Source organism: Rhamphochromis sp. 'chilingali', assembly GCF_963969265.1.
Source record: "Rhamphochromis sp. 'chilingali' genome assembly, chromosome: 20".
Taxonomy (NCBI): Eukaryota; Metazoa; Chordata; class Actinopteri; order Cichliformes; family Cichlidae; genus Rhamphochromis; species Rhamphochromis sp. 'chilingali'.
The window spans coordinates 26,042,945-26,316,610 of record NC_137947.1 but is presented as its reverse complement, the minus strand read 5'-3'; the positions used below and the strand labels follow the sequence as shown (position 1 = coordinate 26,316,610).

The window sequence follows — 273,666 nt, the reverse complement described above, 5'->3', positions numbered from 1 at the left end:
GCTTTGAGAAAGTGGATCCGTTTGATGCATCCAGTGTTGCCAGCTGTGGCTGAGACAGCTTTCTGTTTCAGCAAGTCAGTTTTCTGGTGCGCAAAGTCCATTTTTCTTTTAGTCTGGTGTGGAATCTGACCCGAGCATAATTGCCTAAATGTCTTTGAAGCAGCAACCCAAAAGGCATCTCCGATTATCATATTGTGTTCAGTTGTTAAGATGTGTTTATGTTTTAGCTCATACACATACACTCAGTGCTTTCATGGTTTTCAGTGTAGACACAGGGTCTCATGATATATCATGTTCGCCACAAATTTCCCACATGATTTGATGAAAGCGCCATCTGCGTTTGTTCTGCAGGCCAGATTCCAATCTTAATACTAATGCACAGACAGTAAGCGAAGCTGCACGGATGTCACGTGATGTAAATGCTGTTGTGAAAGTCTGTCCACCGAGATGAATACACGGATACAGGATCTGCATAACCTTTACAAGCCTAGTATCTCTGGTCTCGTCTCAGTGGAGTTTTTAGAGGTTGTAGAGTCACTAAAATTCAGTTTAGTACAATTGAGAGTGACCATTCACATGAAGTCACCCTGTCTGAGAGCAACTTAAAGAAACCCAGCCTCGTTGGTGTTTAAAGGGATTACAGAGTACATCCATTCTGTTTGCATGTTATCTGTTTTTTTCTCTGCAGGCACGGCTGTTTCCCACATTTTTCAGAATGCTGTTGAACAGACCTCAGAGAACAAATATGATCTCTCTTGAAACAGTGGTTGGTGGTTCATTTGAGAAATAGATAACAGTTAGTTTTAGGGGGTTTTAAAGCAAAAAGCAAAGTTTTGATTGGCAGCACTTACAGAAAATGCTGCAAATTTAGTCTTCTTTACTCATCTTTACGATTTATTAATGTTGCACAGTTACTGCTAGGTTACCCTTAAAGATGTTGTGTAAAAAGTTGAAAAGAAGAAACAAAAATGACTTAAGACCACAGAGCAGATACCATTAAAACCACAAAGCATACAAGACAGCAGATGCAGAAAGGCAAAATGACAACTGATATGGTAAAAGACTAAATGCAAGTGAAGAGAATCAGGAAGCCTTCTCACCCCTCTCATTTTTGTTTTTTCCTCTCTTCTGTATCGGTCACATTTAAATCGATTGCATTACATCATGCTTAAAGATTTCTCAATTCTTAAAATGCATCTGCAGGATGGAGAAGAAGGTTGTCTGATGGAGCTATAAACAATCATCCAAAACGGGAGAAAACAACTCATCTTTTGATTTCCCACAATGTTTCACTTATTATATATGATCACCTGTAATGATAGTGTGAGATCCTATCCTATCCTATCCTATTCTATCCTATCCTATCCTATCCTATCCTATCCTATTCTATCCTATCCTATCCTATCCTATCCTATCAAACTAAGGGTCTAACAAATAAAGTCATCCCCGAAGTGGCCAAAACTTTACAGCAAATATGCAAAAACTGTTTTGACCTCTAATGAATAGTTTCCTCCCTTATAACAACCCTTAGTAGGTTGAAAGTTTGTAATTTATACATCTGGATCCGTAGTTAAGGGCGTGGCTGCGTTGGTGTCGCTACACAATCAGCTCGATCCAAACAGCATCGGCTCGAGTCACTCTGTGTGTGCTGTTGGAGCTTTTGGAGCATTTTAATTGATTGTCTGATAATGTTATGGCTTGCTGTTTCCAATAAAAACCGTGGTGGCAATCGAAACCCATGGGTGACTACAGTCTATGCTACTGGCTCCAAGGCGAGGATGTCTCAATTTATTAAAAGCTTCTTTCCTCCACTCCTCTTCGTCGCCTCCCCTGCTCGCATCCCTAGTGGGAGGAGGACGTGCAGACTGAGCGGGGTGGGGAGTGGGATTATGGACAACTAACTAATTTAATAACTGAAACCAAAACAAATCCACTGTAACATTACAGAAACAGACAAGGGAATCACACCAAAGAGCATAAATGCCAAACATAAAAGACTAGAAAATAGGCTGAGGCATATTCCTCCCACTGCTATAAAACAGGCGGCCACAGAGTTGCGTGTGTGACTCAGAGTAGTAGCTTCTGACTGTAACTGAAACTGAAAAGTTTGGATGCACACAGTGACATTTTATGTTAGGACATACAAAAAATTGCTGGAGTGGCAGGGTGTACGTGTCCCACATGTTCACGAGCTAAAATAATTTCAGGACAGTGCTTTGTGTTAACCTACACTATATCACAATGTACTTCCTCTCTCTATAGAAAGTCACACAGGTTTTTTATTTAGTTTTTTCTAATTTGTATGTTCAATTATTCAGACATTTCTATTTATATGCCACAGCTAGAAGGCCCAGAATGAGAAGAAAGAAAATAAAATCAAAACTTGTGACCAACACTCCTGAGAAGATGGAGCTGGAGAAGGTACAACAAGAAAAAGAAGATAGGCTGAAAAGAAATTGACAAGGAATGAAAAGCAGAAGAAAGAATCAAATCAAACTAAACTCGTGAAGTAAATGGTCATGTACAGTAGCTCAGAAGAAACCAGCATGGGCATACTACTTGATGACACCACTGACAATGATGAAGCAGAAGATGACCTGAAAAGGGATGAAAAGGAGAAAAGGAATGAAAACAAGAAGAGAGGGGCTCTGATAGAATGCAAACCAATAAAGACAACCAAGCTGCTGGTTGTCACCAGTCTACAACCATTTGGTATTCATGGATCATGAGGAAACATGTGTTTCTGGTTGCGAGTTGTTGCTAAAGGTTAAAGGCAGTCACTGGGAAAATACATGCCCTTAAAACCACCTGTTGCTGGGGAAAAAATATGTATTCCCCCATCATTTGACAAAACCTTAAGATGCTTTGTTCTCTGGCAGATTGCTATGGATGCAAACTGAATCAAAGCAACAGACATATCTGCAAACAGTGTCTCCTCTCAGAGCTGTAATGAAACTGTAAAAAGTGTGACACAAACTGAAAATAGAAACCTTTTGCCTTCAAGGCAACAGTAGCACTTTTGGTGGGGGGGGTTAAAGGGTTGCTGTCAGTGCCCATGTGTAACCCAGTGTTAAAAACGGGATTAAAAGTATAAATATTCATACTCTCACGATGGGAATAAATATTGATAAAAACAAAATTAATTATAATAAATACTGATAAAAAGCATGTAAACATAAGTTTAATATGTACATATGTATATGTGGTATATAGATGGTGTGGGGGCAGGACTTAGTCCTTTAGAGTGTGTTTGTCAGATCCACTGAGCGACCAATCATTGGCCGGTCTGACCCTCCCCCCAGTCTGTGCGCTGCTGAGACACCTGTGCGTGCCTTCGTGTGCCAGTAAGATACGCCAGAGACACAGACGGTGAAAGATCAGTTTACCCGTGCGGCGAAGAAGCTAGCTGGATAGTGAAAGTCCTTTTTTCGGCGAGAATAATAAGAGTGATACTGTATTCCAGAGGCCGTGAGCCAACGTGAGCACTGTGAAGCCCCGTGTAGCATTTGTTGCTTTGCATGGTAAGTCCCAGGCAGCACACGTGCGCTAGCATAGCATGCTACTTGCCGCTAGCTCCGATGCTAACTTCTGTTAGCCATTTTGCAATGAAAGTGCCTTTTCTGAGGCTAAAGCAATTAGCACTGAGTCTGCTGCACTGCATACGAGATGTTCTTTAAAGGTTTATGTCACATTACTGTGGTATTGATGTATAATGTATGGTTTTGTGCGATGTTATGTTAGCACATGTTCACTTTTCTCATGGTGCTAATTATAGTTCTGCACAATTAAGTATTAGCAACGTGAAATTAAGTGCCTTCACCTGCACTGTACTTAGCTGAAACTTGATAAGTCTCAAGCCAATGTGTATTTTTAATGCACTGCTGAGCTATTTTGTATTGTTTTAAATGTGTGTTTCCTATGCACTTTTTCCCTTTGAAATGAGAATAATTTGTTGTACAACATAGAATATTTTGAAGAAAATTTAGAAGCACTACAAGCAACCAGTAGTAATAATAAGTTACAGGCATGATAGCTTAAATGTTGAACTACTGTGTTCTGGCCTGGTCCCCAGGTCAGGTTTTTTCCTTTGCTTATTTGGATTGGATTGGTTTTGAGGACCTGAGAAGAATCGAGGATCCCTTTTCCAGTACTGGATGGCGAGCCCAGCCCAAAGAGCCGGATGAACTGGTAGATTGTAACCCGACTGGTTACACACACACTGAGTGACTACTGAACATTGAAAGACTGAAATTGACTTTTAAAAAAAAGACACAAAAGACAATATATCCTTAGGTCGACCATTTGTGGGGTTTATTTTGTTTTGTTTTCAAGAAGCGCGCTCTACTTTTGTTAAATGTGCACAACTTTAATAATTGCTAATAAATGCAATTGTGTTTTCTACACCTACTGTGTACAAGTCCTCTGTTGTCATACACCCTTGGCTCCTACGAATCTAGAACCTGTCTGATCTGGTCCATATTTCCCTTCTGTCCGCGTACTGTGGTTAAAGGTAACTATACTGCCCGCACTACATGCAAAGAAGGCAAGAAGTAGCACTAACAGGTCTAGTATTGCACCACCAGTGTTACACATGCACAACTATTACTTTAAAGAAGACAAGCCTTCAAGTTTTACTACTGCTTGGCTAGTAGTTACCAAATATTTGCAGACAACCATAAAAAATTACAGGCAAGCCTGGCAGTCTGCTAGAAACCAAAAAATTACCAGGAGGGTTTTGACGCAGCACCTCTTTTGCAACCAATTTCATCTACTGACAACAAACAGCCTTCAGTTTGTTGGGAAATATGCATTCTTCCTTAGCAACCAGTAGTTATGTCAGATGCAACATGCTTGACTCTTGACCCTTTTACATCACATGAGAAACCTCAATAGGGTACTCACGGAAATACTTGGAAAATGCAAACTGAAGTTAGTGATGTTCCCATTTATGGGATTAGAAACCATGCTGTTACTGTCTGTGACATATGCTGATCTTCACCTATTGGCTGGGTGAAATCCATGTGGTTAAAGGAAAGGAAGATCCACAAACGTTTCCAAATATGGTTTTGTCGCCCACAAAGAGCAAAACAAAAGCAACAACCAGGTGTCGGTGCATGAAAGTGTGCACAGTAGTATGAGGTGAGCTTGTGCAGATCTCATGCTACTGTACAAACAGGCCCTGCAAAGCCGACCATGACTAAATGATGTACGAAAATGAGGTCAGCAGCACTTCAGTGCTACAACAACCGCTGGTATATGATATGTATATGCATTTTATTAGTGTCAATTCTTTTTGATTTGCTGATTTTAGCATGTGCTTGATTAGACAAATGTCTAAAGGTGGCTTTTGGATAGCTTGAGTCTTGTCTGTGGTCACAGCATATGTGCAAACAGCATGAGAAAGTTTGTAAAGCTTATTTCAGGTTTATTTATGAATCGACCAAAAACAGCAGATCAAGAATAGCATCACGTGACAACAGCCACAGTACACAAGACACTTAAACTCATCATGTGTACTGCAACTGTTGTCACTTGATGATATTCTTGACCTGGGTCCTTCAGCTAACTGCCAAGACAGCAGAGAAGATAAGGTTTATTGAGCTAGAAAGCGTACATGGACAATATGATGAAAGGTTTCATCAGAGTGATGAAACCTGAAGTAAGATCAATTTTTCATGCTCTGCTACCACACGTCAGTGCACATCTGCTTATTATTAACTATTAGTGGATGATGTGATGTCCTTGCTATGTCAGTGGTCATACAAGATTGTGGTTTGTGTACGCTTGTTGTCAGACTAATGACTAGTAATGACTAATAATGATCTCTTCCTGTGAAGTCTGACATGCAAAGGGTACCACATCACCTATTGCTGCTGCTGGGACAGCAAGAATGCTTAGTAAGGGCCATGATAAGAGCCAGAGATCATCAGCCTGGTCACTCTACCCATATGGAAAAGATATATATAAATCTTATAAAGTTTGTATCTGTCTTGTGTGAAACTTGTATGAAAAGCATACAAGAGTGAAAACAGATATAAGATCCCTTGAAAAATTATATAATGAAACTTGTATGTTTTGGATACTTACTAAAACAATGTATGAAAGTAATGCGAAAGTGGCCACTTTCATGAGTAAATCATGTAAGCCTTATATGATTTACTCATGAAAGTGGCCACTTTCATGAGTAATCACATATAAGTTTTTACTATTTCTTTTCCGTATGGGTAATGTCAACTGTTTTGTCCTTTATTTATTAGTTTAACCAGCAACAAAAAAGACTTTTCAGATTTCCTTTTTCTTCTGAAAGAGCACCTTAATAGGCAACTGCAGCTCAATCACACATTTCACACACAGGACAATAAAAGGATCAAAATAGAAACACCAAAACTTAAGGAACATAAAACTTTAAAAATGTGCGATGGATTCAGATGATTCAACAAACGTTTTTTCAACCAACAAAGATAATAACGGGCATAAGATCTGATGACAAAAACAGGAAACTGCAAAGTAAGTCATTTTTTGTGTGTGTGAACTGAACTCAGCAGCAGTGTGATGCATGCATTTCAGTGTGAATCTTCTGTTTGTGGGTTAGCAGATTCTTTAACCTACATTTAGAGGTTTACACCTTTAACAGAACAACTGCAGCTCATGCAGATGCAGAGTAGAAATGAATGAATATTGACCTGTATGTTGCTGTCCTAGATCTAAATAAAACATGTAGCAGCTTACTCAGATTTCTCAAACCTTGAGCTTCTGTGAGGGGACCTTCCACACTGTACTTGACTGTACTTTTTTTTTTTTGTCCCGGACAAGAAGAGACATGCAATGCAAAGGCATTTGCATGCTACTGCAAATGAAACTGAATGAAGAATAATAATGCAAAAAGGGGAAAAGTATCCCAAGCAAACACTTTCAGTGTGTTGAAAGAGCTCTTAGTGTGAGTGTTTTTTTGTTTTTTTTTATTGCTGGGGTTTGATATGGAAGTAATGACACATTAACACTTTTAGCTAGTGTTAAACCTGAGGTCATAGCTTTGCTTCTTGCAAGAGTTACCGCAGATGTGCCGGAGGCAGTGAAGCAGGACAAGGACTCACAAAACACATAGAAAGGTTTACTCAGCTCTCTTGAAGTTACATGGCACACATTTTATTAAGGTGAGACAATTCAGCCAAAAGTGTGCTTACTTTGTCCTTTAATTAAAGGACAACTATGAGTCAAGTTCGACAGAGCCAGGCTTTCTTTGCATCTTTCTTTATTTTCTTTGCTGGCTTTGACAAACCCCCAAACCCCAGTCATAGATGACTGATATTACAAAGGAGGCTCTCAACGTTCTCTGTTAACTCAGACTACCTGCTTCAGGCTCACATTAGAGCACGTGTCAAACTCCAGGCCTCGAGGGCCGGAGTCCTGCATGTTTTAGATGTGTCCTTGATCCAACACAGCTGATTTAAATGGCTAAATTACCTCCTCAACATGTCTTGAAGTTGTCCAGAAGCTTGGTAATGAGCTAATCATTTGATTCAGGTGTGTTGACCCAGAGTGAGATCTAAAACCTGCAGGACACCAGCCCTCGAGGCCTGGAGTTCGACACCCCTGCATTAGAGGGAGCATTTGACTCATCTTCTGTACTAGAGATGGACCGATCCGATATTACGTATCGGTATCGGTCTGATACTGACCTAAATTACTGGATCGGATATCGGAGAGAAATAAAAAATGTAATCCGATCCGAAGTATCACAAAATCAATAAATAAATAGAGCGGCTGTTGTCTGCGAGACCTGTCGGCAGTCTGTTGGAGCGTTTGGAGCCTCGCTACATGCTTCCTAACCGCGGCATTTCATCTCGGCGAAAACTATCTCAGAGAAGTAAAGCAAGTGTGTAAGTTCATCCCTGAATGTTTGCATAGTATTGCCACGTTAAGCAACCACTGATATATTGAGCCACAGCTGGACTGGCCATCGGAGTTCCATATTGAGGTGAAAAGGAAGCACTTCAGCTAGAATTAAAAAGTAGACACAAAGCTGGAGTCTTTGCTGCGCAGTTGCATCTACTTCTTTCATTCACTCCCTCTCCTGTTATTACCTCAAACATGAAACTGATCAATGATCAGCTGATCACCCAGCAGCACGTTTAAGCTTGATCAGCTGTTGTTAGAATTTATTTAATATTACTTTCTAGTATCAGATGATGTTTGCTGGAGCCACAGCTGTTAAAGCTGCTGGTCATGATATCCGTTTGGATATGTGGTGAGAGGGAAACGTGAAGATGAAACCAGGAGATGTCCTTACTGAATCATCAGAGCTGAACAGGTGATGGAGAAACAGGTTTACCTTTTAGGTGACATGAATGAGTTGAAGGGAAGTTATGAAGGGAAGTTATGAACTGTTTCTGAGAGACAAATAACACCAGTATCCTTTGTAGTTGACGGCTGGTAACTGTGCAGGGTTCTGTCGCAAAGTTCTTTCGCAAAGTTCTGTCGGGGGCCAGGTTTCTTTGTTATGTCATTTAAAAACTTTGAATAAGTAATTATCTGAATCTTACAACAAAAGTGGTCATCTGATTAAATGTATAGAAATCCATTATTGTATATAGTAACGAAAAAGTCTAATATACCCTAGTAAGCTATAGTACTTTTTCCTTTGGGAAGGTACCATCTGTGCAGTCTGCAATTCTGTTAAAGAAAGATGTTGAATCTATTTAAATATTGTAGAAAAATAATTGATTTCTGTGCATTTGTTTTACAATTGCATTAAATTAAAGTTGATTAAGGGCAGGGGGTGGTTCCCTAATAAAGTACTCTTTAAAATACCAGAATAGGGAGGATGGTGTAGGTTTAAATTTATTAGATTGATCAGTGTTGCTGAACTATGACATGTTTTGGGTAGAGTGTATTTTTTGCATACAGGTATAACAGAATAGCTTCAGCCTCTTGTTTTTTAAAACTTGAGTATGAACTTATACAAAATACAGCAAGATATTTATAAAAAAAAACTGTTTTATTGATTACAAAATACGCTATATCGGATTCATATCGGTATCGGCAGATATCCAAATTTATGATATCGGAATTGGTATAGGACATTAAAAAGTGGTATCATGCCATCTCTATTCTGTACAAAATCTTCTCAAATCAGAGAAACATATGATCGAAATCTCCAAAAGATTATAAAAAATAGAGATTAAAAAACCTTTGGTTCTGCAAGTTTCCTTTTACAGCTCAGACAGAACACTCCCCAGTTTCACATACCGCAACCTGTCGGTCAGGTACTCCGTAAGACATGACATTTCCAGGAACCTCTTCCTCAGTAGAGCAGTAAGCTCTCTGCAGCATTTAGATGACTGCATCATCCATGCCCAGATTTGGTCTGTATGCAAACTGCAGATGGTCAACACACATTTCCATCTGTGGTCTAGTCTTTACAGAACTTTTATTACATTTAATGGTAAGGCATTGTTGTGTGAATACAGACCTGCTATGCGTCACATTGGTTTCATTTCATCAACATCTTCGCCACACAACTTCCTTTTCTGGCCCACATCTAACTCAGCCAACACAGCAGAGGCTGGCACAATGAGAGCCAACTGCTGAGGTAGATTAAATGGTAAAAATGGTAAATGGCCTGCATTTGTATAGCGCTTTTCTAGTCCCTAAGGACCCCAAAGCGCTTCACACTACATTCAGTCATTCACACACAGGCGATGGCAAGCTACATTGTAGCCACAGCTGCCCTGGGGCGCACTGACAGAGGCGAGGCTGCCGGACACTGGCGCCACCGGGCCCTCTGACCACCACCAGTAGGCAAACATGGGGTTAGTATCTTGCCCAAGGATATTTGGCATGCAGCCAGGAGGCAGCCTGGGATCGAACCACTGACCTTCTGATTAGTGGCTGACCTGCTCTGCCACCTGAGCTACAGCCACCCAAGATTAAGGAAACTACCGCATTTGTTTTAAAGCTGAAACAATTAAAAATGTAAATAATAATGTATAAACAGATAGAGCAGGTAGTTACATATGTCATAGTTAGGGCTGGATCAGATGACCCAGAATCCTCTCTTAGTTACGCTGGAATAGGTCTAGGCTGCTGAGGGCTTCCCATGATATACTTATAGTAGTGTTTCTTCTTCACTCACTATGTGTTTATATACTTCTTTGCATTTAATCATTAGTTATTCTTAATCTCCGGCTCTCTTCCACAGCGTGTCTTGCTCCCTCCCCTCTCCCCAATGGATCAAGGCAGGAGGTCGCCCCTCCCTGAGACTGGTTCTGTCATTTGCATCGTTGCACAAAATACTTTTATAACCAGAAAGTTTGTAAACCTTTAAAACCTGATCGTCCTAAAGTAAATTTTCATTATTCAACAAAATAGCTTTTAAACCTCTGTTCAGCAGTGAGAGAGAGAGAGACAAAGGCCTCCCTGTAGCTGAAGGAGAGCAAGAGAGTAACAGGCAGAGTGGAATAAAGAGCCTCTTCCATCATGCTGGTTACAGAGCAGGAAACGAGGGATTTGTTTTCCCTTTTTTGGCTATTGCAGTAGCTTCTCCGAACAAGTGGGGTCAGATACAAACATTTAATCTTCTCAGTTTGCTCATGCTTTCTCCTCTCTGTGTTTCATATAAACTTTTGCTCTGAGCTGCTTTTGTTTACATTTTTTGAATTTATTTTCATCCACGAACAGCTCTCACAAGCCTCTAAAGTTTAGAGGTTGACAGCGCTCAGTCTTTTTTCTTCTTTCTTATTAACAAAGTTCTCTCTCTGTTGATGAAGCTCAAATGTTGTTTCATCAAATGTTTAAAGATTATATGATATACTGTTCCCCGGGGAGAAAAAAAAGATAAAGTCCAGCCATTAATTGATCCAATTTTTTATGGTTTTGACTTATGCAGAGCATATATACATATATTCATATACTGATTCTTGTTGAGGAGCCAAAAAAGACAGTTGCTCTAGCATATTTGACTTTTGGCTTCCCATTGTCTGCATGACCATGAAGTTCATAAGAATTAGCCCTGCCTCCGGCATCCTGCATTTGAGTCTGCTTCCTGAGGAAACTACGACACTGCTATTTCAGTGCTGGGAGGAGTCGCTGGGAGAGATTCAAGACACGGCTTTCAGGTGGAGTATGAACACCTTAGTGTTCCCCCAGAAGTGCTGGAGGAAAAAGTGAAGTCAATGCTTAGGCTACGTCCACACTAGCCCGGATAGATTTGAAAACGGCGTTTTTGTCCAAAAACGCTCGCGTCCACACTAGCGTTTTCGGTCGTTTTTACACAGTTGCGCATCCACATTGAAATGGCCGAAAACGCTTACGTTTCAGTACTGCTCATGCGTGAAACGCAAGAAGATTCGATCTGCCTCATTTCTGTCTGCCGCCTATTTACTTTCCTATTTACTAACCTGACCATTTTTATGATATTGTTGCCTTTTGGTGCAGTTTAATGTGATTATCTGATAAGCTCTGCCATCACGTAATGTCGCATACTGCTGTTTCTGATGTCATTTAAAAAAAAAAAAAAAAAAAAAAAAGATTATCTGATAAACAAAGGGGTTATTGTGCAGTTAAAAAATCCACCCAGGAAGTTTTGTGTGTCATATGAGAAATTTGTTTGGACTCAAAGTACAGACTCAGCACACCACCAGCAGTTCTAACATGGTTATTGAACAGGGAAATTGATTGGCCTGTGAACAGATGACTTGAAACCATGTTTGTGACACAGAGCAGGCAACTAGGAACCAGACAGAAAAACTGAATAAATACTTATTTATTCAGTTTTTCGAGATACAAGAACACAAGCTTAAGATGTTTACCACATTGGTTGGTGTAGCGCTCTGAGAGGAATCCACAGCATTATCCAGCCACTAAATAGGCAAGCTTAATGAGAAAACTAGACAAAGGCATGCAAGGATATGCGTGTGAAATGGTTCCACCCATAGGCGCTTAAACAAAACCAGCCCACAGTTCCACCTTAAGTCAGCATTTAAGGTTATTAACTCAAAATCTAAACTTAATAATTCAAAGTTTCCAATTGTTTCCGATTTATCAACATCATTCATTTTGAGATAATAACCTAAAACCTTTACTTACACAAGGCAAAGATGGAAACATGCTTCCATAGCTTGGTTTCTTGAACTCTATCTAAAAAAAAAAAACTATAACTTTTATCATAATGCAGATTGATTGTGTCCACTGTTGTACAGTCTCTAAGAATCTCATTATATTCAATGTGTTTGAGGTTTTAATAGCGCCACCTTCTCAGAAACATGAATTTTCTGGGATCATCATTTGCAGCTGCTTGTTGCCTTCTCTGGACTTTCTGTGAAAACTGATACTGTGAACTTGAAGTTTGAGGATGACACTTTTAGACACACCCAGAAAAAACTCTGATAAGAGAGAGAGAGGAAGTCGTCCATTAGAGGCCAGCTTCTGATTCATCATCCTTTGTGCACAAATGTGCTACTGAGTACAGATGTATGTATCTGCACAGAGAATCTGAATGTGTGCGTGCTTAGTTTTTGCCTGCAGCTCTGTTGTATTTGCAGCTCGTGACAACGGAAACCTTGATGTTGCTCAAGCAGTGTTTCCTGCTGTGGTCCAGCCATACTGCTCTTCTCATCTCTTTCTCTAATCTCTAAAACACAATCTGACTCTTCTGTTCCTGCTCCGAGTAGACCGCCTGGCTTCTTGTTGTGCATCGCTGGCGGAGCCACAAAGTCTGGTCTGATGCAAACTGGACGTTTATTAGCCAGCTACATACAGTACGTCTATGGTGCCTGGTTTATGTCATCGTCTATTCAGTGACCATTAGAAAGGCTATTATTAGATTAATAGATGAGCTGTTATTCCCTGTATTTTTAAACTGAGTTGACCTTCATCTTTTAAGTCACATTTAGTGACAAAAAATTATATTTCCTGTTCTAACTAGCACAGGCTAAGTTTGAATGTTCTATGCTTAAGTTAAAGATCCAGGTTTCAATGCTGCCTCATTCTCTGAAGGTTAATGTGATCTTACTTTGAGCTGAAGATCTGCATGTACATAACACAAATGAGTGCATTAGCAACAGAGTACTCAAAAGAAAACCACAAAAGATAACTTTGAAAGGAACACTCAAAACACTCTTTCATTTTCAGCCCAATGTGTAGGATGCTGGCATGTACCCTAGTTAAGATCATCCCATACACACTTAAAGATGTAAAAATTATCCTTCCGGGGCTTCCGGTGTGACGGTAAGTACAGAGCTCCCGCAAGCCAACTGGATAAAATCCGGTAAAACACGAATTAAAGTGTGAGACAAAACGACTTTGGAAGATGAGCGGAGGGACAACAAAAGCAAAGAATAAAAAAACTACGGACACCCAAAGTAAAGACATAAAACACCCAAATAACAAGGACAAGCTAACTTTTCAGCACCCGAAGCTAATATGGCCACGTTCCAAAACGGACTGGATTGTATTAGCAAGAAAATTCAATCCCTCCAAAAAGAATTGAAATCAGACTTCAAGACATTCAAAGAAGAAATTACCGGCCAAATGAAACACGAACTTTCCAAATTCAAAGAAGACATCGACCAGAAGTTTAAGAACATAACTGCAGAACTTAAAGAACAAGAAGGGAAATTAGAAGCTGCGCTGACCCGCACGGAAGAAATAGAGAAGTGGAGCTATGAGGCCAATCAAACCCTGACAGAACTAATGAGAGAACAAAAATCGATGATGACCAAATTGGATGACTTGGAACTACGATCGAGACGTAACAATCTGCAGATCTACGGAATACAAGAGGGAGCTGAATCTAAAGCAGAATCGCTGGCCCAGTTTCTGGAAGTTTGGCTCAGAGAGGAGCTCAATGTTAATATCAACCTCCAGATTCAATGCGCGCACCGAGCGTTAACCTCGAAACCGGCAGCGGGTCTCCCACCGAGGTCAGTCGTTGTCAATTTCCAACAATTCACAACCAAAGAGATGATACTTAAAAAGGCATGGGAAAAGAAAATAGTCACTCTGGACCGAAACAGGGTTTATTTTGACCATGACTACTCGGCGAGAATGGTGCAAGAACGCAAAGCATACGTGAACATCAAAAAGATATTAAAGAAAGAAGGCATCCGTTTTCAGACTCCTCTCAGCAAGATGCAAATCCACTGGCCAAACGGAGTGAAAACCTACGGCAACACAGAGCAGGCTGCTAGTGACCTGCAAGAGAGAGGATACAATGTGGAAAAAGGGATAAACAGCCGGGAGAGAGAGCACCGAAGGACGTCCGTCAACTGGGGCAGCAACATGGACACCAGTGCTGGGGTGGCTAGCAGGGGAGTTCGAGAGAGACTTCAAGAATTTCAGCATAGCAATAACAATGCATGAGAGGGGTATATGGAGACGTATGACGACAAGATGGATTTAAGGTGTGTCTGGTAGGATTATGTGGAAACACAAAGTTGGCTATGGATGGACTGTACATAATAACAAGGACTAGTATGAGTGTGACAATCTTTCATGAGTCATATCTCATTACTGGCGGGGGGCCCTTTCAATACGGGAGATATACCCCCCAAAAACAAAAAGAGGAACAACAGATGGGGAAGGTGGTTGGTACCTCTTTACTGAAGTCCTCTTATTTGTACATAAAACTTCATTTAGTTTGAGTCCAAGTACTTGCTGTACTGAGCCATGTACTGACTAGAAAAGTGGCTTCACTGGCTTTTCACTGGAACTTGGACCTTTGACTATAAAAACTCAATCGCAAAATCTTGTGACATTACCAATAAGTTCGATGTGTCACATGGCCCTCTTCCTATGGAAAAAACAAAAGTTGTATCCAAGATGGCCGACTTCTAAATGGCCACCATGGTCACCACCTATCTTGAGGAGTTTGCCCCCTCACATATACTAATGCGCCACAAACAGGACTTTAATATCACCAACCATTCCCATGTTATTACGGTGTATCCATATAAATGGCCCACCCTGTAGAATAAATGAAAATCAGCATTGTCAAAAAAGAGCCTGATTAAACAAAGAGGATTTAACTGCAGAGTTAGCTGAAAAAAATCTGGAAAAAAAAGACTGAAAATCAAATAAATTAAGCAAAATGAATAAATATATTAATTTCATTCATGAAAATCAGACCACAGCTTCTGTTGTGGGTAATTCAAGCTTCCCTTGTGCTTACAGGAAGACCAAAGCCAACAAAAGGAAGTGAGCACAGGAGTGCAGCACTGTCGAAACACATTTGCACATTTACTGTAATTTCAATTTCGTTTCTTAGCAAAGGTGAAATTTAAAGAAAACTGAAACAAACCTCTAGACTAAAGGTTTCTCACATCACTGCTTCTCGGGGTGAGTCCCTTTTTCGTTTAAAAGTTTGGCTGTTCACCTGAAAACTATTTTCTCTGGCATGCTGGTGTTTTCCCTTTTCCTGAGAAAAATGCCAGAAATGTTTCACTAAAGCCTTTGAAGGTTATTGTTCTTTCAGCGTGTACACCAGAGAGCACAGGTCAAATCTTTTTAACACAAAGCTTCATTTAGTTTGAGTCCAAGTACTTGCTGTACTGAGCCATGTACTGACTAGAAAAGTGGCTTCACTGGCTTTTTACTGGAACTTGGACCTTGGACTATACTGGACTTGTAGAAGGTCATTCTGGAGGGTAGAAATGGTACCTTATGGCCAAATCTAATTCAGAATTAATCAAGCAGCTCATTGGGACCCACAGTTAAAATGATGATGTATATATACTGTATACCCATACATACCCCCATGATCCAGAGATTCGGGCATGGTGTCTGGCCAGAGCTCATCTATGTAACATGTGGATGTCCTCCAAACTAAATAGGAAAGAGACCACCCACCTTGTTATCAGCATTCAGCTCAAAAACCTGCATCTTTGATAGTACGGAAGTGCATTGGTGCTTATGGAATTGATAGCTTGCACATCTAGACAAATGCAGAAATGTATAAATAGCTTTTAGAGCAACATCCTCCCCCATCCAGACAATGTTTTTTCTTAGGGAAATCATTGGATTATTCAGGAAAACTATGCTAAACCACAGCGCAGCTATTAAAAAAAGTATGGCTTCTAAGTAGAAGAGAAGCAGGAACGGGATAATATTGCTGGGTTCCCGGACGTTTACAACAATGATCACGTGCGTACCGAACTGTGGAGTGGAATCAGTTCAGATTTTGGATCAACCATGATCCGTTGCACCACTAGTTTTTACTAACTTGTGTTTAACACCAACCTACCAGAGGGTCTGCAGATGAAAATTAGCCCAAGGCTAATCTGGCATATTTACATTTGTTAAAATGTTCATTAATATGTATTGCCCCTCTTTCTAAATAAAATAAAATAAATAAATAAAAGTAAAAGAATCTACACTTTTTTTTCTAAAAGTCTGGCAAAGACCTGTTGAAATGCTTTTAAGGGCAGTCTCCAGTTACAATGACAGAAGTAAAAATTGATGACTGGAGCAGCTGATCACGTGGGTTTGTGCACGGCATCCTAAAACTAACTTCTTTAAACTTCTTCCTCCTTCTATTTGTATGACATGTAAAGTGAAATATGTTAAGCCATGTATCGGTTCTGGCATATACAGTAGCTCATGAGAATTGGCTCTTCAGTAAATTAGAAATAATGCATGCTTGTGCTAAACTATTGTTTGGTCTTTAGTACTCTTGGCAAAATGATACTTGGAGATGGTAGATGTTGACATGCTGACAATAGGTCACTCTAGCCGATTGCTAGGTGGTTGCTAGGCCAGGCAATGTGATATCTGATAAGAGCCACAAGGGCCTAAGATGTACCTCCTGTATCAGGCATAGGCAGCCTTCAACATTAAAAGCCATTTTAGCCCCTCCTACCAAAAGAGAGACAGTACCACACACGTGGTGGTGACAGATGGCTTGTTTTGTTTGTGTGTGTGTGTGTGGGGGGGGGGTGTCTTTTTCAAAGCTTGTGAGAGCCTCAGTTTGACAACCTGGGGAAGACTCACTGTTGTCCAGGTGACTATCATACCTAATTGTTTGCCAAGAACTGTAGTATATTGAAGCGATGTAGAGACACTTTCAGGTAGAGCTGGGCGATAGAACGATAACGATATGTATCGCGATATAACTTTTACTCGAAAGAGAAATTAAGCTATCGCGATAGACCTCGCCGCTCTTGTCCTCTTAAAAAAAAAAAAAAAAAAAAAAAAAAAAAAAAAGGTCAGCCAATCCAAATTAAGTAGCGCAGAGCCGAACAAATCACAGCCGCAGCGTCACATCGCGTGACTTGTTACGTACAGCACAAGTGCCAAACCGCACGTGTGTTTGTTTGGGAAGCAGCCAGCGGGTAATGGAGCCAACGCGTAATGGAGGAAATGAGTGTGCCGACTAGAAAAATCAACCGAGCGTGACCGAAGAGAAAACAGATGATGGTTTCAATGCCGGAGAGATTGTCGAACGGAAGAGCCATAGAAGCTCCGTAGTGTGAAGGTATTTCGGCTATTTCAAGTCTGACAAAAAACAGAGTAGCGTGCACTGTAAATTGTGCCGAAAGCAAGTCTGGAAATACAATAAACTGGTGCATGCGTCACACTGTGCGCCACGTTATTGTTTCGGTGAAATGAATTTCTACAATACTGTTACTGTTAATTCTACTCTCTGCAGTGTTTAAATGCTTACATATACACACAGTTACTGTCCGTCCACACATACGACTCGGTTCTGCTTCTATGCCCCAGCTTTGTTTACTTTTTCCCACCGAGGCTTCTAGACTTCTGATTGGCCAACATTTCTGCACGGTTAGGAATCTAGCGCCACCTGCTGCTTTGGCATGTTCATAGCAGCGTTTTCCTTCATTTCTGCCTTTATGTGTGGACGGGATTATTTTTTAAAACGAAAACGGAAAATCTCCGTTTTCAAAAATACCCGTGTACGTGTGGACGTAGCCTCAGTCTCTGACTGGAAGCGCTAATTCGTCATTCGGCTTTTGTCAGACTAAAGTAACTGTTAAAACTGTTTGAAAAGCTAAGCTATACAACAAGGAGAGATTGAGAATTTCCTTTTAGTTCTCAGTTTATTTGATATTGACAAGTTAGTCAGTTTTGTCTGTTCTTCTGTAAAACAAACTAAGATTTATTTTTAGAATTAATATTTTGTTTCTAAGTGGAATTGACAATTTAGTCTGTTTCGTTTGTTCTATTTTGAAACTTAAACGCTTTAGCGGCTGCCTTTTGTGTAGTTTGCAATATTTGCCTTTATTTATCTGAAAAAGTCTCATGTTCCTTAAGTACATCTACCCTGTTGAACTTATTATGGGAAATAAATATTTAAATAAAAACAAGCTGCTGATTATTTCACATTTTACTTGTGAGCAACGGCACATTTAAATCTTACAAATATAGTTATTTGGCTTATATCGTGATAGATATCGTTATCGCCTGAAATGAAAAAAACATATCGTGATATGAAAAAATCTTATATCGCCCAGCTCTACTTTCAGGTACTGTTGTCTCCTTAATATGAAGGCACTCCTGAACCTGAGACGATGTACTTCATGTTGCTGTCTTCTTACAAACTTTATGCCAGCCTCCTTTTCCATCAGGACTTTGCACCTGCACAGTGCCAAGCCTACTACCAAATAATCTGCTGAACATTTTGTTACTGTGCGTTACTTGTCATGATCCTGGGTCAGTGACCCAGCGATTAGATTCTATTGTTATTATTTTCTAGTTTATTCTGATTTTGTATTTGTTCTTTGGTTCTCGTGTTTTATTTTTTCCTACCTGTGTCTAACGCCCTGTGCTCTGTTTGTGTCCCCGAGTTTTGTGTTGTAAAACAGTCTGTGAGTTTCCTGTTTTACTTTGAAGGTTTGTGTCTCTTCGTGTCTAATTAGGTTCAGCTGTTTTCCCCTCTGGTGTGTCATTCCCTGATTACTTTGTGTGTATTTATAGTGTGCGTCTGCCATTGTTCCTCGTCACGTCGTCTGTGTAACCTGGTGTGGATCCTTTTTCTCACCACACCACATGACTGCTGCCCCAGCCGTGACATTACTGGCAGTTGAACACCACAGATTCAGCAGTGTTATTGAAGGTGACAAGAAACGGATTGAGACGAGTTAAGGAGCTCATCTTCTATAACTGACCACTGAAAATAATCGATGTAATCCACCATCTAACAGCCACCTGAAGTGTTGAGGTTCCCTTCCCAGACATTTCAACCCCCACTTACGGCTTCTTTCATGTGATCTCATCAGCTCACATGATATTCGAGTGGGACAATTTCATACAGAAGCTTTGACCCCAAGGGTAAAGACATGCCTACTTTTTTATATTTTTGTCACACCTTGGCTCATGTGATGACTCACTTTCCCTTAATGGGTCAATGAACCCATGCATCACCTCTGAGAACCCACTGGGGTTAAATACCTGAGGGAATTTCCATCAGTAGTTTCAGAACTGAAGAAGCCTGTTAAATGAAAGGTGAAATGAACCAAAAGTCCAGCTGCCTTTTTCAAGTATTCAAGACAATCTCTGTAAGACTCTACTAAAAGAGATTCTAGTAATTTGATACAGGATTTCTGACTTTCATCAGCTATAAACCATATTCATCATAAATGAACTAAAAGGATTGAAATAGTCTCCTTTACAGGCGATAAGTATCTTAAACATTGAGACCTGAGTCTCATACTAAAAGCCTTTAAAGTTGCTTAAATTTAGCATTTTAACCATATTGAAGCTCCCTTGAAGTTGCTAGTTTGAACCAGTTGTGGAGAAACTGCACTTTTTCTGCAGTCAAAACATCTGCTTACTAGTTTCCCCATGTAGGCCATGTTTAGGCATACCTACTCGGGCTCTGTGTGGTATAAATATGGATTTGCCGTTCACCCACACCTACCCAGCTGGGGTCCTTCAAGTTTTTTGCTGGCATATTTATAGAAGGGAAATGCAGCTATACTGTGGAGAAGGTGAAACCACTGAACATGTTGTTGCACTGTCATGTGAAGTTGAGAGAAGGTGACTGGTTCAAATCGTAATTAAAAGTGAAATGCAATTTTATTGATGTACTGCAAAATAAATTCCAGAAGTAAGAGCTGTGGTGCCATTTTCCAATTTCCATTCTCTTCAACTTATCCTTTTCAGGGTTGCGGCTGGGGCTGGAGCCTATCCCAACTATCTTAGGGCGTGAGGCAGGTTGCACCCTGGACAGGTCACAGAGGCTAACACAGAGAGACAATTAACCTAACCCGACTAACTGCATGTCTTTGGACTGCTAATTTGTCTAATCATAATTTATGTACATGGTCACTATGGGCCCCCCCACCCCACTGTAGTCTGCCCCACTGGGGCCCAGTTGGAACCTTTCGGCTCTAAACTCCAGTGGACCATCTGTCTGTGGTCTCCAGTGCTCCCACAGACCCCAAGGAGGCCTATTTGCTGTGTAACCGTTCAAGCCTTGTCCACTGCATGTTTGACTAACTTCTTTAGCCCTTTAGAAATGAAACCAGAGTTTTATTGTAAGACACAATTGTGTTCTGAGTGGCAACTGAAGAGTAAGGTTTCATTTTCCCCTCCCACAGATTCTCTTGTTCATATTTTTAGGGAAAGTGAAACTCTAGTGACACAGACTTGATCTAGTGTGCCGTGTCAGCCACGTCTAACTGTTCAGATGTCTCACGAGAAAAGGGTGTAAACGGTTTGCTTTATTGGGTTACTCCCTTGTGAGCCCGTATCACAGGCAACAGCAGCAGACTGCAGTACAGTACACACATGAAGACACTCAGCTCAGTCTGTTTAATTTGGTAAATAAAGGGTTTTGTTTGCATAAAATGTGGCTTTGTCAAAATCCTGACTTAAATGGGATACAGAAAATAAGCTTATGGATTTGCTAACTGGCCACTTTATCATGGCTACTTTACCAGTACCTGGTTGCACATCCTTTTGCCTTCAGAGCTGCCTTAATTTCTTGTGGCATAGATTTAACAAGGTGCCAGAAATGTTTCTCAGATTTTGGTCCATCCTGATGTGAAAGCATCACATGGCTGCTGCAGATTTGCCAACTGGCATCAGTGATGTGAATCTCTTGTTCCACCACATCCTAAAGGTGCTCTATTGGAATGATATCCGGTGACTATGGAGGCCATGAGTATGTTAATAATAATAATGGATTGCATTTATATAGTGCTTTTCGAGACCCTCAAAGCGCTTTACAATTCCACTATTCATTCTGTCACAGACCTGGGTCTAAAGGACCCACGGTCTTTGAATAAGTATGGACATGTGTATTTTTGGTGCTGCTGTCCTCTGTTTCCTTATGTTTGTGTATAGGTGGGTGTGTGGGTGTGGCAGAGCACCTGTTCTTCACCCCTGGTGGGCGTGGCAGACAGGAGCCTGGCCACACCTGAGGAGAAGAAGCGCACGTACCTGAAGCTGATCAAGCCTCGTCGGGGAGCTATTTAACAGTTTGGCTGAGCGCTCCTCAGTGCTGGATTGTTGCGTAGGACTCCACGTCAGTGTCTTGACTTAGGTTTAAATCAGTGTGTGCATACCTGCAAGAGCATGTTTCTTGACAGCTGTTGTTCTTGACAGAGCAGTTTGTTCTACAGTGGAAATCATTGCCTACTGACTGATCAATTTTCTCAGGAAAATACCTTGGAGAGTAAGAAGATATGTTGTTCAATAGCATCTATTTTCTCTGGATTTCCCTGACAGTCAGTAAGACCGCACCCCGCCCCTTTGTCTATAGCAGCTGTGTAGCTTTCAGTCATTATGTGTTTAGCCTTCATCTTTCTTTGTTGCACTGGCAGCTAAACGTACAATCAATCTCACTTAATCAGTCAGCTACTGTCAATACCATGCCCACACAGGGGAAAACTCTGGGTTAACTTAATGAGTTGATTAGCTTTGTGACCACTTAGCCAAACATTGGCAATCAGTAAAAGTTCACTTTAATTCAATCCGATTTCATTTGTATAGCACCAATTTGCCTGAATGCGGTTTATATTGTAGGTTAGAGTTGAGAAAGAAACTTTTAAAAGAAAAACCTCTGGCAGAACCAGGCTCCAGGAGGGGCAGCCGTCTGCTGTGACCAGTTGGGGGTGAGGGGAAAACACATTGTGAGAGAGGCAAAATTTTATAATTACAAAGGATTAAAAGCAACAGTCATGTATGGCAATGAGGAAGGAGAAAAGACATGACTGGAAAATTCTCCCTGGAAGCCCCCAACAAATTGAGACTAGCAATGTGACTTAGTTGAGGGTTAGGGTCACTTAACTAGAAAGCCTAACTATATGACGTTTTGAGACTAATCCTAAAAGTAGAGGGGGTGTCTGTTTCCCAAATCCAAATTAGGAGCTGGGTACACAGGAGTGGTGCCCTAAAGCTGAAAGCTCTGCTCACATTCTACTTTTGGAAATGTGAAAATCACAAGTAATCCTGCAGTCTGAAACCAAAATGTTCTATTGGGATAATATGGTGCTATGAGGTCTTTAAGATGCAATAGGTCCTCACTTTTCAAGACCTTGATTTTTAAATTAAATTCTAAACTTGACAGCTAGCCAGTAAAGAGATGCTGAAATGAAGAAATGAGTGAATCCAGGTTATGGAAAGCTACCGTGGGTATGTTGAACCCACTTTGTAGCACAGCACCTCAGCTGATGACTTGGAGATTGCAAAACAAGCTCCAATTATCAGCCCTCCACCATCAAGCCTAGCCAGTGTTTCTGCTGACATGCTGTGCTTGGTTTTCACCATGCATGCAGGTTTGTTTATTACAGCCAAACAGCTCCACTTTGGTCTTATCTGTCCTGACATGCAAATTTGCAAAGGTAAGCTGTGCTGCCATGTTCTTTTTAAAGACAGGAGACTTCTTTCTTCTTATTATTTTACCTTGAATATTATATCTCCTTTGTGCCCTGTGTTAATTATACTTCAACCGATTCCTCGATTGTTTTTACCTGTGGTCATTATATTTAGCTGTCCCTCAATCCCCATCTGTGTCCTGTTATGTAATCAGGCTACCGTGTTTATATAAATCGTCTTTTCTTCAAGGTTAAATTGTTTTTCTGTGTGCTGCCTTCTTTTGTGCTCTGACCGCTGTGCTTGTCGGTCCATTTTTTCTTTTTCTTTTTTTTAAATGTTAATTCTGGTGTTTGGATTTGTTATTCAAAGTCCAGCCTGCAGTGCGTTTGGGTCTTATCCTTCTCGTCCCTTTGAGTGTATTGTTTTTTGTTTTTCTATTGTCTCTGCAGGTTAAAACCAGCTATAAAAATATGATTCACTGGTGCTCAGTGAGGTTTTTTCTTTCCAAATCTCACCATCTTTTCCCAGCACCGTAATATGAGAGCAGGTGTCAATTGTGGCATCAAATTCACTAACAGGTCTAATTTCAGTGCTGGGATTAAGTTGGGTCTCAGCGGGGAGTCCCTATTACGAAGGTTAAAATTGGCATTTTTATATAGTTTAAGCTTCATGGAAGTGAGAATGACAACCGCAACATTACATGAATTTCCCACCATCAATTATTTATTAGCACTGACCAAAGTCTACCATCAAAAGGTGCATTACACAGACTGTAAGACAATCCCACACACAAACAGTGGGAGCATTGACATCTCTGTTAAACTGATCCAGACTTCTTTTTTTTCTTTTTTTTTTAAATCTCATCACTACTGATCAAGTACAACTAGGAAGTATGCTCCTGTGGGGGGTATTTTGTGTTTGTTTTATTTTTATTTTATTTTTTGTTTTTTCCAGCTGTCACAATTTTGTGCGTCATGAAATAAATGGGAAATTATCCCAGAAGGTGAGATTTTTTAAAACCAGGGACACTGGAAGTGTTCCTGAGATGAACAATGAGAGAAATGTGGTGTTGTTAATGGCACTGCTGACAAAGTAAAAGAGGAAGGCCGCAGAGAAGATCCATGAATCTACTAAAGGAGGACGAGCAAAGCGTTGGTGCGAAAGAAGAGTAACAAATAGTGTGAAATCAAGGGGTCAGCCTGGAGTTCTGCTTTAACAGGAGCAATTGGAGGAAGAAACAAAAACATTGCTTTCAGTTCTGCCAGTACTTAACCAGCCTCAAGCTCAGGCTGCAGAGTTCTGGCAAATTAATTTCTCTCTGATGTCACAAGCCACATCTTTGTAATTTCCTTCAAGCCACATCACTTGTATTAGCTTTTAATTGTGTGATTTGTGTTATTTGTGCAGATTCTGCTGAAAGAATGGAATGAAATTGCTCACAATCTGCATGTTATGTGGTGTTCACATGATTCCCATAAAAATAAAAGCTTTCCTGTAATTTCTCTGTGCTGTATGCTGCCGGCTCCATGCTTTTTAGCAGGAGAAACAAATAATTCCCACAATAATGTGGGGAAGTAAAGCCACAGCAACATTTCAAAACTAAAGTCATGTGAAGTTCTCACATCAGATCATCTGATCGCATCTTGTGACCCTTCGGGTCAGACGTTAAAAATAAAATGAGCAGATTTCTTTTATTCCACAGTAAATTTGAAAGTGAAATCACAAAATTAAATAGAAACAAAGCTCAGTTCTTTGCTAATTTATGGTTTAAAACATTCTGCTAAAAATATTTTAAATATGTTATGTCACCAGTGAGAGAGGAAACCTCAACGTTAAGTTTAACAATTAAAAATGGCTGCATTCTTCCTCCTTTTCTTTTTTTCTAACCAGCATGTAAAACAGTGTCTTAAGACCCACAGTGCTGTACAGTGACTCCTGGGACAGCTAATGATTAAACATTTAGTCACCTCCAGGAAACAGTTTCTGCATGTAGGCATTGGGTAATGATTTCAGCATGTACAGTCCTGCTGAGCAGTGTTTATTACAACATGCCCACTGATACTAAACTTTCTTTTGATTAAATCACTCTAAAGATGTCATCCAAATGCTTAATTTCTTTATTATGTCGCAGTTATCCTAACATGATTAATATCACTGAGGTAAGAGATGACATTAGAGATTTGGTCATGTTTTTATTTGGTCAAGTAGAATATATTCTTTTTTTGTGTGTGTCAGCAACACCAGACTTGATCACATCAACTTATCTCCTAATACAGAGGTGGGAAACTCCAAGCCTCAAAGGCCGGTGTCCTGCAGGTTTTAGATATCCCACTGGGTTAACACACCTGAATCAAATAAATATCTTATTAACAGGCCTCTGGAAAACTTCAAGACATGTTGAGGAGGTCATTTAGCCATGTAAATCAGCTGTGATGGATCAAGGACACATCTAAAACCCGCAGTACACCGGCCCTTGAGGCCTGGTGTTCCTCACCCCTGTTTAAGATATATTTCTAAATTAAATCAGTTGCTTGGTTGGTTCATCTAAAAAGATTTTCTAACAATATAAGTGAACAATCACCCCCAGGTTTCGTTTTTCAAAAGGTTTTCCAAAGTCAGTTGGTATTACAATAAATCCTTACAACACAATACATTACATCAGCTCTTGTTTTAACCAATCACTTCTTGGATTCTACTCAGATTTAGACAAAGAGCTTTTAAGGATTTGCTAGAATATAAGGTTGTTGTTCATTTCCAACTTATCTGCTCTTACTGGAACACTGAAAGCTTTCCACACCCAGTACACAGCACTTTGCCTGATTAAATCTAACAGCGTAGATATTTAACTGAGTCAATGACTTATTCCTTGCCTCTGGCACAATCTATACATTAAATAAAACATTTTTTTTAAACCAATGTGCTAGTGATTTCACTAGATTTTATATATGTATATATATATATATAGATAGATAGATAGATAGACTATAAAATAAAATATATTGCCTGACAGCCATATATCTGTAAAGTGATGGTTTTAATTGTGAATAAGTCAGCAAATCCAGTTCAAGTTTATATTTACTGTCTAATCGATGTGTTTTATCGCCTTTCTGTGGTCACACATTCTTCTGATCTTCTCGCATCAGTCTGAGAAAGCGAGCACTTGGATTAGGCAAGCAGAATGAACAGAAGGGCAAAGTCACAGGACCCAAGGACATCGCTGCCAGGGTCTGACCAAAGAGCTACAAGGGTGCTATTGTTGCTGTAAGAGGAAGCTTGAACAGGCCAATGACAAAGAATTTCAACCCCTTCTTCCCCTTACAGCACATACTGTTTTTTAAAATGAGGGGGGTTGGTTTAAAGTTTTCACTGTGATTTTCTTATATAATTTTCTTTTTAAGATTATAAATTAAAACTTAATCCTGATTTTTTCATGTGGTTTTTATCTGCAGCATGTCAGGCTTCACATGCATGCAGTACCAGCAACTCTAGGTATTTGGTTTAGAAACAACATAATTCTGACTGACCAGTTTATTGTAATGAAGTTTATATTTTGGTGAAATTATTGTTGATGCTAAGGTTTCAAAATGACCTGTCCTGCCTCAAGAGGATTATTAATGGGTAGCGATAAAAAAAATCTAAAATGCATATTATTTATACTGATGAATAGCTTAAACAATATAGTAGTTGATCCTCAATATATGAATATACTTCTAGAATGTAAAATGTGATGAGATCAGTCTGTTTAATCTGTTTTATGTGTTGTGAAACAATTTAAAAGCTTCAGTCAGTCACATTCCTAAGACACGGGGACCTTGGGGCCCTGATTGTATATTGGATTGTATATTGTGATATACCTGCCTTCTGCTTGTGCTGTAAAATATTTAGGTCGGTGTTGTCTATGTGTGACATATCATATCAAATCTGACGTCAAATCATAAGTACCCGGGCAGTGCACCTTGCATGTCTGCAGGGTGGATCGAATGGAGGGTTTTTTTCTCCAGACTCTGTGTGTGTGTGTGTGTGTGTGTGTGTGTGTGTGTGTGTGTGTGTGTGTGTGTGTGTGTGTGTGTGTGTGTGTGTGTGTGTGTGTGTGTGGTGGGGTGGAATGAATAAAACCTCAGTGTTGGTGTTTTGGCAGCATTGCAGAGGAAGTTTCAGCCTTACTTTACATTAAAACAGGCAGATGTGTTTTTCTGAGAAAAACTGCCAGTTGTCTGCAGGAAACTACATATCTGCACTAAAAGCACACAGTTGTATTTTTTCTTTTTTTTTCTTTTTACTCCTTAAATTTTTAAAACAAGTATCTAGTTTCTACTCCTTTTCAAGACAGGCTCAGTACTTTGATTTTAGGCATTTGAGGGGAGTTATTTTTTTCATGTCATTGAAGCCTTCAAATTGATTTGAGTCTCCATAAGTTGTTTTTGCCGTACTTCACTTAAAAGAGGAGTAAGAGGAGCATAACGGGAAAAACAGTTTTTTAATTGGCAGGTAATTTCAAATGCAATGTTTCTATCAGCTCAACAAACATCAGCAAACACATTAACTGTTTGTGTGTGTTAGAAATAAAGTTTCTTTTTAACATTAATTGCAATGTATATTCATATTAGAGTTGATACATTTCTTATTAGAAAGATGCAACATATTTAACTTCATATTGTGAAGGCTTGGGTGTTGAAGGTTGACTTGCACACACTGATACTAACACATGTGCTCATGTTCCACTTAACTTATTCAAGTTGAGTATACTTACTAGAATTAACATTTACATTGAAATAAAGTTTGTATTCACATCTACTAATATTATTATATTATTATTAAGCTTTGTAGACGTGATCAAAGCGACTTGCTGAAGTTCAAACTGAGCATCAGCATCAGAAGAAATAGGATTTGATGCAGTAAAACCTTTTGTTAATATTTTTTGGTTTTTTAACGAATTAAACTTCTATTGCCATATATGACTTTTAAATTGGTATCATTGTTGCAAAGTCTGGTATTTTTGATCAGTTTATCCAGTTTTTTGGGGTTTTTTGTTTTGTTTTTTTGAAAAAAGGAGAAAAAAAATCACATTAATAATCTAGAGGCCTCGAAAACTCATATTTCAAATATGATACACTTACAGGGTTGAGTGACTTTTAATGTGGCATGTTTGTTGGTGCATGGTGAGCTAGTTTGAGTATTTCAGACACTACTGGTCTACTGAGACTTTCCCACACAAACTAGGGTTTACAGAGAATTGTATAAAAAGACAAAATATCCAATAATTCAGTGGGCAGACAGCTTCAAGCTGATATGAAGGCAACAGTAACTCTAGTAATGACTTGTTTCAACAAAGGTATAAAGAAGAACATCTGAATGCACTGACAATTCTACTTAAGAGTGCTACTCCTGTTAGCAAAAAACTGAAATTTAGACTACAATTCACAAGTGTTCACTAAAATTGGATAATAGAAGACGGAAAAAATGTTGCCTGTCTGATGAGTTTTGATTACTGCTGTGACATTTGGGTGGTAGGATAATAATTTGGTGTAAACAACATGAAAACAGGGATCCATCCTGCCTTGTATGATGATGTAGGAGATATTTTCCCTCGACTTATTTGTTATTATATATGCAAGTATAACCAAATATCATTATATAAATGCCTCTTCTGCCCTCATACTGTGTTTGATAGTGTGTCTTTATGATCTATAACTTGGCTTTGTTTCTTTCTCGCCAAATGTTACTGGGTCTTTTATAGTTTGTGAGATAAAAAAGTAGAATATTTTAAATGTTTTTTATATTGTATATTTTCATATATGCTGCAACACATAGACGTTGCTCTTCTGTTTGCTGTCAGTCATCTTCTCTGTGTCACTTAAGTTCAATGCACCATTTACAAAGGCGTACAAAAATTCTTAGCATCCATCCCTGTTATCTAGAATAGCTCCTTTTTATTCTTCTAAGAGTTTTGTTTCTTAGTAAGTGCACCTAAAGTAGGAAGGAAGTGAACACACACTATCAAAGGTGGCTACCGACTGTCTGCAGTTAGCAGCTGGAAGCTATGAAAAGACTCTGCTGTCTTTTGTTTGGTGTTTGCGCTGAAAAATTTCTTTGAGTTTTAACATTTTACATTCTTATCACATGTTGTCACAATAACTGTTTTATTTTGTAAACAAAAGGTCTCTGCTGTCAGCGCCCACACACACACACACACACACACACACAATATACTCGGAGGAGAGCAGTGGCACACCTTTACTGTGACTGAGCACTCTAAATTTGGAGCATTGCCTAATCTATTCGGCAATCTTTGTGATGAGTAAATTATGCATCAGCAATCGAGCTCAGGTTCAAGGTAATGTCCAGAATAAAAATACTGTTCAAGTTTTACCCTTCAGTTGATATGGAAGTTATTTTTATGACACACAACAGTGGTTATTGCTGCTTTTTTCCTTTTTTTTAAAAGGTTGTGTGTGTGTGTGTGTGTGTGTGTGTGTGTGTGTGTGTGTGTGTGTGTGTGTGTGTGTGTGTGTGTGTGTGCTTCTATCTGACAGTATCACCCGTTAAATCCTTTAACTTCCTCATTTCTACTGTTTTCTACTGTGTGTGTGTGTGTGTGTGTGTGTGTGTGTGTGTGTGTGTGTGTGTGTGTGTGCGTGTGTGTGCGCGCACGCGTACGTGTGGGTGCGCAGACCTTGCTGTTACTCAGACTAAGTTGCGTTGGTGGCTGTTAATCACTCACACCACACACAAGACAACAGGACTGCACTCATTAAATATACAGACAAATGCTGCTTTGACCCAAAAACCAAAGGACCCCTGGAGTAGGCTGCAAAAACCTTTCAAAAATGTCAAAACACAAAATGCGTGAAAAATACTCCCACTGACAGCTAGAACAAAAGTAATGTGTATTACATTTAAACACAAAGCCAAGTGAATTCATTTTTAAAGAATTCTGTTTGCATTCTTACCGTGAGTCATTTTTATACTTTCCTCCCAGTTACATTCTTTGAGGTATTTGGTATCATTTAAGTCTGTCTGTCAGTCAGTGTTCCGCACAAGCATAAAGTGAATAAATCCCAAAAACTGATTAAGTGGGTGTTTAATCTCTCCAAATCTTTCTTGCACATGTTGTGTTTCATGAACCTTATTAGCAGTACCACACGTTAGTCCTGCTTTGATTAAACCTGATAAACGAGCAGCTGGGCAGCAGCGGTGGCTACAAGAGCCACATTGTGCTTAACGGACACCCTTGGGTGATCATACACAGCAAACAGCGCCTCTGTGACCACCTGAGACTCTGAGGCAGGCAGGAAAGACACCTGAGTCCTGGCTGCCTGTAGCCTGCTTCACACCCGCTACCTCCACGGTCATCCTATCGCCGTTAACCTCATTAGTCCAGATAAAGCAGCCTGCACGGTCCTCTGAAGCTACAGTGATTGATGGAAGATTTCTAATACATATGGAGCAAGTAATCTTAACTCACAGCTGGGTGTGAACCATATCTGTGCCAATTAATTGCAATCTATCGGGAAAAATAGAAACACTTCCTCTTGCATGAGTATTGAGATCTTAAAATATTAGCAGAGATGTAATACTGATTCTTTGTGCCATCATACAGCAGAACAAAAGGTCCAAATACATTCATCTTTTTCTATAGATATGACTGCATCATATCACTAACATGCGTCATCGTTTTAGAAAGTCTCCATTTTTGCCATCCACACTGCGACCTTAAAGTACCATTTTCAAATGCATACGTTTTCAAGAGCGTTTTCAAAACGCTGTGTTTTCTATCAGAGAAAATGCCGTCCAGTGTGGACGGGACGCCAAAATGGAGAGAAAACAATGCGTTTTCAAACGAAAACACATTAGTGTGGACTTAGCCTTAGAACTGCCAGTTAATCTAATATGCAAGTACATCCTCCATGCAATTACGCATGGCTGTCAAAACACACTGCACATGTATAAATGCTGGCAGCCACACTGACCACTTCTTGTTCTGGCTACTCCCTTTAGTGGTCACCACAGCTGATCATCTGCCTCCATCTCATCCTATCCTTTGCATCCTCTTCGGTCACACCAAACATAGATTCACCTCAGAACAATTTAAGCATGAGCGTGAATGCTAAACTCCATGCAGACATCTACGTACCCTCCAGTTTGATTTAAGTCTGCACAGGCAGTACATTATAAGTACACCAAGTATGCATCAACAAAGAAGACAGGAAATAGTAGGTGCTCATCTGTGGCATCCACAAATATGAGCATCATAAGGATGATATAATCCTTGAATAGCCTCAAACTTTATTGCTGTCTGCAACTAGACTGCAATTTCACTTCAAGAGTTTGAGGTCTTTATAGGTCATATCTGTAACAACATGAGAGCAGGCTTTGGTCATCAATAACTATAATGTGTATAATATGCCAATACCTTATTTTTTTACAATCCTTTAATTGCCTCTGCTTTCGAGGAAGTGCTGAAAGCAAGTTGGCTTTATGATATATTTTATGAACGTCAATAAGGTTTAGCATTCAGATGTACTTTCATCTGTATAAACTTCTGTGTGTCCTCTGGTTAATTATTTATGACCACAGTCTGGATGTCCATTCTTTTCATAGGAGTACCAGCTGTGGCTCTGTTACCCCTCCTAGTCCACCACACAGCAGAGCTCCATTGTCCTGGTCCCAGTCATTAAGAGTAGACAGAATGGCTACTGACCCCCTGCTGTTTGGAGGACACACACCCATCACACAAGATGAAGCTGCTCCAGCCACTACCACACTCTCCAGAGGAGCAAAGGCTTTGACACTGGCACAGCTGATGAGAGTTTAAGCTTTAATGTGGAAGTCAAATACAGTATGTATTTCTGTTTTTGTAAAGTTTGCATATAACGTTTGCGGACCATATGACAATATATAACCAAGGCACACCTGTATTCATGAAAGAGCCTCCATATCATCTGTAATGGCATTATTAACTGAGGTTAGTTTCCAAAGTGAATTTTCTTTTTTCGGTTAAGAGTTTTACTTTAGGTTTTATTCATTTCAGTGTTAAATGTGGTATTATTGTGTGGATGCCAGAGGCAAGACTCACAGTACTGTAAATATCAAAAGTCTCAATAAACACATTATTATTATTATCATTATTATTATTGTCATTATTATTATTATTATTATTATTATTATTATTATTATTATTATTATTATTATTATTATTCCAAAAGTCTAGTTTTTATTTTTATTTTAGTTAACTAAAATGTTTAACTGATGATAATACACACAAAGAGATCACAACACTGGTTCATACCAGTTGGCTGCCTTTTTATGCTTGAATAATTCATAAGTTAGTGTTAACAAATAATAAAAACATTCCTCTTTAAATGATCAGGGCACCAAAAAGGTTGAAAAGCAGCCAGAGACCTTCAGAAAACCTCCGGAACTATTGCTCAACAGCACTTCAAAATATTACAGGAAAGTCTGGTTCCCTGGAATTAAAGCTCGAAGAATTACTGTCGCCTAACCGGTTTCTACTCGTCAAGGTCTCTTTATGATGACGCCTTGACAATTTCAGCCTTTTAATAATGGAATAGCCTTTATAAATCGCGCGCTAGGTGACGTCACTGTACAGGGCGTGATCTGGGAGGTGCCGCGACCGCGAGTGCACTCACAATTGAGACGGTTAAAAAATAGACCAGTCGCGATAAGCAGCAGATCTCGGCTGTTAGCGGAGGGAAAACACGGGAGGTCCTCGGTAAACAGACGACGATTAGCCACCGGAAACGGCACGTGATGGATTTATTTCACTATTTCGCCGCTGTCGGAGTGTCTCTAGGCTGACTGCCAAGCAAGTGAGTTCAACCGAGTTTATTTTTTCCCACCTGTCCGGAGTAACAGTCATATCGAGTAGCTGAACTAGATCCTCATAGTAAGTTAACCGACCCAGTAAGTTTCCAGGAAAGTCCGAGTTACTCGGGGAACAGGACTGTACATGAAAAGTGCTTGTTCCTTTTCAGGAAAACTCAAGAAAGAAACCAGAAACGCAGTAGGAAGAACAGACTATGACAAGACGTAGTGCCGTGGCATTTGTAAAGCAGTACTATCTTTAAAAATACAGCATTATTCTGCTTTAGGGCTAAATGACTAACCTTAATGAATTAATGGACTTACCTGTTTCGGGGTTAAATGCAGTAAATATTTAAGCTGCCTATCAAATATAAAGATGTGTTTATGATTAACAATAACTTGAGCGAGACTGAAAGCACTTCGGGCACTTGGAAGTGACTGAATCAAAAACTAAAGTAAGACATTTTTGTAGCTATTCTCAATCAAAAAGTGTCACATCGAATGCAGGGGTGTCAAAACATGTGGCCGGGGTGGACTACCCAGTTAAGTCTCGACCACTAAATAGGGTTAAAATCCAAAATGCATTTTCATTCTTGGTGAGCTGTGCCAGCAATCTCTGGGAGTGAAAATGTCTGGGAAGTTAAAAAAAAAATCTTTACAGATTCCAGCATGTTGTTTAAACCTTAAAGATGGAAATGTTTGTCAATATTTATTTTATTAGCCATATATAGCCAAGTTTAAGCAGTAAAATCACTGCATAATAATCAACATAGAAAAAGTTCAATAATCTTTCTTGCTGACCATCCTAAGATGCCCTGAAAATAAGTCGCATATCACTGTAAACACATTCTTCCCTTATTCTAACTTCAAAATAGGAATGAATAAAAAATTCAAAAATGTGTTTAATTGTACTGCAATGCATTTCATTTCGGAACTGGAGTAAATAGGACCTAATTTGAGCCTTTAAGCCTATGAATGTGAAAATACGGAGATACACTGTTGAAATTTCACAAACATGTAGGTTATCATTAAGTGATTAAACAAGTGATCCACTTATGATCAACTAGGGCTGTATGTACCCTTGAGTTAAAAATGAGCTTGACCTCCCTGCTTTGGACATATAAACAATCTGTAAAAGTAGCACAGAGGAAAGTTAGTTTTAAACTTGGTGTTAATGTTAAACCTGGACAAACAAGTTCCCAATATAACTGTCTGTTCTTCCTTCTCTGTCTGTTCTCTGCCTTTTTTTGCTGTGTATGCACTTCATGATCAAATTTCTGAATCACACGAGCAACATTTTCCAAGGGTTTTTCTGCACAGATGTGTGTGCGTCAGCCCTGTACCAGTGCTATGTTTAGACAGAAACATCCAAACCACACTTAGGATGAGCATTGCTTATCAGTCATGGTGAAGTTTCTGACTGGTCTGTTATGGAATTACGAATACAAAGTGGATAAAATGAATGTAAAGGCGCCAAAATTAACAGTATTAGTTTTAATATGTTGTTAAAATTACATCTGTCCAGTCTATGGTATTTATTTGAAATTGCTGTACTATAGATCAGGGGTGTAGCCCATACTGATTTGGATACAGTAAGAAAAATAAAAAGGGACTCAAAAGGTCAACAGAAACATGGTGCAGAAACGTGTCTAATCAATTCATTTTGGTAGAGCTGATATTTTCTCTTAGAAAATGTACATTTTTCTACGACAGTGTGCTGTACAATTCATCTAAATTCTGTATCAGCATTAAAGTATACATGAAATGTAATCATTCACAGATATAAATGTGACAAGTGAAAAGCCAGCCAAAGAAAAATACAGAGAATCCCAGGTGTGTACAAAAACAGCCAAACTTTCCAATGTTATCAGTGTTTGTTATCTTGGCTTCATTGTCTGAAAATATATCTCTAAAAACATAGTCTGACAATTTCAGTTTATTATACAGTCATTCATCTTTAAGCTCCAAATAGACAGCACCCTGTTTTTGACCACACACCTGAGGGAGCAACCTGGCCAGTCAACCAGCAAATTTTACCCCCTTAGTGTCCCTTAGTGACTTTTCCAACTTTGGCCTGTGACGATAATGCTGTGTGAATTGTGATTGATTAATGGTTTCGCATAAACCTAGTTTAATCATTCATGAATGAGATACTATCGTAGCTAGCTGCACTGAGTAGGAGATTCTCTGTATCTCATTGTACAAGTGTATAGTGACAGTAAAAGGCGTTCTATACAAGTGACTGTTTATTAATTATTTACTAAATCACAATAATTCCAAAAATGGACACAGTGTGACATCTTAAAGTTAAAAAGTTTAAATGGCCCAATGGCCGTGAAGATCCGCTTGGTAAAGTAAATCCGTTGGGTATCTTTGTTGGCCTTCAGACAGCAATTCTGACAGCTAAAGAACCAAACGCAGGGCTCGCAAAATCGCTAGCCCGACGTCCCGGAGCTAGCAACATCTCCGGTCGGGCAACCAAAATCTATCTCAGCCCTGCCCGTTGGGTTATCATATAGCCCGAAAAAAAAAGTTCATAAAGATAAACAGAAAAAAAAAAAAATTTAATATATTTTTTTGTACCTTTTCTAACCTAGTTTTTGGCTGCTGCAGAACATAATATGAATAACCGCAAAGACACATTCATTAATACAAATGACCTTTGTATCTGAGTGAGACTGTTTTTTGTTTGTGTTGCTAAGTCGGTCTTTAATACCATCACCGTACAGACATGCATCACTGAGGGAAGAAAAGCTCTGCTAATATTTACTATTTATTAACACATTTTTGTACAGCAGTGTTTCTCACACAGGCTTTATTTTGGAGGCCACTGAAGTGTATCTTAAAATTTATTTTAATTATTTCATTTGTTTCAGTGGAGAAAATTGCATTCAGTTGTACTGTGTGTAAGTCCTCATTCTCCCCATTCAAACAGCACCTCATCTTCTTTATGTTTTCCTACTTGTAGGCTGATCAGGTTGATATTTTGGCAGGCCCCAGGCCTTCATCTAGTAGTTTAAAAAGGTCCTACTCCACCATTTTGGTGGAATATCGATTGCAGGCTTCTGTAACACTAAGGAGTTCAATACAGTGGAGCTGGAGACCATCCACGGGTTACGAAGCTTAATAGACAGATAGCTAACTACTTAAGAAAGTGTGAGGGTACCTCCTTTAGTATATGTGTCCTCCGCAAGTAACAGCTTTCATTGTTTCTCTGTGGAGGGTGAGGAACTGTTACGGTTTTCTTTTAGGTGTTTGGGCTTCATCCCATGTGCACTATAGATAGCCACACATGACTATTGTTTTCAGTTTTTTTGCACTGTTGTGAAATATAACAGAAGGTTGTTTTGAGTTTATTATAGTTTCTTCCAGTGGCTATTTGCATAAATGGCCAATTAAAAGGATACTTCTTTTCATGTCTACTCCGGAGCAGGAAGTGAACAAACTCAAGTGTCCTTTTAATTGAAGGCTTGTGACCTTGACCCTAGATTAATGTGTCGCCTCATCTAATCCATACCACCCAAATTCTTCATTAATATTCCAGACATCATGGGTAGTAAGCAAATTAGTGGCTCAAGGAACATGGAAAGGAGTGAGAGTTATTTACTTTAGGCTTGATGTTACTTAAGGGTTTCTTCCTCATATACTACAGTGGAGAGAGTTCACACAAGTACAGAAGTACATTTGCTGCATATGCTGCTTTTTTGCTCTGAGTTGAATTCATACATTTGGCTTTTCAGCCGTCTTCCTCTTGTTTCAAGGTCATTAATTTAAGCACATCCTGAAACTGGAGATCTGGCAATACCCAGGGGTGGTGCTAATTATGGTGGCATCCCAATAGATCTGTACTATAACCACATTATCGTTAACACAGAAATCTGCAAGGCCCCATTTAGACAGCCAGTCACACAGCCTGATCAGCTATACAGCTTAATGTTCACTTAGCAAAGCTACATGCACAGCACACACACTGTAGGTTTGTTACACTGCTTATCCCCAGAAGAAGTCTTTGGGGCGCGTGTGCCCATGTACAGTGAATGCAGTGTATATTTTCTGTTGTTTAATAAGGTATTTCTCTACATCCTCTAAACGATGGTATTGTTTATAAATTATTAAATGAAAACCAAATGTAGAAACTGTTTTTAAAAAATTCTTACAGTGATGGTGATTTTCTTTGGTTCTAAAATCTCTTTGGGTGCCAAAAACTTCTCTATATAGAAAAAAGCAGTGTTATTATGCAGCTCAATAGATAAGAAGCCTACAAAAAGTAATAAAAACAATCTAATTAATTCAGCTTACTGTAAACCACCTTTAGACAGTCATGGAGCCTGAATTACAACATTGCATTCAAACAGAAATATTGTTCTACTTTCTATTAATTACCATCAGTTTTTATTAATATTATCACCTTACTGTCAACACTTGAACCCAAACTGTGAATATAAATATTTGGCCTGTTCACGTAGTTTCTCTAAATGTTGTTCATTTGTTTGCTACCCAACGGTGTTAACATTGTTCTTTCTCAAATATTCATGATCACATCCAACACCCAGAGAGTTTGGGGGAGTTCTTTGTTTTTCTTTGGTTTAGTTTCTTACACGCTATAAAGCTTGTAACTTGGCAGTAATGCCAAGATGTGTGCATAAGTGACCACAGTCACTTATGCACACAACCACGTGTTTCAGTTTCTGAACATCAAAAGCAAACCTTTCGTGGGCATTGTTTGCTCAACAGAAGTTAGTAATTTTGTTCTCAGTTATTCAAATGATTTTATATGAAGGTCAACATAACACCACCAGTAAGCTCTTCTTTTAAATGGGGAAAAATGTATTTATAAAGTTTTAGTTAGTTCACTATACAACAGAATTTCTTTTACATTAAAAAAATAAATAAATCTGGTTCCACCTCCCCAAATAAACCTCAGCATTGCTGTGATTAAAAATGTTTGTACACATGTTTACTCATTATTTAATAAACATCTAGCAATGACTATATATATATATATATATATATATATATATATATATATATATATATATATATATATATATATATATATATATATATATATATATATATAATATTTTTTATAGGGGGGGTGTACACATTCCAAAGTAAAAGTAAAATATTTTTTCATTGTCTTGTCAATTTGGTAAATATATCTTTGCACGATTTTGGGGTGATTCTTGGCGTGATTGTGCATTAACTGCCTCCATGAAAGGCTTGTATTGTAAAATGTATTCTGAAATTACTCTTAATATCGTGATAATTAAACGGACTAATGAAGAAACCAGACACTGAAGCTAAACGGAAATGGGCAAATTCAAGTGAACTGAAAACAAAAACAAATCAAGGGAAATCAAAAGCCTTATGCAAAACTGTGCTTTTTGAGCTTGGGAAAAACCTTGAACATCTTTTGCCAGGAAAAAGAGTTCTAAATTACAATTAACATTGTTCACATGTGGCAAAGTATAAGGAGCCGAACAGGTAAAACAGTACCTTTATAACATTTGTCTGGAATTTCATTCCTTTTTTTCTATTTATATATTGGACCCACAACAGGGATCAACTCACGGTGGAGTGAGCCATAAAGTCAGTCATACAGTGGCAGAGCAGCTCAGATCTCTCTGCGCATCCAGGCTCAACTTGTCTGACTTTTTGTATTCTGCACAAGACTGTCAAAATCAAACACACAAGCCTCTTCTCCTTTTCCTTACATCAGCCTCAAAACGGAACCTTTCAATGTTAGCCCCGTTAAACCGCAAAGGTTGAGACATACTGCTCAAACAGAGATTCCGGAATGGCTGCTTGTTCAACTTTTTGTCACATGAAACGGAGTCGTTTCACAATACCAGGGTTTCTTAATCACTAATATGAAGAGATGTGCATTTGCACACAAGTTAGCACCAGCTATAAATTGCTTTGCTGCCGCTGTTTCCCAAGATCCATTAAAAACAGCTTACTGAGTAGACAGAATTAATCCATAATGTTACAGTCCGTGGTCGCTCCAGAATATGGCAAATACATCAGTGGGCTTAAAAAGACATTAATGATAATGGGAGGAAAACTAAAGTGATGCCAGTATAATAGCCAGGACACTCACAGAACTGCCTAATGTAAGTGATGACTTGCAGGATGATGGCACACTGAGGAAACTAAAGACAGCATTTCTGACTGAGTTGTACTACTTTGTCTTTATCTGGGTCCTACGTTTATGCTGTCAATAGTACTCTAAAAGAAGCCGAGCCATTTTACGAAGTTAAAGTTTAGACTGCTTTGTATCCTTGGCTTTATTTGTATATGAAAACCACCTGGAGAAAGTTTGAAGGTGCGTTTTCATTTCATTTCATGTCATTTCATTTATTTATTTATTTCACACTTGGTTCAACAGTTTTAACAGTTTTGTCCTTTCATACACACAAACCATGCTTTTTCTCAGTATAACACTGTAACAATGCGTGAAAAGGAGCAGGAAGAAGAAAATATTCTTATTAAACCCTGCCCCCATCTGCAATCCAACTAATAACCAAGGAACACACTAACATTTATCTCCAGATCCTAACGCACACCAAACATCAAATTTACAATCAGCAATATACCACTTCATATAATAACAAGGAGAAAAAATAAGTAAATAGAATAAAATAAGGCGAGAGAAAGCGTGAGAGAGGGAAAAAAAAAAAAAAACCTTCTTCAATTAACTCCAATTTGGTTCATATTCTTCATATTGAATTATTGTTTTAGACATGTTAGACTTTTTAAAACAATGTAAATTTGTACAGTTCTTTAGATTATAATGAGAGTTCCACAGTCGTATACCCCTAACTGTTGGACTCATTAATCTTTGTGTAGTCCTAGTTAGTTGATGCTTAAAATGAAATTTCCTTCTGCTGTCTTCACCCCCCGAACACATTGAAAAGAAACTTTGTAACGTGAAAGGCAAAGTATTATTTTTAGCCTTAAACATAATTAATAGTGTCTGTAGTTTCACTAAATCTCCTAATTTTAAAACTTACTGTTGAACTGTTGAAGTTAATGGTTCACAACATAGTTCTTGTTGATGGTTTATAGTTGTCCGCTTTTAAAAGTAAAGATTTTGATGCCCACTTTTTTAGCAAAAGAAATTCACCGATTTTTAAGTTGTTGTTTTTTGTAAGTAGGGTTTAATTTACTGAAGGTTAGAGTAATACTTTATTAAACTGATAAAAGATCATTGGAAAATGTATCATCTTCTCCACTTACGCATGTAAGTTCATATTATAAGCTGTTACTTTCAATGGAAATGTGAATTGTTGCATCCTTAATGAGTCATCTTGTTACTGTTGTATTCCCCTGTTCCATTAAGTCTTTGTCATGAGGTAGCTTTTAGCGGTCTGGTAACAGGAACACTGGAGTTGGGCAACATATGAGTGGTCAACAACTCACACAAACTCAAAATAAAAAAAGATAATGGAAATTAAATTGTCAGTGGCTATTTTGTCACCCAATTAATTTACAAGCATTGTTTCTTGGTGAATCTTGTGGAAAATCTAAACTATTATTAAAAATGCTCAATAATAAAACACTTAGAAATGTGAAAACATCAGTTCCCTTTTGACAACAGTCATTGTGTGAACCATTGTCTTTGTGCTTCTTGTCTTTGCCACATAACCACTTCCTGGCCTCAGTTCCTAAGAATCTGTATCCATTTAGCCATTCATAGTAACTATGTAGATGCAATGCCAGCTATAGGAGTTCGCTAATGCACAAGAACCAGACAGATATTTTCAAGTTGAGACCACATGGCTTGTCATTTGTATTGTTTCTAGGTGGATTTAAGGTCTTCCATATATTTCAAAGTAGGTTCGATATCACAGGTCATTCAAGGATTCCAGCCTAATGATGTCTGAGTTATGGACTTTCTCCCTTATTTAATTATACATGGAAAACTATAATCTTGTTATCATAATGTGATTCTGATCTCGTCTGACATAAAGAAAAGTTGTGCACGCACAATGCAATAGCTTCAAAAAGATTTTTTAGCAAAAAAGCATGCAGCTCACCATGTCATGTTAGGAGCCTGAGAAGTATACATGGTGAGGTGGTTGTGGCTGTGCTGGCACGCACATAATAACATGGGTTAAATAGTGACTTTAATAAAACTATCAGGGGATGAAAAGAAGGGTAGATTCATAAGAAAACCTTGAGATATTGGTGGTGTTTAATTATGTGTAATGTAGAGTTAAAGCTAAAGCTTAGCAGTCATCTGAATCCATACACGCTTTCTTCACAATTTAAATGTGCAGGTGCAAAATTACTCGTTTTTATCGTCTTCCTCGGGAGATGTGATAACATTGTCACTTGATCAGCTTAAAGAGTCCATTTCCTTTCTTGCTGCATTAGCATCAGATGCATAATTTCTGTAAACAAAGCTACCATTTAGGTTTTTTTCTTACTGGCAAACACTTTCTAGGATGTCTCACTTCATTTTTACAAGCTTTATAATGTTTAAGATGTACACTATAATCCCTTGAGACAGAGATCTTCGGTTAATCTCTTTGTTTTTCTCAAGGAGTTCCTGTCATTATTTGCAATTAGCCTTTCAGTGGAAACATGGCTATCTGTCATAGTTGCAGGGAGGGTCTTGTCAATGCATTTCTCTAAAGACTGGAAGTTCATGATTCGTTTTGCAGAGTGCACTTCATCTTTGCTCATCAGGTCACACTGGAGTGACACTACCTAAGTTCAGTGTGTGCTGAGTGTGAGCAAATGACTAGCAGGGCCCTGTTTCAGGAAGCCGGTTTAGTGGAAAAACTGAGTAAGTATACCCTGAGTTAACGAAAACTCTGGGTTTTCGGTTTCACAAAGCGAGTTCAGCTGCAGCCTGAGTGAGTCACTATGACGACACACTCCGTGAAGCTAACCTGCCCCCTAGCAGGTTTACTACAACTAACCCTGACTGTCTCCGCCCCTTTGTCGGAAACCTGACAGTAGGAAGTGTCGGACATGGCGTGCCACTTCCTTGAAGAGCCAGTAGATCGTGAAGCCCAAATTCTCCGCAGAGCTCTCCGCCGGGAGAGAGTGATCAGAGCGCGTTTGGACATTTTATCATTTCCTGATGATTTTCTGTGCGAACGTTACCGTTTCTCAGCACAATCTATAATTTATTTGGATAACATCCTCAGGCCATATATTACGCATGTGACACATCGCGGACATGCTCTCAGTTCATTGCATATTATTTGTATTGCACTTCGGTTTCTTGCAAACGGGAGCTTTCTGTATAATATTGGTGACGCTGAGCACGTTTCCAAGGCTACCGTCTGTCGGGCAGTCAGGAATGTTACAGTTGCACTGAAACGTCTCCTGTACTCGTCTGTGGTGTTCCCCGGTCACAGACCCACAAGATTTATCAAAGAGGGATGCCACAAAATTGCAGGTATCAGGATGAACAAAACTTAATTTATGATGTGGTGATACTTGGACTACTACTTAAATTGCACATTTATTTTCAGGGTTCCCAGGCGTGATTGGCTGTACAGATGGCACTCACATTCCAATCATTGCTCCTTCAGTAAATTAAGGAGACTATGTGAACAGGAAGTCTTTCCACAGCATTAATGTACAGGTACATAGTTCCCTGTAGCATGTCAAACTAACAAATTATTTCATTATAGTAATGGATGCTAATTTGTGTTCTCTGCACTGTGAAGATCATATGTGATGCTGCCAACATTATCACAAATGTGGAAGCCAAGTAGCCAGGCTCTGTCCATGACTCACAAATATTCCGTGAATGTACACTGAGCACAAAATTTGGACATGGTGAGTTGAGAATACTTTAAAATATATAAAGACCAATTGCTTCAGGGACATTTGAACTGAAGTGTACTCTTCTGTCTTAGGAGAGTTCACTGGCTACTTGCTTGGTGATAGGGGGTATCCATGTTTACCCTATTTGCTTACCCCTTACCCTGACCCTGAACCGGGCCCACAGCAGCGATATAATCTGGCTAATTGCAGGACAAGAGCCAGAATTGAAATGACTATCGGAATGCTTAAGGCCCGGTTCCAGTGCCTGCAAAGACTCAGGGTCACCCCAGAAAGGGCATGTGACATTATTGTGGCATGTGTGATTCTTCACAACATTGCCACAATTAGAGGAGAACACTGTCCTTCTGAACCAAACATCAGCAGTGATCCAAACCATGAACATCCTGACCCTCCCACGGACATACAAGATGGAAGAGCAGTCAGAGACACCATATGTCACAATCATTTCTTTTGACCCATCACCTCAACATGTTGAAAGAAGAATAAACAGATTTTTTGTTCAACTGGCTTTATTGGTCGCCTGTATTTCCTGTACACAAAGTATTAAAAGATGTAAACCTCATAAAGTGTCTCTGTTGCTTCCTCCTCTGTAACAGCTGTCAATGTTTCTTCATTATTTTCCTGTAGTAAAGAAATAAACAACATTGCTGTTCTACTGTAAACTCATATAATCTGTGGAGTATTACTCACAACTGCATGTTGGTCTGGCTCAACAGGAGGCTGCACCAGATGCAGTACACCACCACCATCAACTGATAGAATATGAGGTTTATACAGGTCACTTATAACTTACAAGGGACCAAATGGCAATTAACAAACATACCAAGCACCTTACACTTCATTGTCATTATGCTCTCAAAGACAACCAAGGCTGAGGGAAGGCAAAATCAGTCGGACAATAACTTCACTACAAAATAATTCATTATGGTAAAGAGTTTATCAAATGAATGTGTCGCACTGCAAAGGTGACTGTGAAGAAAGGATGTATGCACATCATGTATTATTTTGAATTTACCCCTTATGTAGGCACTTGTGTCTTGCGGGGTTATTGCCTCAGAGGATGTCCCCGCAGAGATGCCTTCGGCCACAGGGCGCCCACTGTTTTGGCTGAGGGCCAACTGCTCAGCCTCTGTGAGTGGTGGTGGTGGAGGACCCCCACCTGTTTTTCGGGCCTCCGCTTTTTTTCTGTTGGCTATAACGGGCCACATTTGAGCATACAGAGTAAGCAAATATGTACTTGTAATGTGCTCAGATAATTTCAATAAGTGCTTACAGAAAGAAAATTAATGTAGCCTCTAACTGCAATTGATTTACATAGGACAAACAGACCAAGCACTATGGCTCATAATACAATTACACCTTACCTGTTTGGACTATATTTTTATATTTCATTTTTACTTGCTGCCAGGCACGTTTGGGGCCTGTTGGGTTGCACCTGCGCTCACATCACATCACAAAATAAAATGTATAAAATAACAAATAAAATAACATATGATAAAATAACATATGATAAAATAACGTGTTAAATGGGTGGAAATCCCTCGATCAATGTTTAAATTAACACTCACGCATTGACTCTGTCGGCTATGTTTTGCCATGCATGCTTTTGCAGCTGTGGCTGTGTTACTTTTTTCCGCGGAATTTGCATGTTATCGGCATATGCTGCCATCAGAATTTCGGCCTCAAGCGCTGTGAAATACATTGACCGCGCCTTCTTTCCCTCCGTCTCCATGGTGACTCGCTTAATCTGTGCTCCACTTATCAGGGCTTTATGTATCCTCGTCCGCGCGCTTCACTTGGGGTTAAAGCAACTCCGCGTTGACTGAACTAATTGTTATCAGCCTTTCTGAAACGGAATATTCCGAGTTGGACAGTTCGGGGTTACTCAACCGTGAGTGTCGTTTTTCACTCTGAGTTTTCCAAACCGGCTTCCTGAAACAGGGCCCAGGTGGCCTAAGTGTAGCCAGGGTCACAAGTATTTGTTGATAATGAGAAATTCCAGTCTATTTTAAGTTCCAGTGCTATTGTGAGGCAGTGAATGTCTCTCCTTTCCCCATCACTATACTGTAGCTTAGAAATGGTCACTTTAGCATTACTAGGAGGAAAAAAAGAACATTTCCTCAGGTTGTTTTGAGAATAAATGTGCAGAGCTTGAGAGCTGTTCTTCGCCCCGTAGAACCCACCCCATAGCCATATTTGGATAAGGAAATTAGTGTTCCTGATATTACTTCAGTTTTTGGGCTTTTGTTATTTTAGGGTTGTTGTTGTTGTTGTTGTTGTTGTTGGGTCTCATGTACAAAACCAGGAACATAATCCCACCCTGTATACTTCAAGGACCTCTTGCTTGTCTCGGTGCATGCTCAATCATTGAGGTAAGTAAAACCCTAAAGGTTGATTCTGTTTGTCTGGACGTAGCGTTTTCAGTGGGAGAAACGTTTTGTCACTCATCCAATTAACTTGGATGATGAACGGAATCAATTTTTTGGGACCTCTAGGTTGAAATATTTAGGTTGTTATTGTGGTTTTATAGTAATTCCGATGAGGATGAATGGGAGATTTTTAACAGAATGTCCTCTAAGGCTAGTTATGCATGTGTTGCATTTTAATAAAACCAACACAGAGATCAGAACCAACAAATAAAATTAGGAGACTGTCTCACATCAATGGAAAATTCTGAGAAGGAGCCATGACATTTGGTGGATATATTCCAGCTCAGACAGTCCCTCTTTAAGTTGCAGCCTTCAGGCTATTTATGGCCCTCCTCTCTTTGCACCGTGTCCCCATTAGACCCACATTTTTCGTACAGTAATATCTTAGTCTTGTATGAAGTATTACTCCCCAAAAAATTATCTTTGGTAGTTTCAACCTACAAAGGTGAAGAGAGTCTGCTCAACAATTTACAATCCATGGATAATGATGATTCATATACAAAGGTAATTCAAAGTGCTTTTATAATGCATTACAATGTCAGAGAGATAAAAGGAAATGATGAACTTCTAGATGCATACTGTCAAAATGTACTTGAGATGATCCTGACTGGGGACAGGCAGTAATCCTCTTGTTGAGTATCATCAGTAATTATCATGCTTTATTTATATAACCCAAGATTCATTTTGTATAGCTTCATGGGACATTTGTTTAAACAAAAATCTGTGACAGTGTTCCAGTCAGATCCATTTTTAGCTTGGTATGGGTGGCTGTTGCGTTCCTTTCCTTGACTTTTATTGTTGTTGAATTTATTAAGCAGACCACAGAGAGGTAAATCAAGAACAGTGGCTCTGTCACCTCAAATCATTAACAGGTTTTCTGCTCAGTTTCTTTATGTGGTGGAAAAACTGTTTTTGATCCAGAGGATGCTGAAAACTCCACTCGCTCTAGAAGGAAAAACTTAAAACTGGGACCTGCCCATTGCTTTGCCAGTTTTCACTGCGATGCATTGCCACTGGTAACACCCACAGAGGAAATCGTTAAATGTGAAACCAAAATATCGTAAGTGGTGCCAGAGACGAGACGTTTTACCTTCAGCATAAACACTGGTCAAAAAAATTAAAGGGAAGTTGCAATAAATATTCGTCCCTTAAGTCAGGTGCATGCTCCTCTAAATGGTTAGACTCTTTATCTTTAATTTTTTTTTAGCCTTTATCAATTGAAGGTTGAACTTTGTCCACAGACCTGACGTGGCCTGTGGAGGAGACTTATCTGTTATCACTCGCACACAGCAGTTAGCAGCCTGAGCCTTTTAGGCTTCTCTGCCCTGCTGACCTGTTTCACACAACTTTGGGAGGGTTGCAACCGTGAGTGTGTAGGACATGTGTGCTGCAACCGTGAGTGTGTAGGACATGTGTTCTGCAACCGTGAGTGTGTAGGACATGTGTGCTAACCAGACCTGCTGCAAAACAAGCCCACAAATATCAACCAGCTAGTGAAGAGGATGTCCTAGATACATTTTCTGTTTTTGAGTTCCTAAAAATGATGAAGTTTTACGTTGAGAAGGGCGTGGCTGATCAGTGGAGCTTCATTAGTTGTGCATTCATCTGAATAGTAATGGCAGTTAACGTTGCTTTAACCTCACTGTTAAAAATGTAATTAGTGTTTTCATCTGCAGTTAGTACGAAAAGCCTAGCGGCAGTAAAATGAGACAGAAGTGATTGGAGATGTCAGCTTCAGCGGGGTCAGACAGGTCCTTAAAGTAAAAAGAGGTGTGTTGATTTTTCACTTTTGAAATTTGTGTTGCCTTTTTCAGCATTTTAGAGACTCGTGAAATTTCCAGAGCTGCAAAAATATGTTTTATGTCCATTTTAGATGCCCTCCAAGACTCACAATCTAAACCCAAAAATGTGTTTGTTTGTTTTTCACTAGAGGTTTCTGTAATTAATTTTTAGCATTAACATCGTGGTCTATATAATGTTTTAAATAGGAAAACTGCACAGTTTTCTTTTGCATTGTTCACTTGCATTGTAGTTTTGTTTTGGGAGGTTTTTTTTGTTTTTTGCCCAACAAACTGTTGTTATTTAGTCTTAAATAACTTATGTACAGGAGCATATGCAGGAAAGAAAAGAGGAAAGTTTCTCAGCATGGTCAAACAAACACAATGGAAAACATGAGAAGCAACGGAAATGGAACAAAGCCAGGCGTTCCTTTCGATGATTAACTCCATTTTAATTGTTTGGCCATCCTCCGGTGGCTTTTTCAGTTTGTTTCGTTAAGAGGTTGCCTATGCTTGCTATCTGCTGTCCTCTCATATCTAACCAGCACACACAGGCAGTTTAATGATTAACAAAACCCAGTCATGTTTGTATAAAACGAGCTTTCTACATCAGTCTTTTGCAAAAGCATTAGATTATTATTGCGTGTGTGTGTTTGTGTTTCACTTTTCTCTTTATATTTATATCTTTCTTTCTGTTTGTGAGAGATTTATCTAACAAAAACAAACTGTACAAGTTTATTTAAGATCCTGCTAGTTGCTCCCATACACAATTTAAAGTCAAAATGCTTTGAGAGATGATTTTATGCAGACATCCACGCAACGGCATGTCTGTGTAAGGAGGAGAAGCTCAGATTTAAGGACTCTTAAGAAGGAAAAGTACCTTGGGTAAGCTCAAATATTAGTAAGCAAACAAATCTCTAAAACTGAAAATAAGTATTAGTCCTGAACAGCACAAAGTCTAGTTTCTGTGGAGAGAAGAGCTCTGTTAAATACAGCAACCCCTCCTGTCTTTCGGTGAGATGGTGATAATAGTCTGCACTGTGTTTCATGAATGTGAAGTCTGTTTCATGGCTTTGCTGTCAGTCAGATGTTTACCTGCACTTGAGTGACCAGCCTCCAGAGTTTTGTGGCAGTAACTAAATTTTTATGGAATTTAAACATTAAGGATTGACAATTGAGGTAGGAGGGTCATGGTGTGTGTCTGTATGCGATTATAGAAGTAGAGTGTGTGTATATGGTGCTGAAAGTGTGCAAAAAAAGTATTGTAAAAATTACTAACTTAACAAACATGTCAGTATGTCATCAGCGCATGAAAGGATCTGACATGTCAGCTGGACAAAATAATTGGATATTCTTTTAAGTTAATAAACTATGTTGTTTGTTTTGCTTAGTGAGATGTTATCCTTTTTCTTTTAGCTGCAGCAAATTTAAAAATATTAGACAAATGTGTAAGTGTGATTAGCCTCTAGGCAAACTGTATATCAGATAAACTCAGGCTCAGACTGTATACATTTAATTTATCACTTTACTGAATATATGGGAAAGTCAGATTATCATAAAATTTCCTGCAACATAGAGGGGAATAAAATATAAAGTTGCTTCTAAAACCATTTCTTGATTGGTGCTCAGAGAAAAATGCAAACATTTCTGTCTAAGAAAATAAATAAATAAATACATTTAGCGCCTCACTGGTCTCTTATCTGGAACATAACCTACACCGGAGCAGAGAGGTGTGCTACAAAGTTAAATGGGTTAGCAAGCTTAAACTCACTGTTCTTTTTTACCTCGCTAGATCGTTATGGCAACTTGTTCTGAACACATAACCTGGTCAGGATCAGGTTATGTTCAAAGTTTAAACATTAGCTAGAGACACCACATACTCACTGATTTGTTTTTTGTTTTTGTTTTTAATTTACGGTCTGCTCTAAGTGTAATAGACATTATCTGCTGCTATACGAAAAAGTCCCACATGCAGTCTGTTCAGTCATGTGTTACAAACACCAGTGAATGTAGTTCAGTCATAAAGTTACAAGGATGCAGACTGTGCGTCACATTGTCACGGGAGATCGGTTTAGTTGGTGATGCAGAAAATGTCTTAATGTTTTCTGCTTGATCTGTTTCTCTGACACTTCTGGAACCGCAGCTAATAGAACACAGATTAGAAAATTCCTCTGCTTGATTTTTGAATCACTCAGCATTTATAGACGTCAAATCACAAGACTTCAGAAGACTTTGTCCTGTCTGTATCTATCATCTGTTCCTTTTGATAATGTCTGATTGACGCTCAGTTGGTAAATTTTTAAAACCATTGTCATGATACCAAATCTCTCTGGCGCCTAAGTTTGTGAATGCAATAACTCGAGAACACGGCAACATAGGAACTTCAAATTGATACCATAGGTGTGCTCCTTAAAAATATCAAATGAGTTTGAATCTCAGTGATCTTGGCGTAAAGGTCAAAGGTTTTCTGAAACTCTTGTGAATGCAAAAACTTGAGAAAAGGGTGACATAGGATGTTGAAATCGATAATATAAGTGTGTCTGCTAGGAGCCTGAGAGGTAGCACAGGAAGTGGCCAGTATTTTTGGTTTTTGTCAAGTCAGCTAACACAAAGAAACCCTGGCTATGTTGATCATGAGTGGCAGCGCACTTCTAAATAGGTTTGCAGCATAACCTGCCATAGCACTATACCGTGTTAAGAAGTGAACCACTTTTTGTACCACTGGGCAATCAGAGTGCCATGTTTATATGCAGCATGAAGTTAGGATCTGCATTTCAAGTAAGAATACTGTACACGGGGAATTACTTATTGTTGTACTAAGAAAGCACTCCCTCTGGAAACCAGCTCTGTTACTTTCACATAGATTTAGTCGACACATTTTGTCCTGTGGTACCTGTCAGGAAAATTCTTAACTTAAAAATAAAAAAAATGAAAACCGTGAAAAGATACAAAAATAAATCATAGTAATGATTGAACCTCCCTGAAGTGAAATTAAATGAAACCAAGTTCTGTTTTACTGTGAATTTTGACACCAGGGTTTTAATTTCATTAACAGCAAATCTACATCTGTTCCAAATATCACACATAAAACTGTATTTTATTATTAAAAGCTGTATACACCCTCCCACCCAATCATGACTGCTCACAGAGGTCAGACTTCACCAGTTCTTCTACTAGAAACACTAATAAAGATATATTTATCATTTTGTATTTAAATCAGGGTTATTGGTTCTTTCTTTAAGAAGCACACTTTCAGTATATAAAATTAGAACTGATGTCTTTTTTGTCCTCATGCTCTCTTCCTCAATATTGACATCTGGGTTCTTTCTCTCTCATTTGCAGATTCAGTCTTTTCTCTGCCTCCTCCCCTTCCCGATCCCTTTTCCCCATTGGCTGTTGTCCCCAGACAGTGCACAAAAGTATGGGGTAAAAGTGCTGAGGAGACACCAGGAGAACAAGAGCTGAAGAGGCCCACTCACCTGCACAGGTAAGATCACACAATGTGCGTCGTTGGAAATGTTTTGAATAGGCAGTGCATCTCTTGGCATGTCTGTCACATTAAGACTCTCATTTAGATCTGTATAGCTATATTCTGTTATGTTTACACATGAAGTTTAAGGTTTTAGGAAGGTGCATTGTTCATCGGTTCTCTCCACAGTATAGTATTTAAAGCCATCTAAACATAATCATGAAAGCTATTAAGGTCCACTAAGAAGCGTACAAACCCAGCCCTTCAAGCTGCCATTGTTCTGTAGTGTCTCACACCCATCCCCCACTCAGGTGGGATGGCTTACCTCAGTGAACCTTTTTATCAGGTGGAAGCCACACTGGTCAAACACAGTCTAGTGTTGTCTGGTAAATTACTGACCTCATCACAATCCCACAGACCTGTTTGTTACCCGACACCATATGGTGTCACCACAAGCTTCATGATCGATAAACATAAAGTTAATGAATAATGGAGAGAGGTTTAAAAGCGGATCAGATAATTATGTTACAAACTACACCAAAGTGCCCATAGACAACCTACGCAGATACAGGAAGAACATGTAAAGTACACACAGAGAGGTCTTGTCCCGATGGTGGCAAATTGTATCTATATGGAATAAAAAAATCAAAAATAGATTACATGCTATTGTTTCAGTGTATAATGTATAGTCCTTTAACCCCCCAAAAATCCTAATCATACCACAAAGGTTTTTAATAGGCATCTTTTGATGGTTGACTTGAATCAAAGTAGTCAAGTGTATCTGTGTAAAAGAAGCCTGACTGTCTTGGAATCCGTTATCTAAATAAAGTATAATTATCTTTTATCTTTAAAGCCAAGTCAGACGAATTCTGCAAAAGAAGAGCCATAAAGGTTTATTGTGAGCAATAAAAGTGCCACTGCGGATGTTTGCAGACTGCTTTTTGACATTGCGTTTCTTCATCTCTGCCTGAACCGTTATCATGCTCCATTGCTGTCTTTTACCACAGTGAGACTATTTCTTATTATTAGTTTATTAATAATTCGACTTTTTTTCCTCATTCTGTGTGGATTCTGCATACAGTCGGTTTAAGAAAAAATACAATAAAACTTTCTGTCCACTTATTTTGTAATTTTTAGGAGTACTTTGCACCATAACAAGTATAGGTGTGCACTGCTTCCTGTGATGACAGGATGTGACTCATACTGTCTTTTCTTGGGGCACTGCTTATGTTCTGGATCTAAATGTGTTTTTGCATATCCTTAAAATGAGGGTCCATTTAAAAATAATACATTGATGAGGTTTTATGAGGTAACTAGATCTAGTTAGATTAATCAAATCAAGAAGGCCATCAGTCAGTTGTGTTCACTTGCAGACAGCTTTCCAGCATACTTGGTGGGGCCAGACAATTGAATTCAGTTGCTTCCAGTTATTATGAAACATGATAACGGTGACTTTTTTTCTATTGCTTTGAAGCTCTGATGTCTTTTTGTGTAATGAATTAAGTTCACCTCTTGCCATTGCAGCACTGCACTTTTTCCCCCGCCCCTTAATTTTCGAACTTACTTGTCCTTTAGCGTACCTATAAGTAAGCCTTTGGTCACTGAGCTCCAGAGGAAGTAAAATTCATAAGTTTTCCATGGAAGAAATGGTGGAAGAATTGTGTAACAGCTGTCTGGAGCTGATTTTTGCCTCTGATCACTCGAGGTCTCTCACACTTCCTGTGGTGAGCGTGCCCGTGTCATAGTCCAGCTTATGCCTTGCTTATACTGTGTTGCAGACATGGACACAGACATCTGGAAGGCCGACGGTCGAATAGTCATTCCTGTTATACTTTGAAGTCTGCTGCCGTAGATAGTTGATTGTAATGTAGATCGGTAGGAAGAGTCCACACAGTCCCAAAAGAACAGGCAGGCGTGGACCATTGCACCCACTGTCTGATGGGATTTAAGTCACTCAGGCCGAAGCGGACCTCAGTGGGCTCGCAGGCATGGAAAGACATATCATAATATAATGAAGACATTATGAGCCAAAACAAATTATGAGAGAGATTCTGTGTTAAACCAGAATATATGAATTATTAACCCAAAGAATCCAAAAACCTCAAGTTACATTATGAGGTTTGTTAGTCAGTAGTGTTACTGGTTGAATGAGTGTTCGAATGTGTTGTGTAAAATGAGAGAAACTGGCCAGGTGCTCCCAGTTGCACTGATTAACTCTACCTACCAGGAAACTGCAACCTAACATAGAAAAACCACAGTAGTCCCAGCAGAAGCAGGAGGGCTGTCACTTGCCAGCTGTCCTTTCAAGGCAGGCTTTATTGTCAAATGCGCTCAAGTCAGGAACTAACCGTGACCAGACATCTCCACATCCTCCAGTGCCTCCACATCTTTAAGTTTTGTTTTTCATTTAATGTATATTTCAAGATTAAGAAAATCATGTGTGAACTGATTTTAACTGTCTTTAAGCTGGAGTCAGCTCTAACAACACTGACTGAATGCAAAAGAACTGAAACTATAGCTTAAAGTTTGGTGCATGACCTTACTATGCCTAATCTGTTTTTGTGTGAGTGTCAACCACAAGTGTAGACCTTGTCTTTTTAATGCTGACAGCTAGAAGCATGATATTTGTGTGTCAAACCACCAACATGCCTTAATTGCTTCAGCTAAAATGGCCTCGATGTGAAACACTATGACTGAGTTTAATGTCTTAAACCAAATGCAGATGGTCAGCCAGACTTAGGCAGGTATGCGTGGATTTTGCTGCAGACTACTGGTGGTTAATTACAGGTCCAGAAGTTGTGGTTTCATCTACATGTTGTTTAGCTTTCTTCTTAAGAAGCCTCCCCCACCGACCCACCCACTTGTTTCCCAGAAGTGATCTTGTTTGTATGGGATGCAGAGGAAGGGAAAGCTTAATTATCCATGAGAGTAAGGGAGAAGAGGAGATTGAAGGAAAACTAGCATAAGTCCATGCTTGTCTGTTTGGTGATATAATACTGATAAGTGTGATGTATTCCTATCCTGCGTTGAGTCAGAACAAATTCAAAGGAACAGAGGAAACCTGATGGAGACGGGCAGAGTGAGGAGGAGTGAACGAGGCTCACGGAATAGAAAAAGAAGAGCAAACAGGAGTGCAGCAGTGGAGAGTTGTTGCTAGGAGGCTGAGAGAGCAACACAATACAGAGGCAGGAAGGATCCAGGGAGCAGTTCAGATCTGTTAGCTCATCAGGCAGAGCTCGCACCGCTTTTTGAGCTGTTTACATTGATAATTGTAATGAAGATAAATAAGTCTTAATGTCCTGACTCGGCTCTCTGGGGCCAAAACCTGGTGGAAACAGGTGAAGGCAAAATTAAATTCTTGTAAGTTGTTTAGAATTAAAAACACCTACACCATCTCTAAACACACCAATGAGCAGTACCCTTACACCCAAATGTTTCTAAAAAAAAAAGACTAAACAGTTGTCAGATACAATGAAAATCCCCAGCAACACAAACTAGTGCCTCATAACCTACCTGTGCCTGGTTAACAGCAAACAAATCCTGTGTCTTGTAATCTTTAATGCTACAACGGGATTTCCTTAAACCTAAAATATAACTCAAAGTGTCTTGTCTGTCCCAAAAGCTCTGCGATGAGATGTCTGCAGACGCAGATGAGAGGAAAGTGAAAGCAAACAGGCACCTCGGTCGTGCCAAAAAGCAGAAAAGAAGAGGCTGCGCTTGATTTTTAACAATAAATAACAGCAGCAAAAGTCTTTATCTCATTGAAATCACTGAAATTATTCGATTGGAAACAATGCTGGGGAGTGGCTTTTCTGACTGAGATGATCAAGAAGCACTTTCCCTAAATGAGCCCTAATGTCTCCCAGATGAGCAGACCCTTTTTGGCTTTCAGAGCTTGCAATCTTATATCATTATCCAGTCGTCTTTTTATTTTACTTTTAGTCTTTATGACTTCAGAGTGTTGTTAAGATTGGAAATTTGCCCAGAAGTGTGCAGCCTCACAGTGAAAACATTTACTCGGTTAGACTTTGTCACAAGTATGGTTAAGCAGTACCAAAACATGTAGTTTATCAATAACTTGATGAAAATATTGCGTTAAAGTGGCTGCTTCACTGGTCTGCAGGAAAAAGGAGAAAGTGAGGGGAACTCCAGGTAAGGACATTTTCAGAGGGGAAAGCGTGACTAAACAGAAACCTGAGGCACAGCTGAGCCTCCTGAAAGGATGGTATTGTCTGTTCAAGCTCACATGTCGTCCTCATTTCTTATTGGTTTAAGCAAAGGATACAAAAGCAGAGAGGAGGACAATGAATCCTCAAATGTTTGCCTTCCGTTAAATTGCCCTCTGGCGTAGTAAACGAGTAAACATGTTGTCAGTGGAAATGCAGGTGTATGCTGTGATTTCAGGCAGACTACCTTATCGTGCTTCATCCCGACAGTTAATGTGGTAAACTTGAACTCTCCTTACACCAAGCAGATCATTTGCTAATTGGTTTCTCATATTTAGTTTGGACTGGTCTGGACACGCAGCTTGGTAATTAGATCAGTTCAGGCTCACAGTTGTGAACGCATGCTGCATGAACACACATAAATAAAGTGAACAAAATAGCAAGGCCTGATGATTGCAGATCTAGTTAGGTAGCTCAAAGTTAAATTATCTTTGTGTCTGCCGTAGGAGGAGTATTTTTTGTTTTTAATTATTCCAAGAAAAAAAAACTACCCTACCTGTGATTTGATTATGGTGATAATGGAGACATGCCACCTCATAAGTTTTACAGGAAGTTTTTAAGTGTTTTGTAAGAAATCAGTTTAACCCTCACTGGAAAGCACAGCCATCACTTCTGAGTGAACCAGCATGTTCACTCAGAAGTAACTATGACAGCCAAACAAACAAAGCATTATTATACACCATATCAGTCAACCTGTGAAAAGTCAAGTGATTCAGTGTGAAGATGACACCACTCTGCTTCAGTCTTATCAGCAGTTTGACCTCTGACCTTCTTGATCAGATCAATACGTAATCTTGCTGTTGCTTTGGATGAACAAACTATTCTGACATAGTTTTACACAACGTCTTACAACACAAACGGGGGTTTCCATGTGATCGTTTTGTCAGTGTGGTTGAGGTGTCTTCTCTTCCTTTTTCCACCCATTGTTTCTCAACAGAGGGAAGTTGTAAACCTGCTCATTTCACCATAGATAACTGTTCTCCCTCGTGCTTCCTCCTACCTGAAATTACCTGAGTGATTTGAGAATAAGGTAAAAGATGAAAACTAAAGATCAGTTTGTAGTGAAGACTAAAGTCTTTGTTTCTTCTTCTGTGTGTCTGCACAGGTGTCAGCGTGTGCGGTAATCTGTCATGGGGCTGCTGCCAAAGATGAGGCTTAAGGTTGTGGTGTCACTGACTATGGTCAACCTCTTTATCTTCATCATCATCTCGCGGAACATCAACCAAGACAAAAGTGGACATCAAAAGATTCTTATCCCTTCCAAACGCTTCTGGGCTAAAGTGGCTCCCAGCTCGGCCTACTGGAACCGCCAGCAGCAGATTCTGGACGTTCACAGCAATCACATCTTCATGACGAACCGCAGCAGCGACATCCCTGAGTGGCTCAATGACACCAGTTTGACATCCAACGTCTGTCAGCCTAACCTCAGGGTGACCACTCAGGTAAAAGATTACAACTCCCTGCTGCCCCGCTTCAAGGACTTCCTGCTTTACATGCGCTGCCGCTCCTACCCGATCATTATGGACCAGATGGATATCTGCAAGGAGCCACCGTTTCTGCTGCTGGCTGTCAAATCGCTGGTGCCTCACTTTGATCGCCGCCAGGCCATCCGCCAGTCCTGGGGAAAAGCAGGCGTATTAGCCAATCGGACAGTGGTTACCATTTTCCTCCTTGGTAACGCAACACCTGGAGACCACCACCCAGATCTGTCTGGTATGCTGCATTTTGAGAACGCCCGCCATAAAGACATCATCCAGTGGGATTTCCGTGATTCGTTTTTCAATTTGACTGTCAAAGAAGTTCTTTTCCTGGAGTGGATCCAGGCACGTTGCTCCGGCGCCCAATTCATCTTCAAAGGCGACGACGACGTCTTCGTTAACACCTACCGCATCATGGACTTTCTCAAGGGGCTCTCGGGACCCAAAGCCAAGGACCTGTTTGTGGGTGATGTGATCACGAATGCGGGGCCCCACCGAGACAAGAGGGTCAAATACTTCATACCAGAGAGCATGTATGTTGGAATCTACCCACCGTACGCAGGAGGAGGCGGCTACCTTTATTCAGGTGACATCGCCTTTCGCCTGCATAACGCATCTCAGCGCGTAGCGCTGTACCCAATAGATGACGTCTACACGGGTATGTGTCTTCGTAAGTTGGGGCTGGCCCCCGAAAAGCACAAAGGCTTCAGGACTTTTAACATAGAGGAGAAATACAGGTCGAACCCCTGCGCTTACAAGAGCTTAATGCTGGTTCACCCAAGGACCCCACAGGAGATGATCCAGATCTGGGCCTGGCTCAGTAGACCCAACCTGACCTGCCAGTGACTGCAGTCAGTCTGAAAACATGTCAGGATAGATCACAAGGAAGGCCAAAGGGCCAAATATTTTAACTTGAACTTTAAAAGTTGGCAGCTTTAAGTTAAGATATTACTACGATGTCCACACGGATCCTCTGCCTGGTTGAGCGTTGTGGCCTGAAAAAATGAGGGCGGCGCTGATTTTTCACATTTTGTATTATGGCTCTATTCCACAGAGGAGTTAACTCTGCTTAACTTTCAAAGGACCTTCACCCAAAGTGAATATCTTTGAGTTCATATATTTATATCACAGCTATTTATATGGCCTTTATGTGCTTTAACACTGTCACCTCCACCACAAAGTGTCTCAATGCTGTATTAAATAAATGAGAGCTGGAAAGTGTCTGCCTGGCACCCAAGGGTCGTTTTGGTTAAGCTATAACATGCTGGTCAGGTTATTGAAGGGAGTAAAAGCAATTGATTGCTTTCTGAACACTGAAAAACAGTAGTTCCTGCATTCCCGGTGAACACTTCCTTGTAGTCATAGCTGGAGGCTTAGATTGTGCTGCTATTTCCAACCACACTCCCAGAAAGCTCAGAGTTTTTGTTCACATCATTTCCTCAGTTTCCACTGGTGAGACTCTGCTCTCAGTCAGCCACAACATTAAACCCACCTGCTGAAATGTTTTTTTTAAAGGCCAGGTCTCTTTACCGAAGCCACCTTTGTGGTTTCTTAAAAGCAGTTCCCTTAATTGGTGTGGCTGATCAACGTTGGAGCAATTAAAATGAGACAGGGATGTCTAGCCTCGCTCTCCGCAGCTCGGCCGGTCGGGGCTCAGAGAAATCCAAATGCTGGTCTAAATCAGCTTCAGGTTCAAAAAGGTTTAACAAAAGCCCAAAGTACATTTTCACAGGTGTGTCATTTCAAGCGTTCGGTGTGACGTATTTGCTATGTGCCCGTGGAAAGCGTTGAATGAGGATAAATGCTGCTTTACTGTGACCTGAGTGAGTCTAGATTCTTTAAAACAGGCTGAACACGTACATACACAAATTGTTACTTGATTAAAGTGTCCGTGGGTTTTGCAAGAGACTCTTAAGGGTTCTGTGTGTTGGTGAAAGCTTTAAAGTGTGTGTGAACTTGTGTTTTATTTGAAAGTTGATCCTTAGCTCATTGTTGTTTAGGTTCATTCACCTGACAAGAGACATCCTGCACATATTTACCTTTCCCTCGTATTTCATAAAATTCCTTCTGAGCAGTATTGTATGCACGACACGGTGAGATGCTTGACTCGCACACAGCATGAAGGGTAATGGTGTTACTTCGTCTCTGTTAGAGCTCCCCCTGCTGGTCAGGTTGGCGGCAACAAAACATTTTTTGCAAGAGCTTTGTAAACAGTGGCGATCCCACGACTCCCAAACTGCCAACCACCTGATTTATTTAAAGCATCGGCTTATTAATTATCTCTGTGTTAGTCTCTACATCCTTCGTATATCCGTTATGTGACATTTGGAAATCATCCTACAGATAATCGCACCAGGTCTCTTGTTTTTCCTCTTTTCTTTTTGAACTTCAGTATATTCATGCAGGATAAGACCAACACTAAAAAGAGAAGATAAGAACCTGAAAGATGTGTATTTCATGCTTCTGGATTATTTAATATTTCACTTGTTGTGTGCATAGCGCTGTCACTGCTGACATACATGCCGTTAATCGTTGCACTCCTCACTGTGTAGTTTCGCGGCTGCCTGAACTGTTTACATCGCTTTCTAATTGTTGCTTCAGCCTGATGATTGTCTACAGGTGTGTGGGTGTTGAATTTGTTGATTGGAAAAGGTGCACAATTTATCCAAGTTTGAACAGTCAGTGTTTTTCTGGCCTGAATGTCCCGAATGTGTCCAAGCTGGGTATCATGAAGGAAATTCAGCTGAATGTAACGAGGCCTGTGGCTGTTCCTTCATTGTGTGTTTTTTCTATTTAATCAAAGTTTATGTGGAGTATCTGTGTTGTTTTTAACCCACAGAAAGATTTTTTTTTTTTTGTGTGTGTGGTTTCTTTAAACTTTGGTTAATGTGAGTTCCAGACACTTTTCGCTGCCTGCACGAGTCAAAGATGATTACCAAATCTGTGCCTGATGTTTGTATGTACTGTATGTCACGCAAACTTAAATGTGATCGCTTTAACATCATGTTTCAATAAAGCTATATTTTAATGGTTTTGTAGATGCTGTTATGTGATTTTTATGGTTTCTAAGGATGTACATGAGAATTTAGAAAAATCAATCACGTCTGATTACAAAAAATCTTGATGCTTTTTAAACCTCAAGTCACTTTTTTTTTTCTAATAACAAGCATTTTAAAGCAGGAGTTAACCTAAAGATACACACATGCAAAGCAAGATATACCAATATTTTTTAAAAAAAATAGTTGGGAGGATGACATCAGCGACCTTGAGGCTGAATGTGGAGGTGATAGATCTGTAATATAATACGCAGCTGATCCATGAAAGGCTGTAAAAACAAACTGTAAACGTTTAGCCAGTGCAGCTGAATCAAAACACGAGTGGTGTGTGGTCCTTTCTTGTTAATGATGTTAAACAGAAATGTGGTTTTTCGTAAGGAAGCTAAAAAAAAAACTCTCTGGGTCACAGGAGCCTGTTCCCAAAGGTACGCTGTTAAATCCAAGACTTTCAGTGAGTTCAAAGCCCAAACTGGGGAAGAAAATTAGAAACTGCTGGTCTGCTGGGATTTTCCCACACAGCCGTCTGTGTTAATGCCAGAGAAGACGGGCCTGAAACTCAAATAACTACTCGTGACATCTGAAGTGTGCAGAAGAGCATCTCTGAACCCACAACACATCAAACTTTGAAGCAGATAGGATGCAACAGCAGAACGCCACACCGTGTGCCACTACTATCAGCTAAGAACATGAAACTGAGGCTGTAATTCACATGGGCTCCAAAACATTGAGCACTTTGACCTCTTTCCAAAACAGTTGGTCTCTGTACATTAATAATAATATCTCTGATATATTTGATTGCATACATTTAGTTTTGCAGTTTCTTGCTTGCATTAAGCTTTTAAAGTGTGCAGTTTATTCAATATTTAATAAACTACATATATATGTTCAACTTTTCATTACCAAGTCTCCATATCATATCTTTTAATGTCAATGAAATGGAGGACATGATCCCCATCGCCTCACTGGTCTGTGAACAGTGGACCTCATGTTGTGAAATCTACAGATTCCTTCCTGTAAAAGGTTATTTATCTCTTTAGTTAACCTTTAAAAATTGACAAGAACACGTGGTTCAATTCAGTTGGAAAAAACAATGAAAGTCCATTCTAATGTAGTAATTGTGTCTCACCAGCAGAGGGCAGTAGCCGATCATTCTGCGGTATTTTCTCCGTGTTTGGCGCTGACATGGATTTCTGCGCAGCTTGAGAGCAAGAATGTAAACAGTGGGTCAAACAGCTGAAACAGGATGTGCGATGTCAGTTTCTCACAGAGCATTTACTATTGAGATCCTGTTTCTCTTTATTCTTTATTCCACTATATTCTAGTTGCTTCCGTACACTTTTTGGCACTTAACTACTCCCACAGTTTTCATCCGATTTTCACCGTTCAAACTTTAAAAAATTCTGCTCTTTCTGCTAATGCCGGCTATGACTTTTGGTGTTCATAACTTTTATACTTTTTGAGATATTGAATTTTTTTTTGCAATATTTTTTGCCCATTTCTGCCATATCATCAGTGGCCTCACTTATTTTCCTTGCCGGGCTGACCTGTGTTTTAGCTCAGTGAGATGAGCGTCAGTTCTCAGACTGGGAGGCCCGGGTTCAAATCCCACTTATGGCAACATTTCTTTCAATCAACAGTTAAACTTTTTTAACTCTTTTCAACACAAATTTAAGCTTTTTCACCCCTTTTCAGCACAATTTTCAGTTTTTTCACCACTTTTCAGCAAAAACCTCTTTTCAGCAGAATTCTGCTCATTGAACTCTTTTCAGCACAAATTCTGCTGATTGAACTCTTTTCAGAAAAATTTTCTGTTTTTTCTGCTGTTTTCAGAAAAAACCTCTTCTCAGCAAAATTCTGCTGATTGAACTCTTTTCAGAAGAAATTCTGCTGATTGAACTCTTTTCAGCAAAATATTCAGTTTTCACCTCTTTTCTGCCCAAATTCTGCTTATTCACCACTTCTGAAACATTTTCAGCCTTTCCACCACTTATCAGGACAATTCTCATCAGCTTCTGCTCATTTCAGCACAATTGTCAATCTCTCCACCTCTTCTTTGTGAGAATGACTTTGGCTCAGTGACCTAAATAGCCACCCTTAGACCAGGAGGGCCAGGTTCGAATCCTGCTCAGGGCAACATTTTTTTTTCAACTTTTTCAGCTTTTTTCTGCAGACATCTTCAGCTTTAAGGCATCCACACAGCATTTTCGCAGGAAATGCAAATTTTTCTAGTTTCAGTTGTTAAGCACAGAGATGGGCACGATTAGGAACAAGAGGAGAGTTACGCTCAGTGAGCATGTGGGAAGTGTGTGTATGTTTGGGAAAAATTTAGAGGTACGTTTAAGAAATATATGCTGCAAAATTTGTTTAGCTTTTTAATGTTTTTGTGAGATTTTGCTCCTTTCTTGAATATATTCTTAGACTGTTCTTTTTCCTTTACTTACACAGTTCAGTTTTTAAACCGATTTATGACGTTTGCAGCACTGATGTGGAAACAGTTTTATTTACATTTTGCACATATCTGCATGCATATATGTAGATATGTTATAATATCTTTTTTTTTCTCTGGGTCTTCAAGTTTATTGTAGCAGAGATGATTACGCCTAACCAAAAAGATTCAGAGGCTGTACAAAGTCAGACCTTTTTGATGAAGTAAAATCCCTGCAATGATAAAAAGAAAACCCCAGCAATGACTGGCACTTGGTGACTGTAGGAAGGAGAAACTCGCTTTGAACAGGAAGAAATCAGGCTCAAGGAGGGGCAGCCATCTGCCGGGACCAGATGGGGGTGAGGTGAAAGAAGTACATGTGCTCTAAATCATCCTGAAATCAACACCCATGATAACACTAATGCAGCAGTCGTCTGTTATGATAACAGGAAGTTACTGTTAAAAATTTGGAATTCTGCTTGTTTAAAACTCATTAATATAAACAGATATCTGGCATCAGCAGACCAGAAGCTCTCAGCTCTCTCTCTTTCTCTGGGATGTTTTTTTTAATTATTTATTTATTTATTTATGGACCTCTTCACTCTGAGAGAAAGAAAGAAAAAAGTTGTCAGAGACAGTCATATGCCTGAGTCGTTTTCTCCCGCAGGTGTGGGAGTGTAAAAACTGTGTATGTGTGTTTTCTGCAGACAGTCGGTGCGTACTCCTTTCTGATAACAATCCAATGACCTTTTAAGGGAAAGAGATGCAGCTTTTTGGACTTCGGCTCTGTTTCCGCAGATCTTTGCCAACAGAGAGTCCAAAACCTACACAACCTCTCCAGCTTCACAGACACAGAATTCTGGCGTTTGTTAAAGTCTTCTTGGTATGTAAGTGTGAAGAAATGCTGAACAATAAACACCTGAATCCTGTTACATCAGAGCAGATTTAACTTGCTGTTGCAATAAGAACAGATCGGCCAAGCCTTCAGCCTGAAGTGTGTGCATACTTAAAAAGGCTTCACAGTGTGGTGTGTGCTGCAGAGCATCCATGTCCTGGAAACAAATTACAACCAGGAAGGGAGAGAGAGCTCGGCCTACTTTTTTTTTTTTTTTCTGTGTGTACTTTAGGTGTTCAGCCTTGAAAACTATTTCCCTTTCCTCTTTACGTTCCGCAGTTGCATCCTTTGGAAGACTTCAGCACTCATTAATAATAAGGATGATGATAATAGTAGTCCCTGCTTGTCTCATGTGTAGCCATGACATCCTGTTTAAGCTCAGGAGTCTGCTCAAAGTAACAACAGCTAGTTTCTCCACAGTAAGAAAAGTGCAGTTAAACTGGTTATCTCATATTTAGCTGGGGTCAAACCTGAGCGCTGTAATGTGTTTTTATGTTTTTATTCATTCTAATTTATTTAATAGTGTATTCTTTCCATTAATCATAGAGACTCGAGTAGTAACATTAACTTGTTATGAAACTTCAGCTTTTATATTTCAGTCAGTTCCCAAAAAGAGAGTGAAACCAGTTACAGTGAAAATGGAAAAACGAACGCTCCGTGCAGTGAGTCCAGGTTTACTTTTCCCTGCTTGTATAGACAGGCCCTCATTGTCCTCTTTCGTGCCCGTTTGGAAATTGCAGGATTGTAATTCGTTCCAGGTGACAGGAGCCGGAGAAGTGACATTTTTCATGGTTCTCCTTCACACAGCTGTTCTTAGAAAGCTGTTAATTGTTTATCCGTCGTGGGAAGTAAAAGCACCTGGAGCTTCTGCTGGATGCAGGACAGGCTACGCCCACCTACAGTCTGATCCAGGTCTACATGAATCAGAGAGCGACAGCTGAGTCATTCTGACCACGGAGCAGTTTTCCAATTTCTCTTCCAGAGAATTCTTTTTACTAAGAGGAAAAAATGTACTGTTGAAGATCTTCCTGCCTCCCTCTGTCTGTGGGCTGTAGCATTATTTTGAATGCATTCCTACTTAATGTCTTTATAATCATATATTTGAGTAAAAGAAGATGTTTTGTTCATTGCATTTTATTGCACACTGTATTGTATAGACTGAATATTTATGCCTCACTGCATCACTCTGGGAATAACTAAGAGCTTGCAAACAAGAAATGTTCAGCACAAAATTTGACCCTCAAATGAGCTCGAGAGCTGGACTCATTAGTTAAGGACGGCAGTGCATCGAGCCCAGTGAAAAGTGAAAAGAAACACACAGCGCTGATGCATGCAGACTCCGCTGCTGCATAGCATGACCTCAGACTGGAAGCACTGTGCTTGAAAGCATAACCTGCACAGTTTAACTTCAGGGTGTAAAATACGGCAGTTTTCTCAGAACCAGCAGTGCCTCAAAACCGCTCTGGCATCTATGCTATGAAGCAACAGACCGAAACCCAACCTTTCCCTTTTCAGTATGCAACATTTTAACTTAAACTACAATCTTTTCCTAAACCTGTTTAGGTAGCTTCTGGTACATGAGCAAAACTAAACAGCAAGTGAGAACAAAGTGGAAAACATAGAGGTCCAAATGAGACCTATAAGGCTGTATCAAAGCAGATGGAGAAAGTAGCTGCATCCCTTGCACCATGGCACCAACTCCAAGACAAGGTATGTCATAAACATACATGTGGCAGAGGTGCATTTTGCATCAGGGTTTACCATCATTTTAATGCTGTGACAGGAAATATTTTAATAAAAGCAATAGTGCTGAAAGGAAATGTGGTCTTCTGATTGACAACCCTCCAACTCTAAAAGAATCTACCAGTATTTTTTTTGGTGCACAGTCTGGTGCCAAAAGCTACCTTGTGTGTAGTGGTAAGATGCAGGAAGCTGAAAACCCTGTGTTAATGTGACACCTCGGGATCAGAACCCACTAGAGATTTCCTTGACTCAGCAACATACAAACTACTAGACGCTTCTCTAGCTTTGGCATTAACCTTTGAGTGCAAAGATCAAATCGGAGACAAAACTTCCAAAATCCAAAAATAGCTCCAAAACCTGAGGTTAAAGTTAACGTCAGCTTAACGGATTTTGACGTTAAAGTCAACCAGAAGGAGGTGATGATCAAATCTAAACTGAGGAGTCAGGCAGACCACAGCCTGACTCACCGATGACATCATCAGGATGCTGCCAGGAAGCCGATATGATAAAGCGCAGATGAGGTTCTGGGAAACTGATGGCAGCAGCGATTTTTCTCTCACACACAGGCACCCATGAGCTGATCTGTACGCCAGGCGTCCCAGGAGCTCTCGCTTCCTCATCTGTCTCTGAAATCAGTGTAGCACCTTTTGCTTATCATCACACACCTTTTACTCACACAGGCAAATACAGCCACATGTTTTTAAGCCTGTGCTGGCGACAGAAAGCTTCTGGCATCAACAGGCGTCTGGAGATAAAAAAAATTTAAAAAAAGAAGCAGAAGAAGAAAAGGTTATTAAATGTCTAATTGAATCCTCGAATGTTTCTGTGCCCTGCAGCACTCAGACTACAAGATCAGTCCAGCTGCTCTTTTATTAAAAAAGAAGAAAAAATGAAAATGGAGGAAGAAGAAAGGAAGGGAAATTTTCATGCCTGACTTAGTGCCTTTTGTGGAATAAAAACAGTGCTGTGAAATCATATTAGCAGTGCAGATAGTCGTGCATATTTCCATATGTGTATGTTTCATAATTTTTAAATAAAAAACAAACAAACTGAGTCTCATTTGAGTTTTTTCCTAGCTGGAAACAGTGAGAGGAGGGAAGCCGCTCACTGAAGGATGGTGGCCGTGGAGGGAGTGAGTCACTGCTCTGATCCACATCTCTTCACTTTCCAGCTAAATTCACTAAAAAGCAGGAAATAAGTTTGTTGATGTTTAAACGCCACCATACCAGCCAAGAAATACTCTATTTAGGATGTGTGCCTTTGAGGATTCTCCAAACTATTGTGAATGGATTTTTATCTGAAATGCAAAATCTCATTAAATCTTAACAGCACTGGGAATCTGGAAGGGTAGGGATGTGATGTTATGGTTACAATTATAAAAAAATAAGGCTCCTTCAAAAGTGCAACCCGCTGAGAAGTTTGCCGACCGCTGTGCCGGCATCTTAACTTCACCATGAAGCTCTTTCTGCACAGCAGTGCACAAAGAGCAAGGAAAGGCAATTTACTGCTGCACAGAGCTGAAGTGCTCTGAAAGTAGAGGGAGTTCTGATTGAGCTCCCTCTGAAACTCAAAGCTTTACCAAGCCTGTGTTTCTGGGGGAGGAAGTTGTGCTCTAATTCTCTGCATCCTTTAGGGAGAAGAGGAATAATGAGGGAGAGGGAATAAAAACGGAGGCAAATTGAGCGCAGAGGGGAAATGATGGAGTTTGGGAGATGTGGCAGGAGAGAGATGGGCAAAGACAGAGGAAGGAGGGAAAAGCAATGTGTTAATAAAAACGAGGGTGTGACTGCAGAGGCCCTGGAGAGCTGTGGCAGAGGATTTCATCATCAGAAAATCAAAATGCAAAGATTGCAGTTGGAAGTGTCGCTCCAGCAACGTGAGATTTTGACACGATTCTCTGTGTCTTTGTCCTTTTTCTAAACACGCCATAAGATTGGTGTCATTGTGCATAAATAAAGGCTGTGATTAACTGCCTGGTCTCTCATGTCCTTGGTCATCTCCAGGGACAAATCACGCGTGAGGATGTGTGGCCTCTAATGGGCCACCTCTTCTTCTCTTAGCTTGAAAATAACTGGATTATTAAACAGATTCGTTAAAAACAAATAAACAAGCATGGGAACAAACATTTATAAATTTTAGAGGAAGAAATTCTGATTTGTTTTTTCTTCAAGGTTGAATGAGCATTTCTGAGAATTACAAGTATCCCTTCTGATGGATAAGATAAGGTGTTAAAGCTCAGAGTCGGGTCAGATTAGTACTGAGTCCTGTCATGGTTTTAAACTTTTATGTTTAGGTTCACTTACTTCCTGTTTTATTTTGTCTTTTACTTCCTTCTTTTATTGGTTTCCCCTTCTTTGAAAATGTCTCATCACAAGGGCATTACTTCAGCCCCACTGGTGATGTTTCTGTGCCAGTGATTCAGCACAGCATATTTACTCCTCTGCAAAATTAGCATCAGCTTTAAAGACCGCTATGGCAACGCAGATGCTGATCTATAACTCACCAAACCTCCAGGTGGCTGGTCCTCTCCCAGGGGTTCCCCAGGGCTCCTGGATGACCCAGGGCACTTATCATGGGCAACATATGGAGGTAAGTTTTAGTTATATCTTGGTGTAATTGAATGTAATTGTGAAATGCTTTACTTCAGTTGCCATTGCAAGCTGCACATTTGGTTAAAGGTATCCTGCAGGAGTGGAGACATTCCATTTGTGGGCAAATGGTCATTTCCAGAACAGGAGTGCTTTCATTCTAACAAGCTGTGTTCACATATTTTATCCAAGAACATTGATCTAACACTCAAGGACCTACAGTACCTTCACCTTTTTTTCTCCTTTGTGTGTTAAATTGTGTGGGAGAGACAGAGAGACCTTAAAGCTTAAAAAAAAAATACTTGGATGTCTCCCTGAATTTGAGTCCGGTCCTCACGAAATTATTACGAGTCCATACACTTTAATCTGAACACTTATGGATTACTTCAGTCAAAACTCAAACTCAATCAAAAATTAATTGCCCACATTTGGCAATTGCATCTACAGAACTGCAGATGTGCAGCAGGCCACATAATGTGATAGCAGGCCATAAGTACACCAATGAACACCCAACATACCCACCGTGAGCGCGGTGGGTATGTTGGGTGTTTCATATTTTGATGTGCAGATAACTGCAGCAGTATTCTTGTACTTGTGCTCCCCACTGAAAGAAGCAGCGATGCCTTAAAGTTGATCATGAGTAAAAGCTTTTTGTTTGTTTGGGAGGATTAGTAAAATCTGTGCCGGGTGCTGAGCCTTTTGAACATTTAAGCAGCAGCACATTAACATTTATTTCTTTTCACATCTAAAATCTAAGCTTTTGCAAACAGCTGCATAATATTAATCTTTATGTTCAAGTGATATAAAATGCATATTTGAATATGCATGAACCATCAGAACATGAATAAATATGCTGAACCTCCTGGATATGATTTTGGAGTAAAGCTGAAAAAACTTCTCCTAATGCTGGATTTTAAAGTTTTCTTATCACTGCATCTTTAATTTCCTGTCTGAAACTCTCATTATACTTGATGATTATACACACTTCATTGAGAAAATGCCCTAAATCTGATCCCGTTTCATGTCTGCACACATCATTCCACCTTGTTTTTCCCTTCTGACGTCTTATCACTCCGTTTCTCAATTTTCTTCTAAATCATAAATTTCCTCGTTGAGTTTTGGTTTATTTTCACTTGTTTCTTCTTTCTTCCTCCCTTGGACCAAGTGGACTATCACTTTCTCAGCAAGCAGTTCCATTAGTGTTACTGCAAATGGTCTCCTCAGTGTGTAAAACCAAGCAAAAAGTACAGTACGGAGTATCTTCAGCTTCATATGGAAGTCTGTTTGATCCCTGTCAATAAAAGCTGATGTAGCTTTCTGGCAGCGCAGTATCTGAAGTGTATTCTCCTCTTTCTCCCTCATCCAAATCTCTGGATCTTGGATGATCATATTTTAGTGTTTGATTTCAGTTTTACACGCTGCAGGCTGGTCTGCTGGCTGCTTCTAAAACCTCTTCCAGCAGAGGAAATTTATGCTGAATTTCACAGCTAAGTTCAGCCTTTTCTGATCTGTATCAGGTATGAAAATGTAATCTGTCCTCTGTGATTGCTCTCTCCTGCAGATTTAAAAGAGGCAAAGAGTCCTCACCGCCCTTGTTCTAACCACCATGACGAATAATCAAATCCAGCCCACTTGGTGGCTTTTCAGGGTGTGAGAATGACAAGAGATTTGACTTAATTTGGTGGGTTTTTGCTGTATTTTGTATCAGGAAGCACAGGTACTGTAATACGTCAACAAGGGATGGTTAGGCCGAGGCACCATGACGCACAGAAGGTGGACAAATTTAATCTCAGCCAGCACAGAGGCCTCTGTCATCAGGATGGAGTGCAGCAAAGAGCCCAGGGCCCTGTTTCAGGAAGCCGGTTTGGAAAACTCAGAGTGAAAAACGACACTCACGGTTGAGTAACCCCGAACTGTCCAACTCGGAATATTCCGTTTCAGAAAGGCTGATAACAATTAGTTCAGTCAACGCGGAGTTGCTTTAACCCCAAGTGAAGCGCGCGGACGAGGATACATAAAGCCCTGATAAGCGGAGCACAGATTAAGCGAGTCACCATGGAGACGGAGGGAAAGAAGGCGCGGTCAATGTATTTCACAGCGCTTGAGGCCGAAATTCTGATGGCAGCATATGCCGATAACATGCAAATTCCGCGGAAAAAAGTAACACAGCCACAGCTGCAAAAGCATGCATGGCAAAACATAGCCGACAGAGTCAATGCGTGAGTGTTAATTTAAACATTGATCGAGGGATTTCCACCCATTTAACACGTTATTTTATCATATGTTATTTTATTTGTTATTTTATACATTTTATTTTGTGATGTGATGTGAGCGCAGGTGCAACCCAACAGGCCCCAAACGTGCCTGGCAGCAAGTAAAAATGAAATATAAAAATATAGTCCAAACAGGTAAGGTGTAATTGTATTATGAGCCATAGTGCTTGGTCTGTTTGTCCCATGTAAATCAATTGCAGTTAGAGGCTACATTAATTTTCTTTCTGTAAGCACTTATTGAAATTATCTGAGCACATTACAAGTACATATTTGCTTACTCTGTATGCTCAAATGTGGCCCGTTATAGCCAACAGAAAAAAAACGGAGGCCCGAAAAACAGGTGGGGGTCCTCCACCACCACCACTCACAGAGGCTGAGCAGTTGGTCCTCAGCCAAAACAGTGGGCGCCCTGTGGCCGAAGGCATCTCTGCGGGGACATCCTCTGAGGCAATAACCCCGCAAGACACAAGTGCCTACATAAGGGGTAAATTCAAAATAATACATGATGTGCATACATCCCTTCTTCACAGTCACCTTTGCAGTGCGACACATTCATTTGATAAACTCTTTACCATAATGAATTATTTTGTAGTGAAGTTATTTTCCGACTGATTTTGCCTTCCCTCAGCCTTGGTTGTCTTTGAGAGCATAATGACAATGAAGTGTAAGGTGCTTGGTATGTTTGTTAATTGCCATTTGGTCCCTTGTAAGTTATAAGTGACCTGTATAAACCTCATATTCTATCAGTTGATGGTGGTGGTGTACTGCATCTGGTGCAGCCTCCTGTTGAGCCAGACCAACATGCAGTTGTGAGTAATACTCCACAGATTATATGAGTTTACAGTAGAACAGCAATGTTGTCTATTTCTTTACTACAGGAAAATAATGAAGAAACATTGACAGCTGTTACAGAGGAGGAAGCAACAGAGACACTTTATGAGGTTTACATCTTTTAATACTTTGTGTACAGGAAATACAGGCGACCAATAAAGCCAGTTGAACAAAAAATCTGTTTATTCTTCTTTCAACATGTTGAGGTGATGGGTCAAAGGAAATGATTGTGACATATGGTGTCTCTGACTGCTCTTCCATCTTGTATGTCCGTGGGAGGGTCAGGATGTTCATGGTTTGGATCACTGCTGTTTGGTTCAGAAGGACAGTGTTCTCCTCTAATTGTGGCAATGTTGTGAAGAATCACACATGCCACAATAATGTCACATGCCCTTTCTGGGGTGACCCTGAGTCTTTGCAGGCACTGGAACCGGGCCTTAAGCATTCCGATAGTCATTTCAATTCTGGCTCTTGTCCTGCAATTAGCCAGATTATATCGCTGCTGTGGGCCCGGTTCAGGGTCAGGGTAAGGGGTAAGCAAATAGGGTAAACATGGATACCCCCTATCACCAAGCAAGTAGCCAGTGAACTCTCCTAAGACAGAAGGGTACACTTCAGTTCAAATGTCCCTGAAGCAATTGGTCTTTATATATTTTAAAGTATTCTCAACTCACCATGTCCAAATTTTGTGCTCAGTGTACATTCACGGAATATTTGTGAGTCATGGACAGAGCCTGGCCACTTGGCTTCCACATTTGTGATAATGTTGGCAGCATCACATATGATCTTCACAGTGCAGAGAACACAAATTAGCATCCATTACTATAATGAAATAATTTGTTAGTTTGACATGCTACAGGGAACTATGTACCTGTACATTAATGCTGTGGAAAGACTTCCTGTTCACATAGTCTCCTTCATTTACTGAAGGAGCAATGATTGGAATGTGAGTGCCATCTGTACAGCCAATCACGCCTGGGAACCCTGAAAATAAATGTGCAATTTAAGTAGTAGTCCAAGTATCACCACATCATAAATTAAGTTTTGTTCATCCTGATACCTGCAATTTTGTGGCATCCCTCTTTGATAAATCTTGTGGGTCTGACCGGGGAACACCACAGACGAGTACAGGAGACGTTTCAGTGCAACTGTAACATTCCTGACTGCCCGACAGATGGTAGCCTTGGAAACGTGCTCAGCGTCACCAATATTATACAGAAAGCTCCCGTTTGCAAGAAACCGAAGTGCGATACAAATAATATGTAATGAACTGAGAGCATGTCCGCGATGTGTCACATGCGTAATATATGGCCTGAGGATGTTATCCAAATAAATTATAGATTGTGCTGAGAAACGGTAACGTTCACACAGGAAATCATCAGGAAATGATAAAATGTCCAAACGCGCTCTGATCACTCTCTCCCGGCGGAGAGCTCTGCGGAGAATTTGGGCTTCACGATCTACTGGCTCTTCAAGGAAGTGGCACGCCATGTCCGACACTTCCTACTGTCAGGTTTCCGACAAAGGGGCGGAGACAGTCAGGGTTAGTTGTAGTAAACCTGCTAGGGGGCAGGTTAGCTTCACGGAGTGTGTCGTCATAGTGACTCACTCAGGCTGCAGCTGAACTCGCTTTGTGAAACCGAAAACCCAGAGTTTTCGTTAACTCAGGGTATACTTACTCAGTTTTTCCACTAAACCGGCTTCCTGAAACAGGGCCCAGACGTTTGATTAGCTCTTGGGTTGCAGGGCCAATCACAGATGAGGGTTCGCAAATCAGATAAAAGATAAAACTGATAAAACCACACTGGCTAATTCTGGGCATGATGGGAAATTCTTCAAAGAGGCTATTAACTCTTCATTTTTCATCTTACAGATGTGGAGGTGCCTGAATTTGAGGATGTTTTATAGCTTGGTATGTTTAAAAAAAGGAGCATTAGGGCCATGGCTACACTTACAGTTGTCATTAACAGGCTGTATACACAATTATTCTGTGGGACCTCATCAAAGAAACGCAGTGTTGTTTTCTCGAAAAAGTCTTAGATTAAAGTGGGTGTTTGTGTAAATTTTGTGTCAGTCTGTTTCTTAAGTATTGAATCGAATTATTGGGGATGGGTTACCCAGAAGCTTGCCTTTTGCTCAAAGCAATTGTGTGAATAAGTGAAGTCGACAACCTACTAAGTGCATGTTTGGAGCATTTGAGGCTCTGTAAGATGACAGTGTGAACAAACGTGTAACAGAGTAGAGAGGAAGCACTCAGAGAGCGGGTTAGCCAAAATAATGATCCATGTCCATGATGGCAGCTTTGATAGGTACACCAGTTCAACTCTTCATTAACACGATTATGTAATTAGCCAATCACATGGCTCACATGGCAACTCCATGGACATGATTAGGATGAGCTGCTGGAGTTCAAACTGGGGATGAAAAAGTGGAAAAACAGTGATTTAGGTGACTTTGAATGGGGCGTGGTTGTTGGTGCTGTATTTCAGAAACTGCTGATCTTCTTGGATTCATCCCACACAACCATCTCTGGTCTGAGGAAGAGGAAACATCCAGTGAGCAGCAGTTCACTGGGTGAAAATGTCTTGTTGATGTGTGATGAGAATGAGCAGACTGCTATGAAAAAACAGGAAGGCAACAGTAAATCATTTCTAACTGGTTTCTCAGTTCACTGCACTCATATGTACTTTATCCCTGCTTCCTTCTCGTGTATGACCACCATCAATTAACCACCATGATTTAAATGTTGGTCTTCCTGTGTGTGTCCTGTCCTTCCTCCTGTGGTGATTGTCACACAACCAGTCCCCACAGAAAGACCAGCAGAGGGCGACTCCTCTGGATGGAAGACTTGCAGCTTCTTGCTTTTTCCTCTGTGAGCTCAGCAAACACAAATTTTTCAGAAAAACTAAAAGTTTTCTGTACTCTGATCAATAAAACATGATGCTGATTTTGGAAATTATGGTAATTATTATCATCATGTGCCTTTTTTACAGCTCCTATGGACAGAAACGCAAGCAGCAGCAGTTCACATCAATAACTGAGGTTGAAATTCCTTAAACTGAGAGGAATTTTTATTTGGCTTCATTCATTTAGTCACAATAATGAAAAATACTGTGGTTTTCTGTGTTTATTGGGGAACACAGAGTCTCTGCAGGCCTGCTGGGCTGCACAGTTTGACGCAGTGTTTGCTTTATCCTGCATAATGAGAAAAGCCATCTGGTAAGAATGAGAATACAAAATCTTTAAAGAAAAAAATCAGCTTCCAGACCCTCGTTGCTTATCAGCCATGAGTGTTTGATTGTAGGGTTTATTTGACAAAACATCTCTATAGTAGCTTTGTTCTGACTCATAACATCTGTTTCTATTTGGTCTGGGAGAGCAGATGTGAAATGAGAGCCCCCAGTGACCCAGAGTCAGTAACCATCTGGTTTAAATTACCTTCACTTCACTTTACACCAGTTAAATAGTTACGTTTGTAGCATTTCATGCCTCAGTTACTGTAATTACATGAGATTTAAATTTAAGATTTGCAGATTTTTTTAGCTGCATCTTACTGCAGATTATGATTGATGATTAAAAAAAGAGAGAGAATCATAACAGGACATTCTGATCTTGAATGTAAGATTTAAAACAAGTCATCGAACTTCTGAATTTGGCCTTAGACTTGACCTAAAGTCACACAAAAACAGGACTTTAAACCATTACACTGCTAATGATACAAGCAAGCTGTGCCTATGATCACATACTTTCAAGCCGCTGTCCGGCCAAGGGCTCCTAACATGATTTAATGCAGCAGAAAAGCCGTAAAATGCAATAACAAAGCAAGCCAGGAATGGCGGCTGCACCTCGGCTCATCTGTTAATGGACGATGAAGAGGTGGCAATATGAGACATTTTACCAGCTGAGATCCTTTAAATGTCTGCAGACCACAGCTGAGCTAAGTTTTCCAGAAGAGAGAGACGTAGAAATATCACCTCTGCTTGGTTATCCTGAACTCCAAAAGCCTAGCCCTGGATCAGTCAGTGTTATTACACCTGCAAGCAATGAAGCGGGCCAGCAAGCTCTGCGACACGCTGGAGATCAACTAAAGGAGAATATGAGGCTTCCAGCTTTCTTTCCCTCTTTAACCTCTTCTTTTTTTCTGTCTCAAGCAGCTACTTTTTCCCCGCTCGTTTCATTCTTCTGATTTTTTGTATTTTATTTTAAACCTCATCAAAGGAGATTTTATAAGCATTAATTCACTGTTTCTAACACGAGTCTTGCTCCCTCCAGGGCAGTTTGACTGAGGACGCCACACTCGGTGCTGTCCAACCTATTCTTCATTCCCTTAAAACTTTTTTTCCACAATCATATAAACACAGAAGCAACATTTTCCATCTCTCCCTACATTCTTTTTCCTTCCAGTCTTTTTTCTCTCTGAATTCTTTGCCTGTTTTCTGTGTAGGCACCTTTCCCAAGACTATTAACTCCTCCACTCCTCTCTCCAGCTTTCAGTATATTTGGACAGCCAGCGAGGAGAAACTCCTGATAATAAACTCCAGAGCCGATCAATTATTCTCTCAGAGTACGAGGAGCTGGACGGAGAGAGCTTTTAGTTCAGCTACGTTTGAGATTTTGCAGATTGTGCACAACAGAGCAGCATTTCATGAGCTGCATTAGCAAGTCAGCCAGGTGCTGCAACTATAAAGAACAAACTGCTGACTGATGATTATTTCAAACTGGCATTCACGCTTTGCTTTAAAGGCTGAGGCTGTCTGTAAATTACATATTCAAAATATTATGTGTTATGTTGTGTTATGTAGTCAGTGCCAGGATTGATCATTTGTTCACCACAAGCACAAATTAACTCAGAATTGATTCCGTTTACTGAGTTCTCAAGCACGTGATCTCAAAGCACAAAAAACCTTTGTATGGACAACAATATCATTGTGCCACAACTGATTAAAGCTGACCGAGACCGGCCTTTAGACATGCTAGAGTGTCGCAGATTTGTATGAGAGCCCCCTATCTGATCTGACAGAGGTAATGAGGGTGTGTGGTCCAACCTGATTCAACAGGAAAATTCCCACCTCTATACAGAGGATATCCAGATATTTCCTTGGCCAGCTTTTAATCCCACTATGTCTCCAGCTGAACATGTCTGAATGTGTGCAGGCTGCACTTCTCCAGGAATGGAGAGCAATTCCTGAAAACCAGATCTGGACACTTGTGCAGTCCACGAGCAGTCTGTGACTGCTTGCACTGAGTCACGGTCTGTCCGGAGGCCATACCTTATATTAAACATCCTGTACATGCATGTGTTACAGCAGTGAAATCTATTTAAAACATATTTAACTAGTTTACATTGATAACAGTAGGTTTGCTCCTTTCAGTTTAGTTATGTTTAGTTTTTATTAGTTTCAGTGTTCATCTTAATATTTGTTTTATGATAATATGGAGGTAATCATGGCAACAGACTTGTGGTCATGGAGAACAAACCATAGTTAGTTTATTTCACATAGTTGTTGTTTAAATCTAGTTTTACTCATTATTATTTCAGGTAACTAGAACAGGTTTTCTCTCTGGTCATAGTTTAGTTTTACCAAATTAAAATAAACTTGGTGGTGAAAAACTGGATCTGAAAGAAGTGAAAATGAGTGTGTTTACAGAAATAATCGCATCAATTTCTGAGTTATTTTTCTTTTCTTTGTGTTTTAAGCTAGTGAACTGAGTATTGTTTTAGTCTGGACTCTTGGTCAGATTAAACAATAATATTATACCTTTTTTAATTTATGATACACATTTTGAGAAAATAAATGCCACACAGTAGAATCAATTGCAGCCCTGATCCAATAACAAAATAGAAAAACTAAAATGAATCAACTCCCATATGAGACTACAGTAATCAGCAGTTTCATCCTGCCTTGTCAGCAATCTGTCTTTCTCCCAGATTATACTGTTACAGCAATAATAAATGAAGGTATTGTGTAACTTTTAAAAAGCTGCTCCACAGCCTCGTGAAATGTTTGGACATCACTGCCTGCAGATCACCTAACAGTATTAAGAAAACAGAATAAAACAGAAGCATATTAATTTAAAACAAAAACTGTGGGAGGAATTTCTCACAGCGAACTTCTGAACTGAAGCAGCTCTTCCTCATAAAACAGGCCGTCAGGTTTCACAGCTGTTGCAAAAGGAGGGGAGAGGGAATTTTCTCAACTCGGCTAATTTCACTGTGACCAACTGTTGCAAGGACACTGACAGTTTTGCACTTGTGTTTGGGAACATTGATGATTTCTACAAAAATCTAAAGCTTTGAAGAGAAAACGTTATAAACAAGGCCATCTGTGTTCCTTCTGCATCTAATAAAAATGGGAATTGCAACAAAAGTTGATATATTTAATAGAGATGGCACGATACCACTTTTTTATGTCCGATACCGATACCGATATCATAAATTTGGATATCTGCCGATACCGATATGAATCCGATATAGTGTTTTTTAATCAACAAAACTGTTTTTTTTTAATATCTTGCTGCATTTTGTATAAGTTCATACTCAAGTTTAAAACAACAACTACACTAAAGCTATTCTGTTATACCTATATGCAAAAAAATATATATTTCATAGTTCAGCAATACTGATCAATCTAATAAACCTACACCATCCTCCCTATTCTGGTATTTTAAAGAGCACTTAGCGTAAATATTAAGCAACCTAACTAATAGGGTTCCAACTCCCAGCAACAACAAAAATAAATAAATAAAAAATAGGGAACCACCCCTCACGCGCCACCTCATGATGCTTAATCGACTTAATCAACCTTAATTTGATGCAGTGTGGAAAAAAAATGCACAGAAATCAATTTTTTTTCAAGAAATATTAAATAGATTCAACATCTTTCTTCAACAAAATTGCAGACTGCACAGATGGTACCTTCCCAAAGGAAAAAGTACTATAGCTTACTAGGGTATATATTAGACTTAATAGTCACTATATACAGTAATTGACTTCTATTCATTTTACATCAAATTAAAACTTTGGGTGTCAGATTCGGATAATTATTTATTAAAAGCTAGACATTTTAAATGAGAATAAGAAAGAAAAGTATGTCTTTGTGCCCCCTTTTCCCTGTTAATGCCCTATCGGCCCCCCTGGCTAAACTTTGCTAGATCCGCCCCTGCACAGTTACCAGCGTCAGCTACGTAGAAAAAGATCCTGGAGTAGAAAGTAATAATAAATAAATTCTAACAACAGCTTATAGAGCTTAAACGTGCTGCTGTTGTTCAGCCGCTGGTTTCCTCTTTCTGGTGCAAAGTGGGCCAAAAACAAACCAGAGAGACGGACTCGCGACAGAAAAGCTGATCAGCTGATCATTAAGCAGTTTCATGATTGAAGTCGCAGCAAGAAGAGGCAGTCGCTCCATATGTTTGTTAAGCTTAACGCAGGAATGCTTTACAAACATTCAGAGATGGACTTACACACTTGCTTTACTTCTCTCAGGATAACTTTGTCGGAGATGAAATGCCGGGTTGCTAGCGAAGCTCCAAATGCTATCCAGACCACCGACAGGTCCCGCATGCCACAGCTGCTCTATCACGTGATGCATACTGCTCCGCTAACGTTCTGAGGTGAGTTACGGCGTGTTGCAAGTTTTGTGAGGTGCTTTCGTGATATTTAATGGATCGGATTACATTTTTTATTTTTCTCCGATATCCGATCCAGTAATTTAGGTCAGTATCGGACCGATACCGATACGTAATATCGGATCGGTCCATCTCTAATATTTAATAGTTTGACAAAGTGAACTGAATTCAAAGACAAGTGGCGCTTATACATCTGCAGTATGCTCAGATTAAGGGACCATCATCACAGTGAAACCCAGAGTCAGTTAAACTTCAGAGATATCAATCTGTCCAGTGGGCTGCTAGTTTGCATACTTCTGACCAGACTGTGTGACAGTGGGTCTGAGGATTTGCCATACTGGTCATGCTGGATGATGTTGCAAGCATCATAACATCTGCCTTGGTGTCTCTTTCAGTCTGTAACATGTGCTCAGTGTGGACCTGTCATCATCCGTGAGGAGAATGTGTTACCGGTGGCAAACCTGTCACTTTTCTGCTGTGATGTCTCTCCTTAGTCGGCCTTGTTGGATCATTTAATTCGTGGCTGGACCAGAGAAATTCTAGCCAGCTGGTTGTCATCGGGGCTGATTTTGGTCCAGTGTATTTAAAGAGCTGACCTGGTTTCTCTTCATGCATGCTGTGACTTCTATCAGCCACAAAACTGTCGCAGCCTCTTTTCAGTCTGTACCCTTTCATGTCCGGACTTTCATCCTTTTCCTTCTTCTTGCAATCTTATTTCTCTCTTTTTGTTAAAAAAAAATCCTTATCTATAAATTTTATCTTTGGTTTGCATTCTTCTAAATGGAATTTCATGACCACTGTGTTACACCTTTCCCCACCATTGTTTGTTCGTATGTTATTCCTGTCTTACACCCAATCTTCCTTCACCACCTCCCTCTGATTTCTGTGTTTAGTCCTCAGTAAGGGCTCTTCATGTCCTCTGTGCCTTCTCTCCCAGTCATCATAGCAAATTTGTTCTTATCCTTCTGTCTACCCATTCTCCCATCTGGGAAAAACCAAGAGGGTGGTCAGCGAGCATGCTTCGACTCCTCCTATTCATCTACCAGAAAGAGTCAAAACTTCTGCAAGAACAAAGTCTCCCAAAACAAAGGATTTCTTCCTTGTTATTTGTTCTAATCTGGTTTTCTTAATGAATGTGAAAACCTGTTTCATTTCATGCTTTCTGTTGTTATTCCATGAGCCAGAGCTTTAACATGAAAGTTCTGTGTCTTGAAATACTACTTAGAACAAATACTGTGAAGACAGGAATTGCTCGTGTCTTTCACTTCCTCTTACTTCTTTGCAGTATTTTCTGACAAACCAGCCTGAGGGAGGAAAGAAGAAACGTTAAACCAGGAATATAATGAGCTTGATTCAGCAAGAGAGATGAGAATTCACAGCCACCTGCTCAGTGCTTGACATAAAACAATTTAAACATCTGATTCTCATGCTTTTCAAGCACCTCTGCTGCTGTGAGTTACTCTCTCAGGGTCTTCAGCTAAAACTCTTCATCAGAGTTTGACCTCTTCATCCCTGCAAACCCTTACTCTGCACTGCCAGAGATACTGGGTAAACTGAGATTGGAGAATAATTATGGAAACGCTGCTGCTTACAGCATGAAAGGCTCTTTCATGCTCTGCAAACTGTTTACGTTGAGGAAATGCAAGATAAGTGGCCTTGTGACTGGAAGCAGGCCAGTTCAAATCACCAGAATATCTGGGTGGTGGAAGTGAGGCCGGTAACGCTTCCTCTTCCTTCAGAGCCACACATGATCAGGATGCTCTCCCCCCTCCTAAAACAGTTACAATCAAAAGCCCTCGAGAGTTGGTATGTGAATGCATGTGACCCTCCGTCCTCTTGCAACAGAGAGAGCGTGTTCTCAGTCTTTTTTCTCAGTCAGTAGCTTAAGACAAAAAACCCCATTAACAAGCACTGAAAGCTCTATAGTGTCAGCCTGCAGGTCTTCACATATGGATGCCTTAGATTACCCTCTAACAGCTTGTTTTAATGCACAACATTTGGAAACAGTGATTAGGCTGGTACTTATATAAGGCTTTTATACTCTAACTGAGCACTTTTTACCACAAGCCTCATTCATTCAGTCACACGCACACATTCACACAAGCCCTTTTTTCTAAACCTCAATGGCTTGGCTAACATTCACATACACACTCACACTCCGATGGGGTAACTTGGGGTTCGGTATTTTCCCAGAGGAACTGCTGAGGCTTCAGTAGCTAGATGAGCAGCTCTACCTCTGATCCCCAAATTTATCATATTTGTCTGCCCAAAAAATGTGATTACATGTTCTGCTGTAAAAAAGCTTGACCTGCGTTACCACACCAAGTTAATTAATCGGACGAAGACCTACAAACTCTTCTCGCTGCAAAAATGTGACTTAGATGAGGGAAAATCGATTTGAAGTCATACAGAAATGAAAACAGCTAGTTATGGCACATCAGTCAGGTTTAGAAACACTTACATCAAGCATTTGTCTTCTTTAGAAGTTGCCAAAGACCTAATATTTGTGCCCACATCTCTTCAACATTTTTCCCTATTCATTTCCTATTCACTGTAATATATGCTAATTTTGGGTAGTGGAAATCAAGAAAGTAAACAGTTGACTCCTGATGGTTCAGTCAGCCTAGAGTAAAAATAGGAGGGACTGACACCTCCAACATCTTGGCGTCCACTTTTGATCAGTGTGATTGTACGTGTCTCCTGATGCGAGGCAACAGTCACAATCCTACTCAGAGTGACTACAATCACTCTCAAGAAGAGTTTCAGACTGGACTCTGAATGTCAGAGGTTAACCCTCATGTTGTGTTCATTTTGTGTTTCCAGTCAAAAATGACGGTTCTATTAAGACTCATCATAAAAACTAGATTTTTAATTAACTTTCAATACAAAATAGCAACTAAACATGAGGTAGTAAAAATGTATTACAACTTAAAAATATTTTTATAGTAAGTATATTTCAATGTCATGGCATATACTCATGATTTAGGTGTCTTACCGTATACTGAAATATTCCAAGATCTCATTTTATTTTCAACCATAATTTATTTTCCTAACTCCTTATCGAGTTCAGCTGGAGCTTATCCCAGCTGTCATGGAGTCATAGGAGGGATACAACCTGGACTGGTCACCAAGGTAACCAAGGTTTTGGTGCTTAAAGCTAACCAAACAATGAATTTAAAAATAATAATAATCATCATCAATTGAAAACAAATGTAGCTGAGAAGAAAACACAAACAGGAGAAGAGTTATATTCTCCTAGCTGACAGTCTTACACCTTCCTTCCTGCCTTCTTTTATGCTTACTTTGTCTTTGGAGCATGCAGGACAGTTCATGCTCTGCAGCAACTGGTGTGTCCAGGCAACGACGTCAAAGGACAGCTTGTGCATTTCCAAGAGATGCCAGTCGCTCTGACAAAACAATAGCACTTGATGTCCTGGGAATGAAAAGAGGGTTAAACATCTCTACTAAATGTTGTGCCAATGTTACGCCCCAGCCTAGAGGAAACCTGGATATAACATATAAAGTGACTCCCCTGCTTTTCCCCCCTGCCAAGGAGGGACCACAGCCACAGCGGAGGTTCAGTCCAAACAGAAATACTTTATTTATCCACATCATGATGGGCAATCGCTCAAAAACAAATATAGATTCCTAGAAACAATATTATTCCATGATTGTTTTAAACAATTTTAAAACTATTTTGTTTTCTCCAAACCTTAATAAACAATCCTGAAGTATAGCATATAAGCTGTTTACGTAATGGCCTAAAATTTGCAAAGAGGCTCACCCTGCTTGCATATATAAAGAGTTTTTATATTTGTTCTTTAGTAGATATCAACTCACATCCTGCCATTTCTGTGATATGCAGAATACTGAAAGGTCTGCTACGTCTCCTACCAGGAGAAAGCCCCAGGATAGACCCAGGACACACTGGAGAGATTATGTCCCTCAGCTGGTTTGGGAACACCACACAGATGAGCAGCAGGTATTGTCTCTGTTTAAACTGCAACCAGGACCTGAATAAACAGGAGAAAGTGGATGGATGGACTTCAATTACACTTTATATTCACAGGTTTTTTTACAGCATTACTGACAAAAGCAATGTTTTTAATAAGCTTTCTTCCTTGAATATGCCGTCATGCTGCCAGCAGACCTGTCTATGTGTGTGACTGGTCATAAGAGAACAAATGCCAACTGCCACAAAGAAATCAATATAATGTGAAAACTGACCAGAAAGGGAGAAAAACATCAAAAGTGATGGCATGGAGTTGTGATATCTCAGTCTGGAGCAAAGAGACCAACAGAGAAACAAGCTTTTGAAACTGATCACATTAAAAAGTACAAGTGAAATTGCAAGTATTGAATCAGCTCACCTGGGCCTTGAAAGAAGGAAATTCAATAAAAGACCCCGAAGAGAAACAATGGCTGTATTGATTTCAGCATATTAAACAAGCTCTGAGGTGTTGATTAATTACTTCTGCCAGTGAACCCCTTAATGACTTCATCCAGTCGCCGTGCTGCTAATTAACAAGTGATTAAAAAGGCAGGCGGAAATGTCTAATCTAGGCCGGTGGTAGAGCTCACAAGGAAGTCATTCTGCACTCAGTCCGCCTGAGCGGGCTCCCCCCCCAAAAAAAGCCCCAAGACAGTTGTCCAGGGACTAATTTAGCCGCCTTTGTTCAGGTTGTGTGAATGGAAGTGAAGGGCTCTCTTGGGGAGAGTAACTAGAGAGTGACTTGTCTGCTCCACTGTCACTGTTCATTCAGTGAGCTGATACTGGCATGGGACTTGTTCGCTAATGATCTCGCAGCAGTGGGCTGATTCACAGCCCACTTTCTGGGTTGCTCCCTTTTCTGTCCCTTTCTTCTTCTGCAGCAGTGGAGGTTAACAGAACATGGGTGCTGCTGTGCTTTCATACGTCTATATTTGAGCCACTTCTCTCACCAGTCTCATGCCCCTAAGTGATTCACAGAGGAAAGTAAATGGCTTTCATTTCTTAACAGCAGAAACATGATTAGAAGGGCTGAATTTTTCAGTCTGAAATGCTCCAGATTTACTGCTTAATAAAAGAACATCCTTAAGCTAAAAGAAACAGTTGCATTAATCTGTTTGAGCCCCTGTATGTTGCTTTATGCCTGTACTTTGCACCCCAATAAACAAATGCATGGCAATCATGTGCTTTAAGCTGTTTTTGCCGACTCAGAATGGATTTTTCTCAGTTCTGCTTTTGAATACAAATGAGGGCATTGAACTCCTCAGTGCAGGTCACCGAAATAATTCAGAGCTGCTGCCCTCAGCAGATGATGGGATTTCAAAATATGACAGCTTGAGTAAACATTTATTTTGTAGCCATTGTGCAGCATTGCCATCCACTGTGTCGCCCCGCTCCGTGGAGCTCTCACAGTCAGAATAAAATGGCAATGTGATGTATTGGCTTTCGCTATCAGCAGCGAGCAGGCCCTATGTAATGAGCACCATGTTTCTCCAGAGGAGAAGTGATTCTTCAAACTAGAGATCATTGTGCAGTCTGTGCACAGTCCAGGCTCTTCCTGGTTCAGTGTGGGTTTCACACAGATCTGATAAGTGCTCAGATGAGTGTAAATGGGTAATTTGCTGTCGCGGGAACCTCATTGCTCAGCAAAAACAGATTAATTTAATTCTAATTTGAGAGCGTTAGCAGAGCAAGGTGCTTTGACTGAACTGCTGTGACACTGTGACAAAGATGTGATTGAGTTTAATGTGTCCATAAATGAATAGATGTGCTGTCTCAGAAGCAGTAATGTGAACATTAAAATGCTATCCACCCTCTGCGCTACTCTTACACTGTTAAACATAATCAACTTGAGACTTTATATTCATCCCAGGGGTTACTCACTGATGAAGTATTTTGTAACAACTTGCATTTTAATACGCTTTGTTGCCTTCAGCTCTCATTTTGGCAGCCCACAGACAGCAGACTGAATTGGCATAACTTCATGATTTACGTTTCCCTTGTGGCTGCATTTTGCTCTCTGATTTCTGTTTCGATGTCAAACGGTACCTTTAAAAAAAAATTTTTTCTTACAGAACATGCTGTGCTGCTTAAATTCATATCCTAAAGCTAAATGTTTGGGGGTGTGAAACAGGTTCTTGGACATTTGACCAGTAGCCTCCAATAGAAAGAAAGGTTCAATTAACTAAACCACAGGTGTCGAACTCCAGGCCTCGAGGGCCGGCGTCCTACAGGTTTTAGATGTTTCCTTGATCCAACACAGCTGATTCAAATGGTTAAATTACCTCCTCAACATGCCATGAAGTTCTCCAGAGGCCTGGTAATGAACTAAACATTTGATTCAGGTGTGTTTACCCAGGGTGAGATGACATTGGAGTGAATCTACTGCAGGAAAGATTGTAGCTCTGTGTTAACACACACTTGATCTACACCAACAAACTACTAAAACCTCTGCCATTATAGAGGTGGTCATGCTTTCTGATGAACAACAAACCAAGTGAATTTGATTAGCAGCACCTGGCTGGTACTTACCGTCCTAATTCTTATGGAAGCAGAAAGGGTGTACGTAGTTTTTCAAAGTGTAGCTTTTACCTAGAAATTATTGTCTCAGTGAATGAATTAACTTGTCTCCTAAACATCAGAAAGAGTAAAATAAGGACATCAGTATATCCTGGAGTCAAATATAACATTGTATTTTGTCCAGTTAATAGTTAAACACCTCCCATAATTCTGTTATGAGATTTAACCCAGTTGTGGCTTTTGATAGCTGCAGTCCAAAAGGGGAAACTGCCACACCCTTCTTCCAGCTGCGTCTGAAAACAGAGGCTTCCTGTAACTGAGCACCAGATACAGATCAGACACTCTGCCATGAGTCAGGATGGCACAGTTTCTATCAGATTTCAATCTAGCATTGCAAGCACATCACACACATCTCCACAGGGAGAGACCAGATCGTGGAAAGAGGAAAACATGGTGGTTCAGGTTGCCTTGGCAAACTTACACACAGTTATATTTGTATTTGCTTTTTCCAGATTTCCTTGACTGATGAAAGATATGGGATGCATTCCCAACTCATCACAATTCCAAATTACATAGAGGCATCGTGTCCAGGTATCAGTGGCTGACAACCCCTGACTTTAAAACAGTATGAGTTTAGAAAACAAGCCTGAGGTTTTTATATATATTGCTGTTATTGCCAGAAACAAATCTCATGTAAAGAAAAGGCTTAACAAATTCTGAAAGGAGCTACACTAGGATTTTCTGAGAAATACAGCTAAAAAGGGATGATATTCAGTTATCCAGTAGAAATCAGTAATCTTAAAGCCCAGCCATCATGCTAGATTTAAACTCTTAAAACAACCTTTTTTGCTCAGTTTAATCCGAGGTGTGACATACGGATCCAAGATGTCTTTAAAAAATAGTGAAATTTCAACATGAATGACTTCTCTAAAGCCACCATATCATCCATACTTTTTCACTTTAGTGTCAGATTGTGTTTGACTAGACAACATGAAAAAGATAAAAGAATAACAGTGTGTTTCCTTGCATTCAAAGTGGAATAATTTCACTTTTTTGGCTCATGATGAATGTTTGATACACAGGACAGCAAAGCACAAGTGCGGATCTGTATAACATATTCTGTATATAAAAGGTAAAAAATAGCCACCCTGGTTTGTGGTACCCTGATTTGAAGCCTAAAGTGCAATATTTTAGCCATCCCTGTCATGGTGTTTAGAATACGGACATGTCGAGCAAACCAGACACTGCACGCTGTAAAACATATCCAGCTCGATAGGCTCTTTATGGATGACTGCAATCTACAGAAGGAACACCATGCTGTAAGACTAAGACTACAAATGACCAGTTGAAACCATAAACTCACAGAGAAAGTCTTTGCCGAGGTGAGAAATTGTGTAAAATTGCATCATTTTTGAGATTTCTACAATCCGACTTCTTTTTGCAACCAGAGCAGTCGCCCCCTGCTGGCTTCTGAAGAATGTTTAACCAGACACCAGTTCACTTCTCCAAAATTAAAGAACACCACACACCTTTCGTACTTTCACTTTATGACATAAAATCTGGTTTATTTCCTTTACCATACTGGTTAGAGAACTAACTCCTTTATGGCCTTTTTAACATCTACAGACTCTTAATGCTGTTTATCAGCCAATCATCTCTAAGCTGTGCATCACTGTGAAATAAATAGATGCCTGTAAGCCCCCCAACCCTGAATGGCGCCGTTAAAACATTCACACACTACTAAAACTCAAAGGCTCGAGCTTCTGTTTTCTTCTTCCTCCACTAAGCTGTCAACAGTGACACTTTTGGCGATCTGTGCTCCACTGAAGTGGTTCAGACTCACTTGGCTTAGTATCTAAAGGACTCTGCTTTGTTAACAGGTCTTTTCAAGTGGTCTAACACAGAAAGTCAGAGACTCTGCTCTCAGAGAGCCAACTTACACCCTGGAGGACGTGTTTTTGTTGGCTCTCCACAGAGGGGGAACAGAGCGAGTAGGTGGACGGGTGATGGAGAAATAGAAAGAGAAGTTAGGTGTGAAACTTACACTCTTCCTGCACAGTTGGCTGAAGAAAGAACCACTGTTGGCACAATCAACACAGAGCCCACAATAACAAAAGAAGCTCTGCTACTACTGATTAGACTCCATGTGTGGGGAAAAAAGGCTTACAAAGACAGAGCTGCAGAGATACAGGCTGTGGTGAGAGGCAAAGCATGAGGAGCAAAACAAACATACAAATCAAGGGTCGTATAACCGCACAAGCAACAGTTTTCAATTTCAATAAATCTGGTTATAATTAATTACTTAGTGATCAGACTTCCTGCTGATATCTCACTTTAGTTTGGTTTCATAATTTCCTCTGGCTATAATCTATAAACAGATTATATTTATGGCCAAATGGGGCAAATCTCAGTTGGGGGTATGCCGCTTTGCTCTCTCGCTCCTTCCCTTTGTGTTTTTTGGGCTGAGAAAAATATATTTGCACATAAAACGATCCCGTGGTGCAGCATTAGAGATGCTATAGTCGTTAAAAAAATGAAATAGTGTTCACTGTGTAATTTTGAGTATTTTTTCAAAAACAATTAAGCGATTAAAATGGCATAAAATCCAAAATGAAAATTTTTACTTGGCAACAGGGGAAGCAAATTAGCATTTCTTTGCTTTCAGGAAGAAGTTAGGAGAAGGATGTTTGCCTCTGTCTCTCACTGCTGTCCCTTTCTTTCAGCAGGCCTGCCGTCCCCTGTGTTATTTATGAAATGAGGCCTTCGCTGACATGTGGGCAGACACACAAAGCGTCGTTTAGCACCGGGTCATTTGTCACATCAGAGCATTCCTTGGCACATGCAGGGAGGCTCCCTGTAATCTGTCAGAGTCAAATGTAAAGAGGCGACACAGAGCAGCAGGATCAGCAGACGCCCTGCTGTCAAATCGACTGTGACCCTAAACCCCACATTGTTCTCAGTTAGCAAATTCTTGTCTGAATGAAAGCTGAGCCAAAATACTGTTTTGCATCATGATGGGAAAAGACGCGAAGGCTTTTATGTCAAGATTACAGCAAAAGCAAAAGGTAAGCTCAATTTAAGATCACCAAACGAACAACAAAAATAGGAAAACAAACTAATAATATACTATCTAACGACAAGGAGGAAGACAGAAGACAAGAAACATCAACCACAGCTGAAAAGGCAAAAGTAAAGTAAAGCAGGACATAAAAACAGAACAAAACACATGAGGGATCTGTTTTCTACTGAGAGAAGTGACCTGGAGGTATCTGCTGGTCTGTAGCTGAATCCTCCAAACACTAAGGAAAGGTGCAGTACATCTTTTATGACCTACTTTACCAGAGGCTCCACTGAACCATCCTTTATGAAAGGAAAAGAGATCAAATCATTCCACAGTTCAAAGTGACGCACTGTCTTACAAAAAAAAAAAAAGCAGTTAATGTTGCGTTTTCTATTTCCTGCCATAACCTGCAGATATTTTTAAACGCACGGGTGAACTGTGAACTATGATTGTATTACAAAAACATTTTTTTAAGAAACCACCTTTACAATAGATAAAATGTCTACGTGGAAAAAAAATGTTTTACTTTTTTTTTAACTGTAAAAAATTGTAGTTATATAGCTAGTACTTAAGGGCCAACTTAAGCTTCCTTCAAACTTGTTCTCTTTTAGTTGTCCTAAGCGGGCTTTCTGATGATCACTGTGCCTCTGCTAATGTCACTCTGTTTGATTTATTTGCTCTTATTCTTGTAGGCTCATTCTGAGATGGTCTGTCCCCACCAAATCATTCAGCTGCATGTCTGCCCTCCATCGTCTTTTGCCTCCTGGAAAAATCTGGCCAGTCACTCCCATTTTAGACTAATTCAGTTCAAACATTAGACGCTTCAGAACTTACCAGCAACATGGATCAACCTCCTTCTATTTCTGACACAAGTTGTCTCCTGTGCTAAGACCCTGAATTCCCCAGTTGCTAATAAATAAACGTTTTAAACTGGACGCTTAAGATTTAAGAAGGATGTTGTCGTTTCAGCACAGCAGGCTTAATCCACTGTCATGTTATTAAAGAGGCTAGAGTAAACAGAATCGGATTTTCTGCACATCATTCTGCCTCGACCGCAAGACATTTTCCATCAAATTCAGGTAAAGTGAGTAGGAAAATACACAGAATATCACTAAAGAACATGATAGGCACACAGAGAAAATAACTATAGGATTAACAGGAAACTAAAGAAAACCATTGGGACTGTGATACTTTATAACATACTGCATCATAGCCTAATCCAGAGAGGCTTATATTTCCAAAATTAGAAAACAGTTGTTGTGCTCAGAGTTTTAAACAATCCTGCATATTATCATAAACAGGTATTTAGAGGTTGAGTAACGTGTTGTCACAGGAAAAATTATTTTTCAGGTTTTACGAGCTGAAAAATGAAGGTCCACTAAAAACTGCAGCATCATCAGCACTCGGCAAGAAGTTGTTGGTTTCAACGCGACCAGCTTGTTGGTGCCTTTCTGTGTGGAGTTTGCATGTTTTCCTGTGTAAGCGTGGGTTCTCTCTGAGTAATCTGGCTTCCTTCTACAAACTGAACACAGGCATGCAGTTAGGTTCGTTGGTTAAGTGTAAGAAAATCAACTGTCTCTTTGATGCATATTTATCAATAAACCGTTTAACACAAATACAGTTACACTAGCTTTTTATCTATTACGTATGGAGTCAAACTTTTACTATTCAACCAGCTCCAGAGAGAAAAATAGAAAAATAAAGAGCACCACCATCCTACATGTGTCTCATAACCCGGAGCAACATCTAAAAGGATAAGATATCAATTTCCTGTTATTATACCCATATCTTTTCTGAGATTTATTTAATCTGCCTCATATTGGATTTCCCTCAGCAGTGCTGGCCTCCTTCTTTCTGCATTTACAGGCCTGTGGTTAACAGGGGTGTGTGAAGCATTTGCAATGGTGTGCGTGTGTGTGTGTGTGTGTGTGTGTGTAGATGAGGGTTTACTGATTTCTGATGGGCAGTGGGTGTTTTATTTCCTCTTAACATGTGAAAGACAACTCCTCCTCCAGAAGATGGAGGTCTCATCTTCATTAGTACAAACCTGAGGGTGAAGCTCTGCTGTAGATCCAGGCTTTCAAGCAGGGATGTGTCCACAAGGGGAGGGGAAATACGACTGCTCCCTCTGGTGCTACCCACCACCACTGATGTTGGATGAAAACATTAATGGGATCTTTTTTGTACAATGTAGTACAAAGTAGTGTGGTTTTAATGTAGCTGCACCCTATTTATGTCTTTTTTAAGCTGATTTCTGTTTCTGCTGTTTTCTTGTATATTGTAGATACAAAAACTGTAATTTATCAACTAATATTGTCTCCCCCATTGAATAAAAGTCCTACATCATAACATAACTTAAAGAATTCATTGTACTATAATATTCCAATAGAGCACTTTGCTCTCAGACTGTAGGCTTTTTTGTGGTTGCTAGAGTTTGGAAAAGTAGATGGGAGGCAGAGCATCAGGCTCCTGTCCTGTGGAACCAGCTCCCAGTTTTTGTTCAGGATATTTCAGATTAGAAATAATCTAATCTAGAATAATCCCAGCAGCATATAAGATACTAACCTGTTGCAACATTATCATGTTAATTATCATGATCCAGTAAAATATATGACTTTGCATAATGAGAACAGGCCCCCCCAAAATACATACAGACAAAAGATGCATATATGTAGACTACTCCATAATAAAGACTTTAACTGATCAAGCACACACATCCATACATATGCAATAATACTAAGTGCAATAATCCTTTCTGTCATCGTTGTATTTTTACTCAGTTGTATATAGTATTTGTATTTGTATTCTATTTTTATCTTATTGTATATTTATTTTATTTTATTCTACTATATATATAGTATTTTATTTTATTCTATTCTGTACAGTTGTGTACTGTATTTATTCTTATTGTATTCTAATTTTTGCCTCATAACTTTTGCACTGTCCACTTCCTGCTGTGACAAAACAAATTTCCCAAGTGTGGGACTAATAAAGGTTATCTTATCTTATCTTACATGTTTTTAATGTTACTTATTACATACAGGGACAAAATACTTGTTTCCCCATTTTGCAAAAAGCTATTTTTATGTGTATAGCTGAAACCCACTAAAAAGGAGGAATGTGTTACTGTATACTGCATTTAAATGCCACATCGTTTTGCAAACTGCAGATATTTGACTTCCCAGATGCTTGATGGTGACTTGAGGAGGTCTGGGGACAGCAGCAGCAAACCCATCCTATGAAGGATTAAGGGATGTGTTTGATGGATGTAGGATTTAACAGGGGCGATAACAACAGCAACAACAACAACCTAGAAATGCCTCATGAATGAGTAAACAGGCACAAAAATGCCACCAATGGCTGATGTCTGGAGGCGTTTCTCCAGCCTTCAGTCATCCAAGCGGCAGAGCAAATGATGGAGAGGAGAGGATCAGTGAAGTCAGCCTGAACCAAGACAGGATGTAGGGGCATCAACCTTCAAAATAAAACACACCTTGCGCAAAAACTTGATAAGCAAGTTTGAGGAATAGCTTATAATGATATCATTAAAATATTACTGAAGAAATATTGTCGGTATAACTGTATTTTTTTAACCCTTATTCTATATTTTTTGTCTTGTTTTGATTTTATTTGTCTGTAATTTTCTTATCTTTTAAACTTATTTGTTTTGAATTTCAATTTATTTTCAGTCCATACAGTTTAGAGGCAGGATTACATAAGTTTACTCTTCGCCCTACTCCTTTTCCAGTATGTAAACTGACCGGTCATAATGTTGTTGATGGCAGTTCAGTATCCCTTTTCTTGTTTATCTGTTTACAATGCTCTTTTGTTACTTATTTGTGTTTTCTTTTTCTTTTACATGTCTAAAATCAATCAAAATGTTTAGTTTGAATTTTACGCACTATTAGTTTTAATCTTTTTAAATGCTCATATTGTAAGGGATACTTGTGGGGGAGGTGGGGGATCAGATCAGCTTTTGCACTAAAAAAGACTTACAGCCAAGTGAACTTTTTATATAATAATAATAATAATAATAATAATAATAATAATAATAATACTATGTTTATTTATTCCTATTATAATTTAGTCTCCTTGGCTTGTAATAATGATTGATTAATAGACTCATTGAAGAGTATCCTTGTCCTTTCAATTATCCTGAAAATGCAGCTTCCTCTAACGGAAATCTTTTAGGACCTCGCCTAACTTTATGCACTTTTCAGATAAACAGATCAGTCAAAGTATCAGTAACTATCGGACTACTTAACTAAGAGGATCCCTGCTGCCAGGGATCGGTTCACTTTGCTTCAGTTTAGCTGCGGGACAGCCGTGAATAAACGCCGGTTTTTGAGTTCCGGGGGTTGCGCTTACCTGAGGAGCAGAGTGCCAGGCTACGGTTTCCGCTCGTGCCGTGTTGTGGTGACTAGCCGTGGTCACTAGCAGGGCTAGCTAGCTGTATGACTGGTGTTGCTGCAGCATAGAGAAAGCGGCAATTAGCCAGCAAGCAGGCTACTCTCACTCGTCTGTTTTCTTGGTTCTCTTTTTAAGACAGTTCGCCATCTCTGCTGATAACACATTATGTGCTGGGTGCTGCAGTAAGGTGAGTGTCACACAGCCTCAGGAGTTTCACATGTAAAGTCGTTAGCCTGGAAGCTGAATCACCCCGGTTAGCGGCGGACAGCGGCGCAGACTACTCCCTGGATTCCCGAGGAATTCCACTAATTTGTCCGTGTTTAAAACGTGTTTTAGTGGGGTCTCATTTTCAGGTGGTGCATGTTGTTGCAGCTTTTGTTAACTGTGTGGTTGAAAGAGCTTGTTTTAGTGTGATGTCAGTGCTTCGCTTTCATTATTTCATTGCAGAAATTCAAATTTTATTATCAAACATGCTAGCAAATAGCCCCCCCCCCCGACACGCCGTGTTGGCAGCATTAAGTGCTGCTGCATTCTTATACATGAACAAAGTGCTCTGCAGATAAACTGTCTTGTTGTAACATCTGCAGAGCTTAAGCCAGTGATAACGGAGCAGCTGCTTTACGTAAATTGCATCTCTATAACGTTTAGTGGGTTTGTGACATAGTCAAAGATACTCCGGGCTTTTCTGTGTTTCTCTACCGACTGTGTCTTTTCCCCTCCTTTCTTTTGCAGGAAGGTCAGCAGATGGAAAAATGATATTTATACCCAGTGGATTACTCATCACGCCTTTCGAAATTGTGGAGTGCTTTTCTCCTTAGCATCATGCGTTTCTACAAATCAAGCCTAGTCTCCTGCTGCAGAGATTTCACCTCCTTACGTTTGGATTTATCCGCCAGTTTTTAAAGACGGTCCTTATCATCTTCTTCTTCTTTTTAGTGTCGTTCTTGTTATTATTTTTAAAGTGCTTCCGGTAAAACATTAACTATGTGTCTATGCGGGTTGGATATGCTCAGATAAACACAAGCGTGAAGTCGTGCGAAGGGAAGCCCAAAGAAGGAAGTCCAGGACGGGATAGGCACGCAGAAACTACCCCGCGTCCCAAAGAAACATGGCCTCGGTGTGGAAGAGACTGCAACGTGTGGGGAAGCATGCGTCTAAATTCCAGTTCGTGGCTTCCTATCAGGAACTAATGGTGGAATGTACTAAGAAATGGTGAGTTTTTAGCGACCACATTGCTGTCATTGAAGCCTAGTGAAAACTCTCTCTCTCTCGCTCTCTCGCTCTCTCTCTCTCTCTCTCTGTGTGTGTGTGTGTGTGTGTGTGTGTGTGTGTGTGTGTGTGTGTGTGTGTGTGTGTGTGTGTGTGTTTTGGAATGTCGAGCTTGTTCCTGGTGGCCATAATTCACACACACATACACTCACAGTCTCCTTGGTGTACAGGCATGTCTGTATGCAGGGAGGAGCCCGGCTGGCTTTTAAAATGTTTCTTTTTTTCTTGTGTATCGATGTGGATTTGGTGCAGTAGAGAGATTTCACTTCAACCAGATGTGCTGGCTTCACTCCCCTTCTCTTCCTCCGCTCACTCCTCTGTTGATATTCTTGAGCAAACCACTAGCAGCTCTAGGGATGCTTTTGGGAATCTCAGCTTGACCTCCAAACTCACCATATATACAAATTATTAATATAACCAGTTAAGTCTCATTCACAGGAAAAATCTAATGGTTAATGTAAACAGTCACATAAATACAACTCAAGAACAGTGTAAGTTGATGAACTCCAGACACACAACCTTTTTTAAAAAAGGTTGTGTGTCAGATTAAGTTTACATGAAGTCACATTGATCAACAGGAGACTGCAGCCTTTAAAAGTGACAGTTTAAAAGTGACTTAAACTCTTGATTATGGTTTTTACACATGTATGTACAGAGATGAGAGGGAACCAGCCCAAGTAGAAAACCAAGCAAATAGCTAGGAAAGTCTGCAGACATACAGAGAACAGTGATGTACATGATTTCCACAGCGATTGATAAAACATGTAGCTGCTTGTCAGAGGTGTTATTAAGTAGCAGATCATCGTACTCTGATAAAGGTTTAAAAAGTAGCAGAAATCAAGTGTTTACTCCCATTTGAGAGAGAAACAGGATAAGTTGAGATTTAGTCTGGACTCCAGTATTAGGTGTTTTAAATCAGCGGTCCCCAACCTTTTTTGCACCACGGACCGGTTTATGCCTGACAATATATTCACGGACTGGCCTTTAATGGATCGCGGATAAATACAACAAAATAAAACTAGTACCCGTACCGAAAAAAATAAGATTTATTCATAACACACATGAAAAGACCCAGGAAAACAGAGTTAACAATCAAAACGATAACAAAATAACGCTGAAAACCGATTAAAAACCCTGAAAACAATACTTTTCACACCTGAGCCTCAACTCTCGCGGCCCGGTACCAAACGACTCACGGACCTGAACGGGTCCGAGGACCGGGGGTTGGGGACCGCTGTTTTAAATGCCAAGCTGTGATCTACACCATTTGAGTTTCAGCCCTTTGTGCCTTTTTTTGCTTTTTAGGATGATGAGGTGCTTTTGCCATTAACAGATGCCAACGAGAAGTCATTAATTACAGAGTTTCTTAAAATTAAATGCACTGCTTTTCCTTTTGTGAAGTTGCCAGCTTTACTGCACAGGAGTGAAAATAATGTTTGAACAGTAAAGATTTAAAATGATATTAATTGGTAGTGTAAATTTATAAATTTACATGTAAAGGTAATAGACATCTCGTTCTATGTACCATCAATGTTCTTAATAGATCAGTCATTACATGAGAAGAATAATTTAACCAGAAGTAATACTTTCTGTTGTGTGTCAGGTTTTAAAGGGTGCCTTTTGAGGCGTGTCTTTCACAAGTCTTGGCTTATAGGACTTGTACATATCTATAAACAAAAAAACATTTTCACTTGTGTGTAATCATACTGGCATCACCACAGCAAGAATGCTGGTTATTGAATTAATAATTAGACTGTTTTGCAGGCAGGTCCTTGCCCTCCTGGCTTTAAAACCATACTAAGACATCCATACCCTTAAGTGACACGAATCTCATCCCTGCTTCTTTTAGTCAGATGTGAACGCTGTTAGAAATATGACAAAAATGATCTGCACACTTGCATACTTTGCAATAGTAACATACATGCAGTGTTTTTAATCGGTTAATATTGTTTAGTTTTAGTTTAGTGGCTCATCTTGTGGTTGTATGCCAGAAATATTTGAATCTATGAAAGAGGCGGACGAGCTGTGCTTTTAGATGTGGAGATGAAGTGGAGAGATAGGTAGATACGTGCTACAGTTATGCCTGCAGCTGTGTGCCCTGTAACGAGGGAAAAGCTTGGGCTTGTAAGGTAAAGATGTAGCCTGCAGACACAGATTCTCAAGTAGCGTGCCGTAGGCGTGACTAACACAGCCCCACAGAGCTTCGACCTGGGACAGATGTTAACGTGTTGGAGAAAGGAATGACAAAAATGTACCTCTCTTCCCAGAGCAAAGGGTGGGTGGGCTCAGCTCAGTGTCAGTAGTACACTTTGTTTTGCAGTCTTGAGAGGTGCTTTCATCTTATGATATGCCAGAAATGTGTATACAGAGCCATTTGTTGTTATATAATACAGTTCTTATCTATAGGTAATCAGCACTGCAGTGATTTATTGATCCTTAGAGATCAAGTGCTTTTGCATTTTGCTCAAAGCTGTGAAGATAAGTTGAACCCAAATTCCTGTGTTACAGCAGTCACAATTGTAGACACAATCTGTAACCAAACTGCTTAAACAGTTTTCAACCAGTTTCTTTCTTGTATTTGTATATAGGCATATGAAACATTATTGTGTGTCAGATGCACCAGTTTTTGTCAAATTAGTGTATCAGTCATTCTTGTGGCCAGAAAAACTCTTTTAAATGTATCAGGTGAGCAGTCACTTCAGGGCTGTAGTGGGGTGTTTCAATCATATTAGAAGCAGCCCCCAGAGCTCAAATGGTTCATAACGTCTTAAAAAACAAACAAAGCCAAAAACCAACTGAACCAAAAAAAAGCCCATAGTTCTTTTTAATTTTCGTAATCAATAACAGGAAGAAAAAGGCTGAATGCTTACTTTGTGTCAGTACTCCTGCATGTGCCTGTATGTACACGTGTGGGTGATTTGTGCTTAGTGTGAAATATAAAAGCATTTCAAATATTCAAAGGCTTAGTAGAGTAATCTCTACAATCTTGATAACTGGACTTCAAATAGTCACTTCAAGGACGTGTTTTCCTTCATGTCGAACTCCTTTGCCTCAGGCTGCTTGCTGCTTCTTGTCACATGATCTTTGGTTGAGCTTGAATAATCTTCAAATTTTATAAAGAATACATGTTTTAACTGAAAGTTTGTACACATTTTTCATTGTGCCAAGTTTTTATGTAAATGAGTGTACTTCTATTGTCTGATTTATTTATTTTTAAATTTCTGTTTCTCTTTGAGTGGAGTTTAATTTCCTCAGGCATAAACCACATTTTTTGTTTATTAAAATATCAGTAAATACCAGTGATATGAACCAAAAAGCAAATAGGAAGAATGTGTGTGATATAGGGATGGTCCCCGTGAATAATTTATTAGTTGCCCTTGAAAGCTTAGGTGTAACCTTTGACTGTCTTTTCTGAACTGTGCGGTTTCTGTCATATTTCAGGCCTGCTTGTAGAACAAAATGACTAGGTTTGCATCAAAAGTTGATGAGGGTGGGGTCTGCCTATTCAGCTACCATTTTTGTTGCTGTTTTTATTCACACTGATTTGATCGAAAGCATTGCAGCGGCTGCAAACAATATCATCTGCAAATTATGCCGGGCGACAGTAATAGCAAAGAGACAAAGCACTTTTGGAATATGGGGAAAGCCAAAAACTGCGCTTCCTCCACTTCCGTACCATTGATTCATTAATGCTGAATTCTCTCTTTGTTTTCTTTGAGAAAATTAAAGGATTTTAAGTGTGCCTTATAGTGTGTAGAATACGTTATACAGAAGAAAAGAATATATCGTGATATATATCGTTACCGCACATGCTTCAAATTATAACGTGATATGGATTTTAGGCCATATCGCCCAGTCCTAACACTGATTGATACTGAGGTGCTAAAACCCCAGTTAAACAGGTGGGAAAAAGAAAACTAAAAGTTAGGCAGCATTCAGAAATTTGTCAAAACTAAGTGTAATGTAATGGAGTTCCATTTAAAAATTGTATGTGTGTATATAGGATCCATTTGAAAGAATTAATAGTCATAATATCATTTAAATGTGGTTGAAATGTACTTAAGGTCAGATTAGTTTGTGGAGTTCAGTCTCTGCTACCCAGATCTTGCAGTAAAATTCTTCTTAAATAGGTTGGAAAAACAGTATAAACTTAAATCAACTCATATGCTTAAATTTTAGTGTCTTATTCACTAATTTCATGTATTATTATGTTTTCATATTTTGAGAATTGTGTAAGAATTTAGGGCATCTGAGGATATTGATTCTCTTGTCACGTGTTTTTTATCATCCACTCAACTAGTCATGCTGACATGTCTGCTTTTTTTCCCTCTACAAAGGCAGCAGGTGAGGTCACAGTCGGCTTAAAAACAGCTTTAGCTGTGTAAAGATATAATCTGTTTATTTGCACACTGAACATTTTATTATTTTTACTGGTTTACCCACCATCAGATGGGGGAAGGAAGTAAAGCCATAATGCTTCCCCAGACTACATTGACAGAAACAGTAATTCAACCTTTCATAACATGGGAGGAGTTCAAGTATTGCTGCCTTGAATTTTTATAAAGTTTATTGTCTGACTTTGGTTATTTAGCATATTAGTTTGCATCCAGAGTAACATGTTAAAATGCAGAGAAGAGAAATATCTGTTTTCTGTGAAAGACAGATTTTTTTTTTTGTGCGAGTCAGGGTACCTTCTTTCTTACTGTGGCTCCCAAATCCTGCAGATTTGCAAACTGTCGACTCTTACATGTAGTTTTAGTATTTGGTTCACAAATGCCTTCAATGAGTTATTCCTGATTGTTGGACAGGTGTTGTCTCCTTTCTTGCTGAAGGAGAATATGGAAAGTGAGCTTTTTAGGTACATTGAGAAAGGGATATAAATTCTAAATGTCTTCTGAAATCATGTTGGTAAGTTCTAAAGCATCAATATATTACACAGCCCGAATTTGTCGTCCGCTTTTGTCAGTTGAATTGGTGATACAGCCTGTGAAAAAGCGTTCTACCTGTTAAACCCAACCACATCAATCATTTTACACTTTTGGATCATTTCCTGTGTGGGAAAGTTTGCTGCTAATGTAAGCAGAAATGTGATTGATGGAGTTTTCTTTCCTGTTGTTATATTTTTTTAAAGTGATTTCAAGCCTTTATCTGTGCCCTTGTTGCTCTATCTGATTGATTTCTGCAGCTCAGGAAGTTAGAACATCACTCACACAGCCGTTTCAGACTGCAGGATCAATGCTGACGAACCATTTAAAATTTAATGAATACACTGTTTTTCTTTGCCAGGGAAATGAGACACCATTCAGTCTTGCAGCAAGACTGTTCTGTCTTTAGATGAAATATTTACATTAGTATCACTTGCTTTTCATTCAAAGCAGGTAATTATGATGCGTAATAAGTGGCAGGAAGTTTGTAACTTATAATTCTTTTAGAGAATGTTTTTTAACATGTTTTTTTTGTGTGCTTTTGTCTGTGAATATTTATGAATGTAGATGTTTTGTGGCCTTTTGGAGGCTTATATGTGCTTGGGACATTTCTCTGACGGCTGATAATCTATAATTTTGGTAATCTCCTGGTGACAACATAGAGTAGCTTGGAGACTTTCACACGCTCACTGATCAGGTCATGTGACCTGGGTGGGTTAGATCATTATTTGCCTTATACTATATAATAGGTTGTACAGTCTCTCTCACTTTCTCTCAGTTAATCTCACATTAATTGAGTGTGACATTAATTTGCCCCTCTGTGTGCTTTTCTAAACCACTGAGATTAACAGCTTTTCTATCAGAAAACTTGGTATCATATTGGCTGTAAATTTAAGCTTTTAATCAGCCAGTTTGTGTTATTTCAGACCCTAAATATACAAAGTATTACCTGAATGAGTACTGTAGGTCTTGCAGACCCACACAGAAGACGTGGGAGTTGCACACTGCAATCAGCACAGAGACATTATTGATTACATGGTTGGTCTGTCTTGCTCATGCAAGCATGGCTAATCATCACTTCTTCCCTCACACCCACGTGACATAACAGGGAATGTTCAGTTCTGAGGAAGAAGCTTCATATCAATCAAAGACTGCACACATACCCTGAAGGCATACGTCCACACTTTTATAGGAATTTAGACATTTTGAACACACACAGACACTCTTATCAGGTAAACACAGAGACAAGTGGATTTTCCCATCTGCTTTGGGGAGACAAGGGGTCCTGCTGCAGATCCAAGCAGCAGAAGAATTTATCATAGAAAGCACTTTATAGATTCTTTGTTTTTCTGGCTTTCATTGGGCATTTGGTGGAGATGACTATGCAAGCATGAATAGACAGTCAAGGCATTGCTGAACATGAGATACCTTTATTTGACAGAAATCTTTGGGTTTTTTTTTCTGGTTAATGTTGACAATTTTTGAGCAGAAGTGATGGGTGTGTGCATAAATTCCCTATTAACTTTATATCAGCCATTGGGCTGATTGCGACACATTATATAGCTGGTTAACATCCATTGCTTGCTGTTTGACCCCTAGGGCACAAAATGCTCTACTTATAACTTTTTCTTCACTTCCTTGATGCAGCAGCATAAAGTGTCTCATGAATGTCTGAATAGTGATAAAATGTTTTGTAGTTATCAAATTCAATAATTCGGTGTCACTGAATTAGGCAGTAGAAACTGGTACAGCTTGACAGGTTGGTGGTTTTTCAGGTAGGGCTTTGGATGACAAGATGAAGAAAGCATTTGGAGATTTTCATAGCCTTTTTGTTGTTGTTGTTGTTGTTGTTTTTGTTGTTGAGGGATCTGCAAACTGACTTTGACTGTGTGTTAGCCACAAACGTCATTTTTTTTTCTTGGCTAGTATTTGGTAGAACTTGGTATAGGGTAAAATTCAATCACTTTTAATAAGTGGATAATCACACGTTACAAAACTGGTTAAAGCAATAATGTTATTCCAGTGCTCAGGATTTTCCTTTGGTTCATACTTTATTATAATAATAATTATTATACATTAATCAGGCTCTTATTGTTCGAATCAGTTTGTGGTAGTGGGCACTGAAAAGAAATTTAAATTTGAAGTGTCTTTGTAAGCATGAAATGCAGTGGAAGTGGTGTTCTTAACACAGTTATTATGTACTTGAGTGTTGTGAAATGCGTGAAGTGTAGAAATGAATTCCACAGTTGAAGCATCTGGCTGACAGTTGACTAATGGCCAACCTTTTCAGTGGAAATGACCAGCGTGCGTTAGGCTGTGACATGTTGTCTTCTGCTGAGCGTGTGTGCATTATGGCGAGCGTCCATCTCATTTCTCTGCCAGAGAAACCTCTTCTTGCCAACTTGTCTGACGTGGCTCTCCATTCTCTTTAAATCTGAAGGCCTTGACAGATTCCCGAGTATAACTTTGGCACCAGTAGAGGGTTTTTATTGCCAGGTTGTAGTAGAGAGCTGTCATTTCTCTTGTCCGGGAATTTTGGATGAAACCATAAAATCTGGATTGTCATTATGTTTGAGGTTTTGGGAAAAATAACTCTGTCCCTGGATTGAATTTACTTAATTGCAAACATCTCCTTTGTTTTTGTTTCAGTTTTACGATCCATGCTTGTTTATTTAGAAACACACAAGTAAAATGTAAAATTATAGCAAATGTAAAGCAATTTTTATGTTTAGTGCTTGAGCTTTTTATTATTGAAGTTTATCGCCTCTTTTTCTAATTCTGATTCTTCTATTTTCTTGCCCCAAGCTCACTGATGTCTTCTGGGTTAGCTTTCACAGTGAAATGACTGCTTTTCTCTCCATTTATCTTTCCTCTCCATTCTTTCCTGATTACTTTATCTTCCTTCGTCTGTCGCACCTCAGTTGCTTTTCTTTTTGAGGGGGGCTTGCTTTGCAGTAGAATTCACCCAAGTGTTGTTGTTCTGTGCTGCAATCATGAGACAAAAACGGGGCATTTACACACTCCTCCTACGCACACTAATAGACATGAAACATTGCAGGGTTGTGAAGTAGTCAATGGGGTGTAAAATGTGATAAACTCTGCTGGTGTGTTTCACTTTGCTGCTGTCAGCCAGAAAAAAACACACAGCCCTGAAGACTGCTCATCATTTATCAGCCTGCAGAGCACTGCTGCAGCATCTGCAGGCTGATTCATACTGTGTGTGTATCTGGAACTGTACAGTTCGTACAGTTTTAAAACGCGGTTTTGGAAAATATAGTTGACATAGGTGGAATTTAGGATCCTCTCTTGCAGTACAAAGTGGGTTTTTTTTCCCCCTCTGGGTCTCTTTGGATGATTTGCTTCGTTGTCCAATCATAGCACCCTGTGGGGTTGCCAATGACCAGTGGCATTACAGCCAGGGTGGTGCAGCAGAGGAGGTTAATGTGCAGTCAAACACACCAAACTCAATAGTCTGTGGGTAAAAGAGAAACACACCTATTGAAAGTTTGTCACCTTCAGCATAAAGCTACATTTACATTTTGACATGCAGTGGTGAATGATTTAGCTTTACCACAATTAGTTAACATAAGTGAATCGATGTCGGCTGAACAGTTTCAACAATATTGGGTCACAAGATTCATTTGGTGCACATGGGGATCCAAGGCTGACCTGTGTGGTTGGATACAACAGACAAGCTGTTGGAAAGCTGAAAGTGGCAACAGTGACAACGTGAGCATTAGAACTGGACCACGGAGCAATGGCAGAAGCTGGCTTGGTCTGATGGATCATGCTTTCTTTTGCATCACATGGATGGTCAGGGTTATGTGTTTGTGTCTGTCGCTTACCTCCGGAAAACCTGGCACGCGATGCTGGTGGAGGCATTGTGACGCTCTTGGCAATGTTCTGTAGGGACACCTCGGGCCCTGCCGTCCTGCCATGTGCATGTTACTTTGACATGTACCTAAGCATTGTTGCAGAGCCTACTACCAATTAAGCATATTAGGTGATGTGCATTTCTGTAATGAGAAGGGGTGTGGTCTAATGACATCAACACCTTATATCAGGTGTGCATAATTATTAGGCAACTTCCTTTCCTTTGGCAAAATGGGTCAAAAGAAGGACTTGACAGGCACAGAAAAGTCAAAAATAGTGAGATATCTTGCAGAGGGATGCAGCAGTCTCAAAATTGCAAAGCTTCTGAAGCGTGATCATCGAACAATCAAGCGTTTCATTCAAAATAGTCAACAGGGTTGCAAGAAGCGTGTGGAAAAACCAAGGCGCAAAATAACTGCCCATGAACTGAGAAAAGTCAAGTGTGCAGCTACCAAGATGCCACTTGCCACCAGTTTGGCCATATTTCAGAGCTGCAACATCACTGGAGTGCCCAAAAGCACAAGGTGTGCAATACTCAGAGACATGGCCAAGGTAAGAAAGGCTGAAAGACGACCACCACTGAACAAGACACACAAGCTGAAACGTCAAGACTGGGCCAAGAAATATCTCAAGACTGATTTTTCTAAGGTTTTATGGACTGATGAAATGAGAGGGAGTCTTGATGGGCCAGATGGATGGGCCCGTGGCTGGATTGGTAAAGGGCAGAGAGCTCCAGTCCGACTCAGACGCCAGCAAGGTGGAGGTGGAGTACTGGTTTGGGCTGGTATCATCAAAGATGAGCTTGTGGGGCCTTTTCGGGTTGAGGATGGAGTCAAGCTCAACTCCCAGTCCTACTGCCAGTTTCTGGAAGACACCTTCTTCAAGCAGTGGTACAGGAAGAAGTCTGCATCCTTCAAGAAAAACATGATTTTCATGCAGGACAATGCTCCATCACACGCGTCCAAGTACTCCACAGCGTGGCTGGCAAGAAAGGGTATAAAAGAAGAAAAACTAATGACATGGCCACCTTGTTCACCTGATCTGAACCCCATTGAGAACCTGTGGTCCATCATCAAATGTCAGATTTACAAGGAGGGAAAACAGTACACCTCTCTGAACAGTGTCAGGGAGGCTGTGGTTGCTGCTGCACGCAATGTTGATGGTGAACAGATCAAAACACTGACAGAATCCATGGATGGCAGGCTTTTGAGTGTCCTTGCAATGAAAGGTGGCTATATTGGTCGCTGATTTGTTTTTGTTTTGTTTTTGAATGTCAGAAATGTATATTTGTGAATGTGGAGATGTTATATTGGTGTCACTGGTAAAAATAAATAATTGAAAAGGGTATATATTTGTTTTTTGTTAAGTTGCCTAATAATTATGCACAGTAATAGTCACCTGCACACACAGATATCCCCCTAAAATAGCTAAAACTAAAAACAAACTAAAAACTACTTCCAGAAACATTCAGCTTTGATATTAATGAGTTTTTTGGGTTCATTGAGAACATGGTTGTTGTTCAGTAATAAAATTATTCCTCAAAAATACAACTTGCCTAAGAATTCTGCTCTCCCTGTAAACTATAGAGAGGCAAATTCAGTTTGTTATAAATCTCATAATAATGATCATATTAATTTAATGCTATATCGGGTAAATTACATTTTCCGCCTGTTTAACTCTGACTGAAGCTTATATCCTGAAACCTATTAGAAAACATGGCCATGCTGGGATCGGTTCAGCCCCCAGTGACCCTGCTTTGGATAAGTGGCTAAGAAAATGGGTGAATTAATGACTGTGCCATGAGAATAAAGGCATTTTATTTAAAGTGGGAGAGATGTGTTGGAGAGTTAACATTTTTAAGCTGCTGTTTGAATTATAATATGAGAGAAATTAAAACATAAGCAGTTTCATTTGCCAGCAAATTATCTTAAAGACTTTAAAATCTTCTCGTTTTTCTCTCTTCAGTTTGATTCTCAGACAAAATAATTGATTACTCACAAATATCAGCACTGTGACAGTCGCCTGGCTGCTTATCTATCATTAAATTTAGAAATGTATTCACCAGGGCTCCTTGTTTTCTGCTGTGTGCGCTCTTAAGCATGTGATGGTTGTGATTCGTACAGTGTCAGTCACTCCCCGAGGCTGTTGGTGAATGGTGGTGTGGGAAGAAAGGATTTATTACCTCACTTCTCCCACTGAAAGGTAGTTTCATTCTTAATTATTTTGCTCCCAAATTCATGATCTACATGATTCCTGCTGTGCCTGATCTGTGCCTGAGGCTCTTGTTGTGTTTTCCCTTAGAGTGGAAGTAAGATGCATGTTGATCATTATTTGCATTGGTTTCCTACTACCACTGTGATTCATGAAACCCTTTTGTTCTCTGTATATTTTTTTAAATGAATGATTATATGCAGGGATCTTTTGGTGGGAAGCACATATTCACTCATAACATCTTGCTCTTTGTGTTGTTGTGATATCATCATATGCCAGTGCATCATGGGTTGTTGTGCACAAGTTTACTCTGGCACACCTGACTTCAGCCGTTCATTTTTTTTATCAAAGTAATGAAGCTATGGTTCATGCGGCTGTCATCTGTTTGCTAGTTTGCACTTTCCTGTCACAAACAAGAGAGACACGCCATCTTGTCAACCATTCCCCGTGTGTAAATGGCTCATTTGTTTCTCTCACTTATTTGATTTTATTTTTATTTTGTCAGTTGCCATTCCCAGAAATTGGGACAACTTACCGTATTTTCACGACCATAAGACGCACTGTACTAAAAGGCGCAGTCTCAGTTATGTGTGCCATTACTGTATTTAACACACACATAAGGCGCACTGGATCATAGGGCGCATACAAGTACCGTATGCGTATTTAAAAATAAAGCGGGAGCAAACCTGAGTTCGATACCTTACTCACATTTTTATTACCAGTAATCGTCATCATCAACAACACACAAGCATACAAGTGTGCGTATTTAAAAATAAAGCAGGAGCAAAACGAAGTTTGGTACTCACATTTTTATCATCAAACCCATGGAAGTCCTCATCCTCTGTGTCTGAATTGAACAGCTGCGCTAAATCTCCATCAAACATGCCAGGTTCACTTTCTTCACTGTCAGAGTCACTTTCCGTGCCGTGCGGCTCCTCGGAAATGATGCCGGCTTTTGCGAAAGCTTGAACAACAGTGCCAGCAGACATGTTAGCCCAAGCATCTACAATCCATTCGCAAATTGTGGCGTAACTCGCCCGGCGCTGCCTTCCACTCTTGGTGAAACTGTGGTCTCCATCGGTCATCCATCGCTCCCAGGCCGCTCGCAGCCTTACTTTGAACGGGCGGTTCACACCGATGTCCAGCGGTTGGAGTTCCTTTGTCAGGCCTCCCGGAATGACAGCAAGCTCACAGTTCATTTGTTTCACTAGTTTTTTCACATCGGCTGTGAGATGGGCACGCATAGAGTCACAGATTAAGAGCGATGGTGATGCGTGGAAAAAAAAAAACACCTGGTCTCCTTACATACACCTCCCTCAGCCACTCTTTCATCATTTCCTCATCCATCCAGCCCTTTTCATTTGCCTTAATGATGATTCCTGCTGGAAACTTCTCTTTAGGCAAAGTCTTTCTCTTAAAAATCACCATAGGCGGCAGTTTCTGTCCATTAGCATGGCAGCCAAGCACAACAGTAAAAGAAGACTTTTCGTGCCCCGTTGTGCGTATCGCTAGCGTGCTGGTCCCCTTCTTCTCCACAGTGTGACTCACCGGGATGTCAAAAGTGAGCGGGACCTCGTCCATGTTTGTGATGTGGCTGGGCTGGATGTTTTTGTCCCCGATGTGTTTGCTGCAGTAGGAGCGGAAGATGGCCAGCTTTTCCTTATAATCCGCTGGAAGTTGCTGCGCTACCGTAGTCCTGGTCCGGATGGAAAAATGGCACAGTTTCATGAAAAGTGAAAGTGAAACTGCTTTTAGCCGAATGGTGACCGTCGAAACGCTTCTCCCGCTCGTTCTTTGCTCGATGATCCACCGCTCGAGTCTTTCCTCCAACTCGGGCCACCTCGCCTTATGTCCGCGGAAACTCAGCTGCGTTTTCTTGACCTGCCGGAGCTTGTTTTCTAGCTTCCTCCATTTGCGAACCATCGATTCGTTAATCTTAAATTCTCTCGCCGCTGCTCGATTTCCATGTTCCTCCGCGTAGCTGATGGCCTTCAGTTTAAACTGTGCTTCATAAGCGTGTCTCTTTGCCATTTTCAGGGTTGCGCCCACACTTCACCCTTTAGCGTTCTCATGGTGTTCTCTACTACGTCCTCCTTACAACACACAGGGCGCACTGCGCTATAGGGCGCGCTGTACTTTTTGAAGAAAATCTAAGACTTTTAAGTGCGCCTTATGGTCGTGAAAATACGGTAAACACTGTTTTATTTACCAGAAGTTTCCATACTCTCTGTGCAGAGAGTTTAACCCTTCATCTGCAGGCCAGTGCTGTTAGCCAGCAGCAGCATTTTGTTCCCTTTGCTTCCTGTGCTTTCTCACGGGGTAAGATTTAAAAGACTCTTACCTGACCTCTGTTCCTCAGGGTATGATGGAGCCTTTGATCTCCACTTTCATCCATCCAGCCTACCCACTTTTATTCCTTGTACCTTGCTCTCAGCTAGTCCCTCTTCTCAGCCATGGTAGACCTTTCATAATTGGCCACACTTGACCTTCAGTCTGTTTCTGCAGTTAAGCTCTCAGCTACTGCTGCCTCCACAAAGCTATCCTTTTAAGAAGAGCTCTGAAAAATAATAGCTTCTGGCTTGAAACAACTCAGGCTGTTTACAGAATGGGAAATGCTTCAAAGTAATCTTCATGCTTGATGTCTTTAGGTGTTCAGTGGAAATAATGAAGTCTAGAAGTGACTGGAAAAATCCTCTGCTTTTCCAATTCACACTCCAGTCTGTAGTTTTTATAGCAGCAAGATCCAGTAAGTAATGAGGTTAGTAAAACAAATGTTTAAATTAGACACTAAAGACTGTAGCTGTTCTGTGTCTTTAGTCTATAAAGGTCATTTTAATTAAAAAAATCCACAAATACATAAAGTTGTCAGAAATACATAACCTGGCATTACAGTAGTCACAAACAAACATTCATGGACTGGCACACAAGCTGATTAGAGAGGTTCTCTAGCTTTCACTCCAGACTCTTGTACTTGGCTTAAGTGCTTTCAGCATTAACTCTGTGTCACTGACCCAGCTTTTGGCTCACACAGACACACTGACTTACTGTTGTATAATTGGAGGTCAAATGACTGGCAGTGCAGGCCAGAAGAGAGAAGGAACAAATTTCAGATTTTATAGGAAAGTTTTTTAGATTTTACAAAATGCACACAGCAAGATGATTATAAAGCACTACTGTGTTGAAAATCTGTCTGTTAGATGTCCTCTTCAAAGCTCAGTTGCAGCTTAAGAGGCGATGTTTACAAGTTGTTTCAGTCTTCTCATTAAAAGGATCAAAATGCCCACAGGAATGAGGGCTGGGTCATTAGTTAGATTTTAATTTCAATTAAGAATTTGGCTTTCAGCAATTATGAAAACAAAACTTTGACATTGATTTTCACTAGGAAGCTCTCTAAAAAGTGAAATTCCTAAGAGGTGGAAAGGTCATTAACAGTTTCCTGCCTTTAGTTCCCCATTACTCTCCTCCTGTCCCTTGTTGTCCTAAGGATGAGTATCCCTGGGCCTTTTTGTTGCAAGAGTCACCCATGCATTTCATGCATTTATTCTTTTTTTTTTCTTCTTCTTTTTTTGTTTTTGTTTTACCTTTTAAGATAGAGCCAAAGTGTCAACCCCATCAAACACCTTTAGAATGTGCTCGAACGGAGCTCACAAACCAGGTGCGCTCATCCGATATTGGTGTCTGACCCCACAACTGCCCTTTTGGATGGATATGCAAAAAAATTTCCACTGATACACTCCAAAATCTTGGAAACTCATTATCGCAACAAGCTTCAACTTAAGAAGGGAAAGTTATACTAGGCTGTTTAATTTGCATGCATAACTATACTCCTCAATATGTTGGGGAAAAAGTACAGAACTCAATAAAATAAAATTAAAAAAAACCCCAAACAAACCCTTTTGTAAATAAGATTAAATGGACTTACAATATTAAGGAAGCTGTTTTCCAGTGAAAACAGTTCCCTCTCCAAATAATGCTCTCATTGCTGTCTTTACTGAGTCAGAACTTACGAAGTAGGTCGGGTATGACAAATACATTCTTTTGCTAAGCTTTTAATGGTGGGGCTGTTACTGTGTGTTTCTCATTTTGACCAGATCTTTGGCGTTAAGCGCTTGTGGCAGTCAGTTAGCACTGCACCCCTACACTGCATGTCACATGTCAAAGAAGAATTCTCTTCATTGCATTCATCCCTGGGTTTTTTTTTTTATTTTTTATGGCTGGTGGCTCACTACATTTGAGTATGACAGTTCTATTTGGAAAACTTAGTTTTCTAATGTCCTTGATACCACAAACCAGGATACTGTTAAAAATACAGCAAACAAAGAAGAATATTTATCTTTTAGCTGGATAAAAATGGAAATCATTATTTAGTGGACAGCTTTGCTTCTTGCAATTTGCCAAAGTGTCTATTGTGTTTTTAAGATACATGATACTTTATCACTGTGTTTATCACTTGTTTTATTGCAATGCCACCAAAACTTAGCTGTGCCCTGCCCTGCTGTGTGTTTGGGTTTCCTGCACTCTTAGTGTGTGTGTGTGTGTGTGTGTGTGTGTGTGTGTGTGTGCACGTATACGTGTTGGTTTTAGAACTGTCATGCCAAAATGAAGTGTTTCCTTTCTCCTGCCTACAGGGAAGATATGGCAGCCACAACTTCCTGACACACCCTTCACTTCCAGCTATCCAGGGGGATTGAGGTGTGCAAACAGTGAAGCGCGAGATTATTTGACTGTCTTTGGTTTAAGCTGCACATGTTTTTCTGTGGGGTTATAGATGGTGACATTATTTCACTTTTTGGGAAATCAGCCTCTCATGCAGTTTGTGAACCTTTTTTAAGAATTGATAAGAAAGAAATGCTTTTTTTCTTACAATAGTTGTCAGATCACACTTTGTCTCTCTCTGTATTTCTTTCTGTCAGTATTTCTGTCTCCCTCTCTTTTTCTGTCTCTTTAAATCACTGTTTTGCTTTCCCTATTTTTTTCCTCCCTCTATCAGTTTCTCTTTATTCATCTTTATTCTTCTCTCACTTTCTGTCTCTGTCTCTCTCTATATGAATTTGTCTATCAATTGAAATTCAAAGGTGCTTTATTGACATGAGTTTCTTAAAACTTGTTTGAAAGCATCATAATACAGTTTCTAAAATAATATTAATAGGAAAAAAGAACAACAAAATTAGACGTTTCAGCTTAAATTGAAAAGCTCAGTGAACACTTAAACGTCATATTGGACATGTGTGTGCATGTGTGTGTATGCCCTTTCTCATTGTCCTTGTTCCTTTTGCTGATTGAAATTCGGAATTACCTAAGTGAATGAAATAAACTAAGAGTTCCTTACTTCACTGCACAATTTCAGGAGGAATTGCGTCATCTTTGTTCACTTGCCAATTTGTGGTCATTGAGCCTATACTTCTTTATGATCTGGCTTAGTTGTCCATTTCTGACAGTTACGAGATATTCTATCCATTCATAAGCTCTGTTTAGGTTCAAATGACCTTCTAATCTGCATTAGTTTCTTCTTCTGAGAGTTTGAGTACTCTCCTGTGAATGCTAATGATCAGTAGGTATTTGTTTGTGGGTGTGGGTTTTTGTTGTTGTTGTTGTTTTTTAAACATGAATGTAAAATGTATATCTGCAGAGCCTTACATGTAGAGGTCGTGATTATTGAGTGGACTCCATACATCACTATGATAGAGCACAAGGAGCAGGATGATGCGATTAAATATCTCGCTTTATCTCTTAACTCTATCTCTCTATAGTTCTTTATCTCTTATCTCTCTTTGTTGATCTCTCTTGGTCTAAATTTCTCTTTCTCCATGTCAATATCTCTTTGTCTTAGAGATATCGATCCTAAGCTGAATTGATTGAGAAATCTACTAGAAGTAATCTGGTAATTTTTGGTTAATTATACTAAATGGAAACTGTTGGTATGTTGGTAGGTGGTGTTTGTGAAGTCTATAAACACATACTCCACAGTAACTTCAGGATTATGGACTCCACATATTGCTGATGTGGTGTTTAAGGGAACATTAAATAACTACATGCTCATTAAATGCACATTTTTGTGGATAAGAAATATCCACTTTAGTCTTATCTGCCATCTCTTCCCAACATACACATGCACAAATTCTTAGTCTTTTCATTTCTTTCTTCAACATTCTTCGAATATCATTTTCACTTTTTTTTTTTTTTTGTCTTCTTTAGAACATTTTCCCTCTTGTATTGCCATTTAGTTCGCACACTTTTGTGCTCATTATTTCATGCTTTTTGCCTCTTTAATTTCTGTCTCTCCCATTCTGCTAGTGAGAGTCAAGTAAGGGTACACCTACACCATCTTACCTAAATTATCAAATAAAGCGGTATATAGGGTGCTCCTCTGTGGGTATTTTAATTGCCTAGTGCTTTGAAAAAAATAATGGTGCATTTTAAGCAGCAGCTTCTCCAGTGGATTTCTTGTACTATGAGCAAACTCCAACTCAATTGTCTTTGACAGTTGGTGGAAGTGGTCCTTGTTCTGTCCTGGAGCCTTGGCGAGCACAGCGTTAGCAGTACATGAACCAGTTGTTGTTTTTTTTTTTTTACTTCAAATCTTTAGATCAGAATGAGGACTACCTTTCTCAGCTTCTCCTGTCTCTAGTCTTTTGCCCATCTCCGCTCTCTCATTATGAAATGTTTTGGGTATGGAGTACTTTTGTGAGGGGAGGCCGGAAAAGGCGCTCCATATTTCCCAGACCTCCTTGTGGGAGTGTTTCTCTGCTTTCAGGATGGAGATCCTGGTAGTCTGTTTTTAGAGAAGTCCTGAATCCTACTGCACTTTATGTGGCTGGCCCAGACTCCTTCCACTTTTTTGTGTCTTGTGTCTTTTACTAATTTATTCTGAGGTTACTGTGGTGCAGGAAGTAGAGCAACTGTTCTTGTTGTTTGATGCTATTTAAACAAATTGTATTCAATTTGATAGAGCAGCTTATCTGCTAATGGGAAAGTGAGTGGTTTGACCTGTGGCTCCTCTAGTCTGTGTGTTGGGCAGGATGTTCAACCCCAAATTGCCAATAGAATAGAACGGGGCTTGTTGTGTAGGATTGCTTTGAGTGGGCACTATATAAACACCAATCCATTTGCTGTGGTATCAGTTCGTTGACTGGAGCTCCAGACCTTTAGTTTATTTTATCTTTCTTTAAATGGAAATCTTTGTTGGTAAAATAAATTTATGTCAAATAAATGTATTATTCTCTTTCTATGTTGTGGCCACATTGAGTTTGCTTGTGGTTTTCTGGGATATTTGGGATATTCAGAGACGACAGAGTCCAACCCAAGACTGGAGGGGGTGAGGGTACTTGATTAACATGAACTGAAATTTTAAAATAAAAGCGATGGGATTCCTACTGAGTAAATTAATTGGAGGGGCTGATTTTTCTCCTGAATAAATACGAAAAATGTAAAAACTGAGATTCTGGGTCCATCCAATTCTCAGGAGAAGGCATGGTTTGGTCCAGGAGTGGAAGGTGTATCACAGGCGCATTGTACATATTTCAGGATGTCAGTGGGGGAGGTTGAGTTCTTGGCAGAATTGGGAACATATCTGAGGAGGCAGAGAAATCATTTCAGACATTTACCAGGAGCAGCGTCTAGCAGTATGAATGTAGTAAAATACTATTATTTTACTGTCTTTATGTATTCAGTAACGGCACACAATTTGAGTTACAAGTGCAAATGTTGCCAAATGCTAGTTGGTCAGGTCTTATTTGGATTATAAAATACTTGTTTCAAAAAAATAAGTACTGCAAATTCATCCAGTGAAATTATGCGGTTGACGTGATCAGCTGCAGTAAGAGTAGGTGAGTCTAAAAAAATATTTTTAAAGCAAAAAAATATCTGTACGGATTTTAGGCATCCAGTTTGTGAAGGTCTTAACATTCAGAAGGGTAGTGGTCATGCTCAAGTATGAGACAAAACGCTCCTAGGGTTTGGACTTCATAATAATTTGTTTCAGATTTATTTTGTGTTTTGCTGTATGTATTTGTGTGGGTATCACCAATTTCTGTTCTACTGCTGCTTATTTTGGCCAGAGCACTCTTGGCTTAATTCTAATCTGTGTACTGTGCTTTATCCTATTGGTGTCTTTTCTGGATGCCACTTTGCAAAGTTTTTACATGAAGAGAAAGCAGAACCAACTAAACATATACTATAAAATTATAAAACATCTAAACTAAATTTCAAATCTAGGGTAAACATAAGGCTGTAATCTAGCTGTGAACTCTACTAGTGAACTCTTGGTATGACTGAGAGCTGATGAATGCCACTTTAATAGTTTTTCCTCAGGCCTTTTTGTGGCCGTCTTCATCTCATTTGTGTTTTTGTGTTGTGACATTCCCCTCTGATGGCTCATTGATTAATGTTACACACAGAATGAAGCCTTGAAGTTGTAGCTGAACACAACTAAAAAAGGGCGTTGAAATAATATAGCCTGCAGACAAATGGTTTAAATTTTTCTCATAGCTCAACAAATACTGTACAAAGGAGACAAAGGGAGGGTGATATTTGTGTGTCTCTGCCTTCTCTCTGATATGGCATGTGTTGTTGGACAATAGCTCCTCTATGTGTGGCCTCTCCTCAAGGCTGAAATTGTTATGTCATTTTTCTTCTCCCCTCTCCTCTTGTCTCTTTTCACTCTTTTCTCTTGTCTTTTTGCTCTCTGTAACACTGTCTGTCATTCTTTTCCTTTGTTATTGTTCTCTTAAAAATCTTATACATAAAGGCTGGTGCATGTATAAATCTAGTGTTTAACATCCAGTACTTTACACTAAAATATTGCAGATACAGAAGTTCATGATGCAGATCTGGATTTTAATACCAATCTGCATGAAGAGGCTTAGTGTTTCATTCTGAATTTTAAGTTTAAAATGTGCTGCTGTTTAATTATTCAGGTCTTAGTCACGCCGACTGGTAGGCGAACCACCCTGACGGTTGAAGACTGTTACTGGAAATTGCTGTCGATTTGTTAGTGAAATTATTGGTCACATTGTTGATACTTTAGTTGCTAGCACATTGCTGCAGTTGCCTGTAGTTTGCATAGAAGCTGACATAGATGCTGACTTGCCTGCTAACACTCACCAACTGGTCACCATGTAGTAGCGAAAACTCTGAAACATGAAAGGTGCAATGCAAACAGGAAACAGAGAACATTTGCCTTCAAAGTAAAAGTTCTGTCTTATCGCTGAATCTAGCATATACAGTGCTTAATAGATGTGCTAGACCACTGCCAAATTATAGTTACTGTATTTTTTTTTTTCATAACAGTTTAAGGACTGTATCAGAATACAAATGTTTTACTTTCAGTTTGTTGCGCTTGCTCCCCTCTCTCTAATGAGACTGGCATGTTTGTTGTACACAACACGGACGCTCTGTAAACCGTTATCTATAGGTTTTAGCTGTGTACTGTCAGCAGAAAATGGCATGAAAATGTTATTTGTCTTACTCTTTCTCGTGTTTGTGTTGTTGAGTCTTAAGCTTAGCTGCTGTCACGATGAAGAGCAAAGTCATAAAATAGACCAATTAATTGCAATGAAACAGTGTTAAAACAGTACAAACTGTCCACTACAGGAAAAGTCTGTTCTTCACATGCTCATTTTTTTTTTTATCTAGATATTTTTTTGGCACTACTTCTCCTCCGTGGTGAACTCTGCTATTTCAGCGTTTCCTAAAATCCATCAGTCTTCATAGCCAGTGATTCACACAAATGGACACAAACTCAATACTATGATATTCATTTAATTTGTTGACTTCTCCTTATGTTAGGTCAAACTAGTTAGAAACTAGAAAGATGTTTGTTGTGGATTATACACTATGGGAAGCTTTTCATTATTTGATTAATATATACCAAATTCAGTAAATGTATAACCTTGTATTTATGTTTTGCTTTATGTAAAGTTGGGAGGGCGATGTTTAAGTCAACATTTATGTTACCATGCATTTAAAGAATGATTTCCAGTCTTTCTCACAGAGAGGGATGAAAATTGTTGATTTAACACTGGTATTATGTCATTACTCATTATCAACAGATACCAAAAGCTAATGTATTAGTGTGATATTGGAAGTAGGAAAATCTGGATAAGTGCATCTGTAACTGATAGCAATATTAATATGATGTAGCTTCTTGTTATTTAGTCACTCACAGAGCTTATAAAGTTATTTTGATGAATACACGTAGAGTAGTTCGCTCCCTTTCTTCGTGACAGTGGAAAACCAGAGGTCTGCATTAGCTACAGACTGCTATCCATGAAGCTGGAGAGGTTCACAGCATGAAGTGGAGGCTTGCCCATGAGAGTGAGTGAGAGAGATGCTTAAGCATGACTAAAAGCCAAAGTATGCCTCAGCAGTTAACCCATGAACCGCAGCACCATCAGCTGCATTTCAGAATGCACTTAGATGCCTAATCTGAACTACAGCCACTCCTCTTCTGAACACCCTGCATTGTCTTGAGGCTGTTTAAAAAATTGTATTGGTTTGTTCCTTCAACTGCTGCCTGTCATCTCATTTGTCAGTTTAAAAAAAATGTTATGTAGCAGTACTTAATATATTTTTTAAAATAAGGAATTACATCAGGTCACAAAAACTTTTTTTTATTAGACTGCAACTTCAATTGTTGATGTAAAATAAGTAAATATTTCTTCTAAAATAATCTAACATGGACGTTCTTGGTCCTGTGGGAGGCGGATTTGAACCCAGAACCTTCATGCTGTGAGGCAACAGTGCTAACCACCACAGCACTGCCTTATCATGTGACTGAACTTAGCATGGCAGTTTGTAAAATGGTCACAATCTCTAATCTACTGATTTTTGTTTCTGGGCATGAATGTTACATTTTTATTTTTTAATGTTCCTGATAACAATGTTTGCTTTGTCTGTTCACATATGTACTAATGTTCATGTACAACAAAAAAGGCTTTTTCGTGACTGTTTTTCTGGTGAATTTGGGCTGAAAGATGTGCTGTTGGCATCCCAGGTGTGAAACCTCTCCAAATTGCTTCCTCCATGCTGTGTTAGCTCTGCCACTAACAGCTCGTGCACTGATCTCAGTGGTTATTACACCTTACAGCTGATTCCATCCTGGACTGGATCAGATTATCCTAACTCTCAGACCCCTATTTGTTTTTTGTTTGTTTGTTTGTTTTTTCTCCTGTTAGACTAAACTCGTACTTGTATGTGTATACTCTGTATTTCTGCAAGTGTGCATCCTGTTGTTTGTGCTGCAGTCTGCAGGGACAAAGCTGGGGTTTAGTTGTCTCATCATGATTTATTCATGCTGTGAGACTATGCAGGTATTTGTATATGTGTGTGCAGAGCAGAGGGCTTATCAGGGTTTTAAACTTGAAGCAATAAAATACAATCTAGTTTAGACTGACAGTAATTATATGTTGAAGTGTAGCACAGAAGTGGATGGACTGGCCTTTTTTTACATTAATCTTTCTTTTCTCTCTCTTCTCACAGGCAACCAGACAAACTGGTGGTGGTTTGGACGCGTAGAAGTCGACGGAAATCCTCCAAGGTTGGTATTGGATTAGATGCATTTTTAGTTTAAGAAAATTTTCAATTTCCACTTATTTCCAAATGTAATTTTTTTTCATCATCCATCCTTCTGTCCTGCAGTCTCACAGCTGGCAGCCTGGCATCAAAAACCCCTACAGAGGAGTCGTGGTGTGGCCGGTACCAGAAAACATTGAGATCACGGTCACTCTTTTTAAGGTAACCTGCTGCTCTATTATCTGTGTAAAACAGGCCTTTAAGGAAACTCTAGCCCTAATTTTTCAGACTTTTCTGGGAAAATGTTAGGCTAAACATTTATATACATTTAGTTGGAAGCACACTTATTTAGTCCCCTTATCAAACTAATCCTAATAGCAAAATGTGAACTTTTCCAGTTGATTTCAATACCAAAAGCACACACAGACGGTTAAAATTGCTCAACACAGCTAATATTTTTCTAAATTTAACATAAAATGCTAATTTTCCTGACTTTTGCCTACAATTCCTTAATGAATCTTTCACAAGATCACAAATTTACAAATCAATTGTTGTACAAACAATTTCTAACTTCCAGAGTTCAGGTTTTTCTGTTAAAGCCATAAACCTATCAGGCCTAGAGCTTAAGAGAAGAAAACATTACCTTTCATAAAAGAAGGCAGTCTGGAGGTGGAAGAATGATGCCATCTACAGTGAAGCATGGTGGTGACTCTGTGATGCTCTGAGGCAATTTTTCTTCCTTGGTTAATAGAAATCTAGAGTGTGTAGCATGGAATTGTCATCATGCTACTAAAGTGCTAAAGACACAGGGGCTGAAGGATTCAGTCAAAGCATCATGATTGGTTGAATTTGGTAATTAAATATTAGTTTAATAAAATGTTCAATCACACTTGTGTAATATGATCTTTACAAATGGCTTATGCCAAAAATTCTGCTTCTATTGTACACTTAAACAGGTATCTGTCACCTTGTCTGACTTACTTAAACATACTGGCCTTTTTGCTGACAGGTCAGCTCAGAGCTCAGTATCTTGTTACCCATAACTCCTACCACAAATCTCTACCATAATTGTCTTGCTTTGTAAAGTGGTGGTGGTGGCTTTTAACAATTTGGATACTAAATACATGAAAATCTAGTCAATCCCAAGGCACTTGACACAGAAACCCTCAAATAGAGTAAAGACTTCATCTCCAGACATCTGTAAAAACAAATCCTTACGTCTGCTTTCGTGTGTACTAGCTCAGTTTTTTGAAGTCTGTGGTTGTTGAACGTAACTGTACTATTAGTGCCTCTCTTTTTTTAGGCCCACTTCCACTTCCTGTCTCAGAGGAAGTAATAAAGCTGTTTTGGTAATGAGACAAAATGCAAAACCATTGAAGGCACCATTCAACCATTAAGTTGGATGGAGCTCAAATCAAACGGCAATAGAATGCAGTCTGTAAGCCTGCTGCCTTGGTAGAAAGGTTTTTGTTTATTCTGGATAATAAAAATAAAGAAACTCTGAAACATCATCCTAGTTTACACGAACACAGCCAGAAGCATGTCATAGATCAGGGTGTTTAATAATACAGTCCGTGAACCATGATTGGACAATCAAAGCATCTAATGCTGTGCAAAGAAGGTCGGCATAACTTTTCACTATTTGGTCTTCAAGAGTTGTTGATGGGAGTCGCAGTGTAAATCATTTTTAAGAATGTTTGACTTTATTATTTTGGTATTTTAATCCAAGAAGGTTGAATCATTGTCACTTTGACACCATTCTTACTAAAAAAGACACCAGACAAGGTTTTGGATGTTGCATGAATATTTAAAAAAATTAGATTGATTAATTGATCATTAATCACCTCAGAAGTGAGGTGAGACGCCTGGCCACGTGGTGTGCTGACAACAATCTCTCTCTGAATGTGGAGAAGACGAAGGAGATTGTTGTGGACTTCAGGAGAATGCACACCCAACATGCTCCTCTGACCATTGACGGAGCGTCTGTGGAGAGAGTGAGCAGCACCAAGTTCTTGGGTGTGCACATCACAGAGGATCTCTCCTGGACGTACAACACCACAGCACTGGCCAAGAAATCACAGCAGCGTCTCTTCTTTCTCCGCAAACTAAGAAGAGCAGGAGCTCCAGCCCCCATCATGTACACTTTCTACAGAGGCACCATCGAGAGCATCCTGTCGAGCTGCATCACTGTGTGGTTTGGAGCCTGCAATGCGTCCTGCCATAGAACCCTCCAACGCATAGTGAGAGCTGCAGAGAGGATCATTGGTGTCTCTCTCCCCTCCCTCCAGGACATTTACAGCACCCGTCTCACTAAAAAAGCCCTTTGCATAGCGGCTGATCCCACGCACCCAATGCAAAGCTTCTTCAAGCTGCTGCCGTCAGGGAGGAGACTGCGGAGTCTCCAGGCCAGGACCAGCAGACTGAAGGACAGCTTCATCCATCAGGCTGTCAGGAAGCTAAACTCCCTCCCGATTCTGCCCCCCTCTCCCCTCTTCTCCACCACGGTCTCACTGAACTCTGTCACACACACACACACACACTCACTCTCTGACGCACTCACTGGCCTGCTCCAGTCACTTTGTGGAGCATTGGACTGCCATTACCGCATAAGACTTTGCTGTTACACTATCTCTTACCGTACACTACTAAATCTCCATTTGCACTATTTGCCTATTTTGCACCACTATGCCTTCTTACTTGAATATTGTATATTGCATAGCTTTTTTTTGTTATACGTAAAATTGTATTGTATTTATTTAAATTTTTACTTTTTAATTATTTTATTTGCATTTTTCTAATCACTAGGGTTTGAGAGTAACGCAATTTCTATTCTGTGTATGTCCTGTACATGTGGCAGAATTGACAAATAAAGTTGACTTGACTTGACTTGACTTGACTTGACTTATTTTGTGCATATGTGTACATACATACAAGATGGAGCATATATAGAGGAAGGAAAATATTGTCTTCTAGTACAACAGGTGCTTGAAAATTAGTGGGAAGAAGTGGTACTTATAGGTCCCCCATAGATGAACAATTAAACAAAATTTCCTGTCTGTCGACAAAAAGATTTTCCAGTGGATTAACAATACATTTCTTTTTTTTAATTAAATTGTCAGACTCAGAGTAATGAGCTGCCAATAATGTTTTATCTAACAATACAGATTTATTTCTTTAAGAGGAAAGTAAAGTAGCTGTGCTGAGAGGTTTATTTGATTTAGTAAAGCAGCCTTTCTTTATAATGTTGAAAAACTGAGACTTAAAGTTGAAATGGTGCTCATATTCCTTAAGACATCTCAGACTGAGTGTCATCCATTTTATAAATGGATAGTGCATTAAATGAGAACATTTTTATACTGTATTTCAACTGCTTTACACTGAGTGAAAGGGAAACGTTGTGAATATTTATAGTTGTATTAAAGATCTCACAGAGTCGTTAGGGGGGAAAAAAGATGCAGGGCCTGATTCTCTTTAGATTCTTGACTTTATTATTTTTCACAGCTTTTCAGTTTTCTGTGCGTGTAGCATAAAGCTCATGCTGGAAATACTGTCTACAGTAAAACCCCAGACAGAATCAGACCCTTTGAAAATGCATTAACACCCTAATCTGCAGTAGTTATATTACTGGCAAATACTTTCCTGGTCAATTGCAGGTCAAAAGCTGCATGCAGAGTTGCTCTGGTAACCTTTCTTGGTTACAGAAATAATTAATTGATGTTGTATAACAATAAAATATGAGCTTAGTTTCAATTATTATATTTCTGGTGGTACCTGTCAGCAGGGACATTCAGTCCTCTGCTTGGATAGTCATGCACATCCCTAGCCTACAGTTCTGTAGATTTGAGAGTTCAGGTCACCTCTCTGGTCCTATAACGCCTAAATGTTATAAAGGGCTTTTAACGTTACCTGGGTCATTTTACCTGTGTTATAGGAAACTGCACCAGTTTTTACACATTATATGTTTTTTAAATGAGACTAGGTTTGTGCCCCGATTTTACAGTACTTTTTCAAAAATCCTGTCTCTTGAATTGCCCAAGTGTAACACTTGGGCAATTCAAGCATCTAATAACTTACACTTCTGATTTTTTTTTTTTCTGAATTGTGGTAACTGAAAGTGAGGGGAAACGTAACCATGATTTTAAGATCCTGTCAAAGTGTTTTCTGGCCTCAAGCTAGCTGAACTAGCTGAGCCCTGCATTATTGTAGCCTCGGGGGGATGTACACTACCAGACAGCCTTAGCTGAACTTTGTATATAGTAAAAAAAAATCATGAGATTAAATATTAACTGAAGTAAGCAGTGCTCTGGCTGCTCATTATGCAGACAGATCAATCCTACCAGAGATAATGTGCATAATAAAAGTGGGCAGTTATTGTTTTTACCCTATTGAGTTTTAAATTACCGGTAGCTGGATTTGACTTGTGACATTTTATTTTTTTAATTTTATTTTAAAGTATCTGAAAACAAATCTCACTGAGAGTACCACAAGAGTTGTTCGGTTCTGAATTATTGGAAAGGACAAGCATTTTCCTGTTCGTATTTTAAAAATATTTAACAAAATAATAAAATCCTTGTCACTAATGTTGGAATTTGTTAATGAAAACGATATGTCACAGAAGAAGGTGCATGCTGTGTGTGATCTGCAGCTTCTGTTTACCAGCAGCACTAAAACAGCTGATAACGCCTCACTCTGCTGGTGCTTAAAAGCAGTTTATGTGGGATGTGAAATAACAGCAAGTTTACAGTTGGGGGGGGGTATGTGAGAAGGCTGTGTTATTTTCTGTGTTTGTGTGTGGGCGTTGTCTGATTGTTACACTAGACTGCAGGAATATTGATTTCTGGGAGTGTGTCCTGAGCTCAGCCAGACAAAAAGGCAATCAGAGCTCGTGTATTACACACAGAGGCTGCAACAAACAGCAGACTGTACATTTGTGTTTGTCCTCACTAGAGAAACTCCTCCTCTACCTTTTAAATGAAGTCTGGTTTAAAATCTGTCCTATGTTTGTTGGGTGGATCAGCTTTAAAGCTTTTATATCACTATTATTATTTAAATCTGGCCATTGTTTGCATTAATACTTTAGTAAAGGTGTAGAGACTAAACCTGAGCTGTGCCCCATAAGTCATAAGTGTGTTTTTAGTCTGGGGCTTGCCCCCTGGTGTCGACGTATGTCAGCTGACCATCCTTGAAATGCCCATTGCAACCAGGGTTTAATGCATCTCTGAAATCCAACCTATCATATCACCTGTTCTGCAATTTGACTCCCACAGTCCAAATACTGGCATAATATATGTGCAGATGCTTTAGCACCTGAAGTGATTGTACTGGTTTAACCTGCATCCAACCATCTGGTTTCAATGGGCCCAGTTTTTAGTGTTTACCACTTGACATGCAGCTGTGCTTTCTCTCTTTGTACTGTGTCCAGCTCTGTCTTGTGTTTGTGTGTACTGTGCATGTGCTTAAGAGAGTACTGGAGGGCAGTGAAGATCACCCACCGCAGCACAGTAAGGCCGGGCTGCTTCCTGCCTCCGTTCCTCTCTTCTTTCATTATGTCGATTTTAAACAGGCAGGAAGATGGGAAGAGAGGCAACACAGAGATGCTTAAAGTACACAGAAATTTTCTGCATTTTAATGTTTCCATCTGTGGATTCAGTAGCCCAACCTTGTGTAATTGAAAGTCACCTCAGTAATGCAAACAATTTATAAGGGGAAATGGAACATAAAAACTGGGTCATGAGGTGAATAGAGATGATAGTGGGTTGGAAGCTGTTGAGCTCACTCAGTTTTCTGTCTGTTGGCACACGGCCAAAGTGAAAATTAGAATTTAATTAAATAACTGTTGTCTTGTTTGTAGGACCCCCACGCAGAGGAGTTTGAGGACAAAGAATGGACGTTTGTCATTGAAAATGTGAGTACTAAATGTACACATGCTTCTTCATTAACATGGTTAACGATGCTTTTGTTGTTGTTACATATCCATATTTTCTGTCTAACCTGATGGTTGGAAAGGAGCGCAGCCTATAATTGTGTGAAGTGCTCAAACTCATCTGAAATGTCATATAGAGGAACTTGGGGATTAGATGTTAAACAAGACAGGGATGATTTACCAGCTTTCAGTATTCTCAGGAGTCTTCTAGGGACACGGTCTTTGCATTTCATGTGCAGATTGTGCCACCATGTGGTCAGTTTATGTCATTACATAATCTGAGTACCTCGGATTAAATGGCTTGAATAATATTCATGTACATGTTTTACAAGGATATATTTGTTTTTATTGTAGTAACAGACTGTTTTTCTCAAGTAATAGTAGAGTACTTTTTACACTTGTCTTTTTGACGCCACAAACCATGTGCATGTAAAATACATGTGCTTGTAAAATTCAATTGTTACTTTATTAATGCAAATGTTTTTAGGAGTTCCCATCAATTTATATTACAGCAACTGCTTTTCCGTAATGTGCTCATGCCATGTTAGTCAGACTGCTGTATAAGTCAGCAGAAACAAGTGAAAACTGAAACTTTATCCAAGGAAGGACAGTTGCTTGCTCTCTAGTAGTCATGCTTGGGCTGTCATGGAAAATTGACTGAGGCGAGAAAGTGATAGTGGGGAAGCCTTTTTTCTTTAGGTGACACAGCTTCAGATGTTGTGCACCATATTCACTGTCCCATGACAGTGGAAAAATAAAAGCCCTCTTCACGGAACGATACTTTATTCAGCCTCTTTCCATTTCCACAGTCACAACTGAGTTGTTTCAAACATTAAAATTTAACCAGCCAGTGAGTCAAAGACGGCATCATTGTTAACCTGTAACCTTTTAAAATGTTACATTTAAGCTCTTTTAGACCTACCATTTTCATTACATACTTTTATTTAAGGATATGCATTTACACTTTAAGTGATATGGTTTTGCTCTGCCTAGATTGTTGCACCAACTAATTCATATTTCCAAAAAAGAAAGAAACTGTAAACTGCTGAGTGTGGTTTGGCAGACACAATTTTTGAAAAAAGCCTCAAAAAACAATTTTTAGTTAAAAAAACTAAAACAAAAATTGGCAAGAAGAACAAAAACATGATAAAATAACATGGATGGAGAGAATTTCTTGTATTGTAGAGGTTTGTGAGAGCAGGAAGAAACTGAGACAGCAAAGTAGAGAATTGAAGCAAACTGGTGAAGAGAAGTGGAGGTGGCCAGGAAGAACTGGAAACTTTTATTTGCTTTTTTCATGGTAACTTGTGGCAGGTTTGTGACGTGGTGTCCATCAATCTTGCACACATGTTGAACTAACTGAGTCTGCATTTTAAATTTCAGTTCAGTCTTATTTATATAGTGCCAAATTACAACAGGAGTTGTCTCAGGGAACTTTATATTGTAAGGTAAATGATACAGAAAGAAAACCCCTACAATCATATGACCCGTTACGAGCAAGCACGTTGGCAACAGTGGGAAGGAAAACCTCCAGGTGTTCCTCCAGGAAAACCTTCCTTTTAACAGGAAAAACCTCCAGCAGAACCAGGATTACGGAGGGGCAGCCAGAGATTAATAATAACTAATGATTAAATGCAGAGTGGTGTATAAACACAGAGGAGAGCACTCAGTGCATCATGGGAAGTGCCCAGCAGCCTAGACCTATCGCATCATAACTAAGGGAGGATTCAGGGTCACCTGATCCAGCCCTAGGATCAGGTGGAGATAGGAGAAGAATATGCTCCCTCTTTCTAGCATTTTTAGTTAAAACGGACAGCTTTTCAGGCAGTTTTTGTTAGGACATCCTGATTAAAAACAAATGACAGAAGTTCAGCCTAAAAGTAATAAATGCATCAAACTAAAAAATAGAAAGTATTGTCTTTGTTTTCTTACCATATTATTGTAGAGTCATACCAAGTAGCATTTTTATTCACAAACTTTATTAGTAGTGCAAGCTAATGTAAATGTGACAATAAAAATACAAATTTTGCCACTGAAATAGGCCTTCTCTGCTACTGGAACTGTTGTCCCACATTATGGCTAAAGCTCAGCACTAATTCCGGTTCAAGGTACACATAAGGGGAAACTTTCAGGGCAGGCGCCACCCTGTGGTTAGTTAATCAACTGTTGCTTTTCTCATAATTAAATGAAACCCCAGAACATGGTAGTAAGCACCATTTCACCTCATTGTGTAGACCGGCAAGTAGTTTTAAAATGTAGACATGGATAAAAATCAGGTCCTCTATTGCACTGTGGCCTTTTTTACTCATAGGCATTAAATCCTTCCACTCAATTTAGAAAAACAAAGCAGAATTCACCATCTTTGTCCTCATAAGGTATCGCTCCACCAAAGGAAAACCACCAGGACTGTGGAGAAAGCATTTTTCACTGTTTTTCTTTTTCTTTTCTTTTTTTATCTAGGATTAAAAACTAGAAGATAAAAACCTGCACACCTCCAAAATTAACCAGGAATCTCATGAAAAAAATCACTTTAAAACAGGGATGTCAAATTCATTTCACATTATGGGCCACATACAGTACAGCTGGGCAATATGTAAACATTTTTCTGACCGACATTCATCAGTCCAATAAATGACGATAGGCGATATATTCGTGGAGGTGACTTTTTGATGGGCGGAGCAATTTATACATGCACAGACTGCTTTTAGAACACAGAATAAGTCCAAACATGGAGGAACTATTTGCCAAAAGAAAATACAAAGTCGCCAATGGGGGATTTCTTTGGCTTTAAACCGGATGAAAGAGGTAAACCTGAGGATGTAACCCAAGGGATGTGCTGCCTATCCAGACGTATAGTGCCAGCAAAGGACTCGCGCAACTAACTTGAATGAGCAAATACGTGTCCACCAACCCACTGAGTATGCCAGGCTACCACCAGCGTCTGCAGCTCCATCAACAAGCTCTGGAAAAGCTTTTCACCAGCAGCATAACATGGAAAGGACAGCCCCTGGTGGACACAGTGCACAGTGAGACTGATAAACAGTGGAACGGCCTGTAAACACGGGTATAGTGGAAAAAAGAAGCCAGTTTCTCTTTGTTTCCCTCCCCAGCATTGTGTTTTTGTTTTGTTTTTTTAATTTAAATAAAATGTTATTGTTTGTTTTAACATAGGCTACCCTAGCCCTTTTTCTTTCATTATGTTATGAGTTTGAGTAAATGAATCGCTGCTACATTTGGGCGCACACTCTGAGGGTGCATTTGCACACAGCTGGAAGAGGGTGACGTTAAAACAGCCCTTTAAAAACAAATAAATAAATAAATTCCTGTTGACTGCTTCTCTTAGCTTCAACCAACATTATTAGCAAACTTACTCATGGGCAAATAAATAAATAGGTAAATAAATCGCTCTTGTAAAAACGACCAGTGAAAAGTTCAACATTCGTCCAATTGCCCAACCTTAACATACAGCCCACTTTGATTTGTGTGCTGGAGCAGGGAAACTCCCCTTTCTATGTAAAGATGTTTAAATATAAATTTAAACTCTGAGATATGCAATTATTAAAACAAGAAGTGAAATTTCAAGGATATGCCTCTGGTTATCCAAATGATAAAGAAAACCTTGCCTGGAGTTGTGTATACCTGTACTACTTATTTATTTTATTTTTTCCTCAGTAAAACCAAGCAGGTTTTATGCAAATCCTGACATTCAATCATGTGAGCAACGCCAACAATCACTAGGTGCTCTTTCTTCATTCACTTATGTCCATCTTCTGCTCTTTTCATCTTTTTTCTGTTTTCACAGAACAAATCATTGCACACACAAAGAGCAGCTGTAGCCAAAAGCCCCCACTGTTTCTGCTCCACCGTTCAGCAAGTTTTTCTCCTTGTAAATTTCCACACAAAGCATGATAGGAAATGATATAAAAAGGAATCCAGTTGTAGTCATGCAACCAGTGACCCTAAAAGATCCCTAGTCTTTGCAGAATATATCAGTTTATCACTTAAACCTCTCACATATTGACTTTAGATGTGAGAGAGGTACCAAACTCAAGTCTTTTGTTTTTTTAAAGATTTTTCGATGAACAGTTGGTGTGAATACAATTATGTGAGATTGGTTTTACTCGAGTACTTCTGTATGGTCACAGGTACGTATTCTGGTCCTTTAGTTAAAGGACAAGGATACTGCAACATATTTAATCAGCTGTGAAAGTATTCAAATAGTTCTGTTTCCAAGAATTTCAGCTTGGAATATCACCAGAGACGGGTATTTCCTCTCTTATGCAAGCCTTTTTTTTTTTTAATTTTATTTTATTTTATCCTAACGAATGGTCAGCCTGCATTTCTACGTGCAGAAAATTTTAAGTATATTACAGTAAAACAATTCAAAAGTTAGTTTTTAATGGACTGTTTTGTTTGTTGTTTTTTAATTAGCAGATTTATTATGTGTGCTGTTATATTAAAGGGTTAGCTGTTTGAAGTAACAAATCAACAACAACAAAATTAACTGTACCAATTTTCTTTGTTGTAAAAACAGCTGTTAGACTTCATGACACGAGTAAACACATCTTTAAGAAGTGCTCTCTTAAACCAACTTCCAAATATTCCAATGTGTGACTTTAGGGAGACGTGCACTGCTAGTGACCAACAGGGATGGACACCGAGACTCTTCCACCCTGTTCTTAAAGAATGTGGAAAAATAGAGCTGGCAGAGAGCACAGAAACTGTCACTTTCTGTACTCGTCAAGCTCAAAGAAACGACGCTGCTCTACCTTTCTATCTTTGACAGAGAGTAGAGAAGACAAGCAGGTCAGCAGGTTTTCTCTAGGTAGAGCGTGGGAGAGCACAAGAAAAGAAAAAGCAAGAAGGGGAGAGAAAAAGACAAGTTGGTGGTTTGCCTGTGTCTCTGCATACCTGACTAATGATAGAAAGATCAAAGCCTGACAAAGTCTACTGACAGCAGGAATGGAGGGAGAGGAGGGAGAAGGCAACCTTACACCTTCACACACATGTGAAGGTATCCTGAGGCCGAGTTTCTCCTAACTATAAAGCCTAAAAAAGATCCTTCAAACAAGTCCCTTAGAAATTATTTAGAAAAACTCTGAGCATCTATGAGGATGGAGATGCTGAAATTAGTTTTTGGATCGGTGATTTCCCAACACGGGTGGAAAGTTCAGGCAGACTTTCTTTAGTGAGCTAGGGCCCAGAGAAGGGCATTCCTACATGTGTTTAAAGTATTGGGTGGTTGTTGTTGTTCTCTTTTTTTCCTCTCTTTTGCATGGTGTCTGACCCAATGCATTGACTTCATTACAGAATGAGTCATTACTATATGTGAATGTAAATTTCTCACATTGGTTCAAGAACTTGACTGGATTTTCTGAAGCTTTTTAATAATAACATATGGTATAAATGATAAAATTCCAGAATTCTTTGCACTTAAAAGTTAAGAAACTTTATTCTTAAATTGTTGAACTATTCTCTTATCCAGTCTATCACAGAGCAGTGAAGCCGTCACTGTTTCTTTACTTCAACAAGACTGAACTTGTCTGACGAGCTCTTTTTAAACCCAATTATATTATTAAATAAACTCATTAGATGTTAGGATGGCTACTTAAAAAATTTTTTTTAACCATTCCAACCTTGGCAGTCTTTTGTTGCCACATCCCAAAGTCTTTGACTCATTTAAATAAATATGGAAATAAAATATAAATTACATTGTCAGATTAAACATTTAATATGTCATCTTTATCCTAATTTCAGTTTCATATATGCTTTAATTTATTACAAACCAATGTATCTCAGTTCTGAGATCTTTATTTGCATTCATTGCTGTACACCAGTGCTACTGATTTGCACCCATTGCTCCTTTAAAAAAATTATATATATATTCTCACTGCTAATATTAGTCAGTGATTAAAAGAGATATAGACACAATAATTACATGATATGTGCAAGCAAAGGCAATGATTGATAAACCATGTTCAGTGTTCATTTTAATTTGAACATTCTCACCACAAGAGGGCAGGCCAGCCTAAGATGAGCAAACTCCTTTTCAGGCATTCATGATTAAATTTGCTGGATAACCCGTTTTTGTCACCTGCATCTATGTTTGTCTTTAGATGTCTGTGCAGCCTTCACGTTTCTGTGTGTTTGTTTCAAAGCATGTGTGATGAAAAGTATAACCTTATCCAACATTATCCGTATTACATTTTAGGTTATTTTCATTCTGACTTTGCCTGCGTGTGCATGACTGTAAAGAGCACTCGCGTCCCCCCCCACCAGCCACCCACACCCTTCAGGTATCTGAGCTAATGTAAAGTAAAGGACACATGAATGAATGCAGTAGTGAGTGCTGCTCCGAAGAGGAGGAGTAACAGAAGAAGAGGAGAGGTGAGTTCTCCTGACCCCTCATCAGACGGCAGAGGAGAAAAGGGGAAGAATACTGCATTGTGCCCGAGCGCCGAAGATGATGAAATTCAAGATCCCCGCGCTCGGGCTTCGTCTTAATCTGGGGGCCCAACCTCGCGCTAGGCTAATCCCTCCCCGTCGAATTACTGGCCCTGGCTAGATTGTATTTTGTCATTGAAAATGGCAGTGTCAAACACTACCTTTTTCTCTCCTCTATTTGTTCGTCTGCCAAGGCGAATCGCATAATCAAAAGATGGAGAGAGAGGGAGAGCAAAGAGGAGAAAGCGATGGAGAAGGAGAGAGAGGGAAAGAGGCGGAAGGCTGAAAATGGCTACACAGTAGTATCTCTAAATTGCATGCTACCCTTGCCTTTCACCCTTTTTCAAACAGGCGCGTATTATCAAAAAGGTGGGCAAATTGAGAGTCAAAAGATTGGACGGCTATATTTGAAGGCATTGTGCTGACAGGCTCTTTTGTGTGTGTGTGTGTGTGTGTGTGTGGTGGTGGTGGGGTTAATATGTGTATGTATGTCTGTGTGTATTCTCTCTGCGTTTGCATATCAGCCAAAGCTGGAGATGGGAGACCAACTTGCCTCATCTTCAAAGCTTTGTGGAGGGATTTAAATAACACACACACACACACACACACACACACACACACACACACACACACACACACACCATTGCATTTCATGTGAGAAGCTATCATGTCTGAATACATTGAATATACAGTGATACACACTCAAAGGCCCATCTTTCCTCCCTCCAACTCATACTTCACCTTTTTCACTCACATTACATCAATGTCACCCAGGCAGGAAGGCGCTTCCAAATCGGCACTCACAACATTTGACAGCCTGTCTGCTGCACGTACACACATTTTAAATATCGAATTTGAAATTGACACTTTATGTACTCGCAGCTTTTTCCTGTCCTCCTTTTTTTTTTTAATAGTTAAAATCTTTAAAATGTGACAGTAAGACTGATTATGTCTCTTATTACAGAAAAGGAAAAATATCTAATTTATAAGTGTGTAACAATTTTCAAACCAAGGCTATGGTTTCTAAGTCTAACCACAGTTATATTGATATCTTATGCTGTTTTCTGATCACGACCAATTAATGCAACAAACTGACTTTTAAAACACGATGCAGTTGTTAAAAAAAACAAACAGGGTTTTATTTGTTATTATCACCTGACTGTTTAAAACCAAAGTGTTTCCAAACAGCTGAGTTGGTTTTACTGCTTTTCTTAATCTACGTCTCTCCTCCTCTTATCTTGGCCTGACCTGAGCTTGGAGTTTTAAGGAAAGGCTAAATTAGATCTCGGTAAAGGAAAGACAAAATAAAATACACTATGCCCTTCCCCCCCCAAAAAACAACCCTCAACAAAACAACCCGATATTGATTATCCTGCATTTAAAATTAATGGAGGGCATAATTGCATGGAAATTCAAATTTTGCTTAGTTGCATATCCCTAACTGAGAACAAAACCTGTGAGTTTCATCTAGTTTCATTAACCCATATCCATGTGATGCCTCTGTGGAGCTGTTATTGACTGGTTTAAGTATAGTAGTCTGATGAAAGCTGCATTTTTAAATATTATTATACTGTAGCAAAGGAACTGGTAATGCATCACAATAATGGAGTTTATTTTTAGTTCAACCTACAGTCAAATATTATTATGATGTATCCTTTCTGAAGGAAAACTAAGCCACGAACCAAAACCGTAGCTCAAAGACCGACACATGATCCTGATCATAAAACTGTGGCACAAATCGAAACTAGCCCAGGAGTTTCCACCTGAACTTGGCCCAAAAACAAGACAGGAGATGAAACTGTAGGCTAAAAGCTGTGATGTGAATCTGGCCAAATAATGAAACACGCTGAAAATGTGTCCCAGAAACCGAGATATGATTCTGACCCAAAAACAGAGGCATGAAACAAAACCGTAGCTAAAAAAATCGAGATTTGAACGTAGCCCAAAAACCAAAACGAGCTGAAATCTGAAACAGAAACTGAAATCATAGTACAAAAAGCATGATGTTAAATGGGTCCTAAAGATAAATTTTTAGCCCAAAAAGCGAGGCGTGATGCGAAATTGGTAGACCAAAATCTGAGGCAACAGCTGAAACTGTGGCCCAAAAAACCGAGAAGAGAGCTGAAACGCTAACCTCAAAAACTGAGGTATGAACGCAGACATAAATCAAACTGTAGTATGAAATACTTCTGATGTAGTGTTTTTACATTAATTTAACTTAAATGCATTGAGTCCATATCCGTATTTGATTTGTATGCTGTGTATATGATGGGATTTTCACCAATGGTTTACGATCACATTTCACCTCTTTTGATCACATTCTTGTTGCGTCCTTCTACCTTCTCCATCTCTTTTTGTCCCCTTCATTCTGTGTTTTCTCTCTAAGGTGAAGTCCTGGCTATTGTGGACCACATCCAACTCCATTAAGGGCCTTTCCACGCCACATATGCCCACTCACACAGTAACACAGTCACATACTGACACACTCAGTTCGGATGAAAAAAAAAAACATGACGTACACACACAAATGTACCTCTATCACCTTTATACACACACACAAAGACACACACACAAATGTACCTCGATCACTTTTACACACACACACACACACACACACACACACACACACACACACACCCTCTCTGTATTGTACACGTAGCCATGGTGTGTATACTGCTCTCCCCCCTCCCCTGTCTCTGTCTGGAACACATTACGTAGGCCAGTGGCTTGTGAGCGCTGACTGGGCCTCGGGGAAGAAAAACACAATTATTTCAGCCCTCGGCTATTCATGCAAAGGTGACAAAAGCTGGTATGAAGTATGAAATCCCAAAAGTTTCTCCCGTGCCGCGGCCGACAAATTGGGATTAATTTGCGCTTGTGTGCACGCGTGTGTCTCCAAAGTTTTCACCTTTGCTCATTTCCCATTTCTTAAATAGTTTGGAGAACTCAAAAGGCCTAATTTATTGTGTCAGAAAGAAGAGCGTGTGCATTCGCTTGGGTTGTTTGTGTGTGAACGCAATGCTAATTTTAAATAATATATGCTTTATAGTTCAAAGATTGAGGCATGTAAATAATTTCCTGTGCGTTTGTGTGTGTGAGATTGTAAGAAGGCGGGAGGTTCCTAGTATGGGATCACACATTCACACATGCTTTCCAAATTAATTTAATCTAATTAATTGCCGTGTGGAGAGAGGACAGATGCTTGTGATTACCCCCCACTTCCAGACTCCTCCCTGGGCGCACTCACACACACACACACAGACACACAACTGTTACCATCCTAAACGCTGCCATTTTCTGCCACTGTGCAGCTAAAAATATTATTTTAATGCTCCGAAAGCACATCAGCAATTTGTTGGCTAAATAAGGAAACGATGCAGTCACATTATGGAGGAAATTACCCCACAATTCAGCTTAAAGTGAAAAAAAGAAAACATTTATAAGGAGAGTGTCTGTTTCTCCTTTTGTGCCGATGTGGGTATATTTTTGTCTTTGTGTAACTGCACCTGTGTCTGGGGAACTCTGTATTTGGCTGTGTTTCCAGCCAGTTATGTGTTAGGGTGCTGTGTGTGGCTGTGGAGGCCGGGTGGTCCCTCCTGTCGCCCTAATAGGCTTACTGGCCCCTAATCCACACCACGCCACCCTGTCACATGGCCAGTCTGCTGACTAACTGCGACCACTGCCATAGAGGTTTGTCTGTGTGTGTTTGCGTGTGTCTCTCGAACTACATCTCTGTGCTGTTGTCATGCTTGTCTGTAACTCAGCATGTGGCAGCTGGTGTCCAATTGAGACACTGAATATATATTAGGGGTGCAACGATATTCGTATCGATATTGAACCGTTCGATACAGTGCTTTCGGTTCGGTACGCATATGTATCGAACAATACAACATTTGTAATTTATTTTATCAACTTTCCTTCTGACGATGCTGTCTGTGTTGAGCGCTCAGTGAATCTGCGTTCGACTACTCCGCCTAGGCTGCACTGTCCAGCGCAGATCCACTGAGCGCTCCACACAGACAGCATAGTCAGAAGGAAGAGCGCAGGGCAAGCTAGCGAGACAGAAGTTAAGCTCTCCTTGCAACAGGCAAATTGAACCTCATTCAGATCTCGCGTTTGGAATTATTTTGGTTTTCATGTGACGTATGACCCTGAAGGTAAGCGAGTCATGGACTAAAGTAAAACAGTATGTTGGATGTGCCATGCAATGCTTAATTACATTGGTGTGAACTAGTGTGTTAGCGCAGTTAGCTCGTTAACGTGTTGGCCGTCTAGCCCCATGCACGAAGGATCGGCGGTAGCTCGTTAACGGAGATTTGCCGTGTTGTGGCGTTAAGGTCATTTCAACGAGATTTACCTGAAAGCACTAGTGGGAACACAACGAATATGACTGCACATTTACGCCGACATCATCCTAGTGCAAAGACAAGTGGAAGCAGACAAAAAAAAGCAAGCATGCTACTAACTTTAGCCGAGTCATTTAGACAGCTGTTAGCACATGATTCTCCTTATGCTGCTGAGAATATAGCCCAGAAGAAGCGGATAGTATAGCTTTTATTTTGGAAAGAGCCATTTCTCTGTAATAAACTCTCTTTTCCAAAGATGAGTGATTCCTCAATCAGATACAGGGCTTGCAATATCGCTAGCCCGACGTCCCGGAGCTAGCGATTTTTTCAGTCGGGCTACCAAAATCTATCTCTTCCCTGCCCGTCGGGCTATTGTAGGAAAAATATATGTCAATGCTTTTGCATTCTTTCAGAAATGTAGCTGGGTAATTATGTCATTGGCATCGGTGAGCCACTGTCAATATGTGACATATTGAAGTCGCGTTTGAATTTGCGCTTGTTTTTTTTGCTTTCACTTTGCAATCGTGCGAACTGTGTATAGAGAGCGACAGCACTGATCTGTGAGTGATGATAATTTGTGCACCAATTCCTCTGACATCGTCTTATTAATCGTTAGCTTACTATGCAAACATGACAAGTGAAATCTCCCGCAGCAAGCTTAAACATGTGAGAGGTTGATCACGCAGAAAATCGCTGAGCTTATGTGAGTGCGTGTGTAAAAGCAGCAGTATATATATTTGACTACGATGACCTGGATGACTGAGAACCTTCACAGACAGATATATATTTTAGTTCTGCTGAGCCAAATAAGACAGGTCAGGGTGAAGAAGTGACAGCCAAAGAAAAGCTTACCACAAAACGGAGAAGTTATGACAAATCAGACTATAAGGCAAAAAAAAGTGCAGCTTTATGGTTTCATGGACAAAATAATTTCTGTGGCTGCAATATGACGAGCTAAATAACCAGGGCTGCACATAAGTGGTCCGCAGGTGCGCATTCGCTGTCAAAATAAAAAACACGCACAAGGGTTAGGGTTAAATTAAAAAACTGTACTTTTGAGTTAAAATATATATTTATAATTTTAATAAATGACAAATTAAAAATGCATGAACATTTTTTCGTATCGAAAAAATATCGAACCGTGACACCAAAGTATTGAACCGAACCGTGAATTTTGTGTATCGTTGCACCCCTAATATATATATTTTTTGGTTCCCTTTTTTTGTATTTATTTCATGTTTGCGTGTTAGACAAACAGAACACAATCATGTGTGTATAAGCCACATTTTCTAATTTACATTCTTTTAAGTTTACAAACTGGATTTTTGTTTGGAAAAACGTAAAGGAGAGATGCTAAATTATTTTAGTTCACGTCACATACAACTTAATTTAATCTCAAGTGGGCCGTATCTGGAAACTTTATTGATTTTGTCCCAAAGTTGCTTCTTACAAGGAAAAGAAAGTTTGACTTCGACTGCACATCGGAAAAAATACAGAGGCCTGTAACTGTCACCTGACACATTTCAGTCTAGTCCTCTGGGTGTCGAAAATAAAATAACCCCGAGATTCACAAGAAGCATCAGTGTTGAGGTACTGTTGCATGTTGGACACCTGGCAAGATTTAAGCTAATTTAAATGTCCCTGTACTTGTGTCACCTGTAACTATAACACTTGTAACAAAGACATGTTTTTCCACCACTTTTGCTTCATTAGATTTCAGTTTAGGATTATTTAAGTGACCAAAAAATGACATCATTACATCATTACAATGTAACACTACTGTTTAAATCAAAGAAACGTATCAGTATTGCTGCTGTGCCCTCCTGTCTTACTTTAATGTGGTATGACAGGTAAGAGGCGGGCCTTTTGTCTACAAAATACCTATGAAAGTGTGACTCTGTTAAATCGAGCCGGATAGCACAATCAGGTAACCACTCTCATGACGTGATTCAGTCGAATGAAATACAATATTTTGCTTCCTGTTGCACTCTAGAGTGGAAGGTTTTAAAGACCTTGGAAATCTGGCCTAAATTTGACACTTCAGAGATATTATATATATGTCACAGTTCAAAACAGTATTTTCAAACTCTACAAGGTTTTCATGAAGCAGAAGTATAAAGATACTAATTTAAAACGTGCCTGTCTAATACAAATTTTGATTATCATATTTTAATTTGCAGTAATTTAATTAATGTATGTATGAGAAGGTCTTGTTTGTTTTTCATGTTTTTGTGTCAGTCAAAAGAAGCTTTATTACAAGGTAATTTACCATAATGGTAGCTGACTTAATTCAGAAAGGATTCAACAAATTCAGAATTTGAAGCGATACTGAAATGCATCTTTTTGTGTGTGTCTGTAACTCTTCTATTCAGATTGTAGCTCTCACATATACTCAGACACACAGAGGCACCTTCTGATTTGTACAGCTTTTGGCACACAGCTGCTTGGCACACACCGTGTGTGTGTGTGTGTGTGTGTGTGTGTGTGTGTGTGTGTTTTTGCTTACATGCATACATGCACGTGTTTGTTAATTAAACTGATTAAACTGTTGCCCCTGACAATGTGGGGCTTTGCTTCTGTGCTTGCATCATCTTTTTCAGTTTCCTGTCTGTGTGGGTGTAGTTTTGCTTTTAGTCCCGTTTTCTTTTGTCTGCTTTGATTTTTTTTTTCCTCTTTTTTTTTTTTTCTTTTTTTTTTTTTTTTAAATCCTTGCTTGGCTTATTCTTTCGTCTTTTGTCCTTCACATGCTGTGTGTGTGTGTGTGTGACATATGTTTACGGTGTGTGTCTTGTGCATACAGTTTGTGTATGTTGTTTACACTTGCATGTGTGCATTTGTATTTGTGTGCCTTGTCCCACTGGTCCAGGTTGTGACCTCAGCTTTCATCTCCTTGGTTTGAGGCGCCTGCGGCCTGCTGTGATCTGCACCCGGCCAACAACGCAGCAGATGTCACCAGACACTGACAGTCATATGCACAACATCTCAAACACACACAGTTTGTGTCTTTCATACAGTATTTACACACATGTGCACACAGGCTCTCGGCATGGATCCACATACACCATGTAATGTCCCTCTCAGACACATATAAATACATTTATATTACACACACGCAGAAACCAGCTCAAACAGGCTTTGTTTTTGCCTCCATACAGTGTGATGTTTGACCCCATAACACAAGTATCACCTGCAAAACATCCTGTCCCCTACCTGTGTCGCCTTCGTTGTAGAGCTCGGAGTTAGACCAAACTCAAAATGTTATTAAAACGTGTGTCTGTCTTTATTCATAACATGCTTCCAATATTGTGTTAAAACTGTAATGATGAAATCTGCTACTGTAACAGCTGTATTGGGAGACAGCCTACCTCTCTGCTTTTAAGATTAAGCGTAAAACTTTTCTTTCTGATAAACCAGGTGACCCTGAACCCTTGTTCTGTCACGTTCTACTGCAATGGGCCTAGGCTGCTGGGGGGTTCTTCCCATGATGCACTGCTTCTTCTCCACTCAACTCTTTTCACCCAGTTATACAAAAGAGCATGCGTCATCCCTTTATTAGGGAAGATGATATCACAAGTAGTGAAAGTGTATATAACACTTTGCATTTAATCATTAGTTACGATTCATCTGAGTCTGTGCCACAGTGTGTGTCTTTTGTCCAATCTTCCTCCCTCACCCCAGGTGCAGCAGATGGCTATCACTTAATTTTAAAATCACTTTCAATCAGAAAACCTCCAAATGCACTAAAATTGCATCCATGTAAATGTATAATTCAAAGTGGACTGGAGTGCCTTCTTACCTACTAGCTAATGTGGTCTTAAATTATGATCATGGCTGCTGTCCCTTGCCGACGCTCAATGTGTACAGACTCGTGCCAGTCTTTAACACAAAAGAAATGCAAATTTAAAGTGATTATACATCAGTATTTTTTTAAACATTGATGCCGTCTTGAGTGCTTTATATTATAAGATAAAGACCCTAAAATATTAGCCTCTGTTTTTAAATAATTATTTCTGAGCGCTACTGTCTGAACAAAGTCTCTCGGTCGTACATTATTGGCCGCCACACCCTCTCTTATCAGTCATCTCTGAGGTTGTCCTCTATCACTTCATTGCCTCACATGCTGTCACCTGCCCTTCTCCTCAGTCGGCGCTAATCCGACTTTACCTTCTTGTCTTTGTCCTCATCTCGCCTTGTTTTTGGTGTCATGTGTTACATGGCGATGATGGGTGGTCAGGCAGTTGTGGTGGGGCGTGAGGTGCAATTGGAAAACGGCTGTGGAACAGTTATTATCTCTTGGATATTTATTTTTCCCCTGTGCGACTTAAGATGGCTGCTTGTGATGGAGACAGGCCTGTGTGGCTCGCAAAACACTGTCTTCTGTAAATGCCCATGTTTATCCACAAGCTTGACCCAGTGGGCCTGAGTGGGTGGGTTTCTCAGGAGATGCAAGTGATGGTTATGGTTTGTGCATATACAAAGGCTTTTATGGTAAACTCCAGCTAAACTACTGTGCAGGGAGACTGGTTTGACATTATCTTTTTCAAAATCTGCTCACAGTGAGTACGTGCGAGTGTATGTTTGTATATGACAGTATTAGGAAGTGAACACACACCCGCACACACATACACACAGTGTTAAACTAAGGTGACTGTTCTGCTAAGTGGCAATGAATAGGCTTTAGTGATGTGCTCTGATGCCACTGCTAAGCCATTCACTGACAGTTAGACTGATCCCTAAACATGCTCTGTTTGCCATATAAATCTGTTTTTGGAAAACCGTACCCACAGTCTGGGATGAGGAATTTGAGGTTGCTGATGCTAAAAAGGCATACATTTTAGAAAGTGCTAGGAGTTGAAGTGAAGGACACTGTATCATGAACCCCTTTCACCTTCAAGAGGCCAAATGAGGCCATTTGAAACTGAGTGTTTCTAGCTATATTTTATATGTTAATATTTTTATTTGCCATTGGGGGTTTAGACATTATAGACTTTGCTTTTATTGTAATTTGATTTTAATGATTCCATAAACTGGGCATCTCATTTTGACAGTTATAAACAGGGGCTGCAGATCTCTCACTGGGATGGAAAGCTGTAAATAAGTCAGGTAAAAGACAGCTGTGTGAAGCGTTGCATTTCAGACTATAGTCTAGGTCAGTCACTGCCCTGGCAATACACATACCTACATCCTGGATATGCACGATGCTAACAGCATTAATGTTTCAGCTGCGTTTTATAATATGCTTTAGTTAATGAACAATGTGATTAATGGTTTTAAATAGCTCTGAATAAAGTACATGATTTATGTATGATTGATATTTAATCATGTATAATAGATTGAGCTGAATGTTCACTTGCTTTCTATGGGTTTTCTTACTTTGAGACTAATTCATCTGATTTCTTTTTTCCCTTCTTACATTTAAAAAAAAAATGTGTTCAGACTTGGTTATATACAGAAGTACTGAAGGTACAGAGATTTGATAACCACTCTGACTATGATGAGTTTGTTGCGATTTGTCTGTCAATGTATAATTGAGGGACTAGTTCATTTTTTAAAAAACAAGTTATGATCATTAAGCATCCTTAAAGTATATAATTAGCTCAGTGTAACTGTTGAACGGTAACAGTGAGGCAGACAAAGTAAGAAAAACAAAAACCAGAGAACTGTTCTGACTTAACATCATTTACTTTCAGTTTTTCTTCTGATAAATATCCACAAAAAGGTCTAAATCGTTCAACCTCTGACTGGCAGTTTATGCTCGTCATTATTGTTTGGCGAGCATAGCTGTTGTTTGTGTACAGCGACATGAACAAAAAGTGATATCACAGCTTCTGGCGCGTGCTGCACTTTGGTGGCATTTCGGTGTGTTGTACATCTGTTGTTGTAACCTGGTGAGGCTACTGTACAAGTGGGTTGGTCTTTAGTGGCATTTCAGTCATATGTGAATCTTTCCCACCTCTAATGTAATGATTTTATTTATTTTTATGTAAGCGTGATAGGTTACAAGGCTATGATGATGTCACAGTTCACTGAAGCAATGACCAAAGTGTCAACCTCAACTGCAACTTCAAGCAGCAGTTTTTGATTATCCTTGTGGAAATTTAGCTGCTTTGTTCCAGATATTAATTTGGAATTAATGCAGTTCAATCATTTTTAAACATAATATGCTCCAATTATTGAACAATGTGATTAATGGTTCTAAATATCTCTAAATAAAGCACACAATTTATGTATGGATAATGTTTGACCTTGTATAATTGACCTGAATGTTCACTTTTTTTTTGTGTGTTTTCTTACTTTGAGATAAAGGAATCAATTCATCTGATTAATCTGCAGTTTAGCAACTTTATTGAAAAATGTGAACTGTTAGCTTCTATCACATTTACAGTGTTAGCTGTCAATTCTTTTGAGGTTGTGAAAGTATTAGATTAACACTAATGGTGTAGCCGCATTAAGAATGTTTGAAAAATGAGATGGATCCATTTGTATCAGTATATCTTTACATGTAAATGCACAGAAACAGAATTCGTGAACCCCATTGTTCTTTCATGCAAAAGGAATTTCCGAGTGCTCATCCATGAACGCTCGCACACACGCACACCAGCTCCTTATCCAATCCCTCCACTAATTCCCCCTTGGTAGAAGGTGTTCATTGTTTCTCTTTCATTCTAATCTCCCTCTCTCCCTTTAAAAAAAAAAAATCCATATTAGATTCTCTTTGAGTTGGCCACAATCAGAGCCACTGAAGCAGAGCATCACCCTGCTAGTGTTCTTTGTCTCCCCAGATTTGTCACTTAGCATGGAGAGTACACCTTTGTCATGGAGCAGGGTGGGAGAGAGCAGACTCTCACTTTGGGCAATTGTTTCTTGTCACAGGCCATCTTAACCTCCTCCCTCCCCCTTAAGTAAATCAGCTTTGCTCTGGATTAGGGCCCTATCATAGCAGATCTCAGCAGCCTGCCAACAAACAGCTAAAACAAATGGATTCTGAAAGTGAGAATTGCATGAAAATAATTTCCCCCCCTGAAAATTCCGATCTTGTGATTACCTGGAAATCTGCCTGTTAAGTCTCTGGCATATAGAGGTCCCAGTCTGATTAATCTAGAAAACCCTTGAACTTCTTGGTGTCCTCTTTTGTATTATCTGCTGAGAAAGTTACGAAACATGGTGGGAATCATCCAATAGTCATCATAATCTTTTTGGAACGTGTTTATATTGCAGTTTCATGGTAAGTTGTCATTGTTTTAAGTACATTTCATGTTAAGAGGCTTTGTACTACCTTGAAATAGATACTATACTAAGAATTTAGACAGTGTAGATAGTCAGAGGCAGTTTTTCCCAGAGGTCTGGGTGTTGTTTTTGGCGTGGGAAGAGCATGCACATCAGGCTTTCTTAAGCGAACTACCCCAAAAAAACAGTGTGTCTCTTCTGCAAATACTCTAATTGTAAAAGGCTTTGTGTAAAATGAATAACAAACCAATATAATCAGCATCATTTACAGTGAACATCTCCAACTTCAGCTGGAGAATGTAGTCCTCCTTCTGCAGCCTCGTTGACCTCGAACCTGCTTTCCAGCTGCACCTGGTGCATTGTAGTTAGTGCAACTCCATCATCACCAGAAGGAAAACTACAATCACCTGCTGCAGTCCAGTTTGGTAGAGTATGACAAACTCACTGGAAAGGGAGCTAACCGATATCAACGACCACCACAGTAACTACCAGAACAGGAAGTTAGCAGTAGAGAAAGAGCAAGAGTGAGGGAAAGCAAATAGGAGAGCAGTTTAGTTTAATTATTTAATTTGACTGATAATAATAGTACACACATGTACTTTTATACTGTCAAAAAAAGGTTAAAGCCAATTTTCATCTCTTATATTGTGATGATTTTCTTTCAATACATTTTTTCCCCGCACAGTTGCGATATAATTAATGTGGGCCACATAACTCTTGTCATTGTAATGTAAGCTGTTTGGCCATTTCCACTCTCCTGCACTACTCATGACACCTTCCTGATGCAAATTCTCAGCAGCACAGATTCACTACATTCCTACGTGAGCTGTTCCAATCAAGTTCTCATTTTGGAAAAGCTCCCTTTCTTTGGTAAAATCTCACAAGAGATCGTTTCCACCTGTTACACATGCACACAGTACTACTTGGACATGGATGGATGCTCTGTGTCCCCCCCCCCCCCCCCCCTTTTTTTTTTTTTGATGCACTTGTATTTCTCGTATATGTTCATAGAAACGCACACTAACTCAGACTTTATTGAGCACACACCATCATGGATGTCTGCCACCATGGTGATTCTGCCCTCCTCATATCTCAGCTGCTGCTTCATGCAGAGGGAGTAATCGATCTAAGATACAGTAGCTCAGGGAGCGTGTGTGTGTGGGGATGGTGATGTTATTGGCCATTTTAGGTCTCTGTGATGGCCAGAGATGGTAAAATGGCTGGAAAAGTGATGAGCAGGCACTTCATAGACCAGGAATGAACTCTAGCTAATCCCGTCGACCTATCTGTCTCTCTTCCTCCCTGCCTCCTCATCACTCTTTACTTTCCTGTTATACCCTCTCCCTCATTTTCTCCATCTTCTTCCCTTTTTTGACTTTTCTTTTTCGTTAGTTTCCTTGCAATCAGTTTCTCTCTGTCTTCCTCTCTACCCTTCTCTCTTTCCATTTCTTGACCACCCCCTTCTTTTCCAACCCCCCTGTGTCTCTTTCTCTCTGCAGCAGAAGTGCAGAGCCAGGGCTTTTTCCTGCTGGTAATTTATTTTCCCATTAGCCCCCTGTCTGAAGTGCATGCTCTAGGTCTGAGTGTGTGTGGGGGGCACTGAGGGCCACCCCAAAGAAAGACCCAAAGAGTCAAAAAGAGGAGGGCACCCTGGACACACTGATAACGTGGGAGAGAGAGACTGGGTTGGAGGGACGGAAATGAAGCGAGAAAGATGTGAGATATTAGTTTGGTGTCCATCTAAGCAGTTTTGCTCGTTATGAATTGTGATGCAGACTAATCAGAAAAGTTCAGTGACAGTGACTTATTTCAGTGGTACTAATAATTAACCAGTTGATCCAGACATTTAAATTGATTGAATGACAGCAGTTTACTGTCTTGAACTAATTCAGATTTCCTGCCTTCTTTTCTTTTACCTTTCACCATCAGTCAAAAAGATTTTAACCTGAAGATTTTCCAAACTAAAGCTTTTTTTTTTTTTTTACAGACTGTGTTTACCAAACAAACTGTTCCAAGTTGAACCAACAGAACGTTATATGGGCAGTGTTCACACAGATTCATTCTGGCTCTCATCTGAAGCGATTTTTACAGTGACAGTTTAATTCAGTGTCCTACAAAAATCCATTTTAAGAGCCCGTTTTTAATATATAATATATTCATCTAAATGTGTCCATGCCAGTTGTTCTCCTTGTTGACTGCCATAGGGCTGTTGAACACTGCGATATATATCTGGCTTCCAGTTTCATAAATTTCATCACTCTGATAGTGTCATAGTGCAAAAGGGCAAATTAAAAAAAACAAATAAAACTACTGTTCTCAAATGACTTGAATAATGTGTTTGCCTACAACTGGTTGGGGATTTTTGACATGATCATGGCAAAAACGGTAACTTTAGGTTCAGCTGTGATGCTAAAGCCACATGTAGCTTGTTTATAGACAAATGTTAGCATTTTACTTTTTGTGACTGTTAATTTCAAGATTAAGCAAAACGAGTCAGCATCATAAGCTATAATTTTCCACATAGCTTCATTTCTGCAATAACCTCAAAGCTGATGGAAACATGATTGCTTTTTCTTTCAAGGACAATTTTGGGTTGACCTACAGAAATTTGCCGTACTTGCTACACTACATTGCTCAATACACTTTTTTTTTCTCTGCAATCAGAGCTCAAAATGCACTCACACTCAAATCAAGTCTGACCTTGGTGGGAAGGTCATGGGAGTATGCATGCCATAGACGCCTGATGATATTTTTTTCCTCCTTCTTTTTGAGTTCCCTAAACCTGCTGACTTGGGTTCTGGCTGTGTGGGGTAGAGATGAAAGCCATTATATCTGGAGATTTCATTAACTCCATTTGGCCTCTAGAATACACCAGTTTTCCATTTAATGTGTCTCTCTGTTTGGCTCTGTGTTACAAGCTAGCCAGAGGTTACTCCCCAGTAAAACGCTCCACTCTCCCAGTTGGGATTAGGCCTTTTAAGGACTGGTTTGTGTGTGGCGCTCCCCCTTTCATCTGCTGCCATCAGAGGCACCCCTACATTAAAGGGATTCCTCTCTCTCTCTCTCACTCTACACCCATCGGTGTTTCCTCTCTCATTTAAACACACTGTTATGTTTCTTTCTGACTGATTATCAATATTTGTGATAACTGGAGTCTCTTCACAATTTAATATAGATTACTGGGTGCACACTTGCTGAATAAAGAGATTTTTTTTAAATCTCATGAAATAAATTAAATGATAAAGTTTTAGAATGTGGTGTCATTAAACTCAATAGCAACTATTTGTGTGAAGGTTTGCTTTGGGGGTGGGGGGTGTCAGCTGGAAGTAAAGTGTTTTTTATCAAGTAACTGGCCTCTCTGTTGTTAGGTGGCAACAGTAAAAGAGTTATTTATACAACAGTTTCATCTGGGATAACTTGCGCTCTTTGGTCCTGATTTCCAGCCTCTTAACATTCAGTTAGACCCTTTGTTTTTCCTGATGTCATATACATTTTTTTATAGAGACAGTAAAGTTTCACAGCACAAGGTCAGTGTATTTACAGGTGATTGCTGCAAAAACTCTACTGTAAATATTTTTCTATTCTTCGCTCTGTATGATGTGATCTGCTGTTCAATTTTTGTTTATGAGGGGCAGCAAATCAGAAGAACGTTGTCATAATGAGGATGACCTTAAATGAAGACAGACAGAGGTACTCAAGAGTTCATATGGACCTTGAAATGAGCATAGCCAGTCTACTTTGATTAAAAGTAGTCTTTCTTTAGAGTGATTTTGCTCCTTAGTTTATATTGCTGTCATTCATGTTTTCTGATGAAATAATGAAAATACAGGTTCATCGTAGCAGCTGTGGAATCCAATGAGATCATTTGAAACAAGTGACAGCTACTACACCCCAAACCCCTTGTAATACCAAATACAAAAATGACAAATGAAGAGGTGACAAATTTAGATATTTCTTCATCAAGCTTTAAACTGAGTGTAGTGTAGTGGTTGATGTTTTTATCCCACCGTCAGCATCGAGCGTGGTTCTCGTTTCATGAGTGATTGTTTCTGCACTATATTCAATTTCTTTGTCGTATACAGTAAAGGGACAGTGTGACTGGCGCTCACTGACATTCAACACCATATTCTTCCAGCACTAGAGCACAAACTGCGGTGTAATCTACAATCGTTTAAAACAACCTTAATCCCTCTCTTGTTGTAACTAATCGCCCTCTTTACTCACTTTCTTCCCATACTTTTACTCAATTGTTTGCAGTTTTGATTTTGGGGTGGTTTTTTGTAGTTCATGCCACCTGAGACGGGGTGGTGGTTAGTGAAAGATCATCTAATTTTGGGGCCACAGTGGGAAATTCCTCTGGTCCTGTTTCCAAAGTGTATATACATATGACAATACACAGGAAAGCCATTTTCACAGTTCATTCCATTATTAGGACCATTGTTATTGTAATTCAACGTAACCAAAGTGATAGTATTGCATTCCTTTTATGGCTATTGTTGCCTTTAAAATACACACACATACACACTGCTTGGGGGGAAAAAAATAAATCCTCTCATATAATAGTAGCAGATGAATAAATTGGTCTTAATCTGTGTGTGGATGTGTGTGTCTATAACGCCTATAGTGCAGCATTCATAGGTGGTATGTAAAACTGGCAGCCTTATCAGTTATCAGGGGAGGCCAAATTGACACAGAGGAATCACTCCATTGTGTGCGGATTCAAAGAGAGATGTGAGCACATTGGATGTCTCCATTTCCAATAACTGTGACCTTGAGGCAAGAGGAATAGCACTGTAGCCCCGCGTCCAATCTGCTGACTGCTCGATTCAGACAGAGCCAGTTGATTTTGGGTGCTAATCGGGGATACCTCAGGGTTATTCTAAAGGGTAAATTGAGTTTGGCTTTTATTGTTTCTGAACCGTGTGAATGCAAATCGCAAAGGCCAGTGTACAGTTTTGTGTGGAGTTGAATATTTATAGTCTGTCTTTTTTAAAGTTTTAGGTTCAATAGTGTTGCATTTAATAACAGAGAAAGAAAAAAGTTCTTTTCAAAATGTAACGCGTGTGAATTTTATCATGTGCTGCCTTCATGAAGTCTGACTTCAGCTGACCTCAGGTTGCCCATTTTACCTCAGTCAGGATTGTTTTGTTTATGTGGTAGCAGGCTTAAGTCAGATAATCATCTGCTTGATGTGAAACCGGCGATTCATCACGTCTCATTATTGTTATAATACTAAAGCCATGTTTTTATCTTCAGTCTATCTCAACAGCATACTAAACATCACCACAAACTCTTCAGTTATAGGCAGATTGGTTGAAAAGGGCATACTCCAGAACTGTGTATACATAGAGTAAAGACGATTGTCATATACATATATAAGTGTGTGTTTTACCTGTCTGTACATGTCTCTGTTGTTTTTGGCCATTTTATGAACAAAACTATATTTATTTTAAGCTTCAGTACTTTGAAAATAACAAAGTTTAAATATCCAGGAAAAAAACCATGATGTTTGCATTCATGAAACTAATGAAAATAATATGTGAATATACAGTAAATGTCCTTAATTATCATCTCTGTGAGTTTGACCGAGTAACCAACCTGAGGAAGCTTTGAGTTTCACAACTCTTAAATTTGTCCCTGACAAATGCCAGCAATAAAGGAAAATGTAACCAACACTAAATGTAATCAAAATGAACTTGTTAAACCATCAAAATGAAGTGTAAACAGGTAAAGACTCTCGAAACTAAACTGAAACTAAATTGAATTCAGGTGAAAAATGTAAAACTTTTTTTTTTTTAAATCAAAGCTGCAATATCAGCCACCAGTGGAGTACAAATAATACAATGTATACTTTATTGTATTAGTGTATTTTAAGAATAAATAAGATTTAAATTGATGGTGAATGTATGGCTCAATGTAACGTTTGTTTAAATCAAAGTCAGTTGACCTGTGTTAAAAAGCCATTAGCTGAAAGTGTGTGTGTTGGACATCTTTTTGGCCACGTTCACACTGCACGCGAAAGCTCATCAAATCCGATTTTTTTTGAGCCTATGCGACCCATATCCGATCATGGTATGACAGTGTGAACGGCACAAATCCGATTTTTTTCAAATCCGATCTGGGTCACTTTCGTATGTGGTACTGAATCCGATACACATCCGATGTTTTAGAAAGCGACTGCTGTTTGAACGGTCATGTCGCATTAAATCCATCTTTTACGTCACTGACACAAGACAGACGCCAATTATCAGCGCCGAAGAAGCGCCCGAGAAGACATCGTGAACACTTCCTGGCCATCCAGTGTAGATGTTAGTGAAACTATTGGGAAGACAACGTGAATGTTTTATTTGTACTGTATAATCTGCAGATTCTGACAGAAATCTGCAACTATCCTTTGAAGCACCGCTCCTCTAAAACAGCAGTAAGGATAATTATTAGGTTATTTACATTATTATCTGTCAGTGCGCCCCAGGGTGGCTGTGGCTACAACGTAGCTTGCCATCACCAGTGTGTGAATGTGTGCGTGAATGGGTGGATGACTGGATATGTAAAGCGCTTTGGGGTCCTTAGGGACTAGTAAAGCGCTATATAAATACAGGCCATTTACCATTATGTAAATAATAAAATAACTTAAAGCAAAAATTGGAAAACGTAAAGTCCGAAGTCTTTATATTAAGGGCCATCAGTCAAACAATATTGTTTTCTCTGAGTCTAAACAGAGCGCGTTGTGTGTGATGTCTTCTTTTGCGCATGCGGGCCACTTTGAGCGTTCACACTAGAGCGCGTTTGCTGTCACATTTTATTTGTAGTGTGAACAAGCAGACAAAATAAATTGGATTTGATCAAAAAATCGGAATTGAGCGTTAAGACCTGCAGTGTGAACGTCGCCTTTTTGACGTGGTTTAACGCTACCCAACTGTCTGTTTCAAACCAGGTCTGAACAAAGAAGGCAGGTTTCTTTTTAGCACTCAGTATAATTAATCCATCCCTCCCTTACAAAAGGGTCCCTACCCCTGCTTTTCTCCGGCCCGTCCCATTGGCATTTTAGGGCAGAGAGATTCAGCAGGACCCCCGGGCACCCTCCTGCCCTGACCCCTGCCCCCCCACCAGGGGAGCATCTGTGGATCGATCCAGGGCCAGCTGGCACCAGGGGGAGAGAGGCAGGACTGGTAGTCTAAGACGAGGTCTGCTCCAACACAGATACACTCTTCTTGACTGGAATTTATAAAAAAAGATGAGGCACTGTGGGTAGTTTCAGGTTTGCATGCTCTTATTTATTTATTTATTTATTTATTTTAAGAAGAGCCTGAATTTTTGAGTTAAATAGATTCCAAGTAGAAGCTTAACCTTGATTTCTGTTGATGCACTGTAGTTGTAAAAAGATGCAACTAGGGGGCAGCATGCAGCCATCACCCCTCCCTCCTTTACATCCTACATCCTCTGCCTGTGCCCGTCTTCTTCTCCTACTCCTGTTGTGCTTCCTCTGCACACACATTTAGTCCTCCTCCTGGCTCAGGAAAAGAGCATATTGATAGTTCTATCCTCTCTGTAATAAATTCAACTTCTACATTGTCCTCCCTTTTCATTTTACACATTGTCACAACCTCCTAGTCCCTCTAATCCCAGTTACCCCCTCCACTTCCCCGCTCACCATCACCTTCTCTCACACACACATTGATTGACAAGTAGCATCTGGGGAAATGGAGCACATTCCCATTGTTTGCTGCCACTACTCAAATCTGTTGAAATGGTTATTCCATTCTTCCGTCAGAGTATTTGCATATCCTTAAGTATTTCCTATTTTCCCCACCTCCCCTTTCTCCCCATCCTCCTTTTTGCTAAATCCCCTCTTCTTAAGTGTTTAGTGCATTTGGAAAATTCATTCATAAAGTATCTGCATGCGCTATTAGCTTAGTATAATAGCCAGGGTGTAATCTGCAGAGAGATAAGAGGTGGGAAGAGAGTGCTTTTTTTATTTTTTATTTCCTCATCTTCTTCCTGTCCTGATGGGGCTGCTCTGTGGACAATCACTGTGCCGATGATATGTCATTATGTTCCCCAGCCAATGCGACAAGGCTCAAATGTCAAGAGGAAATGTCAAGAGGCCTTGCTTCTGTAGTTTTTATTTATTTATTGGTCTGAGAGAGGCGTGAGGTACTAAGGAGGAGGCAAAGAGGGAGAGAGATGGAAGGATAGGAGGGTTCGTAGCGATGTAGTGTTGGATATCGACAGGAGATGGAGAAATGGAAAGGTGGAGTAGAGGTTAGAGATACAGATTCAGATCAGCTGTTTTCACTCCTGAGCAAGGATGTATACTAACTGGGTTCACACAGTCTTTGGCTGTGCTCTACTGTACTGCTACCACATGCCAGCTGCTTTAGCCTCAGCAGTGTCAAACTTAGTTTCACACTGTTTAAGGCCACACCAAGAAATGACAATGGCATTAAGGGCCAGACATTTAAAATGTACTGATAATCTTGAGTTTCATTGAAAATGCCACGCTCATATAGCCTTTTTATAGACCGTTTTGCCCACTTATACCCTTATTAATGTATTCTGATTACAGAAAACGACTGCCAACTCGCAACAGTTTTTTTTTTTCACTGGTTCTTGCACATTTCTACAAGTGTTATTGTGTTTAATTGGGCCAAGCATCCACCCATCATCCATCCAGGTGAGAGTCACGGAGGCAGTAGTCTAAGCAGCAATCTGCAGACCTCCCTCTCCTCCAGCCTGTCCTGGTTCTGCCCCCAGGGTCTCCTTCTTTTGGATATGCCCAAAACACCTCATCTAAGAAGCATCCAGGTGGCATCTTAGTCAAACGCCTGAACCACCTCAACTGACTCCTCTTGACTTGGAAGAGTAGCAGCTCTGAATAACTCAGCTCTTCACCATCTGTGTAAGGTTGAGCCCAGACACTCATTTATACCACTTGTATCCATTACCTTGTTTTTTGGGAGACCACCAGAGCTTATTTGGCCATAGCTGAGGACAGAAATAAGACCAACGACTAAACTATATGTTTAGCTTTCTCTTCACACAGCAGACCAGTACAGGCCAACCCATCTGCCAGTCTGCTGCTGCAATTCTTTATTCATCCTCTACTCTAAAAACACATTTCCAACCCAGAATGAGTACTTCACTCTTTCCCAGCTGAGATCCCAATTCTCATCCCAGACCACTGCAGTGGAGGTTTCCCTTTGATGGAGTCAGCAAAACTGTCTGAAAAAGAACCGTCATCTGAAAACAAAGGCTCTCTCACCTCAGAGTAGTCTGTCTCAAGCATCAACTTATTTGTTTTATTATGTGTTATCAAATTTGTTAGCTTATAGGTAAAATATAATTTGACATGTGCAAAGTTCATATAAGGTCGTGAAGGCTTGGATTGTTTACTTCAGTGTTTATTGTGTCCACTTCTTCAGTATTTCCGGCCACAGTTATTTGCAGTTTGAGTATCACATGTTGGGTCTCGTATGGTTGGCCTGTAACACTTTTAATCTCTATTTGGAGCTTACATATTTTCTCTCTATATTACCAAAAGCTTTACCACTCTGTACTGATACAAATTCTGTGTGTGTGAGTGTGAGAGTGTGTGTGAATACCCTGCAGTCCTCAGCGATAAGGCTGAGATTGAGTTTTCCCCCACAGAGCCATAGCGTCCAAGGAGTGTGTGTGTGTATGTGTTTGTGTGTGAAGACATCAGGAAACAGGCAATGTAAAGAGCTTGTATCGCTTTATCTAGCCTATCCGCCAGAGTGTATGTGTATATGTATATGTGCTCTCAGACTGGTGTAGTGTGAAAGGGAGCTTGCTGGTTTGCTTTATTCGGTATTGTGCGCACGAGAGGATGAATCCTCAGGGCTCGATTCACAGCTGAGAAAAGTAGGTATTTTTCTGTGGTATAGCTGGATGCAGCTTTTAGACAGCCGTGCAGTGAAATGGAGACAAAAAGTGAGAGCAGGCGAAACCAGGCATTTTAAAAAGAAAAGAGAACACGTGCCGTACCGCTGCCTGCTGCTTTCATTCTGGCTGGTCTGTGAAGGGACGTGTGAGACAGGTTGGTTTTGGTGCTAAGATCAGTGCCTTCTCCCATGCAAATAGGGAAAAAGAACATTTAACCAGGAAACACATTACAAAAACAGAATCAGTTAAAAGAGAGGAGGCACAAGAGAACCGAGAGGGGCATGGTATGTCAGTGGTATGAACACAGCAAGGAGGTGAACCAGCCTGATATTCACTGACAGCATGGTGCTTCCATAGCAGGCAAAACCCATCAGTTTTTGTTGGAGGGAGGGCAGACAAAAGGCTGGAGCATCCCCAACTGTTTAGTTTCCATATCTAGCAGTCAGTGACAAGGCTTTCCGGCAGTTCTTATTTTTAACACACGGTCCTCTGGTGAGCAGCTTGCACACACACACACACACACACACACACACACACACACACACACACACACACACACACACACACACACACACACACACACACACACACACGCAGGGCCATGTCACTGATTGTATAACTCTTATCACCTGGTCTGTGGCATATTCCCAAATTCTAATTTGACTGCTAGCCCCTGGCCCAGAGCCCATCTCTGAAAAGAAGTACAGCAAATATGGCTTCAGCGCGGACCTTTGATAGGAAATATCAGGAGGGATTTTACAGCAGAATTCACAATGAGGAATTCAGGAGGGACCCACTTCTAGCTTCTTCTGGATTTATATAAACCTGACACTGATGGGCCATCAGTTTAACCCTCTCCCAGCACTTTATGAAAGTTTCAAAACAATAAAAAAAACAATTAAACTCAACCTCTTTTTTTCTTTCTTTCTTAAATTCTGTCTGTCCACAGGAGTCTCCATCAGGGCGGAGGAAGGCCTTGGCCACTAGCAGTATAAACATGAAACAATACGCCAGTCCGATGCCCACACAGACAGATGTCAAGCTGAAGTTTAAGCCGCTGTCCAAGAAGGTGGTGTCAGCCACGCTGCAGTTCTCCCTCTCCTGCATTTTCCTCCGCGAGGGGAAGGCCACGTAAGTTTTTGTTTTCTTATATTATGACCCACATCCTTCGGAAGTGGTTACACGTTGCGATATTCAGCAGTGTTCTAAGTTCTTTGTAACCCTCACTAGTTATAACATTAAGTCTGATGCATGTAGGAATAATACCTATCAAATTGGGCCCAACACCCATGTTCACTTCTTCCTTGTTCTGTTGCCTTTGCTTGTGTTGAGTTAATCAGTGTGTCGTTTCATGTTTCAAAAGTAATTTAAGCAAGCACATAGTGAGATCGTCATGTTCAATTTTGCTGTCTTTAATCACAAGACCGTTACAGCAGTCAACTTTGAATGTCTCACACTAGTGACTGATTGGAGCCACAGATATCCACATGACTCTTTCACATTGGTCACAATTAATTTTGGACAGTCTGGCTTCATTAGGCTCTAATTTAGAGTCTAGTAATGAAGAGACTTTTATCCACTGAAGGGTATGAAAGGATATTTTTTTTAAAAGTAATAAAGTTGCCAAGTTTGCAGCAAAGAGGACAAGTAAAGCTGTTGATAATCCCTGCTGTGAGTAAGAGAGTAATTTGTGTTACCCTTTGCAGACCAGTAACACATGCTTGGTATAAAAGTCTAGCTAATACCCTTTTTATGTCACTTCTAACCAGAGGTGACTGAAAATCTAAATTTTCTTTGTTAATCTGTTAGAGGGTGAAATTTTGCTTTTTGTTCCATTTATCAGTTTAAATTATAGGTACATACAGACACACACACAGACACTTGTCAATCGTTTTAAGATATTGAACCATCTTTCATTTGAAGACATGCTTTCAGTCAGTGTTTTCTGTTTGTTATTCATTTTAATTTGATGGCAGCAACTTTCATTTAAAGATACCCCTCCCCACACACACAAACACATATACACTGAGCATGAGCAAAGCGGCGAGGCCTTTGTTGTGTCGCGGATGGCGGGTCGATGGCGCGTAACCCTTGTTAACCCTTCGGGGAATGATGTCGACCACACACAAACAAACTCCATCACAGCAGTTCAAATGAGCCCATGGGCCTGGGAAACACCAAACACAAAGAACAGAGAGGAGAATACAGCGATTATGATGGAGCGGTGGTATCGAGGGACTGTGGGGAGGGGGGCGCACAGAGGACTACATAAAATACAAGAAATGATGTAGAAATGCATCAGTGGGGCAGAGGCTGGAGTCAAAACCAAGCTTTAAAGAAGCTTTAAAATGTGAGGGAGGGGTGTTAAAGTTTTAGGTGTAAAAATGGTCGTCTGGAGTGAAGAAATGATTGAAAGAGATGGATTTTAAATGTATGTGGGGTGTGTAGGTTAAATTGTCCTATCTGTCTTGATGTTTTTCAGCTGCATGTATTTCTCTATCTATGTGTATACATTGTTTTGGTTCTTGGTTTTTTTTGGGGCTGGTGGGGTCCAGTGATGAGGACATGCAGAGCCTGGCCAGCCTGATGAGCATGAAACAGGCGGACATTGGCAACCTGGATGACTTTGAGGAGGAGAATGAGGAGGATGAGGAGAACAGGGTCAACCAGGAGGAGAAAGCTGCTAAGATCACAGGTAAAACACTGGAGGAGCACTTTTTTATTTTGCTTTGTAAGATCAAAGATTTATCTGCTGAAAGTCATTGAAGTTGCTTTTGGTCATTTGATCAAAATCCCCAAAACGCCCGAAATTTCCCAGACTTCCTGAAGAATAAGCGCGGGACCCAGGCTTCATTTGGGGCATTTACTTTGCTTCTTGGTTTCTTTGTTTTCCCCAATTTATGCTTGTGTGTGTGTGTGTGTGTGTGTGTGTGTGTGTGTGTGTGTGTGTGTGTGTGTGTGTGTGTGTGTGTGTGTGTGTGTGTGTGTGTGTGTGTGTGTGTGTTTTTCCACAAATAAAAAAGTGAGAGTTTGTAAATTCATGAGCTTTATTTGCCGTGTATTGTCTGCTTCAGGGCGTTTTCTGTTGCTTTGACTTTCCCACATCCTTGTTACCCCTCGTTCCCCTCGTCTTGTATTGGTTGCACTGGCAGACTGACGGTGGCTTGGCTCCTTCCTTACATCCATGATTCATTCTACGGTCGCATGTACGGGCCGCGCTGCTTCCTGCTTTGCTTAATCCAACTTTTCAAAGCGCCACCTCTTCATGTTAAGCTTCATTTTTTCTCTCCTTTCTTTTTCATGCTCTTCATCTCATTTATATGTATATGCATTGAGCGCCTACAGCTACGCTTCACTAGCACACATCTCTGAATCAAAGGATGGGCCGGGCTGCCAAAACTCGCTGCTGTCATATTCTTGCCTGAATGGTACCTCCAGAGCAAGCCAGCAAGCAGCCCCAGCAATACTAACACTAGGCTAACCAATGCATACGCTGTAAAACACATGTTCTCTTTTGTCTTTTTATATGCTGTATGTAAATTATGAAACCTCAATAAAACTCTGTGTTTATATAGGGTTGTTAGTCATTGTTCAGTATTACCTCTTTATTTATCAGTCTGGAACCTGAAGCTCTGGAGGCATGTCAGAAATGTTATTTTAAAGTAGATAAAGTTTTTTTCTTTTTAGCTTTTGGCTCTGTGCATGCATTTAGCACTGCAGTGCTGATGCAGTGTTTCCCACAGAACACGGTTTCCTCTGCAAATATTTTATAACTGAGCAATAGTGAGTCTCTACTCCTGGGGATAAACGTCTTCCACATCTTGGATGGCAGTGAGTGATGACAGTTGTTGTTCTGCTCTGGAGCCTTCAGGAGTTTGACATGTTGGTACATGAACCAGTTCTCCATATGCTGCCAGCTCTGGTTACAGTGAGAAAGAAAGACTTTCTTACTTAGACCTGCTGGAGTCTAAGACACAGGGTAGAGCATGTTCAACCCCAGGAGAAGAGACTGTAGAAATGGCTGAATGATATCCACCTTCAAGTGTACACTTTACAGAGAGTCTATGGGAACACCACAGTCTGCTTGTTCGGTGATGATATAATGATGCTCTTTCCCGGTCCAGCGTTGAACGAGGCTCTGTCCTTTTTAATGTGCTGCAGTGCTTCAATTCTTGTTTTTGGATCCGACCCCCTAAAAAACTTTTAACCCTTCAGAACATATTCTGGCGTTGAGATTAAGCTTAGTATCAGGACAAATCTGGACTGTTTTAAACTTTCAGTAATGTCCCAGAGCTTTGTTTGTTTTTGGGAACTGAAGGAGTGTTTGGACCTGGATATTGCTACTGATATGAAACGTAGCAAACAACTAGTTGCCCAGCAAAAATTGAGCAGCACAAGACAGGACGAGCTAGCTATTTATCATTAACAGGCAGTCATAAATATACTTGATTGAGGTGACCTGCCCAGGTAAAGTTGGTGTGGGAAACACTGCATTTGGCTGTTAATACTATAAAGTTGTGAACTTTATAGTGTAGACCTTACCAGCTAAATGGTTGATCGCAGCGCTATTACTAACTAAAGCATGCACATTCACACTAGTGTTCCTCTTTACTAATCTGTTTGTACTTGCAGACTTGTTAGTGATAGAACTGATGATAATATAAACCAAACCAACAGTCTGCACTCAGTTATTGTGCAGTGTAATGTGCGGTGTGGATGTGTGTGGACATTCTGGATGGTGTGTGTTATTTTTGCCTTGTTCACTGCTTTTCTTCCTCCCTCCCTTCCTGTATGGACCTGTCGTTTGCAGAGATAGTAAACCAGTTGAATGCCCTCAGCTGCTTACATGGGGATGATGATGATGATGGTGGTGTTCCCAAGCGAGCACGCAAAGCAACAGCTAAGCCTGCTGCTTCCTCCCAAGGTCTTTTTTCACCTTTCTTTCACCCCTTTTCATCCCACGATTCTTCTTTTATTGTCTTGTGAGCATTGTGTTGCCTCTTCCTACCCCTCAGTGTCACGGTTTATATCTACATATTTATTTATTTTTTATTTTTCCTCCCATAATGTTCTGTCTCCCCCTCTTCCTCTCTCTTTGGCTCTACCCTCCCTTATCCCTTGATCCTTCGTGACATTGGTATTGTAGTCGTGTTGTGTGGTACGATTTATCTTCAATCATGTGGTGACGTGCAGTACGTGGTGTTGTGAACACATCAGTTGGTGTTCATCCTTTTGGTTCCTATTGTTTCTCTTATTTGACAATGTGACCTTTCCCACTCTTTTACTGCAATTGGTAGTGAACCAAACCAGGTAAAAAGAAAAGAAAAGAAAGAGACCCTTTTTCCTCTTTCAGGTCAAAGCAATATTTGTGTTTTCAAAATAGAATTAAGTATATTTATTTTAAATTGAGAATATTTAGCCTATGATATTCTCACGTGATCTTAAGCTAGATAAAAAAAAAAATGTTTTTTTAAAAGTCCGACCAATCTGTCTATAAAAGTAGAATAGTTAATTTAAATTTGGCCGCTTTCCCCTACATGCTCGTCTCCTTTTGCACTTCTAAGTCAGGTTCAGTGGCCCCTGGGTCATACCACCAGTGATGTTTCACACCTTGGCTAAATTTAAATAAAGTGTTTTGTTTTTCTTTTTTGCAAGGGCACAGTTGTAAAACTTTTTCATCTTATTAAAAATCGCATAAATAAGGGCTTTATGCGAAAGCTTTCCCTTTCTCCTCTGGGCAAATAACTCCAGTCACTGGTTCAACTGGAAATTACATCCTGTTGGCTAACAGTAATATACAACAAACATAGCTTTGTACTCTCAAGGTTTTCTGAGTTTATTTGGGGTCTTCCAACATTCTTCTCTTTGGATAGGAGTAGTCACAAACCCTCTCACAGATTTAAACACACTCTTGGACATGTGCACTTGTCATGGCCTAAAATTGGCCATGAATGTTGTGAGTTAAGTGCTGTTCCTCTTATCAGCCATCACCACTTCACATAGCCACACTACATATAGACCCAGGACACGTAGCTCACAGCACAGTTTTTCTTTATACTAGTTCAGATTTTCATGTTTCTCAGCAACATTTCTTGGCATCTACCTCAGGCACATTTACACTCTTTTCAAACTGACCCACACCCTGGCAGCATGCGATTGAACTACAGTGAGTATAGTGAAGATAAAGTACACAAGTACCCCCTCCAGCTGGGAACTCCATAGCAACACCATGCTTTCGCCACAGTCTCCCACAGTAACCCTCCATACCACACAAAATTTCCCAGAATGCCACTGTTGTATATGCTCTGAAGAAGGATGAAATGGTTGAGGAACAAAGGAGTTTAGGCAGTGCTCCCCAGCAAGCGGGATTTCTTATCCAAGACTGAATGGTTCACTCCGAAGTGCAGATTTTGGTGCATTTGGCTTTGTGGCTGTTTGTTCATTGCATTTTGTTGTGTAGCTGTTTTGACTCTGTAGTTTAATTTAAAATAACTTTTTATTGAACTCTTTGGCAACAGAGCTGATTAATAAGCTGAACTTCCTGGAAGACGAGGATCAGGATATGGCTCCCGCCATGAACAACAATCCTTTTGATGAGCCCGATGTCGACCTTCATCCCAACCATCTCAACCCATTTGATGATCCTGATGAGGAAGGTATGTGCAGCTCTGCCAGCTTCTGAAGAAAATGCACTCAACTTCATTTTAATATATAATAATTGTAAAAACTTGTAAAACGTGCCTGGCTTTGGTTGCGATCTTCTTGGTGTTGCTTTGGGAAAAGTCTTTGGGATGATGAGCAGTGTGGCTTTAAGGTTCTGATGTGCAGATACCATGAATGTGTATAATCCTCTGCAACTGTATCAGGCTTCAATGCTTTCAGTCAGACACCTAAACCAATATTTTTGTCTGACCACCTGAGTGGACAGGTATTTGTTTTTGAGTGTCACGCTCTCACATACATAAAAGCACACCTTTGCTGCCTATTTGCTTACTTAAGATGTCTTTGATCTTCAGCCTTAAATCCTGGATTTTACTTTCTCAAGTGCATATTTTTACGTATGTACATGTGTCCTTTAATGTCCTTATCATCTTCAACAAAGGTTTACTTATTTTGGGGACGATGCAGTTGCTGTTTTAATTCAATAGTGGCTGTGTGTAGGATTTGGTTGTCTTATGTTGGCAGTGAAGGCAGCATGAAGCATATGTGCAGGCACCACCCAGGAGCCCACACAGGGAACCTGGATCCTTAAAATGTTGAAATAAACTAAATATTATCCACACAATTTATGAAAAGTCAAATAGGCAGTTAACCTTCTAGGAGCTGGCATCCACATATGTGGACATCACATTTTGGGTTGTCTAGACCACAATACTAAATTTTACTGTACAAGGGCCTGATATCCTCTTCTCAGAAACTACATCAGGTAAAAAGATAATTCTTTGTTTTTACATTCATCAGGTCCCAATCAGCCCAAATAGCAAAGAGAAATAAAAATGTATGCCATGAAAGAGTTCCAGTCTTAGGAGGTTAAGGCACATTTATTTTGTTTCTCTCTGCTGTCTGTCTCTTCAACATACTGAGATCACAAGCTACCAAAGCTCATGTCAAGTCTAGGAGTAACATGATTTATACATGCTGTCAATGCTTTCTGTCCTCTGTCAGAGCCCCCTGCCCAGCCGGTCCTACGACCGCGGGCTGACGACAGTTCCTTTTATGACCACGACGACTCAAATCCGTTCAACGAGCCAGATGAGCCAGAGACACAAGCATGTCCGGGGAACCCCTTTGATGAGCCTGACCAGGACACAGACCCTCAGCCAGATCCAGAACCTCCCAAACCCAGGCAGAGGAAAGGTGTCCGGCCCGTTGACATGAGCAAGTACCTGTATGCGGACACTTCTCACAACGAGGAGGAGCTCGACAAGTAAGATTTTGTTATTCATTGGACAATTGTTTCAATGTCCAATGAATTGTTTCAAACAATGGTGTTTGTTTTTTGTTTTTTTGGGGGTTTTTTTTGCATTTGATGACACAGTAACTTTGAATTATGAGGCGTGAACATGCTGTTAAGTAAAGAGCATGCACCTTATCCTGTGCTATTTTTCTTTTTTTAAAGTGTCATGTTTTATTGTTTTATTGACCCGAGACCAGTGATTGAGCTTATAAACTGACTGGGAAAGTGTCTACTGTGCTGAAAAAGTGACTATAGGGCCATTTTCCCATAGACTTTTACACCGCAGAAAATCGTTGTGCAGTCAGAAGAGTCGCCCCCTGGTGGCAAATAGAAAGCATGTAGATTTAAGGGTTTCAGATCACTAGCCTCAAGTGGCCATTGGAGGAATTGCACTTTTCTTCATAAGTAGCGATACTTAAAGCGCTCTGTTACGTTCTCGATTACTGCTGGCAGCCCGAGTCCTGCAGCTCCCCCTCCTTCTAGAGGAGCACTTGTAGGCACAGCTCCCCCCTTCCAAACAGGGCAAAGTGACGAGGCAGCTCTTTCAACAGGAACAAGGGCCCTGTTGTTTCACTGCATTCTTTAACCTTGTCTCCCTCTTCAGTCTTCCACCCGTCCTCCCCATCCTCTCCCTCCCATCAACTTGTTGCCCCATACTTTCCCTCTTTCTCCTTCACTTCCTCGTAGACTCTGCTCATTTTTATTTCACCTTGGAGCTCCTTTACGCTTGCTCCCCACCCTCCCATTCCCTCTTCCTTGTTCCTGTTCCGCATCATTTCGGTTCATCAGTGCTGTCAGCTACTTTGTAAAGAAGAAAATATAAAGATGCTTCTATCTGTTGTTGAATTTAAAGATATGATGAATGTGGCAACGGAGGCGTTTTTTTGGTTATTTGTTTACTTTTTTTGGTATATGCTGCATTTTTAAAATTTTTCATTTTAGTTAAGTTTGGTGGCTGTGTTGTGCAACCCTTACTTATAAATATTTAATCTCAGTGGAACTTCCTGAAATTAAATAAATGAACAAGAAAAAATTTAGTCATTGAACGCAGCATAAAAAGGTAGCTTGTTGTGTATGTGTGAATCTCAGTTTTTACTGAAATGTTAGGCTATTTTATACTTAATAGGCTGTGTCACCTTCTCTAAAAGCTCAATATAGACTTTATCTTGTGATAGTAAAGGTTGCCAACCTTTAGGGGTTGAATCTTAGCTTCACACTGATGTGGGGATCCTTCTGAAGTGTTCCCATCAGTGAACCGTTTCACCAATAGTGTGTGACCATCTCCACAAGAGCAGCCGTGCCCAAATTGTCAATGTAAACCCCTTTTTGCCACTGAGCGAAGCCGTCACACAGACAGGCGTAGGTTTCACTCCTCTCAGCTGTCCAAAGACAGACAGGAATTGACTGGTGTGTTTCTTTTTCTCTCTCTTTTACATCAGGAGCAGCTCACTGCAGAATAGAAAGTTCAAGAGGGCAGCGCAGTGTTTTGACTGCAGCCCTTTCACATGTCTTTTAGCCAGCGATGGTCTGTTAGAGCTTTTCTATAGACCTGCCTCCTTTTCTTTTCTTCACTTCCCTCCTTTTTTCCCCCTTCTATCACTTTGCAGTAGGACACTGAGTACCTCCAACCTTCTCTTTCACAGATACCCAGTCAATCAGTTTTTCCTCTCACCCCCTCCTCCTCCTCCATCCAATTCTCTTGTTTGTTTAGGACTGCTTGTTGCATGTTGAGTGAATGTCTTAAGGCCGTGCCCCTGCTTTCATTGCCACCAGCATGCCTGTGTATTGATAACACTGTGGTATGTGTATGCGTGTGTGTTTTGGTGAGTGCTTGTGCGTGTGTGTAATGTAGTCAGTCGTGCTCTGGCCTGTCTGTCAGTAGTCCACCTTGGGTAGTGAGGATATGAGGTCACACAGTCCTGACCTCAGTGCACCTGCATCTTCTATTAACTTACCACTTTCTGTGTGCTGTTCATTGTGCTGCACCATACCTTTGTTTCCCTATTAATGAATTTATAGTTAGATCCTAGGATGTCTTTAAAAGGTCCTAATGGTTATTATAGGTCATTATAAACAAAATGTTTAATGATTAGGCAAAATATATACATATTTTCTAATGTTTTCTTGTATTCGACAACCTAATTTTACAAGATAAAAAATTAGGTTTTATATCTTATATAGCTTATATCAGAGGTGTGGACTCGAGTCACATGACTTGGACTCGAGTCAGACTCGAGTCATTAATTTTATGACTTTAGACTTGACTTGAAAAAATGTTCTAAGACTTGTGACTTGACTTGGACTTTTACACCAATGACTTGGGACTTGAATTGGACTTGAACCGGTTTACTTGAAAAGACTTGATATTTTACCCCAAATATAAAATTTAACATGCATATTATATAGAGATTGAAAATGTGACGTCATTCACGGGTAGAACCGCAAAGGATTCTGGGAACTCGTGGCAAGCGGTACTAGCGCACGCAGGCTTTCAATTAAAATCAGTTACACAGCGATAAAAAGAAACACAAAAATGTCAAGAAGCCGTTGTATTATTAACTGCAATAGCCGGTCGCATGACAGCCACGGGAAGCCGACGGGTAAAGAGATCGGTTGTTATCGGATTACGTCGTTGAAGAGAAATTGTTCAAGCCATGTTTCCGAAGTAACAAAGACGCGACTGGATTGCAGCCATTCTAAGACCAAATATAACGTCCCAGAACACTCCAGCTCACAGGTTAGTCTGCTCCAAGCATTTACACGAAGGTCAGTGTTTTTTAGTAGTTAATACGTCATTTTCATAACATAATTAGTGATATAGGTTACAAGCAAGTCTGGCGCTGAACAGAAATTGTCGCGCTATGCTCCTTTATTTATTGTGCATAAATAGTGAATTGTCCTGACACAATATTGCGTTTCGCTTCTGTTATTATGGTACATTGACAAAAACATATACTTTTATTCACAGGATAAAACAGTTGTTTTGTATCACTAATTGCCCAGTACGATTACAGCATACAATATTATTGTCACTGCTACATTTCTGTGATGGGTACCAGAAATTATTTCCACTACTAATTAATTACCGTTGAGCTCAAAGGTCCTATTAATAAACGGTTAAGGAATGTGTATTTATGACGACGATTTGTGAGACTGGTAAACTTATGATACGTACGATGGTCTTTACTTTCTACACGGTGCATTTCAAGGTCCTGCACCCATCCGGCGGTAAACTGTACCTGGGCTTGTTGCAGTGACCTGAAGTTACTAAACTTCATGAGTGTGTGCACTCACTCCAAGAACCGTATGATTATAAATATGCATATAAATATGCTAAGATGAGATAGCTGACTTCATCTAACTAGCAAATGTTGTCCAGGCTACGTTGGTGATACAGTTTTTTTTAATGTGTATGATATTTTTGTCATGCGATTTTAAAGCTGGTCCTACAAGCGCATCCAAGAATAACATGCAGCTTATCTCAGAACTGTCGGTGAAAATTATTCTTGGAGCTAAGTTTAATTGAGCTGCATTTTAAAGAGGTGCAATTTCACAATGTGTGTATATTTTCTAAGTTCACTATTTTGTCATGTGTTGAGAAAAACACAGATTTTAAAATTACATGGTCTAATATTTACATTTAGCATATAACTGCAACATTTTTTTTTTTTCATTTTTTTTTTTTAAAGACTCGAAAGGACTTGAAATTCAAAGTTTCAGACTTGTGACTTGACTCGGACTTTTACACCAGTGACTTGAGACTCGACTCTGACTTGCCTGACATTACTTGAGACTTGACTTGAGACTTGAGGATAAAGACTTGAGACTTACTTGAGACTTGCAAAACAATGACTTGGTCCCACCTCTGGCTTATATGTCTGTCTTTGAGATGGTTTATGTTAACTTTATTGGCATTTTGGAGCCTTTTATGCTTGTGTTGCTGCTGTAAGTCAGGAAATTTAGTTTTATTGTATAGCCCTGAATCACATGTAAAGGTTTAAAGGACTTCATAGGGAGAAGAGCACATTAAAAACACGAGAAAAAACAATAAAGTCACTAACACATTAAAATTCAAAAATGGACAAGAAAACAAAAAAGAAAATATTATAAACTTGTATTTAAAAATGAGAATAGGAAGATTTTATAGCTGCTCTAAATGTGGCTGAACAGTTAGTGTGGCCATTATCAGTGCTTTTTTTCCAATTCAATTCAGATTTATTTATATAGTGCCAATTCACAACAACACAACAACGACCCCAAGGCACTTTATTTTGCAAGGTAAAGATCTTGCAATAATAGAGAAAAAAATCCCAAGATCACAGTATGCCATGTAAGCAACAGTGGGGAGGAAGAAATCCCCTTTTAACAGGAAAAAATCTCCAGCAGCGCTATCCTCCACCCTCCAGTATCCCCAGTTCTGCTCGTTGAAGAATATTGTGTCTGTTGGTTTAGCTTTTTAAATTTATTTTTAAGATCAGGAGGATCTTAAAGTGCGAGTCGGGATATAACTGTAATATTTAAGACTTTATATATATAAGTATGAATATTTTAAATCATTTCTGTAGGATCATCAAAAACAGTGTAGCTCTGCTGTTCTGAATAAGCTCCAGCCTAGTGAAATACTGTTTTACAGCTCATTCTTTTTACAAATTCGATGGATAAATTACACCAATCTCTCTTTTCCCTTTTTTTCCCAGATCCAACCCATTCTACGAGCCAAGGACATCGAGCCCTGTGCAGCAGGATGCTGGTGGCCCCTCACCTGATGTGGCCAGCAGCCAGAAGAGGAGAGCTCCCCCACCCCCGGGCACTAGCCCTGGGCTTGGCCCCAGTTTACCACCCCACAAACCCACATCTGGCCCTGATGGGGAGAGAGCCCAGCCCGTCGGGCCCAGCCCAGTGGCAGCAATGATAGGGAGAGAGCTGGCCTCCTCTTCCCCCAAGGTACGCAGTCCTTGCTGAAATGTAAAAAACTTGATTTATCCCCATGTGATGCATGTGAAAAATACAGAAAGAAATGCACTGTGGCTGTGTCTGCAGCGTATCATTACTTTCTATTGTGAGAAATATACCTTTTAGAATAAAGCAATTTAAGATTTTGATTTTAACTTTGATCTCATCAACTACTTGTCGGCCTCGCAGACTCTTAAGTTCATTTAATTACATTTAATTCAAATCTCTGAGCTTGAACCCCAAAATTCAACAGATCTCAGCTCATGTCTACTTCCTGTCATTCACTCTAGCTCGTCCGTGCAGTATGTTTTATTATAAGTGAGTGAGTTGAAGCATTTTGAGTGTGTTGTGTGTGTATGTGTGTGTTCGCAGTAGTGTGTCCACATCCAGTGGTCCTTACATTAGCTTTTTTTCCGCCTGCACAGTCTCATCTCCTGCACCATTCTTTATGCTCATGAAACTCCCCAGCTCCTCATTTGAATATAGGTATTTGTTTATTGGGGTGTTTTCATATGTTTATTTATTTATTTAAATTAGGTAAATCATGGCTGGGTCTAATTAAATGGCTGATGGTCACACACACTCATGGCAGGAGTCAGACCACTGGTGGGGAATGATTGGCTGGGGGTGTGGGGATGAGTGGGGGTTAAAATTGTGAGTGTGTGTGTGTGTGTGTGTGTAGGGGCTCAATGAGCCTGTGTAGGGCTTAAACACAGGGGGCTTAACTACAGCAGAGCGATCACAAGGGGGTGTTGACCCCCTGTGCCCATGCACACACATACACGCAAACACAGTACAGTTAGTCATACACACACATAGACACACACAGGTCCCTCCTCCCCATGCAGCTGGCTAGCTGACTGTTTTAGTGTAGCTGGGCGGTGATGCTGGCCGTCCATGTAATTATGGCACAGTGCCTTTATCACCCAGCTGCAGTTGCCTGTGACCATGGGTGAGGGGGCCTAAACCACTTTAATTACCCAAAGCCAGTGGCCTGTGGTGGGCCACACTTCGCCAAGAGATGCCCCTGCCTCTGGAGCTTGGTGTGGAGGGGGCAAGGTGGGGTTTAGAGAATGAATTGTGACTGAAGAGGAGGGGTGAAATGAAGAATATGCTGAGGATAGTGAAGGGTTATAAGACGGCAGAAAAGAGAGGGAACATTTCCAGGGAATTGTGGAGAGAGAGCGCGAGAGAGATGGGATGTTCACAGTAAACAAGGATAGGCCTACAGGGTTTGTTGGCATATACAGCTAGTGTGAATAGGGTTTTTTTCCCCTCTTATTCACACCCAGCACCATGGTACACACCACAGCCTACACATGGGCTGTGAGATGACCTTTGAATGTATGAAGTCAGGGAGGATTAAGAGGAGACACCCTCACTATGAGAGGCCACGACAAAACCAACACATCATAACGCTAGGAACGTGCACAGAGTGTAAATGTATGCATGTATCTGTTCTTATAGTTTCCAGTGTGCCCAAGGCTCAGTTCTGTGAATATGTACTCGGGCAGTTATAACCTTCCCTCAAAACACAGCTAACCTCCGCCTCTCCCATATAAGGCGTCTACTCTTCATTCATATTTATTTTACCAATGTGGGCAAATTGTATGTAGGGCTGAGATAAACACACACACAGAATTCAGTTTAATCTCACAATGTGAATAGAAATTGATATCCAGAAAGCCACCATATTCAGTTCTACATTTACAAACCTGCCCTGAAGGGTTAGTATGAGTTTTTCTTTTTTCTTCTTTTTAAATGAAATCTTGTCTTTGGTAACCGAAAGAGATTAGCTTGTCTCGTTTCACCATTACATTTAACACATTTATTCGCTGCAGCAGAGGAACAAGCTTTAAATGGCTGGTCACTCAACAAATAGAAAACGAGTTTAAGGGTCAGCGCCTCGAGCAATGCTTCGGTGAAGATATTTCATAAACCTGTAAAAACCAAGCAAGAGTTCTAACAAGAAAATACAAGGCAACTACAGTCATGGAGAAAGATGTTTGCATTCACTCCAACAGATTTAGGATTAAACGTTTTCTTGGATGCAATCTCATCCTCCTTGTCATTGCATTAAAACCAGCCACTTCAGTGCCAGCCTGTGGAAAATCAGGACATCTACATGACATATGGTGTGCGCCCACTTATTCTATACACAGGTATTACACAGGTATTACACATATTGATTGGATTTACGTTAAGAATAATATGAGCTCGGTGCTCTGGATTTTTGCCAGTGAAACACATGGGCTGGCACTAACTCAAGTTCTTATGTAGATTCAGATGTAAATGCAGCATCTACAGAGGTTTCAGAAGCTTTTGTTTTGTTGCTCATGATGACTGGTGGACAGTAGGTCCCAACAAAACCCTGCTATATACTGAAGAGGATATGCAGATAGCACCTTTCTGAACAATATATTAGGACTTTGAGTATGTATTTTTAAACATAATTGAAAAAGGAGGCCTTTGCCTCAATGATCAATTAAAGGTGCCTTACTTCGGGTGATGTTTGTGTTTGAGGAAATGTGAAGGTAGGTCATACCTTGGCAGCGGTGGCTCAGGAGATACAGTGGGACATCTGTCAATGAGAAGGTCAATGGTTTGACGCCAGGCTCCTCTAGTCTGCATGCTGAAGTATTGCTGGGCAAGATACTGAAACCTTAATGCTCCTATCAAAGTGTTAATGTGTGAATTTTAGCTTAAAAGGTGCTTCTAGGAATCGGTGAATAAGGCTTGTAGAAAGAAAGTACTTGAAATGTAGCTACACTTCTCAGTGTTTGTCTCTGCACCGTTGTTATTGATGCCAGATTCAGACTACATTATAATAGCTTGATTGTGGCCAAAACCATGGGCGTCTTAAATGACCGCAGATCATTTTATCGTGTATACTGTGTCGTAACTGAAACTTCATCCAGAATGTCTTATGATGTCCAGACAGAAAGACCAACATGTCATGTATACACAGTTGTAAAGTTGTACATATGACTGCACATGAGTCCGGTTTTTACCATGTTGAAAGTTTATATGCACTTGTCATTAGGTCCGAATGCTTAGATGGCTGTTGCGAGTTTGACAGAGAAGTGACCGGGCTTGTTCTTTGACACATGAAGCCGACGCATTAAGATATCGTGAAAATAATGGAAAGGAGAGCATGTCTGAAAGGGGCTTTAGATGCTTCACAGCTCCCATACCAATATGTGATTCCATTGTCCCGTCTAGAGATCCTGAAGTGCGTCAAGTTTAAAGTGTAGCATCTGTGAAGGAGCTGGAAGGATGAAAACATCTGTGGGATTAATTTAAATGAACAGAGGGAGTTCCTGTTGGGCGGGCTGTGAGCTCTGTCTGGTCTGATTCAGTCCATCTCTTTTCCCTCGCTGTAACTCAGTGATCCTCTGCTCCTCCTTTTGTTTCATCTCCATCTCTATTCTGTAGTCAGAGCGCTCTACACTTAGATGCTCTGATCTTTGGATTTTCATCAAATTTCCGCTTCGTGACTTATTTGCCTTATTTTCATATAAAGAAAAGTTGGAGGTTGGATTATGCGCGTGGGCAGAAGTTTGAAAGAAAAAGTTCTGTGTTATCTTTATATTTGCCAAAGAATCTTGGAAACAGTAAGGAATTTTCAACTTTGTGGTTTATCTGTCAATACATTACATCCTGGAACTGGTGTGCGTTTGCTTTTCAAAAGCTTTTTTTAGGCTGTTCCTTAACTGTATACTGTGTGAATATCACCTATTTCTTTGTATGTCGAGTAATATTTCAAGCATAATCTTACATGAAATCTTTACCACTTTTCCCTTTATTAATTTTTGTTACAAGCACACTCACATTAGACACTAGAGGAATGTTTTCTTTCTCCCCTTCATTTGAAGGGCTTCAGTGATTACCCACGTTAGTCGAAGGGATCAAATTAAATAGAGTTTTGCAGGTTGTGAGAGCTCCTGTGCTGGGGGGAAGGAAGAGGCCAGAGCTCTCCTTCCTCTCCCACATGTTTTCACAGCCCCTCCTCCTGTTCAGACTACCTCCAAATTGAAATTAGAATAAATTAACATTATTTAATTGAGTTCGCAGAAGGCTGCGATATTTCTTAATTAGCTTTCACCGAGGTTCGCGGCAGGAGAGGACCACATCCGTGCTGTGGAGTGTTTCTGAGGTTACTGTGACGACTGAGGGATGTTTTTGGAGGACAGAGGGGAGCCCAAGAGACAAGGACAGTCATCTCTTGTCTTCTGATCTTTGCCCGTTGCAAGGTCTCTCGTCTTGTTATCATTACATCCAGTCCAAAGTTAATTCATCTTCTCTGATAAGTTTTGCAGACCTTTACACAAAGAAACTCAGATGGAGGACATAAAGAAAGTGGACTGGGTACGATGTTTTTAAGCAGCTACTGTAGATTTAAAAGCCTCCTTCGTTATAGTTGGAGCTTAAATGCTAAACTAAATGCCTTGTTGACTGTTGTTCATTTAAAGCACACTTCCATCTAGGTTCATTTTTCTGACATGTAAAGCTCTGCAAGATGGTGTCAGTAAACTCTTGTGGTAAGAGTTGTCCACACTCCACCTGAAGTGGCTCTATGCCCCACAGTTTGAGAACCACTGGGTTAAAAGTAAAAGATCAGGAGAGTGTTTTGTGTTTCTTAAATTTCAGAACTTGGCATCGCTATGAGCAAGGAAATGGGCATTGCGGTCCGTCTCTGAGACCAAAGCATTGAAGCCTCAGTGGCTCCCTTTGGCCACGCTGGCCTTTCCATAAGCTGTGTAATATTAGGAGAATAATCCTCGAGAGGAGTAAGGCTAAATAATTACCTTTCAGTGTCTACCTTTTCTCAGCGTGGACCCCTCCCCAAACTTTTTTTTGCCGTCTCTGAGTGGTCTGTCATTGGATCTTGTGGGAGAAAGGAGACCCAGTTTCTTCTCTCAGTCGGTGTAGGTCCAATCATCGGGCTTCCTGTTGTTGCTTCAAGATGCAGGGCATCGCTGTCATCAAGTTAGTGGAAAGGTAGAAGACGATACCAACCTCTGTACGGTCTGCAGTCTCAGAAGTTTAAGGAAATATTTAATACGTATACTTTTGGCTGTTTGTTTAAATCATCACTAAATACAGTGGGGCAAAAAAGTATTTAGTCAGCCACCGATTGTGCAAGTTCCCCCACTTAAAATGATGACAGAGGTCAGTAATTTGCACCAGAGGTTCACTTCAACTGTGAGAGACAGAATGTGAAAAAAAAATCCACGAATCCACATGGTAGGATTTGTAAAGAATTTATTCGTAAATCAGGGTGGAAAATAAGTATTTGGTCAATAACAAAAATACAACTCAATACTTTGTAACATAACCTTTGTTGGCAATAACAGAGGTCAAACGTTTACTATAGGTCTTTACCAGGTTTGCACACACAGTAGCTGGTATTTTGGCCCATTCCTCCATGCAGATCTTCTCGAGAGCAGTGATGTTTTGGGGCTGTCGCCGAGCAACACGGACTTTCAACTCCCGCCACAGATTTTCTATGGGGTTGAGGTCTGGAGACTGGCTAGGCCACTCCAGGACTTTCAAATGCTTCTTACGGAGCCACTCCTTTGTTGCCCGGGCGGTGTGTTTTGGATCATTGTCATGTTGGAAGACCCAGCCTCGTTTCATCTTCAAAGTTCTCACTGATGGAAGGAGGTTTTGGCTCAAAATCTCACGGTACATGGCCCCATTCATTCTGTCCTTAACACGGATCAGTCGTCCTGTCCCCTTGGCAGAAAAACAGCCCCATAGCATGATGTTTCCAGCCCCATGCTTCACAGTAGGTATGGTGTTCTTGGGATGCAACTCAGTATTCTTCTTCCTCCAAACACGACGAGTTGAGTTTATACCAAAAAGTTCTACTTTGGTTTCATCTGACCACATGACATTCTCCCAATCCTCTGCTGTATCATCCATGTGCTCTCTGGCAAACTTCAGACGGGCCTGGACATGCGCTGGCTTCAGCAGCGGAACACGTCTGGCACTGCGGGATTTGATTCCCTGCCGTTGTAGTGTGTTACTGATGGTGACCTTTGTTACTTTGGTCCCAGCTCTCTGCAGGTCATTCACCAGGTCCCCCCGTGTGGTTCTGGGATCTTTGCTCACCGTTCTCATGATCATTTTGACCCCACGGGATGAGATCTTGCGTGGAGCCCCAGATCGAGGGAGATTATCAGTGGTCTTGTATGTCTTCCATTTTCTGATGATTGCTCCCACAGTTGATTTTTTCACACCAAGCTGCTTGCCTATTGTAGATTCACTCTTCCCAGTCTGGTGCAGGTCTACAATACTTTTCCTGGTGTCCTTCGAAAGCTCTTTGGTCTTGGCCATGGCGGAGTTTGGAGTCTGACTGTTTGAGGCTGTGGACAGGTGTCTTTTATACAGATGATGAGTTCAAACAGGTGCCATTCATACAGGTAACGAGTGGGGGACAGAAAAGCTTCTTACAGAGGACGTTACAGGTCTGTGAGAGCCAGAGATTTTCCTTGTTTGAGGTGACCAAATACTTATTTTCCACCCTAATTTACGAATAAATTCTTTACAAATCCTACCATGTGGATTCATGGATTTTTTTTTCACATTCTGTCTCTCACAGTTGAAGTGTACCTCTGGTGCAAATTACTGACCTCTGTCATCATTTTAAGTGGGGGAACTTGCACAATCGGTGGCTGACTAAATACTTTTTTGCCCCACTGTATGTTTGCATCAATTAAATGAGATCCAGTGGTGGTGAACAGTTCGAGCCATGTTTGAGGCACAGTTTTAATCCTGAAGTCTCACAGGGCACCAGGCATTTACACGTTTAATCATTTCAAGTAGACAAACAAAAATATTAATATTACACACCCTTCCCATTTCAGTTTTACTCACTGGTAGCCATGAAGTGACAAGTGTGTGTGTTTGTTGTGTGTATTAACGTGCTGTCTTGTGTGTGTTGTGAGGGATATATTTTGATCCAGTTACTGTAATGCGGCTATCATTTTTCCACCTCTTCCTCTGTTGGGTGCATGTCGAGTTCACAAGTTAAGCACTGCGAAGAGCTCACTCTCTTCAATACCCGCGCCGACTGGTGTAAAAGGGCCTTCCGCAAAGCGCCGCTTGTAATCTGCCTTTGGTAAGTCCTCCTTAGTTTTATCTGCCAAGGATTACCTCACAAGCTGCAAGCAGGAGAGAACGAGGGAGACGCAGAGCAAGAGAGAGAGAAATGAAAAGCAAGTCAAACAGAAAACGATGAAGATGGAACAAAATGAAAACAAATCGCTGTGTAATCTCTGAAAGAAGGAGACCTGCTTTTGAGTTGAAGGGAAGTTTCCCTCGCCACTCATTTAGAGAAGGAATTGACTAATCCCTCCATGATTGATGTCTGCTATGAGAGGCTCTATGGCAGACTAATAGGGCTTATGAGGATGACCAGAAAGTCCTTTGTGTGTGCGTGTGTGTGTGCATGTGTGTGCGTATGTGTGCACGTGTAGGAACCAAACCTTTTTGTCTTGTGTGTCCTTCTATCCAGTGGCCGTAGAGGCCAGGGGTTTGAATGACATAGCAGCCGAAGAAGGGGTAACTTTATCTTAATCTGGTCTTAATCTGCCCTGGTGCTCCAGGTGTGTGTGGGCCTAAACCTTGAAGGATCCTGGGTTTTGGGGTGAGGTTTAAGGGGACTTCATCTGAGGAGATAGAAGTCCATGCACTTGAAAACTCCTTGGACCTCCAGAGGGTCTGAGACCCCCCGCACATTCCTGAAAACCGCACTCACTTAGTGAAGCTGAACCTTCTTCCCGTCATCTTTAAGTGGCCCTTCCTACATTTTAATTGAATTAAACCAACCGTTCTCCTTAATTTAAAAAAGACCTTGGAAGTATCTTATGAATTAGTCAGTGATTTCTCTTTCAAATTGTGCGGGTGTGTTCAAGTGTGTGTACATGCACACACGTGCACTCTTGTGTCTGTGTTTGAGGAAAAGAGAGTGAGTGTAGAAATGATAAGGCTTTAATTGCCTCTTCCTAAAGCCCTCCAGCCCCCCTCTTTCGGCCTATTATAGTATGCAGGTGTGTGCTTTTATGTGCTATAGGAAATACTAAGTGGCATTTCCAGTGCTCAACTCTCACATCACCTGGTGGCATCCTTCTCAGTTTGTATTTGAGCTTTCACAGACCTCCTTTGACCTAAGCAGGAGTTGATGCATAAATCCAGTCCTGCAGGTACAGTTTGGACCCTTTGAAATGTTCGTTCGGTCTTTTTGTGTAAAGACCCCCCATGTTATGAGAGTTAGTAGAAAGTTGCAGTTAGTTATGGCTGAAATGTTCCTCATATACAGAGATTTGAACTCCTTTATGGTCTCAATCATCATCTGTGATCAGCCCAGCCATGAACCTCACTCTAACCCTATCCTAGCAAAATAGGGTTTGTTTGTTTATTTAATGGTTTTCCCAATTCTTGATAAACTATTTACTTGACACTATAAATTATGACTGTAACAGTTATAGTCCGTATTTCATGTTTAAAAAAACAAAGTCAGAGAGGCCAAAAGGAATGACTGCTTACTCTTCAAATTAGTTGCTGCATAAATGTCTGTCCATTAATTGGTCGATTGTGGGATTGATTACTGACATTCAGAAGAATAAAGCTGCTCAGAATCTCCATGTCTACTGAACAGTGTCATGTTAAGCTGCGATCTAATAATTAGCATTTCAACATATAAACTATTAAATGCTAAAAATGAGAAATTGCTGAAGGTGGAGCCATCAGGGGCCTATAGAGATTAAAGTCAGGTGTTCAAGCACCACCCAGATGTATTATTGCCTTTTAGTCACTTAAATGTTCTATTCTTTCTCCAAACTTTTTCTCTTTCCGGATGCTCCTGTCAGTCCTCCTCCACCACACCCATCCTCCTTTTCTCTCTGTGTTGATGCATGTGTATTCTGATCAGGAGTCAAAGGGGTGACTTTGTAATTATGTTCATTTTAATTGGCTCTGCTATCACCCCTCTCATCACTCTGGAGCCCACGCTGCGCTGGACAATGGCAGTCTGTAGTGTCGGGGTTAAGCAACCGCTGTGTTAACACCCCCCCCCCCCCCCCAAAAAATAAAATAAAATAAAAAACACGCACACTCATGTGTATGTATGTATGTATGTATATACACACACACACACACACACACACACACACACACACACACACACACACACACACACAAAAAAAAACTGCCTCTTTACCTGCAGAACATAATTCCTAAAGTGGCCTCCTTAATGAGTTTTCCCTGCCCTGGCTTAGATTAATTGATAAATGGTGGTTTTATCAGCCCAGCTCATCTCTGAATCCATTGCACCACTAATTTGTTTGTTGAAGATGTCAGTTAAAGGAGATTAATACGGTATAGATTTATAAAAACAACATCCACCTTCTTTTCCTCTCTCTGTTCTTTCTCCCAAACCTTGTTACTTATCTGAGAAGGTGGAGGAAGAGCATAAGATTTAGATGGATGTTAAGGTGCAGTTTTAATGTTGGTCACGAAGAAATCCTGCTGGAAAAAAATGGACTTTAGATTTAAAATCTAATTTTGATCTCAGACGGGTTTTTTAGCTCTGAAAATGTGTCTTTTGTTTGTAAGAAGTTAGAAGGTGAAGGTACTTTGAGGGCCCGTGACTCAGAAAATGTCTTCTGATTTATAAAAAAGTGTGTGTGTGTGTGTGTGTGTGTGTGTGTGTGTGTGTCAGCTGAATGTGATGGGGTCAGGTGGCAGGATAAAAAACCCAGTTACAAATAAACAGACAAACACTGTTTGAACAGATTTATCGAATGGTTTGAATATTGAAGTGCAGCAGAGCCACAAGGACACGCCAATAATGCCAAACTGCATTAAAAAAAATTCAATTAAAATCTATGTGCAAACTTACCTTTGCCTATTTTTTCTAATTTGATCAACTCCAAGAGGGTAACAGCAGGAAAGTAGTTGTAGGTAGTCTTTGCTATAACGCTGTTCTGTGACTTCCTGCCTTCCAGAGCTGCTTCACCTGTGTTTTTCACAGGTCCTCATAGACTTGCAGTCTCTTAAGTTTGTCTCCTTCACTGCTCAACCAAGTGCACAGTTGAAATGGCAGTTAAAACAGACTAATGCACTATAGATTTATAAAAGCAGCCTCCCATTTTCTCCTCTTTCTCACAAACCTTATTTATCTGAGGGAGATTAGGAGGCAATTAGAACATTAGATGTGGGCGGACTTTGAATTTGTGCAAAACTGGATTTTAAAATGTAAGTTTATTTCCTGGCAAAGGCATGTCTTGGCCATACGTACCCATATACAGGGCAACCATATACACTGATTTTGAGCGGTGTTTGAAGTGGCAACTGTGAGGTTTCAGTTTGAGCTAGTGACAGTGTAATTTTATGAAATGGTGATTGAGGAGAAGGAAATGGCTCACTGGAATGGCTCAGGAGGAGTCTGAAGTATCCTCTGTTAGATCAGTGTAACTTATGAGAGGAAGCAGATGGAGAAGGACTCAAAGAAATGGAGTGTAGGACATTTTTACCATCAGTGATGTTGTCTTGGTTTGTCCCCACTGCAGACAGCATCCTCACCGCACGTACTCGATCTCAAACCTACCCACCCTGCATGCCTTTTCCCCACAGCCAAAGCTAATTTGCAGAGGCGTGAGTGTGGGTAATGCTACTGCCGTTTCCATGACAAGCTAAAGCCAGCGCTTACACCGCATTATGCCCCTGTGTTACATGTTAGGCGAGTAAGTGGGCGGGTGGGCACACTGCAAGCTGGCACTGTCCCTCCCTCCATTTTATTTTCCTTTTTTTTTTTTTTTTTCCCCAGTGAATGGTTTTATTTCAATTTCAAAGGCTTGTCCTCTCCTGTATGCTTTTTTTTTTAAAGACAGCTTTGCGTGGTTATGCCTGTGGAGCAAAATAGGCCTTGGAAGCGATACGGTCCTGGAAAAGGAAACCGCTTTTCCAGATTTTTGCATTTTACATCTCTGTAGCCAACTGCCGAAAGGCCCTCTGTCTTGGCCTGCAAGTGATGGAAAGCGTGAATCACCAGCAACCTCCCCCCCATCGCCATCATGATGAGTTTATTTACATATTTCTTTACTTGGTGACAGTACACAAAGCCACAGTGCAAAGATTTGTTAAATAGCTATGAAAACTTACTGAAGCAATTTCAGTGTGTCATAGATGGGCTGCCCTTCTGTTTCCACCTGTTCGTAAAATAAAGCCCAACTTAACTAAACAGCGTCTGAGCTCTCGTACTCATACCTCTCTTTGGAAGGAGGCCCCCACCCCAGTCGATTACAAAGGTAATGTGACATACATTTCCTTTGTATGTTAATGTGTATTATTTTTTACGCTACATTCACTCTCCTCTCCTGTTCCACCCTTTTGCCCCCCATCCCCCACAAACCCCTCCTTCTCCCCAATCTCCTTATTGCCCCATCCACTTCACATCTCCATTTACATAATTGAACTTTTGATTGGACTTTGCTCCCTCCCCTCCGCTCTCACGCAGGCAGCGTTTGAAATCCGAAGCATAATTTCATGGGTAAGATGACGCGAGGTGATCGTTCTCTCTCTCTCTCTCTTTTCCGCTCCGTGTTTTTCCTAATGTGAAGACGTTGGACTTGGAAAGCTCAGATTAAACAAATTGCTTGTTTTGATTGAAGGTGCAATTAAATAATTGAGCATGTGGTTATTTGGAGACGAGCCAATCAGATGAGGTTTTTCTGTAGCAGGATGGACAGGCCACTTAAGTGCACCAACCCTATCCTCTTAAATATGAGCAGGTATTAATTTTTTCCCCAAGTATGTGTATCTTGGATAAGAGGAGTGTGTTAGGCTACCATTTCTAAGATGTTGTTATCCATACAGTAAGTGTGTATGTCCCTGCTGTTTGCATGCATGTACAGTATGTGTGTCTTGTGTGTACTTTGCACTGCGTGTATATGTGTGTGCATGGACTTTCCTTTTTTTTCTTTTTTTGCCTTAGGCTCCTTGAGCGGATTACAAGTTTTAAAGAGTATGAGATTCAACACCTCCTCAAATCTGACACTCTGACACTGCTTTGAAGCCTCGAAAGTGAGATTGGAAAGACATGGAAGCTCTTTTCTCTCCACAGAGTCGTGGGTTTATGTCATTGGGTTGAGCCCAGTTAAGTTTCCATTGAAGCGTCATGCCCCAGAGTGAGAGACAAAGCTGCCACTTTAAAATGTTTGACTTGTGTCTTTTTTTTTTATGACTCAGAAAGGCTAGTTTGGTGGCCTCTGTGTGCTTTAGCCCCCATGTTTAATGCCACGTGACTTTGTTTACATTTGTTGATCTTTGTTTGGGTACAGTTTAGTAGACTTTCTTTCAGATTTTTACCCTTGACTCTGCAATTCTCCACACTGTTAGTGGGGCAAAAGGTATAAGACTTGTCTACAATAAGCAATTAAAAGTTGCTTTATTAACTAAACTAATGACTGGAATCAAAATCTTACCATCCACCCATCCACCTATGATTATCTGAAGTTTAGTCCCAGTGGCATCAAACTATTTAGGGTGTTCTAGATGTCTTCTCCCCTTTCACCATGACTATCCAGTTGAGACTGGAAGTTACCATTGACCACTTCACAGGTCGTCTTACAGTCATTAAATAAGTAAGTTGAATTCCCTCACTTGGGACAGCCACTTTCCCCCAACCAAGAGGAAACAATCCACCTTTTTCTGGCAGAGAACCTCCGCCTTGGAGCTGCTGACTTTTATCCCAATAGTTTCACTACAAACCGCCACAGTGTGTGCTGACGATCACGCTCCAAATGTAACGTATTTCTACAGCTAAAGACTGTTTTTGAGTCTTACAGATGTAAATTGTTGCTGTTCTTTTACAAAACTTCTTTTTTGCATTTCCATTATAAATGGTAGATTTGATCAGTGTGTAAAAACTGAAATATATTTTATTTTCAGACTGTCCATCTGTTTTGTAAATAAGAAATTAATTTCATTAATGTTTCCTGGAAACCTTTTAAGGAGGTAGGGTAAGATGCGTCTTTTCAACTTATGGTTTCAGCTTATCTCGAGTAGCTCAGTTGAACATTTTCTTTACTTTTGAATAAAGTGGAGAATTTGTGTCTTTATTTATTTAATAAAGTGGCTTTACCCGTGCTTCCCACTTGATCGAAAGCATTTGTAATATTGTCTTGCCTATCTAGAGTAAATTAAATAGTTGCTCATGGTCCACATCTACAGTAAAGACAACAACCTCACTCTAGAATTGTTCTGTAGCTCCACATTATCCTGTGAGAGCTTATTAATTATCTCTGTCATTGTTGAGCAGCATCACCGTTATTTCAGATCTCACATCACCCTCCCAAAATCACATCTGTGAAACCCAAAATCCTCCTCCTGACTCCAGTACCAACAGGAAGCTGGATGCTTCCATTCCCAGGTTTCCTCCTATCTTTCATTCAGGCATTGTAGTGAGCTTAACCCCCCTCCTTTCTCTCTAACATCCTTTTCCCTTCCTCCATTTTTTTTGCTTTCTTTGCCCCGTCAGATGTATGTTGTTGACACTGAGGCATCAGGAAATAATGGAATCTCTTGTCAGTGGCTTGTATTTTCTGCCCAGGCTGTTATGGCTGTGTATAATAGTAGCAGAGGAGGAGGAAGAGGGGAGGTTATGTGCCACTGATAGTAATGAAGGTTGCCTTTTCATTTTTTAATATGGAATGTTTGTGGGCCAAGGCAATGCTCTCCGCTAATCCTACCCTCGAGCCGAGCTAGCTACATGACTGTGTCAGTGTAACACACACACACACAAACGCACACACACAGTGACATTCACACAGACTGATAAAAGACACACACACACATGCACTCGCTCCTTTAGGCAAGACAGCAAACTGTTTGATAAGTCAGGGTGCATTTCTGCTCCTCATGAAAATTGCACTCCTGTGTTTGTGTCTTAAGGAAATGCAGCCAGTCCTGTAACGGACGATATGGTATTTGTTCAATATTTGATGGATATGAAAGCTCGAGTGGTGCGATGCATTTGTAAAACCTTTATCGGAAAAGGTGGTAATGAAACAGTCTGAGGAAAACTACACCCGCTTTAGGTTGTGATGACTGTAGGGTCGCTGCAAGGGGTTTGTCGGAAATGAAGAAAACATTTGGTTAATCTGTGCTTTTAAAATGGCTTGCCAATTTCCAGTAACGCACCTCCAAATACTTTTAATTGAAGTCAGAAGTATGTATAAGTGATTATTTGTGTGTATTTGTGGCAAGGTGAATGAGCCTTAAAGACACTTTCCCTTAAACTTAATATTTATTTCCACTGGCTGTGTTACACAGGTGTGTGTGTGTGTGTGTGTGTGTGTGTGTGTGTGTGTGTGTGTGTGTGTGTGTGTGTGTTTTCTGCCGGCTAGGGTACAGGGTCTGCGGCACTGGAGTGTGCTGTGTGTCTAATTGCTTTAATAGCACCTGGTCTCTAATCCCAGGTAATTAGAGCGCTCAAATTAGACAGCTACTTTCAACCGTCACTTGAAAAAGCAGAAGGGGAAGGCCTGGAGGAAGACCACTCCACACTGAAACTCTAAAAACACACACACACATTGTAATGGCACACACAAATGGCGGCAAAGGAAGAACACGACTGGAGTTTGAGTCTTTGGAATGATCAGTGCTCACGGTTAGAAACAAACAAAACAAAATAACCACTATCCACATGCTGTAATTTTAAAAATAAGATAATCCTTATCTTTTTGCCGCATGATTTTATGACTTCTTATCTTGTTTTTTTGCTTCCTTTTTCCCCCCTTTCCATTTGTTTGAGAAGCACTGAGGTTTTGTCAAGATCTCCTAAAACGTGTCTGACGGAGCTGTGGGTAAAGGTTAAGGCCCTCTTTTTAAAGATGAGCCGGAAATGTCAAGAGCCTGCCCCTCAGGCTCTCGCTACAGTCTCCCTGTACCAAGACTGCCATCGGGCCCTGATTGACTCTCTCACACACACACACACACACACACACACACACACACACACACACACACACACACACACACACACACACACACACACACACAGGTACAAAGGTTAGGAGCTGCTATTAGAGATGGCCTCCAGTCTCTTTCATCTGCTTTGGAGCTTGTGGCTTCTTGGTAGACTCCAGGCACATGGTCATAGTTTAAAATGCAACAATGGATGAGTAACAGACTTCCTTGTGCTTATAGGCTAAATGGCTTATTTTTTCACTTTTGACCTTGTAAACTAAATATATTTAATATTAAAACATTTGTGAACAGATAGGGCAAGGCCTGACGGCATTATCAAGCCTTTTTTTCAGTTTATAATGTAAAAATAACACAAAACCATCTAAAATTGACAAATGTTCTGATGAGGAATTAGTCAGCACGCTGGAAATTCTATCTCCTTAAAATTCAAATCTCCTCAGTCTTGGCTCCCATCCCTCGACTTTATTTCTTCATAATGCAGTAGCCGAAAGCAGCCAAGAGAGGGGGTTGGTTGGCCACCACAAGCCTTGTTAGGGGAGTGAGGTTCACACAGTGAGAACTGTCTTGAGCTGCAGCTCTCAACTGTGGGTCTTAAAACTGGGTTAACTAGTTACTGAGGTACATCACCTCATGTGCAACTAACTTCTTTCCTTCACTGGCCTCTGCCGAGGCTTGAGTAAAAGTGAAGTTTAAACATCACCTGGTAATGTTTGGATGTCACAGCTCTCATTTAAGTGAGTAATGTTAAAAAAATGTGTGCAGATAAAACAGACTATGTTGTAAACTTTCTCAAACATATTGCATAATATAATTCATGATGTCTGTGTTATTTGTCATATGTTAACTGCATTTTTTTTTTTTTTTTTTTTTTTTTTTTTTTTTTGCACAAAAGACTGATATACGCTTGCATTTGGAACACATTTCATTCTTTTTGATCATTGGCCTCTAATGTATTTAATCAAATCTCTATGACATTTTTGCCGTTCCTCTCCAAAATGATCTGAGAGAATTATCCCTTATCAGTCCCTCCATAACCAGATTAGTGAACAGCCAGCTGAATAATCAGAATAGCACGGGCGTCAGGCAAAGACCACTGTCTCCACACCACTGAGGATTTGTGGGATTTGGAGTCTAGGACAGGAAAGGCTCCTAAGCTTTTTCAACCCAGATAAGACTTCAAAGGCGGAGCTAATTAATAAGATGTTTACATTATTCACGGTCATACACTGCATTCTGAATGACCCTTCATTACGGCACGAGTCTGTGTGTGTGCACGTTCATTCGTGTGCAAGCTCTGTCATTCTGTCCCGGTGTCGTGCTAATTGGATGGGTAGTAGTTTTTAAGTGAAACATTTTTAATCAGTAATAAATAAGGAAAAGGGGGTTGTTTTGGAGTGAAGGGAAGGAGAGCTGCATAAATATATACTCTGGAAATTAATTGACAAAGTACAAGGGTAAAGTATTAATGTGTGGTGTCATTTGTGCTTTAAATATAGTGATCCCAAATGACAGCTGTAATTAAATCATGTATATCTGAATGTTGCACCAATCCCCTCATGTTTTTTTTTTTAAATTTATTTTAAAAACATGACATTTAAGGAGTCTCCCTCTTTCTTCTTTCTCCCCCATCATTACCCCTTTAACCCTGCCACCGCCTCCTGCCTGCAGCCCAGCCCAGTCCCAAGCCCCATTCTGGGAGGAAAACCCAATGCCAGCCAGTCCCTGCTGGCCTGGTGCCGCGAGGTCACGAAGAACTACCGTGGGGTGAAGATCACCAACTTCACCACGTCCTGGAGGAACGGGCTGGCCTTCTGCGCTCTGCTGCACCATTTCAGACCCGATTTGATGTATGAACCACAAACGCACAGATCACATTAAATTCACACTCATTCTGAACTTAATAACTAACTCAAGTTAGGTCATATGTTCTAGTTATACCTAATGTTATACCTAATCTTTTTTCATAACTTGTAGGGGTGCAACGTTACTCCCAGACTACTCTTTCCCCCTTTTGGGGAAAAAAAATCCCCAATGTAGAAAAGACGACATTAAAGCCCATTTGTCATATGTATTTTCGGTTAAAAATTGACTTCTGCATAGACATAGGTTTCCCACTGAGGTCTAAATCATCAGTCAAGCATCAGACCTATAAGATAGAAATATATAATTTCTTTTAGCTCGTATCCTCCTTTAGCATCTACTTTTTATCTATGTGTGGTTTCTAATGAAAACTGGAACCAGACAGATGCAATGAGGAACGATAAAGTAAATGTTGCAGACTGTATAACAAAGAAAATTGTTGAAAGAAACTGAGCAGAAAATAGGGAAAGTTGAGTAAGTTGCCGAAACTGACATTAACTATATCCAAATCAAGCTGCTTCAAAGACTCCACCGTTAGCTGATGGTGTGTTTGTATCGTGATTTCGGTCTCGGTTTCAGAATTCTTACACCCCTAATCCCTCGCTATTATATTTGCACAGCTAACCTGTAGTGTGCCCGTGTTTGATTAATGTGATTCATTCATACAAACACTCAATCTGTCATTTCCACAGTCAAAAACTGTTGTATGTTTGCTTCCGACACTAATTGTGTTGTTCTTGTGTGTGCGATTATAATTCTTTGAAGTATATTGTGTGTGTGTGTGTGTGTGTGTGTGTGTGTGTGTGTGTGTGTGTGTGTGTGTGTGTGTGTGTGTGTGTGTGTGTGTGTGTGAGTGAGACACTCAAAAGAACATTATATGGAAAACCTGCAGTCCCATCAAGGAGGCACACATGAAGATAATTTTGTGTACACGTGTGTGTGTTTGTGCTTGTGTGCCTTTCCTCTCCGGTGTGTTATTTTTACATATTTTCCACTCTATTAGTTCTGTTTATTGCACTGCTATGAAATTGCATGTTACAGTTCTAATACCATTACATGTGACGCATATTTAAACACACCTTTTTCTCCGCTATGTCTCTCTGTCTACCATTTTTTTTCTCTCTCTTTCTCTGCTCACCTCCTCTCCAACCCTCCCCACTGTTCTTTCAGAGACTACAAGTCGCTCAATCCTCAGGATATTAAAGAAAACAACAAAAAGGTAAGAGGCAGCCACCGCTGGGCCCTTCACACCACTTAGCTCCCTCCCATCCACATCTCCATTTGGCCTTATTTAGAGATCTGCCATTAATCCATGGATATTGTGTTTATGTGGTTTGAACGGGATTGGTAGACACACATAGGAAGACAGTCAAATGCATGTGCACACACAAATGACAGTTTTCATAAGATGTTCCCCCCCTGCTGTGATGTGTGTGTGACTTAGTCACCTGGCAGAGATGAGAAAGTGTGTTCAGCTCAGCAGCATGCTGGGAGCTTACTAAACTACTTTAGCAACTTGTGTGTTTTTAATAAGAGAACATTTGTCTTGTGTTGCTTAGAGCAGTGGCTTTAAATAGTATAAACAGGGATTTGGTGTCAGCCATACATTTTTGTTTTCAGTGGTTCAAAATTAATGGGACAAACTAACAATTACATGTAAAGACTTTTTAAAATACTTGGATGAAAAAAAACAAAACAATGTCTGCCTGAAATGTAAAACCGGGGTGTAGCACTATGGACATCAGCGAATGTTGTGTTTACTCCCTCGAGTTGCTCCCCCAGATCTTTACTGCAGCTGCCTGTAGGTACGTGTTTGTGGGTATTTCTGCATTCAGGTTTTTACTTAATAATCGAAAAGCAATCGAAAAGCATGCTCTCTTGGGTTTTAAATCAGATGACTGAGTCAGTTATTGAAGACTATCCCATTTCTATCCCATTGCTTTTGCAGTATGCTTTGAGTTATTATCCATTTGCGTGGTGAAGCGCTACCTGGTCAGTTTTGCAGCATTTGGCTGAATCTGAGCAGTGAGCATAGCTCTGTACACTGTTAGTTTTTCTTTAGTTTAGTCTGCTGTGGTCTTTCAGGCCTTTTGTTGATGCTGAGCTGGTCGGTGCATTCAATCTTTTTAATAATGCAAACGATTTTTGATTTGTCCACTTGTAAAGTTTTTGCTGTCTGAGGGTTATTTGGGTTTTACAGGCTAATGGTTGCTCACTTACAATAATATATCTTAGGATCTCATATTGACAATTAAATAAAAGTTACAGTGAAAACCTTCACAATTCAAATTCAGCACTTTGAATCAACAGCCTGCTTCATTTGTCTTCAAATAACAAGTGAGCAGGTCTCACCTGGCCATGAAATTGTCATCGTCAATGTCAATTATCCCATTAATTTTGAACCTCTGAATATGGGGGATTGTGTATAAATATGGTTGTCACTCTTAAACAGTTGTAAATTTATGTATATTATAAAACTCCCTGAATTAAAGCTCAAAGTCGCACTTTAATCCCATCTTGATTGTCTGATTTCCATCCCATGTTATTTTGTACAGAAGCAAAACTGCAAAATGTATGTGTGAAAAGAAGAGTTTCATTCCTCTCCTCTTCTAACAAATTTTGACCCACACATAAAGCAGATGTACACACCTATTTTTCATTGTTGCCCTATGTCTTCATGTCTGCACATTGACTGTTAAAGGTTTCCTTCCACACAGATCTACATTTTTTTTGCCCGCTGGCTCTTCGCCTCCACATTTACTTCTTCGCACACTGCTGTATTTTTCCCGCACTTACTACACACACGCTGCACGCACCTGTATTCACACGGCACACCAGCGGTCCCCTTTTCGGCCCCGAGGGCTACACGGAACGATATGCGTCGGGTTCCTGCAGCTTGATTTCCTCTTCTCATACACTCTCTGGCTGAGCGATAACCTCTGGTGGCCCTGTTAGGCATGAATGCTAGCCTGTTGACAATAACCACAGTGGAGGGAGAGGTAGAGACCCAATCCCATATCTGCTAACTGCCCCTCACCCCCCTCCAGGTGCTCAAGTAGCCCTGAAGAAATTGGCTAGATATAAGTAATATAGGAATATGCCGTAGAAGGTGATAGCTGGTGAATAGCTGCAGCACTGTAGCCGGCGTACTCCGACCAGCTTCTCTGTGGAGATCTACACCTGGTGCTCATGTATATTTGGCAATAATGGAGATACAGGTAGATATTACCTACCACTTCCTGTTAGTTCTCATGTAGCTCTCAAAAACCTGGGTCTATAATGTATGTATTTTTAGCTGTCATTGTTTCACACAATGCTGAGAGTGTTATAAGGGGTTAGACTCACGATATTGGCTAAAGTAATAGAATGGATGATATCATTTCTGAATGGCCATTTAATATAATGTTCTAACACCTTGCTGAATTTATGCTATGAAGAATTAAATCTTTATCCCTTGAAAGCTTACTAGGAGTAAACCTTGAAGCTCTTTTTTGAACTGAATCGTTTTTGTCATATTTCATGCCTGCTTATAGAACAGAAATGACTGTTTGCATCAGAAATTAAGTGAGGGTAGTCTTTGCCTGTGGAGCAACCTTTGGAAAATCCCAGAAACTCTTCCAATGGTCGTCAAAACACCTTTTCATGGAGATATACTGAGGTGTCAAAACTCATCGTTAGACCACAGGGGCGGTCGTCAAAAGCGTTGAGGCAGTCCAAACTAGTACCGAGCACCAGTGAACATTTCATCGAGAGATTTGACCCCATCGCTCCTAAATGTCATGCATAGCTTAAAGGGCGGTGATCATATTTACATATTTTGTTTCTTGTCTTTTAGCCTAACATTTCAACAAAATGTGCACTGTTCCTTTCATTTTCACTTACCTTTAGCTCCATGTACAGAGAAAATATCACAAGACTCTGATCAGAAAGATCTTCTGTTAGCTTCATCATTTGTAGAAGTACTCTGGTTGAGGTGCTGCCTGGAATGGAGGAAGACAGGAAGGAGGACATGGGGTGACCGGCTGCTAGCTGCGAATTCACCTGACCTACTTTACTGTGTCATCAGCACAGTGTATTCATACAGATGTTGTTCAGACTTTGTGGTGGGAATCTGGCAGTTTAATGTCTGATCCAAGTGAGCTGAACATTTGTGTTTTCACATGCACAGAGAAAGGTTCAGGGCTTCATGTTCATGGAAGGAAACTGCTTCAGACAGCAGATTCACATTTCAGAACAATGAGAGCAAGGCCCTCAGAAAAACAAAGCACTAAAATATCAAAGATAGCAGCCAGTGAAGTTGGTGGAGTTTTTTTAATTTAATTTTTCAGTCAATGAAAATACTCCGGTAAGTTTGCTTCCTCCTGGATTGTGCTGAGTCAAATATTGGCATTGCATGCTGCTTTATTTTGGTTGCTAGATTAATTTAGCTTCAAAATCCTATCATGAAGAGATGCTATGAGATGCAGTATCTGGAAGGTGTTGTATCACATCTCCAGCGTTGCTGCACAACTGTAAATGCAAGTGACTGATTGGATGTGGAAGCCAGGTGGTTCAGGAGAGCAGAAAGATTAGTACTGCACTGGGTGGTGTCATATAGCACCCTGAGGGTGTTTGAATAGAGAAAGTTGACCATCATAAAAAGAAAATGCTGACATGACATGAGATACAGTGGAAGAGAGCATAGTGTGGCAGATTAAGGACCCCAAAGCAGGAAAAACAACAAAATAAATGACAATGGGTGTTTAGAAAGGAGACTTTTTAAGAGGAAATCATAAATGTTTGCAGATCTGAGTGAAAGAGACTGATGAAAAGAGAAGAACCTGTTCAGTGCTGATTCCTGATGAGTTATTGGAAAGTATAGAATTTATTGAATGGAGAGCGGGAATGGAAATGTAGAGAAACGACGACTATCTCTGCTTTTCATGGGCAGTTGATAGACATGGCCCCCTCCTCTCACCGTCTATCTGTGAAAAGTGATTGCAATGAGCTCAGACTGTGCTGAATTATGACAGATAAGGGCAATCAATATTGGGGGTTGGTAGAAAAAAAAGGGGGAGAAAGTGAATAATTCAGAACATCCACAGCCTTTGAAATGATCTGTTATCAAACGGTATGTGTTTGCATGTTAATTTGTAGAGGTTTTGTATGTTTTATGACTTTGGAGCATCGATATGTTTGGACCTTTTGCTTGTGTGTGTGTGTGTGTGTGTGTGTGTGTGTGTGTGTGTGTGTGTGTGTGTGTGTGTGTGTGTGTGTGTGTGTGTGTGTGTGTGTGTGTGTGTGTGTGTGTGTGTGTGTGTGTGTGTAATGAGGCCAAGGAGAAGTAATTTGTCATGCCATCTGATAGTGTAGCACCAAGCACCAGGCTAAATCGCCCTGAGCGCAACCATGAGGGGTTGGGTTGAAGGAAGGAGGTGCTGATGATTGACAGCGATAGATAGCTGTCAGTCAATGAGAGGGAGTGGAGGGGGAGCAGGGAGCAGGGAGCAGCGGCCTGGGGCAGGCGGTGGTGACATTTAGTCCAGACCCAGAGCTTTGTCGGGAGGTTGATGGAAAGTGAGAAAACTAGATATTCTCCAAAATGTGTGATATATATATATATATATATATATACATATACATATACACTTTACAGGTAAAGGAAAAGGTTTTTGGTCCTAGATGCTTTCTGTAGTAGTTTAGCTGGTGTACTGTTGGTCAGTTGTACTCGGGGTTTGGCTGTATCTAGTTAAACCTTGTGCAAAAGAGGGATTGCATTTTTTTAAATAAGCTCGCCATTGTCAGTCAACGATGCATATCAAACAACATAATTTAAATGCCATTAAAAAAAATGAATGAGAGAGATTATTTTAACCCTTCTACACTTGAAGTTGATTTCACAAACTCGATGAAAGCCCACCATGAAGATGGAGCTTGATTCAACACCACCTTCTACTCCATTGCTATGCTACTCTGCTGCATGTAGTACACACAATAGTGAGTGTTATAAACAAAGGGTTGGAGCAACAGTACTGGCTAAACTATATGGGGGAACGTACATCAGCAGGTCTTAGTGGTGGGAATCACCAGGCGTTCTATGATATGTTATCACAGGACACAATACAGTATTATTGTGATTTCTTTATTATTTTTTATTTTAGAATATCAGAGTGATTTTAATCAGTCCAAGTCAGACTGTGAGTGTTTTCAGAAAGGTTACCTCCTGTCAGGTGGCCTGTGTGATCAAAAGTGGTCATGAGTGTGCAACACCCTCAAACTCTAAGAAACCATTTAGTTAGCAGAAGTTGCAGTCAGTTACAGAATGAGGAAAAATTCAATACAATCAGGCAACTACCATGTTTTTTGTACATACATGGAGGTTGATGTCCTGTATTTACTCATGTGACTGAGCTTGTTCTGAATGAGGAGTTAGCTTTGTCAAGCTAAGTGTATCCAGAGTTGGATGTTTTTTTTGGGGGGGTGGCCTGATTTAACATAAGTTTGCTCAACTAATATTATTAGGGTTGCAGTACTAGTATGCATTCACATGTATTTGTGGCAGGGCCTAGGAGCTTCTCATACATACTTGTTGAATCATATAAAGTGTTTTATTGCATTTTGTTTATATTTATATAGCAGAATCTTAACTGTAATAAGCATAGTGTATTTATGTAAATCTCAGTCATCACACATACAGTGATTATTAACATCTATATATTTTTATAATAACTATATAATATATTCAATTCATTATCCCTCTGCAAATGTGATGTTACGTTCTTTGTTTCCATTTTTTCATGTTTCACTTGTGATGTACATCGCCTGTATGTAATTTAACAGCCACAAAATTTGTATCCAGTAGATTTTGTTCGGCTCAGTACAAAACACAGAATGGAGAATTTTAAAAAGTGCCAAAGGCCCATAGGAGGGGATTTCGCTCATTAGTAAAAAATAATAATAATAAAGATAATGATATAGTTATAATAAGACTCATTAAAGCTTGATAGTAGATTATTTTATTAAATTTCCTGGGCCAGCCGTATCTCCTCAGCTCTTTTTAAGACCTGTGGTTCTTCCTAAATGGAGCCACACTGTTGCACTTGATATTTGCTTTACCTTACAATATAAAGTACCTTAAGGCAACTATTCTTGTGATGTAGCACTATTTATTTGTGCAGCTGGATAGTGTAGTGGTAAAAATACACACCTCTGGAGTGGGGGTCGCAAGTTCAATCCCCGCCATGCTAAAAACCAGCCCTGGAGTGGCGCAGCTACGTTTGCAGCCTGTCTGGGTGACATAAAAGTGGCTCAAGCCATCTTTTTTACTCCCTATAACTGTTTCAGCCCACTATGAGTATGCATGATTATGGTTATATTTACTGTTTTTAAAATTTAAAAGCTAAACATGCGTTTTAAAAGTTATTTTAAAAAGTAATTTTCAGCAAGAAATAAGTGAGAGAGAGGTACATTGTTATTTCTGGCATCTCTGTTTTGGTAGTTTTGTTGTATTGCCACTTTAATTTTTTACTTTACTGGAGATGCTGTACTGTGTCACAGACTGCAGGCTACCACCTTTGAACACCATCCTCTTAAAAACAACAGGGCTTTGCTGAGTAGTCATCATTGTCTCAGTACGATACGACCAATACTTTTCAAACTGTAAGAGAAGATATAAGAAGAATAAAGCATGACACTAAGGTCGAAAAGACTGTAGCGCATGTCAAGACTAACATCGACCCTGAAACAAAACCCAGTTCGAGAGCCTCCCCCGACCTCCTCCTCATGCAGCTCTCACTTTCTCCCACTCTCACGCTTTCCTTTCTCTCATTCTTTCATTCTGTACCTATTGAGCAGCAAAGTTGTCGCTCTCTTTCACAGCCTACCCTGGGCAAGAGGGGAACAATGCAAGCACACTTTGCTCCCCTGAATACGTGTTAGAAACCCAATCAGGCCCTCTTATTCGTCATATTCTTTTCTCTTTTTTCTTTCACAGTCCTGTCAGGGAAAAGGGACGGGGGGGGGCTCGCAGCAAAGGCAAACCCCTCTCTGTTCTCCCTTTTCTTTTTTTCCCGCCGTCTCCTTTTTTTCCTGCTTTGTTTTTGTGTACATGCACTCACATGCACCTCATTTTCCTGTGTGAGTATAGTTATTCTACCCATGGTTAGTTTTTTAAATCAGTAGAAATAAAACAAACAGGTAAGAGTGGAAAAACAGTCCTTCTACCAATTGATTGTAAATTGAGAAATGCCTCAGGTATATGAACTCTACAAAAGCATGCATACATGCCATAGTTACATCGTAAACCATGTACTTTTAACATCTCTTAAAGGAAAACCGGCTGTACAGGAGCATCAAGGAAGTAGCCACTGTGATGTCAATGAGTGATTTGTGATTGCCTCAAGTTAATCCCTTTGTTTTTATTTTTTTGTATTTTTGACAACCAGAAGTGACCTTTTTTAGACGAACTTGTCTGTAGAAGACACCAAAGACACTGTGAGGTCCACCTGTGTCACCATACCTGTCTGTGAAATTGGTCTTGCCCCTGATAATTCAGACTTTTGGTCTTAATGCAACTGAAACACGCAAGTTATAAAATAAAACAAAAAAAACCCCTCATCTGCAGTTTTTGTAAAGTGGGAAATTTGCTATAGAAAGACTGCATTGTACCAGGCTGTAAACATGCTTATATCTGTGACTAAAATTAGGAATTTTAACACAACATCTACCTGGCTTTTGGGTCCAGCCTGCTGTTGTCATTAGAGAAACATCAGTTTTTTTCCGTCCTGGCTTCATTTTTAGCCCCTGCGGTTGCAGCTTGGTTAGAATCCACTTTTTCCCCTCTTATAAAAACACCTCAGTATATATAGGACGTGGTTTGACAGACTTGAGAGCAATTTCTGAGTTGTTCCATGCATAGTCACTACATAGGCACCTCTAACTACTGATACAGTATGATTTAGTAACCAGGCCAAAAATATGACAGAGACCACACAATTCAGAAAAGAGCTTTGAGGTTTTCTCCTAGTAGGCTTTCAAGGTGTAAAGAGTTAACCAACAGCTCAGTAGTAGAAAGGCCCCATGTGAGAGTAGTGCAGGTGCACATTTTTATCCAGGGAAAAACCCACTGGATTTTTTCCACACTAGTGGAAAAAATCCACTAGTGTGGATATGAAGCAGACTATCTCCTGCTGTGTGCTACATGTGAGAAAAGCCAACTTTGGACCGTATCCCGACCTGCTTCTTACGATATTGTCCAGAATAAAAGTGAAAAAATGTCTCTAGAGGCTAGTTTCACAAGAAATTGGAGACTGAAGAAGCAGGAAAGAACTCAAAATTGTAAATAGTTAAGCAGGCTCTTCAACCATCAAGGAGGGTTTGGTGGAAATCGTGGGGGTTGATAGACTGAGCAGATCAACAGAGGCAGTGAAACAAACGGGTGCAGCAACAGGTTGGAATTAGATCAACACTATCAAGCAGGCCAGATACAAGCTGCGATACCTGAGAGAGATGGATGACGAGGTTGTGTGTGCGCAGGAATGGAGGCTGTGTGTTTGTGTGCTGTTAATCTATTTATTTACCTGTCATTGGCTGCGATAATGGTTTTCATCCCTTCTCTCTGTGTCTCTCTGTCTCAGTCTATCTTGTGATGGGGGATTGGTTTTTCGTGTGTCGCTTGATAATCACACCTGTATTTTCTCATCAGACTCTAATCAGACCAATTACACGCGTGACGGAGAGCGTGGGCATGTTGATGCAGGGGAGCGATAAAGACACACACATACACACTCACAGACACTTCGGGATTAAGCTCTCTGTCTTGGGGTATCTACGTCCCTTATCGGGGACAACCATCCCTGACGTGGCCTGTCAGCAGGCATGCCAAAAGTGTCGCTCACGCACAAACACATGCGAACACACTTAGGTCATGTATGCAATGCACCAAATATAATCTATGTCTAAAAAAGAAAGCATGCCTCTCCTGTCTTGCTATTTACCCTTTGATCCCTCTCTGCCCTCGTTGTGATGAAGAATACTCTGAAAGTCTGTCTATTCTCGTACTTGTTTCGATAGGCATATGACGGCTTCGCCAGCCTCGGCATCTCTCGTCTCCTGGAGCCATCCGATATGGTGCTGCTGGCCATTCCTGACAAACTAACAGTAATGACCTACCTGTATCAGATCCGGGCCCATTTCTCTGGCGAGGAGCTCAATGTGGTGCAGATAGAGGCCAACAGCAACCGCAGCACCTACAAAGTGGGTGACTTTGAGACTGATACAAATGCATCAATAGACCAGGACAAGTTCTACGCTGAACTGAACGATGTGCAGCCCCGCAAGGCTGACTCTCAGGCTGCTGTTTCTGCCAGCGGTGCCACCACTGAATCTAACACAGCTGAAGCTACTGAGGGAGAGGTGAACGAGCAAGGTTTGAAGGCCGAGGTAGGAGCAGTTTCGGCCGGCTTGTCGACTCCAGCGCTGTCACAGTCCTCGCTTCCTGTCCCATCACCGCGCACAGTATTAGTTTCCACAGCAACAAACTCAACCTATGTGATGGCGTCAGGCTCTGAGGAGAGGGGAAATCTACAGAAAGCAAACACTTTAGACCTTAGTGAGTTACCACAGCGAGTGGAGATGGAGAAGGAAAGGCAAAACAAGGATGAACCAGGAGAGCAGAGAGGAGAGGGAGCTCCCGAACCAGCGTCCCCTACCAGGAGAGGAGCTACTTTGTCCCACTCGCCACCCCATCCGAAACTGGGCTTCTCCTACAACAGGGATGCCGACCTCATCAAGAAAAAGAGGGCAAGCCTGCGTCACTCAGAGTCTGAGCCTGCATCAGATACCAGCTCTTCTCCAGTGAATCATACAGATGCCCCAGTCAAACAGGTAAATACACATGAAGCCTAACATTTCATACTTTATTAACACACTGTAGTGTTTCCTGAATATTGTAAATATATGACGTTGGAAAGTAATCAACTAAATTACACACGTCTAATCTTGAGTCCAGTGCCTTAAAACACCTCTGGGTCAGTCTGTATGATCTGGACTAATTCTAACTGCTTAATGCAGGTATTAAGATTCTGACAGCGTTTGCGTGCAGATTCCTGCTTTTCCCCCTAAATGAATTGTTCTCATTTTTATCCTTGCACCCTGAATTTGATTGAACCTTTCACAGCTACATCAGTCAAAGACAGAGGATACGGTGAACATTCATTCCCTTCTGACGCTCGCTAAGCTTCAAATCCCGACCTCGTTGATGCGGTTGCAGAGATGACCGTACTGAAACTCTCCCGTTCTGCATTAGATGTTGTCGTCACCTGTCTTGTAGCCGAGAACCAGACGCGTCTGGGCCGAGCCTTTAACACGTGGCAACTATGAAAGGCACTGGGAGAACCCCCTGCTTTGACATTTCATTATATTTTTCATTATATTTCTCATCCCTGCAGTTGATGGCAGTCGCACCGTGACTGCTCAGGCGTGGCGATGCTTTGCACCGAGCACACATCATCTCGTCTCTCACACACGCCCTGTGACACACACCTGTATGTGCGTGTGTGTGCACAATCACACTGAATGCACTGCTGTCTGCGTTGGTTAACCCCAGATTACTGCTTGTTGTTTACAAGTCGAAAGGTCACAGGGCAAGCGGGGGGCTATGACAGTCATGACATCCCATTTTGATCTGCTTTTATCTAGTTAGCAGGATGTATCCAGGCCAGATTTGGGGTAATATTGCTAAATGTAAAAGCTCTGCTTACAATACACCCAGAATTACCTTGCAGATAAAATTCTGACTTCAGTGTGTGGTTTGCTTATTTGCCAAAGCCGTCATGCTCTCCACACAAATGGACCCAGACAGGGCTATGAGCCCAGGTTCCCCTCAGAGGGTGCATATCATAGGGAACATACCTGCTCCTGGATTAGAAAAGCATAGGGCTGAATTAATCCCCCACTTGCTGCATGTCCAGTAAAGAAATGTGAAAGCCGCTTGTGTGATAGTTTGCGGCTGAAGATAAACACATCACTCACCATTCTAAACAACATTATTGGTTTCATTCTTCTGGGGAAATGCTTTGAAAATTAGGAGTGCCTCTTTGACCACTGCAGTCATGATTTATTTTCTTTTTAGGAGCCACGACCTGCCCCTGTGTCGAGCCCCCCAGCTGAGAAGGTGAGTATGGTTTAAAAGAAATGGATTGTTTTAGTACTTCAGACCTTGATTAGCAAGTGGTAAATTATAAGGAGAAGCTACCTTACATAGGAAGTGGCCGCAGTCTTGAGCAATAGGGCAAAAACACGGACAGTTGGAGATCCAAAGGCTGAGTAGTCATTCCTGTTATACTTCTTTAAAGTCCGCTTAAAGTCAACTGCCTGGGTCCATGCATAGGTGGTGTATTTTGATATAAATTCTCAGTGAACAAGTCCAGGCAGTCACAAAAACTAAGCAGGCCGGTTGGCATCAGCATGGACCTTTGCGCTTCCCAGGTAGACCCTAGCGGACTCGTGGATGCGAAAAGTATGCAACCTCTTTTTATCTTCTGTGACTTATTACCCAGGTGATATACTAGGTATGGATACCAAAGATGATTTCATTTTTATATCATTAAGAAGTTAGATTTAAAAAAGCTATATATTATTATACAACATTCCAGGATTTTTTCCTCTATCTGGCATGCATGTTTATGCCGCATTGGCAACCACCAATTGCTAGAGAAAAAATGGTTACTCCACATTTGGTTGGCGAGTGATTGCGGGAGGCTGTCGCACTTCAAACCTCCTTGCAGTTTGTTTGGTCACTAGCGGTTTATGACAGTTGTCACTGGTTTGCCTGGAAGACATTGACTTTTAAAACGTAAAAAGCTGAAGTTGACCCATTTGAAACCTGTTATTTTAGTGGTAATGCACAACAAAGTTTCACTACCGCTCTGTGGTAGAGACAAGTTTGCAGACAAGTCAACATCCTCCATGAAAATCAAAGTTGACCACGTCAATCTGCTAGCATCCAAAGAAATCACAAGGTTTTTAGTGCAACACCCTCTTTGCAACCAGTTTCAACTATGGGGAACCTGCAACCTCCAGCAATCACTCACCAATCAACCCTGGAGGTTGCCAGGGGGTCACCGGTCTGTAGGTCTGTGTGATTGAGGTCTGGCTGAAGAAAGCTTACCTTATTTATGGCACAATGTGATTACAATGAACCCTTCCCAGTCTCAGTTACAATAGCTTTAGTTTTCTGAGTGTATCCTCTCTCTTTTCACATGTGTAGAAGGTCCTCTCTCGTCAGGAGGAGTTGAAGGAGAGAGCCAGACTCCTCTTGGAGCAGGCCCGCAGAGATGCTGCGATGAAAGCCGGCAGCAAATACATCTCCAACTCAGCTGCAGCTGCACCAAACAGAGCTGCAGGTGTCTGTGATGTAAGTCCAAGCCTTCCTTTTTGTCTGTGTGGGATTGGAGGTGTTGGTATTGTCCACTTAAAAGAATGAAATTGTCTCTGTTCTACCATCATTCTGGTAGAGTTTGATCTTCGTTTCATCTGCCCAAAGAATGTTTTTCCAGAACTGTGCTGGGTTTTTTTTAATGTTTCTTTTTTACTGTAGTCCAATCTGGACTGTCTGGTCTTGAGGCGTATGACTGGCTTGCACCTTGCAGTGAACCCTCTGTATTTACTTTCATGCAGTCTTCTTTTTATGGTAGACTTGGATATCGATAAATCTTCTTCCTGGAGAGTGTTGTTCACTTGGTTGGCTGTTGTGAAGGGTTTCCCTTCACCATGGAAATGATTCTGTGATCATCCACCACTGTTGTTTTCCATGGACGTCCAGATCTTTTTGCGTTGCTGAGTTCACCAGTGCTTTATTTCTTTCTCAGGACATACCAAACTGTCACTCCTAATATTTTAGCAGTTTCTCAGATGTTTTTTTTTCTGTTTTCGCAGCTGAAGAATAGCCTGTTTCTCCTGCATGGAGAGCAAAATCTTCCAAATGCAAGCACCTCACGCAAAATCAACTCCAGACTTTTTTTCTGCTTAACTGATAATGACATAACGAAGGAGTTTCGTCACTTGCACATGAAATAACCTTTGAGTCAAAGTACTCCAATTAAAAACTGAGCGGCACAACTCCTAAGAAAGCTGCCCATCTACACATTAGGCCATGACCATTATGTAACCATTACTGGAATATGTTTAAGTGAACAGGTAAAAAAAACAAAAAACAAAACTTGTGTCAGTGTCCAAATATATATGGACATAACTGTAGATGTGGACATTGTATCTAAGAAAGGCCCTGAGAGTCAGGATGAGGTCTGTGTAGTGAGTAAAAGCTTGCTTGAATATGAGTTTTGTTGTATGGCATCACGTCAGTGTGCAGGGAAAGCTAATAGGGTGACCCCACACCTCCTCAACTTATTCAGCGCCCTCATGTCACTTCCACAGTCTCTCTATTTGCTGCTCACTGCGCTTCCAACATGCTGGAAAAGCTTGTCCAAACTGTCTCATCCTGTGGCAGCCCACTTTGGTGAACACTTTAAGGAAAGGCTTTGAGAAGGAGAGAAGACTTTTCCTTATTAACTTCTGCTGAGACTCACTTACACTCTGGTGTGTGGAACATGTCAGTGTGGAAAGCTCAAATATGGATGGACTTCTTCGCTCTCTCCTCTCACCATAAACATGTCTCCCCCTCTCTCTCGTGCTCTCTCTCTCTCTACTCAGACTCTCTCTTTGGTCATCTTGACTCTGCACAATTTTTATGACATCCCCCACCAATTTTGCTGCCCCCTCACTTTACCCTGAACACTGAGTAAATGTTGTACACAAACACCTGTCAGCAAAAGTACATTCATGGTAAAAAAAAGAAAAAGAAAAAAAGAAGGGGGCCAGAAATCGCTGTAGCGAAGCAAACTAGACTAGAGAAGATGCGAGTGAAATTGCCAGCTCTGAACTGAGCACGCTCCACTGAACATAATATACTGGGAGGAGGGGGCACACTGATGAACCAGGAGTTACCCTGGGAAAGCACTGTGGTCAAATCCTCCGTTATGTTTCCAAATATTTCAGAGAAAAGGAAAGGGGGAGGGTTAAGAAAAAAAATATGGTCTTGTGAGAATTGTGACGACAAGGGATTTGAGGGTAAAATGAAATAAATACCTTTTGGTAATGAAATATCTAAAAGGCAGCAGCCGCATGCCCCCTGCGTTTGCTCCCTGAGTCCTTAAAGAGAAATATGCCCTTGAATTAGATGTTTTTAAAGTGTGTATGTGTGTGTTGTCGGTGTTTGTTCATGTTTGTGCGCCGGCCACAGGAATAACCAGTTCGGCATAATCTGAGGAAATAAACGAGGACCTTCCAAGGACTGGGAGCCGTTAAAAGTCTTCAGTGGAAGAAAGCAAATTAAAAGAGTTTTTCAAAGCTGTTGCAGTGCTGATATATTTCCTTAGCCACAAAAAAAGGTCCTCTTCTGTCCCTTGTTGTCTGGCAAGATGGTGGACTTCACTTAGATTAGCTCCTTAAAGTAGGCAAACCCACCCCTCCACTCTTTCTCTCTCTCCTCCTTATTTCCTCACTCATTTCCAAGGACAATTGGTTAATAACCCCTAAACACACACTTACTTACACATACACACACACACACTCCTCTGCATAAAAAAGGAAGGGAAGCAAGAGGGGTGGGAGGGAGATATTGAATTGTTTACACTTTTTTTAATAGAAAACATTGATCAAAGGAATACGACTGGCCTCGAGGCCAATGTGCTGATAATTGTTAGTGATTCAGATTAGATTACTTGATGTCTTGTTTTGATTAGCATGAGTGTGTGTGTGTCTGTGTTATCAGCTGGAGAGGCCCAAGCTTTTCCCATTTAACTCTCCATCTGTCTAAGTAGGTGCTTTGTGGTTTAGCATGCATAGGGTATAATTTAATTCAGCTAAAGCAGGCTTCGTTCTTCAAGGGAAACGGCTAATGTGAGGGAAAGGTGGGGCTTACATTAGCTGCTTTAGCGTATAGCTTTCAAAGCACAAACGACAAATGAGTCATCAGGTGTCATCTTTTAACTGAAATCATGTCGTACACAAAGCTGCAGGTGTCAGGATTTTTATATGATAATGCAGTTCTCTTTTATCGAAAAACTGATACTCCAGAAAACTCATAGTTTTAGTGCTAATTATATTACACTGGTCAGCAGTATTTCAGGAGTTGTCTTCAGAGATAAAATGAGCTATTACTTATTTTGTCTGCCAGCTCTAAAGAAGTTAGAAGTTAAAATGGCTCATTTTTCTGGCATTTTTAAGAGATTTAATTTTTCCTGTTTTTACACTTGTGCACTGATTAGATCAAAAAAAGATCAACTCAGGTGAGATTTAATATAGAAATTTAAAAAATCAAAGCTTATTCAGCTGCTGGGCCAGGCCAAAATGTTGTCTAAGTGGGATGGTGTGAAACAGTGATTAATTGGAGATTGATTACCCAGAGTGTTATGACATACATCTCAAATGTTTAAAAAAAAGCAATCGTTATTTACTATTTAACACTGTAGGACATCCCTTTGAGTGTTGAGACTAGTTATGCTACTTAGGTTTTAGGTTTGAAACCTTCTTTCCCCACAGCTAACACTAAATGTGACAGAAACCTCAGAAACATATACAAACTGATACATGATCAAGCTCAGCTATACTAGCTATCTGTACTAAAATCAGGTCTTCATCTATTCATGTGAACATAGCACGAACAATGTGTTAGACACGTGTGTGTGTGTGTGTGTGTGTGTGTGTGTGTGTGTGTGTGTGTGTGTGTGTGTGTGTGTGTGTGTGTGTGTGTGTGTGTGTGTGTGTGTGTGTGTGTGTGTGTGTGGCCCTGTTCTCCTGACCTATGCTCTCCCTCCTGCCATCCCTAATTGTAGCCCACAGTCACTGCTTCTTTCATCTAAGGTCACAGGTTCCTCTCTTTCTCCCTGCCTTCTCAGTCTTTCTCTCTCCTCCTCACTCCATTTCTCTTTCATGTCAGATTTTTGACTTCGAGCCCCAGTTCTTTCCTTTCCCATCTCTTTATTTATCTTTGTCTGTCCTCTCTCTGTAGTCTTTGATGGATGACCAGTACTACTAATTGTTCTGTGCTCACCAGCGTTGGCCTCACCACCTCCTCCTCCTCCTCCTCATAGGTGGCCTTCACAACATATCAGTAGTCACTGGTGCAGATGTCTTGTAATGTTGTAATGTCACCACCCCCTACCTAAGCAGTAGCCAAATGGGTGTGACAAAGTGGGTGAGAAGACCATTTGTCTACATTCTTAGTTAACATTCTTGTTTTGATTTAACCATATTTCACATGTAATCTGCAATAGGCAAACATCTACTATCCCGGGTTTGTTTATGTTCTGCACTTTTACAGATTATATAATATAACATCTTGGTTTAAATCAATTCATGCAAGTTTGTTAAGTTAACATGTTATTTATTTCAACTGTTAATTTGTATTGTTTGAACTTATCTTTACCTACCTGTCTTCCAGAAGCAAAAGGAGGAAATGTAGTTCTACTTCCTGCTTTATACCTTCTGGGTTCATCTGAGGTCACAGGAAGAGACCAAGGGCAGGAGGGGAAGAATTCTTATAATTTAATAAAGTTGATTTTAAAGGGTTTATAAAGAAATAGATTTAATGTTGTGATATGTATTGATTACACCAGAGTTTATGTTGCCAGTCAAGAGGAGTAGTAGAGGATGAATATAATCATGTTCATCTCACCTACCTACTGAATGGAATAGTCCAGAGGAGAAAGTGTTTGATTAAGGGGACTATTTAAGCAGACGAACTCAGGTGTTTCAGAAGAAGGGTTCAGGTCAGTGTAGCTGTGTGCAGTTTGACCTTAATTTCCGTTGATTTAAGTTCAGTTATGTTTATTTGAATTGAGTTTATTATAGAGTTGAGTTTCTTATTTGTTTCTTTGTAAATATTCTTGGGCCACAGAATGGTGAATAAATCACTTGCTACACTGGACAGCATCAGTCTCCTGCACTTCTTTGACCGCTTAAGTCGAGTCCTACCACAATGGGTAATTAATGAGCTTTCCTAAAAATATCTAGACTTTTTTTTGTCCTTAGTCCTGACATCCCCAGTTTTGGTTTTAGTCTTTCTTTTGCTCTTTGGACTTTCCCACTGTTATTCTTTTAATAGGAGGTGTGTGTGTGCGTGTCTCTGTGTGTCTGTTCACTTCAGGTCTTCTCATCCATTAGCAGATGAGAACAGTAATTTCACACCGGCCTGGCCAGGCTAATTATCAGGATCCACACTTGGTTTGGGGAGAAGTGTGTGTGCATGTGGACCCACAAATCAAAATGTGCAACTATGTGTGTTCCTTTGCAGAAAACTGTAAAGCAGAAATTTGTGTGTGTGTATGTGTGCAGATTTGTAGCACCTGTGCATATTTGAACGTCTTTTTTTTATTTTGTGTGTGTGTCTTTGAGTATGTGTGTGCTTTGCTTGTGGAATGCGTTCAAGAGTGCACGCAAATGCCTCGGTGTTTTCCAGGTAAGAGAGTTTCCCTGCTCACTGACTCGTTGTGATTCCTATAATTGGGTCCCGTTTGATTTTTGCCGACCAGCACCCCAACCACCTCTTCCTCCCCTTCTTCCCCCATCACCCCCCTTATTCCTCTTCCTTCTCCTCAGCAGTGGAGAGGACTCCTGGGTCTCTGCTGTTGTGACCTGTGGGTGTTGTCACTCACTCCCATCTGCTGTCTGTCCTCTCATTCTGACTCGTCTGTCATGTCCTCCTTTCTTTCTGAATTAGATTTCATTCTGTTTTAAATTGGGGACCAAAACAAAGCCCTCTGGCTGTACTGTGATGTATGTAAAAAAAAAAAAAGAAATTATTATTATTCAAAAAAAACAAAAAAAAAAAACAATAAAGAAAATATCCAAGAGCCATTAAAAAGGTTACCTTTTACCCAAGGCCCTCTGACTGAACCTTGTGTAAAAGTCCCTTTAAAAGAAAAACACATTGTGTGTTATTTATTTAATTTCATATATTTCATTATAACAGGTTAGTATTTTGTCTTTCCTTCCTTCCTCCATTTATTTTGACATTTGGGACCAAAACAAAGCCTTCTGGCTGAACATTGTCATTTTTAGGAACCTTTTCAAATGCCGAACATGGAAGTTGTGTGTGAGTTCTTCCTGTTTTATTTTGGAAGCATTACATTCAGGTCCTCACGAGTGGCCCATTATAACAGGTCCCTTCTTTTTACATAAACTAAAATAATCCTGAAAAAATAATCTTAGTCCTCACATATTCTGATTTCGGTTTTGTTCTCATGGATTTGACCATTGAAAATCCAACCAGTAAAGGGTTGTCTGTGCAGCAGAAAGAGGAAAGAAATGTCTGTTTTGAAAATGCAAATATGGCCATATGCACTCTCCTTTTTTGTCCACACTTTATGTTCACACACTGTTCTTTACTCCCCTCCTCCTCCATCTACTCTCCTTTTCAGCTTTCTCCCACCAGTAATAGTTTTTCTCCAGGTCTCATTTTAATGTGGCTGCAGTGCCTTTCTTCTCCCAGTGCTCATTTTTTCCCCCTCTTCTCTTCTTCCTCTTCTTCCTTCCCTCACCCCCTCCTTTCTTCTTCTTGTTCTCTGTCCTTTTTGAAGAATCTGCCCCTAATGAAACTAAATAGTTTGGTGGGGAGTTTCTTTGGACTATGTGTGCGTGCTTGTCTTGGAGTGTGTGGGTATGTGTCATGGCCGAATTGGCTGGAGTGGAGATCAAAGGCAGTCTCTAAATCGAGTGTGTGCGTGCGTGTGTGTTAACGAGCAAGAGAAAGACAGCTCTCTGAATTGCATCACAAGAGCTGATCAAGCCATCAGAGAAGAAAGCGGTAACTCACTTACACTTACATACCTCTCCTGAACACATGTACCTCTCCTCCTTTCTCTCTTTGTTATATTGTTCACGTTTGACCAAGTGGAAGTGTCAAATGTTTTTCATGTCCATCCTCTAACACTGGTGTTTTGCCTTTTTTACTTTCTCCCTCGTTTTGTTCTGCTTTATGAATAAAATACAGAGAACAAAGTATCAAGTTTAGAGAACGTTTAAAAATTGATGCAAAACAAAGGCATTGTGACTCAACAATGATGTGATCTTGGTCACAATGCAGAATGGTTATGTAGGATGCATCATGATGTCTGCGTAACTCAAGAAAAAAATAGACTCAAAGTCAAAAAGGACCTGCATATTTGTTCAATGGTCCGTTTCAACAGTATAGTTATGACACTTAATTTTATGCATAGGCCTAGCCAATGTCTGCTGGCTCCAGCTCCCTGGCTCAGGACAGTTAAAACAATCAGGCCTCTAAAATCACTTCACTCAGAGTTTTTATGAAGGTAAAATCTATCCATTGAAGCCCATTTTCTTTTTGTAAAGATGAAAGCGTATATATAAATGCTGTTAAGTCGATCCTTTTAAAATGAGAGTCTGTGGAGTTTGGTTTGGTTTTTAACAATAACAAACTCGTTTAGTAAACAAAGAAAGAAAGAACAATGCAATAAACAAAATATTCTAAATAAACGAAATAACAATTAAGACCAGAAATTAAAGTGAACTTTTTCAGTCGGAGGAAGTCTGAAACATGGAAGCCTTAGTGATACACAAAGGATATTAAAGAGAAACTGATCTGACTTTTTTAATGCATCATTTGAAGTATTTGGAACAGTACTGAGGAAAATTAATCGGTTGATTAATGAAAAAAATTATCTGGTACGAATGGGTTTGTCAGACATGGTACAATGACCTGTTACAAACTGCTTGCATTGTATTTTAACAGCTATTTTGACTAACAACTGTTATCACTGGACCTGCACAAACACACCAGTCTATCTGGAATCAGCTATAGTGCCTCAGTGAATGTCTCCGCCTTAACCCCGGCACTTTCGAGAACTTTCTCAGGAAGCAGTAGTGGAACTAACACAGGCCATAACTTCTAAAGTGAGTTCTGTTTTCTTCAAAAGGGGGCAGGGAGTTGATCTCATGTTCTCCGTTTCTCTATTACTATGTCCCTCCGCCGCCTCCTCTCTCACCCCCTTCACCTTTTTTGTCTCTCTCTCCCCAGCAATTATCCTGTCTATTTAAAGGGCAGAACCTTCCCATCATACTCGTCTGTCAGAACGACAATCTGCTCTGACTTTTGTGTGCATGTCCCCACTCAACCTGTTCTACCTGTCCTACTGTACAAGTGTCCTTTGTTAAGTATACACACCGGCTTACACACTGTGCTGAGGGCAAATTGTTAATTCAACTATGGAACCACAGTTAAACAGAACTTCAAAAGTCAAACACACTAACGTATTTGCTCATTATTAAAAAATCAGCTGAATTTTAAACGCACACCTTTGTTCTTCTGCCACATACTCAGTACTTCAAAACAATATTCTGTCGTATACAAACCATATGAATTTGTTTTTCATGCAAAATGTCTCCTGTGTCATTCACACATGATTCCACTGCTGCTTCAACTGTTAACAAGTAAGAGATACCAAAAAGATTTTGCACATACAGTATGTATAAACAAAAACTAGATTTTTATATTCTCGAACCACAGATCATTTTGGCTCTGTACACCACCACGGCGGATTTTTAATCAGACAATTAAGGTATGATTGAAATTCAGACTTTTCGCTTCAATTCAAGACATTTACCAAAAGTACTGCTTTTTTATACATAGCCCACCACTTTCAAGGGCTCAAAAGTAATTGAACAAGCAGGTTGATGGCCAGGTGGGCTCGTTCCCGCATTCACTATTTAATGACACATGAAGAAGATATAATATCTGAATTGATTCCACTTTTGAACTTACAGTTCATTGCGCTTTTCTAGATCTCTCAATGAGGACTAGAAATGTCAGTGCAAGTTAGGGGGAGTTCGTAAGTATGAAAAAGACAAAATAAACTCATCAGAGAGACAGTAAAAACGTGAGGAGGAGACAAATCAATAATCTGGTACTTTCTCAAAAACAGGGAATACACTGGCCAGCTAAGAGACACCCCAAGTCCTGAGAGACCACAGAAGACAACAAAAGTTCATGATAAGAAAAAATACTTCACAACATCTAACTAAGTCAAGAACACTTTTGACATTGTCAAAGTCTTAAATCAAGAGATGCCTTCATGAATGCATATAGAGAGGATTTAAAACAAGATTTAAACTACTAGTTACACTCGAGGCTAAGAAGGGCAAAAACAGCTTAAAGAGACCGCACAGTTCTGAGTAATCGTCAAACAGATGAAACCAGGATGAACTTGTAACAGAATGATGTCAAGAGAAACATATGGAGGAGGAGAGAAATGGCTCATGATCATGATTATCTCAGTTTGTCTGATTACGTCTGAGCTCCTGACAATAGGAGACTATATATAAAAAGATCTGTAATTTCTAAACCTTTAATGGAATACTTATGTTAAACCCCTTGAATTAAAGCTGAAAAACTTCAATCTCATCTTGATTATCTGATTTAAAATCCACTGTAGTGCAGTATTTGTAGCACCGGCTATTGTCCAAATACTTACGGACCTAACTGTACTTAAAACCTCAGACATAACCTTGCACACCACTCCTGCATCTTTGCAGTTGCACATAAACACACACTAACACACAGGTGCATAAGCCGCACTCCTGCTCAAATTCCACGCCGACATCTCTCAAATTTATATTTATGTACATATAACACACACATACAGGCACACACAGACCCCTATCATGGGCACGCACCCGTCGAATCATAATTAGGCTGTGTCCTGGTTCTTTGATAGCCATGTACAGTGGCTCTTCTTTATCTTTATCAAATGCATTGATCGCTGTGGGCCTCGCACGCCCATTGATCCGCGCACTCTGTCTGGAGCCAGCCGATAAGCTCTCCCTTTCCCTCCCTCCCCTTCTTCCTCTCTCACTCCCTCTCCCTTCTTTTCCATTTCTGTTTTTACCTAAATTTGAGGAAAAATATTAGATTTATTAATTTGGTAATATTGTCAAAAATACTGGCATTGCACCTTTCAGTGGAATTAAGCCAAACAAAAATCTCTGCTCTTTGTTTAGATGGTTTTTTTTTTAAACTGGAAAACCACATTTCCCATAAATCCCACTCCTTCCTGTCACCAAGAGGATGATGATGTTTGTTCCTTTCCACCTTAATCTGCTCGCTCATCCCAGCATATAGAGCTGTAAATACCTGCATTAGCTGTGTTTTACTCTGAGGATAACATTCCAGAAAGGATCTGGGAAGACTGGCCTTTCAGCATCTTTGTAGATGTTGAAGTATTAGTTATCCATCCATAACCTTATAACCTCATCTGTAACCATAACTTCATTATATTTGTTGTTGATTAAGTATTGCTGAGTCACCAGATCTTATATATTTAGGTGTTAAAATGATATGAGCATACTATAATAGATCATTTTAGTGTTACTGAAAATATAACAAATATTTTGTAACAAGTAACAGATTGCTGTCTAATAAAATCTAAGTTTCTAACTTTAACAATTCTTTGCATAGAAACTATTGAAACTATAGTGGACTGTATCTGTGGGCATTCCTGTGTGGTTGCTTGAAGGTTCATAAAGATGCTTTCTGTATTTAGTGATGTTTCGACTAATTTGTTGCTGAATAATTATATGTAAATGACATTTCTTGTTGTGATTATCATAAGTAGGCACATGGTGATATGGTAACAGAAAATCAGAGTTTAACAACTAGCTGATTTCTACCTGAATCTCTGTGGCTTTTAAACATTGTTGAAGAGTGTGTGATTACATGACTATTTGATTGGCTTGGTGTGTGCATGTGTGTTCTGTGGTTCTTTAGTGTGAGTGTGTGAGTCTGGACAAGATAGAGACCTAAAGCACCTCTTGACTGTGAATTAGCCTGTCATGACAAATGTCTGGAGCTGCATGACTGGCTGCCAGACTGGCTGGCTATCTGGGAGGTTGGCAAACCCTTTTAGATAGTGATTGTGTCCGCGTCCCTTAGTGTTGGTGTGGGTGTGTGTGCGTGGCATGACTGTGTGCCCACGCCAGGTCTCTGTACATGACCAGTGGTGCGTGCCCTCCCTCTCTCCCTCCCTCCCTCCCTCTTTCTACTTGCCCAGAAAAGAGCAACCAAGGCGACAACCTGCTCCCCTTGCTCAGACAGAGCTTCCAGAGCGGAGAGAGGTCCTCACTCGACGCCAAGCCCACAGAGGAACCCTCTGTCTCAGACTCGCACTCATCCGTTCAGCCTCTCTTCCACTGGATGTTCCCAGCAGTCAGTGGAAGACAGTGGAGGATTGTTCTTGCTGTCGCCATTTAAAAAAGAAAAGTCTCTATTCCTCCTGGGTTTCCATTCTTGAAGCTGTGCTGCCCACCGACCACCAGCTGACAAGCTTTCTCCTCTTTTTTCATTCTTGCTTTTTCATCCCAGCTTTGATCACATAATGATTTTTCTGCTGCTTTTATTTTTTCTTTTGTTTTTGGTGTTTTGCTTGTTTGTTTTTTTATTAAGTTGCATTCCCGTGGCTTTTTGGATCCACCTTTGTTGTTGTCTTGTCCAACCAAGTTAAAGCACTGTTGTATCTATTGCCACTTTCCAACTTGGAAGTACTGAGTGTAATCACCACTTAATTTTAACATTATGTCCACTAGGTAGCATTTAATCTCCACATGCTCAGCTACTCTTCCCTAAACTTCTGGCATATTGTGTTGCTACAGAACAATGAGTTGTAATTGGAATTGCAGCAGTGGTAACACTTGAGTGGCCAAAATAAATCTCAACAGGTTTTGAGAAAGAATTAGAAATTTGACAGTAACCAGAAACGACCTCTCCTCACCCAAGTCTACATTATTTAGACCTTTAGACCATCAAAAGAGCCTTTTTTGACCAAGTGGGGCAACAAAACATGTTTAAGTCTTATTATCACAACCACTGTTTATTTCTCTTTAGCATTCTGAAGTTTTTGTGCAGACTCTTAAAGAAAGTCGTCTTATACTCTTCATTGTTAATTTCTTAACGTTACCAACACAGAATGCACATACAGACATCAACGTCTGTAAAAGTTAATGCCACAAAAGGATTTTATATGACAAACTTTGTCTTTCTTGTCTTTCACACAGTTTCACATTTTTAAAAAAGCCCTTCCTCTCCTATCCTTTGCCCCCTCACCGACCCACCACACACACTCTCTCGGTTCCTTAGCTGAGGGAGCCAGGCGGTGGTTAGATGCATTTTATAGTAGCATAGTGTTAATCCTTGCCTCTGGATAGGCAAAGTCAATTTCCCATTTCCTGTCCCCAAAATGGCTAACAACAATAATGCAATGGGATGTTTTTATGGAGTGTGTGTGTGTGTGTGGGGGGGGGCTGTGTGGGCTATATGTCTATATAAAATGGTACAACACACACTCTTGAACTGGTAGTTGTCCATATCTGTAAAGGCCAGATTGTGTATCGGAACCAGTCCATAGCCAGAAGGCCGTTAGTGACATTACTGTTTATTTTGCATTTATAAAAAGTGGGAGAAGCATGCTTCTTTAACATAATAAAAAGTAAGGATGGAAAGTATAAAGAAGAAAAAGCAGTTTCTCTCTGTGTGATACTGTTATGAGAATGTGACAAAACAGAAAACACCTATTTGGGATCATACCGTGCTACATCCCAACGTTTGACACAAACAATATAGAGGATGGACATAGTAGTATCACCCACGTTTAACGTTCTGTTGGGAAGTCTCAATCTTGGTTGTCGCTATTATTGTTCTTTTGAATCTACAAGTCCACAGAAAGAGTTGAGTCTCTCATTAACACGCTCATCAGTAAAGACGTCAGAGTTTCTTTAAGGCTCAGTCCAGCCATTCTACAGATGACCTTGGTTTCAGCTATACTCTTTCCCAGATATCATAGGTGAAGGTTGAAATGTAGATGGATTGGGCTGTTGGCTCAGCTTTCTCTTCTTCACAACATTTGGGTACAGTTCCCTGATAACTGCTGACGCTGCACCAATCCATTGGTCCACCTGTCATTACACTTTCTTATCAATCCTGAATAAGACCCAGAGATACTCAAACTTGCTTAGGCTCCCCTTTATCCTCCAACCAAGAGGGACCATTTTGAAATCTGAAAGTCTTCTGTGTCCCACAAACAACTTAATAACTGTTATGATCATGGCACAGACCAGATATAAAGCATTTTCTTTTTTGTGTTTTACTGATTCTCCCTCCCTTGTTTTCACGTAACAACCTACGTGTGTGCTATTAGACAAATAATAAACAGCTCTTTGTTGGTTATAACGCCATAAGCAAACTAAATTGAGTCTGGATTCAGGTACTTATTTTATAATTTAGTTATGAGGGAAACATTTGCAGTTGCAGATGTCATTTCTGATGTCTATATCCAGAGCTAAGTTACAACATCAACCCCCTTGAAAGGGTTTTTCCTGCTCACAGTTAGATGACTTTTGTGGGTGGCTCCACCTGAGGGTAAAGGTAATGATTTTGGATTTGACCAAAACTACTTTTTCTTTTTTTTATATATATATATATATATATATATATATATATATATATATATATATTTTAAAAAAAAAACTTTTCTTATCCTTAAGTACATTAACCCCTTGCTAACAAAAAATGGTTAAAATCATTTTAGTAAGTAATTTCATAAATCATTTTATTAAAAAAAAAAGGTAGGGATTTTCCTATGAAATGCTTTTCCTTTTTTCCTCTACTTAGGAAAAACTGATACATGTAACTACTAAATGTGTTTTATAATGGGTAATATAGTCTAGACATCTAATGTTTAAACAGTTCATAAACAGTTTTCAGGATATATTTGATCCTTTTCCTGTTTGTTTAGTTTCTTGTTCCTTTTTTTAAGTGCTAACAAAATATATTTATGGATTCCTTGCTTTGTTAGATACTGAGACCTGGGAGAGAAGTATTTTTCTTTAAGTAGTGTCATCATTTATTTTTCTGCTTGCTCTTTATCTCTCTCTCTGTCTTCTTTTCTTCTGCCACTGCCACTGCCTCTTTTTTTTTTTTTTAATCACTCTCTCTCTAAGGTGTGTTCCCATCTCCCTGTGGGCATCCCCCTGGGCTCTCTCTCATACACATACACAGAGTGCATTAGGGTTGCTGTCATTTACAATACAACCCCATTGTCCCCGCCAAACAATGGCTACAAACAAACAATTGACATGGAAATGGAGAGATGTAGCTCATTAGCGGGCGCTGCTTGTTTTGTTAATGGATAAATGGGCGGCTTCAATAGGCCAGCCCTAAAACCCCTGCCTCAATATGGAGAAGGCTGATTAACAGGAAACCACAGGGAGGGAGAGCAGTGACAGAAAAATGCAGCTTCATTCTCCCCTGGGTCGTATGTGGCTGTGTTTGGGCGGGGGGGGGGGGGGGGGCAAATTTAGGACTTTGTGTGTGTTTGTGCTTAAAGATTGAGTTGTTGGAAAGATGAGTTTATGTTAACTTCTGCTGCAGTGGCTTAAGTCATGCAGGCATTTTCATGTTTATTAAATTCAGTCAGTATATTCTCTTATAACTTTTCCCATCTGTTTTCAGTGCCGTTCAGTTGCATTCACTCTTATGTTTTTCTGGTATTTTGATCTACTTTTGGTCCCCTATTTTTCTGGAAATCACCCGCTGACATTCCTGTCATTTTAAATTACCTGTCCAGGATGTTTGTTTACTACTGCCTGGTTACTGTATGTAGTGATGGCCTGCCCAGTGAGGGTGCTGCTTGGTGGGGTCATCATCTGTTAAGTGCTTGCCAATTGACATCATCAAGGTTTTCGTGTGTGTGCGCGCGTGCGTGTGTGTGTGTGTTATCAGGGGGATCAGATTGGATCGACCTGAAAATGGCATTTCTGCCATTGCTGTGATGGTGACAGCTCAATACTGTATCTGTCTAGAGCCAAGATGGTGCGTGTGCCTATCTCTGTGCTCCTAGCTCCATAACGCAGTGAAAGGTGTACATGCTTTTCATAACAAAACTTTTTTTATTATTTTTAAGACTTGTTTTGTTTACGTTTTAGGGCTTGGTGAAGTACCAGGTGTGTACAGATCATAGTTTCATGCATGATGATTTTTCAGATGCACTCAAGTACCATCATGAGTGCTTTAGTCAGCAAGGAGTAAGAACAACAAGTAGGAAATTTACAAGTAGGAAAACATCACTGAACGCAGTGATTTCTTAAGCATAGGCAGTTTATTACACTAATAATTGCGCATTTATAAGGTTACACCATCATTGCTGGGTAATACTAGCTAGTTAGGGTCATTGAGGCTGAGCAGTCGCACATAAGTATAGACCAGTCGGTGACCTTCTGGCAACCTCTGGTTGCTAGGGAAAAATATATATTCTCAGTTTCATTGTCACAGGGTGAAAATGGCTGCAAAGCTAAACCTAAAACATCCTTGCGATTGATTTGGTTGCTAGCGGACTGCAGAATATATACTTTTCTCTAGCAACCATTGGTTACCGGGGGTCACTGACTGGTCTCTAGTCTACTGGTCGCCTGCGTGAATGGGGACTTCCCGCCACCATTTGCAACCAGTTGGGGCATACTTATTTTTCCCTCTGACTGGTGTTTGCCAGATGATTGCTGACTTGTCTCTAGGCCAAAGAGCGATACAATAATATCAGAATCATTTTTATTAGCCACGTTTGTATACACATAAAAGGAATTGGGCTACAATTATTTCTTTACTCTCAGTGTATGTAACAGAGTAGACGACAGACAATACTGACATCACCATATCAACATACAGTAACAACATGTATAGCATGTTCAGGTACAGAGTGCAAAGATTTTGGAGTAAGTTACCAATTTAAAAAAAGGATGGAGAAGTAGTTACTATATATACAGTGTGCATATGGCATGCTTTAATTCAGCGGGCTTATAAAGCCCTAAAACAATGATAGACCATTAAGCAAAGCAGTCATATATATCTAAATAACAGTTATAACATCAATACCTTCTTAAAATGATGCAATGATGTGGAAATAAATGCGTGATTTTTTTTTTTTTTTCTTTTTGAATATGTATCTGTCCAAAAGTCCCTGAGAGTTTTTTTTTACTCATGTGTGCAGGAGCGGGATGCTGAGCGGCGAAGACAGCTGAGAGAACGAGCCAGGCAGCTGATAGCCGAGGCTCGATCCGGAGTCAAGATGTCCGACATGAGCCTGCTGGATCCATCAAGCAGTGGTAAAGGTGGCAAGGCGGGCACTGCTGGAGGTCAGCTCACACAGCAGCAACAAACATGAAGTCTTGATAGAGAGATCATTTCCATTCGCACTTTATTTATCCACATTAGCACACTTTCAGAGTTTTGTTAAAAGCATTTGTAATTAACTAACATTCACTAATGCTCATGGGCTGTAATACAAAAGAAATGTCACAGTAGCATGCTTTCGACATGCACTCACTTTCTTCATCCACACATGCTAAGACACACACATTTCCATTATGCTCTCTAAAGGGGTTCTACTTAATCCTCAGAGAAAAACAAAATGTCATTTGACAACAGCCGCGGGTCTAAAAAGCACCACCCTTATATTCAAACAAGCAGTTTGCCCTGCAAGTCCTCCCTCGTCTCGTTCACCCAGTAATTGTTAATCAACACAACGCATTGTGTGGCCAAATTATGCTCAAAACACCAGACACTTCTAATAACAGCTTGCAGAGGTAGCAAATGCTGCCCGTGTGCATTTCCCACTGCTTTCCATTTCCTTGAAATTGGGGTTATTATCGTAATGACCATTATCAGGCCTCCAGAGTCATTTGTTTATGATTCCTCAACATTACACCCCTCTTTCTGGTTATTCTCTTCAGGTGGATCAGAAAAGGGAAAGAGGAGACAGCTGAGGACAAAAAGTGAGAAGTGGAAAAGACAGTTAAACTAACTTGTGTAGTTGTGAAGAGGACAAAGAAAGACAAAGTGTTTGACTGATTAAAAGCAAAAGAAAAGTAGAGAATATTGAGCTTTTCTGATGAATTAAAAGGTTTATCAAAATGGTTACCAGTCAGTGGTTTATCGGCTAAGCATTGATGTTCTTGAGATGATTAGACAACAAAAGATAGGTCAGAGAAAATACCTAAAAGACTGAAAATGGCGATGCACTTCTTTTATGCTCAGAAAAGAAGAAATCAAAAACAAATAATCCCTTAACGAGGAGTAAACATTCAGCGACATGTCGGGCAGAAGAAGAGGAGACGGACAGTGAGGCAGAGGGCGGGTAGCACTTGATTTATTTGCTCTTTCAGCTTTTCTGAATTGGACTAATTGTTGATCTCATTAAAAATGGAGTTGGAGGAAAGAACGGAACAAGGGAACAGGAGGAGGAGGCGGTGGCGGCGAGGAGAAGAGAGAAATGCTGTGGGCTGTGATACACAAGGCCTGCCGAGCAGAACGGCTAATCCTAGCCCCTCTCTCTCTTCCTTCTCTCTCCCTCTCCTCCTTCAGCGCCATTGACAGTCCTTTAAGTGCAGCTCGGGCTGCCCGCAAAGAAACTTTCCAAACTCCATCACCATGGCCTCCCATTAATTAGGCCTCAGCCAGCCACGCAGGAAGGGCGCTTGCTAGCACGCTCCACATCGCAGCTAGCAAATTAGAAAAGGAAAAAAAAACACACACACACAAAATGCTGTTATGTTGACTCCCTCCTCTTCTTTCTTTGTTCTTGGTCTCTCCCCCACCAAGTAGTAAATAACGGAGGAGGGAGCTTGCAACACTGTGTACTGATTATATTGTTTTAATCCATGGTGGGTTATCCATGCAGTTCCATTTGAGTTTCTTCTAACGTGCTTTTCTTGTTTTGTTCCTAATGTGGAGACACTGTTGTTTCTATTGAGCCCCTGTGCAAATTTAATAGAATATACACTCATGTTTTTGTGGTTTTTGTTCCCCCTTCGTCTTTTATCTGGAAAAAGAAAGGCGGGTAACAGATCCTTGAATTGGTGGAAATTAAACTGGGGTCTCATTTTCACTTTGTGTGTCAGATATTTTTGCGAGCAGGCACTAAGCCCACACAGATCGATGTACTCAGAGACCTTTCTTCTCTCTTTTGGAGTTTGCTGCATTTTCATGCCAATAAATAAACGTATTAACTAGTGTATCTGTGTAGATAGAAAGAAAATGTGCACAGAGCCCTAAAACTTTCCATGAGTTTTCTGCAAACAAAAGCTATCATAATATATTTACTGTTGTTTTGAGAGCACAATGTGGATGGAGATGGTTAACAACAGGATCCTAACACTTATTCTTATCACAGACTAATATTATCACAAACTAACCAAATGTCTCTCTCTGTACTCCTCCTTTATTCTATATTGTGTTCTCTTAACAACTTTCTATTTTCTAAACTTCATCGTTGCCCTTTTTTTCTTTACATCATCACCATCTCCTTTTTCTTCCTTCCTGCTCATTCTGCTCCTTACTTCATTTTTTGCCTCCTTTCTACTGTCCAACTCCATACCTACAGATGTTTTGGACGGAGTCAGACGTCATCATGAGGATGTTGGTGTTACTGGTGTAAGGGGTGAGGATGAGGGAGATGTGAGGGCCGAGGAGGAGCAGTTCCACTTCGGTGGTGATGATCATGCTGTTGATTCCGCTGCCACATCTGCATCTGCACTGCCTACTAACCTGCTGCCACTGGAGGCTCTTCCAACTACTTCCAGCACCCAGGGCCCCCTGGAGCTTACTAACCCCAGCTCTGAGCTAACCTTTTTGGGTAAAATAACTGGCTGACGCTGTGCAGTTTTGCATGACTCGCTGTCTTCTTTTATTTTTCTAACTAATTCATGACCTGCCTGGACATTCTTTAACATCCCTTTTAGTACCTAAATCCTCTTTGCCAATCGTTCACTCAAGTTACATTGAATTACACTGTCTTCAATTAATTACCATTTTAACCTAATATCTAACAGATAATGCATTTCCAAAGATACTTCATTTTTGATTTACCAGATAGTGAGAAGTTGTTATCCATCTTTTTGTAAATTTATCCATTAGATTTTGTGCCTGTAGCTCTCCAACATGATTTTAGGTCCCAAACATAGCTGAGAAGAATTTACTGCCCAAACCTAACCCAGAAGACTTTAGTGCATAAACCTAACCACTGGTTTATGCACTAGTTGTAACATTTATAACCAATGCGCTGGTTGAGCTATGTAGGTATTTAATTATTACCAGGCTGCTCATTCACTTATTTTTTCGTTTAGTCACTTGCCTGAGCCCAAGCTTTTCATCTTTTCAGTTCATTTCCACAAACTACTCTTCACGCACTCTAACTTAGTAGTTTGAAGCTGCCATACTGTCGGTGTAAAACTGTTGGGGTGTTTTTATGTTTTCTTTTATAATTAAAAAAAAAGTAATTAAAAACTCTGAAAACTGCTCCCTAGACATAAACAAAACAAAAAATATCTTCAGTAAAGCATTTGCTCAAATCTTCAGAGGTAAACTAATTACTTTGTTTGTATTTCATTTACTTTATTTGCCTCTTTAATTTCCTGTCGATGTGAGATAGGTGAGAGTACAGTGAGGGGACCAGAAGAAACAGACATTAATAAAAAACAGACAAATGCGTCCTCAAGCTTTGAAGTTCAGTATCTCTGCACTATTTTTGTTTCACAGTTGTGTGTAAGGTTTTTTTTTTTTTTTTTTTTTTTTTTGCTGGTAGTAATTTTTATGTAGTCTTGAAAGCAATTGATTGTGGTGATTGTAACACTAAGTGGCTGATACCACTGTTTATTATGTTAATATTTCCACTGAAAATGGGAAGTCAAGGTTATTCAGCCTACCTGCTCCATTGTGTATATGTGGTGTATTTGTACGTTTGCATTCAAAAGCATGTGCCTGTGCTTGGCATCTGTATACATGCATCCTCACACTTGTGTGTGTGTGTGTGTGTGTGTGTGTGTGTGTGTGTGTGTGTGTGTGTGTGTGTGTGTGTGTGTGTGTGTGTGTGTGTGTGTGTGTGTGTGTGTGTGTGTGTGTGTGTGTGTGTGTCACGGGGGGAGGTGACACATGAAACGGTCGCCCTCCTGTTCTTTCATCTTCTTCAGTGCAGTGCTCTGGCCTGGCAGGGGAGCTGTGGTTACCAGTCCCTGGAAAATAAAGCTGTTTGCAGCTACTGGCAAGCAGAGACAGAGAGGGAGGGAAGGAAAAGGTTAAAAAACAAAGAAAAAATGGGTGGAGCTAAAAGTAGGAAAGAAGTCAGATTTTTGAAGATCAAAATCACCTTCATTTATCTGTGAGCATAAGGGGTGGGATTAGACTACATGTACACTCAGAACCTGGGCGATAATGCAAACAGGATGTAAGACTTCCTACTCTTTCCACGTGTTTGTGTATACTGTATATGTTGTATTCTCACATATGTTTGTTGTGTATATATTCCTTATCTGTGGGTTTGCCTTAGTGTGTGGATGTTAGAGCTGACTAAGTCGCTTCTCTTTTTTGGTTTTTGTGTAAGTGTGACATTGATATAAATTGTAGAAATAACCCTCTTATTGCTTATCAGTTTGTCCCTTTCTTTCTCTTCAGGTACAAACAGTAAGCATGTGGATCTGAAGCTGAAGAAGCTGGTGGAGGTCAGCCCAAGAGGAGTCACTTCTCCTTCATCCCCGTCTTCCACCTCCTCCTCATCGTCACCCACCGCCTCCTCCTCTACCTCCCCGCTCAGCCCTGCAGAAGGACTGGAGGTACGCTGACCTCAGAGCACCTACTCTCTAGTTTTTTTTACCTCTTTCCTTTCATCTCTCGTTCTGTTGTTGTGTGTTTGTGTGTGTGTGTGTGTGTGTGTCTCTTCCACCTTTCTCAGCACACCATCAAAGACTTAGTCCAATCAATTAGGTCCGATTGACCCCGCTTGTCAGCCGGCTGAGTCTTTGTAGACATCAGTCACCTAGACCACTTCATGTAAGACCATAGTTTATCCCCCTCTGTCCATTCGAGTCTGTTTCCACGAATCATGCACACACAGACAGACATCACAATGCTCTACATAACATGTAGCAGTCCCCTCTATTAAGCGTGACCTTTTCAGATAGTCATATATATGTGTGTGTGTGTGTGTGTGTGTGTGTGTGTGCGTGTGTGCGTGTGCGTGTGTTCGTGCGCGTATAGGTTGGGAACAGGGGGTTGTTATGGCTACTTGCGTCTATAGCTTCTGATGTGAATATTGAGTCAACAACGCAGTCGGCCGGTTTGAACATCTGTTTAATTGATTTTGAATGTCAAGTAGAATAAGGTGAGTATGTGTGTGGCTGTCAGTACAAGCAAAACCCAGGGTGTCTTTGATCATCGATTCACATAAACACCCTCTTGTGTTCAAAGCCTAAAAGGCTTAGTCCTTTATGGCCAAAGGAGTGCGTATGCGTGCGTGTTACCGCTTGACCCTCAGAGAGGTAAAATTATCATTTGGTACATTCCTAACTCTTCTCATAGCACTTTACCCAAAAGTGTATTTACATACTCTATTCACATCTGATTTGAGCTCCATCACTATCAGTGCAGTGGGTCTGCTGTGGCGATCATTCTGGGGTATCAAATATGAAACCAGTTGGTCAGAACCAGCTTTCAGAAGGGTTTGGTTAGCATTGTTGTTATTGGTGTGTTGATGCAGTACCAGCATTGCTACACACAAATTAAAATGTAATGAAAGTTAAAAACGTTTTTAGATCTAGATAAGTTATTTGTTAAAAGGATATGAAATACTTTTGCTGATTAGTTATAAAAATGTAACACGTGAAGCATTTGTGCCTTTTAAATCTGTGAACTTGGTGAATCCGGTAACACTGAGACATTATGTGAAACCTAAAGTTTTTGGGCATCTGTTTCAAATTTTTTCAAAATTCACATCTACTCATTTACAAAAAAGCTGTGTGTCATAATTGGGGGGGGGGGGTGTCGGTTATTTCTTTCTCACTTCACATGAGCTGAGTTTAAAATCTGTGGTTTAACTGCTGATTAACTTTTTCATTACAGTTTTACACAGGAGATTTACACACACCGTATTTAGGAGTTTTATGTTGTCACTGAGGCAGAAAGAGGTATTTTAGAGACTGTATCTTGAAATAGTGTTCTGTACAGTACATCAACAGGTGCTCAGGGTTTCTGCCTGAAAATTGGCTTTGATGGGTGGCGACTTGTATCGTTACACTCAGTGTATTGCTAACAATCTGCTAAGATGGTAAGTTTGAGACAAAATTTGTCCAAAATGCATCTCATGTCCCAGTTTACAGCTGCTAGAGAAAGAGACTGGATAATACAGAAAAAAAATGATCTCTACAGTGGACATAAGTGGGCAGATATCAGCTGAACAGGTAAAACAGTGTTAACTTAGAGCATTTTCTTGGTTCTTCATTTATTTCTTACAAGGTGAAAGGCATGAGTAAGATGATAAGTTGCATTAGATTCTTGAATGTTGCCGCTTTTTATATAAAATAACAAAAGTCAGAGCAGCCCCGGTTTCTGGGCACTGGAAACCATGAGTGCTTGATTAGGTTACTGAATAGTACAAACAACTTAAAGATTGTTTATTTCAGGTGCAATTTCCAAAATTTCTAAACCATTTCTAAGCCTAACAGAGCCACAGTGGCACTAATCTTTGTCATCTTCGAGAAGTTTTTAGGAATATATAATTTATGCAATTCTGCCATCTGTTGTAAAGATGGTACACAAGAATTTAGTAATACTGTTGCTCTATTTTTGTGCAGCTTTTATCATCTCCAGTTTTAACTTAAGTTTGGTGCAACTACTAAAGTAATAGTTTTACAGTAAATGTGTGCGAATGTGAATAATCATGTCTGTTCTCCCTCGTCAGCTGACTGGGTTCATTTTTTCTGTCCTTTGAAATATGGATAAATTGTCCCAAGAGGATCGGGTCTCCCAAAAGTCCTTCAGGCCTTTGGAACGACCTGCAGGAACGTCACACACGCACTCGTCCTCTCATTAGCGATTGTGTGTATGCGCAGCCTCGGCAGCGCACGATAAGGGCATGCAACGCTCAGCAGACTGCAACATTAGTCACGCAGCCCCATGCACACACATTCACAGACTCACATGCACCAAAAGCCCTGAATCACCACTGCCACAGCTTGCCACAGCTCAACACAGAGATGATAGCGGTGATAAGTGATGCAGAGGGGAGCGGCAGAAAGTAAAAATTACACCCCAATATCTGCTCGTCCCAAAGCGTAAAAAGGAGACAGAGGGGTAGCCAAGTGGGTATGCATTGTGGGTGGGTGTGTTTGTGGGGGTGTGTGTGGCTGAGAGAGAAATGTAAGACTATTCTTTTTCTCTCTTTTTTTGTCTTTTGGTTGAAATGCAGCTGCTGAACTTTAAGAGAGTGGCTGCTGTTTAACCTGTAGTTGTAGTCTAGTGAACAAGTCACAATTCACAACAGTTAAACAGTATGTAATAATTGGAGAACCAGGCCCAGTGCCCTAATCAGTCTCCCCAGGGATTAGATTATTCTTTTGCTAAATAAACCATTCCCTCCACATATTGTTAGAGCTTCAGCTTTTACCACTCAGTGTGGTAAAATCTTTAAAAAAAAAACATCCTCATGAAAATATGACAAGGACAGGAGCATTAATCCAACAAATCCGTTGACATCCAATTATCAGTGATTGTTTCATTTTTCCTTAAACAAACAAATGAAATATTCATAAAATCACTAACTGGATGGACCTTTGTCTTTTATATGACCAATAGCACTAAGTTTTCAGTTGCTTTGCATCACGCTTTTGTATTTCTTGTTTGCTTAAACTATATTTCTAACACAATATGTTTAAGTCTGTAGATCTGCACGCTTGACATGATTGTCTGTATAAATGGATCTTGTCATCTTTATTTATGCGAATAATAACATTTTCATACATATATACAGAATACATAGAGAAAGCCAAAATGGATAGTAACTTAAAGTTTAAAAAAAATGCACAAAGCGAAATGCATATTATGAAATAAATAAATGATTAGTAATAATCATCATCAGAGGAAGAGGAAATCACTTTAAAGTAAGCTTATAAAAATGTGTGTTAAATTATTTAAATCAGGGCTGTCAAACAGAAGGTCTAGGGGCCCCTGCCATGATTTTTGGACTTTTAACTATATTTTCATAAGTTTTACACTAATAAATATCTCTCCCATGGCCATTCATAATGCACAAAAGTAATTAAGTAATATATATAAACTGTTAAATGACAGAAAGTTCCTGTTTTTTCACTGTCTACCATAGAATTTTCTTTTTGGGGGGCATTACATTAGGTCCACAAAAACCTGTCTTATCACAACTACAAGATGTTATGGATAATGAGCTACCAGCTAACTTGTCTATAATTTTGCACATGTATTACTTACTTTTTAAGATCAAAGTGACATGCTGACAAATTTCTTTGATTTACTACAGCAGCATTTCTCTGTCAGGTAGGAAAATGACATATTGTTGTAATTACACTAATTTTATATATATATATATATATATATATATATATATATATATATATATATTAAGATATCTCCAGGATTAAATGTGCAGGTAAACTTCTTTACAATGACACATGGGGGAGCTTCACTTGTCTGGCTCACCCAAGATTAAAGTGGCAGATGATGTAATATAAGTTTCACATCCCTGATATAAAGGAAGTCACCGATTCTCTCAGCCTCATCTACTCAAACAAGTCAGACTGGGTGGCAAAAGCACAGTGCCATTTAAGTTTAAGCTTAAAAACAATCAGTAAAATTTTAAAATCACTCAAACAGGAAGCTGATTTAGCAAAGCCAGGATTGGCGGGTGATTGTGATGCTTTGTGCTAAAACCAATAGGAAGCCACCTTATTTCTGTAACCAAGCCCAAGAAAGTATCAGGTAAACAGAGGGCAGATACATGCTGCTGTCTCTGTTTACTGCTGGGATTTAAGGACTAGAGTTACTCATCGTATTAACACTTTAAAGAGCATTTAAGAGAAAGAACAGCAAAATGAATTTCGAGGTGGGAAAAATACTGAAAAATTAGTATGAAAATATCATCGTGATCTCAAACGGCATCACGATTCGTCTCTGTAAAATAGTGGTCGCTCGTTTATCGCGGTAGTTACGTTCTAAAAATAACCCGCGATACGTGAAATCTGCCAGGTAGCCAACTTTATTTTTTACAATTATTATAGATGTTTTAAGGGTGTAAACCCCTCACTAAACACTTTATACACTTTTCTCAGACAGGCACGAACATTTTCACACTTTTCTCTCTTGTTTAAACACTCAAAGTTCAAACCTTTGCAGAAAAACAAAACACATTTTGGCAACATTAATTGGAAGATGTAGAACAGGAAATTCTCATAGTTTTGAAGACTGAGTTTAAGAAGCCTGTTGAGGATGTCAGCAAATGATTTGAGGGTACACAGTAAAAAAAAAACAACAAAAAAACATCAAGCACAATTATTTAACCTTTATTGAGTCGACTGTTACCTTTTTTACTTTTTGTTATTAGTTAGAACTAAAGACGTAAAATTGAAGCAAGATCCTCACCTTATATCATATATCATCTAATATCATACACTCTGGATGAACTACACATGCAGTGGTGCATTCTGTTTTTAATATATTTTTGGCCTTTTAAACCTTTACTTTGATAGGACAATGGAGAGGAGACAGATCAGAGGGAAGTAAACCCTTTGATAACTGTTCCTCGTTGCTTCTCCCTCAATAAGTAATTTAACTTTAAGGTCATCCGATGGAGGCATTTGTGAGCCCAGAAATTCATTACATTTGTGTGTCATAGAAATGCTTTTTCCCAGGAAATGGTGTGGCATGGTTGTTTGTTTTTGTTTTCTTAACATTATAGACTTAGATTTTATTGTGAATGTCCATTCCTGAAGTATTTGCCGATTGACAAACGCGCTGTTTTCAGGGGTAGTTGGACAGTTTGTAGCACAGTTTTCTCACTGGTGATGATCTTTGTTTGCACTTCTAAACTACCAAGTATGGCATAAAGAGCAGGTGTAAATGTGGTGCCATAACGCCTTTAAACCGAAATGTGACTAAAAACCATAATTAATGACATAAGAGCATTTTATAATATCTCTCATAGATAAAGGAAGCAGGAGCACTGATAAAGTTTTCCACTTTATCGTGTTTTTGTTTTTAAAATACCATGGCTGTGTAAGAGTTAAACATCCTTCTGGATCGCCTTGGTGTTGCCTTGATGCGAGCGCTGTCCTCACATTTTAAAATGTTTAATTGGGCTTTTGTGTATAACACTTCATAAATAAATTTGCCTCAATTTGTCTTGACATAAGGTTTTTAAGTGGCTGGTGGAAGCTGACAGACTAATAGACAAAACAAAGTGAGAACAGACTAATTGCTGACATTGTTTTTGAAAGTCAATAATCTGAAGCTAAACTAACAACTCCCCGTCTACACGCCGTTTCCCACCCACACCCGTCTCTATTAGCCCTCCTCGCACTGCACACGCTGCTTGACTATCTCCCCCTGTTTCAAGCAGTGGAACATGTTTGCTCTAATTGTCGACTTTATTACACGTTTCGCCGTCTTATTAACGTTGCTGCGACGTCAATCTTAGCCCGAGTCGGTTTCTTTTCCACTCGGCTTGGCATATTTGGGGGGCTTGGTAATAAAGCATTTCTGCATGCTGTTTTTGATAGCGGGAGAAGCGAGCGTGTGCCTTTCTAACACATGTTCGCTTTGAAAACAATAGCGTTTTTTTGCATTTTGCATAATCTGAATATATTTTCTGGCTCGAGGTTTTGCTGAAAGTCAAGTTAATTGCCTCCTTTTTGTCTCTCTCATGAGTGAGGGAGTGAATGAATGAGTGTGTGCGCCTCTGTATGTGTGTGTGTGTGTATTTTCAGAGGGCTTCATGCAAACAAATCACAATGTAGCTAACATATCAACTTCTACCAGATTTATCTCATGGCCTGTCAGTTGGTGTGTTCACTTACAGTGCTGTAGTTTTGTGTGCATGTGTGTTTTTGATCACAATAATCACAGAGCCGCTCTGAAATCTTGAAACGACTGCCTAATAAAAGGTTGAGAGCATATCTAAGTGACTGGTAGAGTCTGACAGAATAATAGACGAGATTTGAAGAGGCAGCAGACTAATTGCTGCCATTGCCTGTAATTTAAAATTAAACAATCAGCTCTGTTTCTATGTGTGCTTTTGGTTTGTTTTAGCTTTTGTGCACCAGCTGTTATTGCAGTCTGAACTCTCTTTGCGCGTCTCTTTGAGCCGCATGTGTTTGTCAGTTGGGTTATCCATCTCTCCACATGTCTTGCCTTGTAAATAAAATCATCAGCTCACTAGGCTATGATTGCATTTCTTTCCTTACTTCACGGTTAGCTTTATTAATTGCATGATTTGTGTGTTGAAGCAGTTTTGACCGAAAATATGTCCCTTTGTTTACCTTGTTTGGCGATGCCATGAACTGCAAATTAAGAAATAGAAACAACCGTTGATGGTCTTTGTCTTCCTGAGTCAGTAGGCAATACTTGACCAAGCTAAACGCTGACTTTCCCGGTGTCTGACAGAATAATGCAGAGGAGTTGAGAGCTGAGAGGCTGCGCAGAGCCACGGAGAGGTTGCGAAACCCAGTTGTCTTCAACAAGGACTCTGCAGTCAGGAAAACACAGCTCAAGTCCTTCAGCCAGTATGTGGAGAGCAGACCAGGTGGGGGAACGTTACAGCACAAGCACACAAGCACACAAACACAATGTATGCACTGTTTACCCAAGGAGGTATGTTTGCATACGGAGACACTTGATTCACACACAGCAATTAACTGTTGAGGACGTCCACAGACATTTTGAGGAGCAGTAACTCGACTCCTCAAAAGACTACAAGGATTCACTTGTTCAGAGTAACGTTCGAAAGCAGGCTTGTTTATAGCTGTGGGGGTTTCTCAGTAACTATAAGATATTTTGATGCATAATGTAACTGAGTCATCTGTAAAATGTCAGAAAATATCTTATAAAGAAAGTATAGAAAGAAAGTATAAAGAAAGTAAGATGACTACTATATACAATATAATATGTAATACAGATAATACTCAATTCAGCTCAAATGACTGACTAAGAGGAAGATTTGAGGCTTTTCTAAGCAGGTTACATACACCTGTCATGATGTGTTCACACCAATCATGAAGATCCATGTAGCTGTGTTGTTGTTTTTTTTGTAAACCCACAAATACTGGATCACTGGATTATTTTGACCAGTGACTCATGTAAAGCTAAAAATATAAAGACTGAAATGACATTAGGTGGATTTCTCACCTGTTAGTGTATGTAACTTCATTGTTCCAGAGATGAAAAGACAGAAGTCTGTTCCTGAGGATCAGAAGAAGGCTGAGGAGGACAGAGGTTCACCCATAGAGGTTGATGTTCGCAGACCGTTTGAAGAGGAGGTTTGTTCATATTTTCTGTAGTGTATACAGTTTTGTCCCATTTGCAACAACAAACTAGTGTGTGAGTGTGATAGTAGCACAGGTCTTTCTCCAGAAAAGAAAGACCTTGGGGGTCAGATGTGAAGTGGTTGATTGCCCCCCCCCCCCCCCCCCCCCCCCCCCCCCCCCCATTTCCTGTATGTCACCTTACTAGTTTAAGTTGCCTCCCCACTTTAACCTTGTCCACTCCTATACCCTCACACACACACTACTGTCGTCTCTTTAACTCACACACATCTAAGTATTGATTTATTAGGCTGCCATTTTAATTATAACAATGGTAGATATCAGCTCTGTCTTTGCACAGAAGTGTGCCTTCACGTCCTTCAAGTGTTCGCACACATTTCACACTGTATTCCAGGCAGTGTGCACAAAGAATGTGTTTATAAGAATGTTATTATGTGTGTGCGTATGTGTGTGCGTGCCACCAGAGACCACGGGGTGAATCTCTTCCCAAGCAGCCCTCTCCTACCCTCGACCCTGCACCCTCCACCCCAGTCCCATCCACATAGACACACAAACGCACACACAGCACCCTCCTCCCAGCGCCTGGGCCCCAGGGTTAATGGGTGTTCAACCTTTCCATTATCCCGATCAGCCAAGAATTACCTGCTGAATGATGTTTGCATTAATATAATATATATGGTAATTTCCCTCCTCTTAATTACGGCTGGGCCGAGCGCGGCAAGGGGAGTGGGCTGATCATGTGTAAAATTGATTTGCCAAGGAAAAATATGGTGATAGAGCGAGAGCGCGCACAGAAGAGGAGGGGGGAAAGGCTGTTGGGAATCAGCACACACACACACACACACACACTTGCACAATCACACGTGTGCAGAGCCGCACAGATGCACACACTCGCATGCTGGAAGGAGTAGAGGAAAAAGTGCTGGCCTGGGTGGAATGGAAAAAAGAAAAAAACTTTCTCTCCTGCTCTCTAGTTCTACTTCCCATTAAGAAAAATGAAGTGCATCAGCAGTAAAATAGAGATATTTTTTCGGATGCATCCTCAGTAGTGAATTTGAATAAACATTTTTTCCTCACTCAGAGGAGTTTCTCTGAAGAATAGCAAACAGCCTGGAGACAGAGGTGAAGAGAGGTCAGAAATGGAGTGTGTATTAAGTGTCTGGTTATAGAGCGAGGTGTGTGTGTGTAGAGTGGCTGATGTTGCTCTGTGTATTAGAAGTCGTGAGCTTGACGAAAGCTGAATCGAAAAAATAATCATCTTAACCAGTTTATTTAGTGTGGAGTAAATAAACTGGATATGCAGACATCCTAAAGCAAAAGTACATTGACTTCAAAGTGCTGAAGGCTAAATGGTGGTTTTAATGACTTGCACAGTTTTGGAAGTTTAACAAAGCCTCTGCCCCCCACTGATGCTCATAGGATAACTCAGGATAACTACTTAATCTTGTTTATGAAAATAACTGACCTCATCGTACATTACACCAGGCTTACACACTTATATCGTCCAGTATTTAAATTCAAATCAATAACATAACAAACAGTTATTAGGAAAAGCTCAGTGTTTAGTTTAGTGTTAAAATAACCAATGATACAGTGATAGAATCTTTGATCACAGTACTATAATCTGGATTTTGGAGATTTTCTCTTAACGTGTGGTTAATGAGCATTTAGTGTGAGCAAAACATAAATACATAACATATCTTCAGAACTTTTGTGAACTGGAGCCTATCCCAGTCATTGGGCTGAAGCAGGGTACAGCCTGAGCAGGTTGCCAGTCTGTCACAGGGCTAAAGCATACGGTTCTTCGTGCTCACAGTCCACCTCACCCTATGGCCATTTTAGAATCAGCAGTTAGCCTAACATCCATGTCTGTGGTGTGTGGGAGGAAGCTAGAGTGCCTGGAAAGAACCCACACAGACACAAGGAGAACATGCAACCTCCACACAGAAAGGCCTTAGCCAGCTGGTAGAGTGGAGCTCTGTTGCTGTGATGCAGTAGTGTTAACTATCTACAGATTAATGCCTGCTACTGATTTTGGGAAAGCCCCATCTTGTTTGCAAATCTGCTGATGTCAACAGGGCCAACACTGGCTGATAAATTGTTGCATGAAAAGCGAACAAAATACTGGCACTCTTTAAGAAGTGAGCAAGACGTTTAGTGATGAGTGAGTGCCTGTTTTCTGTTTCCTTGTTAACTCTTCATTGACATTGTTAAGATGAGTGTTGTTAAGATGTAGCTTATCAGGTCCCCCCCCCCCAAAAAAAAAAAAACAGGATATTTAATGGACCACACATAAATAAACTGATAAGCAATAAGTTTAGAGAAAGAAATTTTGTGGCCTTATTCTGAATTTTTTCAATGTGCTTTATTATCAAAGTAGAATAAGTTGGCTTATTTTATGATTAGCACACCTAATATACATAACTAATGTTTACTGAAGAAAACTTCAAAGTGTTTAGTGTTAAAATAAAATAATACAGTGGAATGTGGTTAATAAAAGGCTATAAAGTGGGTTTGTAGATGTAGAACTCACAAATGTGGATTAAAGCTCTTTGTCTAATATAGCTATACTTCCTTCCTCTAACTATTCTCTCTCTGTCTCTCTTTCTCTCTCTGTCTCTGTCTCTATCTCCCTCTCTCTCTCTCGGTTGACAGAAGGCGTTCAAAGACACCAGTCAGTATGTGGTTGGGGAGCTGTCTGCACTGGAGAGCGAGCAGAGGCACATAGACGCCCGAGCAGCTCGCGTGGAGAAGAGGCTGCGCTATCTCATGGACACAGGTACCCCAAGCCCAATTACACTGGAAAAACTGTTTTGGCAAATTGAGCGTACACACGCAAACACACATCCATGTACGCCCAGGGTGTGTGTGTGTGTTTGTGTGAGAGAGAATCTTTGAAGCCCCCCCCTCCCTCATCGCCCTCCCTCCTTCGTCACCCTCCCTCTTGGTTGAATGTTGCACGACGGAGCGCTGGGTGTATATGAAAGGAGGGGATGGGTGGGGGGTGAGGGATGAGGAGGAGGTGGAGAAGGGAGGGGAAGGGTGGGTGGGGAGGGAGGAGGTGGGGGAGTGTGTCTCGGGGATGGGAGAAGAAGGGAGACCTCTCTGGGCTGGGGTGATAAGGGAGCCCTTCATGGGGGAAACGATAACTGGGTGCGATAGCGGAGCCCCAGCCGAAGTCTCCGCTGCAGCCGTTTGCCAGCCGCGGCCCCAGCCAGCCAGCCAGCATCCACACTATTGAACAGTGCGCTCAGCCATGCACGGCTACACACATACACCCTCCTTCCCCTAGTACATATCTGGCCTTCATTGATATGCTGTATAAGGAAAGACGGGGGTGAGTTAAAGGGAGGAGAGAGGGAGAGGCAAAGAAATGGCAAAAAAAAAAACATGAGGTAACACAACATGAGCACTGACACAGTTCACAAATCCACGACAGACACACACAAATGCTTACACACCCGCGAAAAAAAGCGCAAAAAAAAGCAATCTGGTTTGGCGTACAGAGCCGGATTCGGAAGGTTTTTATTTAAGATTTGGCTGGGGGTAAAGCCTTGTTAAGACATGAGACAGTGTGCTGAGCCAAAAGAGGGGCCTTGGCTCCGTCGAGTCCCTAACTGAAATTGGAGAATAGCATCCTATTTGTGATACTAAACCATCCCATTCCTCACCCAAGAATGCTGCTGGGGGGGAAATGGTTCCAAGAAGTGTAAAATTTTGATGTCTGTGAATGTTGTGAGAGTGTAGGTACAGTATTTGCTGTAGTAATTTAGAAGCAGCTCTCATGCTCTTTCTGATATATCAGCGTCTAACTTGGTGGATTTAGCCCCCGAAATCCTAAAAAGGCAACACAGGGGAGGATAGAAGAAGGGGTTTTTAGAAAGGAAACTGGGGCGGTGGGATTTGCGCTCACCTTCCCCATCCCATTTGGATCCTGATATGGTGGATATCTCTCCTCTGTTTGTTGTTGTCGTTTTCCTCCTTTTCGCCTCCCTCCCTGCCTCTGTGCCCTCTCCCTCTGTCGGAGCGCATGCCATTGTGTCAATCTGAAGGGCTGGTTTTTTGGGGGGGGGGGTTTTCCCCTCCTCCTTCTTCACCGACTGTTAAAGCGGCAACTAGCCAGCAAGACGCCAGGTTATTTACTTTCAAACACCTTCAGCCATAAAGATTTTTCTTTATATAAATATATATACCCGCGGTCCCCTCCTGAAAATGTGATTCACTAGAAAAGGAAGAGGGCGACGACAGGAAGGCGAGGACAAAATAATAAAAGGATATCACGAAGAGAAATTCACCTTGGTCGCTTTTCATCTCCTCCTAACATGAGTGTGGAATGAAATCGAAAAAATGTGGTCTCCACAAGTCAATACACTATCAGGATATATAAAGGTGATATGGTACGTTTTATATACTATAAAACTGACCTTTAAGCGTCACATTTGGTCGCTGATCAAAGATGTGTTAGGATATTTATATATTCATGATGAAGTAGTCATTATGTAAGGCAGATCCGTACAACACTGGCAATATGTCGCATCAAATGAGGGAAAGTTTCTCACTTCCTGAAAGTGTATTTCTGTTTTCATATCTCATTTTGCAGCACTCATCCGATAGGTTATGGATTGAACCTTTGGGCAAAGTCTGGAGTCTTCAGGCTGAAACTCACCCATGACAGGTGGTCACTAAAGTAACCTTTATCACTTCAGCAACTCAGGTCACCTTTCTATATGCTGTCAGAGATGAGAGAGATTTTTTTTTCTCAGGACCCAGAATATCAGAAGTTGTGCCTGATTGGCTGTAAGCAGTATATCTACTATTGATCCGTCACATCTGACTGGTGCTTTAGTAGGGATCATAGAAAGACTTTTTAGTAGCTACTAACCAAACGCTAATATTTTTGGTTTAAATATCATTTGCTTTGCCAGCCTTACTTTGGCAGGTAGCCATCCTTTAATTTTTACCCAGTGTGGACTTGCTTGCGTGCATCCGCTTAGGAGAAAATTTATTAGTCATAACTTGCTCATAATGGGTGGGACACCTTTTTCCTTCGCAACCATGTTAGGGAGAGTGTCCACCAAAGTGTTTTATTCATTGCAGGTAGTTGTTCAATGAGCACACTCAGTGTATGCACACCGGTGTGTTTATTGGTCAAATTATTTTGTCTCGTGTTTCTCCTAATAACTGGTTCTGAAATCTGCCTCCGTTGTGCGTCAGCGTCACCCTGTGCACGTGCCCATGTGGTTTACACTACACTGGCACTGCACAGACATACATACCAAGTGTCATCACACGCGACAGGCATCTCTACTTTAATTTAACAACCTTGTTTTGTGACGTTGTGGTGCTGATTTGGCACACTCGTGATCTGCTGTTAAAAACTAAAATTTTGGTGAAGGAAGTCGACTGAGCAGGTAGCCTTCTTTTTTGATAACACTCTGCTTCACAAATAACCAACACTACTCTTCTCCGAGTGAAGCTGTCATCACCTTCAGAACTCTTTTTTTCAAAAAACAAAACAAAAACACAAAGAAATAAAAACCTCATACACACACTCCACTGTCAGCTTTAATTTCAGATATCCTAATCCAGAGTAAAATGATGTTTATGGAACATGAAGAGATGTGAGCCAGCAGCCAAGCTTCGCCACAGTCTTTCAGTGTTTTAATTGAGCTTAAGTTCAGTTGTGATCTCAGCAAAAGATTAGACAAACTACACAAATGAAGATTTTTAACAGAAGGGCAACTCGGGTCAGAACGCAGAAGAAGAGGTGCACTGACGGATCATCACAAAGATGAGTAGTTTTCAAACTTGTACTGCAGCCTAAAACTTTTTGGGACTTGCAGACATGTTGCAGCTCCTACTCCAAAACTATTATTCCAGTTAGGAGTGTGTTGAATCAGACTGTTTCCTGCTGTCTGATAAATTTGTTGAAAATATTCCAACCCGATTCTTTCGAAATTTCATGTGTTTCATGTGTAAAAACAAACCCTGTGGCTGAAAGAAAACAGCAGACTCCCATGTTAAAATTCAGTTCAGCTCAGTGTAAGTTACCACAAGGGTTGCCTCAAGGTGCTTTATGTTGTAAGGTAAAAACAGACTGGTAAAATGTGTTTTTACTGTGTGGGGATACCTGTAGGGACTGCTTTGATTGACTGGTGTCCCGACGCAGGCAGCTGTACCTCTGCTAACTGAAGTCCCTGTACTGGTCCTCACCACTATGTTTGTGCTGCTGATGCCTTTTGAAGCATTTCATTGGTACAATCTGAATAATAATATGGCTTGCTGTGTGTTCTGAGGCATTTTTGCCTGATTTCTAGGATTTTGTTTGTCGGTTTGTTAGCACTAATCATCAGATGTGTGCCTGTGCACTGCACCTGTACAGTTTTTGGATGTAGCTTGCTAATCAACCTTAGCATTAGCACATAACTTCACTCCTTGGGTATGTGAATTTTTTACCTCAAAAATAAACAACCTAAACCCAACACTGACATCATTGTGATCATTGTTGTGATCGTTGCTGTCATGCTGATAAATAGCACTGACGCTATGCTTTGGTGTCACCTTCCCATTTTTATAACCTTATGTGCAGTCAGGCTAGAGATGGAGGAGCAGAAAGACTCCGTGATGGCAGAGAAGGAGAGTTGGACATTCTGAAAACGCTCTCTGATCATTGTTTCCTATTACAACTTCTTCTTTTCCCATTGCAGTGCCAAAGCTGCGTTTTTGTTGTGATAGGCAGTCTGTGGTGAAAAAGCTGCCGTGAACCTACCCCCCCCCCCCCCCCCCCCCCCCCCCCCCTCCAAGCTACTGATAATAGGACAGGAGAGCTTTAGCTTAGAATATGGTCTGAAGCCGTGCACAAATAGACTTGATTGACTCAGAGTTAACCATCAGTTAAATAATGCATATGTGCGTAGCTTATACGCAGACCGGCAAGCAGTTAGTTCAGACTCTCAGTAGACTCTTTGAGCGGGGATGTGCAGAGTAATCAGAGCAGTGAATCTGATCATATGATTCAGACCTCTCAAGGTAAGTTTGGGTGAGCTCAGTGTGCAGTGGTGCTCTGGTAACGCTGAGCGCTGCAGGAGTGACGGGCAGATGTGAACAGACAGACCGACTGACCCATGACTGATTGTTCATCTCTCTGCTCCAGCAGCAGAAAGCCTGGGAACATCCTCTGTGCTCTGCTGGTCCACAGTATGCCTTTCTTTGATATCACATGCTTTTGCTTTGTCATTCTCTCTCCCCTTTTATTTTCGAGATTCTCTTTTTCTGTCTGTAAAGAGTTTGTTCTTCTTTTCCACCAGGAATTTGGTTACCTAAAAATTAAAAGACCTATCTTATCATGTGTTTTTGATAGACGTTCTCACTCTGGGTGTCTTTACATTTTCTCTATTCCTTTTTTATCCCTGTGAATCTCAGTTTCTCCAGTCAGCCTTCCCCCCCCTCCAAAAAAAAAGAAATGCTCCCTTCTTTTCCACACACCTCCCCTCCTCCCCTAGGTTTGGGCACAATGCAGCTTTCTCCTGCATTTTCTATTACGCAGCGGCCCTCCCCAGATGAATCCAAAGTAATTGGGGTGGTTAATTTATTTACTCAGAGGCAGTTCACAGCACATTAAATAATAGAGATAATTGAACAAGAATTGTCAAGTGTCTTCTGATATCAGACACATTACAGGAGGGAGTGTGCATAAAACTCCATTTCTATGCCCCCATTGTTTATGGTAATTAAGTACACAGATTTATTCCTTGGTTGCCTTCCAAGCTTATGGCAAGCGCCATTGTTGTCTTCTATTAATATGTAATCAGTAAATAGTTTAATTTTCTAATCTGCGGTTGGAGAATTCACTTTCTAACAACTCTTAATTACTGCTGGGCTCTAATGAGTCTCGCCATGCCGACGCAGCCAGCCAATCAGAGGCCGGGCCCGGGTCGGGGGGGAATTTGAATTCCTGCGGCACCCCCCCTCGACTAATGAACTTGTTATTCTTGCACCACTGGGAGTACTGTCCTTCACACATGCAACATTAGGAGAACGTTTCACCTCCTGCAGTAGACCAAATATTTATTGGAGTTTATTGATTTCTATTTGAACTGAAGCATATTCATTATTTATGATTTATGCATGGCTGTCTGTGTCATTTAACTTTTGTTAGGGTATCTGACCACCTTAGAAATGCAAAAGAGCGGGAACACACTGAAAAGCTTCGGTTTGTGATGGTTTCATTGTACGTGTTTAATTTCTGTGAAGATACCATTCATTGTTAGTGTGTTTCTTCTGGTGCATGTAACGCTCCTGACCTTGGCTTTGTTATTTTCTGAAGCTATTGTTGCACAGACAAAAACATATCAAACACTGCTTATTGAAAATTCAGCTTTAGGTGTGAAGAAGCATTCAAATGCATCATGTAGCCTTCGCAGAAAATCCCCTGGCCTCTTTTTGAATATATCTCAGCCACCCCCTACCTGGCCCCTGCACCTATTTACACACACCTCCCATTTCAAATAGCTATATAACCAGCAACAATGGATGCAATTATCCAAATAATGGCACTTAGCTGCGCCGCAAAGCTGCCCCTCACCTACTGCGCATTTGATAAGAGATAAACAAGCAGAGAGAGGAGAGAATGAGTTTTAGCTCCCCCAGATTAACATACATTTAAAAATTGCACTCCAAGCCGATAAGATTGACACAGGGTTTTTATGGCGTGCGCTCCTTTAATCTGCCTTTGTGTCTGAGAGTCGACGAGAGGAGAATGGCACAAGGAAGGATTCCAGCAAGAGCTTAATGTACTTTACACATGCAGTATCCCCCTCGGTATCTGAGGAAGGGACAGCACGGACTGTCAATGCCGTCACATCGGAAAAGGCTGCTGGCCGCTTTGACTTGCCGTGTGATTGTGTGGAGGATTGCAGCTGCTTAAATGTCAACCTGTGGCTCTGAATCCCGTTTGTCCAAGTTTTATTCATCCATCTGTATTGTTTCAAAAGCTTTTTCATCTACTTGTAAATCAGATTTCAGCCTCTTAAAAGTATGAATGCCACCCTGTTAAAGAAATAATCTTTAGTTGGAATTTACCAGAGGTGGGACCAAGTCATTGTTTTGCAAGTCTCAAGTAAGTCTCAAGTAATGTCAGGCAAGTCAGAGTCAAGTCTCAAGTCACTGGTGTAAAAGTCCGAGTCAAGTCACAAGTCTGAAACTTTGAATTTCAAGTCCTTTCGAGTCTTTAAAAAAAAAAACAACGAAAAAATAATGTTGCAGTTATATGCTAAATGTAAATATTAGACCATGTAATTTTAAATCTGTGTTTTTCTCAACACATGACAAAATAGTGAACTTAGAAAATATACACAAATTGTGAAATTGCACCTCTTTAAAATGCAGCTCAATTAAACCTAGCTCCAAGAATAATTTTCACCGACAGTTCTGAGATAAGCTGCATGTTATTCTTGGATGCGGTTGTAGGACCAGCTTTAAAATCGCATGACAAAAATATCATACACATTAAAAAAAACTGTATCACCAACGTAGCCTGAACAACATTTGCTAGTTAGATGAAGTCAGCTATCTCATTGTAGCATATTTATATGCATATTTATAATCATACGGTTCTTGGAGTGAGTGCATACACTCATGAAGTTTAGTAACTTCAGGTCACTGCAACAAGCCCAGGTACAGTTTACCGCCGGATGGGTGCAGGACCTTGAAATGCACCGTGTAGAAAGTAAAGACCATCGTACCTATCATAAGTTTACCAGTCTCACAAATTGTCGTCATAAATACACATTCATTAACCGTTTATTAATAGGACCTTTGAGCTCAACGGTAATTAATTAGTAGTGGAAATAATTTCTGGTAGCATCACAGAAATGTAGCAGTGACAACAATATTGTATGCTGTAATCGTACTGGGCAATTAGTGATACAAAAAACCTGTTTTATCCTGTGAATAAAAGTATATGTTTTTGTCAATGTACCATAATAACAGAAGCGAAACGCAATATTGTGTCAGGACAATTCACTATTTATGCACAATAAATAAAGGAGCATAGCGCGACAATTTCTGTTCAGCGCCAGACTTGCTTGTAACCTATATCACTAATTATGTTATGAAAATGACGTATTAACTACTAAAAAACACTGACCTTCGTGTAAATGCTTGGAGCAGACTAACCTGTGAGCTGGAGGGTTCTGGGACGTTATATTTGGTCTTAGAATGGCTGCAATCCAGTCGCGTCTTTGTTACTTCGGAAACATGGCTCGAACAATTTCTCTTCAACGACGTAATCCGATAACAACCGATCTCTTTACCCGTCGGCTTCCCGTGGCTGTCATGCGACCGGCTATTGCAGTTAATGATACAACAGCTTCTTGACATTTTTGTGTTTCTTTTTATCGCTGTATAACTGATTTTAATTGAAAGCCTGCGTGCGCTAGTACCGCTTGCCACGAGTTCCCAGAATCCTTTGCGGTTCTACCCGTGAATGACGTCACATTTTCAATCTCTATATAATATGCATGTTAAATTTTATATTTGGGGTAAAATATCAAGTCTTTTCAAGTAAACCGGTTCAAGTCCAATTCAAGTCCCAAGTCATTGGTGTAAAAGTCCAAGTCAAGTCACAAGTCTTAGAACATTTTTTCAAGTCAAGTCTAAAGTCATAAAATTAATGACTCGAGTCTGACTCGAGTCCAAGTCATGTGACTCGAGTCCACACCTCTGGAATTTACCAATGATTGCATTTCAGATTAATTTCTCCTTTTTAAGCGACGTGTCCTTTTGCTTGTCATCCCACAGATGCTGTTGTAGCTGCATGTGTAGTTTATATTTCTTTAGCATCAAGTGAGCCGCCTTCTCACTCTCTTTCCCATGCCTGTCGACCTAATCCAGCATTGTGGCAGCATCAGCTTATAGTTTGACTAAAGATTTAAGCTGAGCTACGTGAGTGGCAGAGGGACTCTCGCAAGTACGCGTGCACGTCAAGCTCTGCCTTTTCTTGTCGTGGCAACACAAACAGCATGTGCAGCTTTAAGTATATTATCAGGACCGGTTCTTTCACAAACGTATTGCTGAAGAAGCTTAACATTAATTATTGTAACTTTGGGCAGATTACATCCGTGCCCGCCTTGTAAGCGCAGGCAGACTCATCTTGACCTCCTATACGAGAGCTTAAAGACACAAGAATGGCATTTTACCAACTTTAATGGGATAACCAGTCTAATCTTTCAGCACTGAGAGAAGAAAAAGTGTTTAGAGTATAATACCCTCTACAGTTCACACACTGAAAGATGGAGGGAGAGGAGAGGGTTTAGTGTTGGCTTTAATCAGCGGTCACTTTGTTTTTCAGGTGCTGCTTTTCACGTTTTCCTCTGATTGCTTTTTTTTTTTCATTCTTAGATAGACATTTTCCACATTCACCTCTCCTTCTGAGCCTCCCAAAATAAACACAGGCTATGCTGAAAGCTTGTCCACTGTGTGAATTCTGATTGAGATAGTTGAACACAGAACGATTGCCACTATTGTTTATCCATAATCACAGACTCTGTTCGTAAGCTAAGCTCGTGGCAACTGAGATAGACACAGCCAAGAGAAGATGCGCTCCCTTCTTTTCAAAGCCCGTGGTCTTTTTCTTGTTGTTGTTGTTGTTGTCAGGGTTACGAAAAGAGCACTCGCTTTCAATCGAATGGTTTTGTATTAGACCACGGTGGAATGTGTTTGTGGTCATCTTGAATTCACTTCAGGAGCAAATGCACCGTTCTTCCCTATGGGGCAAGAAAAGAAATCTAGGGATCACTCCTTTAAAACCCCATTGCCTTTTTCTTGCCTTTGAGGGAACAAAACAAAGGATTTGAGCTTTTTTTTTTTTTTTCTTGTTGTGTGTGTGTGTGTGTGTGTGTGTGTGTGTGTGTGTGTGTGTGTGTGTGTGTGTGTGTGTGTGTGTGTGACTCTAAGGTTCAACTGGGTCAGAACACAGATTAACCCCCCCCCCCCCACACACACACACACACACACACACACACACACACACACACACAGACTCACACAGACTCCCTTTCCCGCCCATGCCCTTAATCTCCTCGGCCATTTGAATGTTTGAGCAGCAAAACAATTTAATTACTCAACTTGCAAGGACTGAGCACAAGCGACCAGCGTGGAGCTCCTGTCCTCCTCCCGCCCTCCACCCTCACAGTCCAGCGCAGTAACACCACCCTCACTCCCAGATGTGCGCTGCTCCTTCTTCTTCTCCTCCTTTCTCTCCCCTCCCCTCCTGCTTTTCTCCAGCTCGGTGTCAGCCTTTCATACATTCTTTAACAGTGGGGATGAAAGGGGGATTTTTAGGAAGATTAGGGAATGGGATCCTCTAGGCATTGTCTGAGAATCTTCAGATAAAACGAGCCGGGTGGATGGAGTCACCGGGAGGGTGGGAGGAAGGAGGGGATTGGAGTCGAGGGGGGGTGGCTTCTTAGTACAGAGACGTGCAAGTTAAATTTGTTTCCAAACTGGAGCAGAAATCATCCTGTGTCATTTAGCTATATTTTCTTTCGTTATAACGGTTACTCAGAACTAGGTAAAGTTGTGTTCACTGGGCCGGGCAGCCCATCTGTGTTTCCTGCCAGTGATGGCGCCGATTAACATTTTCAGCCACAGGGTGAGTAAGTGAAGATGAGGAGGCCGGGGCGGGGGGCGGTTGTTGGAGAGAATTCGGAGGTGGACAATGGCCGCTTATGATAATCTGCTCTTTATTGGAGCATCCCGCCAACGCTTTCATCAGCTGCCTCTTCGCCTGAGACCCCATGCAGCAGCCGGTCCAAAGCACGCTGCAAGCTGCCAAACACGTCGTCACAGACAAGCGAGTGTCGAAATTACACACACATGCGAACATCCACAGCTACACAGAGGACAGAAAAATAATCTTTTTAGCAGCACAGTGATCCACACAACCAGATAAAGTGAAAATAGATGATTTTTTTAATTAAATTGTTAAATTTGAGTAATAAATTACTGATTTGTTTTGTTGTTGTTGTTGACTTCTTTTGTGGGGGGGGATTTCTCTTGTCAGAGTTTAATCCACAGTCTTTCAGCCATCTCTTACTTTACTTACTGGCTTCCACCTGTTCTCAATGATAATCCTTCAATGCACATTTTGGCTAAAGATGTTTATTTTTTCCCTCCATTATATAATTGATTATTATTTCATTTAAAAACTCCAGCCCAATAACATAATTGAATTTCATCGTTACAGTCAATTAATCAAGGCTTTCTTATGGTAACCGATGTGGTGGCACTCCACAATGCAGGTTAATGACAGAGGTTTGGCCAGTAATTACACCATTCACTTGCTAACACAGCTGCTTGTCATCACCCCCCCCCCCTCCCATACACACTCCTCCCCATTTCCCCATTGTTATGAGCACTCCAGGCTACAAATACCAACAGCTGTCTTTCCCAATACATTTCCATTTAAATGTCTATTTAAACACTGCAATTTTGCATCTGTGTATTGAATCAGAAGCTTCATCAGCCTGGTGTTGGTGTCTGTGTTAATTTAAGGCTATTCCAGATTGAAAGGTGTGTTTATAAACACATTAAAAACAATGTAAAGTTTGAGTATTTATCAAGAAATCGAAAGACTTTATTAATTGGTAGTTTTCAGTTTGTTAAATGTACCTAACCATGGGAAACAGAAGCTGATATCTGAGGGGAAACGGCTGTCGGAGGAGTGGATAAAATGATTGTGTAACAGGAAGAGATGAGGGAAGAATCGCAACACAGAGATGTAAGAAGGATGACTAATGTTGTTAGCGGAGCCATTACTGGTCCGCAGATTAATTCATTAAGTAAATTCATCATTCACCTCCCCTCGGCCTCTTGTCACAAGCCGTGTAATATGACACCCCTCAAATTTGTTCTAACATCTACCCCAGGGGGGGTTGAGCTCCCTCCCACCCACCATCCCCACACACACTCACACACACACACCCTCCTTCTTCTCTTTGCTAATGGAGCAGGCGGAGCCACTTATGCTAAAAAGGCTGCAGCTGTCTGTCAGCAGGTTGAGGGGGGTCCTCCACTGGGGGTTATCACCACTCTCTACATCTTACAAACTCTCACTACTTCATTCAAAAAATCCTCCACCTACAGGTGGCTTCACCAGGCTGTGCGTCACAATTAAAGCTGAAAATAGCGACTATTCTTTGCCTATGCCTACACAAAAATTATCCAAAGCTTGCTTCTTTTTTTTCATGATAATCTTTGTTAATATTTTAAAAATAAATGTCAGCATTTAATCAGAAATCAGAAACAAAACGAAAATGAACAGAAAATTATCCTCTTATATTCATACATGACAATTCATATCAAGACACCTAATTTATTCATATTTATTATTTTAAGTTCAAGTATAGAAAATAAATATTAATAAAATACTTTTGTTCATTCAACGTGTGTACCAAAGCAAACACTGCATACCTAGTATGAATTAATTACTCAACATCTCTTTGAAATCCAAATATTCAAAAAAGGTCCACAATCCTTTTATAATATATTTCTTTTCTCTTTCAGTATATATGCGTTCGTTTCAGGTGGAATGTTTGACATCTGGTTTGTTTTTTTCCACAGTGCTGTTAGGATTTTCTGCTTTAAAACACTGTGGTTCATTAATATTTGTTCATTTCTGTTCTTTTAGATACAAACCCAGTAGAAATGACTTTGGGTCTGGTGGAATTTCTTTTGACATCTCTGCATCTTTTTATTCATATCAGGTTAAAAAATAAGTTATCATGACTACAGACATCTGTTGACTGCTTTTAGGGCCTAACAGTTTGAAACTAATTGAAAAAAGTAACTTGATATCCAGCCTTATTTTGCTCGCTCTCCTGCAGCTCGATGATTGCTCGGCCAGCCTGAGAATCCCTACAGATTTATGCTGTTTGTCTTAAGCTGTCCCAATTAACACCCGTCAACAGGTACCGGCGTTTACACTAGCGCTAAATCAACTCGTGTTTCTCCACCCCTCTAAGCTCCCTAAATGGTTCACACCTCAGTGTGTGTGTAAACACATTCCCGGGAAGCTAAACCACATGGCTTAACCTTAGTTTAGCCCCGCCGAGCCCTGGCTTACCTGCGAGTTTCAACATGATTCGTTTACAGTGCTTTTTAGGTCTGTGGCTGCATGTGGCAGAGAGGAAAGCCTTGGTTTTAATGTGAGATGGGAGTGGAAATGAGACTGACATTTATGTTAATTGTGATTGTCTGTGTTGTAGCAGATGGTTGCTATGAGATTAAAACTGGACAAAAGACAATGCAGTTGAATGCACGTATCTCTAAATAATACAGTATAACCTGTTTACTGGTCAAACACCTGTTTAGGTAATATAATTTTTAGCTACATTAGCACAATCGCATTGGTTTTGACTTGATTATTAATAAGTTTGATTGGAATATTTAGGTTGGTTAAGGGGAAATTTAGGTTCATTCTACACCTTTTTTAAGGATGTCAATTTTATTAAAAAGTCAAGAAACCTCTTTTTTTTTTTTTTTTTTTTTTTTTTTTTTTTTTGTTAATCCCATATTTGACTGGAATCAGTGTTGGGTTAATAATGCTAAACAGAAGTGACGCACAGTATTTTTCAGGTTTGGCTTAAATCAATCATGTTTGAGCCTTTAATGTCTGGGTTTAGTTTTCTTGCAGCAGCAAAAACAAACAAGGTTGCACATTTCAGCTTAACATATTTACCATCATGAGTAGGATCCAGCTAAATGGCATTGTAGACCCCCTCCACGAGTCTCCGTCAGGCTGTACTGATGATGTAACCCCCGCCCCTCCAATTCCTCGCAGCCTGACCACACTCAAGCAGAGCAGTCAGAAGAAAAAACGAACCAAGGGCCTAACAAATACATGAAGGTTTGGTTTAACTAAATCCCACAGATAATGGCTACTGTGTCAAAGACTAAAGATAGCGGGGAGGGGTGGTGGTGGTGGTGGATGGAGGGGGAGATTACTCTGGCGTTTTGCATCAGTTGCTTTCTGCTGGGTGGCCCTGCTTGTCAAGAAAAAGAGGGAGAGACGGATGGAAAAGAGAAGGAGAGAAAAGCATTTAACGCGGCACATTGAGAAGAAGAGGGCTCTTAATGCCATCAAAGCAAGGGGAGAAATCAGCCATTAATTTATTCCCGCCCTCAAACACACTCATGCATGCATGCAGGCAGGCATACACAGCGCGCGCACACACACACAAACACGCCATGTACACTCGTTCTGTTGTTTGAGAATTTCTGTAACATCTGGTCCACGCCACTCCTGCAAACCCACCGAGGACAAGGCTGACAAAATGTTTCCACTGTGGTCCCCATTGTATGTGTGCGTGCGTGCGTGCGTGCGTGTACATGTGTGTGCTCCTTAAATGATTTTTGTGTGGATTGAATTATAGCCCTGACGTGAGGAGAAAATTTTCACCCTAAGATTCAGCAGGAGAGGCAGATGACTGGGCTATTCATTGGCTGATAAGAACTGATGGAGAGGTTAATAAGCTACACACCCAGGTCATCACAGGCTTTTTACTGGGCTACAGAGGAGAAAGGAGGAGGACGACGACGATGATGTGTGTGTGCGTGCGTATATGTGTGTGTGGATTGTCAGGATGGATGGTGTGCATCTCTTGAGAATCTGTACGTTTAACATACCTTTAAAGGGCCTTCAAACTTCAGTCTATCAGACGGAATTACCAAATATTTGACTTTATGCAGGCAGGAAAGCGTGTGCACGCGAGCATCTATGTGTAAGATTCTTCCATGTATAAATGCACAGTGATGTAAAGTGCTCATTAAAGTGTCCTCCTGCTGGAACGGTGACTGCAGTTGACTGACTGAAGTGACTGCAGTTGTTCAGCAGCGGAGCCAGACTGAGCAGTGACTTGTTGCCATTTGCATCATCTCACCATCAAGCATCAGGAGCACAAGCAAATACTGTAGCTGGAAACTATAACTTTGAAGCAATATATGATTTATGTTTTGATTTAATGATGAAATACTTATTTTAAACATTCAAAAAGAAATGCTTTCATTTTGAGTTCAGAAATGTAACATTACTTAACACATCTCTGTGATGTCACTTTGCTCCTCTTGCTCTTATTCACGCACTCTTAGGCTCAATAGTCAGTTGCAGTCAAAACAATTACCGGTTAACCGCTGAGTTCACATAGCCTTGTAACCTTCAGGCGACAAAGCCACTAAAATTAGTTTGTTTATGATCCTGAGGTTTTCTTAAAGGCTCTCTCTGAGTTTACCTTTAAAGTTTCCTTTACCTATCACAGATGCTACAAAGTGTCCTCGTGTGATTAATCGTGTTTTTTAATCACACAAGGAGTTGACCCACCTCATCTCCATCAGTTGATCTGTTTCATCATCACAGAGTCTTTGTCTCAAGGTTTCTGCAGCAATAAATATTTCTACTCTACAAGTGTTAGTCATGATTCTCTGCGTTGTAGTCATTAGAACGTACCCAAATTTCTTTGCTACAGTGGTGGATCCGTTCGTTGTTACAATTAATAATATTAAATAACTCTTGAATCTCATTTTTTTCTCCATGTAATCTGTCACCTTTATGAAATATATTGCAATATAATTTTAGAAAAAACACCTTTATAAAGAGCTTTACAATGACACTAATTATTAACTCAGTGAAATTGTTACTAATTGTTATTTCAAATGTTATTTCTAATTTTCTTTTTTCTTCAAGCGGTGACACCAAAAGGCAGTGAAAAAATAATCATTGAAGCCTTTTTTTGATAAATTGAACTTAAAATATACTGAAATTGTGGAACTGGAAAACGGAATATAGAATGTTTTGCTGAATTATAGACGTGCCTGTGGTTCAAATATGAGAGCAGGTCGTTCACGAATCAGAAGGTTGGTGTTTCGATCCCTGACTCCTTTGAAGTATCGTCAGGCAGGATGCAGAACCCTGATGTGTCCATCAGAGTGTGCGTGTGAATGTGTGTGACTGAGTGAATGTGGCTTGTAGTAAGAAAGCTCTTTGAGTGCCCTTATTGTGTAGAAAGATGCTATGTACATATAGTCTATTAACCATTTACTTAAACATCACTCATATTCTTTAAATTTATCTTAAAAGAGACCTTCAGTACTACCTGCAGTACTCAAAAACATCTTTAGTTTAAGCACAAGCTTACACTAATACACTTATACCTTTTCTGTATGTTTTAATGGTGGGTCAAGCACTGCTGTTATTCCAAACCTAGCTCAGCCTAGTTTTATTTCCCACAATTCCCTTGTGTAACCTGAGGCTAGAGGAAAGCACCCCCCACTAAGATGAAGACAAAACACTCAGGAAAAAAAAACAGACTAATCTGTGTTTCTCTCCCCCAACCTCTTTCCTCTCTCACTGTGCTGTGGATACTCAAAAATACACCTCTGTGACGTTTAAACCGAAACCACAGTACAAGTGTTTTTATGCTTTAAGAAGCACTGGTCAAATCACGTAGGACTTGGTGGATATCAGCCATCAGGAGTTGACCACCAAGGCTCAGCTTGAATAAATGTACCTCATTTAAATCTGTACCCCAATACCTCATTGCTGCCATGTAACGGTGGAGCTAAGGAGTAACGTGAACCAGATACAAATGAGTTTTAACAGATGGAGCTCAAGATGTTTTCCCAGTGATCATCACTTCTGGCATTGAGCTGCTTGATTGAAGAATCTCTCACACTTTGTGTTGTAGCACTGAAGCCTAATAGAAGCCGCCTCCCGAAGGTCCAAGCAAAGGCTCTCATTCTGAGAAAGAGAAAAAGACTCCAAACAGGACCCTAGCATGGGGTCTCTCCGCTCTTCTCTCCCCCTCATACCGACTCTTGTCCCAGGGCTAATAGGGAGGCGCCGCGCGCCTTTCCTGCTCCCTATCACCTACTCACCTTAATAATAAAAGAGAGCCCCCTGTGGAAAGTGGCTAGCAGGAGCTGGTGAAGATCACACTGGTAATAGGATGATGCCTTTTTGCCTTTTGTCATGAGATTATGAACAGGGATAGCCTCTCCTCTCTGCTCCTCCACTCTTCTTTACTCTTCCCACACACAGCTACAGACGTCCTGGAGGGCCCTGTCGAGTTGGAGTGGAGACAGGCGTAACTGAGGCTTTGTTGCTCTGCTTGTATGGTAAAAGGCCCGCTAATGAAATACCTTTTAGGGGGTATCGGCAGGTGAGCTCCCCAATCAGACATTTCAGCAAAAACACACACACAGGCGTACATACACTCACATATTCTCCATCTCCTCTCATCTGCCCCCTCTTGCTATATTAATTACCTGAAGTGCTCCGGCCCTGAAAAAAGCTCTCGATTCTGCCGCGCCTCTCCCCTCTCTTCATCCAACGCGACAGCCACAACGGCCCGAGCTAGCCTAAAGTGGGGCAGGGGGGTGCAACAGAAAAGGAAGGGTGATAATAGTAGTAATGAACACGGTTGACAATAATGAGAAAGGTAATTGAGAAATGGCGTATGGCAGGCCCCCTGATTTTCTTTTTCCAGCCCCAAGCTAAGTGGGGACGAGTTGAAAATCATCTTATTTAGGGCTCAGTTAAATGGTTCGTGTAGCGCGTTGGAGAGTGTGGGGATTTCTGACGCTAAAGCTAAAGTGAGCTGACAAGCATAGAGTGGGTGATACAGCAGCCTAATGGGTTAGGGAGTGTTTAAAGCCGCTGTTGACTTTAGGCTGACTCTGTGTGTTTTTTTTTTTCCTTTCCCCCCTTTAATTTCTTATTGACATTGAATGGCATGGTCAAAACAGCCTGTGCTGCACTGTTAGGATTATTGTTAAACACCTCAGTGCTTCACTGCTGTTCCTTTCTCTTCCAGTCAGCTCGCTGTGGTTGTTTTCTCCATTTGTATGGATGTGAAAATTCACTCTGCAGGACTGCACATGCTCCAAATGCTCTGTTTGAGCATCTCTGTGTTTGATTGTGGCTCAGTTTGTATGCACTCTGCTTCCATCTTATGTTTACTGTAAATCCCTATAACTTGTGTGTGCGTTCGTGGACTCGCATTGCCCGCCTTTCTCTCTCTTGTGTGCATCTTTCTGTTTCCTCCTGGCCTTCTCACCCAGGCTGTGATAGAGACCGGGCGGTCTGGGCTTTAACAGACAGAAGCTGCCTCCACCAGCCCATAGTCTGCCACTCTCTGATAATGTTTATTGATTTGTAGCAGAAACACAATTTGATGGAGATGGGGGAGGGAGGAGAGAGGAGGAGATGCTTCGGGGGTGAGTCGAGGCAGAGTGCATATTTGTGATTGTCACGGCATGGCTGGTTCTCCTAGAAAAAGACTCTGGGAATGGCACTTATTTTGTTCTGATCTGAGCACCTTTCAGCCCCTTTATGTGATCAAATAAAATATGTTTGATTTAAATATTTAAAATGAGACGCTAAAGAAAGTTGAAAGAGGAGAAATTACTTTTCTTGTCCAAATATACTCTTCAGCTGCTGTTCAGTGTGTGAAAATGAAACCTCCTAATATGAGCATTTCATCTCCTCACTCAGTCTATTATGTGAACTCTGTTTGCCAAAGCTCCCATCTGTCCTTAGCTTCTGAGGTAGAGGTGTTTGGAGGTTGCTCTACTGTTGGCTCTGAGGTCAAATGTGTTTACCCAGTGGTGTGTGTTTTGCGTTTGTGTGTGTGTGTGCATGCGCACATACGTTTCTGTATATTTAGAAGAGTCCACAGAAAAGATTAAAGAGGTGAAGAGTGGCGGATGGAAAGGAAGAAACATGTTAGCAGGATAACATGTTAGGCTTTGACAGTCTGACTCTTCTCCTCCCGCAAACTAGGCTCATCATCAGGACTCCATATTAAAAATTAACCTAAAACAGCATGTGTTATATGAAAATGAATGAAATATATATGAATGAAAATAAAAAGCATGTTTCCACTTATGAAACTTTCTAAAAGAATTTTGCAGCTTTTGGACTCAGGAAACGTTGCAGAATAAATCCCGGTGTGTGTGTGTGTGTGTGTGTGTGTGTGTGTGTGTGTGTGTGTGTGTGTGTGTGTGTGTGTGTGTGTGTGTGTGTGTGTGTGTGTGTGTGTGTGTGTGTGTGTGTGTGTGTGTGTGTGTGTGTGTGTGTGTGTGTGAGAGAGAGAGATGCCACAGGCCTCTTTTACTCTTAAAATTATCAGTGAGTGCCTCCTACCTGACCCCCTCAAAAATCAGCTTTTTTTTTTCTTTCAAATCTGTTGACATCATGAAAAACTTCGCCATCATATGAAAACTGTCAAAGATACAGGGCCTCAAAATACTTTATGTCATGCCTCTTTTTTTTTTTCCCAGAGTGAACTCTCGAGTACACAATTCTGGGTAAAATTCTACCAAATAAATCTTTAGTAATCATGATTTAACTGAAATTGATTCAATATTTTGTTTTTTTAAAAGCTGGCTCTTTTTTGCACTTCTTTAATGGGACCTGATGTTCACTATCATCACCATCAAAGCAAACCAGAAATCTACAACAAAGAGGTACAGCTGTGTTTTTATTGGATTTTTCCTCCTGCTCGGTTTACAGTTCGCAACACCAAGTCAGTTTCACCAGTCACATCCAAACAGGTGTTAAATAGGCAATAATTATTTTATCCAGCATAATTTCGTAACACTCATCCCCTCCTGAGCTCCTTTTATTACTGATTATGCTAACAAAACAATCGTATGATGAAAATATTCATCGTCATTCAGCAGGCCTGCTGTTGTTCTTCCAACATCAGCATTTTGAAAGATGGGCTTCCCCTGTCAGCATATTGCGTGAAATCAGAAACAAATAATTCTGCAGCCCTGCTTATGATTATGCATCAGATTTAATTAATCTCAGTGCCTCCAAAACTCTGCAGCACCCTACTCCTGCTTCTTCTCTCCCTCTCCCCTACCTTCACCTCTTTTGTAAGTTGTAAAGCAAGCAGTGGTTGACAAATGACACCAGTGGAAAAGGCACGCATTGTGCCTCAGTGTGAGAGGAGGGTTTTTTTCCCTCCTCTTTCTTTTTTTTTCTGAATTTTTACTTTTCTCTATCCGGGGGGAGCAAAAGGAAAGAGGTGAGTGTGAATCGGTTAATGTGTTCCATTCACCAGACCTTATACACAGGTTCAATAAAGCAGGAATCTGCTCTATGAGCTAGGACCCATTGTGCCATTGAGGACACCTAAAAGAGGCCTCGTACAAGACTCCCTTGGAAAAATAGCCCTCAGCACCACTCCATAGGAGAGGAGAATAGAATAGGAGAGAGCAGGAGGAATCACATGCAGTGGCTAGGCAGTTTGATTCTTACACATCTCACCAGTGTTGTAACATTTGGCGTGCATAGCTTTGAGTACATCTTTGACTTCAGTGTTACTCTAATTTTCAGAAATGGAGAGAAGCGTAAGCTTCAGATGTGACGCTTTTTATGGGTAAACCTGAATTTGAGAGCTCCCTAAACTCTCCTGCTTACAAGCTTCACTCTGTCCTTCCCTGTCTCCTTTCCTAACAAGACACTCCTCTCCTCACATTAATTAAATCAAGTCTTCAGTAGGCTACTTACACACAATTCCCCCCCTCCCTCCGGTCCTCGGCACAAACCTCTCTGATTAGGCCGGCCCCTGTCATGCATATTCACATCACTGCCATGACAGCCTTTTAACGAGCTCTTACCTAATCACAGGAAACAATGTTCATCCTGTTCTTTTTATTCCTCCTTCTCTCATTTTCTTTCATGTGTCTTTGGCTTTCTTCTTCCCCCGATCCCCGCTGATATCAGACGGGCTTGACGCTCGGATGGAGAGAACGATGGGGGGAGATGCACAAGTGCAGCTCTGCCCTAAATAAACCGCAATTGAGAAAGTGACTTGAACACAGAAGAGAAGTTCAGCTCCATCTCCTCCCTTCCCCTCCTCTTCTTTCTCCTCCTCCTCCCTGCCTTTTTATATGTCCGATAGACAAATTGGATTAGCAGCTATTGGATTAAATGACAAAATGGTGGGATAAGGACTGAGATGAACATGCTGTGATCACAGCTTTTAATGTGTTTCTCTTTCTGTCGCATTCATTTTCCTCGGTTATCCAAGCTGCTTCCTTCAAGGCACAGAAGTTTCTCCAGGGAAGAACAAATGCAGGACACCCTGCTCATCCACTTACTGCAATTTATATGAATTAGAATGAACATCTCATGTGCAAATACTGCACATGTTGCTGTTTGAAGCCATTGATCACAATAATGAAACAGAAAATACATTTTTCTCTTTCACAATAATCAAAGAGAAAAAATTATTTTAAGTATTAGTTGCTGAGAGCAGTTAACATTAGCAGCCCTCTTTTCTTACAGATTAACTTCATAATTAAATTTGTAATTTGTTGCAAAGATTCTTTTATGTTGTGACTTCTGCTTTCTCCACAGCGGTGGCTAAACTAAACAACTGACATCGTTGCAATCTCAGGAAAATAAAGAGCAGCCCCATACATCTGCATACATTCCTATTTTCAGCATTTTCATTGTGACTAATCTGTTTTGGTCTTTTTGTCGCTCTGTAGTCCTAGGGTTAACATCGATCACTGGTTTGAGAGGGAGACGCAAATCCCCGAAGCATCCAAGTAGATCCGTCCTCTGCTGCGACCGCTTGCAAATAAGAGAGCAGCTAAAAGAAGCTAAACTACACACCGATAATTTAAAGCTAAAGTTATCAGTAATTGCAGGTTTAGTGCAGCTTCTGGTTTGATGTTTTAGTCACCAATTAAAAATACAGTGAAGCCAGTTAAAGTCAATTAACGTGTACTCACTAAGACTAATGCTAAAGCATGAATTTTGTACATTTAGCACATGGCAGCATGGCGCTCTTAATTCAAAGCAGCTCAGGCCAACAGCAGCAGCAGTTTGACCACCTCGGGGTGAGTTTCATTATTCCTATCAACACTGAATGGAACATTGGCCAAGATTGCTATCTTAATCTTATTTGGCTATAGAGGCTGCCTTTGTACCCGCCTTTTTTTTTCCCATTTCTTTCTGCATTTCTCTCTCACCCAAACACACAGTGACCTATGCTAACCAGCCTTGTCTTCATGCCTCGAGGATAGCAGCCTCCCTCCACACACGGCAGTTGGTGTCATTGTATCCTGGTTGCGTTTCTGCGAGAAGCCGGGAGTGGAACAAGAGAAGAGGAAGACAGGCAATCAGATAGAGGGGTTGTTGGGATATGTCTATCAGTTGTATCTCAGCTCTGTGTGTGTGAGTTGATTGTATCTTGTGTGTTTCTCACTAGCACAGCTGCATTGATAGCTGAGGTAACACTAAGGATGATATTAATGGCGATAAACCTTGTGCATTTTCATCACTAACCCTTTGATGTCCCCATCACACACTGTACCAACGCCAAATTCATTGCTTCGGTCTCACTGGAGTTGGCCTGTTTCTGCTCTGCCCTGCTCTGTGTTGAGCACTAAGAAGTGGCGTGTAAGGCGAGCAGCAAGACCCAGAATGCACCCTGCCAAACTGCCAGATGCTTTGATCCAAGATGGCCCCCTGAGAGCCAGCATGCATCCACAGTGTCTCAGAGCCAAGGCTGGATTCGCAGACACAGTGTCAGTGGTGACTGCCAAGGATATTTACACCATTTGTTTTCATACACCACCACATTCAGCAGTCTGTTGTCACTATAAGCATATGGCTTTCTATGGAGCAAAGATGTTTTTAGAATGTGCTGCACCAGTGGGAATCAAACCCCCAACCCAGCACTAGACCCTTAATTATCATGAAACTGAAACGACCATCACTTTTACGTTTAAGATGACGGTATCGCGTACAGTTGTCTTGTTAATTCAGTCGTATCGAGTAGTCAAGCTAGTAGAAAACTATTTAAATAATCTGAATACTTTTCAATAATTCATTAAATGCAATTGGCCTGTAAAATTACAATGTAGTTATATAACTTTTTATTTTTTAAAGGCTCTTCCCCCCACAGCTCAAAAACTATAATTAAAGGTATAGTAAAACATAATTTCCCCATGCTTAATTGATTAAAAAGGGGTTTAGCGCCCACCTATAACAATAAATCTGCGCCCAGTCTGTCTCTTTAAGAGTCAGGTAGGATCTAGAGGTCGGAGGTGGATGCTGAGCAGCTGTCGAGTCTCCTGCCTCCATCCCTCCATCCCCTGACTCACCTGCTCGCCTTTATTTCCTCCTCCACTCCCTCCCTCGTTCCAGTCATCCCATTTTGCTTTCACATTCAATATCCCCCCCCCCCCCCCCCCTCCTCATCTCTCCCTTTTCTCCTCCCTCTTCTACCACCTTTTCCTCTGACCTCCCTGCCTTCCTCTCCCCTCGCCTCCCCTCCCTCCTTTCATAAAATGTGGCTGTTGGTTGGCTGGTAGCAGCTGGCTGGCTAGCGGTGGGGGATATAGCTTTATAATCCCCTCTCGTCTTCCAGCCCGCCTCGCCACAATGTCACAGGAGCTTAATATTTGCCATTATTATTTGCTTGTTTTATTTGACTTCGAGGCAGCACAATGACCTGTCAGCGCCGGCTTTATCCCCCCTCCGAGTGTCGTCCATTTCAAAGTTGACTACAGTAATCCACGAGCCCGTGATTCCGCTAAATCCTGAAGCTTTCTTTCATTCGCTTGGTTTTTTTGGGGGGGTTTTTTTGCTTGCTTTCTTTCATTTTCCCTTCCCGCTCCCTCCTCCTAAATGAAATTACATACATCTGCTGGCTCAGAGTATCACAAATGTCCACACATTCACCGGTGTCCACACACATCCACGCGTTTGCCTTTTGTCATCAGTGACGCAGTGGCCCGATGCTCCCACTGCTGCAATGAACACTGGTGTGTGTGTGTGTGTGTGTGTGTGTGTGTGTGTGTGTGTGTGTGTGTGTGTGTGTGTGTGTGTGTGTGTGTGTGTGTGTGTGTGTGTTGGAAAAATTTCTTTCTTTCTTATTTTCTTGTCTCCTAAGAAGCAAAGTTATTTATTTACAGCTTCTCATCAAATAAATGATATAGTGGTTACAGCTACAATACTCAGACAATAAATGTTGGAAATCTTCTTAAAACCGTTGCTGCATTTACCACAGTGAATGGAAGGATTCATATCGCCGCTGCAGAGTTAAACGGGACCTTATGGATTATCGCCGCTGACACTGTTCAGCTGACCTCGAGATTCGATAAAGAATAAATAGCATTTTAATTTATAACACGTGAGAGATTATTAAAACAAACCAAGCAGAAAGAGATGCTTAGTAGTATTATTTTATGGAAATCTAGTTTTAATTTTATTGATTATCCATTCCTTAAAAAAAAGTAGTCATAACATTTAAAGATTTACCTTTAAAGTAATAGTCTTTTTTACTCACAAATAAATTGTGAATTTGTAGAATTATAGTAAATAATTATTTTACTGGTAGCATTTTGCATCTTTATTATGTGTTTATTAATCATCACTGCTGAGACTGTTGTTATTTTTGTTCCTGCTCAGTGAGGCCATCCTGATTCCCAGGGTGTCAAATACTGCAGTTTAATCAAAGCCTCTGGATCCTGAGAGACACGCCTGAGGTGTCTTTTCACTTTGGTTTGGTGTAAAACCTTACAGTGTAATCATTACAGGATGAAAATTGGAGCAAAAGCCTGGGATTAAACAGACCTACATGAATTTACAGCATAAATACACCTGCTCATTATCTTTGCCACACCTGGTCCAAAATAGCCCCACTTAGTTGCCTGAAGATGCACTAAACAGTATCTAGAAAGTTTTATAAATAGGTTCCAAATTTACAGTAACCATCCTGCTAATGTTCAGACTATTATCCTGTTTCCAAATTTAATTCATTCCAGAAATATTAAATAACTTTTCGTGCATGTTTTTGGGCCGTACCTGAAAATCCTGTTGATCAACCCTTCCTCTGTAAGCATTTAACACCTGAGAGCTTCAATGAGCATTTAGTTATCATTTGTCAGTTTCTGGTTTGAGCGTCATCACAGGTTCCAGTATGTTTAAAACCTTACGATTATGTGGTTTTAGTACACGGAGGCCAGCAGATGCACAGTGGGAGTCAAACTCCACACCCAGGCAGCTGGTCTTTATTCCAGGTCAAACACGATGGAGGCTGTCACTGTTACCTGGCTAACATTTGAAGCTTTCGATTCGACGTGCTTTGTCTGTATCAGTTGTGCGCATCCCATTGTACCTTGTAAGTAAGTTACAGCATAGAGCTTTAGCCCCAGGCGTGGGCAAAGCTTACATTAGCCATGCATCTGAGCCTCACTAGCTCTCTGTGTGTGTTGAGCAGGTATTACACTAAGCAGTAGAGAGTCCCAGAGACTTTTTTTTTTTTTTTTTGAAGGCCTGCTGAGTGATGGGATATGTATTGCCCTACAGTGAGAGGCTTCACTCTGTAAAGGCGCTCGACGGTAATCGCAGAGTTAATCCCGCCCCGGTTGAAGCCGTATTGACGTTGTGAAGGCATGGTGTGAAGTAGGTGAATGTTTACACAGGGAACATAAGCGAGGAGAGTATTTACACCCACACATGAATATCTGGTGGACACACTGACTCTGCGGGGGCAGCAGCTCCGTCGTTTATCTGCCTCATCGCTTTTCATGTGCATATGCTGGTGTACACGGCGTGCTGTAATTTTTATGTCAGGTTCAATCCACTGTAAAAAAACAAAACAAAAAAAAAAACAAAAGCAAAAGAGCAACGTGTTATTCTTGAAACATTTCCTGTAACGTGTGTATCTGCTGGTTTATTTATTGGTGTGTTTCTGTGCTCTTTCTAGGCAACAACAAGGAGGAGGAGGAGGCCATGATGCAGGAGTGGTTCATGCTGGTCAACAAGAAGAACGCCCTCATCAGGAGACAGAACCAGCTCTCTCTGCTGTGCGTACTGTTCTTCCTCTCTGTCGCCTCGTCTTTGCTTCCATTTTAATTTCTCACATGTCAAATTAAAGCAGCTGAGAAGCGTTTTAAACCTGCTCCTCGAGCTTTAGATCAAGCTCGTCTAAGCTGCACGGGGCAGGAGTGTCCTCTCCACTCCATTCACCCCATCTCTGTCTATCCACTCATTGATTTACATGCAGAAAGGGATATAAAATCAATAGAAATGTGGCGATCGCTACTCTATCTGCAGTCTCTTTGTATGTGGTCAGCTGCGACAGGTGGAGACACGCGCTGCCTTTTTTTCTTCATTTGCGGCTGTAGGGATTTCAAAGTGTGCAAGTGGAGGAGAGCCTGAAGTATTCATAATCACATTATATCGTGGGAAAGGAGAGGCTTTTAAAGTGGCCAATTGACAGAAGGGCTGATTATTAGCCCTTTCTGTTCTCTCTTTGTGGAGGCAAAGAGAAAACGGCGCCTGTGAAGGACAAATTCTATTAGGGGCCGAATTAGCTCATTTTTTAAAGAGGAAAGAATTCAATTTGTGCTGCGGGTGGCAGATAGATCCACACAGGGCCACGCTTGCATATACACATCTACTCCCTCATCTTCTGTTTTTAATGCATTTTCACCCCCACCCCCCAAACTCCGCTCCTTATTTCCCTTTTTCTATCCTTACACATATACACACAGACACACACCTTCACCCAGGGCTGTGCACTATGAGTATCAGTTATGTGCAGTAGATTAATGCGAAGCCAGAGAAGGTTCGGGCGAGTGGCCGAATCGATGTTTATTGCAGGTTTCTTTAAGTACTTAATGATTTAGTCATTAACATATTGATGAACTTTGTGTGTGTGTGTTTCCCGTCTCCCCTCTTTCTAACTTGCCACAGGGAGAAAGAGCACGATCTGGAGAGGCGTTTCGAACTGCTGAACAGAGAGCTGAGAGCCATGCTGGCCATCGAGGGTAAGACACACACGCAGAGGGAGGCTGCACACGCGTACATTAAACTCTTAATTTTGTAACTTTAGATGCATTTTAAACAGCAGTTTTCACAGCTGAGGAGATTATGTAACAAGTAAAGTAAAACAACCAGGAGCTCATTTTACTCTCTCTTTCCTAAATCTTCCTGAAATTTACCAGAACATCTGCATAGTTTAATTACTTCCCAAATGAGTCCTGCAGGAGACCGGCAGCAATAGTTGAAGTTCATTTTCCATTTCGTAGTGAGGAGGGTAAAATCGACTGTCGAGGTCGCTTGAGTTCGAGTAAAGTGGTTGGTGTCTCTTCTTCTGAGTCCTTTCTACGTGGCGTCCGCCCGTTAGCGGGGGCCAGCCTTCATCGGGAGCCTGAAGCAGGGTGATTTGAATTCTGCTTCGGCTTGATGAGGATTAAGATGCGAGCTTGCGAGGGATTTCACTCCCAGATACTTGATCAATGCTATCTGTTTCTCAGCCAGACCCGACTAGCCGATGCCTGATGTGGAATCTGACCACAGCTGCATTCAGTGTTTGCAATGTTAAAAAAAGAAAAGAAAGAAATGCAGTTATATTGTTGAAAGCTTGTTAACTACACCGCAGCCAGAAAAGCAGCCATTGTGTCGTATCAAAGTTGTCAGAGGGCCATGGAAGTTTAATCCCCTTCGACTGCGTCCTCTTTGGCAAAATGAACCTTTCGCCAATCAATGCTAATTGATTTTGCCATTCGACATTGACCAGCACCACCCCCTTCTCACAAACCACCCCCTTTCTCCTCGCGGCCTTCGGACACCCATTGTAATTTCACCGGGCACCTGATAAGCTACCTGGTCCATAATAAATCAATTCTAATTAGCAAAAGAGGAGATGGTGGGGGGGGGGCAGACACGCGTATCCAAAGCGGCGCTGCAGCCGGCACCACGCTGCCTGCGTTCAGCTTGATTTCCTCCCTCTCTCCGGCCGCTTTATTTATTTTTATTTATCGAGCTCCTGCTGGAGTCGAATGGGAGGATTTCGCTTTTTCTGCTTCACATAACGGAGTGTGTGTTTGTATCAGCGAGCCTGCTTTAAGCACGCGTGTGTGTGCATTGTTTTGAGCTGTGTTTTTGTCTTTGTCTCGTGTGTGTGTGTTGTGGATTCATATGGCTTGCGCGCATGTGGATGTGAGAGCAGAGATAGTGTGTGACTCGAGGTGGAGAGGTGGTGTGTGCCGTGTCACCGCCGTCCTCTCTGCCTTCATGTGGACTTGTTGGATTTGCAGCTGACTAACTTATCAGCGGCCTTATTTTCCTCCCTCAGGGAGGCACTTAACATTCAGAGGCTCTGCCTTTCTCTCGCAGCCACAGATAGTTGTCAGCTGCTGGGAAGAAAGGTGTGTGTGTGTCTGTTGGTCTCCATTTGCCTGCGTCTGTGAGTTTACATCTCACAGGTGTGTTTCCACCTTTGGTTTTGTGTGTGTGTGTGTGTGTGTGTGTGTGTGTGTGTGTGTGTGTGTGTGTGTGTGTGTGTGTGTGTGTGTGTGTGTGTGTGTGCGTGTGTGTGTGCGCGTGTGCGTGTGTGCGCGTCTCCCCAGCTCTTATTTGGTGCTTGGGCAGGTCCATTGAGCGATGGTTGGGCGTGCGAATAATTGCTGATTTGGTTGGCCAGTCGATGACACAGAGAGAGAGAGATGACTCAGAGTGAGAGAAGAAACACACCTGCCCTTACACACACACGCCCTGCTGAGAAAAATATATACCTGCACTGAATCAAGCGCACCTCTCCCTCTCAGCTGACACACATGCTGAATCACACACACATTGTCAGGTCAGTGTGAAGACCTGAAGTTTCTGTCTTCGTCTTTTTGTGTGAAAAGATGTTAAATATCTGCTGATTTACCGTCCAGCTGCGGCAGATGTGGGTAATATTTGTAAGCAGTTATAGAGAAAGGAAAATCCTGTGAGTAGTCTCTGCAGTGATGTAGACATTTAAGGGTTTGATGAAAGTTAAAGGCAGGAGATTATAAGTTAAGCCGCTCGGCCTCCTCTGTTCTGAGGCAAAGGTTTGACTCGTGATGTTTTATTCCACGTTTGTGAGGCTGACGTAAGCTTACTGGGACAGTCGGGTACAAGAGGACAAGGAGGAGGGGAGGAAGAAAAGAAAGAGGGGAAGCTTTGAGGGGGAGAAGACGATTCATCTGAAATCAACTTTGAAGCCGATATTCTGCAAAAGGACAAATTCTTCTCAGATTTTTGTTTGTTTGAGTTAGAAGATCTTAACGGAGCAGTGATTCCTGATGTAGTGAAAAGGCACAATGTAGAAACATTAAAGTCACACAAAGGGGGAGAGAGAGAGGGGAGGAAGGGAGGGGCTAGTTTGCAGGGCTACAGCTGCAGGATTCACTACAGTGCCAGGTATTTTTCCTGCACTTTGGATCTCAGCACATATTAACTGATAAATACAGAACAACTAATGGTCTAGTGCGACCCTAAGCAATGCTTTGTCTAACTGAATAAAGAAAGAACTGTATATTTAGATGATTTCATATCAGCACACAGCAGTGCAGTATTTTACACATTAGTGCATCACAAACCTTTAAAAAACAATAGATCAGCACAATAATCGCAATACATGTAAAATTTAAGATGTTAGAGTGAATTAACAAGGTCGTCACTGTACGTCTGTTGTTTTTGTTTAAATTGAATGTGTCATCTGTACATGAGGAATATTCAGAATACATTTTTACAAAAGCACTCAAACATAATTTGGTAACTGATGCTGACTCATCTTTGGACATCAAGTGTCTGCCTCGAGGTTTCTGCAGCAGTAAATCTACTCTAGGTCTGTTAACCATGATTCACTGCGTAAAATCACAACGCAGCGATCACAAGTGGAAAATTATAATCAAACCAAAGCCAGTATTCTTAACAAAACACTCCTATAGGTAATAAATAAATCCACGTAGTTGCATTTCCCTGCCACAGCACTGGGCCAATCCCTGTAGTAAAATATGAAAAGTTGTAAGGAACGATTTTCATGATTAAAAATATCCCAACAACACCTATAAATGACCCCAGTCTGACACGTGAAGGTTAACAGCACAGAGGTCTTGACTTGAGGTGGGCCTTTGCATCATTAAAGCATCCAAACATCAGTCGGTGTAAGATAAAAATGCTCCGTAACTGAAGTTTAAAGCAGCTTGACATTAAAACGGTGTTCAAGGTTTGATTAAATGTGCAGAATAAAACGGTCAGGATCAGGGCCGAGGCTTCCAGGCCCCTGTTGATGTCGTTTATGAGCATGCTCAGTGATAACCACCTCCTTGTATCGTCTTGGTGTGATGCCAGGCGGGGAAATGCCATCTGTATGCCATGCTCTCATCTCCCTGCCACAAAAATTGATCCACTATGCCCTCTTTATCTGCTTACCGATTCACACCTATGTACGCACACACGGAGCGGCGTCTTGGCTTCCTTCGAGGGCCCGTGTGTGTGTGTGTGTGTGTGTGTGTGTGTGTGTGTGTGTGTGTGTGTGTGTGTGTGTGTGTGTGTGTGTGTGTGTTTTTAAAGTGGACGCCCTCTCGCCATCTAAAAGGGATTTATGCATAGCTGGGTCCCAGAGTTGTTTTTTTTTTTCTTCTTCTCTCCCCTTGTTATGGTTTGATATGATAAGCTTTTTTATATGTTTAAAATCAATATGTAATCCTATGCAGGAGCTTATCCCTCTCCACACCCCCGACACACACACACACACACCCACAGCCCATTTGTAAATCTATTTGGGCTTTGTAACACATCGGGACAGCGCACTACAGACCCTGATTGATTAGGTGCACTTTAGAATCCGATCACATGGGCAACTTTTGATGATGTCGCCAACTCTTTCAGGCTTGCACACTGACTGAAGAGGCCGATAGCAACAGGCTTCGTTCCACACGTCGCCGGGCTCGAGTTTTGGCGAATTCAGAAGACCAGTGTGTTTAATTATCTATTCACAGCTCGGGTGTTTGTGTAGGTTGAAGTGCGTCCACGCTTGAAGTTTAATATTCGCATCGTCTCCAGCTGTTTTAACTTGGTGTTTATGTCGAGGACAGGTGCCACCTGTAGTGAAGCTAACGTGGTATTACATGCTGCTAATCGTCACATGAGGCTGAACAGATGCTGAAAATGTTCACATTCATGCCTGGAAAGAAATTACAGCTTTTTAAGAGATGTAAAATCTTTCCTGTGGTTCAGCCTGCTTCACACAGGTGGAAAACCACTTGATTGTTGTATCTACCGTGATGTTCTCAGTCTTCTGCTGGACACGTAGACCAGAAAACTACAATTCTGAATGTTTTTATGGCAAACAGACACAATGAAGCTAAGCCAAACTTTCTCACCTGATACTCACCCAGAGGCTAAAGGCAGTAAATCCTGTAAATTGGTAGCTGCCGTCAGCATGTTAAATAGTTTATGAGCCATCAAGTTATAAAGGTTCAAGTTGTGTTTAAATGTGTTAAGGGCAGGTTTGTCCTCTTGTAGATAAATTTACCTCCTTGCATGTTGCATGAGGCAGGAAACACCGCTTCACAAAGGTTTGCACTACTAGAAATATTCAGCGTGTTTTAGGTGGTAGAGCACACCTGACATACACTCATGGAATTAAGGACAATATTAGCTACTTTGTCCACACGTCTGAACAAAAAAGCATCACACAAACTTTGGGAACCTGGGTAAAGTCTGGAAAGGTTCAGGGGTGGAGTGCATGTGTGGAAAATGGCTTCAAGTTCAAGGTTCTTTATTTGTCACATGCATAGTTATACAAGTATAACACACAGTGAAATGTAGCCTGACACGCTCCTCGACATGTGCAAAAATTGGGGGGGGGGGGGGGTGTAGAGGAAGAACATTATTTATATATATATGTATATATATATATATATATATATATATATATATATATACATACACAGACATATAGTATATACACTGGGTGAATGTGCAGTAGTAGCAGCAAGCAGGTGAATTCTGTACATTAATATGAATAGACAATCTGACTATTTTACAGGATAGACAATATAAACATTTAAAATTAAAGGAATTGAAATGTACATTGTACCTTGGTTTAGAGTGTCTGGAAGAGAGTCCTGTCTCAGTCAATTATAGATGATGTGAGAGGGCGGGTGTGTGTGTTTAGGGCACGGATGGCTTGGGGATAGAAGCTCCTCTTGAGTCTCTCTGTCCTTGCCCGGAAGATGCGGAACCTTCTACCAGATTGCAGAAGTTGGAACAGTTTGTTGCCAGGATGGGACGGGTCCTTCAGTATCTGCGCTGTTCTAGTCTCCTGGTGTAGGTGTCCTGAAGCGGGGGGAGAGCAATCCTGCAGCAGCGTTCTGCTGTACGGATCACTCTCTGGAGAGCTTTTTGGTCCTTCACACAGCTGTTCCCAAACCACGATGTCATGTTCTGTGTGAGGATGCTTTCATACTGCCTTTCCTGAGAGAAAAGGTGGACTGGTACTCTTTTACACGCAGCTTCCCTAAACGTCAGGTCCCTACAGGAGTAAATCACATAGATGGGCAGATTAAGTCACATGCAGTTATGCAGTCATCTCTTGGCCAAGTAGAGGATGAACTGCTCTGAAACTGCAATATAAACTTTTTTCCTTTATATTCGAACCTCAACAAAAGCAATCTTAGTAATTTAGAGAGAACTTTTGTCTTGCAATTTTTAGCCTTTGTGTTTGTTGCTTTTTAGCTGTTTTTTAATTATCAGTCCCCTTCCCCCCTCTCTCTCTGATGACACTTGGATTTCAGCCGAAATCAGCTGTCAGGGCCTAAAGAGGACGAGGGGGGGTAAAAAAGCAAAGAAATGAAGGTGAATAAATTGTATTTTGGTGTCCGTGTCCAAAAAAGCTGCGATTGAAACCCTCCGATGTGATGTCGCCGTATTTTGGTATAAAACAGAAAAAGAGGCAGCCAGACGGACTCGGATGCATGAAGGGCGGCCTCGTCCCGCTTTGAGAGAACGAGGCTTTGGACCGGTTTGCTCTCTTGAATAAATTTAGCGTCGGGGATAGCGAGCAGGGAGAGAAGAGGGGGGTGTTCATGGGGATTTGAACCAGCGCATTCTTGTGTGCCTTGTGCAGATTCACATGGTTACCACTGGCGTGCACGGTGAGAGTTATCTGAATACGCACCCACCGTGTGAGTTGTACACACTCCTGAGTCTTTAACCTCCCTCTCCCACTCTCTTATGGAGGGGGGCGTGGCTTACATGGGGGGGGGGGGGGGGGGAGGGTGGTCTGAGTGGCTGCAGGCTGTTTTGTTTGTTCCTGCGTCTCTGGTTACCCAGCCTGCCCCGCTCTGGTGTTGCCTGGTCACGTCGCTCATCGGCTCTTTTTATTGTTTACCTTCCTAATGAGGGGGGCGGGACTCTGAGACATGTGATTGACAGCAGTGAGCTCACTCATGGGTCCCCTTCCCCTCCCATGCACACCCCGGGTCCAGCAGGTCTTTGGCTTTTTGGCTGAGAAATCCTTTGAAGGAGATTAAAAAATAAAAAATAAAAACCACCTCGTTCGTCGTGAACCCTCCTCTTCTGAGAGAGGATTGTGGGAGATTTATGGCATACATTCCTGTCTCAGTTATCTAAAGCTGATGACTCACCCAATATTCCCCACACTTTGTTCTGATTCTTCCTAAAGAACCACATGTTTAAAAATAAATAAATAAAAGGAGCAACAAATCCTCGAGGTGCAGATTCAGACATATTTTGAAGTATTTGTTAACTCCTGAACAAAAACCAGAAGAGAGTAAATTTGCTTCCCTGAGAGAGAGAAAAATAACGAGGGGGGGCTAGAGAGCCAAATATTGGGACTGTGTTCATTTCGCTCTGTGGTCGACTTCAAAGGGACGAGCGGGGCCAATGAAGAGAGCGCAGACCTTTCAGGACAAACCCACTGGGCCCAGCGTGACACGCACACAGCCTGACTGCCGCAATTTGACTCAATGAGGAGGAGGAGGAGGGGGGATATTTATTTTTAATAAAGCCACACTTATTTTGGGACTGACATTTTACAACATTCCTTTTATTCTCGAATCAATAGCCGGTTAAATATTGATAGAGGGGTGAAGTTGCCTACGCGCCACAGAAGTTCAGTTTGTTTGAATTCTCGCTGGGACGAAGCTGATTTTTTTTTTTTCAGTTTTATTATGAAACGATGGAGGGAGGTTTTAGAGGGAGACACGTTCTCACACTGAGCTGAGGAGCAGAAGGAGATTTCCTGCCTTTCTCCAGCTTTGAGGCAGTGAAATGGATAAAACACTGCAACCGGCAGCCGTGTGTGTGACACGACGAGAAGTTGAATCTCATTCGGTTTAATTTATGTACAGCATATGTTGTCCTGTCTGTGCATGCTAAGTGTGGTGGTTGTTTTAAACTGCACAAAAAGGTTGCAGTGAGTGTTTAGGGTGAGTTTTTTGGGGTGAGGGAGGGAGGAGCGCTGCCCTGGTGTTGGGTGAATGCAGAGCCGAGGGCGCCAGGCGGATATTCGAGCCCCAGGGGGAGCGAGCGCTCTCCTGTGGGCTGCCCCCCTCCTCCAGGGAGAGGCTGAGGGGATTTGGATCAGGGTCCCACCTGGACCCTGTGGGGCCCTGTGGGGCCCCTTCCTGCAAAGACCCTGGAGAACTGAGAGACGAGAGTCAGGGGTTCACCTACGTGTGTGTGTTTGTTTGTTTGTTTGGCTGAGGAGGTGACATTCAGGGGTTGGTATTTATTTATTCATAAGTTTCTGTGGAGGATTTTGGAGCATTAAAACTCAATTTAGGAGACTTTCAAACTTAATTTACTTCAGGATAGAACTAAAAATGTGACAAATACAAACGATCGTGAATGCCGTCGTTCAGCAGAGCTGCCGCTTTAATAGAGCTTGTGTGTTCCTGAGAAGTTAGAGGTTATAAAAGAACGAGAGCCATCTTATACCTGCGAGAAGTTGCACATTAACATGACGTCATCACTGTGCGCGCAACCTGATGGAGCGTGTTTACACGTCACATTTACATCCCGCTCCATCACAGTCCAGCAGGTCAGTGAGGTGATGAAACTGTTTCTCCGTCTTTCTGATCATCTGCAGTCCTCACATAAATGAAGCCACATCCAGGAAACCCAAAGATCTTTTTGAAAACACTTCAGTTACAGGTTCAGTCCAGAAGAAGATGTAGGCATCCTGCAGCCTGTGAGGTTTTTAGAAAAGAAATATCCTCAGTGTCTCCACCGCTGACTGCAGGTCTCTGGTTGTGTTGCAGACTGGCAGAAGACCGAGGCCCAGAAGAGACGGGAGCAGCTGCTGCTGGATGAGCTGGTCATACTGGTCAACAAGCGAGACGCGCTGGTCAGGGACCTGGACGCCCAGGAAAAAGAGTAAGTTACTTAAAAACACTGAACACAAGTATAAAAACACTGAGCTGCACAGCAGGCGCTCCTGTGGTGTCACAGACGTCCCCAAGAAGCTGTGGACGTAGAGAAAGCTCGGCGAGCCTGCCCTGCGGCGCACCTGCACGGGTGGGATCCCTTCCAGGGCACCGCAGGCAGGTAAAAGGTCAGAACGTGGCCCCTGGCACCGGGCCACTCCACAGGTGGTGCAGCGGCGTTCACCGTGGCACCAGCTGTTTTACCTGTCTGCCCCTTACCCCAACCCCACCCCGAGACATCTGACCTTTTGACCTTTTGCCGTCCGCAGGGCCGAGGAGGAGGACGAGCACCTGGAGAGGACGCTGGAGCAGAACAAAGGCAAGATGGCCAAGAAAGAGGAGAAGTGCGTCGTTCAGTGATTGTCAGCAAACACAACCAACAAATGTAGCCGATAAAAGAAATGTATCACATGATTATTATCGATCATTTTATTTGATAGAGGAGTCGAGACATTTCTGTCAGTTATTGGAATCCCTTTGAGGTTTATGTTCGGGTCAGATTAACCGCAGAGACTCGGCTGAGCGAAGAGGCCCTGCGACACCTTTGCACCAACTTTTTACAGACTCGGACTGTCCCCCTTTATTTTTATTTTATTTTTTTTTAAATTTGAACTCTGCTTTACTTTCTCGAGAACGGTACCTGTGTAACAAACATGAATACGTGTGAGACGAGGGCAGCGCACAGCCTGTGTGCAGCTCGCTCCGTCTGAATGTGGAGACCAGGCACAGTCTGTGGTGGATTTGAGGTACAGCACAACAATGGGGGAAATTTTACTCTTATTTGTTTTCTTTTCTTTTTCTTTCCCCCCATCATATTCAGAAGATGATGAGGTGGGTTGACTTTTCAGTCAGACTTTTTAAAGAAAAACAAAGAGATAACATCGCTCTTTTCAAGCTACTTCATTACTTGACCGTATCTTTTAATTATCTCACTTTTTACTTGTAAAATATCTTAACTTGGGAAGCATTACTGTTCACAAATCTTGACTTTCCTATTGCTTTTTTATCGTCTTGGCTTGAAAGCAGTTTACCAAAACAAAGAAAGGAAAAAAAAAAAAAACACTTGTTGTATATTTTCATCACTGCTCTGACCAACAGCTTCCAAAATCTTTTTTTTTCCTCCATCAGGAGTCATGCAGTCAGAAAACAACAGATATATATATATATATATATATTATTTATTGTCATTTGTCCAATAAGCTGCTTGTTAAGTGAATCTACCATCACGTTTCATTTTGCTCAACGACTTTTGGTTTCTATTTATTGTATTCAGAAGAAGAGAAATATGCTTCCATCTCTTAGAGCTCCACATCTTGTGCAGCTGTTCTTTTTACGTGTGAACATTTATCTGATTATTTATTCCAGTGTCATAACCCAAGTCTTCAGTAATAAAGTCTTTATGATTTCATACTCCACAAGACGCTGTGTGGCCTCTTCTTAAAAAAACTAAAAACCTAGCCGCTGTGGATTTTTAAATCTTTGTTATATTTAATGTTTTGTTTTTTTTTACTCATTTTCTATTTTTCAAAACGCGCACGCACTTTCAAAACTCTGTTCCAAATATTTGTATTTATTTTTTACTCTCAGTTTAAAGAAATATCTCCAATCCTCGATCTGAACTCTTTTTTCCTCCTCTTTCTGTTTACATAATTTAAAAAGTTATTGAAATGCACGCCTTTGGCTGCAGCCCCCGCACATAAGTGGCCCCTATCACCGCCTCCACCGGCGAGCGTTGCGTTTATTATTCGGCGCTCTGTTCAATTCCCCTGCGACCTGTGCGCGTGTTTATAAATTAAAATTGGCGGGTTTTTTCTTTTCTTCTTTGAGGTCGGTGTCGAGCAGGTTCCTCCGAGGAAGATTAGAGAGATCACTTTGTTCCGAGCAGATGTTTTCCCCCCTTTCTCACACCTCTCTCTGGGCCGCTCCTGTGCGCGCTGAGGACGGGCTGCAGAGCTGGAGAGGCTCGGTCACCCGCAGCCACGGATGAGGGGAGGAGGGCGGGCACAACAATTGGTATTAATTTTCAAAGATGTAGAAAAAAAATCACACCCTTAAATTCTTAAAGTGTCCATTTTAATTTGCAACATTTTACTGAAATGAGCTGTGGAAAATGTTCCTGCAATAAAAGCTCCGGATGAACAAAGTGTCTGCGGTTTAACCCTCCTCTCCGTCCCTGCAGGCAGCCTCCCATCCCCGATTAAAGCAGGAAAATCGGTTGTGACAGCAGACGTCCTCCCCGGCCTTTCTAATACTTTCAAATTAATTTGCTGATTCGTTTCTTCTCTGCTTGGGACCGACTGTACGCGCACATTACGCACTCTGCGTCCCCCGAGGCGCTTTGTTTGACTTTGTATTGCAGCGCGTTTATCGCGGGCGCCTGTGATCTGGAGGAAAAAGAGCAGAGCCTGAACGGTGCTGAGTGTATGTGAGTGTGTGTGTGAGAAAAATCTTTAAAATGATGCACACAACCTGTCGTTTACACTTAACTTATAAATTATTTTACATGCAACATTTTAAAGGCTGTGTCCTTACACAATCATTCATGCGTAAAACTGAACTCTTAAAAGTTTTAACTTCCTCTAAATTACTTCAACTTCACTGAAAACTATTTTAAACCATTTTAAATGAATCACTACATGTTTTTAATTTGGCGTTTTTGCATTTTGTTAAGAATAAAACAGTTGAAACAGACCTGTCCTACCTCCGCAGCATCGCCCGGCTTTCTTTAACGCTCCAGCAGAAGCAGAAGGAGTGAAAATTTATTTGGAGTAGTTTTCCTTTTTTCGCTGAATAAGAGCGAGGCACTGCGTAAAAAAAGCGGCGGTGGCTCGGCGCTGCTGTGCAGCTGAGGATCCTTCAGCTGAATGGATTATCTCCTGAGCTTTGAAGTCTCCTGGCCTCACCTCACAGGTGCTGAGCGCCGCTCGGCCTCTGCGTTTTTCACTTCCCTCGCCCGCGCCGCCGTCCAAAAAAGCTGCACCTGAGGGAGCCGCGGTCTCTGCGTGCAGCGCCGGGGCTCCTACAACTCCGTTTTATGCATCATCGTTTTAATAAGCACCGACAACATCCCCACAGATCCCCGCTTCCAATCCTGCCGGCTGAAGGGACAAAACTTTTCCCCCTCCTCTCCTCACCGCCTAATCCCAGGCTTTACCAGCTCAGCATTAAGAAAATTCAACTGCAATTTGGGATTAGACAAAATACTCTTATTACAAAAGGTTGGTGCAACTTGATAACTTGATACTTGTTCAGGGGTTTATCTCGGGGTCTTACTCACATCGAGAGAGGATGGAAGGGGCAGAGGAAAAAAGCAATGCAGGGGAAATGTCAGAATAAACCGTCTCTTTTGTGTTGTGAGGGCCATATTTGTTGAATGGCCTTTTTGCATAATTTAACGGAGCCTGTGTGTGCATGTGCAGAGGAAAGGAGGGGTGGTGGTATTTCGGTCAGAGCCTTCGCCGGCCCTCTGACAGCTCGGACTTCAGATGTGGTGGAAATAAAAAATGGATAAAAGGTGCGTGAAACCCAAATCAAATACCTCCACTTTAGGCCGCCTCCTCTCTGCGCACACAGCCTCCCTTCAATCAAACGGGCCTGATTTCTCTTTGATTTTGGCCTCTGCGTAAAAACACGGACCTGCACAGGAAGGTGCGTCTGTAACAAGCATCACTGCAGGCCTACGCACACAACCTACATTTTTTTTTTTTTTTTTGTAATTATTATTATTGTGCTCTGCAGACTTTTGATGCTCAAGTTTCTCTGTCAAAGTGCTCTCATCGATGACTTTAAGTCCCATCGGCCTCCACTTTGATACTCCTCCTCTTCCTCACTCACACACACACATAAAATTGTAAGTTCCATCCCTGCTCTCTCTCACCCTCTCCCTCTCTTTTTGAGCATTAGCTCGCTTTCAGCTCGGGCCTCATTTACAAAAGTTTGTGTTTTTGCAGAGAATAAGAAGCAGCATCCCCCCCTCCCCCTCCGACACCCGGTACCACTCAGGCCAAATCATAAAGCATACGCAGTGTTTTTCTTTAAGTGCGGAGGGTTAAAAACGTGTTAAAAACATCAACACAGGATTTGATTCAGTGACCGCAGCTTTCTGCTGCTGATTCTTCTTCTGTGGATTCTTCTTTTTCCTCCGCAGTGAGTTGGAGGTCTATCCCTATTAAACTTTACGTCAACCATCCTCAAATGTAATTCTAAATGGGGATTAAACCTCATTCATATTCATGAGGTGTGTGTGTGTGTGTGTGTGTGTGTGTGTGTGTGTGCGTGCGTGCGTGCGTGCGTACGGGGGAGAAAAAATAAAAGATGGGAGGGGGCATCACAATAAAAATCAAAATGGATAATTTTAACTTCTATCCTGTTTTTTGTTTCGGTGTCCACTTGTTTGTGTTTTTAAAAAATGGCAAACGGTGACCGTAGATAGAAATGTGGCTGAAGCTTCGAGGCCTTTTCTCGTAAATGTGTGTATTGTTTTTTAGGAAATAACTGCCAAACTACAGCGGGGGTTTCCTCGGGTTTCTATTGCTACTAAATCTTGATTTGTAACCTTTGCCATTGAAGCGTTTGTTCGTCTGTTTTTTGTTTGGTGGGGGGGTCTTTTCAAAAACCCAGAATATGTATTTTAGGTGGAGAAAAGTCAGCACTAAAGTTTGCTGACAATCCCAGCAAAGATGCTCTATACCCGGCATGCAAACAATAAAAAACTGGTTCCTGTGAGGTGCGAGTACCTTCTAAATTCTTCTTATACGCACAGCAGAGCGCAGGCCTGCAGCCTCTGAAGCACCTTCCCCTGCAGGCCTACGAAACATTTCCATCTTTTTAAAACCGCTCTGTGGTTCCTGTGGTCCGGGACTGAGAAGAGGAGGAGGAGGAAGGGTGGTGGGGGGAGATGAGTGGGAGTGGGCTCCCCCCGGCTGCCTCTGCTCGCCCATAGGTGGCCTGCGCCGTCCGTCAGCTCGCTAGCCCTCGCTGATTGGCTGCAGGAGGCGGATCCGCAGGTGATCCTCCGCTCATAGAGGCGCGGGGCGGAGAGAAGGTGATCAATCTCCATCCATCTCCATTAGAAATCACCTTAACACTCTGACAGACAACGACAAACCCCCTGAAAGCAAATGAGTTTGATTTATTTGGCTGTAAAAACGGCCGGAACCGCACCGAGGACGCGGCAATGCTGGTGATGCTGCTCGGTTTGCGCACTGATATTTGTTTCTGAGAAAGTCTGCTGCCGCTGCGCGAGTTTTGTGCCCCGCAGACTTCCTGCAGCTGGATAATTTTTACTCGCCTCTTGCGGTTCGAGCGTTCGGGACAAGGGAAGGAGAACAACAAGGTAAAGTTTCCTGTTTTCTTTCGCTGATTTTACGCAAAATCTTCTGGTTTGTGTGCATTTTCGCTCCGAGGAACTCTGAGCCGCGGTTCATTCACGAAATAACCCTATAGCTAAAGTACAAAAACATATTAAAATGTATATTTAAAAAAAAAAAAAAAAAACCTGAAACATTTTTCATGAATAACCCGTACCACGCACCTGATTTCAGTTTGTACCGCTGCACTTTTATATTGAATTTTTGCGCAGATATCAATTACTCAGCACTGTCAAGGACTTCATCTTGAAGCCGATAAATCGAGCCAACTTCCTCCTCCTTTATTTGTTTTTTTTTTAAATATTCTCATTCCTGTAAGTTTTTATTTATTTTTATTAAGAGCAATTGTCCATTAAAGACTCTGAAGCGCTCAGCAGATAATTGGAGAGGCGTGTTTTTTGGTTTTTGTTAATTTATTTTGCTGATAAGGACCCTTCTGAAACGCTCTCTCTCCCCGGAGGTCTAATCTAAATTCTAATTGAGTTCATTTGCACGGAGATCTCGCCTTTTCACTCTGGCCTGGCTGAGCTGGAAGCGCGTTTTTTTTAAAGAGCTGCTGGAATACGCGTTTGGCACGCAGAGGTTTGGTTTGGTCATTGTTAAAATAACCCCACTAATTTAATTCACACTCCCGGGTTGCGTGTTTTTAAGCTTCAGATCAGTCTGCACGCAAACTAGTTTCTCCACCCGGACTCTTTGTGTGTGTGTGTGTTTGTGTGTGTAAATGTTTTAGGAGCTGCTGAATATGTATATAATTTTGCTTATTTTCCTTCAGGTTTGCGTCTTTACTTAACCAGCAGTACTTTACTAGAAACAAAAATAAAACCATGCAGGGTTTTATTTATTAATTTTCTCTGTCTCTCTCACTCTCTCTCTCTCTTTTGTTTTTCTTTTTTTAAGAGCCGAAAAGTAAAGAAGACCGAAGCGTTGCTTTACTAAAAATACAATGCTAAATCTATCTATTTAATCCAGTAAAAATCCAAAATTAAACAAATTTGAACTTTTTTCCAGCTGAATTTGGTCCTCACTTTGTGCACCTTTAAAACAAAGCACAAAAATCGACTCCTCACATCTTCAGCCTGGTTTAAATATAATAACAGAAGCTGGTTGTTGGAGAAAAATGCGTTTCACGTTGGTGGACTTTTAACTGAAATTCTCAGCCGAGGACTGAAGAGCCACAGGAGTCCTGCTGTGGTCAAAAACGCACACGAAGTCTGACGATCCGAAAGAAACAGAATGAGCCAGAACAGAGATTTTTTGTTATATATGTATTTTTAAATTGATTGTCAAACTACACAGATAATCTAGCGTTTTGTAACTCTGCGTGTGTGTGTGAGAGAGAGAGGGAGAAAGTGCAGGCCTACACACACCTCACACACACATTTTATTCATAAGTTTTATTAAGTTTGCTTTTGTTGTGTGAAATAACCAGATTTGTATGAAAAATACACCGGTAATTAGGAAATTTTTTTAAAACTGCAGGTTTGAAAAAACAAATACAAATATGTGAGCGCAAAAAACAGAAGGCAGATGATTATTTTTGATTTGAATTATTAATACTACGGAAATGTTTACCCGCGTGTTTTTGTAGTTTATGTCGCAGTAAGAGTGCGCGTGCGTGATTTTTTTTTTTTTTTTTTGGAGGGCTGGAATAATTTGCAGGTCTGCTGTAAATAAACGTTGTTATAGTTGGACACACACACGAGACAAAATGCAAATCTAGTTTCTTCTTTTATGACTTTCGTAAAGTCTGTGGGGAGCTTTCAGGTTTAAAGTGTGGATAAATTCTGCTTTGCAAAATAAAAGCTTTGCATTTGTCTCTCTGCGCTCGAGTCTCGGGCCGTTTGGCCCTCTTAATCCTAAAAAATAATCAAATAATCCTGAACACGGTTTTTTTTTTTTTTTTTTTTAAGTTCATAGTATTCTGCACCAATTAAAAGGTCTATGTCTAGCTTGAATTAAATTCCTACACTATGATTTCCTGGTTTCTTCATTTATTTGAAAATAAATGCGTTTTTCAGTTAACCGTGGTTTGGGAGGAGGGGGAGTGAGTGGAAACTGGAAGAGATTTGTGAAGAGCTAGAGGTGATAATGATCATGATAATAATAAAATATGACAGCAGTGGTCATCAGTGTGAAATGCATACATGTCGGGATTCATCTTGTTTTTTGGTGGCGCACAAACTTCTCACTTGTTTGCGGTGTCTCCTCTCCGTGCAGTAGCTGGAATCGGCCCCCTGACCCGCCAAGCTGCAGCATCGGGGGAAACTGAACCGCTGGCCTGAGCTGGGTGGAGCAGTGACCGCCTGTAGCATGATGTCCTACCTCAAACAGCCCCCCTATGGCGTCAACGGCCTGGGGCTCAGTGGCGCTGCCATGGACCTGCTGCACCCCTCAGTGGGTTACCCAGGTAGGACCCCCCCCCCCCCCCCCCAACTCTCACTCTCTCTCTCAGCCACACACACACACACACACACACACGGAGCACCTGGACAGAAGCATGCGCAGTAAACATGAGCTCCAAATCAAGGGGTTAGAGTTAAACAACAAGAAACGTTTATAATAATAATAATAACATTGCGTGTTTCACTGTTAAAATGGTAAAAACAAATTTTAAAATGTACACACAACAAAAATGTAAACGTAAAACAGTAAATAAAAAGACACAATTTCTTTTCTAACCCTCAGCCAACAGCAGAGCAGGACAGGCTTGCATGTCGCTACCACTCACCCGACATTATTTACAGGTTTCCTCCGTGTTTCTGACGCGGTTCTCCGGTCTTTCTCTCCCCTCTGTGTCGCCTTTCTTCCCCGCAGCTACTCCCAGGAAGCAGCGGCGGGAGCGAACCACCTTCACCCGCTCCCAGCTCGACGTCCTGGAAGCTCTGTTCGCCAAAACCCGGTACCCGGACATATTCATGCGGGAGGAGGTCGCACTGAAAATCAACCTGCCTGAATCAAGAGTCCAGGTACAAAAATAAATAAAAAGTAAAAAAAAAAGACATTTTAATCTCTGCTTCCGCTGACATTAAGTTAATGTCTTTAGTGTGGTTGACCGTATTTTTAAAAAGTAGGACAATGAAGACCTGCAAGTTTAGTTAAAATAGTCAAACGAAGATGTCAACTTACTCTTATGAACTTCAAAGTAATTTATTTAAAGAGTTTATTTTCTTTATTTTCAAAAACCTCTAATTTAAATACATTTTCCCTTATCTCCTGAGGGACTGTTAATGACGTCATTTGTGTCTGAATTAAAGGTTAATTATCGGTTAACGCTCCAGCTAGCAAGCTACAAACTGTACAGGCAAATATCTTAGATTATGGTACATTTATGTCCCCGTTTTCATGCTACTAAATCATTAATCTTTTTTTTTTAAGAGTCACAAATATTTAAGTCAATTATGGGGAAATTAAGAATGATTCCTGGGTAACTTTAGGCCTTGTATGTACCCCAGTAATGCACTGATTTTTAAGAAGAAAAGGACAACAAAAATCATGCAGATGGCTAGATACTGGTTAGATAATGAGTGTAATTAAAATTACACACCTTGGTTTGTTTATTAGTTCCTCAGTAAAGTAAAATTTAGTAGCTGCCTTTCTATTTCTTTTTTTTTTGTGTTTGGCTCAATACACTGGTTTGTGTGGCATTTTGTTTTGTCACACAAACCTCATAGTACTTCATTTAATTTCAATAATAATAATAATGATGATATCATAGACCCGGGTAGGCTGATGCAAACAAACTGAATTTACTAAAGATTATTTCACAGCAGAATCACTCAATTATTTTTAAAAATTGTATTTATTTTTTTCATTTTTGATGCTCTTCAAGTACAGGTCGTGTAATTCGATCTGAAATATGAAGAAACCAAGACTCAAACCTGCATATACTCCAAACGTCTCACTGGTGTACTCCAGTATTGAACAAACACTGCTCCTTGAAAGGCATTAGGGGAAATCCAAGGCACAATTCGAGTTATTTTCAGAATGTGTGTAAAGCAAAATGCTCTACACAATCATACCCTCTCTGTGCTCTAGAGTTACTCTACTGTGTGGTGAAACTCAATAGCCTGTTATCTTAGACCCGTCTACCAGGTATGAAATTAGACCCCTGGCTGGTCCAAGCCAAGGGGCCGGGGTGGAAATGAACCTTGATGGCTAATAACCCCCAATTTTCCTCCATAATGTACTCCCACCATGGCCCAGGAGGTTCTTTTTTTCCTGAAATGCTGAGGCCGGTGTCGTGTAGGGTTGCTAACTCCTGGCTGGTGTTTGTGGTTGTAGGTGTGGTTCAAGAACCGGAGGGCCAAGTGTCGCCAGCAGCAGCAAAGCGGCAGCAGTGCCAAAGCCCGGCCGCCCAAGAAGAAGTCCTCTCCGGCCCGGGAGAGTACTGGATCTGAGAGCAGCGGCCAGTTTACACCTCCTGCTGTCTCCAGCACGGGCTCTTCCTCCTCTTCGTCCTCGTCCACCAATCACACGGGCCCAGCGGCACTCAGCAGCACCTCTACCTCCATCAGCACCGTCTCCTCTATATGGAGCCCTGCTATCTCCCCTGGAAACGCTCCGGCTCCTGCCGTGGCCCCGCTCCCTGAGCCCGGGCCCCCATCTAATGCCTCCTGTATGCAGCGTTCCATGTCAGGCTCTGCTGCAGCCGCCACCTCCTACCCCATGTCCTACAACCAGACGCCAGGCTATGGCCAGGGCTACCCCACCCCTTCCAGCTCCTATTTTAGCGGCGTGGACTGCGGCTCCTACCTAGCCCCCATGCACTCCCATCACCACCCGCACCAGCTCAGCCCCATGACGGCCTCATCTATGTCGGGCCACCCGCACCACCACATCTCCCAGTCGTCAGGCCACCACCACCATCACCACCACCACCAGGCGTACGGCAGCTCCGGCCTGGCCTTCAACTCCTCCGACTGCCTGGATTACAAAGAGCAGACTGCCGCCTCTTCATGGAAGCTCAACTTTAACACCACAGACTGCTTGGACTACAAAGACCAGGCGTCCTGGAGGTTCCAAGTCTTGTGATCAGGCTTTCTTCCCCACCCACCCGCCACTGCCCGCCCTGCTTGTCTGCTCTCTTTTATTTTCCAGATTAGCTTACTGCTTGTTTTTTAAAAAGACAAAAGAGTTTATGAACCATAAGACAACAAGATAGCAGCAGGAATGCTCAAGAATCGGACTTCCTTCTCCCGCTCGTCCTGTTTCAAAGTTTAAAAGAAGAAAGAAAGAAAGAAAAAGACAGACCTGTAAAGAGAAAGCATCAGGAGCAGATTTCCTGAAGACGAAGAAAAAGGGTTGTTTTTTTTTTTTGTTTTTTTAAAAGACACCCCTCCTTGGGATAAGCTTAACAAAACTGTTTTTCCAAGAGTCATTTCAACCAAACTCCTTTGACCACCAGCTCTCTGGATGGGAGGAATATTTTCCCCTCTGGTGCACCGACGGGAACTGCCTGCCGTGCCCTCTTTACCTCCATCGAGTCCTGTATAGTTTTTATTATTTTCTGGAATTTGTTATTTTAGGATGACAGAGATTTTTAGTCAGCTGCACACAGGAGCTGAAATATGTAAATATGTATTTGGGTCAGTTACAGTGACCATGTTTAGTTGTTGTTTTTTTCTTTTCTGAATTTAAAATTGTTTATTACCACTTTGAAAGAAAGAAAGAAGAAAAAAGAAACTGTATGTAAATCTTCCCAAATATTCCAAAGAGAACAAATTGGCCATAAAGTTCAGCTTTTATATCCACCTTGTTTTACTCAGCAAAATTTGAAATGTCTTGGGGAAAACTCTAAATCTAAACTATAGATGCAGAAACTATTCTGGGACATTTTCTTTTTTCCAGATATTATTATTATAATTATTATTCTAGCTTCCACGTTTTCAAAGCAGACCACCTCTCTGGGACATGTTTGAACCGCAGCACTTGGCTTGTTATTGGAGTCAAAGCTTTTTATTATTATTATTATTATTTTAACTCTTCTGGGGGAGGAGAGGAAAATGTGGATTTATAGCTCCAAAAATGACAGTGAGATGTTGAATGTATCTTTAAAGGCGACCACCCTTACATACATGTTCATCCAATAAAGATCCGTTAAGTCATATTTTATTTTTCCTTGTCTCACTTTGATTCCCAACAGGGAGTCGAGTTTCTTTTTGTACACCATCAAATTACAAACTCGACACTGCTGTTTTCTCTTATTTGAACTAGTCACACTTTTATTTAAAAGCTTGTTGATTTTTGTCCCCCCCACCCCCATCCCCTAATTATAACGGGGGTAAATGCAAATTAGGCCATAATTAAAACAAGCCGTGAACGCCGTGTAGGCTTGCATTTCCATTTTAGAGAGCAGCCGTTTAATCCTCTCAGTGTCTGCCTTTAAATTGAAATGCTGACATCTCTCCTTGCTTTAGGGAAGCAAAGTGTCTTTTAAAATAAAATAATCTTTTTTTTTTTTTTTTTTTTTTAAAGTTAACCTCCTTCACCAAACAGTCCAAACAGTAAGCCGGGAGACAGCTGATCGAGGCGTAATTGAACGCAGCGCTGTAATGGCGTGATAATTACTCCTGCGCCCCGAGTTGGTTTCTCCAAAATATCCTGCAGGAATTTCACCGCCTCTGATGCGGTAATTACGTAGGTGGGGCCAGGTTAGGGGGTCACATGTAAGTGTGTGTGTGTTTAATGCGTTTCTGCTCCGGGGCAATATCAAAAGGAAGGAGGGGGGTAGTTTTAAAAAATCGCGTCAGTGCACTGGCAAGGTTGTTTTGGACGCGTTTAGAGCAATGAAGGCCGCACAGAGAGCGGGAGGTTCAGGCTAATTATTTGCCCCAATTAAACCCTCATCCTTGCGCAAAGAAAATGAGCAGGTTGTGCGCACTTTCTTTTCTGCCCGCTAATGAAGACAAATTGAATTCTGTTTATTATTACAGGGCTCTCTCTCTGTGTGTCTCTCTCGCTGATTATTTCTATACTTCTGTCTGTGAAAAATCAACAAAACGTCTGAAACACAAAGTTATATATTTTAAAAAGGAGGATAACTTATAAAAGGTGAGAACAGTAACGCTGGAATTTATTTTCCTTTTCTTTTTTTGCATTTATTGGCTCAAATATTTTTAAAATGAAAGCCACAGTTTTGCCAACTGAGTTCTGCTTTTTAAATACGTCTCAGTGAGAAGTTAAATCCTACAAATGTATGCACTTTTACGCAGAAGTCTCGGGTTTTGTTTGATTTAAAAGATCCAAACCAGAAATGGAAATTATAGCAACAAATAATGTAAAAAAAAAAAAAAAACAACAACAAGAAACTGCTTTGACTTTGAATTTTCCCCCCGGTAAAATCTGGGTCGTTCTGGCGCTTTAAGGCCTCTGAAAGCGACGCAAACAAACAGAAGCAGTTTTATTCCGCCTGTGAGGAAAGGTCACGACGTAAAATTGAGTCTATTTGAAGCATAAAAAGGTAAAATTCAGGAGATTTTTTTTCTTTTTCCTGTTGCCCTGATCAGATTATCAGTCTGATCGATACATATTTCAGGTTCCTGCTCGTGTGGAGTCCGTTTCAGCTGCAGCCGGCCCTCTCCCACTCTGTCCCTCTCCCTCCATTTCTCTATCTCTCCCTTTATGCAAATGAGTCTCGCAGCAGCTGAATAAATATCTGCAGACCAGGACATTAAACGTGTTTGCGCCAAGACGCGCAAACAGCGCAGCGAGCGGCGGATTTGTTCGGATTTGCATCAAACAAATATTTGCTGCCGCTCTTGCGCGATGGTTTAAGGAGTTTGAGGGAGCCACAGGTCTCTCGTGAGGCAGCTGCTCACCTTCAAACACGAGCTGGAGTGAAAAGACGCGCTTTTCATCTAGTTTCCTCTGAGCGAGCGAAGCCGCGGTTCCAATTAAACAGTCGAGCAGGAAATCAGAGTGTAAAACAGACTGTAATCAGACTCAGTGCGAACAATGCAGGGATTAAAATCTGGGATTTAAGGCTAAACTACTCCCGCAAATGCAATCTGATTCTGCGCAGCGTTAGAGAGCAATAAAGCGCACGAAGCAGCACTTTGGTACACCTGCGAAAATGCAGCAATGGCCCACCTAAAATGAGAAAGGAGCCAAAAAGAAGGAAGTTTCAGTTTTTACAAAAATCCTGGAAAATAATCCGATCGTTTTAATTAATAATTAATATATTAGTGTTGCTGTTTCAGTTGTTGACTTATTAATTTTGGTGTCAAACGAAGGAATTCAAACCTTTGAAAGTCAAGAAATTATTTGGCTTAAATCCATCAGGAGTGAATTCAAGTGCAGTTCTGTTCAAGCTTAAAGGAGGTGATGGTGAATTAAATGCTTAGCAAAAGGTCGAAAAAACAAAACCACATTGTTTAGTTTGCATTGTTTCTACTGTTTCACACACTAAGATTTAAAAATTTTCAAGTAATGTATACTACAGGGGACGCTATCAGATTGACTTAACAACGCAGACATGTAGTTCGTTTTCCCTAAGACAACATTAAACGCACCACACTTCTTTTTACACCTGATGTAGTTCTAAAACGACGTAAATGTGTTGGAACATTGTCTTCTAATCCTAAAATGTTCTGACTGATCTGAAAACTGGACTGGAATATTTATCGACCTGAAAATAAGACAGAAATTATTATAAATTAAAACAAGAAATTTGCTGAAAAATGCACAAATTCAAATGATATTTTCCCCACGTTTCACAACAATAACGTGCAGAAAAGCTAAACACACAAAACATGGCCTCACCTGAGCTCCACCGAGCTCCACCAATGAGAAACCTTTATATTTATATGATATCATCCAGCCAAACAGTCTCTGTCTTTGTTCATCTCACATGTTTTGCAATCAGTTTTTGAATTCTTGGAGGACTTTAGTTGATCGGAATCATGGGGGTGTTTTGAGGACACCGTTTAATCAACATAACGGATAAACAGAACTACAAATAATCAGTTCTTTCACCTGAATGTTGGCAATGCGATGCTCTAAAATGCTGACAGGGAGAATTAAAGCCTTAAAACAATAATCCACAGATACAAAAACAGAGTGCTGCAGCAGTTTTCCTGCAGGAGTATATTAGATATGTGATATTTTAATAATTAAAAAGGGTGTTATTGAACTATTAGTGTGACCAGTGTTTGTATAAGCCTGATTTTGAGGGTCTGACACCTTCATATTCTGCTCAACGGGACGATCGATCGCAGCACAACGTCCCCCTGTTGTCAGCTGATTTGACCTTTTGGCCTCTCATCTTTTGCGGTTAAGGTGTGTGAATGTGGGTGGACTGGAAACTGTTGACACTTTGTTCACACTTTGTCCAGGAAATGAACTGGAACCATGCCGGACGGTCCTCGCATGAGTGGTTTGAGATTTGTATCTAGGAAAGTAAAAAAGAGACAGACAGAAAAGATAAAGACAGAAACCGGACTGATCCTCCAGTATTTGGTTTGCGAGCACTCCTGGGCTTCGATAAGTCAGTGTGTATGTGTGCGCAAGACAAAGATCCGAAAGGCCCGGCAGATGCACCGATAGCAGCCTGCATGCTGGGACTGTTTTCTTGTCTTCCATTTCCATGCAGGACAGGAAAAAAACAGCACTCACGCTTGTCTTTCATTGGCTGCCGACTGTCGCCAGACCTTGGCATCCTGTTGTGTTCATAGGCCGGTATGAAGAGTGAAGGGTGATACAGAGGAGGATTAAATTTACCTGAGAGGTTGATCTGGGGTCAACTGTACACCAACATGGGAGTAGTCCGGGCCACCGTCTCAGGTTTCTGTGCTTTGTCAGGCAAGGCCTCAGTTTCCTGCTTTTAAATTCTTTAGTTGAACATCAGGTGTGGGAATTTTAAAAAAGGGTAGCTTGGTTGATTTGTTTTGGTTTATTTAGTAATTTTGAAATGTTTTCTGGCCTAAAAACCCTTCAACCCCTTGAGTTCGTCATTGAGACTCAAAGAAGCCGAGAGTACCACCGAGGATTTCACAGCTGAGTCCAGGCGGCCGGCGCAGCCGAGCTGGTGGAGTGAAAGCAGCTTAGTCACCCCTGTGGCACTAGGCACTGAGAGCATTCATGAAATTCCTCTTGGGTTTGGGAGCTGTAGGTTTAGTTCAGCAGAGGACAGACTAGGGACAATTTGTACATAGAGTCTTAGCCGTCCCATTTCTGTGGAATTAAAGGAGTACACGGGTTACCTGATCCTGAAGCGTGCTGAGAGATTTGGTCACCTCTCTTTACGTCAGGTAGACAGCTCTGGTCACTTTGTTGGTGATTCTCAGTTTCCAGCTAGTGAGACATCCAACACTTGTGAGAGCTTTTCTTAAAACAAGCATGAAAAGGCATAATTTAAAAACAAAATGCTTTTTGTGGCAGAAAATTGTGCATTTACACAGAAACACTGTAGGCCCAGGTGGCTTATTGTACTAATTTGCAAAGAATCCTCATTATAATGAAGGATGAAGGCCGGTAAACAAATTTACAACCACAATAGGAGCCACGTGAAGCTGCACTTATGCACGTGATGATTTGGTAAATTTAGTAGCTAGCATGCTTTTGATCTCTTTCTATATAAAAGTTTGATATTAATGACTTAATTTCAAATTTACACCCATAAATAATAACTAAAAAGACTCACTTTCATTCACTCGCATGGCATCTAACAATCCTCCCTTTTTTATGTTAGCGATGGAAATCCACAAAGTTTAAATAAAGATGTGGAAATATTTCAACTTTGGGAGAAAATAAGTCAGTGGATCCTCCTGACACCATCACATCAGGAATGGAGGACAAGCTTCTAGTCGGTATTTGAGGGCAGCTGGAGCTCTGTGGTTCAACACTACTTGTATATGGAGACAGAACGGTGGGTGAAACCACAGAACTTATCGGCAAGTTACAGGAAATTGCTTTACCAGCAAAAGTGGGAACCACGTCCCATTTAAATGCGCTGAGTACTCT

General features: G+C 40.7%; 3 protein-coding genes and 1 long non-coding RNA gene across 10 annotated transcripts; 3 read left to right on the top strand and 1 right to left on the bottom strand.

Moving 5' to 3' along the window:
- The first annotated feature begins 32,411 nt into the window (after positions 1-32,411).
- On the top strand, positions 32,412-58,840 carry b3gnt2b (UDP-GlcNAc:betaGal beta-1,3-N-acetylglucosaminyltransferase 2b). The gene is made up of 3 exons (XM_080869549.1): positions 32,412-32,606; positions 49,964-50,108; positions 55,422-58,840. The coding sequence occupies exon 3, from the start codon at positions 55,447-55,449 to the stop codon at positions 56,638-56,640; it is 1,194 nt and encodes a 397-aa protein (XP_080725675.1). The 5' UTR covers positions 32,412-32,606; positions 49,964-50,108; positions 55,422-55,446; the 3' UTR covers positions 56,641-58,840.
- Positions 58,841-91,024: 32,184 nt separating this feature from the next.
- On the top strand, positions 91,025-258,935 carry ehbp1 (EH domain binding protein 1). 6 transcript variants are annotated; one of them, XM_080869874.1, is made up of 26 exons: positions 91,025-91,397; positions 91,943-92,118; positions 92,224-92,422; positions 114,967-115,024; positions 115,126-115,221; positions 120,851-120,904; positions 149,792-149,973; positions 151,398-151,537; positions 155,361-155,498; positions 156,508-156,769; positions 161,497-161,743; positions 178,418-178,596; positions 179,780-179,828; positions 188,660-189,472; positions 190,719-190,760; positions 191,856-192,002; positions 207,694-207,838; positions 210,085-210,336; positions 212,151-212,308; positions 219,159-219,297; positions 219,930-220,030; positions 222,692-222,815; positions 247,828-247,927; positions 248,820-248,893; positions 257,171-257,285; positions 257,605-258,935. In XM_080869874.1, exons 3-26 carry the CDS (start codon positions 92,319-92,321, stop codon positions 257,693-257,695), a joined length of 3,810 nt encoding a protein of 1,269 aa, XP_080726000.1. In that variant the 5' UTR covers positions 91,025-91,397; positions 91,943-92,118; positions 92,224-92,318; the 3' UTR covers positions 257,696-258,935. The 6 variants fall into 6 exon arrangements, with proteins under 6 accessions (XP_080726000.1, XP_080726002.1, XP_080726001.1 ...); XM_080869876.1 differs by having other exon boundaries at positions 91,943-92,422; positions 210,085-210,141; positions 222,695-222,815; XM_080869875.1 differs by having other exon boundaries at positions 91,943-92,422; positions 210,085-210,141.
- Positions 254,211-260,232, bottom strand: LOC308388903. 2 transcript variants are annotated; one of them, XR_013970193.1, is made up of 3 exons: positions 260,028-260,232; positions 256,848-257,265; positions 254,211-254,418 (listed from the first exon to the last, which is right to left on the bottom strand). It is a non-coding gene; the product is annotated as an uncharacterized lncRNA (long non-coding RNA). The 2 variants fall into 2 exon arrangements; XR_013970194.1 differs by lacking the exon at positions 254,211-254,418 and having other exon boundaries at positions 255,704-257,265.
- Positions 260,233-262,378: 2,146 nt separating this feature from the next.
- On the top strand, positions 262,379-268,813 carry otx1 (orthodenticle homeobox 1). Its single transcript, XM_080869879.1, has 4 exons — positions 262,379-262,670; positions 264,925-265,114; positions 265,522-265,673; positions 266,989-268,813. Exons 2-4 carry the CDS (start codon positions 265,018-265,020, stop codon positions 267,736-267,738), a joined length of 999 nt encoding a protein of 332 aa, XP_080726005.1. The 5' UTR covers positions 262,379-262,670; positions 264,925-265,017; the 3' UTR covers positions 267,739-268,813.
- Positions 268,814-273,666: the final 4,853 nt, after the last annotated feature.

Bases quoted from the DNA above. Each gene is read 5' to 3' on its own strand.
- otx1 (XM_080869879.1), top strand. From the start codon at position 265,018: ATGATGTCCTACCTCAAACAGCCCCCCTATGGCGTCAACGGCCTGGGG. The intron at 265,115-265,521 runs GTAGGACCCCCC...TCTTCCCCGCAG, and splicing joins CCCCTCAGTGGGTTACCCAG to CTACTCCCAGGAAGCAGCGG. The intron at 265,674-266,988 runs GTACAAAAATAA...TTGTGGTTGTAG, and splicing joins TGCCTGAATCAAGAGTCCAG to GTGTGGTTCAAGAACCGGAG.
- b3gnt2b (XM_080869549.1), top strand. From the start codon at position 55,447: ATGGGGCTGCTGCCAAAGATGAGGCTTAAGGTTGTGGTGTCACTGACT.
- ehbp1 (XM_080869874.1), top strand. From the start codon at position 92,319: ATGGCCTCGGTGTGGAAGAGACTGCAACGTGTGGGGAAGCATGCGTCT. The intron at 156,770-161,496 runs GTAAGATTTTGT...TTTTTTTCCCAG, and splicing joins AACGAGGAGGAGCTCGACAA to ATCCAACCCATTCTACGAGC. The intron at 190,761-191,855 runs GTGAGTATGGTT...TCACATGTGTAG, and splicing joins CGAGCCCCCCAGCTGAGAAG to AAGGTCCTCTCTCGTCAGGA.